The sequence below is a fragment of the Saccopteryx leptura genome, chromosome 2, assembly GCF_036850995.1.
Source record: "Saccopteryx leptura isolate mSacLep1 chromosome 2, mSacLep1_pri_phased_curated, whole genome shotgun sequence".
Lineage (NCBI taxonomy): Eukaryota > Metazoa > Chordata > Mammalia > Chiroptera > Emballonuridae > Saccopteryx > Saccopteryx leptura.
This window is the reverse complement of record NC_089504.1, coordinates 232,173,878-232,412,414: the sequence shown is the minus strand read 5'-3', so window position 1 is coordinate 232,412,414 and position 238,537 is coordinate 232,173,878. Positions and strand designations below refer to the sequence as shown.

Here is a 238,537-nt window from a genome sequence, read left to right as displayed (position 1 = left end):
GATGGTGAGATACTCTGTGGGACACTATGATAGTGGATACATGTCATTTTACATTTGCCCAAACCCATAGAATGTACAGAATAGTGAACTATAATATGAACTATGGGCTTTGGGTGATTATGTGTCAATGTAGTTTCATCAATTGCAACAAATGCACCACTGTGGTGGGAAATGTTGATTATGAGGGAGGCTGTACATGTGTAGGGGCCGGGGGTATATGGGAAATCTCTGTTCCTTCCTCTCAAGTTTGCTGTGAACCTAAAACTGCTCTAGAACTAAAAATAGGACATGGTCTCCGTCTCACAAAGCCTGTGGTCATGCATCCTGAGTGGGGCTGGCCTTCTGGAGGTCCCTTCTCTCACATCCACCACACTTACTAGCCCCCTCAGGCATCTGGGATGCCCCTAGACCTGGAGCCTGAGCCTCGGACTCCACTCGGTTTACCAGAGGTCCACAGTATGGAATCGATCATTAGCCTGGTTAATAACAACATAATTTTAGAGCCTGCCAAAGTTAGAGATGTCCATCTTCTCTTGACTCTTTAAATCACAATGGGATGGAACTTTCCAGAAATCAGAGACAAAGACCAAATGGTTTTTACTGGTTTTCTTCTTCCTTCCTTCCTTGCCCAAGACTATGTTAAGCAGCTTTCAGACGTGACTAGTTCTGCTTCCTGCCCTCTGCTGGCAGTGGGGTTTCTTGAAACTTGTCTGGAGGTTCTAGCAGGGGAGCGCAGCTACTCGTATACCCTTGACTGAAGAACGGTCCTGTCCTCTAGCGGGGAAGGTCGTCCTCTTCTACCGAGCGTGCAGCTTTGGGAGGGACGCACATGGAGCGGTGAGAGAGGAAGGGGACACCTGCCTAGCCAGCCAGATCAGCCGAATCAAACCCTGGCGATCAATGGGGTGACAGATGTCGTAGCCAGATCGCCCTCACATCCAACAGTGGGATTTCTTTAAAAGAGCAAGACAGGAATAGGCAAGGACATAATTCTCCACAGCCATGCTCTGTGGCCACAACTGGTGACAGCTTCAAAGGACAGAGGGGATGTCTTTATTACCCCTCCTCTGACAGAAACGATGAGCTCAGAACAGCCAGTCACAGCTGTCTGACTCACAGAGGCAGGTCATACCTTTCTTCCCTCATCTGGGACCTTCAGAAGTGAGTCTCGCTTTGTTCTATCATTGAAACAGCACACAGCAAGCCACAAATGCCAGGGCAGAGGGAGGGGCATCCTACAGAAATTCAGCACTGATTGCAATATGTTTTATCATCCAGAAGGTGCACATAAAGCCTTCTGTGGCTTGCTCAAGCTCAGTGGTCCCAGTCTTTCAGTTCCAAAAGGGGCCTGGCACTCAGTGATGTCAAAGAGCCATGGGCCCAGTGCAGGCTCTTCTGAGTGTCCCAGAACCAAGTTGCATATTGATGCCCTATTTGTAAATGTCCTTGTGCATATATTTCTCCAGGGGATCTCATAGGAAGGAGGATTTGGACATTCCTGGAGGTCCTAGCTGAATTTTTTCCCCCAAATAATTTTTACCAATTATAGTTGGTTTTTTATATTAATAGACTTAAAAATAAAACTATAAGATTATTTCAATAAATGCAGAAAAACATTAATTTGCAATTAAAAAAATTTTTTAAGCAAACCAGGAATCAAAGAGAACTACCTTACCTAATAAAAGACATCTACCAAATAAAAAATTTTAAAGCGACATAGCTAGCATCATTTTAATGGGGATAGACTAAATGATTTTCTCCTAAGATCATGAACAAGACAGGCCTCTTTATTCTCACCACTTCTATTTAGTATTGTACTGGAAGTTCTAACAAATATAATCAGGCAAGATAAAGAAATAAAAGGCATCCATATTTGGCCCTGGCCAGTTGGCTCAGTGGTAGAGTGTCAGCCCGGCATGTGGAAGCCCCAGGTTCAATTCCTGGGTCAGAGCACACAGGAGAAGTGCCCATCTGCTTCTCCACCCTTCCCCCTCTCTATCTCTCTATCTCTCTTCCCCTCCGGCAGCCAAGGCTCTATTGCAACAAAGTTGGCCCCGGGGGGAGGGGTTGAGGACAGCTCCATGGCCTCCACCTCAGGCGTCAGAATGGCTCTGGCTGCAACAGAGCAGCGCCCCAGATGGGCAGAGCATCGCCCCCTGGTGGGCATGCTAGGTGCATCCCAGTCAGGCGCATGTGGGAGTCTGACTGCCTTCCTGCTTCTAACTTTGGAAAAATACAAAAAAAAAAAAATGCATCCATATTTGAGGGAAAGAATAAAAACTGCTTTTACTTGCAAACAACATATGTATGTTGAATCTCTGATGAAATTTACCCCCCCCAAAAGCTATTAGAACTAATAAATACAATAATGATGCAAAATACAAGATCACTATATAAAAAATCAATAGTATTACTATCAACAAAAATTGGAAAATTTTAAATTTAAATACTATTTATAATAGCATAAAGTATTTAAAAACAGGGATAAATACAACAGAAAGTATGAGATATACAAATATTGTGAGAAATTTAATAAGTCTAAATAAAAGGTATACCATGTTCATGGATTGAAAGATAACATTGTTAAGATGGCAGTTTTCCCTAAATCAAGCTATAGATTCAACAAAGTTCTAGTCAAAATCCCAGAAGGCAATTTTTTGTAGAAATTAATAATTTATTCTAAAATATTTGTGCAAATGCAGAGGACATAGAATAGTCATTTAAAAACAGAGGATTTAAATACCTTACTTCAAGACTTATTTATAAAGCTACAGCAATTAAGACCATCTGGCACTGGTGTAAAATAGACAAGTAGTTAATAGAACACAAGTCCAGCCTGACCAGGCAGTGGTGCAGTGGATAGAGCATCGGACTGGGATGCGGAGGACCCAGGTTCAAGACCCCGAGGTCACCAGCTTGAGCGCAGGCTTTGAACAAAGCTCACCAGCTTGGACCCAAGGTTGCTGGCTTGAGCAAGGGGTTACTCGGTCTGCTGAAGGCCCATAGTCAAGGCACATATGAGAAAGCAATCAATGAACAACTAAGGTGTCGCAACGGAAAACTGATGATTGATGCTTCTCGTCTCTCTCCATTCCTGTCTGTCCCTATCTATTCCTCTCTCTGACTCTCTGTCTCTATAAAAAAAAAAAAAAAGAACACAACGAGTCCAGAAATAGGCCCGCATGTATATGGTCAATTGATTTTCAACAAATGGTGCTGAAACAATTATGATATGCTGACTAGTACCCTTCCTCCCTGCCCCAAAAAAAGATATATCCATATCCTAATTCTTGGGACCTGTGAACGTTACCTTATTTGAAAAAATGGTCTTTGCAGGTGTAATTAAGTTAAGAATCTTGAAATGAGAAGGTCATCCTGGATTATCTGGGTGGTCTCTAAATTCAATGACAAGTATTTTTTATAAGAGACACACAAAGGAGAGACACATGGGAAAAGCTGGTTTGAATTCAGAGTTAGAGATGCAAGTGATGTTACCACAGCCCAAGGAATGCCATGCAGCCACTAGAAGCTAGAAGATGTGAGGAACAGATTTTCCCATAGAGCCTCCAAAGTGAGCAAAGCAGTGCCAACACCTCAATTTCAGATTTCAAACCACCAGACTGTGAGAAAATGAATTTCTGTGGTTTTAAGTCACCAAGTATGTGGTAATTTGTTATGGCATCCTCAGGAAACACACATATAAATTATTTTTTAAAGGATTTTGACCAACATCTTGCACTATATATAAAAATTAACTAAAAAATAGATTATAAACCTAAATGTGAAACCTAAAACTTTAAAACTTCTAGGAGAAAACGGGGGGGAAAATCTTGGTAGCCTTGGTTTAGGCAAAGATTTTTTAGCTATCACACCAAAAACATGATCCACGAATCAAATATCAATAACTGAACTTCTCCAAAATTAATATTCCTATATCTGCTTTTTAAAGACTGTTAAGAGCATAAGACAAGTCACAGATTTAAAGAAAATATTTGTAAATCTCATATCTGATAAAAGACTTGCATCCAGAATTTATAAAGAATGCTCAGCCTGACCTGTGGTGGCAGAGTGGATAAAGCATCAACCTGGAACGCTGAGGTTGCCAGTTCAAAACCCTGGACTTGCCTGGTCAAGGCACATACGGGAGTTGATGCTTCCTGCTCCTCCCCCTGTCCCTCTCTCTCTCTGTCTCTATGTCTCTTTCTCCTCTCTCTCTCTCTCCCCCTCTCTAAAATGAATCAATAAAATCTTTAAAAAAAATGCTCAAAACTCAATAATATTAAAAACAACTTAATTTTTAAAAAGATAGACAACCATAAAACATGTATGGCCTGACCAGGCAGAGGCATAGTAGAGTGTCAAACTGGGACATGGAGGACCCAGGTTTGAAACCCCGAGGTTGCCGGCTTGAGCCTAATGTTGCTGGCTTGAGCAAGGGGTCACTCAGTCTGCTGTAGCTCCCCGGTCAAGGCACATATGAGAAAGCAGTCAATGAACAACTAAGGTGTCACAATGAAGAATTGATGCTTCTCATCTCTCTCCCTTCCTGTCTGTCACTATCTGTCTCTCTCTGTCTCTCTCTCTGTCACCAAAAAACAAAAACAAAAAACACATGTATGGATAATAAGTCGGTACATGAAAAGAAGCTCAACATCATCAGTCATTAGGAAAATGCAAATTAAAAGCACAGAGTGGCCCTGCACACCTATTAGAATGGCTAAAATTAATGACTGGCAATACCAAGTGTTGGTGAGGATAAAGAGCAATTGGAGCCTGACCAGGCGGTGGCGCAGTGGATAGAGCGTTGGACTGGGATGCGGAAGGACCCAGGTTCGAGACCCCAGGATAGCCAGCTCGAGCAAAAAAGCTCACTAGCATGGACCCAAGGTCACTGGCTCGAGTGGGGGGTTACTCAGTCTGCTGAAGGCCCATGGTCATGGCACATATGAGAAAGCAATCAATGAACAACTACGGTGTCGCAATGAAAAACTGATGATTGATGCTTCTCATCTCTCTCTATTCCTATCTGTCTGTCCCTATCTATCCCTCTATCTGACTCTCTCTCTGTCCCTGTAAAAAAATAATAAAATAAAATAAAATAAATAAAAAAAAAAGAGCAATTGGAGCTCTCATAGACTGTTTTACAACTTCTCTGGAAAAGAGTCTGGCGGTTTCTTTAAAAGTTCATGTGCATCTACCCTATGACCCAGGAATTCCATTCCTAGGTCTTTACCCAAGAGAAATTAAAATGTATGTCCACAGAAAAACTTGTGGGTAAATATTCATACAGCTTTATTCATAACAGCCCCAAACTGGAAACTACCATTTATATCATCAACAGGTGAATGGATAACCAAGTGGTGGAATATACTTAGCAATAAAAGGGAATGAACTTTAACACTTAAAAAATAATAATGATAATAATTCAGTTTAAAAATGGGCAGCCTGACCTGTGGTGGCGCAGTGGAAAAAGCATCAATCTGGAGCGCTGAGGTCACCAGTTTGACTTGCCTGGTTGGGGCACATAGGGGAGTTGATGCTTCCTGCTCCTCCCCCCCCCCTCTCTCTCTCTCTCTCTCTCTCTCTCTCTCTCTCTGTGCCCTTGCCTCTCTAAAATAAATAAAATTTTTAAAAAGTGGGCAGATGGCCTGAATATTCTCCAAAGAGAATATACAGCCAGGAGACATATGAAAAGATGTTTGACATCAGAGAAATGCAATTCAAACCACAATGAGGTATCAGCTCACACCGGTCAGAATGGCGCTCATCAATAAATAAATAAACGACAGCCTGACCTGTGGTGGCGCAGTGGATAAAACATCGACCTGGAACGCTGAGGTTGCCGGTTCAAAACCCTGGGCTTGCCTGGTCAAGGCTCATATGGGAGTTGATGCTTCCTGCTCCTCCCCCACTTCTCTCTCTCTCTCTCTGTCTCTCTTCTCTAAAATGAATAAATAAAAAAAAAATAATTAAAAAAATAAAAAACAAATAAATAAAAGACAAGTGTTGGGCAGGTGTGAAAGAAAAGGGAACCCTTCTGCTCTGCTGGTGGGAATGCAGACTGGTGCAGCCACTGTGGAAAACAGTATGGAGAGTCCTCAAAAAATTGAAAATAAAGCTGTCATATGACCCAGAAATTTTGGGTATTTATCCAAAGAAATCCAAAAACACTAATTTGAAAAGATATATGCACCCCTATGTATACTGCGGTATTATTTACAATAGCCAAGCTACGGAAGCAACCTAGGTGTCCATCAACAGATGAGTGGATAAAGAAGATGTGGTCTATATATGCACAATGGAATATTACTCAGCAACAAAAGACAATGAAGTCTTGCCATCTGCAACAACGTGGATGGACACAGAGGGTATTATGCTAAGTGAAATAAATTAAAGAAAGACAAATACCATATGGTTTCACTAATATTGTGGAATCTTAAAAAACAAAACAAATGAATAAACAAAACAAAACAGAAACTGACCCACGGATATGGAGAACCAGCTGATGTTTGCTAAAGAGGAGGGGGCTGGGGGATGAGTAAGATTTTTGAATTAATTATTTTTGAGAAGAAAAAAAAGATCTAGGTTCTCATTTAAAAAACAACAACCCATAAACTATTGGTATATACACAATGGGTGAATCTTAAAAATAATTACATACAGTAAAAGAAGCCAGATCAAAAAAGAGTACAGATAGTATAATTCATTTATATAAAATTCTATAAAATGCAAAATAACTATAGTGACAGACAGCAGATCAGTGGATGCCTGGGGAGATGGGGATGAGGGGACAAAAGATTATGAAGGGCACAACGAAACTTGGGGATTAGGGAGATAGATTCATTATCTTGATTGTGAAGGTGGTTTTCCAGGTATAGAATATGATAAATTGGACATTCTGGGCACAGTTTATGTCAATTATACCTCATTAAAACAGTTTAAAGTAAATAATGGCATATGATATATGGCATAATATAAATTTTAAAATAAAGAAATGCTCTGCTCAGAGTTGGAGGCCTTCTCTTCTGTCTTAAATGGGGCGTCAGCAGGCAAAGTCAGGTCATCTGACCCAGAGCCTGTGCCCTTAGCTGTCTTCCACCTCAAATTTGTACCAAGGATGGTCCTTTTTGGGGTCTTCTTTTTTTTTAAATTTTTTAATTTTTTTACAGAGACAGAGAGAGTCAGAGAGAGGGATAGATAGGGATAGACAGGAACGGAGAGAGATGAGAAGCATCAATCATTAGTTTTTCATTGTGACACCTTAGTTGTTTATTGATTGCTTTCTCATATGTGCCTTGACTGTGGGCCTTCAGCAGACCCAGTAACTCCTTGCTCGAGCCAGCGACCAAGCTGGCAACCTCGGGGTCTCCAAGCTGGTGAGCTTTGCTCAAACCAGATGAGCCTGCGCTCAAGCTGGCAACCTCGGGGTCTCGAACCTGGGTCCACCACATCCCAGTCTGACGCTCTATCCACTGTGCCATCATCTGGTCAGGCCTTTTTGGGGTCTTAACAGAGCCTGGTCAGGCCTTTTTGGGGTCTTCTCCTAGGTGCAGCACAGCACCCAGAATGCATGAGCCTTGTGAAGCTTTTATGATGCTTCATATTTGTTTATTATGAGAATGGTCATTTTTCTTTTCTTGTCCCATGTGCCTCAGTCACTATAAGGTCCTTGAGAACAGCTCCTCACTTCTATAACAGTATATTCCTACCTCAGGGCCTTTGCACAGGTCATTTCATCACCCAGAGCCACCAGTGTCTTCACTCTTTACCAGTTAATTCCCCTCATCCTTCAGCTTCCAATTTACAAAGATTTTCTTCAACCTGCACCACTGACCCCCACCAAGCCCATTTACATGTAAAGTAGGTCTCTGGTATTCTGATTCCCTGCCTCATTCTTTTGCATCATTTCCTTATCACATTGTGCAGTTACAGTGATCTGAGTGTGGGTTTATTTGTGGTCTGTCTTTACAGCTGGGCATGTGTGTTTCTGCATTGCCAACACCGAACCTGAACTTGGGCTCCAAGCGCTCACTCAGCAAGCTTGTGTAGAACGCAAGAGGACATGATCTGTGCAGTGAATAATTCAAGTCTGCCACGTTCCACCCAGAAGGCAAAATTCAGAGTTGACATTAATTCAGACCCCACATACATGATTCTTACCAAGCAAGGCATCAAGACAATCCAACCCTTTGTCAGAACTGTGGGAGTCTTAGTTATGTGTAGAGAAAAGCCAGTCTAAAATCAGTCGCTTTTTGAAACCATTAGCTCAAGAAATTAAGGATTCTGTCAGCGTGCCCTGAATTTCTGGGCCCAGCAATTAATTCCTTCTAGATTAAAGGATTGTTGTGTTTCTGATACATTATTATGCAGAGTGGGCTTGCTATGCATTTTAAAACTTTAACGAGGATCCTCATTAACTGGGACCTTTTATCTGTGTGCAACTTCTCGAAGAGGCCAGTAGCTAGAAAGTGAGCTGGCACATCCAAAAAAAAAAAAATTCCAGGGAGCTTCCTGATGCACATTCAGTTCGGGCAGCTGTCCTCCCTCCTAATGGCAATAGAGCCATTGACTCATAACCCGCTGGGCGCAGGCTGGATGTTGTGCATCACCCCACTGAATCCTGGCCCACCCCATCAGGTGGCCACAGCTATTATTATCTCCAGCTGACAGGTGAACACTGAGCTAGTGAGGGGAGGGGAGTCACCCTGCTCAGGTCAGGGGTCGCCCGCATCTAGCTGATTCCACTTACATGAGGAAACTAGAATAGTCATGTTCATAGAGACAGAGAAATGGTGGTTGCCAGGCGCTGGGGGAGGGGGGAGGGGGAGTTAGTGTTACACGGGGACACAGTTTCAGTTGTGTAGGAGGAAGAGTGTTCTGATGATGATGGTGGTAATATTTCACAACAATGTGACTATACTTAATGCCACCGATCTGCACATTTTAAAATAGTTAAAACGGTCAATTTAATGTTACATGTATTTTATTACTACAGTTTTTCAAAGAGAATGATAAAAATTATGTAAAGTTTTCCTTCATCAGGGATCCCATTCGCAATATCTCATTGCATCCTGGCAGCAACATTTGGAGATAAATTCTACTCTTGTCTTCATTATATAGGTAAGAAAACCAAGATGAGTAGAGAGACATGAGTGGCCTGATGTCACCCAGCAAGTAAGTGTCAGGGCCAGGGTCCAACCCAAGGCCTGACCACAGGGCCTGCTGTCTCTCCACTCGAGGCCCAGGCCACAAAGGGAGTCATCTCCTCCCTGACCATTTTCCACAATTCTGCTCAGATTTCCCTGCCAAGGGACAGCAAACAGGATCCAGATGGCGGTTCCACCGCTGACCAAGATGGAGCTGAACTTGAAACCCCTCTGCCAGGATTTCCAAATGCATCCCAGACTTCTGTCCTGGAAGTGTCTGGTACCCTCCTGCTAGAGCAGTGTGGGGCAGAGAGGTGGCCAAGCCTGGCCACAGTCTAAACAATGACGGTTGGAGGGTGGCATTAGTGGTGGCACCAGCCCCCAGGTAGTCCCTCAGGCCCTGGAATGCCCAGTTTCCTCCCATGGTGAGATTCATCTTATTCTTGCCTGTATTAGTGCTTTGGGGTTGCCGTAACAAGGTAACACAAACTGAGTGCTTAAACAACAGAAATGTATTGTCTCACAGTTCAGGAGGCGGGCCATCCGAAATCAAGGTGTCAGCTAGATTGGTTCCTTCTAAGGGTGATAAGGGAGGATTGGTTCCATGTTTCTCTCCTAGCCTCTGGTGTCCTCATGTGGTCCTTGGCTTGCATCTCTCTCTGTGTCCAAATTTCCCCTTTCATAAAGACACAATCATATTAGATTAGAGCCCACATGACCTCATGGCCTCATCTTAACTTGATCATTTGCAAAGACTATTTCTAAATAAGAAGCACCCAGGATGAGGGCTTCAACCTCTTAGGGGGGACACAATTCAACCCACAACTCTGTTTCATGATGCTGCTACTCCTCTCTGCCTCCTAGGAGACCAGTGGGGAAAGTTCTCAGTGTCAGGGATGTTTGCAAAGTGAAATGATGTTTCCCATACTCTCTAAGGATTTATGAATTTATAACCATTGCCATCGTGGACTGAATGCTTGCTGTGCGCCAGGCACTGGGCATACACTCTCCCGGGTCCTTGGCTGCAGGGCAGCTGTTAACGTCTCTCTTTACAGGTGAGACACAGCTCACAGTTGGAGGAATGAGGCTGAAATTATTGCAGTTAGAGTAAAAGGCCATGCTTGGGAATTCAGGCAGGAGAGATGTATGGGAAGAGGTTTATTTTTACCACCTAAAAAATACCTAGAATCTGGTAATTTCTCTCCATCCCCCTGGTGACTTCCTGCATTAGTGTCCTGGGGCTGTCATAACGAATTACCACAAACTTGGTGGCTTAAAACAACAGAAATTTCTTTTCCCATATTTCTGGAAGCCAGAAATTTGAAGTCAAGATATCAGCAGAACCGAGCCCCCTTTGAAGGCTCCAGGAGAGGACCCTTCCTTGCCTGTTGCAGCTTTTGAGGGCTCCAGGTATTTCTTTCTTTGGGGCTGCACCACTCCAATCTCTGCCTCTGTCTTCACGTGGCCTTCTCTGTCGCTCCTCTAGGTGTCTTTTTATGGAGATTTTTTGTCATTGGGTTGAGGGCTCACCCAGGTAATCCAGGATGATCTCATCTCAAGATCCTTAATTACATCTGAAAAGATTCTTTTTCCAAATAAGGACACATTCATAGATTCCAGAACATGGATATATCTTTTGGGGACCACCATTCAACCTCTCTGTATAGTCCCTGCCACTGTCAGGCAAGCTGGGCCATGCAACTACCCCTGTTTCCTGGCCTCCAGTCCTGTGGCCAGAGGCATCTTTCTTTCTTTTACTTAGAAATTAAATTTAATGGGGTGACACTGATCAATAAAAGTACACAGGTGTCAGGTAAACATCTCTACAGCATTTGAAGTGTTAATTGCATTGTGTGACCATCACCCAAAGTCAAACCCTTTTCTGTCATCATCTATTTGTCCCTCTCTACTCCCCTTTCAAAAGGCATGTTTCAAAAGTAGACACATGTTTCTTCCTCCTTAAAGTCTCACAGTGGTTCCCAGGGCCTCAGGAAGCGGCCCAGACTTGGCCTGCAAAAGCTCGCATGGCCTGGCTCTGCTGGTCTCTCTGTTCTCCTCCCCCTTGTTTCCTGCAGGGGTGCAAGCCTGCTCTTGCCTTCAGGCCTCCCCCATGCTGGTCCTGTTGGTCCCTCTACCTAGGACTCTGCTTCTGGGTTTCACCTGGATGGCTCGCTCATCTGACAAGCCATAGGTTAGACACCCCTTTTCTTCCCCATCCTTGCCAACCAAGGCCAAGCTGGGGCCTGGGCTCCTGCAGCCCCTGGGCTGTCAATGTCATGAGTTATTGAAGTGGATTATATTGTGGGTTCACCTGTCTTTGCTCTCAAGACTAGAAGCTCACCCAGGGCAGGGACCCTGTCTTCAGGTCCATCTTGTTCACCACAGAATGGCCACCATCTACGGCAGGGCACAACTGGTGTCTTGTAGTATGTCTTGGGGAAAGGGGGGGTGCAGGAAGGTCAGACATGGCTGAACCTTTCCTTCCGCCTCCCACCCCTGCCCATCGTCCTTCCTCAGAGTCTTGGGGAACACTTTTTCTCACATTTAAAATCTCAAGTTCTAGCCTGACCAGGCGGTGTGGCACAGTGGGTAGAGCATCGGATTGGGATGCGGAGGACCCAGGTTCAAGACCCCGAGGTCGCCAGCTTGAGCACGGGCTCATCTGGTTTGAGCAAAGCTCACCAGCTTGGACCCAAGGTCGCTGGCTCGAGCAAGGGGTTACTCAATCTGCTGTAGCCCCACAGTCAAGGCACATATGAGAAAGCAATCAATGAACAACTGAGGTGTCGCAACGAAAAACTAATGATTGGTGCTTCTCATCTCTCTTCGTTCCTGTCTGTCCCTATCTACCCCTCTCTCTGACTCTCTCTGTGTCTCTGTAATAAATAAATAAATAAATAAATAAATAAATAAAACCTCAAGTTCTGGTTGACTCTATGTTGTGTTTTACAGATAACAGCTTTATTGAGATATAATTTACCTGCCACACTACTTAAAGTGTTCAAGTCAATAATTTTTAGTGTATTTGGACTGAGCAACCATCACTACAGTCAACTTTAGAACATTTTCATCATCTCAAAAAGAAATCCTGTGTGTGTTAGCAGTCACTTCCCATTTCCCTCCAACTATACCCCCTTCACGAGCCCTGGGCAGCCACTAATCTGCTTTCTATCTCTACAGATTTCCCTGTTCTGGACAATTCATATGAATGGATTGATGCACTCTGTAGCCTTTTGTGATCAGCCCCTTTCACTTAACATAATGTTTTTGTGATTCATCCACATTGTGGCATATAGCAGTACTTTACTCCTTTTCATGGCTGAATAATATTCCACTGTATGGATAGACCACATTTTATTTATCCATTGATCAGTTGATGGACATTTGGCTGTTTCTATTTTCTGGCTATGTTGAATAATGCTGCTATGTCACATGCAAGTTTTTGTGTGAGTATATGTTTTTACTTCTCGGGTATATACCTTGAAGTAGTGAATGTGTTTTTAAATTTTAAATTTAAAAAGTATTATTTTTTTTAAGTTACAAACCCAATGCATTAGAGATCACCAAAGTTACAAATTAAAAATAAGAAATTATAGACACACCCATAATTCTCACCAACAAAGATACCTGGTATGTGACCCTGCAAATGTCCCTTTGCACGTGTTTACTTACATGGAGTGTGAACAGGCAGCAGTGTGTGTGTGGAAACTGACAACTCCCTACCCTTGCAGAAGACAGCCTGTGTCTGGCTCCCTCTGATCCCTCGTATGATTGTCAATAAAGAACCATTCAGTACAAATTAGAAATAAAACCAGCTGTGACTTCAAAGGACAAAGAGTAAGAGAAAGAAGAATTTTCATGTGCCCGGAGGTGGGGAAAAGATTTATAAGGGGGTGGAACCTCTTTTTTTTATGGCAAAAACAACAACAACAACAAAAAACTCCCTGACCAGGTAGCTCAGTTGGTTATGGCATCTTCCCAATACACCAAGGTTGCAGGTTTGATACCTGGTCAGGGCACATATGAGAATCAATCAATGATGCACAAATAAAACAATAAATCGACATTTCGCTCTCTCCCTCTCTCTTCCTTCCTCTCTGTCTCTCTGTCTTTCTGTCTCTCTCCCCGTTCCTCTGTCTCTAAAATCAATAAATAAAAATTAAAAAAAAAAGTCAACATTAAAAAGAAAGGAGGCAAAAACCTCACACAAAAACTAGGTGAATTATTATATCAAGGTGAATGGATTACAAGTGTTTCTTTAAAAAAATATTTTAATAATATTATATTATTATAATGTTTTACCACTAAAAAGAGTAAAAAGCCTTTGAGGGATTACTGATGAAAAAGAACGATTTTATAAAACTCAGCAATTCTTAAGAAGAATGCAGCCAAAAAGGGTTCTCTTGCTTCTTTAAAGTTTCTTCCAAGAACCGGCTCACTGAGACAGAGGCCAAGCGAGCAGACAGCTACAGATCTGAGCAAAGCTGTGAACATCTCGACAGCAAGGACAAGAGTGGCTTATGAACACAAAGTAAAGAGCCGATTTAAAAAAAGAAATAAATTAAATTTAAAAAGGTGTTGCAGATTTCTCTTTTAAAAACTATTGTAAAAAATATATAGAAATTCTTAACCATTCATGACCAGTAAGAAAGGCTGTTTGCTTTAAGTATCTTGCTGCCTATCCATTCCCAAATTATATGTTCTTTATTGCAGAAATCATTATTATAAGCATCCCTTCTTAAACAGTAATTAGTAACTCTAATATTTATGCGCAAATGTTCTGAAGAGTCCTACTTATTCTAAAAAGTACCATTAAATAGAAACACATACTTGTCTACTCAGCACAGTCTAGATGCCTGGCTTGAAAGCTGCTATTTTCTACTCATTCACCCTGGGCAGACATTTCTAATTGATCACAGCACTCATTTCCACCATTCTGAAGATTGTCTCTGTATCCTCGTTTATTTCTTCTCAAAAGGCAGCTTCTAGGAGTGGATCAGAGGAGGCCAAAAAAATAAATAATAAGTAAGTAAGTAAATCTTATTTCTATGCCGGTACAAGTACAAGACGCCACCTAGTGGCGTATCTTTCTAATTGCAGGCAGAGTACCTATAAAGAAGAACGATTTCCTGGGCTACCAAAACCAAAAACGACAGTAAATGAACGATTTTGTACGGTCTTGCATAAATACAGTAGCCCTCCTAGGGAAGAGTTTTGAATTTCAACATGAGTTTTCTTTGCTTTATCCCAAGAGATTGGCCAACAGAAGCATTTCAGGCAACAATTAGTAGTAACAAAGGACCTTTAGGAACCCCCAGATCATTACCCATTATTCTACTCACCAAAGACCAACCCTTTTGTCTGTCCCAGGACTTGGCAGCCCAGGCTGTGAAGACTTCTCATTTTTTCAATTATATGTAACATTCTTTGGACTCAATATGGGTACATTTTTTTTCTGAGCAATATGTACTGTGTTCTGGACAAGGAGCTCATTTATATGTTCCCCACAGCAACCTGCCCTGAGACGAGTGCTGCTATCCTCATTTTCCAGGTGGGAACACTGAGGCTCAGAGAGGGGAAGCAACTTGGTCAAGGTCACAGAGTGAGGAAGACATAGGTAGGACTGGAACCTCCTCCTGGCCAAGCTGAAGCCACAGAATTCACAATGTTAGCCCAATGTTGGGCCCCTTTCTTCTTGTTGGAGGAGCCCAAGGCAGGACAGCTGTACTCCTAGGAACGTACCACCAGGGCTGGGCACAAGCCTCCCAGGGGCCAACAGGCCCCTGTCAGGAGGAGATAGGCACAATGCAGGGTCCCAGGGCCAGTTCTGGACCTGAACTATCCTGACCACCTGCTCTAGGGTGCTGCAGCCACTCTACTATTGCTAGCTGTGCAGTTTATCGACCTCCCTGGCCTCTCTTTCTGGGCAAAATACATCTGCATGGATGGCTGTGCTAATGCATGCAGTCTGCAGTTGCATGTTTAAGGCTCAGGGCTGTCCCAGTAGGAAACAGGTCAATACTGGCCCCTTCTCCACGCTCTGTCTTCCTCTGGCCACTCTTCTCTCAGCGTCTCTCTCTGCCTGTGTAACTACTCTGAACAGCTCTCTCTCCAACTCAGGCTCAAGCTGTGTTGATGTTAGGGTTCAGTCCCCCCGTTTTTCTCTGTGTTCATCTCTCTGTCTCTGACATTTATTCTCTCTCTCTCTGTTATCTCTCTTTCACATTCAGTTTTCTTTTCTCCCTCCCTCCTTTTCTATCTCTCTCTCTCTCTCTCTCTGCCTTTTTTTGCCCTCCTCTTCTCTGTCTCTGTCTTTCTTCCTTATCTCTGTCTCTTCCTCCTTCCCTGGGATGAAGGGAGGACCCAGCCGATCTCAGCTTCTCTGGCTTCAGCTTGCAGACATGGGGGTGGGAGGCAGCTCTGGCTGTCTGCAGCCTAGCTCCTGGGGCAGGTCCTTGCCACTGGCCAGGGCCCCCACCTCCCCCTCACCTCCCTGAACAGCCTCCATTCGGGTGTGTCCTGAGCAACCAGGAACCCTGGGCCAGTTCTGCTGAGGACAGGGACCCAGGGTTTTTTCCAAGGTATGCCTGATTCAGTGGTATTCCTCCTGATCAGACCCTGGGACTTACAGACCCTCTGCCTGCCCAGAGGCAGAAATCTTAGTAGAAACCTCACCCCAGCACCTAGGGGCCCTCAAAGGCTGCAGGCAGTGGAAATAAAATTGTAAGAGCTGCCATTTTATATGTGCACACACACGTATTTAATTCTTAGGGCAAATAATTCACATAAAAACTAACACCCTCGCCTGACCAGGCGGTGGCGCAGTGGTTAGAGCGTTGGACTGGGATGCGGAAGGACCCAGGTTCGAGACCCCGAGGTTGCCAGCTTGAGTGTGAGCTCATCTGGCTTGAGCAAAAAAAAAAAAAAAAGCTCACCAGCTTGGACCCAAGGTCACTGGCTCAAGCAAAGGGTTACTCGGTCTGCTGAAGGCCCGCAGTCAAGGCACATATGAGAAAGCAATCAATGAACAACTAAGGCACCGCAACGAAAAACTGATGATCGATGCTTCTCATCTCTCTCCATTCCTGTCTGTCTTTCCCTATCTATCACTCTCTCTCTCTCTCTGTTCCTGTAAAAAAAAAAAAACCTAACACCCTCAGTCCGGCAGTTCATCTTCCCAAAGGCAGCCAGTTATGAGTTTCTTGAATTCTTCTAGAGACAGTGAGTGCATGATTCAAGTGTTTGTGGGTGTATATTCCTGCAATTTCTCCGCAAATAGCAGCATCCTTTACCAGGGGTCTCAAACTCGGGCCCGCGGGCTGCATGCGGCCCGCCCACCAATTTTGTGCAGCCTGCAGACTGGCCCGCAGACTAATCCACGAAGTTTGATTAGTCTGCGGGCCGCACATTGCTTTACACACAGGGGCACTTGCTTTTTTCACTTTAACAATTGATCTTGGAAATTGTTCCATAACAAAACACTGAGCTCTACCTCATCTTTATAAACACATTTCGTATACCACAAAATTCATCCTTTAACATGGACAGGGAGAGAGAGAGAGAAGCATCAACTCGTTCCACTTAGTTGTTCCATTTAGTCGTGCACTCATTGGTTGCTTCTCATATGTGCCCTGACCGGGAATCAAACCCGCATCCTTGGTGTGCTGGGATGATGCTCTAGCCACTGAGAAACCCAGCCAGGGCCTCTTTTATGGCTTCTGGTGTATATATCTTTCCTAAAACTCTTAGAAAAATTGCAAAAAGGACCCAGCATCTATCCCTTGTATGATCCATCAGGGGAACCAGACAAATCAACAACAGATGGTGGCAGCATAGAATGCTGCAGGTGGGGAAGCCCAGTGGACACATGGCCCAGTCTAGGGGTGTGGGGGCAATGTCTGAGCTGAGACTGAAGGCTGAGTGGGCACTGGCAGGCAGAGGGGACAGGAAAGGAAAGCCCTGAGGCCAATTGGAGAGCACAGGGTAGGCTGGGGAACAGAGATGTTTGATGTCCAAGATCTAGAAGAGAGGGAGGGTGAGCAGGCTCGGCCACATTCAGTTCCTAACCTGAGAGCAGCAGGGAGGCTGCAGTTTTCCTTCTTAGGGTTACTTGGGAAGATCCTAAAGTACTGGAGCCATCAGAGAGGAGGTGAGAGGCCACCAAGGAGACTAAGGCCACATCCATGGAGACTGGATGGGACGGAGCCAAGGAATGGGCAGATGGAGAGGATCCAGGCTCAGCCCTGCAGGGCTGGACGGGAGGGCGGGGCAGGGAGAGCCTGGAGTCCAGGTGCCTGAGAAATACACATCCCCCATGAGGCTGTCCATCCACTTAAGAGTCCCCGGGCCAAGCTGCAGGCTAGGAATCTATTTCTCCAGTGGCTCCATCTGCCAGACAGGGCTGCCCATTCATAATTTATACCAGCTGCAGGCAGTTCAGAGCCACTGCTCAGCCAGTGCCAGTCATGGGTGGGAGAGGAAGGACTGGCTCCCCATCCTTGGGCTGTGGGGGTGCAGGTCTGAGGGAGGCCGGAGCCCAGGGGGTGCAGAGGGATGGATGAGGTCCCTGGTGTGGTGCTGGGTTGACATGCTGGTCCCTCCACTTAACTCCCACAGGAGCTGAGACCAATACCCTGGGGTCCTCTTCCAGAAACATCCTTCTCTCTGTGTCTGTCTGCTTGTCTCTTTTCCGGTCTCTCTTCCTCTCAGTATCTTTCCATCTGTCTCCTTCTACATCTCTCTGGCCCACTTGTCTCTCTCTGTCTCTGGTTTGCTGGCTCTCATTCTCTGAATATCTCTCTGTGTGTGTCTCTCCCTGACTCTTCATCCTCTCCTCTCAGAATCACTTCCTCAGAGGTAGGAACCATTTATAGTGGGGGTGTCAAGTGGAACAGACCCATGTGCTCCTGGCCCAGCAGACACCTCCTGACACGGGCAGGTCAGGTGGGCTGCTCCAAGGTCTCCACTCCGAGTGGCTTCTCTTGCCTGCCCTTCACACACGCCAGATCCTCCAGTGGTTTGCAACCGCTGGCCTGCAAAAGAGTTAACAATTATGGAGTCATACAACATCAGGGTGGTTAACTCTTTCGCAGACCGGCACAAAATTTCTAGTGGACAGACCCGTGTCCGTGGACTGGCTGTTGAAAAACTGGTCTAACCCACAGGGACTAGTGCCCTGCCCTGTCATCCTCCCCCAACACCAGGATTCCGGAGGAGGGCAGGAAGGCCCTCTTAGAGCCCTAATTTATGATTTCCCAGCTGCTTCCTTCCTCCCATCACTCCCTTCCAGCCCAGTCCCAGCTCCGCGAGGAAGGACTGAGCTGGGTGAGAAGAGCAGCTCCATGGAGCATAAATAAGTTGGCCTGGCAGCTGCAGGCTCTCTGGGCCCCCAGCACCCCTGCTCTGGCCCAACAGGGTGCCCCCAGCTCTGCGACCAAGGGGCAGCAGGGCCAGGCCTCCAGATCAAAGGTACAGAAAGAGGGCATTGTTCCCCAACCTGGAAGCTTGAGGAAAGCCCCGCCCTCCAGCCAGTCCCTTTGTCTGGGCAGAGGCTTTGAAGGCCACTGACTGTTTCGTGGCCCCTTCTCTTTCATGACCTCCAGGGCTGCCACCACGGGCTCTAGGCAAAGCTCCACACCCTTGGGCTGCTTCCTCACCTATAGAATGGGCGCAACATGGGTGCAAATCAGGTGAAGTGCCCCAGCTCACACAAGCTGGTGTATGAACAGGGCTGACATGGGCACCCCAAGCTGGAGAGGCCATCCTGTGGGACACAGGCAGAGGAAGGAGGCACTTAGTGCAGGCCCACGGGAAGTGACAGGAAAAAGAGGCTGTGACCAGGTTTGTTTGCTGTGGGAGAACAGCATTTCCTGTTTGGACTAGGCCAGGGTGGATGTGTCAGTGAATCCATACCAGAAGGCCTGCTGAGGAGGATGTGTGTGCGCGCACACACACACACACATTTGCGTCCGTGTCCCTGTGTGGTCCGTGTGTTTTCTCTCACCTCATCAGCTCCCAGATGGGAGTCTAAATCTGAGCTGAGTTATCATTTTGTCCCCCAAAAAAGTCCCCCTGCGGGGCTCAGGCAGAGGATGGCAGTGTGGCCTGATGGGTAACCATAACTCACCAGCTGTGGACTGGGATGAGCCCCACACCTGGGGATAATAAGATGGCCCCCGGGGTGGTGGAGCGGAGGGCAGGAGACAATGTAAGCAAAATGCTTAGCACAGCGCCTGGCACAGTCAGAGCTCCGAACGGAAGCTGCTGTCCTTACTCTGGCGGCTGTGGTCTGGTGTTGGCAGCAGAGAGGACCAGCCCCCAGGAAGGAGGCCCTGCCCACAGGGACAGGCCTGAGATCTCAAGCCCGAGGCCCCTCTCCTCCCTGTCTCAGCAAATACTGAAACCTCAAATGACCAAGACCCAGGTCCCCTTGGCATTTCCTGCATTTCCTTCTCAGGGTGGAAAAGAGGACCAGAAAACGGGCTGATATTCACCAGGAAAATGCACCTTTAAAAGGAGGGTTTGGGCTGTGCCCTTAGGGAAACCTAAAGCCTTCATATTTTCCCAGACAGATCTTAAAAAGGTCCTATGAGTTTTGTTTTGTTTTGTTTTTCCCATAAGGAAATGAGGCTCCGAGAGGGAAGGTGTCTTGTCCCAGGTCACACAGGAATTAACATCTAGGTCTATGGAGGTTTGAACCTATGCACTAACCCCAGGCAATACCTCATCATGGAATGTGACTATACTCATAAATAAGTGCCCTAGACAAAGGGATCCCAGCTGCAGTAAAGACAAGATCCTCTCTTGTCAAAATGTTGATAGCAGCTTTTGCTGAGAAGGTCCCTTGATAGAGAAATTCCACAGTGGCCTGGAGCTCCCATGGGTTTGCTGGTAAAGGAATGTGCACCCCATTAATCACAGGGGCATCTCAGACATGTTCCAAACAGACCTGGTGGTGCCTCCTCACTCTGGGGTGCCCATCAGGGGTCCCAGTCACCTCAGAGGCCTCTAAGACCCTCGGCAGGGCAGAAGCCACTGCTCAGGTTTTCTCCTTTTTAAAGAGCTGCATGCTCCTCAAAGTGCCCTTTGGAAAGATGGCTTTTGATCCTGGCCACTTGACCAGGCTGAAGGTGGCCCTGGGAGCCTCTCAGAAGATAGCCCCTTAAAAAGGACAAGTCATCCAAGGGATTAAGTCACTGATCTAGATATGTCAAAAAGGTGGGATAGCCTGACCAGGTGGTGGCACAGTGGATAGAGTGTCGCTCTGGGATGCAGAAGACCCAGGTTCGAGACCCCGAGGTCACCAGTTTGAGTGCAGGCTCATCTGGCTTGAGCAAAAAGCTCACCAGCTTGAGCCCAAGGTCGCTGGCTCGAGCAAGGGGTTAGTCGGTCTGCTGAAGGCCCGCGGTCAAGGCACATATGGGAAAGCAATCAATGAACAACTAACGTGTCACAACGAAAAACTGATGATTGATGCTTCTTATCTCCCTCCGTTCCTGTCTGTCTGTCTGTCCCTATCTATCCCTCTCTCTGACTCTCTGTCCCTGTAAAAAAAAAAAAAAAAAGGTGGGATAACCAGACCGTAGGGACCGTAGCCAGGTGGTCAGGTGGTTCAATGGACAGAGCAATGGTCCAGGCACGCCAAGGTCATAGGTTCAATTCCCCAGTCAGGGCGTGTACAGGAGAAGCTATCAATGAGTATGTACAACTAAATGGAACAACTAAGTGGAACAAGTTGGTGCTTGTCTCTCTCTCCCATCCCACCCCCTTTTAAAAAAATGAAAAATTTTCTTTAAAAAAAGAACAGCTAACCAGAGAGGCACAAAGCTGCATTTCTTAGGGGTCAGATAGGTGTCATAGTAGGTGCCCAAATATCGCACATAGAAGGGAGCTTCCCAAGGGGGCAAAGTTGGCACCATGATGATGTCATTGGAGCAAGTGGGTTGCCTTTAGGGGACCGTGTGAAGCAGGGGGAAGTGGGTGTCAGAGCATTACTGTGATATCTTATTCCTGCCCACACTCCCATAAGGAACGTCCCTCTTACAAAGAGAAACTGAGGCTCAGAGAAGGGCAGGACTTGCCCAAGCTAACTCAGGCAGAGGTGGCAGAGGCAGGGTTTGCCCCCTCAGGGTGACACGGGGCAGTTCTCTCTATGTCAGCACACCCTCCTTCATCCCGATTCAGGCCCAGGACCTGGTGCTGCCTAGCCCTGGTGAGTCCAGGAAAGGCAGTTCTCAAAGATGAGAGGTAGAGGCTGGCAGATTCTTCCTGTGGGCATGTTTCTAGCAGAGATCTTGGATTGAAAAAACCCAAGGCAGGATTCTGAGGGACAGGTGCCTAGTGTACCATTAAACTAGACAGGGTGCTCCCCAGCCCAGGACTGCCTGCTGCATGTCAATCCAGGCAGAAGGGTGTTAGAAACTGTGGTTAGTTTTGGAGGGCTCTGGGTCCCCTCTGATGAGAGCTGTGGTCTCTCCCCATTAACACACACACATCATACCTGCATGTGCACACACACACCCATGCATCACAAACATATTTGCATACATCTTAGTGGTATTCACAGCCCTGTCCCCAGAGGCCAGATCATCCATGTACCCTAGATGAAGAAACTCCACTCTAAGCCAATCTTTTCCTTGTTACAGATGGGAAAACCGAGCCCCAGACCAATGTGCTGTCTACACTCTTCCCTAATTGTGCTAAGAGCTGACCCCCTCTGAAGTCAGGAGATCTCTGTTCAAAACCTAGCTCTTCCAACCACTGATGGAGGGCTTGTGGCGAATGATGACTCTTCTCTGTGCCTCGGTTTCTCCATCTGTAATATGGCAATGAGAGGACACTGACCTGATGGGATCACCCAGGTCTTCTCCCAGGGAGAGTATGAGTGCCTGGGCCTCGGTTTTCTCTGCACAGTGGGGATAATTGTGCTCACATCTCCCAGAATGGTGAGATTAAACCGAAGCAGGATGAGAAGCGGAGATGATGTGTCCTGCACACCGGGGCCATCGCTGCTCAGGAAGCCTTTGTTGCATGGAGGATCCCACATGCCTCAGGGACTGGATCCCTCAAAAAAAGAGGGGATGAGGCTCCCATATCATTAGCTCAGGCTTGGTGGCCTCGGGTCATGGCCGCTATGAGACCGCGGCCCAGGGACTCAGTCCCCGATTCTGCAACACGTGGGAGGGCATCTCGGTACTGGCACCCCGCCCCCAAAAGGACCACGCGGAGCAGAGCACCAGGACCAGGTGGGCCACCTGGCGGACCTCCTGGCGGGGGCGCCCGGCCCCCCGGGGCTCCTTCCGGGTTGGCAGCGGCAGCGCAGGGGGCGGGGGGCCGCGCCGAGGGGCCGGGCGAGGCCCGGAGGCGCGCCCCCGCCCCGCGCCCGCCTCCCTGCCGCCCTCCCGCCACAGCGCTGGGAACCGGGATCCGTGCGTCCGGGGCGGCTGGCGGCGCGGGCGGGCGTGGACGGCAGGCTGGGGGCGGCGACGGCGAGGGGCCGCGCGCGGAGGGCGCCGGGCGCAGCATGGGCGGCCCGCTAGCCTGGGTGCTGCTCTGCCTCGGGCTCCTGCTCCCGGGAGGCAGCGCCGCGTGGAGCGTCGGGGGAGCCCCGTTCGCCGGACGCAGGTAAGGGCTGGCTCCTACCACCACCTCTGTGCTCTGCCAGCCCGGGTTTGGGGCCGGACTTCAGGCATCCCTTCCCACCCCGCCTCGTCCCCCTCCCCCCGCAACGAGCCCGGGTTTGGAAAAAGGACCTGGTCCCCCACCAAAGTGCCATTCTGGGTGGGGGCAGGGATCCTGGGCCACCTCACTATCTGGCAGAGGCTCCCAGAAATGGGGGTTCCCTTCTTCATGTGTCCGGAGCCAGCCTGCCTCAACAGCCTCCTCCACACCCCCCTAACCATTTCACCCCTAGAGCCACAGAGGAGGGGAAGGAGAACAACCCTTCCCCCAGGACTTGGGTCTCCCTAACGCAAGCCCCCACTTCCCACCCCCGCCCGGCACATAAGAAAGCCCAGGACACCCCCTAGCTGACGTCTGGGGACTCTCCTTCCTTTTCCTTGCTCCTAGCTTTTTTTAGTACCAGCTATTTATTATTTCCCTGGGAGGAAGAAGACTGGGGTGGAGTTTCAGAGCCCCTGGGTCAGTGTCGGCCCCCAGGGGCCTGGCATTTTGGACAGAGATAGGAGGTAGTACTCTGTCTTCCTGCCTCTCTCTCAGGAGCTGGGGACATTCTCTCTGCTGGTGTTTGTGGAGCATCTTCCAGTACCAGTGAGGGGGCCCTTTCTATGCAGTGTCATTAATCCTTCAAGGATTGAATGAGGTTTGGGAGCATTTGTCCCCATTTCGCAGATGAGCAAACTGAGGCCCCAGAAAATTAACATAATTGTCTAGGCTTATGGGCCATTAATAGAACAGCTGGGATTCAAATCTGTGTCTTTCTGGCCTTGATGGCACTGTTTAAACCTGCCTGGCCCCTGTCCTGGCTGCAAGCTCCACCCCTACTGGGGTCCCCTCTTAAGGGTCTTAAGGGCTAGCCGGGCAGACAATATGGAGTAGCCAGGCCTCTCCAGGCCTTTTCATCACATTTAAATGCCTGCCCAGCCCCCACCTCCTACAGCTTCACTTTAGTTCTTTTCAGAAATTCTCCTTGCCCAGTGGCCAGGGGCCAGCAGGCCCACATTGGACTAGCAAGAGCAGGTGACATAGGCAGGACTGGGAGAGGTGACTGAGGCATCAGAGGCCAGAAGAGCAGTTGTATGGGATAGGCACAGTGCGACAGCCACCACCTACTGCATGCTGACCACCACTGGCCTACACAGGCTGGGTATTCCACCTGCCTCCATTGCTCTAGAACCTTCCCGGCTACCTTAGGAATGATGCATTTTTGTGTTCTCTTCCATAGAGGAGGAAACTGAGGCTCAGAGAGGGGATATGACCTGCCCAGCCTGCCCAGGACATGGATGTGAACTCCCCAGGATCCCAGATGCTAAGATGACCAAGACTCTGAACTGAGAATTCCATTGTCAGAATCAGGGTGATGACTGAGAGGAGTTAAGGTCCAGACTGCCGTCTAGCCAGCCAGGGCCCTCCAAGCTGGGTCCCTCACGCTTTGGGCATCCTGGATGGGAGCAGGATAGTGATTGTGGGTAGATATCTGGTGGTCACTGGAGACTGTCACTCTATCTGTTCACAGAAGGCTCACAGTGGCCCTAGCATCACAAAAGCCCCGGGGGCACTGCCGTGGCTCCCATGTTACAGACAGCCCTAGAAAGGAATAGAGGCACCACAGTCCAGGCCAGTTTCCAAATCCAGTGTCCTTTTCACCCAGCAGAGGTTATCAGCTTGCAGGTTTGGTAAGGTGTGCAGTCATGGATAGAAGTTAGGCGTTCTGGCCCTGGCTGCCTCACCCACCCAATGTGTGACCTCAGGCAGGTCATTTCACAGCCCTAGGTCTCACTTTTCTTCTCAGTTTCCTCCCCTCATCCCCTGCTCGCAGCCTGTTCTCAGGATGGATAGTCCCCATGGAAAGGACCAGCACTGGCCCTGACATATAGTAGTTCCTGCTATCACCAACATTGGGTGGGGGAAGGGACCCCTAGCTGGAGGAATCTGTGGTCCTCGGCTGCCAGGACTTCCCCTTGTGGCCCCATCCCAGCATCGTTGGAAACAGCAAGGGGATGTCTCTGCCCCATCAGCCCTCCCTCCACCCCAGCCCGGCACCCCAGGCGCCCCTTGGCAGCCAAGGGACAAGAGGCAGAAAAGAGGCTTTGTGCCTGGGGAGGGGGAGGCCCGGGAAGGCATCCAAGGGGCCGCCCCCAGCCCCAGGAATGTGGTGAGACTTGGAGACCCCCCCCAACCAGGGTGCCCCAGGGCTGTGCAGAGCTGCCTGGGCTCTCCCCTACCCCTGTTCTTCCTCCGTCCCTGCTGGGCTGCTTCCTGCCCCTCTGAGGTCCCTTCCAGCCTGAGCCCTCCTCTAGAGTTAAAGCCCTCACCAATGTCCTGGCCCAGGCCTCTTCCCCCTGCAGTCCTGGCTTCCTGTGAGATCAGGAAGAGTGGAGAATTCTCTTCCCAGCCCCTCTCCAGAGAACTCAAATCCTAGCTCCATTCCCACATGAGTGGCCTAGGTAGGTGACTTCTCTCAGAGCCTCAGTTGCTCCCTCTGTAAAATGCAGAGCCTGACCATCTCTATTCTGCAGTCGAGAGGAGGACTTAGTGTAGAAGATTCCGTGCTAGTGTCCCCAAGCCCCAGGGAAGGCCCTGGACCACAGCTGTGAGCTGTGGGGCCTGTGTCATAGTCCAGGAACAAGAATTTTCAATACCATGCTAAGCACTTGGTGTGAAACCTCCCCTACCAGAGGAGAATCTGCTGTCCCCATTTGCAGGTGGACAAAGTGAGGCCCAGAGAAGATCAGGACCTTGTCCAAGGTCACCGTGTTAGGAAGCAGCAGAGCTAGGAATGAAACTTGGCCTCCAGTGCGGGGGTTCTGGCTCTAGTCACCCCACCCCCACCCGGTACATCTCCTTTCTTTCCTCTCCTTTTCATAACGGCCCTTGGCCCCCAGCCTGCTTGGCTGCCTCCTGCAATTAGCCCCTATCACTGTTCCGGATCGCAGCCCTGGGCCCCTCAGAGACAAAGTCCCCTGGGCCCCTCGTGGCAGGGGGTGGAAGGCAGGTGTGTGTAGGGGGACCAGTGGGGGCAGCTGGTGCCAGGCTGAGCTGGTCTGGCCTGTTTTCTCTCCCCCGGTGGCCTCTGGGGACCCAGAAGGTGCTGAGTGGGCAGAAGTGACGGGCCCAGGACAGAAGGGCTGCCTCCTCCCGGCCCCTTTCCTTGCCCATCCCACAGGAAGTGGCCCAGCCTCATCAGGTTCTTGGGTAGCTTATCACCTACCACAGTCCAGGAAAGGAAGCCCACAGGGACAGCAGGATTCCAGGGGCTGCAGACGTCTCTGGGAACCTGGGTCCTGGCTCCTCTGCTCAGGGCCGTGACTCTCAGTCTTTCAGCAAACCTCTCTGAGTGCCCTCAGGCTGAACCCCATCTTGGCTTGGCGCATGTCCTTCCCCCAAATGCTCAGGGCAGCTGGGACCCCTGGAGGTGTCCACCTCTGCTGGGGTCCTCAGAAACTAAGACCTCAGTGGTGAATAGGAGTTTGCCGGAGCAGCGGGAGGACTTTCCAGGCAGAGAACCTAGTATCCGAATATCTGAGGGGTGGGAATGCAGCACATGGGAGGCAGGGTAGGAAGGTCAGAGAGGCAGCAGGAGTGTGCAAGAGAGGGGGCAGCATGTGGGACAGAGCACTCAGGGCTCCCAGGGCGCTGGGAGCCACTGTGGGCTGTGGACTCCATGGCGACCGTGGCAGCGTTAGGTCTGTGCTTTACAAAGAGCTCCCGCTGTCTGTGGAAAGTGGACCGGGGGGCAAGAGGGCAGCAGGACCAGGCTGGGACCCTGTAAGGGATCTCAGGCTCATCCTGGGGGCAGTGGGGCTGGGGTCTCCAAGGCCGGGGAGGGGTGAAGTGTGGTTACCTGTGACCCCCAGAGGGAGAGAACAAAGGGCTGACCTTGAACCCCCTGGCCTGAGTGTCCTCTCCTGTCTATAATGTCTAGCTAGCTGGCAGCCAGCTCCGTGTCTCCTAAAGCAGAAGATTCAAGCCAACTCTAACTTGTGGGAAATAAACCATGCAGCAATCCACAAGGGGGAGATTTTAATTAAGGAAGAAAAATGTTTTCTCTCGCTCCCCAAAGAGGGGCAGCTAGTGCCATTGTGGGCGGTCACGGGGCCATTTCCCCCAGCACAGTCCATGTGAGTGTGTGAGGGTGCACAGCCCTGTGTCTGCCGTGGGGACCCTAGTGCAAGCAGGACAGCCATTCTGTAGGATTTGCTTTGGTGTGACTGTATGCTCCCCCAAATGCTCAGGGCTGTGAGTGTGTGTGTGTGTGTGTGTGCCCTTAGATGGGTCTGTGTGTGTGCACATATGCATATGTGAGTGCGCACACGTGCGTCTGTATATACCTGTGTACACTGTGTGTGCATATTGATGCATGTGCCTGAATATTGTACGTATGAGCCTGTCCAGTGGCATGTGGTCTTCATTTTGTGCCCAGGGCCCCCTCCTGTGTCTAGACCTCTGTCTTCTGCCTGGGTTGCTCCCTCCCTCCCTTCTTCCTTCACTCACAAAGCCCTGGGCCATCGTGGGAGACAGGCTGAACCACCTGAGCCACCCTGAACTTATACCCCAAATTCTGTGCATTTTTCTGAGGAGGAGCCACAACTCGCATTACTTTCCCACAGGGGCTTATGTTCCTCCAAACAAAACCCCAACAGGTTTAAAACCACAGTTCTAGGGACCCAAAGGCTTTAAAGGGTAGGGAGCCTTTGGGAATATATCTCTTTAAACTTATAAAATCCCCACCTGTTCATTAGGAAAAACGTATTCAGCATAAGGTTAAGAACACAAGCTGGCCCTGGCTGGTTGGCTCAGTGGTAGAGCGTCAGCCTGGTGTGCGGAAGTCCCGGGTTCGATTCCCGGCCAGGGCACACAGGAGAGACGCCCATCTGCTTCTCCACCCCTCCCCCTCTCCTTCCTCTCTGTCTCTCTCTTCCCCTCCCGCAGCCAAGGCTCCATTGGAGCAAAAGATGGCCGGGCGCTGGGGATGGCTCCATGGCCTCTGCCCCAGGCGCTAGAGTGGCTCTGGTCGCAACAGAGCAACGCCCCTGTTGGGCAGAGCATCGCCCCCAGGTGGGTGTGTGGGGTGGATCCCGGTTGGGCGCATGCAGGAGTCTGACTGCCTCCCCGTTTCCAGCTTCAGAAAAATACAAAAAAAAAAAGAACACAAGCTCCGGCCTGACCTGTGGTGGCGCAGTGGATAAAGCATCAACCTGGATTGCTGAGGTCGCCATTTCAAAACCCTGGGCTTGCCCAGTCAAGGCACATATGGGAGTTGATGCTTCCTGCTCCTCCCCCCTTCTCTCTCTCTGTCTCTCTTCTCTAAAAAAAAAAAGTAATAATAAAATAAAATAAAAAGAAAAGAAACATACAATAAAAATAAAATAATAATAATAAAAAGAACAAAAGCTCTGGGGTCAAACAGACCTGAGCTCCAAATATGACTGTGTCACTCATCATGGGTACATCCCAGACCTCAGAGCCTCAGTCTTCCCTTCTGTAAAGCAGCACTAATAATCAGGTGCATGGAAGGCCCTGGGCCCAGCAGGCATAACCAGAGGCTGCTGTGAGCACAGGAGATGGGACCTATGGAAAACCCCTCTGCACCCCCAGAGGTGGCAATTTTATGTGAGCATGTGATTTTCCCTAACTTTGTTCATACATGCTATATATGAGCATACATGCATAAGTAGTCCTCTGACTTTCTCTTCCTTTCTTAGTGTAATAGAAATGCAACCTTTCTCTGTTGATCTGCACAGGCCTTTCTCCCCCTTAACCAGGCACATGGAGACCTTGGGCTCTTTCAGAGCATCCGTGTCTAGTGGTCCTACTTAGGCTGTTCCCAGTTTCTCACTATTCCCAATGGCACTGCAGCGAGCACCTGTCACCTCTTCCATAGGGTGGCTGGCCCAGGGCTCGGCTGAGCTTCTGCCACGTCAGAGCCATCCCTTCTCCGGCTTCCACACCTCCATGCCTTTGGCTAAGCTGTTCCCACCTCCTGGACTGGTTCCAGCGTGACAGAAAACTGGAAAAGGACTTCCCCAGGGTCCCACATCGAATAGAAGACTGGTCCTAGCCCAGAACTTTCTCCTTTAGGTAGACCTGGGTGGGGGTGGAGCAGCAGTTAGGGGGCAGGAGTTCAGTGGCGGCAGGCCCCTCTGTGACGCCTGGGACATTCCAGGTGCTCAGTGGCCCTCAGACTTGCACAGGGTCATGGAACCTGTGTTTTTTCTGGGGCTGGGAAAGGAGGAACTGTTTCAGGTGACCTTTCTCAGCCTGAGCCCTCCACCCCACCAGAATTTCCTTTGTGGCCCGGAGCCTGGGGTCAGCTGGTTCCCAGGCCAGGGCCTTCACAGAGCCATAGACCATGGCTCGGGAGATGGAGAGGGGAGAGGAGCTGAGGCCTTTGAGATGGAGTTAGGGGCCAAGCTGGGCCATCCATATTCCTAGGATCAAGTCTGGCTCTACCATACATCAGCTCTGTGACATGGGTGGTTTTTTCCCCTCCCCGAGCCTCAGTTCACCCCTTTGTAAAATGGGGAGGGGTGCGTTCCTGGATCACTGTGGGAAGATGATATAAATACCCTTAGCATACAGTAGGTACTCAATATATGCAGTGCAATATGATTATTAGTTAGCATTTGAAGAAGTCAGTCCTCCATGTCTGGGACATTGTACATCCTGGCTGTCACACAGAGGATAAGTGAGACAGGGCCTCTCCTCTCACCTGTCAGCAGAGAGAAGGGGCAGGCGTGAATCACCAGCTTTATTCAGCAAGACAGTTACGCAGAGCTCTGCAGGATCCGGGGCAGGGACCATCAGTTCTGCTCAGGTGGAGGTGGAGGTGGGAAAGGGCAGAGGTGACAGCACGGCGGAGCTTTGAAGGTAGGGGTTGCCGATGGGGAAGTGGAGAAGAGGTGCTCCAGGTAGTGGGCTCAGCATGAGCAGAGGCCTGGGCTGAGGGGTCTGTGGCAGGTGTGGGCACAGGAGACCTAGAGGGCTGAGCGGAGGGGAGGCAAGGCCAGGTTTCCATTTCATGATACTCCCTCTGGGAAGAGACTCAAGGACAAGTTTGAGGAGCCACTGCTGTTATCCAAGTGAGGGACAGAGGCAATGGTGGCCTGGATGGGTCAGGGTGCGAGAGAAGCAATGTTGAGAAGGGAGAGGTCCTTCAAAATTGCCCTGTTCCCATCTCGTCCCCCGGAGCTCATTCCCTAAGACTTCCCGAGAGGAAGGTCTCGCTCTCCAGCCACAGCAGCACAGACCCCAGTGGGGCCCAAAGGACTCTGAGAGCTCTGGGGTCTCTCTGCCTGGAGACTCAGGGATTCTGGAGAGAACATAGACCTTCTCACTCATCCTCCCAGAGTCTTGGGCAGGGGACTGCACATGGCTGAGCTTTCTCTCTGGGGGTCTGTTTCAGGAACTGGTGCTCGTATGTGGTGACCCGCACCATCTCGTGCCATGTGCAAAATGGCACGTACCTTCAGCGAGTGCTGCAGAATTGCCCCTGGCCCATGAGCTGCCCGGGGAACAGGTGAGTGAGACCGTGCTAGAGAAGTTGCTGATGGCATTCCAGATGGAGGCGGTATGGGCAAAGGCCTGGTGGTGGGAGTGCATAGGGTGTGCAGGGAAAGGCTGGCACCCCAGACTGGGTGGAGCAAAGGGAGCATTGACCCTGTGCCCCTTCTCAGCACCTCCCCTTGTGCTCTTGGGGCACCCTGGAGGGCTTCCTGGGGGAGGAGTTCCACCATTCACCCACATGTCTTCACTCAGTAAGCATTCACTGCTAGGGACAGCTGTTTCAGTTTGTAGGGGCTTCTTGTCCAGTTGATATCCAAATCCCCAAGGCTGGAAGGTTGGGATCCTAGAATCCATAGAAGGGCTGAATCCTTCTAGGCAAGAAGATAGAGGCTCCAAAGGAGGGGGCAGAAGACCTTGGGGGCTCTGGGTTTGTCCCCGTGGACAGTGGGAGAAACAGCCAGGGACCCTGTCTGAGCTGGGCTTCCTGGACACTCTTTCAGCTACAGAACCGTGGTGAGACCCACATACAAGGTGATGTACAAGACAGTGACCGCCCGGGAGTGGAGGTGCTGCCCTGGGCACTCGGGGGCTAGCTGCGAGGAAGGTAGGACTGCCCCCAGGCTCGGGCCACATGCTTCCCTGAGGACGAATGGGAGGGAGTAGTAAACTGTTGCTAAGTCCATAGATATTGCAGGGACTGTGCCACGCACACTGTGGGCCCCTGCACAGAGCTTCCAGCGAGGACTGGCTCGGACACAGTCGGTGCCTGCTGTCTCACGGGTGTTGACCAGCTGCCTCACGGGAGACTCTTGTGACCCCGTGGAGAAACTTAATACATGCTATGTAGCTCACATCTTAAGTCACCATCCCAAGCTTTTCCTCCAAACATGGAAAAAACCCAGGCTTTCCATGGGCTGTGGTAATAGCTCATGGAAGCAAAGCGCCGCTTAGGTCAGTGGGTCAGCAAGGGAAGATAGTTATACCCTTCGTGCAGGGGAGGAAACTGACGGTCAGGAAGGCAGTGGCCGTCACGGTGGAACCCTGGTCTGCCTGGCTCCCCAGAGGGCCGCAGGGGTGGGAAGACTCAGATGGGCGCCCCATGTGTGGAGTGTGTCCCAAGCAGAGGGACCCTGCCCACCCCACCCCACTTCTCTGCATGCCATTAGGGTGGCTTGGGGCTGAGCTCCCAGCAGGGGTCAGGGGAGGCAGCCTCCCTGGAGCTTGGCCTCAGGGTTACCCGGCATGACCTCTCCTGGAGGCCACCTGCCTCTCTGCTAAGTGGTCTAGGCCACGCCCATTCCTGCTGCCTGGCTGAACCCGTGAGAGGAAGGTTTTGGGCACCAAGGGCTGTATTTCCAAGAATGGCCCTAAAGAGAATGGACTTGCCTAAAACCAGCCTGAGAACCAGGACTGAAAGCACCTCAATAGCAAGAGGTACTCAGGGCCCCAAAGTGGCGTGTTAATGTGAACATCAGTAGCAGGAGTGTTCTGATGCCAGAAACACGAACGTGTGAAACACGGCCTCCGAATCAAGGAAATGTGATGCTAACAGAAGTCACCATTCATAGGTGCTTCTTGAAAGATTTACATGCTTCACCTCCCGGGGACCGCACAACAGCCCCGGTTCGCAGAGGGGGCACCAGGGGCCTGGAAATGTGGAGCGGAATGCCCAGAGTCATGTGGGGTGGAGGCAGGGCTTACCACAAAGTGGAGCAGGGAGGGGGCCTGATGGGTTTTGATGGGGGTGGGGGAGGCCCCAGTGGAGCTGGGGAGGAGTGGGGTGGCCGGGGAGAAGGAAGCAGCCCAAGGCCTGGTGGGGGTCCTGTACAGAGAGGCAGCCACCAAGGCCAGTGTGGGAGGCTGAAGCAGGCATGAAAGGCCGCTGGGGACATCACCCTCCCCTCCCTGGTGGAAGGAAGAGGGGAAGGCAAGACCCTGGGGGCCAGGAGGAGAGCCAGCCAGGAGGGGCTGCTGCCAAGGAGGCCACGGAGGAGCTGATGATAGGGAGGGGGCAAATCTCCAGGGTGTGGGGCCACCTGGGCCTAAAGGGCCTGAGCCCAAGCAGGGCCTGCTCAGACAAAGACCACTCTGTCCCTGGCTCCCCTCCCAAGGGCAGACCTTCCCAGGTCTGTGGGACCATCGTGGAGGGGGTGAGGAGAGAGGACAGGTGGATGCGGCACCCATGCCCCTGAGTCCAGCAGCTGGAGGCCGTGCATCTGGGCACCAGGCAAAGGGCTGGGAGCTCTGATGATGGCACGGCAGGGGTACAAGATGGGATGGGTCAGGCCAACCCTGATGTCTGCCAGCTCCCTCGGCAGGGCCTTCAGGTAGGTCCCAGCCTGGAGACGGGTTATTCTGAGCTTCGTGGGCCAGGCCAGCTCTGCCACACACCAGCTGTGTGGCCTTAGGCCGGGGACTCCCCATGCATTGTGCAAGTTGTTGTGCAAGAGCTCTGTCTAGGGGGGCAGGGAGGCTGCAATTCAAGCAGCATTCTATCTCGTGCCCACTCAGAGGGAGGGCACCTTCTCTAAAGGGCACCAAGCTGCTGTTGCAGCAGCCTGGGGCACCCCTGCACTGAGCCTCAGTGTCCTGACCTGTGATGTGGCCAGGATACTAGTCTCTGCCTTCCAGGGGTGTTGTGAAGCTGAAGTTAAGCAGCTGCATGGGGGCCCATGGTAGGCACTGTTTCTGATGGACAGGAATGACCGGCCTCTTCCAACCCACAGGGTGGAAGCTGAGTAACAGGATGACCAGGTCTGTGTATTCAGGAAGACTGCTCTACTGGGGCCCTGGGGATGGGGGTCGGGAAGCATGGGACATTGCTGGCCTATCCCGGGCCCTGCCCTTCCTCTGACAGCCGGGTTCAAGCCGGCTTCCCGAGCTGTTTCCCCTGCTGGTGGCTGCTCTCATGGTCTGTGCAGTACTATGACATGACCTTAGGGCCATAGAGTTGCGTCACCAGGGAAGACTGGGCTAAAGGAGAGGGAACACCCACCTTTCCAGAAGCTAGCCCTGGATCATCTGTGCTCTGCTGTATGACCTGGGGCAAGTCATTTAACCTCTCTGAACTTTGGCTCCATCTGGAAGTCACCTGAGATTGAAAAGTGCCCCCCTCATACCTTATTATTATCATTCCTTGCCCATAGTAGATGTTCCATAAACGTCTTCTCTTTGGCCCCTGTGCTGGGACTTCTGTGGTGGCTCCCAGGGACTGCCCTGCCTCCGACCTCTGAGACCCCACCTCTCAGTCAGCGGCTCAGCAAACAGGCCTTGGGTCTCCAAACTTAACCTTGAGGCGGCAGACTTCATGGCTCTTACAGTCTGCATAATGGAAATAAATGCTCATTGTGAGGTGGGAGGATGGTCCTTTGATGTTCATGACAACCCATGAGGATGGGACTAGAGTGGGCCTCATTTAGGCTGTGGGAGGTGGGGCTGGGTGGCAGGGAGGGAGCCTGGCTGAGGCTCTTACCTGGCTGCCCACTCCTTCAGAAACAATAGGCAAGGAAGAACAAAAGCCCGAATGTACTTTGTGGGCTGGTCCTGACCTGCTGAGTGGCCTGGGCTGAAGAGATCTGCTGTGACACCATGTCATCCTGCTTCTAGGGGCTCTCTTCAGACAGATCTCTTGCTATCAGCCCCTTTGTTCAGACAATGAAAGTGAGGCTCAGAGAGGGTGAGGGTCTTACATAAGGTCACACAGCAAGTAAGCATCATGGCCCTGACCTAAGTCTGCAGCGTCCCCTGCCTCCTGCAGTAATAATGACAAGGGAAGGAAAGTTGCCACCAACCTCTATGCCAAGCAGCGTGACTTGTACCCACCTGCGTCATGCCATTGTGTCATTGTGCAGAAAGTCCAGATGTGGAAACTGAGGCTGGGAGAGGGGAATGCCTATTCAGGATCACAACGGGATTCAAAGCCCATCAGTCTGACCCAGAACCAAGATCTTTCTTCTGTAGTGGCACTGGCTGAGGACTTCCAGGGGGAGTGTGGTCAGACATTTGGGGCACAATGAGGCTGGCAGAAGCCAATCTCAGCCCCACCTCCTCCCAGATAGAAAGATAGAAGAACTGGGGGCTCTCTTGCCATCCTCTCCCATGGGCTTCCCTGGAGCCAGGCTGCCTCTGTTTCCCCCTCACTGACCCACTGTCCTCAGTGCACATGAATCTTCCCCCGTTGTGGGCCCCCACATCCCTTGCCTTCCATGATAAGTGAACCGAGAGGAAGGAAGTTTGCCCAAGGTCACACAGCACAAAAGCTTAAGAGCAGATTGGAGGTTCCAGCCTGGGGCCCTTCTTGAGCCCTTGGTCTCTCCACCATCCAAGGCTGGGCACTTCCCACACACATCTTTCACACACTAACCAGATCCCACCCTGTGCTTTACTCTGCGAATTCAGTGTCCCGGGGGCTAAACAATGCATGAATCTGCCTGTGTCCACTCCTGTCTGGGAGGCCTGGCAGCCCCACTTCCCAACTCTTGGCCAGTGCACCCTCCACCCCCAGCCAGGCAGCTCGCCTCTCTGCCCTCCCAGTCCACACTGGCCTTTGCTCCCACCCCATAGCCTGGGCAGTGTCTGTGCCCTCTGCCTGTGACTCCTTGGAGCTCCAACCTGGCTATGGTGGCCCCACCCTGCCATCACTCTTCTGGTGTCTCCAGTGCCTGTTATGGGCCTGGTGTAAAGTGGGTGCACAGGAAATGAACGGGAACCTCATTATACCCTAAAGAAGGGCTAGGCTAGTCACAGACTGAAGCTCCCAGAAGCCTGCTGGAGGGTTCTTGGAGCTGCCGGCCCCAGTCCTGACCCCAACCCCTGGCTCAGGCCAACAGGAGCAAATATTTATGTTTGCAAAGTGAATTCCCCGGAGGAGACCTGGGCTGAGGCTGGGGAGGCTATACCCCGGTGGCCTGTGGTTACTGGACCCCGCTGACCTGGCCGGTGGTTTGTGAACAAGGAAGCCCCTTTCTTGGCTCCTCTTCTGGGAGAGAAAGTCAGGGGGAGGCCACAGGCACTCCCTAATTTCTCACACCTCATTCTCAGCTTAGGTCGGCGTTTGAATCTCAGCTCCCCTGGTCCTGCTATGTGGCTGGACAGCCTCTCTGAGCCTGTGTTCCCATGAGAAGCCAATGACAAGGGGCTCAGCACTGGGAAGAGGGAAGGGCAGCTGTTTATGGGGACACAGGGCTAGAGACTGCAGATGGCATTGGCCTCATAGAGGTCAAGACAGAGTGATGAGAGCTTCGGGGGAGTTGGGGTGGGTGCCCTGGTCTGTCGAGGTCCACAGGAAGGCTTCCTGGAGGAGATGACATGGGAACAGCAGCTGTGGGGGTGATGGTAGGAAGGCAGTGTGTGTGTGGCCAGTGGAGAGGGACCTCCCGGGTGGTGGGAAGTGGTCCACTGTCAGGTTCCCGGAGTGGAATAGGAGTTTGTGGTCCTCGGACCAGCTTGGAACTCGTAGGAGGGTGACGATGGGGATAGAAGGAGGCCCGTCAGGATGGACCACCAGGCTGGGATGAGGGGGGCCTGCTCAGGGGCCCTGGCCTAACACCAGGAAGGATGTGACATTTTTGTCCTATAAGAGACCTCCCCCCCAACCCGTGGCTTTTCTCTATGGGAATTCTTTGTGTTGTATTTTTCAACCTGGTTTGTCCCTTAAAGTATTTCTGTCCATTTATCAGAATTTGGGGGAGTTAGGGGATAATTTTTTGTGAATCCTGAATTTAAAGCCAACATTTTCTAAGTTTTTTGCCAATTTTGTTAGTTCTTTGAATTTTCCTTTTTTTTCTTTTTACTTTTAACTCACAATTACTTTGAGCCAATTCATGGATTAATAATAACTCAGGGACACCCTAGTGTGACATGAGACCATTTACGCTCATTTTCAAAACAGTTAAGTCTGCTGTCCCATTATTTTACCTGTTATTTTGTTTGCTTGCTTTAAATTCATGTTCAGCCAGTGAGTCATGCATTCATCAACAGAAGGTTTATTCAGGCCACTGGGGCCCTACTGTGTGCCAGGCCCCTTTCCAGGCCAGGCACCAGACAGAGGGGCCCCTGCCCTGGTGGGGTACAAGCTCCAGCCAGTGGGGTGGGTGCCGGGCCAGAGACTGGGGACCTGGCACAGTCAGTGACATGTTGGAGAGTGGAAAGTGACGAAGAGAAAAAGGGGAAACCGTAGCAAGGTAGAGCAGAGGGCAGGCTCTGCCCAAGTTTCCACGAGAGAAAATCCAAACTTCACGGGCTTGGAGGGTTGGCCGCTCTTTTGGTCAGCTTCCTGAAAAGAGTAATAAAATGGCCTTTTACATCTTCACCTGGAGCAAAGGCGGCGAGGAGGGCTTGGCGGGGCCGTTCTTCTCAGAAACCAGCATTTCCTCTGGCACTGGGCCTCCCGGTGGCTCCCCAGTGGGACTTTGGGCTGACTCAAGGTGCCGGTGGCCCAGGAGAGAGGAGATTGGGCCCTGCAGTTAGATTAACCTGGGTTCAAATCCTGGTTCCAGCCTTCAGGTAGACAACCGAGGGCCAGTCACTTCACCTCTCTGTCTCGTTTCCCCCCAAGGTGAAAGAGCCATACTTACTCATCCATTTATCTGGGCATGAGGGACAGAGGAGTGATAAAGACCAAGCGGCCCTGTGCCTCAGTTTCCCCATCTGTAATGTGGAGGTGATACTAGCAACGACTCATTCGAGGATAATGAGTTCAGATTGTACACGTGAAGTGCTTAGAATGTGCCAGGCCCAGCGTGAGTGCTAAACAAGTGTTAGCCGTTACTATTATTACCTACCCTGTAGGGTCCAACTGGGCTACGTGAAACAGCCCTGGGCATGGCTCACATTGGCATCCCTCTCTCTTGCTCACAGAGCCCCCATCCCCTGCTTCCGCCCTGGGCTGCCAATTTACCTTTCTCCGTCCCGGATAAGACTTACCCCTGCGCTGGGGCAAGTCACAGGTCCCTGGGGAGGGGATGTGGGTCATGCAGGTCCAGCCTGAGCACAGGCCCCGTGGTGGGACCTAGAGCAAGTCTGGCAGCCTCCGTTTTGGGGGCTGGCCAGAGGACCAGTCTGGGTTGAGTTCCTGGCGCCTTGCACTCCCTGCACCAACCCACAGCTTGGCTGTGAGCTGCCAGGCTCGCGCCTTATTTGGATCTTGTCTCCCCCTAGACAGCACTTCGTGGCCTTAAAAGGCAGGCTCGGGGGGCAGTGGGGAGCAGTTGCCCTGCTGGCTCCAGACCCCTTCTAGCTGCACCCCCACCCCAGGCTTGGCCAGCTCGTCCCTCCAGCTATGGCAAAAACCAGGCGTCCAAAACCAGACCAGCCAGCAACCCGCTCCTCGTAGGGGTGATGACAGGGGGGGCTCCTGGAACGGCCCCCCTGCCCTCCCAGGCAGCCAGTCTCCCTCTGGTTTTCATTTAAAACCAGGTCTGGATCTACTTCAGTGTCTTCTCACCAAGTGGGGAGGGGAGAGGGTGGACAGCAGTGTCGCGACTGCTGTTCATTGAGTGCCTACTGTGTGCCAGGCCCTGTGTGCATACAGTGGGCCCTTTGTACGCATCACTGTACTCTCCTCTCACACTAGCCTGGGAGATATAGAGGCCCTATGACCCCATTTTACAGGTGGGAAAATAGGTCCAGAGAGGACAAGTCACACAGATCAGCAAGTGACAGGGCTGGGACCCAGCCTTGCCTCTGTTACCTCTAGGCTTTTAGCACATGCAGCTTTCTGGGGTCACTGGGGAAGCCCCCAGCCTTAACCGTGGCGCCTACCCATTGTCAGTTCTCTGTCCCCAGCCCCATCAAGCTGGCGACCTTGGCCCAGCTAAACCCAGTTCATGCTTTGTGACCCATGTAAACTGCCCCACATCTCTGGGCCTCTGCCTCCCTCTGCACTAAGGGGGTAGAGATCCATGCTGGGGCTAGAGTAGCAGGCGGGACACGGGGTTCTGGCACTGGCCAGCAGGGCTCTCATCCCCACTGTCCCTCAGTTGCAGGCTCCTCCAGCTTCGTGGAGCCCGGGTGGCTGGGCAACACCATGCGGCGGGTGACGCTTCAGCCCACGGCCTTCTCAGGTGGGTCTTGGAGCAGCTGCTTGGGGAGGCCTGGAAGGGCATGGGCAGTGTGGTGACCACCCTAAAAGGCATCCGGGTCCAGCAGTGGAGGGTCAGGAAGAGCGCCCTGCCCTGCCCTGTCCTGCCCCAGGCTGGAAAGAAAACTTTGAGGGGGAGAGAAAGGGCCCCAGAGGAGAGTCTGACCTGAGCCCAGGCATCCTGAGACCTATGACCCCCAGACTCTTGCAGATGCAGGTCCGAGCCTGCAGTTTCATCTTTTTATTTAAACTACTCTTCTCTGAGCGTCTGTAAATGTGCGAGGCACTGTGCCAGGTGCTTTCCATCCTCAACTTGTTTAAACCTCACAGCTGTGTCCCTATCCCCCAGGAAGGCATCACTGTCCCATTTTAAAGAGGAGGAAGCTGGGGGTCAGAGAGAGGACATGCCCTGCCTGAGGCCCCGCAGCCAGGGAGGGGCAGTACTGGGACTCGCCCCAGGCTTTATGCCTGCTCCTCACTTGCCCGTCCTTGCTCTGAGCTCAGTGTCCTCAGGTATGAGCAGGGATGACACTTGGCCAAAACACAGGATTATGGTAAGGACTGGAGAGTCCGGCTTGTAAAGCACTCGGCGGGACCCGGCGGCCAGGAGGCGCTGTAATAGGCCAGAGCTGTTATGACTGACTAAGGGGTATCGCTGAGGAGGCGGAGGCGCTGGACGACGGTTCTGGAGGGAGGGTCATGGGTGGCATCTCTGTGGCCTGCCCGTTCCAGACTATAATGTGTCAGTCCCCAAAGCCAGCAAGCCCAGACAGCCCCACCCAGGTGGGAAATGACAGGATTTCCTGCCTTGGCTTCCTGGAAGGGAGTCGTTTTGAAAGCAGATGCTACAGGAGTTGGCTCCCTGGTTCTGCCCTGGGAGAAACTTGCAGGGCGCTGTTCTCTGCAGCCCCATCCCTGTGCTGGGCTGTCTTCTGGGTTGGAGTCATCAGGGGTCTGTTCACTTCCCCCAATCTGCCTCCAGGGACTGAGGGGCTCCAAGGGGAACCTGGGACCCCCGGCCCCAGCCTCAGCCTCGTCCCTCTTATAGGCTGTGTCAACTGCAGCAAAGTGTTAGAGCTGACGGAGCGGTTGAAGGTCCTGGAGGCCAAGGTGGGTGAGCAGCTGCCCCTCCCCACCCCCCTGCACCCCATGCCCACTCAGCGGTCCCACAGTGCCCATGGGCAGGCGGCTTCCCTGCCAGGCATACAGCGGCCCTCCCCTTGGTTCCCATCAGCTTCTTTGGCCTCCCCTTCAGTGCCCCTCCCTGGGAAGCCTGCTTGCCATCAGACTACCTGGCCTGTTCTTCCGCCAGCAGTCCCATGAAGCTCCCCTACATGTACCCCCATTCCCATCCCAGCCAGATATTTGTAGACACCCCCAGAGCTTGTGGCCAGGCCCCTCCTTGCCCCATCACCTTCACCTTTACCCCCAATCTCCCATAATACTGTCTTCCTGGTTTTAAAAGCAAATCATCTATTGCACATCTCAGATTGTTTCAGGATAAAAAGGTTTTAACAATTAAAAATTGAGACATGTTTTCAGAAATATGAAAAACTCAGAACCGTGAAAAACCTACCAGAAACCCATGCATAGCAGTCAGCTGTGCCCCAAGGGAGAGCAACTGTCAACATTTAAGCATCTTTTTTTCCAGGTTGTCTAAACACATGTAGAGGCACATACCTTTTGTCTGCGTACCCTTTCCTCCATTCCTTCCTCTGGGAATTTATCTTAAGGATATTAGATGTGAAGATGTTTACCAAAGTATTCACTATTCACAGTGAAATTTGAAAACCAGAGAACAGAAGGGGTGGTTGTGTAATTAGGAAGAGGGGTACAGAATATTAGACAGCTACTAAGAGCACCTCTGTTTTTCTAATACGTAAAGATGCTCCTGCCCTGGCAGAGTAGCTCAGTTGGTTAGAGTGTCATCCCAATATGCCAAGGTTGTGGGTTCAATCCTCGGTAAGGGCACATACAAGAATCAACCAATGAATGCATAAATAAATGGAACAACAAATTCATGGTTCTTTCTCTCTCCCTCTTTCCCTTTCACTCTTTCTAAAATCAATTTAAAAAATTTTAAGATGTCCCTCATGTATCTGTATCAAGTGGAAAAACCAAGCTTCTGAGCCTCGTGTGCTAGAGCCCCAGTGATGAGGTGTGGGAGCCCCAGGAACCCCACACTGATGCCCAAGCTCCCTCCCAGGAGAAGCCGGCATGAGGGCAGCTCAGTCCCAAATCTGGGGTGTGGTTCTCAGGTCTGCCCCGGAGTTCCTCTTTTCTCTGGACTGGCCCACATAATCCCCCATTCCCATTTAGTGGACATTCTGGCCTCCTCAATCCTCAGTCAGTGGCTCAAGGGTCACTGCTGACCTTTGAGAGTACACACGCATGCACGCACATGCTCCACCCAAAGTGGTTTTGTAAACACCTCATGTCAGACCCTCCCAAACTTCCCTCCAAATTGAGTAAAAATCCTTCCAGCCCATGGTGCTTTAACAAGTCAAGAGAAGTTTCACATGATTTATGCAGGTAAGCATAAGAAAAACACAGCACAGCACAGCAAACACCGTGACAGGTCACAGAACTCAACCTGGGTGGCAGTGGTGGTATATAATGACTTTCTACAACAAATGTGATGAATTGTGCAGTTTGAAGACCACAGTCGGCCCTGGCTAGTTGGCTCAGTGGTAGAGCGTCAGCCCGGCATGTGGAAGTCCCAGGTTTGATTCCCATTCAGGGCACACAGAAGAAGTGACCATCTGCTCCTCTACCCCTTCCCCTCTTCTCTCTCTTTTTCTTTTCTCCTCCAGCAGCCATGGCTCAGATGGTTTAGCAAGCTGGCCCCAGGTGCTGAGGATGGCTCCATGGCCTTACCTTAGGCGCTAAAATAGGTTGATTGCTGAGCAGCAGAGCTGTGGCCTCAGATGGGCAGAGCATTGCCCTTTAGGGAGTTTTCCAGGTGGATCCTGGTCAGGGTGCATGTGGGAGTCTGTCTCTCACTTAATTAAAACAAACAAACAACAAAAAAACAAACCACATTCACTTCTGATGAAATTCTGGGCCAAGGTAGGCTTCGCTGGCCTGCTGGGCCTCCTGCCGCCCACACTAGGCCCCTCTGCTGGTCTGTCCTGGTGAGGCCCTGGTACCCACCCCATTTCTTCCTCTTCCTCTTCCTCCACAGGTGGCAGTGCTGACTGTCATTGAGCAGGCAGAGCCCCCAACCCCAGCTGCCCCCGAGGACCCCGCCCCACTCTGGGGCTCCCCAGCTGCCCATGGCAGCCCTGGGGATGGAGGCCTCCGAGGTGAGTTGGTCAGTGGGGAGTACAGTCCCTCGTGGGAATGAAAAGCCAGTCTCCACTCTGCTGCTGACTCCCAGCTTGACCCCCTTGTGGGCTTGGGACTTCCCAGTTCTCCTGGGGCCCCTGAGCACTGGAGTCCTGGGAGGCCCAGCAGACCCTGTTTCTGTTTCTGGTGGAGCTGGGATGATGACACAGACCCCTGCCTCCCTCCCCCCAACTCCAGGGCTACCAGGAGCCAGAGAAAACATGAGGGCCCTGCTGCTCCCTCGAGATGGTAGGTGCTAGCGGGGGGCCAGGGTCAGCGCAGGAGCAAGGCCAGAGCTAATGGTATTTCTCCTCCAGACCGAATTGGTGCCCGGGGGCTTCCTGGGCCCGTTGGCCCCAAGGGAGACACTGGCAGCCGGGGCCCAACAGGAATGAGAGGCCCGCCAGGTGAGTGTCCACAGCACTGCCCCCAACTCTCCTGGCCAGGCCCCCCAGGTGGGCCCAAGCTCGGATTTTCCCTGATGTAGTCAGAGGTGGCCTCACTTGTCTCTTGACTACCCCTACTCCAAGGATGCCCCACTCATGCCTGGGCACCCCCAAACCCTCTTTTGCATTCACTCGGCCTGTGTTCTCTGGGAACCTACTCTCAGCAGACTCTGAGCTGGGCACTGGGGTGGGGTCAAACTAGTCCCTGTCCCCCTGGAGCTCCCAGATGGGTGGGAGGGTGGGCCTACGCAGGAGAGAAACAGCTGTGCCCACCCGTGTGACCAGGGTTCTTATGGGGACCTCGCAGGTATGGGAACCCTAAGGAAGGAATCTCAGATCCAGCCTGGATAGGGTGGAGGATGGACAGGGCTTCCCTGTGAGAAGGACACCTCAGGAGAGGCCTAAAGGATGACCCAAAGTGTATACCAGGCATAGCAAAGGGAGGAGTGATAGAGGGAACAGCTCATGCAATAGCCTGGAAGAGACAGAAGAGAACATTCTGGAAGCCAACATTTACTAAGCACTAAGTAGTGTCCGTTGTCTTAAAGCCCCTAGGGAGAGCTATGTTCTTTCTCCTAATAGACAGCCAGGGAAGTCAGAGTCAGGAATTGCCCTCACTGTGGCCTCCAGAGCCCTCTTATCCTCTGCCCCAGGATGACTTGTCCTGCTGCTTTGCAGCTGCCTGTCTGCCTCCTGCATACCCACCCATACCCCTGGTTCTGTTGCAGGTCCACAGGGACCCCCAGGGAGCCCTGGCCGGGACGGAGCTGTGGGTATCCCTGGAGAAAGGGGACCTCCAGGGCCTCCTGGTCCCCCTGGTCCCCCAACCCCCATTGGACCACCCCACGCCCGGATCTCTGAGCATGGTGAGTGAGTTCCTCAGGATCACAGTAGATCCAGGTCGGGGTCTGGTGAGGCCGACGATTGTCACCACAGTGTTACTGCTAACAGGTACTTTCTGTATAGCTTGCCCTTGTTCAGCCACATGTCACCCAGTCCTCCAATGGGTGCTGTTGTCCTCTATTCACCGATGAGGAAAACTGAGGGCCAGAGAGGGGAGATCACACAGCCAGGGCATGGGAGGCTGGCTTCAAACCCAGGCAGCCTCTGAGCCTGTTCTTGGAACCACCTGGCATCAGGCCCACCTGCCAAGCCTTGGAGCTGGCCAGGATCCAGCCCTCGGCACAGGGAAGCTCAAGGCCCAACAGCAGGAAGAGCCCTGTGCTCAGAGAGACCCCAGCCCCTCCACCCAGCTAGGTCCTGACGTACATCCTTCACCCCTCCCCCAGCCTGACCTACATGTGTGATGCCAGAGGTCAGAGCATGGAGTGCCACGTTCAACCCCACCTGTGTCATATCGGTACATGACCAGGCACCATTCATTGTCCCGTTCATTCATTCTCACCATTCATTCTCCCTCTCCAAGCCTCAGTTTCCTCGTGTGTAAAATGGGGATAATGACAGTGCTGACCTCCCAGAGCTCTATGACAAGTATGCACAGAAACCTGGCCCAAAGTAGGTGGTCAATAAATTGTAGCTTTTACTATCCCCATTTGGCATGTGACAGTACAGGCTCAGCAAGGTGGAGAGTCTTAATAGGTATCACCAGCTATACTGTGGCAGGACTAGAACCCAGGTCTTCCTGTCTCCTGGGCCTGTGGGGCCAATGCTCTTCCCACCCTTGGAGCAGATGTGGGGTTGGCCCCAGCCATGATGCAGGATGTCCCACAGGGCAGTCAAAGCTGGCTTGCCATGGGTGGCAGGTAAAAACTGACTGACCGTCTCTGCCCAAGCCCCACCCCACCCAGCCCTGCCATGCCCACTCATCATATTTACTCCTGCAGGGGACCCATTTCTATCTAACACCTTCACTGAGACCAGCAGCCACTGGCCCCAGGGACCGGCTGGGCCCCCTGGCCCCTCAGGACCTATGGGTAAGTTGAGTCCAGGTCTGAGGTGAGCGGTGGGTTGAGGGATGGCAGAGAGACTAGAACTGTGGTTCTCAGGAGAGAGATGGTGGTAGACTTCCTGCCATTGTACTGTTTTGGTCCTGAGGATATCCTGTCTTATTTCAGGTCCTCCTGGACCTCCTGGTCCCATGGGCATCCCTGGGAGTCCTGGACTTATAGTGAGTATTTCTCCAAGTACTCCCAGTCAACTTTCAATCCATCCATTCCCAATCTATCATCCATCCATCCATACTTTTTTTTTAAATTGATTTTAGAGACAAAAGAAGGGGGAGAAAGGGAGAGAGAGAAACATCACTTTGTTGTTCTACTTATATATACATTCATTGGTTGATTCTTCTGTGTGCCCTGACCAGGGATCGAACCCACAACCTTGGCATATTGAGATGACACTCCAACCAACTGAGCTACCTGGCTAGGGACATCCACACTTTCATTTGTTCATTCATTCATTCATTCATTCATGGAGCACTGAATATACAAACTACTTTCTTTCTTTTGCAAGAGACAGACAGGAAGGGAGAGAGATGAGAAGCATCAATTCATAGTTGCAGCACCTTAGTTGTTCACTGATTACTTTCTCATATGTGCCTTGACCTGGGGCCTCCAGCCAAGCCAGTGGCCCCTTGCTCAAGCCAGTGACCTTTGGGCTCAAGCCAGTGACCATAGGGTCATATCTATGATCCCATGCTCAAACCAGCAACCCCATGCTCAAGCTGGTGAGCCCATGCTCAAGCCGGCGACCCCGGGGGTTCAAACCTAGGTCCTCAGCATCCCAGGCCAATGCTCTATCCACTATGCCACCACCTGGTAAGGCTCATACTACTTTCTGTAGAGCTTTAGAGCTTTTCATTTAATCCATGTAATAAGAAGCAGTGTTATCACCTAAGGCCAAGGAAGGTGGAGATATGTCTGACCAGGCTGTGGTGCAGTGGATAGAGCATCCACCTGGGATGCTGAGACCCAGGTTCAAAACCCAGAGGCCACCACTTGAGCGTGGGATCATAGACCTGACCCTATGATCACTAGTTTGAGCCCAAAGGTCACTGGTTTGAAGCCCAAGGTTGCTGGCTTGAGCCCAAGGTCATTGACTTGAGCAAGTGGTCACTGGCTGGGTTGGAGTCCCCTGGTCAAGGCACATATGAGAAGCAATCAATGAACAACTATAGTGCCACAACTATGAGTTGATGCTTTTAATCTCCTTTCCTGTCTGTCTGTCTCTGTTCTCTCAAAAGGAAGAAAGAAAAAGAAAGAAAGAAAGAGAGAGAGGGAGAAAGGGAGAAAGAAAGAGGGAAGGGAAGAAAGAAGGAAAGGAGGAAGAGAGGGAGGGAGGGAGGGAGGGAAGAAAGGAGGAAGGGAGGAAAGGAGGGAGGGAGGGAGGGAGGGAGGAAGGAAGGAAGGAAGGAAGGAAGGAAGGAAGGAAGGAAGGAAGGAAGGAAGGAAGGAAGGAAGGAAGGAAAGGAAGGAAGGAAGGAAGGAAGGAAGGAAGGAAGGAAGGAAGGAAGGAAGGAAGGAAGGAAGGAAGGAAGGAAGAGGGAGGGAGGGAGGGAGGGAGGGAGGGAGGGATACTTGCCCTAGGGCTGTGGCACAGGGCAACTTCCGTATCAAGGTGGAGACTGTCTGATTCCAGAGTCATAGTTGTGAACACAGCTGTATGAACTTCCCACTGTATGTCTGTCATTGGATGTGTGAAGGGCCCATGTCAAGCTGGAGCTCCCTCCTCGACTCCTCTCCCCCCAAGTCCCTGCCCATTCTACCCTGACCCAGCACAAGGCTGAGGCCCTGTCTTGTTGCTCAGGGACCCCCAGGCCCCAGTGGACCCAAAGGAATCTCCGGCTACCCAGGAGAAAAGGGCGAGAGAGTGAGTACTGAGTTGGCCCCTGGGGAGGTTTGGGGGCCCTGGGTCAGATACCCAAACAGCCCACTTCATACCTCTCCTTCCTCCCACACAGGGACTGCGTGGAGAGCCAGGCCCCCAAGGCTCCATGGGACAGCGGGTGAGTGATGCTGCCCACCTACAGCACCCTCTCCAGGATCCATAGGCACAGACCCCTGCCCTGGCTTCATCCCCCGTGGCCAGAGCCTCTGACCCTCCCCGTCTGGTCCAGGGCGTGCTCCATCTCCTCCTTCCTCCCTGTCGCAGGGTCTCCTTAGCCTCTCAGCGTCAAGCCACCTCCATCACGCAGTTTCTGTACCTGTTTCTCTTTCTCTTTTCTTCTGTCTCTTTCTCCAACTCCCTATACTTCTCTGTTTCTCCTTCTCTCCAACTATAATCATAGATTTGTCTGTTTCTTCCTTTAGTTTGGTCAATTTTTGCTTCATGTATTTCTAAGCTTTGTTGTTAGCTATATACGCGTTTAGGATTTTATTGTCTCCTTGGCCCTTTTATCTTTATGAAATGAATATCTTCCTCTCTGGTAATACTCTTTGTCCTGAATTCTACTTTTTTTTTACTTTAAAATAGCCACACTAGCTTTCTTATGCTTAGTGTTTGCATGATATATCATTTCCAATCCTTTGAACTTGCAATCTGTGTCTCTAAGTGTATCTCTTGTAAACAACACAGACTTGAGTCTTTTTTTTTTTTAATAGTCTGACAGTTGAGTTCTCTTACATTTAATGATATATGGTGAAAGTGTTGAGTCCTAGCCACTAGACCACCAGGGAGACACTAATGATATGTTTGGTTGTTAATATGGTTGGGTGTAAGTCAACCATCTTGCCATTTGTTATCTACTATATTTACCCCAATCTCTTTATTCCCCCCCCCCTTTACTAATAACTTATTAAATACCACTTCATGTTATCTTCTTTTTGATGTTTGCTCTAAAATAACCACACACACCCATGGCTGATCACAGTTTACTTGAATTAATGTTACGCCACCTCAAATGTAAGTGGGAACGTTGCAGCTGAGCGAATTGCATCCCCTTCTGTCCTGATGCTATTTTGCTTCTGCATTTGTTTAAACCCCACAATATATAGTTGTTATTGCTTTGAACAGTTGATTTTTAAAGAAGAAAACAAAGAAAAATAGTCTTTTACAACTACTGATGTATTTCTCATTTCTGATACTCTTTATACCTTTCTGTGGATCCAGATTTCCACTTGGTATCACTTCCCTTCAGCCTAAAGACTGTCCTTTAACCTTTCTTGTGTGGGTCTGCAGACCACAAATCCTCATGGCTGTTGCTTATCTAAAGCTCTCTTTTTTTTACCTTTACTTTTTTTTTTTTTTTAATTTTTTAATTTTTTTTACGGGCCCTGGCCGGTTGGCTCAGTGGTAGAGTGTCGGCCTGGCGTGCGGGGGACCCGGGTTCGATTCCCGGCCAGGGCACATAGGAGAAGCGCCCATTTGCTTCTCTACCCCCACCCCCTCCTTCCTCTCTGTCTCTCTCTTCCCCTCCCGCAGCCAAGGCTCCATTGGAGCAAAGATGGCCCGGGCGCTGGGGATGGCTCCTTGGCCTCTGCCTCAGGTGCTAGAGTGGCTCTGGTTGCGGCAGAGCGACGCCCCAGAGGGGCAGAGCATCGCCCCCTGGTGGGCAGAGCTTCGCCCCTGGTGGGCGTGCCGGGTGGATCCCGGTCGGGCGGATGCGGGAGTCTGTCTAACTGTCTCTCCCCGTTTCCAGCTTCAGAAAGAAAAAAAAAAAAATTTTTTTACGGAGACAGAGAGAGAGTCAGAGAGAGGGATAGATAGGGACAGACAGACAGGAACGGAAAGAGATGAGAAGCATCAATCATCAGTTTTTCATTGCGACACCTTAGTTGTTCATTGATTGTTTTCTCATATGTGCCTTGACCGTGGGCCTTCAGCAGACTGAGTAGCCCCTTGCTCAAGCCAGCGACCTTGGGTTGAAGCTGGTGAGCTTTGCTCAAACCAGATGAGCCCGCACTCAAGCTGGTGACCTCGGGGTTTCAACCTGGGTCTTCCGCATCCCAGTCTGACGCTGTATCCACTGCGCCACCGCCTGGTCAGGCTATTTTACCTTTACTTTTGAAAGATATTTTCACTGGCTGTCAAATGACAGGTTGGCAGTTTTCTCCCCTTTTAGCACTTTGAAGATGTCCTGTGATCTTCTGGCTTACATAAACCATTACAATTTCTCATAAGAAAGTGGCCATCATTCTTATTGTTGTTTCCCGTCTATGTTTTCTTTAGTTTTTAAGATTTGCTCTTTACCCTTGTTTTTTTCAACAGATTGATCATGATGTGGTTGGGTGTGCTTTTCTTTGTGTTTATCCTGATTTGGGTTCACTGAGATTTTGTTTGTTTTGGGGGAGGCATTTATCCTGGTTAGTGTTCCCTGAGCTTCCTGGAACTGTGGTTTGGTGTCTATCAATTTGGGGACATTCTCAGTCATTTCTAAGAAATTCTCAGTCATTGCTTCTGATCTTTTCTTTTTTCTTCTCTGGCTTTTTCAGTCTGTGAATGTTATATACCTTGTGTAGTCACCCCACAGTTCTTGGATAGTCTGTTCTGCTTTTTTCAGCCTTTTTTCTCTTTGCTCTTCAGTGTTGGAAGTATCTATTTCATACTCTCAAGCTCAGATATTCTTTCCTCAGCCATGTCCAGTCTACTAACAAGCCCTTTAAAATGCATTCTTCATTCTGTTACATTTATTTTTAAATCTAATATTCCTTTTAAAATATATATACATGCAACGCCTGACCAGGTGGTGGCACAGTGGATAGAACATCAGCTGGGATGCTGAGGACCTAGGGATGAAACCCCAAGGTCGCCAGCTTGAGCACAGGCTTATCCGGCTTGAGTGCAGGATTGCTAGCTTGAGCATGGGGTCCTATGACCCCATGGTAGTTGGCTTGAGCTCAAAGGTCACTGGCTTGAAGCCCAAGGTCACTGGCTTAAGCCAAAGGTCACTGGCTTGAGCAAGGGGTCATTGGCTCAGCTGGAGCCTCTGTCAAGGCACATATGAGAAAGCAATCAATGAACAACAACTAAGGTGCCACAACAACAAGTTGATGCTTCTCATCTTTTTCCCTTCTTGTCTGTCTGTCTCTCTCTCTCAGGAAAAAGATATATACATGCAAAATATTTTGAACCTGAAAACTAAACAATAATACTAAATCATATGGTCATGTGCCCAACACCAGGCTTAAGAAATAGAACCCTTTTAGTACCTTTTGAAGGCCCCCATGTGTCCCTCCCCTGTCACTTTCTCCTTGAAACATATCGTCAGGAGAATATGAAATCTTGGCCAGGAAATTGAAGGACTTGTGACTGCAGATAGTGCTTTCATTACTTTTTTTCTGCTCTAGGTAGAACTTCAGGGTGGGGATGATCAGGGAGATAAATGGCTTAACTTCTGCCAGGTTTGTATTTCTGGCCCATAACTCCTGCTACCAGAAAAAAAGGGCCTTTTGTAGGGTTGGAATATTTCTAAAGAGGCCTAGGAAGACTGTAATTGCCCTGAAATATGTGACTCTGTGAAGAGGACCTTCAACTGAATTTTAGCATTTCTTTTTTTTTCTGAAGTTAGAAGCAGGGAGGCAGTCAGACAGACTCCCGCATGTGCCTGACCGTGATCCACCCGGCATGCCCACCAGGGGGCAATGCTCTGCCCATCTGGGGCATTGCTCTGCTGCAGCTGGAGCCATTCTAGCACCTGAGGCGAAGGCCATGGAGCCATCCTCAGCACCCAGGACAACTTTGCTCCAATGGAGCCTCAGCTGCAGGAGGGGAAGAGAGAGACAGAGAGGAAGGAGAGGGGGAGGGGTGGAGAAGCAGATGGGCGCTTCGCCTGTGTGCCCTGGCCTGGGATCGAACCCGGGACTTCCACACGCCGGGCCAACACACTCTATTGCTGACCCAATCAGCCAGGGCCTAGCATTTCTTTTTGATTCTTTCTTAGAATTTCCATCTCTCTGCTTACATTATCCATCTGTTCTTCCATGTTGTCTCCTTTTTCCATTCAAGCCCTTAGTGTATTAATCGTAGTTTTAAATTTTTCTGGCCTATCATTCCAACATTCGTGCCATATCTGACTCATGTCCTGATATTTGTTCAGTTTCTTAAATGGTGTTTTCTGCCTTTTAGTACACCTTATAATTTATTATTTTTTTTTAAAGACATGAAGTAGTGGGTAAAAGGAACTGTAGTAAATAGGCCTTCGGTGATGGAGTGGTAAGGGGCCGGGGGCAGAGGCGTTCTCCGGTCCTACAGTTAGGTCTCAGTCCTTCGGTTTAGCCTATGACCCTGGACTGGGAACTTGACCAGTGACCAGTGCTTTTCAGTTTTGTTTCGTCTTTTCCCCCTCGAGTAGTACAAGATGGCTGGAGGGCACTGGAGTGGGAGTATTTTTCTTCCCCCATGTGGAAAGCTGGAGCCAGCTAGAGTTGGGTATCTTGTTACCCCAGGTCGATGAGGCTCTGAGTAAGACCCTGGCAGGTTAGGCTGTGATAAAATAGTTTCTCCAAGGACAAGCCTTGATAAGAGCAGAATGCTCTGGTGTGTTTCAAAATGGTTCCATTTTCCCTTCCCTCTGCTAAAAGCATGAGGGGATTTTTCTCCAACATTCACTGTAAGGGCCTGGTAGAGCTCCTGTAGGTAAAACTCACAAAAGTAGGGAGGCCTCCCTGAAGATTAGGTCTCCCTGGAATTTTTAACTCTCACGATTGTCCCACGGAAGCCCCAGCAATTCATCAGTTTTGTTTAGGTTTTCTTACCGTGGCACTGGTTCTCTGGTGGACTCTGCCTGTCGGTCTCTGCGTTTTGGGAGGCAGAGGTTTGCCCTGCACTCACATCTTTCATGGCTCTAAAAAGAGTTGTTGATTTTTCAGTTTGTTCAGCATTTTATTTGTTAGGGCAGAATGGTGACGTCTAAGCTCTTTGTATGCTGGACCGGAAAGTGGAAATTTGTTTTGTTTTGTTTTTAAATCAAATTTGGAAAAAGAAATTGGTTAATATTTATTCCAACTTTTTTTTTTTATGTTCCTGTGCTCTCTTCTCTCCTTCTGCGACTCCAGTTACACTTAATACTCTCCCGCAAATTATTGAGGCTCTGTCAATTTTTTTAAATTTATGGATTTGTAGAGTGAGGAAGAGAGAAACAGAGAGACATCAATCTGTTCCTGTATGTGCCCTGATCGGATATCGAACCTGCAATCTTTGTGTATTGGGTTGACACTCTAACTAACTGAGCTCTCCAGCCAGGGCATGGCTCTGTCAATTAAAAACAAAAACAAGCAGGATGGTGGCCATGGAAGTCGGAATCTGGTGAGGAGTGTGTAACAACTCACCTGCCGACTCAACTAGGAAAAAAAAAAAAAAAAAACACAAAAAACCATCATTCTACTTTCTGTGGTTTAGCTGCAATTATTTCATTGATCTGTGTTCAAGTTAATTGATTCTTCTGTTATGGCCAATCTTCTGTTAATCCCAGTTAATGAATTTTTTATTTCAAGTATTATTTTTACTTACAGGATTTCCATTTGATTCTTTTTTTTTTTTTTTTCTTTTTTTTCTGAAGCTGGAAACGGGGAGGCAGACAGACTCCCGCATGCGCCCGACCGGGATCCACCCGGCATGCCCACCAGGGGGCGATGTTCTGCCCCTCTGGGGCGTCACTCTGCTGCATCCAGAGCCACTCTAGCGCCTGAGGCAGAGGCCACAGAGCCATCCCCAGCGCCCAGGCCATCCTTGCTCCAATGGAGCCTCGGCTGCGGGAGGGGAAGAGAGAGACAGAGAGGAAGGAGAGAGGGAGGGGTGGAGAAGCAGATGGGCGCCTCTCCTGTGTGCCCTGGCCGGGAATCGAACCCGGGACTCCTGCACGCCAGGCCGACGCTCTACCGCTGAACCAACCGGCCAGGGCCCATTTGATTCTTTTTTACAATTTCCACATCCCACCTGAAATTGCCCAGCTCATCACCCATTGTATTAATTCCACTAGATTCTTTAACATATTTATCATAGACAATTTAAACTGTTTCTGCTAATTTCAGCATCTGGGTTGGCTTTGGATCTGTTTCTACTGACTTGACTTTTCTCTTGAAAAACCACATTTCTCACATGTCTAATAATTTTTATTGCATTTTGAACAATATAGATAATATAATGAAAAGAATCTGTTAAATAGTGAAGGATTCTGTTATCTTCCTCTGAAGAGTGTTGATTTTTGGTCCAGGGTGTGGGTTGAACTCAGCTTTGTGACCTTAGGATGGACAGTTCCTGAACAATCCAAGGATTAAAGGGGAGTATTTATGCAGATTTCATTCCCCTGCTGTAGCTCCCTGCTTTCAGTTATTTTCTCTCGATTTCCTCCTCCTTTGGCAGTCTCCATCCTCTGCTTGAGGCCCCTGCCTAAGTAGTTCAGTTGGTTGGAGTGTCGTCCCAACATGCTGAGGTTGTGGATTCGATCCCCAGTCAGGGCACATACAGGAAACAACCAGCGATGGCACGAATAAACAGAACAACAAGTCAAACAAGCCGATGTTTTTCTTTCTCTTTCTCTCTCTCTCTCTCTCTCTCTCTTCCCCCCTTCCTCTCTCACTAAAAATCAATTAAAAAAAAAAAAACTAACATTTTCTGCTTGAGCTGTTCGCTGGACTGAGGAGGCTAGGGTTTACCCTTCAGAGGTAAAGCTATAAATATATGGATTTCACCCAGTACAGTTTCCTTCTTTCAAAGACCAAATATCCTCCAGTATCTGGCTGTTCTTTATCACTTCCCATGGCTGTCTGTTTAGTTGGGGTTTTTTTTTCCATTTTTTCCTACTGTTAATGTAATACAAGCCACTCTATCTCTGCCTCTCTCAGACTCTCTCAATATGTCTCTTTTTTCCTCCTTTCCTCCTTCCCTCTCTCATTGCTCTACCTCTGTTTCTCCTTGCAGGGAGAGCCTGGCCCCAAAGGAGACCCCGGTGAGAAGAGCCACTGGGTAAGCTCCAGCCCCACACTGACCTCCCACTGTTGCCTCCTGCCCGGGGCACTCAGGAGATTATTTTGGAATGGGAGCACCCCAGCCAAACCCCCATAACAACCCAGTCCCCCAGGGAGGAGCCTTGATAGTTCTCAGCCCTAGCCCCCTCCCTTATCTTATCCCTCCCAAATGGGCAGGGCCAGCCTCATCAGCAGACCCCACGCTCTCTGTCTCTGTCTTCATGTCCCTGTCTCTGCCTTCCCTCTGTGGCCTTTCCAGGCCAGGGTGACCCTGCCTGTTCCTGGGCAGTTTGGGCTGACCCAGTCCAGACTGCAACCCCTGCCTCCATAGCCCTCTACAAGCAAGGGCTTGGGCTTCTGCTCCCTTGTCTACTGAAAAATGGGAAGCATGAAGACAATAGCCACACAGGAGGACGGGACAGGGGGAAATGGTACCTTAGGAAAGCCATGACATATAGGGAGGGGGACATGGAAATGCTGAGGTACACAGGAGCCTATGGTAAAAGGTACAGGGGACCTAGACACCATCATACACACAGGAACTCCATGAAGTAGGGAAAGAGAGGCCTATAAACTGTCATGTACATAATGTAAATGAGATCAGGGAACCTAGACTCCTCTATGACAAAAGAACTATAATTAACATGAGATCCTAGACACCATCACATACATAGGAGACCCAGGAGGAGTGTGAGGAGACGCCTAGAAACTGTTATAGGCACAGGAGAACCATGAAAAATGAGATGAGGGAATCTAGAAAGCACCATACGTAAAGGAAGCCCATGAAGAAAGGGAAGAGGGGCCTAGAAACTGTCACATACACAGGAAACATAAAGTAAATGGGAAAGGGGGCCTAGCAACCACATGTGGGGTGCTAGAAACCTTCATAATCATTGAAGATAGTTGCAGTGAATGAATTTCAGGGCTAGAAATATATCTACCCAAGAGGCACAATGAGGGAGGACCAAAAGCCTCAAAATGCAGAGACTTGGAAACCAGCACTGACATAGGAAACATTTAGAAAATGGATGGGGTAGGGGCAGACACTCCTATGGGAGAAACAACTGGGGGGCTCTCTTGGAGGCTCATATTGTGCCTCCCTCCTCTACCCCACCCCCTCCCTGGTGCAGTCTGGCTGGGATGTCCTACTTCCTGGTAGGTACTAGTTAGGACACGGGAAGCACCCAGCTCCTGCCTTGCCCTCTCTGCTCCTGATTGTGGGGTCAGTGATGGATACAGCCGTGGGAGCCCCCACCCTGCACGAGTCCTCCCCCATGTCTTTCCATGACTTCTGGGGCCCTGCTACCTTTCTGGCAGCCTCTCCCAGCTCCCGCTGCCCCTTCATCTTTTTGTCCCACCCCACCCCCAGCCTCCACCCCCGCGTGGCTCCAGAGCCTCATAAGTACACTGTCAGTTTGGGCATGAGCTAGGCTGGGGTCAGGTAGAGCGGCGTGAGCCCAGCTCTCTGCCTCCCCTCAGCGCTTTCACTGGCCCCTCTCAGCACATTTTCTACGCAGCCCAGGAAAGGCAGGAGGAAGGTGAAGTCTCAATTAAGCTAAGCAGCCCCATCCCTGCATGGGGATCCCAGCAGGAGAACAGATGCCTGAACTATCCTAGATCAGGCCTCTAACTCAGGACTACCTATGGGTGGGGCCCCAAGAGGTAGCAGGGCCCCTATCCATCCACCTGCCTCCCCTTCACCCACCTGCTCTTCTGCCCCTGCTTGCCGCTTGCCTGGGAGGGGGCCTGCTGGGCTGGGGGCTGCATGAGGCTTTGGAGGCTGGGGAAGCAGTTCTGTTGGGGGCAGGTGGGAATGAGGTCCAGAGCGGGGAAGGGCCCTTGAGGACCCCTATACACACTGTACCTACCAACCCCACGTAGCAAAGCTTTCAGAGCCTCTGGCCCCACTGTGGCTCAGTAGAGACACCTAGTGGCCATGGGCAGGCACTGAGGCACTGCTAGGGAGTGGCTGGGCTGAGCCAGCCTGCCTAGAACAAAGCTTGTAACCCTTATTCAGACAGGAAAAACTGAGGCCCAACTCCTTAGAGCAAATTGTTGGCAGGCTTTTCAGCTCTCAGGACTAAGGGAACCAGCTAACATTTCCCCAAGCACTTCCTTGGTGGGTGCCAGACCGCAGCCCAGGCACTGTGGACATAGATGCAATTTGGACAGAGTTCCCACCCTCGGGGTAGTCACAGTGGTGGTGGGGGGAGGAGAGACAGACTAGTAACCAGTAGCTATAGGACAGGGGAAGCTCAGCCGTGATAGGGGAGGATTTAGCATCCTCCTGGTGTAGACCCGTACTGAGGCCTGAAAGACACATTAACCAGGGAAAGGGTATTCAGGGAGAGGAGCAGGAGTGTCATGTGCAAACACTTGGAGTGGCAGAGTGTGACAGGCAAGAGGTGAGACAGAGCTCAAAGGCCTTCAGGACTTAGGAGGCCATAGTGAGGAATTTGAACTTTGTTCTATGGGCAGTGGGGAGTCACCGAAATATTAATGAGCAGGGAAGTGACGTGGTCAGATTTTTGTTTGCAGGAGACCCCTCTGTTGCCATGTGGAGAATGGGAAAGGCAGAGAGAGACTAGGTAGAAGGCTGTCATGGTCATCCTGGCAAGAGACTGTGGGGACTGGAACTGAGCTGGAATAGTTCTCTTTGGAACTGGGAGTGGGGACAATGAGGATTGACTAATGTCAATGGGGCTAAGAGACACTTGGGTGCTAGTTTGGCTGTGAGGGGGGAGCAAAAAATTAAGGGAGACACAGTAGTAAAGGAGAGCCAGGAGAAGCAGGCCCACTGTTTGTCCATGAAAAATGGAAGATGTCTGTTATGACCGAGCGGGGTGTCCAGCAGGCCCTGGATACTCAGGCCAGGCTGGGAAAGGGACCATGGGAGTCATCAGTGCAAACAGCAGCCCCTCCCCCCCAGGGAGGGATCCAAATAGCAGGATCTTTTTTTACATTTTTCTTCAAGATTTTTATTTTGAAAATTTTCAAGTATGCAGAAGTGTTGGTACAATGAAGATTATTCTCCCTGTCCTCTAAACTGACCAGGTAGTATTTTGCCACATTTGCTCTATCTTTTCCTTTATATATTCATAGACCTTTTTTCTCTACTCCATTTGAAAGTAAGGTTCAAACTTCATCCACATCTCCCCTAACACATCAGCATGTATCTTGAAAGACTATGACATTCTCCCAAAGAGTCACAATACCACTTAAGTGACACCTAAGAAAGCTGACATTAATTCAATAAAAGGATGTCATTTTATATATAATATATTTAGATTTGATCAGTGGTCCCCAAAATGCCTTTTACAGCTGTTTTCTTTTTTAACTTCTAATCAAGATTCATGCATTATGTTTGGTTGTCATGTCCCTAGTCTCTTTTAACCTAGAATAGACCCCCTGCCCTTTTTTTCTTTTTCTTGACTATCTTTTTGTGAATGTCCCATCTAGATTTGTCTGGTGGTTTCCTGGTGATGAGATGCAGGTTAAATACTCTTGGCAGGAGCACTCATGGAGGATGTGGTGCTCTCTTACTGCATCTCATCAGGAGGCTCATAGTGTCAGCTTGTCCCACTGTCCATGCTGGGAGTAGTTTAACATAATTTTGAAGGGCATCCATTTTTACATCCTCCTCCTGTAATACCTGAAGAGGGATTACTTTGGTGTACAGCCTGTGGTGACCCTGTGACCCCCAGGCTGCAATAGCCAGTCTGGCCTAAGGGAAGCTCAACCTATGTGATGTGGACAGGATGCCTGGCTCATAACAAATGATCACAGCTGACCAAAGTGGGCTCACGAATATATATTGGGAGACTTCTCAGTTGTTAGATATTTTTGGGATAGCAGCTACTTTAAAGCACTGGATTGTAACCATAGCAATATGCATAGTATACACCATCCCTTCATTTGCTCCATACTGAATAAAGAACACAGAGAGATCCCGGTTGTATCAGGGCTGGAATAGTTCTGTTTGCTATCCTGGTGCTCTGTTGGAATTAAGATATCTATGTCCCAGAACCTGCTTAACTCTGGACTAGTAAAGGAGTATGAAGCATGAGTCTGGACAAGACTAGGGACTCTATGCTGGGGAAAGAAAGGACAGACAGATTGAGAACAAGTGGAAGTGAATGCCAGCTGCTGGGGGCTGGCATGAGCCCCTGGCAGCAGCTGGTTCTGTGTGGCACTGGGGAGCCCCAGATCAGGGAGGCCTAGAAGGAGGGTGGCTTTGTGGGCCCACTTCCACATCCCTGGGCTTGGGTGCTGGAAATGCTGCTTAAAAGGGAGGGCAGAGCCTGACCAGGTGGTGGCGCAGTGGATAGAGCATCGAACTGGGATGCTGAGGACCCAGATTTGAGACCCTGAGGTCGCCAGCTTGAGTGCGGGCTCATCTGGTTTGAGCAAAAGCTCACCAGCTTCAACCCAAGGTCGCTGGCTCAAGCAAGGGGTTACTCGGTCTGCTGAAGGCCCACGGTCAAGGCACATATGAGAAAGCAATCAATGAACAACTAAGGTGTCTCAACGAAAAACTGATTGATGCTTCTCATCTCTCTCCGTTCCTGTCTGTCTGTCCCTATCTGTCCCTCTCTCTGACTCTGTCTCTGTAATTAAAAAAAAGAAGGGAGGGCGGGGCTGAGGGCCAGGCTCCAGGACCTGCAGATTACGGCCCCAGAGTAGCTGGAGCCTGGGAGGGAGGCATCCAGAGTAAGAAGGATGGGGAAGAAGGGTACCCAGGCCAGCACCTCAGTTTTGCCAGTATTTTAAACAGTTTCCCAACACCACCACTCAAACATATTCTAATTTTACTTGTATATATTCATTTTGACATGAATGGAAAGAATATTGGTAAGTAGCCCAATTTCTACCACTGATGGAGGTAGACAGTAAGTATTTCATTTTTAGAATATTAGAGATGGACCTGACCAGACAGTGGTGCAGTGGATAGAGCGTCGGACTGGGATGTGGAGGACCCAGGTTTGAGACCCCGAGGTCGCCAGCTTGAGCACAGGCTCATCTGGTTTGAGCAAAGCTCACCAGCTTGGACCCAAGGTCACTGGCTTGAGCAAGGGGTCACTTGGTCTGCTGTAGCCCCACGGTCAAGATATGAGAAAGCAATCAATGAACAACTAAGGTGTCGCAATGAAAAACTGATGATTGATGCTTCTCATCTCTCTCCGTTCCTCTCTGTCCCTATCTATCCCTCTCTCTGACTCTGTCTCTGTAAAAAAAAAAGAAAAGAAAAAAAAAGAATATTAGAGATGGGGTGCAGGACTCTATGGCAACTCCCAAGGCACATTCTGTGGCAGGTTTCATGGCAGGCGCTGGGACAGCACTGCTGCCCCTGTGGATTGGCATCCCCTGACCCCCAGCGCAGCAGGATTTGCAGGGGTGTGGGAGAAAACATCTAGCAGGGATCCATCAGAACTTAGGAGTCTGCTTCTGCCTGCTTTGTCCCCCTCCTGTCCTCTCCTGGTCTTGTCCCAGCTGTCCATGGACCCGGGGCTGTGGCAGGTGGTGCAGGCTGCAGGTGCATGACCAGGGTGGGGCATGGGCTACCAACAGGCTTTTGCAGGGCCCCCTCCTGTCCCCTTCACGGCTGCATCTGTCTCTTTCCTCCGCAGGGGGAGGGGTTGCACCAACTACGCGAGGCTTTGAAGATTTTAGCTGAGAGGGTTTTAATCTTGGAAACAATGATTGGGCTCTATGGTGAGTAGAGACAGACGGACAGACAGCCCAGCCCCTGCCCACCAGCCTTCCCCAGGCCCTCCAGGGTGGAGCTTCCAGGGCCCAGTCCTGAGGCTGGAGAGGATAAGACCACCTAACCCCTCAATGACTGGTCCCTCCTCCACAGGTAAAGGGGGCCTGAGAAATCTGGGCCTCCAGGCATTATGGTTAATGTGGTTTCCAGGCCTGCAGGGGAAACCAGAGGTGACAGATTTCGAGTTTGGAAGAAATTATGCGCAATAAGACCAAACTCTAGACTAGTGGGGTTGTGGGTAACAGAGCCAGATTGTAACAGTGCAAGTGATTATGTGTAATAAAGGTAGAGCCCAGGCCCACAGGAGGATTGTGGGTAATGGATCCAGACTTCAATCAGGCTTCAGCTCTAGAGAAATTGTGGGTAACAGAGCCAGTCTCCGGGCCCACAGGGACAATAGGTTATGGAGCTGGACTCCAGAAATGCAAGGGACTGTGAATGACAGAGCCAGGCTAAGGCCCCAGGGGACTCTGGGTAATATACTGCCCACCAATTCTGATCCTCCCTCACCATAAGTCCCCAGAGGCTCTCAGGGCAGGATTTCCTGGCCTCAGATATTCAGTTTCAGTTTCCCCTCTGGTCCTCCTAACCTCTCCTGAAGGTCCCTTTCAGGGCCTGAGAGAGCCAGACTCTAACCCCAGGAATTCACCCACCAGTTCTCTACCCATCAGCCATCTGGTCACTTGAGGAACTAGGCAAGTCCTGTCCCCACTTAGAAGGAGAGACCAAGGTCTCAATAGCTACTCACACCCAGGCTCCTGCCTTGAAGCCGGCTGGCACCTGGCCCGTACACCCCACCCTCGGCTCCCCGGCCCAGCCCCCAGAGGCCGGACTCGCACCGTCTGCTCTTCTCGATCTCCCATCAGGCTCCTAGCTTACAGAGCTTCCTGCAGCAGCAGGCTCAGCTGGAGCTCCTGGCCAGACGGGTCACCCTGCTGGAAGCCATCATCTGGCCAGGTAATGGCAGGGTGGGCAGACAGGTGGGGACACAGAAGGCAACTCCCAAACCTGGACCCAGGCCAGCAGACACTCATTCTTTAGTCCTTCTATCCAACTAGCAAATGGTGGCTGGCACAGAGAAGGCTCTGGTAACTAGTTCTTGAGTGAATGAACACCTGCTCTGGGCCAGGCATCCTGCTGGCACAGGCTCCAACAGATCAGACAGACATAATCCTTGCTCTCAAGGAGCTTAGGCTGTGGGGGTGAGTGGGGAGCACTGGGACTGGCCATTAAACCCAAGGTGAGGAATATCACAGTGGAGTGAGTATAGGCAGCTGTGAAAGCACACAAGTGCCCCTGACCCAGGCTGCAGTGAGGGGTGAGAGGCATTTCAGGGAGGGCTTTCTGTTGGAGGTGTTGGCTAAGTGGAGCCCTGAAGGGCAAGGATCAGGGGTGAGTGAAAAGGCAGCAGAACAGCATGGGCAAAAGCCAAGAGGCCAGAGAGAGCCTAGAGGGATTGTTCCATGAAATTGCTTAGGGATAAACTATTTGGCTACATGATCTGTCAGGGCCCAATTTGAGAAAGTCCTTGAAGGGTTAGATATCAAGTGGTCAGTACCCCTCTTTGTGCCTGGCTTATCAAGGTGGTGCTAAGAGGGTCTTGCCCCATTAACCTGGAGTCTGTGGCTGGCCCTGGAGAGAAGCAGAGATTGGCTGACTTCAAGGAGAACCACATTCCTCACCGACCTAAGAGGCCCCAACAGCGGCCCCTTTCCCCCACCTCACAACCCAGTCCTAGCACATCAGTGCACACAGGTCTTAGGCTTCATGAACAACCTCCTATCTCTTTTACAAATGGGGGAACTGAGGCCCCCCCATGCAAAAGAGGGCCAAGGTTAGAGCCAAGCCTTCATTCAGCAAAACTAGAGGGTGCACCTACTGAATGCCAGGTCTTGGCAGGCACTTAGCAGATCTCAAGGGTACCTGCCTTGGGGAGCTGCCCATAGAGTGGCAGGGGATCCTCAGCTATAGAGAGAAGGGCCATGGGGTAGAGGAGCAACAAAGTACAGAGATGAGAACCAGTCACTTTTCACTGGGGAGTGGGGAAGGCTTTCTGGAAGGTGGGACACTTGTGTTAGAACAAGTGCGCCAGGAGAAGGCGGAAGGGTAACCCTTAGAGTCCTATGTGGACATAGGCCTGGATGTTGGAAGGTATATAGTGTGCTCCTCTAACCACACCACATGGCTTTTCTAACTTCTAGAACCATAACCGACCATAACCGATCATGGATTTTCTAACTTCTAGAACCATGACCTCCTTCCCTTTCACAGAGCAAGGACCAAGGACCCAATCCCAGCTCTCAGCACCTTTTCAGGTGCCCCCAGCTCCTCTCAGGAAGATGGCTGCTGTGCTCACTTCGGCAGCACATATACTAAAATAGGAAGATGGCTGCAGGAGCCAGAAGAGACACGACATGTTCTGGAATCTATACCCCACCCTCCCTCTAGAGCAGCCCTGGGAGGAAGTGCTGGTCACTTCGGAGGACCCATGTCCACTCTCTGTGGCCACGGGCCTAGAAGAGAGATCCCACAAGCGAGCTCTGGTTGTGGGCCTGGCAGGGGTGGCTTGAGGAGGGGATCAAAGGAGATGAAACCATCCCACTGGCCATCCTGCACAGCAGGTGCTAACTAAATACCCAGGCGGGGCACACGTTTAGGATATAATGAACAATGACAATAGTAACAGCTGCCCCACATCTAGCCACCTGGCTGAGGGATTTACAATGATCACCTCCTGTCCTTACAAGCTTGCTAGGCAAGCCATACCATGCTCATCTCAGATGAAGAAAGAGGTTCAGAGGGCTCATGTGACTCCCCCTGGGTCATAGGGACAGTGGTGGTGAGGTTAGTGGTCCACCCTAGGTCTGTCCTCTAAAGTCCTGGCTCTTTCAGTTCCATCGGCAGAGGTTCACTGACACTTCTGCTCTGCTATGGACTGAGTGGGGCCTAGAAGAAGCCAAGGCCTTCCATTCATGTCAGAACAGCATCTCATGACCAAATCATAGTGACCAGACTTGCGGGAGACCCGGTCAGAAGGTCACCTCCTAGTGACCACAATAATCTAGTGTGTACTGTGAAAACTACTTTCCACTTCTGGTCATGTTAGAACAGCAAGGGTGTGACAACGGGGTGTGTCCTCTACATTCCAGGTGGGGGCTCAAAGGTCTGTGAGTTGCCCAAGGCCACATAACTGGGACACATGGGGGCCCTGGGGCCAGGACTTGGCCCTAGCTGATGTTGGAGCCTGAGCTCTGTGCTACCCTCCTCCTGTGCTCCCAGATTTAAAGCATGAAATGTCCCTTAACTGTGATGGCACATGCTTATTTGCCCCAGGGTCCCCAAATCTCAGTCCAGAGGTGAATGGGACACTGGGCATGTGGGTCAGGGCACTTAACAGTAATGACAATGAGGTCTAACCCACTCTCCTGGTAGTGTCCTCAGTAGGAAGCTGGTGCTCACCACAGGCCAAGTGTCTCCTGTGAACAGGGTTTTGGAGGCTTAGTCTAGTCCTCCATCCTGGGGCTTTTCCCTGAGCATTGCTCTCCCTCTAGAAAAGTAGCCCATTCTTCTGACCTAGCTGACCTGCTCATTTAGCTTTGAGAGGGACTGAGGTGATAGTCACAGAAGGCTTCCTAGAGGAGGCAGGTCCTGCTCAGGGTTTTGAAAGATGAATAGGAGTTGTTTAGGTGGCAAGAATGCCAATTACTCATTTTGTTCTTGAGGTGCAGCTCATTTCCAGGTTGGGGCTTATCCCACCATCACTAAATTGGAACTGACTTTAGTGTATAGGAATTGGCCAGGACCTCAGAGTATATCTGAAACTGAGACAACTGAGGCCCCGGCAGAGGTCTAGTTTGCCCAGAGCCACAGAACAGGTCAAGGGCAGATCCTGGCCCTCCTAATCCTTCCCCACAAGTGGCCTAATCTAAGGAGAGGAAAAGTGAGTCTGTTCCTTGGCCTTAGTTTACCCAGCTGTGAAATGGGGATGATTCAGGGCATACCTTCACCTCAATATAGAAAAATTTTTATGGAGCACTGACTATACACTAAGCACTTCAAGAATATGGTAGGTTCATTTATCCCCACTTGACAGAAAATCAAATAGAGGACCTGAGTACTCTCACTGGGTTGGGGGCTGATGACTCCTTGAGGGGTAGTGGGGGACATTAACCAGTTTGCAGATGCCCTTTTTCCCTACAGCTCTGCCTCCTGGGTGCCAGGGCAGAGTGAACCTGGTCGAGTGCCCAGTCACCCCACTCCTCCAGAAGGCCAAGGGGAGGTGGGTGCCTCACACAGACCTCACTAACCCAGCCTCTCTCCTTCCCTCCAGCAGAACCAGAGGGGTCAGGGGCAGGCCCTGCTGGCACGGGCACCCCCAACCTCCTTCGGGGCAAGAGGGGAGGACACGCAACCAACTACCAGATCGTGGGCCCCAGGAGCCGCAACGAGAGAGGCTGAGGGCAGTGGCGGCCCCTCGGGGTGGGCCAGGCCAGGCATCCCTTCCCAGCCTGGATTCAGCCAGCTGCCTCCAGGGACCGCCCATCCATATTTATTAATGTCCTCAGGGTCCCTCTGCCACCTAGGCCTTTGGGGTAAGCGGATCTAGGTCCTGGCACCCTAGGCACATCTGCCTCATAGGAGGCTGAACAGGGTCTAGGGCCTGAGGGAGAGGTGGCCCAGTGGGAGGGTAGGCCCTGCTTGGACCCTGGGCCTGCTTCCCTCTGTGAAATGGGGTGATGCAAGCCTGCCGGGAGGGGGTGGCAGGTTCAGGATGTCTGTCCTCCCATCAGGTGCCCAGGCATCCAGGCCTGCAGGCACTGAGCCCGGAGATGAGCTTGGCCCCGCCCTCAGCGCTAGCAGGGTTGCCGAGGCAGGGCAGTCTCACTTCCCTTCCTCCCCATCAAACCTGGGAGGAGTCCACCCACGCCCCTCCTCTCGTTTTCCGGTGCTGGGTTCCCAACACTGAGGTCAAGCTGCCTGAGCTGACAGGGTGTTGTGGACTCTTTGACTCAGTTCTGTCCCCTGAACCCCCAGTCATTCCCATGGGGGGGACATGGGAAGGGAGGAGCCACCTGCTCCCACAAAGCCTGTGATAGACACAAGATAGGTGTCTACCGGCCAATAAAGGCCACCAGCTTGATTCCTCACCCAGCCTGGTTTCAGCGTGTACTTTTATGTGGGGCAGCAGGGCAAGGCCGGGGTCTCTTTCCTCTTCTCAGTGGCCTTTACTGCCCACCTGCAAAGCAGGTTTAAGGCTGGCCTGCACAGGGCTGAGGGGGCCGGCACAAGGGGGTAGGTGAGCAGAACAGAGGCTCAGGCCACGCCACCCCCGGCCAGGTGTCAGCAATGGCTGTGGCTTCTGAGAGGCCAGGGGAGCAAGGAGCTGCCACACCTCAGGGCAGCTTCTCCTGAGCCTGTTTGCTCAATTGAAGAAATAAAACTGATGGTTCTGGCTCCCAGCTGGTGACCAACAGCCCAGCTTCCCAGGTGCCCCTCTGCCTTACTCCTCCCCCAGCCCACCTGAAACTCACACCCATGCCCCACCCTCTGCCCTCTTGGCTCTGTCTGTACCTCCCATCCCTGGAAGGGGCAGGGACAGAGAGGGGCGGGGTCAGGAGGGAGGAGCTGCTGCTTCAAAGCTGAGGAAGCTTCTCCCAGGCAGCACCCTCACCCACCACTTCCTGCCATGGGGCCCAGCACTGCACAGCCACAAGCTTCCTAGCCTGCTGTGGACCAAGCCTAGGAGACTGACTGAACTGGCCACTGTCCAGTGGGGACACAGTGAAGGGATAGTATTCCTGGGTAATCAGGGAAGGCTTCCTGGAGAGCTATTTCTGTGTAGGCTGAGAACAAGGATGGGTAAAAATTATCTGGGAAACAAGTGATTAAGAATGCTCCTCGGCAGTGGGTCCAGCCCAGCAAAGGCCCAAGGTGGAGGACACAGCTTCCTGAAGAAAGAGGCGGCATGGTGCAGGGATAATAGACCATATCTGGACACCAGGGAGCTGCTCTCCTGTAATTGGCTGTTTGTTCACTGTTCATTCATTCATCAGGGAGCTGCACTCCTACAATTGGCTGTTTGTTCATTGTTCATTCATTTATGCCCACACACAAGAGTCAGATACAACTGCTGCTCCCAAAGGGGTCCAGGTTGAAAAGTGAACTGGTTTTTATTCTAACAGTACCAGTACAGGTTGCTAGAGGGGTGTCTCCTGCTCCCACTGTGACTAGGCACACACGGCTGGGACTTGGGCTACCCATCCATAGGCCACGCCTCTTGTTACGTGAGGGCCTGCTATACTAGGGGGGCCCAGGACCCTTGGGGTAGGCAGGCCCACCCCTCCCCTGAGTCACCCAGGCCTCAGCACCCACCTCCCCACTGACCAGCAGTGACACGGCACCCTCGACACGACCTGTGGCTGCCAGGGCCACCACTGCCTGCTCTGTGGGGAAGCCCATACGCTCCAGCTGCTGCAGCCTGTGAGATGGAGGGGACAGGGAGAGTGTCAGGGCCACCTCCAGCCCCACACCAGGGGACCCCACCCCTACCCACCCTGTCTTACCGTAGAGAGGAGACGGAGGATGTAGGCAGCCATAGTGGAGTGTTGGGAACTTGGGCTGGCCCCTCAAGGAGCGAGGCCTGGATGCCCTCCTGCAGCATCTGCTCATCTAGGGCTTCCCACAGCGGAGTCCCTGGGGGGAAGCTGGGCCCGGTCCAGGCCAGGCCCACCTCTGAGGAGCTCTCCCAGGTGGGCTGCACAGGCCCCGGGCCTGGTGGGAATAGGGCTGAGCCTTCACTGTGGGACCAGAGACTAGAGGAGGCCATGTAAGGAGGTCCAGGGGTGGAAATCCTGGAGGGCAGAAGCACAGGAGGGCCTGACTGCCAGCCATGGCCACAGCTTCTACCACCGGGCCTGCTGCCCTTGGCATCAGCCTCACCTCACTCCAGGATGGGTGACAGGCAGCTCAGCCACACTGCCTGGGGCTGGGAGGAGCCTGAGCGGCCAGCACCCTGCCAAGGCCCTGCACAGGAAGCCCTCCTGCAGTGCCTGCAGACGCAGCTCAGAGAGCTCCAGCCACCGGAAGGCTCCAGCTGCATCTGTCTGCCCAAGGAAGGGCGGCTGGTCAAGGAAAACCAAAACCAGCCACAAGGGAGCCCACCCCACATGCCAGGCCCTGCGCCAAGCTTATGATGGGCATTCCCTCATGTCTCATCACTATGGCCCTGCAAGGGATATGTTGTCACCCTAGTCAGCAATGGAAGTTCCGAGAGGAAAAGAGACCTGCCTGGCGCTACTCAGCCAGTAAGGGGTGGAGCCAGATGTGCCTCATCCCAAAAACCTGTCTTGTCCCGTGGCAGCCACTGCTGCCCAGTTGTTCCCAGAGCCCCACCTACCTGCCCAGGTCTGTGACGAGGCACACCCTTGAGCCCACTGCCACACGCCCCTACCCCTCTCAGGCAGAGCAACATGCCCCCCGCTCCAGGATTCAGCAAGGCCTCAGCAGCTCGTGTCCCTAATCCTAAACAGCTATGGGTGTCTGCCTGTGCCCACTGTTCTCTCCGATTATGCTGTTTTCTTCAACAGGTGTTAAGTATCTTTGGAGCAAAAACCTGTGTTTAATGCACATGCACCACCAGCCACAGGTGGCTCCCCCTTTCAACGCCCAGAGAGCCCCGGCTCACTCTCACCCCTGGCCTTTGCACTGTGCACCCTCTGCCTGGCCACTCTCTCCTTTCTCTCTTTTCTTTAACTGAACCCCTCATCCTGCACTTCTCAGCTTAGATGCCACCTCCACTGGGGTGGTCCATGGTAGGTACCTCCTTGCGCTACCTCAGGCCTCCTGAGTTCCCCTTTAAATAATAATTGGCACTTCCACCTGGCTACGTGCCCCCTGGCTAGAGGACTTGGAGATGCTTCTGGAATATGTGTGCACAGCTTTCTGTCACTGTTGGGGCTGACCCATTTGTGTCACTTCTTTCCCAGGGACCCTGGGGGGCCCAGCCGCAACCCACATGTCCACAAAGGCCCAGGGTCCAGGCAAAGGATACAGGCCAGGCCAGCAAGGAGGCCACAGAAGAGCTGCAGGAAGGATGGCTCGGAGGTGAGCAGCGGTGTCAGGGAAAGTAGCAGCCATGGCAATAGCCATGGTGGCAGAGCTCCATGGGGCTGTCTAGGGCAATGACCCTGCCCCGCCAGCATGGCCAGGTGGACAGGCATGTACCCACAGCCACCAGCTGCACCGGACACCCCAAGGCCTGCCAGCAGCACAGCCGTTAGCCCAGCAGCCAGGGCGAGCAGGGTGGAGGCATGCAGGAACCGCAGTGTGCCCAGGTGCAATTCCTGCTGCCAGCCCAGCACAGGCAGGAGCAGCAGACTCAAAAGTAGGCTGGAAAGGGCCTTGTGGCCCAGAGCATGGGTCAGCAGCCGGTGTGCTAGGAGAGAGAAGGGGCTTATGTGCCAGGTTAGTGGCCCCAATCCCCTAGGATGTCCCAGATATGCCAGTTCGGAACTACCCTCTGCCAGGCCCACCCGCTAAGCCTCCCCTCCCCAGGAGCCAAAATCTGCCCACTGACAGCAATCACTCATGGAGGGAACCAAGGGCTTCCAAACACTGTGGCTGCTCCCCTACTGCGTTAAACAAAACAAGCCAGACCCACCACTCAGTCTTCTCAAGAGCAACCAACTATAGATGAGTCACTTAACCTCTGTGAGCATCATCTGGGTCCCTCAAATGTAAATGGAAGCTGCTGTTATTGGGAAACAGGTACTCGGCCAGAGTCACCCCTCAAACTCCCAGCATGTCTCCCCCATTCTCATGCTTAGCTAAAAGCCTCAGTTCTTATTTCAAGGGAAAGCCATCAGAACAGGAAGCCTTCTGAAAAGAACCTATCTATATGCCCTTGCCCCTCTGCTAGCTCCTCTGCCCTCTTTGGATGTGGATAAGCTGGGCATGCTTCCATCCAAGGCTGACCCTCCCTGGGGTACCAGGTCCTATCCCTGCCTGACCACTGCAAGAAGCATGCCACTCCTGCCAACTGGTCTCAGGCCCTACAGCCAGTCTTCTGCCTCCTCCAAGGCACTGTGGCCAGTCCTCACCCTGCCAGGGGTCCAGCAACAGCTCCGGTGCCAGAGTAAGGCTGGGGCCAGCCCCCACCAGCCACAGACTGCTCATTAGCAACATCAGGACTGAGGAAGCAAGAGGCAGCGCTGGGGACAGTTGGCTTCTGTCACACATAGCTCAGTTGAAGGTGGTCAAGGGCCGTCTTGGGGCTGTGAACTATGGATAAAGGAGAATAGTAACAGTTATTATTGCAGCTTTTATCTGACTTCCTTTTGATTACCCTACCAACAGCTCCATTTTACTGACGTAGGAACTGAGGCTAGAGAGACAGGCCCAGCAATTTGGCCATAGGGGAGCTCAGATCCTAACAATGTGCTTAGCCATCCTGCCAGTCTCCCAGCCTGTGTGTAACGATGGGGAAAAGGCAGGCCAAAGGGGCCCTGAGCACTGATGGGGCCTGAAGAAGAGCCTGGGGTGAGGGGTACAGGGCCAGAGAACTTGAACTGAGGCCCTGGACCCCCAAAATGAGGGACACAGTCTCCCCAGGCAAATTCAAGGACCTCTCTAGCTTCCCTCCGCTTCCCTCCCACTGCAAACCAACCCCAGCCCCAACACACACACACACCCCCACCCCCACCAGTGCCCTGCTTTAGATCTCCAGATGGCAAGGGGTAGAGAGACCAGCCAAAGGGCAGGGAGATTAGGGAAGGGGTGGGACAGAAGGGTGTGAGGAGGGGCAGCAGGAGTTCCACCCACTGAGTGCATTCAAAGTGACAATGAACTGAGCTGTTCCCTTCCAGAGCCCTAAACCCAGACCCTGTGGCCCTAAACCTCCTTTTCACAGGAACCTTCCAGTACCCACTTCTTCCTGTTGTATATCCCTGGCAATCTTCCTTCCTCTTCTGTAAAATGGGGATTAAGAAAATCTTTTCTTCCTAGGATGAGAAAAAGGAATGACTAAGGCAGCCCATAGCTCCTGCTCATTTAACTGTAGCCATCCCAGCTAATTGTGAGAGGCAGATGTAGCCACTAGCCCAGAGAGGAGGCCTCAACATGGAGGCAGCTGCTGCAACCTCACGGTTCAAACTCTGGCCTTCAAACGTGCCCATTCCCTGCCCACACGGCAAGGCTTTTCCTCCTGTTCCCTTTCCTCATATCCAGCCTGTCCTCCAAACCCTGCTGAACACCCTCACCTCTGGCCAGGCCTGTCTGTCTCAGGAGTCCCACTGAACTGATTTCACAGCGCAGGAAGCAAAATCTCAGCGACAAGGCCGCCTCGTCTGCTCCTTTGCCAAGGGCAACCTAAGCATCAAAACCCACCTGCCATTTTCCTGCAGGAAAATGTAGAAAGCTGCTCTGCCGCCATCTTAAACAGGCAAACGCCTTGGCACCCTCTGAAGCCCAGCTGAAATATCCCCATCCCCTTCTCTTGCCCCTACATCACGGATCTTATCCCAGCCAATGCGCACAGCTTAGCTTGTCTTTCTCCCTGGCAGGTGGTCTGAGCAGGAGGGACTGGGAGTTACCCCTTTTACTCATTACCAAGTCCCCCAGGATGCTCCTCACACATAGCTAGTGCTTTTTATGTGCTCACTGAAAGACACTAGCTTGGCACCACATCCGACAAGGGATTTGGGTGAGACTGGGTTGAAGGTTGAGTCCGGGAAAGCAGTCAGGAGCCACCCGTGCCAGAAGCCATGGCACCTACTTGCAAGCCTCCTCACAACTATTCGCCCTCCTCACTAGGCTTAGCAAGGGCGAAGGACATCCCCATGGACAAACAGAACTGAGACTTGAACCGTCGGGGCCACAGTCTTTTCATCTGTAAAATGGGGCTATGCACCATCGGACCCTGCCTACCTTTTTGGGAAGCCGCAGGACAGACTAGGAATGGAAGGACCGGGAAGATTCTTCCGCGTGATGGAGAGAGTGGGAGGTCCCAAGGAATAGGTCGTACTCAGGTCTGCGACTTTAGGAAAACTACCCCAAATCCTTAGGCCTCAGTTTCCCCTTCTGTAAAAACAAGGGTATCAGATGAGTGATGATTAAAGGCCCTTCTCGACCGCGACCGTTACTGGGGGCTCTCGGGACCGAGCACTAAATTCGGGGTCTTCCATCAAGCCCGCCGGCTCCGGCCACGTCTCCGGGGTACTCACTGCGGGGCGCGCCCTCGCCCCCGGAAGGGCAGGCGAGGCCCCCAGCAGGGAGTAGGTACTCTGGCTTCCCGCCGAGGCTCGAGCGCCCTGAGCCCCTTCTGCTTGCACTGCAGCGCGAGACCCCGGTCGGCCGGCCGGCGCGGTACCCCCTCCCCCGCCGTCTGCGAATTAGTCAGCAGTTGTTCCAGGCCCAGGTCCCTTCCCCCAGCCCTCCCGCCGGCCTCCGTTTCCCTTCAAGGTAAACTCTTCAGAGACGGTCCCTAGTGCCAGGGGACGTGACCACTGCGAACAATTTAGCCTCGTGCGGTGAATCACTCCGCCGTGATACCAAGACCCGTTTATCTGCTGCTCCAGTCCCTTCAGTACTATTTTAGCCCACGCGTCTCGGCCTTTTGAGAGAGGATTAAGGCAAGCGTTGCGGGCGAGAGGACGAAGAAGCTATAGTTCATCCTTCCCCCACCCCCGTGGCTTGGCCCAATGGTAGTGCCCAAGGTTGCGGATTTCGCGCCTGCGCAGTGCGGCGCCAGGAGGGAAAGCGAGAGGGAGACGGACGTTGAGAGAACGAGAAGGAAGGAGAGAAAATGGCGTCCACGGGTGAGTGTGGGGAAAATGCGGTCGCGTCGGCGACGGGCAGGACACTCGAGTTGGGGGTCGTTTGCCTCTGGGAGTGGCCGGAATGACTGAATGGAGTTTCTGAGAAGGGTGTGAGGTACCCGCCAAGGCCCGACGAGCTTGAGGATCCGCGTTTCTCTCCCCTCCCCCACCTGGCAGGCCGGTTCTGGAACCTTCCAGCGCCCCCGCTGTGCGAAGGCTCGCGGCGGTGGGGGCGCGGGGAGCCTCGGGCGGCCTCCATTGTGTGGCGTCCGTCGGGCCTCGCGCTCTGAGCTGCCCGCCATGTGGGCGGAGCCGGCGGCCTCTGGGGCCTCGCGTGCAGGGTGGGGGGGCAGGCGTAGAGCCCAGGACCCGAAACTGGAGGTGGGGAACCGGACGGTTCGAAGAGCCGCGAGCACGCGGCCTCAGGCTCTCCCCACCCCGTTTCCAGGGAGGCTGCCCAAGCCCAAGGGCGATGAGTCTGGTCACCGAGAAACGGGGGGAGGGGGGGCAAATAAACAAAAAAGGCATAGCGGACTTGTGAGCCGAGGGGCGCCGGCCTATGAGCGAGAGCCCCGTCATCCTCGCGGCCGGGGCCGCCTACCTGCCTGCTTGGCGAGCTCTAGCCCCAGGCCGAGCTTCTGCCCGACTGGGCTCTGTACGGATTGAGCTCCCCCTCGAAATCCCCCCCCAAGTCGGCTGTTCCCTCGGGCTTCTTCGTTTTTAGCGTTAATCTCACCTCCTTCCCGCCCCAAAAAGCAATTAAGTGGCTTCCCAGGGCAATTTTTCAGCCAACGCCGAGGGAGATCCGTTGTATAATAAGACCGGACCGGGGTGTGAGGCCAGAAAGCCTTGCGGAAAGATGTGTCTGGCTTCTTTGACCTCGGAGAAACAAAAGGCCCGAATTGGCATTTGAATTAGGCCTCAACAGGCGTCTCACACATTTGTTCGCCCTAGGGTAAACCGACTGGCTTGTTAATTCTGTGGATTGATAACGGGAGAGGGAAGGAGGCGCGGAGCGGATCTGGAGAGAGCCCCGGGGTGGGAGCTCTAATGTGATGTCGGGGCGGGGGGGTCGGGTCCCTGCTGCGGGGGTTTTGCGTGTAACCTAAACATGACCTGCAGTTTGCAGACAGTTGCTGCACCAACCTGAAGTTATTGAGGGGGGTGAGGCATTTGGTATTCTTAGGGGGCCTCACTCCAGGGTTTAAAGCAGGGGTCCCCAAACTTTTTACACAGGGGGCCAGTTCACTGTCCCTCAGACTGTTGGAGGGCCAGACAATAAAAAAAATATGAACAAATCCCTGTGCACATTGCACATATCTTATTTTAAAGTAAGAAAACAAGATGGGAACAAATACAATATTTAAAGAATGAGTAAATTTAAATCAACAAACTGACCAGTATTTCAATGGGAACTATGCTCCTCTCACTGACCACCAATGAAAGAGGTGACCCTTCTGGAAGTGCGATGGGGGCCGGATAAATGGCCTCAGGGGGCCGTGGTTTGGGGACCCCTGGTTTAAAGGCAGTGGGAGAAGACCAGAGAAAGACGGGAAACGCTGTGGGTCCTTCAGAGTTGTAATTGAACTGAGTCCAGAATCCAGCGACTTTTAAGGGCAGTTTAAGAACTCACCCCAGCTGTATGGTCAGTAATCAGACAGGTAAATGCTGGTTTTTGGTGCCAGGATACAGAGTGCCCCTAGAAAAGATAGGACTCTTGAAATACCACAGTCCAAGCCGTCCTGGGGGGAATGGTTTCCTCAGAGCCCTTTCCACTTTCCTTTTTCCCTGCAGTGTTTGAGTTTTGTAAGGGAGATCGTCCTCTCTAAAGGACAGTCAAAATATGTATGTAGAAATTTTCATCAGATATGACAAGGATTTTTTTGTCTACTTTGCTCAGACTCTGTTTACTGCTACCCACCATGTACTACTATATTATAATTCCTAATTGCTATTTATGTAGACACAGTGGTGGGGCTGTCTGTGGGATCTTTGGGGAGTTTCTGCTGAACTTTGGCTTCCTTTTCTTCAAAATAAAGGAGTTTGGCTAGACCTTTTCAGAGCTTTTTGAACCCTTCTGACCTTTAAGCAAAGCATTTTGGCACCCACAAAATTGTTCCATACTTGCACTCCTTATCTAGTTTAAAGCTCTAAATCAGCGGTTCTCAACCTGTGGGTCGCGACCCACAGGTTGAGAACCACTGCTCTAAATCTATATAGTTTGGATAGTGACCACCCTAAAACAGCCACTTTCTTGGGTAAAGTATTTTTTTCTCCTCACTTATGTCATATATTTAAAAGTACCTAAAATACAGTATGTGTCCATTTAACAAAGAATTACAAAGCAAACTACCAAGTAACTCCCAGTCAGATCAAGAAAAGAACATTGCACACACACTGTAGGCCCATGTGGATCACAGCCCCCTCTCTCTCAAGCCATCCATTTTTAGTGGTCTTCATTTGCACTTTTGTAGGTTAAAAACAAAAATAACTGATTGCTAAATAATCTGACCCAGTGTGTGACTATAGCATTTTTGAAGCTATAAATGTGTGTGCTCTTAGGTCTATAAGTTCTCATGAAACAAATTTGCTAACCTCCTTTAGACCACCAATGTGTGGCTAAGTCTAGTTTTACACTGATCTGAGAACATTGCTTGTTAACATACCAGCTTTGCCAAGTTCATGTTTTACATAATCACTCTTGTATAAAAGTTCTCCTGCAAACATTGAACTTCGATGTCACACAGAAATCTCAGCAAAATGTAGGTTGAAATGTTTATGTTTTTATGCTTTCTTGGTGTGTTTATTTTGTGAATACCACATTGGAAGGAAGTGATTTGAGTTTACTTTCTCATTGCCACAGAGAGAGCAAAGCTTGTAGTGCTGTTGAAAATACTTGTAAGGTTTAACCTTCACATGCCTTCGGGTTGTTTTAGGCAAATCAATTCATATCCTTTGGTCAAATGCTTTGATAATATTGATGATTCAGGGTTTTGAGTCCACGGTGTACAAAGAAAAGAAAGTAGTCAGGTATAGTATAGAGGTAGAAGGATGAACTGACTTAAAAGAGATGAATTCAGGAAAATGCTCTCAGGCCAGGTAGGCTCTGAGGCAGGCTTTTGAATGGAGTAGGAGTGGAACCCCCTGCATGAAAAGCTTTGATGTCAAACTGTTGCTTTAAGATGAGGTACTATTATTTGAATGGAATAGAAAGAACCTTTTTGTTTGGCCCTAATGGCGGTAGTACTGTCTTCTAACAGAATAAGATGTATTTCTTGTGGAGAGCAAAAGAGTTGGTAGAATTTTAAGAAATAATTACTTTAACTTTAAAATACATACATGTTTAAAATAAGTAAAATATATATGTTTAATTCAGTAGTGCTGTAAAAACTTAATCATTTTCTATTTGTTTTCACTACTTATAGACACTTTACTGGGCCAGAATTTTTTTGTCCCTTATGGAAAGGAAAATAACAGGAAGTTTTACTTAGAAAAAGAAGAGAGGGGAAGAAAAATTGTGGCAGTTTAAATTAAAATCATTTTGAGTTTTAAAAAGATTAAATGCTTTCTCTGTCAGTGATCAGGAGACTACCTTCACTCTGCTTTGCTGGGATTTATAACGTTCTAGCTTTTGAGTTATTGTACAGGTGTAGCCCTGATACAGTCAGCAAACCCTCTGAAACACTAGATTGAGATGACTTTTCTGTTTTCTGCCATTCCATTTCATAGTCCTGCTTGGGAATTAAGTAAGGTTGGTCTAATTTGCTAAAGTGAGGGAGCAATAAAAAACTAGTTTCTGAGATATGGCTATTAATATAAGAAGTCTGGTGTTGAACATTAATGCCACTTGCATCCTTTTTTCCTTTTTTATGGTATTTACTTATTTTAGATCTTATTTATGGATTAGAGAGAGAGAAAGCAATATCATAGTTGTTTCACTTTAGTTCATTGATTGCTTCTCGTATGTTCCTTGACTGGGCAAGCCTGGGGTTTCGAACCAGGGACCTTAGCTTTCCAGGTTGACGCTCTATCCACTGTGCCACCACAGGTCAGGCTGCCTCCTTTTTATATGAAGATAAAACTTTGATTCTTACTAGTTTGTCTTGTTCTCTGTTAGTCTTAGGTTGATGATCAGGTATTTGAAATGACAGTCTATGGTCATGGGAACATAAAAAGCTTCTCTGCCAGATCAGCTGATCTTGACCTCATTATTTGGCACTCTATTCAACCTTCTGAGTTTTAACTGGCTGAGACTCATTTTTTGGGTTGGTGTTACGAAATAAAGAATACTCATTTGGATCTCTGCTGGCCTTTAGGTCCTCTAAACAGTTGAAAGAATTCATCTTCCTGCCACTTGAATTTCTTCCCCCTTTTTTCCCTTCTTGTCTTTGCTGACTTCACACTTATTTTCTCTTGTTTTCTCTAGATTACAGTACCTACAGCCAAGCTGCAGCCCAGCAGGGGTAAGTCAGTCTTTTACACAGTATATTATGTGATCGATGTTTTTAGAGTACAGAACCTGCTGTAGTTGTAGAAAATTTCATAGTGGAATCTGAATGTCTGTATTCAGTTCTTGCATTTAATTTCTCTTACAGCTATAGTGCTTACACCGCTCAGCCCACGCAAGGATACGCACAGACCACCCAGGTAATCTTTAAGATAAATATATGTAGCTGCATTCCCAAGTAAAATGTTTATATCAGCCATTGGAACTTTTTTAATTTTTATTTATTTTTTAAAAAAATTTATTGATTGATTTTAGAGAGATAAGGGAGAGAGAGAGAGACAGAAACACAAATCTGTTCTTTTATGTGCCCTGACCCGGGAGCGAACCCACAGCCTTTGTGTGTCAGGATGACGCTCTAACCAACTAAGCTATCCATCCAGCCAGGGCTAGAACTTTTTTTAAAATTAGGTAATAGAAAAGTGTAATGTGCTTGTAATTGTAAAATAAACCAGTCATTTAGAACTTTCCCAGTGGGAATGCCATTATAAATGAAACCATCCACAAAAGAGAAGTTGCTAGCTCTCCGTATTTTTCTGGTGTCATTTCTCAAGTTAGGTACCCTGCTCTATGTTGGGTTTCTCTATGTACTTAATTATACTTACATTTATTTTACTCAGTTCTACAACAGTCAACAGAGGAAGGTGGTATCATGACATTTTGCAAATGAAAATGTTGCAATGCATAGATGTTAAGGCATTTGCCAATGGCACATAGTAAATGGATGGTGGGTCAGTTCTTACAGCTACATAGCTATGGAACATCTGAGCTCTCCAGTACATGCGTCTGTTTAAAAACCTAGGCCAGGGGTCCCCAAACTTTTTACGCAGGGGGCCAGTTCACTGTCCCTCAGACCATTGGAGGGCCACACTATAAAAAAAGCTATGAACAAATCCCTGTGCACACTGCACATATCTTATTTTAAAGTAAAAAACAAAACGGGAACAAATACAATATTTAAAATAAAGAACAAGTAAATTTAAATCAACAAACTGACCAGTATTTCAATGGGAACTATGCTCCTCTCACTGACCACCAATGAAAGAGGTGTGCCTTCCAGAAGTGTGGCGGGGGCGGATAAATGGTCCCCTAGGTAGTTTGGGGACCCCTGACCTAGGCCAACAGATTCTAGAAATTAGCTTACTAGTGTTCTCAAACTGACTTTAGATTTTGAAATGGTCTGTGGTTTAAAATGAGTACTAATAACTCTGCCATGGAAACATTCTAGGACAGGCAAAATGTGATGTCTCTGGCAAATATTACATAACTGAAAGATACCTCGTTCTTTGCCAGGTTTTCTGTATTTCTGATGTCCAAATTCAAAAAGTGCTGTTGACATGGTAACCTTAAGGAGATATGCAGTGTTCTAATTCATTTTCTTGAAAGTGAAATCTGTCCTGCTGAAAATCTGGTTTTCAAAATTGTCTACAGAGTTTAGTCACATTTTTATTTTATTTGTGTGGTGTTTTTTTTAACAGACAGCGAGAGTCAGGGAGAGGGATAGATAGGGACAAGACAGACAGGAACGGAGAAAGATGAGAAGCATCAATCATTGGTTTTTCGTTGTGACACCTTAGTTCATTGATTGCTTTCTCCTATGCCCTGACCGTGGGCCTTCAGCAGACCGAGTAAGCCCTTGCTCGAGCCAGCGACCTTGAGTCCAAGCTGGAGAGCTTTTGCTCAAACCAGATGAGCCCGTGCTCAAGCTGGCGACCTCGGGGTCTCGAACCTGGGTCCTCGGCATCCCAGTCCGATGCTCTATCCAGTGCGCCACCCCCTGGTCAGGCTTTCTTCGTTAATTTTGTCTTTCTAATATTGTTTCCAGTTGCTAAAACTGCTACACTTGGTGCAGGAAATTATACACCTGTTTCCTTATTGCTCATCCCTTGAGAGTATTAGTGTCCTGTATAGTTAACTGCACTTCTGTCTAATTATCTCACGAACTCTTTTTTGTAGGATTTTTTATTTGTTTCGTTTTGTTTTTCACAAAAATATGAGTGAATCAGATAAACAAATATTTATAATACTGCGATCACTTTTAAAAGTCATTTTACTTGAAAGCAGTATTTTTAACTTTGGTTCCCCAACTTAGAAACTTAGAAGTAAGTTGGGTTTGGTTGTTTTTGCTAAAATACAAAGTTTATATATATGAAGTATTTGCATCCATTTTTTCGAGCAGGCATATGGGCAACAAAGTTATGGAACCTATGGACAGCCCACTGATGTAAGCTATACCCAGGCTCAGACCACTGCTACCTATGGGCAGACAGCCTATGCAACTTCTTATGGACAGCCTCCCACAGGTAAAACCTGCCTTGGAGATACTTTTGAGTCACACCAGCTAGGGTGTTTGCTAAGGAGTTTGTTACTTATGCTCTTTAGTTTATATTCTGGTGTATCTTGCCATTTGGGGGTCCTTTATTCTTAGGAGGAGCCAATTTTCTTTCTATTTTTCCTCTTCCCTTATATTCTCTTTGAAAGCTAGCTAATAAAATGTGGGTGGGATAAATGCCAAGGGAGAAAAGAACGTTTCTTTTTAACTATTTTATACAGTGTATTGAATAATCTCACAACAAAATGGAAACTATATAAAAAGATTATGCTAATGCTAATACTGGGTAAGAATGAGCCTTCTTAAACTGAGCTGCTAAAAAAAAAATCAAACTGATTTTTACATCTGTTTGCTTCATCTGATAGTGTACCCTCTACTTTTTGTTTTGTGCTTTCCACAGTAGAAGGGACCAGTACAGGTTTGACTATCCTGCTCATTCTTGCATGGGAAATGCTTTCCATCTTGTTTAACCCTGTAATGTTAACCCTCTAGGTGTTTTCATTCGTTTAACTCTCAGACTTTCTAACATCACACACAACAAGGTGCTAATGGAAAACTGCTTCAGGTGTCATTCGCAGATCCATGTCTTTTTCTTTATGTGATTTGGGGAAAGGTTCTGCTTTGTTTTATTTTACCCTTTTTTTTTTTTTTTTTTTGTCAAGCCTTAATAAAAGTTCACCTTTCCAAAGGTATTTCAGATGACTATTCCCCAGCTGATTTCCCCATATTTCCTAAAGGATAGATGCATGATTAGATTTATTTGGAGGTGAAGACTGTCACCCTGCATGTTAATTATGTTTGTCTATCTGTTGGTTTCCAGTCTGGACACATTTTATTTTATATTTAAGTGTTAATGAGTTATTTTAATTCATAGTATGTCATGTATATACACATATATGTAAACAGTATTTCAGGGAGCTAAAAAATAAACTTAACAATTAGAATAAACTGTATTTAGATACTGGGGTTGAGAGTGGAGTATGTGAAAATTTTACATTACTTTTATGTTAGTGCTGTGTAAATGTTTTAAGATCCCTACCTTCTCACCACCCATTCCCATCTTTATTATTACTACTACTGTCATTATTAAAGAATATTTAATACAGAAGTCTTAACAGATATAAAAACTTTTTTAGACTAGATTCAGTGTCTTTAGTAGGGGAACCTATTTGTAATTTGGCTTATTGAGTGACCGTGTCCTGGACTGATGGGGAGTATTTCCTAATCTAGCTAATACATATCTTGAATAGATTGGGAAATGTTTAAACTTTTGTTAGTGATATTTACAACTTTAGGAAAAGTTGAACTGTGTAGTTGAATTTTAGCAGAGAATTTTGAAATTCTAAGTTGAACTTTATTCAGGCTATTACATTTTTTATTGAAATATGATTAACAACAGTTTTAAGTGTACAACATAAAATGATTTATATTACTATATTGTGAAATGTTCACCATAGTATGTTGCATTCATCACCACACATGGTTATAATATATTTTCTTTTGATGAGAACTTTTAAGATCTGTGCTCTTAGCAGCTTTCAAATATATGTGCATTGTTCTATGCCATTTTATATAAGGAACTTGAACATCCTTAGATTACAGGGAATCCAAAACCAAGGGACAGCTTTATATGATACAGTATTTTTAATCACCATGCTGTCTATCACCATGACTTATTTTATAACTAGAAGTTTTTTACTACCTTCAGCCATTTTTGAAACATTTAAAAATAAATAATCTAGCCTCTGGAATCCCTAGATCTAGATCATGATAAAATCTCTTACAGGAAATGCAGTTGTCTTCTAGACTCTCAATGTATTTACATTGTCATTGATTGAAAAAGTCTCATTGTTGAGAGTCTGTGATCACAAAAAGTATAAGACATTCTAATACAGAAACCAGTGACTTTGATGAGCATGAGATTGAACTTAATAATGAGGAATGTTTGCATACACTTTACGGTTTATGGAGGACCCCTTCACACACACCCCTCTTAATGCTCCCTTGAACTTTTGGTGTGTAGGAACCAAATTCAAACCTGATGTGCAAACAAACTGAACTATGTAGAACCCTGAGAGTTACTAGTGGGTTCAAGCACACTTGCTATTTTTTTCCTTACCTCATGCTGCCTTTATATTGTAAAAGTCAATTTGATAATTATTGGATAATTATTGGAAATAATGTAAAAAAACAATTTTTCTCTTCTAGAATTTTAAATTATTTTATGCCAAGGGAGGCTATGTAAATCTCTATTAATTGGAAAGAGATCTTGAACTTTAATTTTTACTGTTCAAGCTGAACAAAAATTTTGGTTTGTAGTTTTTTTAGTACCTTTTTTAAAGTTGTCAGCACATAGTAGATCTGTTGTCTTTTTGCTGTTGGTCCTTTTTTATTGTCATTAAATCATTTTGCTCTGTTAATTTTTGTCCATTTTGCTTGGCTGCTTGTGTTGGTACTATAGATTAATTAAAAGATTATTAATTAACCTACTCTCTCTTACTGTAATCTTTATCACTACAAGGCTCTGTTGCTGCGTAGTTTTATGACAGTTATTTTCCTGATCACTTTGTTTTGTTGTTTTTGTTTTTAATTGCTCTTCTTATAAATCTTGTAGATGGCCTGTCACATAGGGAAAAAAATATCTGTAGGAGTAATAGGGTAGGTGGAATTAGATTTCAGTTAAATTTAAATAAATGAGTGCTTTATATGATTGATGTTAGGACTCAGCACAGAAGTTTTAATATAAAACGTTCAAATGAACAACATGCCAACTCAAAAAACTTCCATTGTTTGAGGCTTCCTGTTTTGTTCTGAGGAGAAAATTGCTATCCTTGTACATAATTTCAGAATTTCCCAAAAATGTTTGGGATGTAGAATAAAGTTATTATGCCCTGTGAAGTTTAGGTCCTAAATCTTAACTAAAATCAGCAGTCTTGATTCAGGATTTGTTTTTAGCACTGAAACTTTTTTTTTTTTACTTCAGTGAGATTTTTCTTTGAGGGTATAAATGCTGACCACTAGACCTGACTTTTTATTGTGTGGCTTACTTGTGCTTTTTGACTAGGAGGGAGGAAAACCCAGCAGCAGGAAAGGTTGTAGCATCTCTCACAAGAAGGGAACTCAAGTTAGGAGTTGCAGATTTGAGTGGGGGACAGGGGAGTACTCAGGCTTCAAACCCAAGTTCCAGGTGAAAGGGCACATGGATCCTGCCTGGTCTGGCAAAGGCAGGAACTAGAGCAAGAATCTGTCTTGGTCTCTGAGAGCAGGTCTCTGTGACACTTGTTTAGGGAAATAGTAAGGGGGCTCTAGAGTCTACCCTCCAGTATTGGTGAGCAGGAAAAAGACCTTGTTGCTCGTGGTAAGTGAACTAAGAGAGGAATGGAAGTGGGCCATTTGATGTCCAGCCTAGAAACAAATGGTTTTACTTTCTGAAAACCTTTACTTTTAAAAGGTTTTAAAAAAAAACTTCTAAGTTTAAGTTTAATTTTTTTAAAAAGTTTAATTTAGCCTGACCTGTGGTGGCACAGTGGATAAAGCGTCGACCTGGAAATGCTGAGGTCGCCGGTTCGAAACCCTGGGCTTGCCTGGTCAAGGCACATATGGGAGTTGATGCTTCTTGCTTCTCCCCCCTTCTCTCTTCTCTCTCTCTCTTCCCCTCTCTCTCCTTTCTAAAATGAATAAATAAAAAAATTTTTTAAAAAAGTTGAATTTACCAAAGTAGTTAAATATAGGATTACCTTTGTTGGTTATACTTAAGCAAATATAATCTGCATTATATCTTTTTTTTTTTTTTTTTTTTACAGTGACAGTCAGAGGGATAGGCAGGGACAGACAGACAGGAACAGAGAGAGATGAGAAGCATCAATCATTAGTTTTTTGTTGCGCATTGTGACACCTTAGTTCATTGATTGCTTTCTCACATGTGCCTTGACCGCAGGCCTTCAGCAGACCGAGTAACCCCTCTCTCGAGCCAGCGACCTTGGGTCCAAGCTGGTGAGCTTTTGCTCAAACCAGATGAGCCCGCGCTCAAGCTGGCGACCTAGAGGTCTCAAACCTGGGTCCTCGGCATCCCAGTCCGACGCTCTATCCACTGCGCCACCACCTGGTCAGGCTGCATTGTATCTTTATAACACATGTGCCACTTCACATCTTAATGTGGTAGCAAGCATTTTTTCAGTTGTTACCTAAAACAAAATTAGCAATTTTTAGATGTATTCAATCAATGGTTAACATCTCCCACTAAAAAATTAAGCACATTTTCTAGAATTTCGCTTTTCTTATAGTAAACATGAACTGCTCTAAGATACTGTCATTGCCTTTACTTCCCTTTCTGAGACCTTTTATTCTTGGTTGGGAGGCTTTTCTCGAATATTTAGTTGAGAAACTTGTTAAGAGGCCTGGTAGTAAAACCAATGTAGAATTAGCAAAAGCAGACTTGTCTTCTGTTAGATCCTTGGGGAAAGAGGAGCAGAGGCTCCCTGTTTTCTATACCAACACTTTTCTATAGCATACTCTGCCCTCCTTTCTGTTAGGTGTGGTCTTAGAACAAAAAATGTGCTTTCCTGAAGACTGGGTGTTTTAAGAGAATCTAAGTTTTAAGTATTGAACTGTTGCTACTCTTACTAAAAGGGAAATATTTAATGGGGTTAAATACTGTGATGGTTGAAAGTAGGTGGTTTACAAATTGTTCTGATAATTAGTATCTAGGCAGATCTCTGAGGAGCCAGAAAGCTAACATTGCTCTCTTTTGTTTTAGGTTACTCTACTCCAGCTGCCCCCCAGGCATACAGTCAGCCTGTCCAGGGGTATGGCACTGGTGCTTATGATACCACCACTGCAACGGTCACTACCACCCAGGCCTCCTATGCAGCTCAGTCTGCATATGGCACTCAGCCTGCTTACCCGACCTATGGGCAGCAGCCGGCAGCCACTGCACCTGCAAGGTAAGGCCATGTTCACCTCCTCCTAACTCTACAGTGCATCTATCTGGAGTTTTTGGGAGAGAGCAACTGTGCACACTTAGATAATCCATGACTTGGTTTCTTTTTAATGGTTCTCACACACTCTTCTGTGTTGACTGTGTTCCTAGTCATTTACAGTAATGTACTAAAAGACACCACACATATTATTCTCCATTTAGTGGAGAAGTGGTGCCATTCAGGGCCAGAATAAGAATTGTCAGTGAGTGGTTGTTTAGTTTCAGAAGAGAGACCTATTGGGGTAGGAGAGGAGAAAATTGAGTGTGTGGTTTCTCTCACAACAAAACAACTGATAGAATTGTACTTTTGATGCTTTTTCCTTTGGTTTTATTGGCCCTGTGAATGGGTAACAGCTTTCTCTGGTAAAAATCATGGTAGTACACAGTGTGGGGATGGGAAGGGGAGGTGGCATCATATGGTTTTAAGAAACAGTCATGTGTCCAATTGTCAGTAAAGGATATGTCCATATCTGGAAAGTCACCCTAAGGAGTTGACGTGCTTTTCTCCGGATTATGTAGTGGCGCAGTGATCTAAATAACCACAGGCATGTATAAATTCTTAACTGGGTACCCTGCTATGGGGTGAATTTGGGCAAAGTTCATACTCCATGACTGATTAGCAGGTAAACATTATTAATTATTACTTAACAGAAGATTTCAGGTCTTTGCTTTAGGCAATGCACTTAGGTGGCTTCTGCATACAGTCTTGAAGGAACATTGAATTCTGATTTGAAAGAAGATTTTTTAGGGAATAAACAACAGATCAACTTGTAACCTAGACTTTTTGTCTGCTGTAGAGGTAAGAAATTAGCTCTGGCAAACACTCATGAAATTACTTCTATGCACAGTGAGTAATCAGAGCTACTTCATAGTTTAAATCTGCTAGACAGCCTGTGCAGTAGTTAGGTAAACTAACTGATTCCTGTAGTGCCCTGTTCCAGTTGACATCGACATTTAAGAGTGTTAACAAATGTTTGAAATCCCATTTGATGCTCCATTGCAACAGGATATCCAAGCCTGTTGGATAGCTGGAGGGTTTTATGTATAATAGTAACTGTTTTTTTAATAAATCATCCCTTTTGGTGTCTTTTTCCTTAATTTTCAATCCTTGCCATTTTAAAACAGCTATCTGTCTCATGATCAGTAACAGCTATACCCTTTTCTGCTGGAAAGAAGAGTGGGTTTGTGACCCATTTTAGCTCTTTGGAGAAACCAGTACTTCCCCATCCTCTCTGGTCTGCCTACTGATTCTTGGGGCTATGCTTCAGAATAGCTTAAGCTCACTTTGCTATAGCTCTATGGAAAAATGTTAGAGCAGAGAACTGATAGAAACCACTGTTTTTTTTCCCCTTGGGTTTGGGACTGATTTTCCTCACTTAACAAGGATATTTCCTAGTTCATCTGAGTAGGGGTGGTATTTTTTCATTATGGAGACTTTGAGGCAAGTTATGACAGTCCAAGCTAAAAATGTTTTATTGTGGGTTTATTCTTAATAAATGACAAACATAAATGTACAGGTAATCCAAATCTGTAAATGCCATGGACTTATATATGTTACTCTAACCTAAAACTTGCATTATTGTTAAAGTGTCTTGTTTCTTAACTGTCCTTTTTGAGAAATAGCATTTTCTTTCCTAACAAATTATCTCTCCTCTCAGATTATCTAAGTTTGCAGCACAAAATACTGTAACTACATTTTAGAGCTATTATATTAATATGGAACGAAAGGAGCACATTGACGTCTCTTCTGTGGATGTGATTAATTCATCCCCTTCCTTAGTGTTCTCTTCGCAAATACAGTTGGACCGACACTGGGTTTGATGTAGTTCATTTTACAGTTGTATTTATCTCCCAACTCAATCCTAACTGCATATTGCTCTTAGATTTCTAGAGTTCTTACCCAAGAGTTTGGTGGTTGAGAATAAAAAGTCTCACTTTTATTTCTCCTTTTAGACCACAGGATGGTAACAAACCCGCTGAGACTAGTCAACCTCAATCTAGCACAGGGGGTTACAACCAGCCCAGCCTGGGATATGGGCAGAGTAACTACAGTTATCCCCAGGTACCTGGGAGCTACCCCATGCAGCCAGTCACGGCACCGCCATCGTACCCTCCTACCAGGTCAGTGTCTTTGTTCTTGTGGTAGGTGAACCAGTAAAATAAAAGTTTTTTTCAGGCTGTGGACCATCCTGCTTCTGCTTGCTCAGGTGATACATATTCTCAGACTCCCAGTGATAACCTGATTATATATTGTTACTTTAAAACCTCAGTCCTGGGTTCCCATAGCCATACCTGGCAGCCAATAACTCTTCTCTCCAAGTACAAACAAAATTTTTACTGCTCTAGGTTATTTTAATTTTGCTCTCTCAGTTAATTCAGGTGGCTGAGCCTGACCAGGTGGTGGCGCAGTGAATAGAGTGTAGACCTGGGACGCTGAGGACCTAGGTTCGAAACTGCGGGGTCGCCAGATGGAGCATGGGATCTTAGACATGATCCCATGGTTACTAGCTTGAGCAAGGGGTCACTGGCTCATCTGGAGGGCCTCCACTCTGTTGCGGTACATATGAAAAGCAAGCAATGAACAACTAAGGTGTCGCAACTGTACAAGTGGATGCTTCTCATCTCTCTCCCCTTCCTGTCTGTCCCTCTCTTGTCTCTTTCTCTTGCTAAGAAAAAATTCAGATGGCTGAGAAACAAGTATTTGAAAGCAAGTAAAGCTACAGGACATTTTTTTTAAAAAAGAAAGGAACTTTTACATTAAACATTTCATGTTTAACAACTCAGAGGTTCATTTATGCATTAGTCTTTTAGTGGTTGAGCTAAGACCTTTTCTTTTGGTAACAGGTTTGTTTGTTTTGCATTCTTTGTCTTACGTTAACCACACCAGTATCTACAACAGGGGTCCCCAAACAGCAGCCCCCTGAGGCCATTTATCCAGCCCCCGCCGCACTTCTGGAAGAGTACCTCTTTCATTGGTGGTCAGTGAGAGGAGAATAGTTCCCATTGAAATATTGGTCAGTTTGTTGATTTAAATTTACTTTTTCTTTATTTTAAATATTGTATTTGTTCCCGTTTTGTTTTTTTACTTTAAAATAAGATATGTGCAGTGTGCATAGGAATTTGTTCCTAGTTTTTTTTATAGTCCGGCCCTCCAACGGTCTGAGGGACAGTGAACTGGCCCCCTGTGTAAAAAGTTTGGGGACCCCTGATCTACAATGTCTAGGAAGAACTGCAAGTTGCGCTCATTTCATTTGAAGCAAGTTTTCAAGTGAATTGCCTGAATTGTGCTAAAGTTTGCTAGAGGAAACAATTACCTGTTTACACTCATTTCATTGATTTACACAAAATGCAACAGGCAAAAACAGCTGACTGTGGGTGTCTGTACAACTTGAAGTAACAGTGGGCAGGACTTCGAGCAGTTCTTCCACAGAGCCTACCCATCCGTAGGTCTGGGTCCACTTGATGAAGAGAGGATCTTGAATCCATTACTGCTGTGGTGAGGGATATGGTGATAAAAGCTCAGTTTAACTGTACTTTAAACTGTTTTTTTGTCCTGACCTGCTAGCTTAGTTAGTTGGAGTGTTGTCCTGATGCACCAGGGTGGCATGTTCAGTCCCGGTCAGGGTATAATACAAGAGTCAACCACTGAGTGCATAAATAAGTGGAACACATATCAATGTTTTTCTCTCTCCTTTTCTCTAAAATCAAATAGGTTTATCAATTTTTTTTTTTGTTTTTCATTAGCATGGTTCATCCGGAGTTTAGTTCTTTAAAGCTTTATTTCTGTGTAAGAATATATCTTTGGTTAACATTCATCTTGCATACAGTGCCTTGATTCTGAAGTTTCTTTATTCACCTTTTATTTTATTTTATTTTTATTTTTCTGAAGCCAGAAACGGGGAGGCAGTCAGACAGACTCCTGCATGCGCCCTACCAGGATCCACCCAGCATGCCCACCAGGGGGTGATGCTCTGCCCATCCGGGGCGTCGCTCTGTTGCGACCAGAGCCACTCTAGCGCCTGAGGCAGAGGCCACAGAGCCATCCTCAGTGCCCGGGCCAACTTTGCTCCAATGGAGCCTTGGCTGCGGGAGGGAAAGAGAGAGACAGAGAGGAAGGAGAGGGGGAGGGGTGGAGAAGCAGATGGGCGCTTTTCCTGTGTGCCCTGGCCAGGAATTGAACCTGGGACTCCTGCACGCCAGGCCGACGCTCTACCACTGAGCCAACCGGCCAGGGTACCTTTTCTTTATTAATGCCCAGATTTCATATACAATTGGTATTTCGTAAAGTTTGAAACTACATATATATAGCAAAGCAATTTGAAACTAGATGACTCTTCAAGAGAAAATTTTCCCGTTTTATGTGGACACACACCACCAACTGGCCTGGTACCTTCAGAAAAATCCTTGTCATCGTTCAAGGCAGACTTGGAACTGAGTGACACACTTAATTGCTTTTTTTCCTCAGTGTCTGTTTTATGGGGGCCATCTTCCCTGAGCACACATGTATACCTCCTGTTGGGCTCCCAAATCTGTCTTGTATTGAGTTGAGAATAACTTGTTTTGTTGTTGTGACACAGAGGGAGACAGAGAGAGGGACAGATTAGAAGAGCCAGACAGGAAGGGAGAGAGATAAGCATAAATTCTTCATTGAAGCTCCATTGTCTCCTTAGTTGTTCATTGACTGTTTTCTCATATGTGCCTTGACTGGGGGTGGGGGAGCTACAGCAGAGCAAGTGACCCCTTGCTCAAGCCAGCGACCTTTGGACTCAAGCCAGCAACCATTGGGTCATGTCTATGATTCCACGATCAAGCCAGCGACCTCGGGGTTTCGAACCTGGTTCCTCCTCGTCCTAGTCTGACGCTCTATCCACTGCGTCACCACCTGGTCAGGCAGAGAAGGACTTGTTTTAATGGGGTAGAGCCTATACCTCGAGCCGATGTGGCTCTCTTGATGGTTGCATTTGGCTTGCAGACAAATTTTTAATTAAAAAAAAAAAAAAGTTAAAAATATAAAACATTTTCATGTATTACAATCCATTCATTTCCTACTGCTCATGTTCATGGTTGTGGGTGGCTGGAGCCAATCACAGCTGTCCTCTGGGACACCAAATTTTTATTGAATAATGCGTAACATACATAGGTCGTTGTCTGGCTCTCATGGAATTACATTTTAAAATATGTGGTGTTCACGGCTCTCTCAGCCAAAAAGGTTCCCGACCCCTGGGGTAGAGGGTAAAGGAGAGGTGCTTTAAGGGTTGTATATTATACAGTTGGGATTTTTTTTTTTTTTTTTTTTTTTTTTTTTTACAGAGACAAAGTCAGAGAGAGATAGACAGGGACAGACAGACAGGAATGGAGAGATGAGAAGCATCAATCATTAGTTTTTCGTTGTGCATTGCAACACCTTATTTGTTCATTGATTGCTTTCTCATATGTGCCTTGACCGCGGGCCATCAACAGACCAAGTAACTCCTTGCTTGAGCCAGTGACCTTGGGCTGAAGCTGGTGAGCTTTTTGCTCAAACCAGCTGAGTCCATGTTCAAGCTGGCGACCTCGGGGTCTGGAACTTGAGTCTTCTGCATCCCAGTCCGACGCTCTATCCACTGTGCCACCTCCTGGTCAGGCTACAGTTGGGATATTTTTTTTAATTTAATTTTTTTCTTTTTTTTTTTTTTAATTTTTCTGAAGTTGGAAACGGGGAGGCAGTCAGACTCCCGCATGCACCCGACCGGGATCCACCCAGCATGCCCACCAGGGGGCGATGCTCTGCTGCAACCAGAGCCATTCTAGCGCCTGAGGCAGAGGCCATAGAGCCATCCTCAGCACCAGGGCCAGCTTTGCTCCAGTGGAGCCTTGGCTGCAGGAAGGGAAGAGAGAGACAGAGAGGAAGGAGAGGGGGAGGGGTTGAGAAGCAGATGGGCGCTTCTCCTGTGCGCCCTGGCCGGGAATTGAACCCGGGACTCCTACACGTCAGGCCGACGCTCTACCACTGAGCCAACTGGCCAGGGCCTTACAGTTGGGATTTTTTAAAATAGTTTTCCCCTCTCATTTAAAGCTTTGTATAATTGTTTATTTTAAATTCAAATTATTAGTATGTAGAAAGTAACTTTTTTTTTTTTAATTTCTCTGTCATATGCTATGAATGTCTTATATTTAGGGGGCTTAAAGAAACAAGCTTCTCCTTCCTAAAAAGCTTTTTTTCTTTCTTTCTTTCAGCTATTCTTCTACACAGCCGACTAGTTATGATCAGAGCAGTTACTCTCAACAGAACACCTATGGGCAGCCGAGCAGCTATGGACAGCAGAGTAGCTATGGTCAACAAAGCAGCTATGGGCAGCAGCCGCCCACTAGTTACCCCCCCCAAACTGGATCCTACAGCCAGGCTCCAAGTCAATATAGCCAACAGAGCAGCAGCTACGGGCAGCAGAGTGAGTTGCTAAGAGAGAAAACCAAATAAAAGTGATTACGTTTGGAGTTTCTGAACATAGATGTTCTTTACCATTGTTTACTTTTGGACTCCAGGATGCATCTTGAGGGTATAACATCTTGGGTAATAGTCCTAATAAAGACTTCAGTGCTTTTCTTCAATTTAATTGTTATTACTATGCCTTGCAAGAAAAAAAGAGAAGAGAGTTCATAACTGACTAGAAAAAGTGTTTTGCACTACCACTCTGCTCTCTTTGGGGAGGTTAAAGGCAGTGAGTGAAGCCAGTATTCCTTATGGCCTCCCACTACAACTCACTGACAGGGAGCAGGTAGTTACTGAACACTACTGCAATTTTGATAGTCAAGTAAATACTATGTTTTGGTTTTGTTTTAAACATTTACACCCATAAAGGGGAAGAAAATCCTTCCTATAGAATAGTTTTATTTCTGTGAAGAAGTAAAAAAAAAAAACCTCAAACTGTCTTCACAGTTGAATCTCTACCCAGGTTGTTGTTTACTAATTAAATTCCAATCGTGGGCATGTCTTATTAAGAACGTAAAATAAGTAGTACCACTTGATGGAGCCCAGCCTTAGCAACATGCTAAGCCCCTAAGAAACCTGGCTTCTTGTTTGTTGAGTGTAGTTTTAAGAAGCATCTTTTAGAGACCTCTTACTAGTTACAGAACCCTGTAAACTATTGGCCAGAGGGCTTTTTGTTTGTTTGGGAGAGGTTTACTAGGCTAACCTTACTATGTAAGGTTACTTCAGCTTTGATGAACCAGCAGTTTTTGTTGAACTTAAAAGAGCTTATGATTAGGGGTGCTTTATCAAGTGTAAAGAGGATGGTGCCTTGGTTACTGCCTTGCAATTGAGAAGTCTGTGATTCCAGGAGAGTATACAACAGGCAGTGGTGTAAATACTGGTCCATGGCTTACAGATGTGACTCTTTCCTCAGGTTCATTCCGACAGGACCACCCCAGTAGCATGGGTGTTTATGGGCAGGAGTCTGGAGGATTTTCCGGACCAGGAGAGAACCGGAGCATGAGTGGCCCTGATAACCGGGGCAGGGGAAGAGGGGGATTTGATCGTGGAGGCATGAGCAGAGGTGGGCGGGGAGGAGGACGCGGTGGAATGGGGTAAGAGCAAACCTTTTCTCCTTTTATCTAATTTTGTTTCATCCATAGGATTTTCAATGGAAAGAAGGGACTGAAAGACATAATAAATTTATTTCTGCATTTCCATGGACAATCTGTTGAGCCCATGCCATCTTCTAAAACATGGAAATGTCACCTTTATGGCATATATTATGTGGCAGTTTGCTTTTTTTCCCTGCCAATCTACTTGGTTGGGTTGGGGAGAACAAAGAATGGTTTTGAAATTAGAGCTTTCAGTTCCCTTCATGGTTTCCAGAGGTGAAAAGCCTCTACGGGTAATAATAGACTTGGGATGGAACACACACAACCTTTCTAACAATGTAGGTTTTTAACTAACTATCTCTGAATGGTTGTCTTGAAATACCTGGTGTATATACTGCAGAAAAGGAATGCAGCTGTTTTCCACAATGTTTGTCCCCAACTTCTTTCTGTTTGTACTCGGAACTGTTGAACATAATGCGGAAGATCTTGGTCCCGTAATCCTTGAACTATGGCCTGAGGTGCACCTGCTACACAGAAAAATCCAATAGTGTTTTATAGATAATGTATATCATTAATAGGATTATTCCCCATTGGAGATTTTAAGAAGTCTAAATCGGTTTGACCATTTTGATTGATGGCACAATCTGGTTTAGAAAACTGTTTAGATCAATAACATAACCCTGCTGCCTGTGCCTGCCCTCCCCCTCCCTTTTTCCCATCCCCTCTTTCCTGGTATCTGTACTTTAATGAAGTTGAGGTATAATACAATGTTGGTGGTTAACATAATCCAGAAGGCTTAGTTCTGTGTGTGTTCTGTCCCGATATAAACTAGTTTAAAAGTTATGCAGAATGTTTTATTAAGTATAAATTGGATTGGTTGGTTCAAGGAAAAGTCGAATAAAATTCCTTTTTTTGGTAATAGAAATGGACTTTAAAATTAAATAGATTAAAAATTAACTTTTGAATTAGAAAATCTACTGTTGAGAGATACTGATTGAAAGTACTGTTTTTCATATTCTGCATAACTTAAAAGTCTAGTGAAATCTTTAGTGGAAGAAACAATTATTTTACAACAACATGCAAAATTTATGAACAATTTGGTATAAAGTAAAATCACTCTTCTGATTTGAAGAATGTCATTCCATTATAAAGGTTTCACTTCTTTATGGATGTTTTAAAATAGACATAGACGCTTGAAATTACTATCATCACGTCTCCAATCACCTAGAAATCTTAGTATTTTTCGGTCGCAAAAGCAATTTCAAATTTATTCATTTTAATACTACAAAGTAATAATTCTAATTTTGCTAGACATTACTAGTAGAGGGGTCCCTTCTTTCTGAATAAGTCTACTGGAGCCATTGAAAAAAATTATGGCTTTCCCCTGAGGTTTTTCAACAGACTGAAGCAGTCAGTTGGATCCTTTGGGGACAGGACAGGGGCATTTCCCCCTCCTTTCTTTTTATTGTGGTGTGATGATGGTTTTCAGTGTCGTCTGCAGGTAAGGCACTCAAATGTTGTTAACATGCCCTTTTTCATTGCCTCAGTATTTTGATATTTTCATTGGCTGTTAAACGTGGAAACTTTTTAACATGCTTTGTCGCATTTATATGCTACAGGTTACAAAGTGAGAGCCTTGTATACACTTCAATACTTAAAAAGTACCCGTACTCAGTACTCAGCCGGCAGCATAATGAAAAGTGGGACTAGACACGGTGTCCATATGGAGAGGAAAAATATACATAGAATATTTTTAACAAAATGTATTCATTGTATAAATGGAATCCTTCTGTAACTTTGGTAACTGCATACTTGTTGTTTGGTAATGAACCAGAGGAGGTATAATACTAGAATTGTGTAACCTTAAAGTGTAAACTTTTGTTTTTAAAGAGAGAGAACATTTTATGGTGTGTACTTTTAAAAAGGAGACAAAGCTGCATGCAACAGCTTGAAATTGTATATTCAGGTATTAAAGGTGCAATACTGGTTAGAAAAAGCTCAGGGCCTCTCACTGGGGAGCTGCCTTTATTTAATTTTAAAGGAAAAAAATGACCCAATTCTTATTTCCTTCCCCTTTAAAGTATGTAAGGCAGTAACTCTGTTCTGCTGTTGTTATTATTCTCAACTGATATGTCTATAAAGTTGCACCCCCAGTCCATTGAGCCTTGGTATTAGTTATAAATTATTCTTTCACAGAGATTGTTAAATTCCTTAGTGCCCTGAAATGTGTATAGCTTTATGCTGGAGATTGGTTGGATGCGTCCTCTGGTGTGTATTGTAGGCATTTAATGTAGTTGTTTCCTGCTTTATTATACTGTGACTTGTTAGGAAGCCCAGGGCCTCACTTGGCTCTCTGCTGGGAGAGGTTGAGGGTGCACCTTTATGAACATGGAAAAGGTTCAAGTTGCCTCAGCTTGCTATTCCCCTCTACACCAAGCTCTCTCTGTTTTTCAGCTGATGGGGTGGGTGTTTGGGATCTATTTTTTCCCCCTCATTTGCCAAGTATTGCACTATTAATACCAGCCCCTGAAATGAAAGGAACCAACCACACTGGTGTGTACAATCAGACAAGCAAGGTTGTATATAAAGGAAATTTGAGCAAGCTGCCCTGAAGAAAGGCATAGTGACAAGATGAGAGAGATGCATTGTTTGGAGATGTGTTTAGCCAGTGCCCTTCTTCCCCACGAGCCCCCGCAAGGCTCAGAGCGGTACTGGCTTTTAAAGGGAAAGGCCTTCATTTCTTCGTTTATCCCCCCAGCAGCGCTGGAGAGCGAGGTGGCTTCAATAAGCCTGGTGGTAAGTTTTTGAGTATTACCATGGATAGTGTTTAAAAAAAATAAAGTCAGTTTTTAGAAAACTATAATTTTTTATTAGTTTCATAAGTGGTTTAAAAATGATCTATACAAAAGAGACTAATGGGTACTGCCGGCATTGTCTTAGGGGTAATAAGGTTAACCTATGGTTACAAAACAAAGGGTAACTTGAAGTATTGAGCAACTGCTTTTGTAATGTGGGGGAGAATACATTTTTAAAATTTGGTTTATTTGGAGGAAAATTTTTTACTTAAATTTAACCCTAATTTGGCACATAAGCTTTGAGAGTGTATTTGGTTAACGGTTTAAAAGCAAACCAGCAAAGAAAAAAAAAACCCTAGCAAACCTTTCACAAATGTTAAAGGGGCACTGCTCCATTTTAGCAGTGCGGGTCATTTTGAATTTAATGAAGCCCCATCAAATGGTGGTGTAGTAGATAGTTATGTGTGTTTGTAAGGTTTGTAGCTTGCAAGACGTGCACTAATAATATTTTATGTGATCTTTCCTGGTTGGCAGGACCCATGGACGAAGGACCGGATCTTGATCTAGGTATTGTTCAATTTTGTATTTTACGTTGCACTCTTATACATGAATATCACAAAAGTAAAAGTGTGTTCGAGTTCAGCAGCTTGATCAATATGATGTTTATTCTTGCTGTTGAGGGCAGTTTGGGGTTTCCTTTATCTAATATCATAATAGCCTTAAACAAAGTGAATCAAAAGTGCCATGGATTCCCTGGCCGGATAGCTCAGTTGGTTAGAATGTCATCCCGAAGCACAGAGGTTGCCAGTTCGATCCCCAGTCAGGGCACATACAGGAACAAATCAATGTTCCTGTCTCCCTTCTTCTCTCACTAAAATCAAGAAATAAAAATTTTTTTTTTAAAGTGCCATGACTTTCTTGTTAGTATGGTAGTTGGTAGTTTGCTTAATTTGCCATGAATTCCACTGGGCAGTAGGGACCAGTTGGTTAATGAGCCCCTAAACCTACATGATAGTAACTCCCTTCCATCTTCTTTTTTCTGGAAGGCCCCCCTGTTGATCCAGATGAAGACTCTGACAACAGTGCAATCTATGTGCAAGGATTAAATGACAGTGTGACTCTAGATGATCTGGCAGACTTCTTTAAGCAGTGTGGAGTTGTTAAGGTAAGTAAGTAAAAGCATAACTACAATCTGGGGATCTTCCAACCATAGAACATTTTAGAGACCAAATTGATAAGAGCAGTTTCTGAAGTTTTTTTTCTGGATGTACGGGGGTGGCAAAAGTAGGTATGCAGTTACGAGTACGCAGAATACTATTTGTTCCTGTGTTATTAAAATCATAACCTCCATGTCTTTTTTATACAACTGTAAACCTACTCTTTTGTTTTTGTTTTGTTTTGTTGTTGGGTTTTTTTGTATTTTTCCGAAGCTGGAAACGGGGAGGCAGTCAGACAGACTCCTGCATGCGCCTGACCAGGATCCACCTGGCGTGCCCACCAGGGGTCGATGCTTTGCCCATCTTGGGGCATCGCTCTGCCGCAATCAGAGCCATCCTCAGCACCCAGGCAAACTTTGCTCCATTGGAGCCTTGGCTGCAGGAGGGGAAGAGAGAGACAGAGAGGAAGGAGAGGGGGAGGGGAGGAGAAGCAGATGGGTACCTCTCCTGTGTGCCCTGGCCGAGAATCGAACCCGGGACTCCTGCACGCCAGGTCGACCAGGGCAAACCTACTCTTTTTTTAAGTTGATACATTCTAGAGGAAAGGGGAGCAAGAAAAAGGGAAGCATTCATTTGTTCCACTTTGTTGTTCATTCACCAACTGGTTCTTGTATGTGCCCTGACTGTGGATCAAATCCGCGACCTTGGTGGTTCACAACCACATTCTAACCATCTGAGTTACAGAGGAAAAGACAGCAAAAAGGCAGGGAAAAAATGAGGAATGAAGCCATCCGTAAAGGTCAGAGGGGGGAAGGTATTTCAGAATGATGGATGGAATAGCAAGGCAAAGATTCTTGGGCAGGAGATTGCCTGGCAATTTCAAGGAAGCTGGTGTGGCTAGAACGTTTTGGTCTGAGCTACTGGAATGATGGTACGATTGTTAGGGAAAACTAAGAAACCGGTTTTGAGACAGGAAGGAGAGTCTCCTGGTTAGAAGCTCAAAAGTTTGGGAATCCTATACTGCTAAGTACATCACAAGTTAGTCATACATTCTCTATAAACAGTTGGGTGGTTTGTCTCTGGGTTTCCAGTATATAAGCCATGCTGCAGTGAGCATTTGTGTGCACACTTCCTGGTGCACTGTGTCAGTGCCTTGTGTGGATGCAGTTCTTTCTTCTTTTTTTTTTTTTTGATGCAGTTCTTTCTTGTTATTTACAACTAAGTTCTAAAACTTGGTACAAATACTGATTAGTGTATGCTGAACTACTGCTCCTTGGAGAGAAGTATGTACAGACAGAAAAAGATGTTACAGATTTGTACACCTGAAACCTATATAATTTTTTTTTTTTTTTTTTTTTCCATTTTTCTGAAGCTGGAAACAGGGAGAGACAGACTCCCGCATGCGCCCGACCGGGATCCACCCGGCACGCCCACCATGGGGCGACGCTCTGCCCACCAGGGAGCGATGCTCTGCCCATCCTGGGCGTCGCCATGTTGCGACCAGAGCCACTCTAGCGCCTGAGGCAGAGGCCACAGAGCCATCCCCAGCGCCCGGGCCATCTTTGCTCCAATGGAGCCTTGGCTGCGGGAGGGGAAGAGAGAGACGGAGAGGAAAGCGCGGCGGAGGGGTGGAGAAGCAAATGGGCGCTTCTCCTGTGTGCCCTGGCCGGGAATCGAACCCGGGTCCTCCGCACGCTAGGCCGACACTCTACCGCTGAGCCAACCGGCCAGGGCTGAAACCTATATAATTTTATTAACCAGTGTTATCCTATTAAATTCAGTGAAAAAAAAATTTTTTTTCTTAATCCAGGTTGAAAATTTTTTAAATTTTTTTAAAAAAGTATGGAGGTTCAGGCCCTGGCCGGTTGGCTCAGTGGTAGAGCCTGGCGTGCAGAAGTCCCGGGTTCAATTCCCAGCCAGGGCACACAGGAGAAGTGCCCATCTGCTCCACCCTCCCCCTCTCCTTCCTCTCTGTCTCTCTCTTCCCCTCCCGCGGCGGGGCTCCTTTGGAGCAAAGATGGCCCGGGCGCTGGGGATGGCTCCTTGGCCTCTGCCCCAGGCGCTAAAGTGGCTAAAGTGGCTCTGGTAGCGGCAGAGCGTCTCCCCCTGGTGGGCGTGCTGGGTGGATCCCGGTCGGGCGCATGGGGGAGTCTGTCTGTCTCTCCCCGTTTCCAGCTTCAGAGAAAAAAAAAAAGCATGGAGGTTCAGCCTGACAAGGTGGTGGCGCAGTGGATAGAGCGTTGGACTGGGATGTGGAAGGACCCAGGTTCAAGACCCCAAGGTCGCCAGCTTGAGCACGGGCTCATCTGGTTTGAGCAAAAAGCTCACCAGCTTGGACCCAAGGTCGCTGGCTCCAGCAAGGGGTTACTCAGTCTGCTGAAGGCCCGCGGTCAAGGCACATATGAGAAAGCAATCAATGAACAACTAAGAAGTCGCAACACGCAACGAAAAACTAATAATTGATGATGCTTCTCATCTCTTCGTTCCTGTCTGTCTATCCCTCTCTCTGTCTCTGTAAAAAAAAAAAAAAAAGGCGAGGAGGTTCAGAAGTATTGACTGCTAAGTTGGTATTCAGATTTACCAAGCTGGTCTCAGAGTCGGAGCTTCACACTGCCTGCCCTGTCCCCTACAGTCTCCATCCTCTGATCGTCTGTAGAGAGGGAGAGGATTGAGAGGGCAGAGTTTTATCTTGTGTGACCTTAGCTGAGTGAGCATGTACATCAGGCAGCTTAAATTTTTTTGCAACTCTGCATATCTGCAAAACCACAAAAGTGCCACTAGTATTGATTTTGGAGTTTATAATTTTTAATTTTAGTGAGTAGGCAAATTTCCAAGTATTGAATCCACAAATGATGAGGATTAATTGTACCCAGGCATAAAATTGCTTAAGTTGTTTATGTACATTTAACTTCACAAGATAGTAGTATGGCCCACCACTTAGACGCCTACCAGTATTACTGATGAACACATTCTTACCACTACTAGGAATCATGTCTCAACCTTTGCTAATCTGGTAGAAGAAAATGGAAGTGTGATTTTTCAATTTTCTTTTTTGCTAATTGTTATAACTGCATACCATCTTCTATGAAATGCTTATTTGTATTATACTCACTTTCCTTTAGAATCTAAAGTTTAGATTAATGCAAAATAATTCTCTGTTGCAAAATAATTCTCCCAGTTCATGTCTCCTTTTTTTCATTTTCTTTGGATGAACAGAAATTCTTAATTTTAAGGCAGTTGAACTTAACAGTTTTTTTTCTTACTGGTATATGTCTTTATTTTTTCTGTTTGCAAGATCCTTAGTTCTGGCAACATTTTTTAATAAAAGAGCTACCCTTTCCCCAGTGGTATATAAAGCTATATCTGTCACATAGAAATTTCCATCCATACTTGGGTCTATTTCTTGGCTCTCATATACTTTTGGTTAATTTGTATTCATCTGTATTAATGGCACTGTTAATTACTATGTCTTCGTGCTAAATCTTGGTATCTAGTAAGGCACATTATTTTGTTTTGCTTTTTCTTCAGGAATGTTTTGTTATTTACTCCTTGTTCTTCCTTATATATATTGGAATCAGTTTATGATATTCCTTAAAAACTCCAATTGAGTGTTTACTGAATCTGTAAGACAATTTGAGAATTAATAATTTTATAATACTGAGTGGTCTTTTTTCTCATAAACATTATATTATATCTCTGTTTATAAAGGAGAGTTTAAAACTACATATCCCATCATTCATTCCGCTCTTTCTGTCTTAATGTATATGTTTCTTATAAAAACAGTTACATATATATATAACCATTGCTCCTTTTTTAAAAAAGACCATAATCAGGCCTGACCTGTGGTGGCACAGTGGATAAAGTGTCAACCTGGAAACACTGAGGTTGCTGGTTCAAAACCCTGGCTTGCCTGGTCAAGGCACATATGGGAGTTGATGCTTCCTGCTCCTCCCCCTTCTCTCTTCTCTCTCTGTCTCTCTCTCTCTCCCTCTCTCTCCTCTCTAAAATGAATAAATAAAATTTAAAAAAAAGAAAAGAAAGAATCCTTTTAGTGTATGCACAATCTTGTATACCGTACTTAATGATTTCAAGGTTATTTTTACTTTATGCAAGTTGTATCTTACGTGGTGGTATCTGTTCCTGACTGCCTCTTCTAAGAGGTGGCTGCTCTCACTGGGTGCTTGTAGTGGACATAGAAAATGTTGGGACAGGTACATGGACACCAGGAGGGGATGGCTGGGGGAGGAGTGGAGCCCAGACCATACTGTTCACTTCCACACTTTGAAAATTTGAGCCTAATTTGGTTCCTGTGATAAAATACATCTAGGGGGTGGGGATCAATTAAGTATGTATTTGTTGCAGCCGTTTAGGAAATTAGTCACCCATAATTATACTCAGATAAATTAACATCTTACTGAATGTGTATCTGTGACAAACTGGTGCTTTTAACAGTTTGAGGGACTTCTCTGAATTTCACAAGTTTTTTCCCAAAAAAACTAGTATATTCTGATCACAGCCTAACTATGCTATTTTATGCCTAGATGAACAAGAGAACCGGACAGCCCATGATTCATATCTACTTGGACAAGGAAACAGGAAAGCCCAAAGGCGATGCTACAGTGTCCTATGAAGACCCACCAACTGCCAAGGCTGCTGTGGAATGGTTTGATGGTAAGAGCCTTAGTGTCACGGGTCTGCATTCTTAACGGCCTGCTTTGGGGCACACAAAGGGCCTTGTACCAGATGTTGCATGTGTCAGCTTGCATGGTAAGAGGGTTTTGCTAATATATTTGACTATTGAGGCGTGATTCTCTGAAGTGGTTCTCTGAGCACGGAGAAGGTACAGAAAACTCAATGGCCTGACCAGGCGGTGGTGCGGTGTATAGAGCGTCAGACTGGGACGCAGAGGACCCAGGTTTGAGACCCTGAGGTCGCCAGCTTGAGCACAGGCTCATCTGGTTTGAGCAAGGCTCACCAGCTTGGACCCAAGGTCGCTGGCTTGAGCAAGGGGTTACTCGGTCTGCTGAAGGCCCACGGTCAAGGCACATGAGAAAGCAATCAATGAGCAACTAAGGTGTCACAATGAAAAACTAATGATTGATGCTTCTCATCTCTTTCTGTCCCTATCTATCCCTCTCTCTGACTCTCACTCTGTTAAAAAAAAAAAAAAAAAATGAAAAAAGAAAACTCCATGAACATTTTAGCCACTGTACATTTGAGTGTTTACTGCTCACAAAAATTAGGGGTATTTTATCGCTTCATTTTCAAATATCCCCTAATTTTTGTGAGCAGTATATATATACGACCTCAACATTGACCCTGAAATTTCACTACAGACAAAACCAACCTGAAAGTGTCCAAGGACAGATCCTGGCCCTCCTCTTCGGAACACTTCATGTCCCTGCTTCTCATGCTGTGCTGGGCAGCGGTCCCTTTCCAGCTTTTTTTTTGTTCTTAACACAGAGGGGCTTTAAGTATGTTTCCAAGGCTTTTCTGGCCTTACAGGAAATCTCTTAGAGAAGACAGGGCAGGCACACTGGTGCAGCAGGGTGCCGGGGTTGGTCAGGAGTGGTGGTCTAGTCCCTTGAGGGAAGAGTTGGTGGTTGGGAGTAATGGGTGTTCTGTTATCTTGTTCCAGGGAAAGATTTTCAAGGAAGCAAAATTAAAGTTTCTCTTGCTCGGAAGAAGCCTCCGATGAACAGCATGCGGGGGGGCATGCCACCGCGAGAGGGCAGGGGGATGCCGCCGCCGCTCCGTGGAGGTACTGCTGTACTGTTTTGAAAGTTTTTTAATACACAAGCTTATTTCTAGAGTGAAGACAAGCCAATTAGAAATAGTAAAAAGGGATGTAGAATCAGTACTAGACTGCTGAATGCTGACAGTAAAGGCCAATGGGGGTAAAAGGAAGCGAAGAGCATGGCCTGGCTGGTCAAGCAAGCTGGCATCCCAGTGCGACCTCTGCCTGGATCAGCCCCAGGGCTGCTGCCATTTTGCTGCTTTGGTCTCTATCTGTATGAAAACACCTGCCCTCATACGACTGTTGTGGGAGCTAACTGAAGTAATGTGCAGTTGACCCTTGCACAGCGCAGGGCTTAGATTGGCTATACCGCATCTGCACATAACAAGTTGATCCTCCACATACATGGGTTCCTAACCACACAATTCAAACTCACATTGTTAAGAGGCAGCTCTACATGTGAAGTGCAGAGCTGTGTCCTTGGACCTGTGGGAAAGTTTGGGGCAGGTGATGGGGCAATGCCCTTAGTGGTGTATTTCTCATGTATTTCCCTATATCAAATCCAATGCTACAAAGAGGTGATTGCTCTTTCTTATTGCAGGTCCAGGGGGCCCAGGAGGTCCTGGGGGGCCCATGGGTCGCATGGGAGGCCGTGGAGGAGACAGAGGAGGCTTTCCCCCAAGAGGGCCCCGGGGTTCCCGGGGGAACCCATCCGGAGGAGGAAACGTCCAACACCGAGCTGGAGACTGGCAGTGCCCCAATCCGTATGTACTTCTTTTCACAGATTGGTGCTACTAGTGAGTCACTCTACATCTTACCTCATTCCCATTCTGAAGAGGAATGGTGGGTTCTTTATCTTTTTTTTTGGAGGGGGGGTTCTTAAGGAGCATAATGATGACTCATTGATCTGTTGGGTAGGGGGTGGCCTAATCATCATTACCAGCTGCTTCAGAACCTTCTAAAGGTCACTGGATAGGGTCCACATGTATGTGTTGTACAGACATTTTGGTGGATCAACGCTGGTCCTATGGGTGCATTGCTACCTGAGTATATTTTCAGTGGACACATCCTCTTAATGGTGTTTAACCCAAGACCCATTGTTTTTGATGGAGTACAGTGTGTGCCTACTTACATGTCACCTTTGTTTGTTCAGCTTCAATTAATTGGTGATTTCTGTTGATATGACTTTATGCAGGGGGTGTGGAAACCAGAACTTCGCCTGGAGAACAGAATGCAACCAGTGTAAGGCCCCGAAGCCTGAAGGCTTCCTCCCGCCACCCTTTCCACCCCCAGGTAGGTACAGGTTTGGGGAGTGTCTCCTCAGCTTCGTGGTACTAAACCTCCTGTTAAACTTTGTTGGCTTGGTAATCTACAGCGCCCACTAAGAACTAGGTCGGTGGTTTCAGTGAGTGCAGAGTGCAGTGCTGGGGCTCTTTAAGTTCCATTATCTCTTCTAAATGGTGACTGACCCCAGTGTCAGATCAAATTATGGATGTTTGTGTCTGCTCTGGGAGAAGAGCAGATCCTAGGCAGCCTGAGGATCTCTGCATCCACCCATTCTCTCTCTGTTGCCACTGATCAGTCTTTTCCTGTTCTTTCCCTAGGCGGTGACCGTGGCAGAGGTGGCCCTGGTGGCATGCGGGGAGGAAGAGGTGGCCTCATGGATCGCGGGGGTCCTGGTGGTGGAATGTTCAGAGGTGGTCGTGGTGGAGACAGAGGTGGCTTCCGTGGCGGCCGAGGCATGGACCGAGGTGGCTTTGGTGGAGGAAGACGAGGTGGCCCTGGGGTTCCTCCTGGACCTTTGATGGAACAGATGGGAGGAAGACGAGGCGGGCGTGGAGGACCTGGAAAAATGGATAAGTATGTGGTGGTGAAAACCAGCTGGGGGCAGCCCCTGGCTATCTTTGCCTGGAGCAGTCCAGTGTTAGCAGGCGGGAAGCTCAGCCCAGGACTCCGGTGGGGGAAGGGGGGCTTCCACTCCATACCCCATTTTAACCTGTTTCCTCTCCACCCCCTTTTCCGACTTACAGAGGTGAACACCGTCAGGAACGCAGAGACCGGCCCTACTAGATGCAGTGACCCCGCAGAGCTGCATTGACTACCAGATTTATTTTTTAAACCAGAAAATGTTTTAAATTTATAATTCCATATTTATAATGTTGGCCACAACATTATGATTATTCCTTGTCTGTACTTTAGTATTTTTCACCATTTGTGAAGAAACATTAAAACAAGTTAAATGGTAGTGTGCGGAGTTCTTTTTTTTCCTTTTAAAGATGGTTGTTTAAGACTTAACAGTGGGAACCCCTTGTGAGCATGCTCAGTATCATTGTGGAGAACCAAGAAGGCCTCTAACTAACTGTAACAATGTTCATGGTTGTGATGTCTTTTTTTTTTTTTAAATAAAATTCCAAATGTTTATAAACAGTCATTCTTCTCAGCCTCTGTTCCAAAGTCACTGCATGTCTACTAGGAGCAGGGAGTGGGGTGCTCTCCAGATAAATGGCTCGTGTGTCACATGTGGGAAAATCTGAAATGGTAATAACATGAAAACCATGCACAGCCGCGTTGGTGGTGACAGTGCTGCAGGCAAGGGAAAGGGAGCTGGCGTCACTCTTCACTCTGACCCTGAACTGGATCAAGGGGACATCACAGCACAGGCCTGTGTGGTTTGCAGTGAGGGCTGCTGTTTGGAGAACCTGTCACCATGGCCTGTACCTTCTGAATCCCCTTTGTGTGGAACTCGAGTGCTCCTCCCCTGGGGAAGGCTCAAAAAGGGGTCATTTTTAGTCCCACTTGGTATCAGCGCTTTCTTAATGTTACAGGATTAAAGTTTTAAAATTTGGTAAATAGCCTAATCTTAATTAAAGATCTCATACCCGTACCTGGTTGCCTTGTGCAGGGTCAGAGGTCAAAGCTTTTCCCAGTGGGCATGTTTCTGAAATTGGACACAACATGAGAAGAGCCCCAGACCTTTCATGTTTGCCTTTTTGATCAACCTTGTCTTTCTGGACTTGCATTAAGTCCAGACCAGCAGATTTAAGTCTTACTGCCTGTGCATGTGTGATTTCAGTCGCTCAGACTGAGGCCTTGACATGCCTACCTGGGAAAAGAGGTTTCCCAAGTCTGTAATAATTACCACCACCAGACATGTTGAAGAAACCAACAGGCCTTAACATGCTCCCAGTCAAAAAAGACATTCCATGTCCAAAGCTTCAAGGAGAGATTGTCACCTTGAGCCAAGGAGAAAAAAATTTAGAATATATTCCTTCCCTTCCATCCCCTGCCCCCCCCCCCCCCCATTGGAAGCAGGGCTTTGAGAAACATCTGAGGAGATGGTATACCTCTGCTGGCCATAGGGTTTGCACTGCCCACCTGTGCTCAGGTGGACAGATGGTCCTTTGTACCCAGCCCTCCTGGAAATAATATTTGACATCTGCAGTTTCATAGTTAACAGGTCATTACCATGGAGAATATGCATTGCTTCCCCACCTTTGGAAACCCCTCCTTTAACCTTTCATTATCCACTTTCAAACGCCAAACCATTTTTCTGTGCCTTTTCTAGAACCCACTTCTAATCAGCCTTGCCTCTACTAAAACAGTTCTGAAAGCCACCAGCAACCTCCATTGCCAAATCAATGATTGTTCCTTCTCAGTTCTCCCATCACTTTGCTGTTTCCCCTCTTACTGACCTCTAAATGTAGGAGGGACCCCAAGGCTGGTATTAGGGCTCCTCTGACACTCCGCTGCCTAGCTGACCTATCTGTACTGAAGGTATACCCTTCTAAGTGCCAGCTCCTGGAAGTCTGCTGGGCTTAAAGCAGGCCTAGATCCTACCTCCTCCCTCCACCACATCTCAGCAAACAGAAGCACTTGCCCCATTTCCTGAAACCTCAAGAGTCCTTGACTTTTATACCCACCCTGGCTCTCATCTCATCAGACCCTCTTCAAAATACAGCACAGTGCCAATTCCCCACACCTCCCACCATACAGTCTAGGCTAGGCCACATACCTCTCACTGGGTTCCCTGCTTCCCTCTCCCCTCTAGCCTTTTCCCCAGAGATCAGAGTGACTTCTCGACACCATAAATCATCCTGATTATTGAAACCCTCTGGGGGCTCCCACTACCCTTGCCATGACCTACAGGCCCTATGAGATTTGGTCCCCGCAGGTTAGCCTGACCAGCAGTGGCACAGTGGATAAGAGTGTTGACCTCGGACACTGAGGACCAAGGTTGGGAACCCTGAGGTTGCCACCCTGAGTGCAGGCTTGCCAGCTTGAGCAAGGGGTCATTGGCTCAGCTGGAGCCCCCCTATCTCTGTCAAGGCATGTATAAGAAGCAATCGATGAACAACTAAAGCAGTGGTAGTCAACCTGGTCTCTACTGCCCACTAGTGGGCATTCCAACTTTCATGGTGGGCGGTAGTAGAGCAACCAAAGTATAAATAAAAAGATAGATTTAACTATATAGTAAGTTGTTGTTTTGTAAAGACTTATTCTGCCAGCCTGACCGGGCGGTGGCGCAGGGGATAGAGCACCAGACTGTGATGTGGAAAACCCAGGTTCGATATCCCGGGGTTGCCAGCTTGAGCGAGGGCTCATCTGGCTTGAGCAAAAAGCTCACCAGCTTGAGCCCAAGCTTACTGGCTCAAGCAAGGGGTTACTCGGTCTGCTGAAGGCCCGCAGTCAAGGCATGTATGAGAAAGCAATCAATGAACAATTAAGGTGTTGCAATGTGCAATGAAAAACTAATGATTGATGCTTCTCATCTCTCCATTCCTGTCTATCCCTCTTTCTGACACTCTGTCTCTGTAAAAACAAAAAGATTTATTCTGCCAAACGGCGAAAATCCGACAAAGTACTTGGTAAGTAATTATTATATACTTTAACTTGCTGTAACTCTGATTTATAAATTTTACTTATTTATTTATTTATTTATTTGTGTGTGTGTATTTTTCTGAAGTTGGAAACGGGGAGGCAGGTAGACAGACTCCCGCATGCACCCGACCGGGATCCACCCAGCACGCCTACCGGGGGCGATGCTCTGCCCATCTGGGGCATCGCTCTGTTGCAACCAGAGCCATTCCAGCACCCAAGGCAGAGGCCATGGAGCCATCCTCAGTGCCCAGGCCAATTTTGCTCCAATGGAGCCTTGGCTGCGGGAGGGGAAGAGAGAGACAGAGAGGAAGGAGAGGGGGAGGGGTGGAGAAGCAGATGGGCGCTTCTTCTATGTGCCCTGGCCGGGAATCGAACCTGGGACTCCTGCACGCCAGGCCAACGCTCTACCACCGAGCCAACCAGCCAGGGCCTCTGCTTTATAAATTTTATAAAGTTACTTCCCTACTTTATAAATCACCATTACTGTGGAACCGGTGGGCGGTTAGAAATTTTTATTTTTATTAAAAATAAATTTTTATTTTAATGGGGTGACATCAATAAATCAGGGTACATATATTCAAAGAAAACATGTCCAGGTTATCTTGTCATTCAATTCTGTTGCATACCCATCACCCAAAGTCAGATTGTCCTCCGTCACCTTCTATCTAGTTTTCTTTGTGCCCCTCCCCCACCCCTCCCCCTTTCCCTCCTTCCGTCCCCCCGCCCCCCCGTAACCACCACACTTTTGTCCATGTCTCTTAGTCTCGTTTTTATGTCCCACCAATGTATGGAATCCTGCAGTTCTTATTTTTTTCTGATTTACTTATTTCAATCTGTATAATGTTATCAAGATCCCACCATTTTGTTGTAAGTGATCCGATGTCATCATTTCTTATGGCTGAATAGTGTACCATGGTGTATATGTGCCACATCTTCTTTATCCAGTCTTCAATTTTTTTTTTATACAGTGATTAAAGCCTTTAAGCAAACTCTTGGCCAATACAGCAAGAATCCATAAAAGAGTAGTGTCCTTAACATGTTCACCAAGTCCAAGTTGGCCCCAACACCATGCCAAATCCCTGAAAAATGCAACCCAACCCCAGTTCAGTCTGTTATGAGCTGTCACAAGGAGCAGGAGTCCAGGAAAAGTCCACATTCAGGAAAAGTCCACATGGCACTGGAATTGTTGTCACAATTCTATACTTTGCAGCTTACGTCCAAGTCCAAATGATTCAGGTAGACTGGAAAAGCCATCTGCAGCATGTGTGGAGATAGAGCTTCTGTTCTCCACTGCCTGGAGATATGAGACCAGGGTGCTTTTCCCTGGAGCTCTGCGACTGTGGCTTGGTAAAGAGAGCCTTGGGATACACTAAGCTGGGTGGCAAAGGTAGATTCATAATAGAAGTTGGCAAAAGGGAGAAAGAGAGCTCTAAATTAGGAGTAGGTCCCAGCCTGAAATATGAGTGGGACATTGAGGTAGGAGGAATAAAGGAAACACTATATATTAAACAAAGCAGCCTGACCAGGTGGTGGTGCAGTGGATAGAGCGTCGGACTGGGATGTGGAAGGACCCAGGTTCAAGACCCCGAGGTTGCCAGCTTGAGCTCAGGCTCATCTGGTTTGAGCAAAAGCTCACCAGCTTGGACCCAAGGTTGCTGGCTCGAGCAAGGGGTTACTCAGTCTGCTGAAGGCCCACGGTCAAGGCACATGTGAGAGAGAATCAATGAACAACTAAGGTGTCGCAACGAAAAACTGATAATTGATGCTTCTCATCTCTCTTTGTTCTGTCTGTCTATCCCTCTCTCTGACTCTCTCTCTGTCCCTGTAAAAATAAATAAAATAAGACAGTGTCTTATATAAACAAAACAGCAGAAAATAGGACTATCAACACCCACAACAGAGATCTTCAAGGGAAGAATAAAAAACCTGGCTATTCAGGCAAGACATAGTTAAGTGGCCCTTGTGCAAATGAGATCAGTTTACCTGCTTCTTGGAAGAAATACTCTAGGCTCGTCCACAGTGTCGTAGATTGGGGCCGATGGCCCTGGGCACCTTCAGCCTTCAGTGGCAAACCCCAGCATTCTGGGCAAGGTTAGGTCATAGGTGGCTGGAGCAGGGCTGGAAGAGACTGAACCCTCCCTTAGAGAAGTGAGGGAGAAGCCTACCTTCCAGTGTCCCTGTTTCCTCACAGCAAAGGCATGTAAGCCTGGCAGGCTTTAGCTCAATGACCTTCCTTTCCACTATTGAAGCAGGACCCAGATGGCATCCTATGAGACTCCTTTGGGGCGTTGGAGCCTTTAAGGGCATTTCTAAACGCTGGTAGTTCCCCTGATCTCTACTGGGCTTTTTCTGCCTCTTGGTATCTTAAAGGCCATGCTCAGAAGATCTCGCTGAGGGTTTTGAGGATCCCCATCCACCTATATAAATCTTTTCCATATATCTGGAGCTACTTGGAAAAAGACAAAACATTGTTATTAGCTGGATCAAATAAAGAAGGTAGTAGTTTGCAAGAGAAAAAGATTTGGTGTCTCCTGTTCATCAGCATTCAAAAGAAATTTAAAATTTTTTTAAGTAAAAAGCATGATATGGTAAACCCGTAGGAGTTCCAGGATATGACTCCCCCCTTTTAAATTTTTTTAAATTGACCTTAAAATATTTGCTGGGTACACTTTAATAATACCTTGACTTTAGTCTTCGCCAGAGTCGCTGGGGTTTCCTGCTTCAACAGTGCTTGAACGGAACCCGGCGCTCGACTCCCCCCCCCATCCCAGCCGGCCGCCCGGATTCATTCCTCCGCCACCGCCTCACATCGTCCTCTGACCGTCCCAAGGCCACCGCCACAGCTCCAGCACTGTCCAGCCGCCTCTTCTCAGCCGCCCACCATGACAACCTCCACCGTTTCGCAGGTGCGCCAGAACTACCACCAGGACTCTGAAGCCGCCATCAACCGCCAGATCAACCTGGAGCTCTACGCTTCCTATACCTACCTGTCCATGTCTTACTACTTTGACCGCGATGATGTGGCTCTGAAGAACTTTGCCAAATATTTTCTTCACCAATTTCATGAGGAGAGGGAACATGCTGAAAAACTGATGAAGCTGCAGAACCAGCGTGGTGGCCGCATCTTCCTTCAGGACATCAAGAAACCGGACTCCGACGACTGGGCAAATGGGCTGAATGCAATGCAGTGTGCATTGCACTTGGAAAAAAGTGTGAATCAGTCATTACTGGAATTGCACAAACTGGCCACTGACAAAAATGACCCTCATTTGTGTGACTTCATTGAGACTCACTACCTGGATGAGCAGGTGAAATCCATCAAAGAACTGGGTGACCACATAACCAACTTGCGCAGGTTGGGGGCCCCCGAAACAGGCATGGCAGAGTATCTCTTTGACAAGCACACCCTGGGAGATGGAGACAGCTAAGCCTTAGGCTGGCTTCCCATGTCCACAGCGTGACTTCCCTGGTCACCAAAGCAGAGTATGTGCATGTTGGAGTTACCTTTACCTTTTCTAAAACTTGTACCAAATCATCCACTTATGTCCTTTCATTTGTACCATTCCTTCAAATAAAGTAATTTGGTACCCCCTCCCAAAAAAAAAAAATAATAATAATACCTTGACTTTAAAGATTGTAAGAATGACAAAATACAGTAAATGCTTTTGCTCCATATGCAGGAGCATTGTCAGTTTAACCAGTTTAGGAAATCCAATAATAGAACAGTGCATACAGACAATGAGCTATAACATGCTTAGCAGCCTCTCCTGTTCTGACAGAGGTTACTATAAATCCAGAATATGTATCAACTGTAATGTGGACAAAGGACTGTTTGCCAAATAAAGGTATATGAGTAACATCCATTTGCCAAAGTTGTCCTGATAGGGGTCCTTGAGGGTTAACTCCAAATGAAGGGACAGATTGTAGTATAGGACACCTTGGACAGGATTTCCCAATCTGCCATGCTGCTTCCCGAGAAAGTTGAAACTGTTTACCCAGGGCTGCAGCATTCTGGTGATGAATAGTATGAGACTGAATTGCTCGATCTGTCATGGTTGCTCCAAATAATTTTCTTTTGGGTAGCTTGATCAACAAGGGCATTCCTAGGCCCTGGCCGGTTGGCTCAGTGGTAGAGCGTCGGCCTGGCGTGCAGGAGTCCCAGGTTCGATTCCTGGCCAGGGCACACAGGAGAAGCACCCCTCTGCTTCTCCACCCCTCCCCCTCTCCTTCCTCTCTGTCTCTCTCCTCCACCCCTCCCCCTCTCCTTCCCCTCTGTCTCTCTCCTCCCCTCCCGCAGCCAAGGCTCCATTGGAGCAAAGTTGGCCCGGGTGCTGAGGATGGCTCTGCGGCCTCTGCCTCAGGCGCTAGAATGGCTCTGGTTGCAACACAGCAACACCCCAGATGGACAGAGCATCCCCCCCGGTAGGCGTGCCAGGTGGATCCAGGTCGGGCGCATGCGGGAGTCTGTCTGCCTCCCCGTTTCCAACTTCAGAAAAATACAAAAAAAAAAAAAAAAAAAAGGGCATTCCCTTGTGCTAAAGCTCCAGGGAGCATGTAGTGAGCTCGAGTATGTCCTATAAAACATGGAGCTCTATGTTGACATAGAAGTCTTTGAAGAAGGAGGAACTGCTGAAATAGTTCATCAGCATTTGTCCCTAAGACAGCAGTCTTTATAGTGGAAACACCATAAGTAAATATTTGCTGTCTGTATATAGATTAAAGGGGGAATATGGCAAATGCTGAAAAGCCATGATCATGGCATATAATTCTAGATTTTGAGCTGATTTTAAGTTGACAGTTTCAGTATAAAGTTGTCCATTGATTTGCAAGAGCGATTTGCCATTTAGTGGAAGTTTCCCAGAGCCATTGTTGTTGATCCTTTGAAAAAAGGAACAACAATAATTTTGAGGCTCAAAACCTATAAGTTGTAAGGGTCGCCTATGCCCCTTGATAATCCAGGAGGCGACAAGATCAAAATACGGAAGTGTATTCCATGGGCTGTTAGAAGGTTCAATGTGCCCAAGCTGTAGCTGCTCTTGTACCAATTGAGCAGCTGCCCTAAGTTTCTCCTGAGAAAGGGGCCATTGGTCTACCCATACAGGATTATCTGATTTCCAAGTAATTGGGTCTGCACAATGCATTATTGAGGTAGCAGGAGCTACCAAGGCCCCTATGCTAAATTTTGATATCCTAATCCACACCTTCTGGTATTGGGTGCCATTTCTATGGGGGTAAGAATTTCTCGCTGTTCTTTCCCTAGTCCCTTGGTGGGCAAAAATCCCCGATCAAGCATCTGAGTACTGACTAAACCCTTAGGACTGACAAGCAACGCTCCCATACTCCATATTTTTCAAAACATCTCTACCTCACAAATTAACTGGCCATCCAGGGAGCACATAAGGCTTAAAAAATCCAGAATGACCTTCTTAATCTTACAAATGTAGAAAACTAGAACTTTGTTGAGGGGATTTACTCTGCCCTATACCTTGTAATTCTGTGGCTGCTGCATGAGTGGGCCAGGAAGGAGGCCAATGTAGCTTAGCAATAACAGATACATCAGCTCCAGTATCTAAAAGTCCTTTAAATTTATACTCATGTATTGTTAGTTCCATTTCAGGATGTTCCTGACCTATTTTTTTTTAAATCCAATTGGCAAAATCAGAGGAGTCAAATCACCAATTTGCTTGGGGCCCCTTTTGCAGGATTGGTTGGAAAATTTTACTAACAGAGATACAAATGTGGGTGGTAGGTATAAAAAGGTTGACTACCCCTGAACTAAAGTGACACAACTACAAGTTGATCTTCTCATCTCTCTCCCTTCCTGTCTCTCACGTGTGCACGCATGCTAAAAAAAAAAAAAAGTGTCTGAGTCAGGTGCACACCCGAGACCCAAACGTGATGCCTGCATCGTGCAACCTGCGTTGTGCCAGCACTGCCTCAACATGTTTAATTCCTAACCCTTTGAGATAGGAAGTATGCTGTTCCCATTTCTCAGATGCGAATGGGGCTTGCTATCCAGGGGCCAAAGTCAGAGTTGAGGGCAGTCTCCCTCCAGAGATCTGCTTTCTCACCCTCTTGTCTCCTTCACTCCCCCAAACCCTTCCCCCCCACACACACACAAGCTTTTTTCTAAAAGGCTTTGTGCTCAGCAGCAGTGGGTATGGATAGGCTACCTCCTGGCCGACAGCCAGTGCTAGATGACAAGCCCTTACTGGACACTGCCACACAGACAGCCATCGTATGTGGCAGGCACTGGCTGTCTCCTGCTTAGCTAGACCCTGAGGCTGTCCCAGGAGTAGCCTCACGCCCCTGCTTGGAGGTTTGTCACTAGCACTAAATGGCCCTGTGAGAGGTTTACATCCTAGGAGCCTAGGCCTAGAGTGGAGGTATTTGTATCAGACAGGCCAATTTCTCTCAGCCAAAAGAAACTTCTGGAACTGCGCTGGCTTCAGATGCCCTCAGGAGGCTCTCGAGCTGTGTCTCCCAGGGCTGTACAAAGCTGTCGATGCCTGGGGAGGGGTTTGGGGAATGGGCAGGAGCATAAGAGAGCAGGAGAGGTGAGAGGGAGAAGTCAGAGGGAAAGTCTCACCTAGTTTCTATCCCCTGCTTCGGACTCTCAGCTACTGGTCAGTTGTACTTGGAATAAAAATTTCCAACACAGAGTCATGGTCCCACAAGCCACACCCCAAGGGCTTAGGCAAAGGTTATGGAGTCAATGGAGTGACGAATCCATGCCCCACATGTGAACAAAGGCTGCAGGAAGTGGCTCACCTGCTCTGTGGAAATAACTTGGGGCTACAGGGCTGCAGTAGCTGTGGGGCCAGTGGCTGATGGAACTGGGAGCCAAAGCCCCAGACCCCAGGACCCCAGGACCCCAGGCTGTGCTGACAGCTGGCTCTCAAGCTGCCCCTACGCTGCCCCCTTCCTTACAGAGCTGCCGGGTACCAGGCGAGCAGAGTGGGACAGACGCGGCTAGAAAGCAGACCCACTGGGGCTCGCTGGGTTTGTTTCTTTCATGGAGGGTGCAAGAGGCAGTTCAGGGAAGCTTGGGGTCATCTGGCCCACAGCCGGAGCAGAAATCATGGTCGGACTCACATTTTACAGAGAAGCCTGAAGCCCCCTGCGGGTTACCCACACATCCTGGACTGTACTCACAAGCTGAGTCTAGCCTGGACAGCTTCAAGTGGACCCAACCAGCACCAGAGCTGCCCAGCACCAGCTCTGTGGCCTGCCAATGAGGGCTTCGCTTGAACACTGCATGGCCATCATCTGACCTCCAGTTGCAACCTAGGTTGAGAAGGCAGCTCCCTAGCCAAGCACCAGCCCAAGCCTATGTTGAAGCCACAGGATTCTGGGCCTCAGTTTCCTTAACACATAAAAAAATCATACCCACCCCATAGGATTATTTTGAGGATTAAATTACTTAGTATCCACACTCTGATCTCCACCCCTCCCTGAGACCGGTGCTCCCAGCCCATCTCCAGCAGTCCTCTCTTCCTCAGGGATCAGCAACCCCAAGCCCGGGAGGTATTCTTGACTCTGCCTTCACATTCTTTCAGCTCTCCCCTCAACATGCAGCCAGAATCCAACCCTGCCCTGCCCCCCACAGCAGCCACAGGGAATCTGTTAAGATCAAGGTCAGGACCTGACCTGTGGTGGCGCAGTGGATCAAGCGTCGACCTGGAACACTGAGGTCACCGGTTCAAATCCCTGCATTTGTCTGGTCAAGGCACATTTAGGAGTTGATGCTTCTTGCTCCTCCCCCCATTCTTTCTCTCTCTCTCTCTCCTCTCTAAAATGAATAAATAGGCCTGACCTGTGGTGGCGCAGTGGATAAAGCGTCGACCTGGAAATGCTGAGGTCGCTGGTTCAAAACCCTGGACTTGTCTGGTCAAGGCACATATAGGAGTTGATGCTTCCAGCTCCTCCCTCCTTCTCTCTCTCCCTCTCCCTCTCTGTCTCTCTCTCTTCCTTTCTCTCTCCTCTCTAAAATGAATAAATAAAATTTAAAAAAAAAATTAAAAAAATAAAATAAAATGAATAAATAAAAATAAAAGTTAAAACAAAACAAAACAAAAAAAAACCCCCAAGGTCAGGTCACACTCCTCCCCTGCTCTAAATCCCTCCATGGCACCCATGTCCCTCAAGAGGCACTCCCACAGAGCCTATGTTATCTGCCTCCATTTCCCTATCCTGACCCTCCCTCCACCCCTGTCACTCCAGCCTCATGGGCCTCTTCAGTTCTTCTTTTTTTTTTTTTTTTTTTTTTTTAATTAATTTTAGAGAGGAGAGAGAAAGGGAGAGAAAGACAGAGAGGGAGAGAGAGAGGACAGAGAGAGAGAGAGAGAGAGAGAGAGAGAGAGAGAGAAGGGGGGAGGAGCTAGAAGCATCAACTCCCATATGTGCCTTGACCAGGCAAGCCCAGGGTTTTTTGAACTGGCAACCTCAGCATTTCCAGGTCGACGCTTTAGCCACTGTGCCACCACAGGTCAGGCTCTTCAGTTCTTCTTGCACACATCAGGCACATGCCCCCTTCCTCACCTCCTTTACTGATCACTGATTCAAAATTGCAGGCCCATCCCACCACCCAATTCACTCAGAGTCCTGCTCCCCCTCACGTGGCTCCACCTCCCTCTTCGCCCCAGCAGCTCCCTCCAGGCCCTGAGAACTAGTTCTGTTTTGCTCCCTGCTTTTTGCTCTGGGTTTCCAGTACCACTAGACTCAGCAAGCACACAGTAGGTGCCACATAAGAGTCAGCCACTTCTGTTAATAGTATGGGCCTTTCTCACTCTGGGAGGGGGGAAGGGACGGAGGCAATGGTAGAGGGGAGCTTGTACTACCTAGGTATCCAGGACATGGGGGTGACAGTCCACTTTTTTTTTTTTTTTTTTATGACATTTTATTTTATTTTATTTTTAGATTTTATTTATTCATTATAGAGAGGGGGAGAGAGAGAGACAGAGAGAGAAGGGGGGAGGAGTAGGAAGCATCAACTCCCATATGTGCCTTGACCAGGCAAACCCAGGGTTTTGAACCGGCAACCTCAGCGTTTCCAGGTTGATGCTTTATCCACTGCGCCACCACAGGTCAGGCGACAGTCCACTTTTTGAAAGGTCATGAGGTCTTGGTGAGATGACACATGTGAGCAGCCTGGCACCAGGAAGTCTGGAACACAGTAGGTTCTCACAAATGCCTCTGATCCTAGAATGAGGGTACTCCCCTAATACTCATGTTCAAACCTAGCTCCAGCTGCTCTCCTGTCTGAGCTCTAGTTTGGGCATAAAACTGTCCCTCATAGAAGTGACTTCAGGTCAAGGCACAGTGTAGAACTAGCACACAGTAGGAGCTTTATTAAAGCTCTGAGTCTTGCCTGACTAGAATCCCATGGTCAGTGGGTTAAACCCAAAGGTCACTGAATCCAAAGGTCACTGGCTTGAAGCCCAAGGTTTCTGGCTTGAGAAAGGGGTCACTGGCTCAGCTGGAGATCCACTCCCCATCAAGACATGTATGAGATGCAATGAATTAACAAGTAAAGTGCCACAACTACAAGTTGATGCTTTTCATCTCTCTCCCTTCCTGTCTCTGTCTTGTCTGTGTGTCTCTCTCGCACTTTAAGAAAAAAAAAAAAAAGCTCCGCGTCTTGGCTTATTGTTGGCAGTGCTTCTCACCCTCACCACCATCCCCAAACTGGCCCCGCCTGGCCAGCAAGGCTGCTTGCCCAGTCAAGCCTGGTGTCCCCGCCCAGCCAGCAGCAGCAGGGGGCAGGATTTCCCGCTGATCCCAGCCAGGTCCCTCCTCTGCAGTTTGAAAAGAAACCAGTGGGGGTTAACCCTCCCACACCAGGCTGATCGGGCTGCCTCAAACCCTCCTCTCCCCTTAATACTCTGCCTGACCCAGGCGGTCAGAAGTGGTCCAAATGGTCAAGATTGGCTTCCCTGCAGGCAGGGGTCACAGGGTCAGACCCTCAGGCCTTAGCCCCCTCCCCACCAATTCTCAGTGTCCAGATCCAAGAAATGGGTTCCCCTAACATCAAGGTTAAAAATGAACACTCAATGTAAAACAGGGCGCTGAATGAGAACAACAGGATGGGTTGGGGGGCATCCCACTGGCAGTTCCACTCCCTGAGGCTGGTGCTGAGAATAGAAAGCTCGAAACGCTGGCTGGGATGGCCTCATTTATCGGACCTAGGGAGGTCCATTCCTGCCGGAGGTGACTTTGCAGCCCCTTCCTCTCCCTCCTCCCTCCCCGCCAGCCTCTATCGCTTCCGGAGTTCATCTTGGGAACAAGCCCTTTGCCTTCTCCAGGGAGGCCACTATAGGGGGAGGGGTACAATTAGGAGCACCCAAACCCCTCCTCAGGAGACCAAGGAGGATGGAAGGGACTGTGGAGACTAGCCTGGGTGATGATGGGACATTTAGGGTGGTAGGGCCACCTGGGGGCTCCCGGTCGCCACTCTGCACGGAGCAGGAGAGCCAGCCGCTTTTTCACTGACCCGGTTCCGGGCCCGGCCCCCAGTCAGGAGACTCCAGCTCCTCCCCCAGCCCGCCCTGCCAGGACGGGAACTACACGGCCCCTTTAAGAGAGCGCGGCCCCACCCGCCCCCTCTGGGCCGGATCCGAATTCCAGGGAGGCGGGGCAGAGACGGGTGCAGAGTCTGCAGCGGCGGGACCGGATCGCTGTGGCTCGGGCGGCGCCTCCCTGCGGCGGCCCGGCCCAGCTCCGGCCCCCGCCGGGGCGATGCTCCCCGAGGCCGCAGGATGAGCCAGGTGAGCGCGGGGACCCTAGCAACCCCTCTCCTCTGTCGGCGCACACTGATGGGGAACCGGGCTGCGGCCGATTCAGTTTCCTGGGGCTGTGTGACCTTGGGCAGCCCCGCACCTTCTCTGGGCCAAAGTCCGGAAGGAGAGGTCAGGCTGGAAGAGGCCATTCGGTAAGGGCCGCACGGCCTGGGCTCTAGGGAGGCTCTTCAGAGGCGAGGCCTGGCCGAGGCTAGCTGGCTGCCTGATCGCGCTTGGGATCAGAAAGGAGGTGCCCTGGGCCCGGGCTCCCTCACCCACTGGTCTGCGACCTTGGCGTCCTTACCCTTTCTGCGCCTCAGTTTCCTTTTCTGTAAAATGGAATTAATTATCACAGCCCTCTCAGCCCTGGCCAGTGTCAATGGCTACCTGTTATTACTTACTGCTATGTCGTTATTATAAATAATGACACAGTCCTTAGGGAAGGGGACTGAGGGAAGACCCCGGACCTTCCCAGAGTAGGTGGGGTCCACAGCATCCCTGAATAATGGAGCTAAGCCCTTGTCTTCAGGACCTGGGCTCCTCTCCTGTCCACTCTAAGTCCAGGGCTGTGGCCTCTAGGGCTCGACTTGAACCCTTTCACATAGTAAGGAGGACTCAGCCAGGTTCCCTAATCCACACCCACAACAGCCAAACTACAAACACTTATGGACACTAAGTCATTTATAAAAATTATCCCATTAGGTCCAAGGAGGAAGGTAATATTATTGTGTCCATTTCACTGATGAGGAAACTGAGGTACAGAGAAATTTCTTACAGTCAGGGCTCAAACCTAAGCATCTGGCCTGAAATGACAGGTGGGTACAGGTGGTCAGTGGCTTAGTCTGTATTGTGTATTGAGTGCTTGCTGGATCCTCACAGCAATCCTGACCTGCGTCCCTGCCCACAGTGACTTGGCTGGCCTGGGCATGGCGGACCCAGTGGTGGGCATTGCAGGCTCTGCAGCCAAGAGTGTGAGGCCATTCCGCTCGAGTGAGGCTTATGTGGAGGCCATGAAGGAGGACCTGGCCGAGTGGCTCAATGCCTTGTACGGCCTGGGTCTGCCTGGTGGTGGTGATGGCTTCCTGATGGGGCTGGCCACAGGCACCACTCTGTGCCAACATGCCAACGCAGTCACTGAGGCTGCCCGCGCTCTGGCTGCTGCCCGCCCGGCCCAAGGCGTGGCCTTTCAGGCTCACGGTGTAGTGCCTGGCTCCTTCATGGCCCGAGACAACGTGGCCACCTTCATCGGCTGGTGCCGAACAGAGCTGGGTGTGCCTGAAGTGCTCATGTTTGAGACTGAGGATTTAGTGTTGCGGAAGAATGAGAAAAGCGTGGTGCTCTGCCTGCTGGAGGTGGCTCGGCGTGGGGCCCGCCTCGGCTTGCTGGCCCCTCGCCTGGTACAGTTTGAACAGGAGATTGAGCAGGAGCTGCGCGCTGCACCCTCAGTCCCCAGTGCCTCCAATGCCCCTGCTGCTGAGGAGGACACCATCGAAACTGCTACTGCACCGGGAGTTCCCACTCGTGGGCCCCGCATGACGCCCACGGACCTGCGCAACCTTGATGAGCTGGTGAGTCCAGTGGTCCCCGTTGTGCTCTTACCTTGCACTTTGTACCCGAAACCAGATAGCAGAACCGGTGCCCACAACCAGTCCCCAAACCTCTTTGCAGGACAGCCTGCCCCATGGAAAGGGTGCATATGTTCAGCACCAAGTGTATACTGGCCCCGAGGAGATGAGCAGGCCTACAGAGTGAGAGGTGTTGAGTGAGGTCACATGGACCAGCTGGCCTGGGATAAAATCTGAGCTCCACTGCATGACTCCTCCTTCATTTATGTGCTAACTAGGCACCAGATGTGCTGTGTGTTCCTCATCCAGGGGCCACGTGATTTGAGCCCCTCTTGTGTGCCCTCACTCGAGTGCTAGACAGTTGCATACATGTTACCTCAAGGTTAAGTGAGTGCCTGTGACACTCGACCTTGGGCAAGGTGCCTGGCACACAGTAGGTACTCAGTGGTGCCCAGGAAAGCTCCCAGGGGCTCCAGGCCCCTCCTCACATCATTATCTGGGAAGCATAGCCAGAGCTGCTACTATTTTGCTGGGAGCTTCAGCACTAACTACTGTGAGCATAGGAGGCGCCAGACCACATCTCCAGCTCCCTCCTCCTCCCAGGACCTAACTGTCCCTGACACCCCCACAGCCAGGCCAAGAGTTTCTTTCTTATCAAGAGGTTAGGGCTACAATGTGCCAGTCCTGGAAAGGGGAGAGCCGGATGGCGTGGGCAGAGGTTGCCACCCCACCCTATCCTGGGCCAGGGTCACCCGAGGCCCCACCTGCCCATTTCCTCAGCTCTATTGTGGGCAGGGAGGCAGGCAGTGCCGCCCACATAGCCAGGCTGGCAGCTCGGGGCCTAGAGGGACATGCGGGCAGATGTATACTCACTGGGCGGGTGGCCTGTGTGTGCATTTCGGTGTGTGACTGTGGCACCTCTGCCTCAGTGTGGTGAGCCCCCTGTGCTCATGTCCTGTGACCTGCCTCCTCTCAGGACCTGGCCTCCTCCCCTCTCTCTGGGCCTCAGTCTACATGTCTGTGAAGTGGGTGAAGGGGAAGTGAGGATGGCTCCAGGGCTTCCCCAGGCTCAGGGGCTTTGGGAATGTGCCTCACTGGGGTCCCAGCTCCTGTCCTGACCACAGTCCTATCTAGTTATCTCTTTGACCCTTGATAGCCAAAAGGGAAGGAAAACTGGTGAAAGGTCAAGTGTAGAGGCTACACCAAGTCTAGCGCAACAAAATCCATGCCCCTGTTCCCTTCCTCCCGACCCTGGAATGGCTGACATTGGGCTCTAGGAGGCGGGACCTGAGCCCTGACCTCCAGCCTCTCCTCTCTGGCCTCAGGTGAGGGAGATCCTGGGCCGCTGTACCTGCCCAGACCAATTTCCCATGATCAAGGTCTCGGAGGGGAAGTACCGTGTGGGAGACTCCAGCCTGCTCATCTTTGTGCGGGTAAGAGTGAGGGATGATCTGCAGGCAGCAGCTCATGGGACAGGCTACAAGGCCCACGGGATAGGCTGTGACCTGCCCTTGCTGGGCTCCCACAGGTGCTGAGGAGCCATGTGATGGTTCGCGTGGGTGGCGGCTGGGACACCCTAGAGCACTACCTGGACAAGCATGACCCTTGCCGCTGCTCCTCCACAGGTCAGTGCCCCTGATAGAGGCAGGCAGGGGGCTCATCTCTGTGGCTCCACCCCTCACATGCCACCTGTCTTCTCTCTTTGCAGCCCACCGCCCACCCCAGCCAAGGGCCCAAACCTTCTCCCCCCAGAGGGTGTCACCCACACCCAGCCCCCGAGCTGGTAGCCCAGCCCCAGGGGGTGAACGTTCAGGTTCCCGGCCAGAGGTGATACCCATTAGCTTACGAAGCTCAAAGGACGGTCCTGAGACCCCACTCAGGTGAGACAGGAAAACATGGAGGAGAGGGGTTTAGGGGGTGGGGGTGGGAATGTCCGCCCTGGCCTGGATGATGAAGGAGCCTGTGCTCCAGAGTGACTCACACCCTGGGAATAGTTCCCGTGGGTGGGGGCAGGCCTAGCTTCCCGTCTCCATGGCAACCCAACCAAACTAAACACAGCTGGGGCGGGCCCTGGGACTGGGTGGCAGCCAGTCCAACCCTGCTTCCCTCTGGCCTGCCCAGGAAACAGGAGGGCTGGGGAGGGGGAGCTTAGGTCCTCCCCCTCACCCCCGCCAGGCTTTGCTTCTTCCGCTGCCTTGGGGTAGGGGAGGGAACAGGGGCCCTGACTACCGGAAGCTGCTGCAGAACCTCTCACTTCTCCCTGGAAGTCCCCAGGACAGACATAAGCCCTTGACAACCCTCACTAAACCCCCCACAGCACCACAGGTGTCTTCCCTGCCCTCTACCAACCACAAATCTGCTTCTTCCTTCCTCTCCCTACCCTTCCTGCACGCCAGTCCTCTTTCCACAATGCCCCATCTCTCTCCTGTTTCTCTGTCCCAGGGCCCGGGATCAGCTGCCCCCCCATCCTCGCTCCCGACGCTACTCTGGGGACAGCGACTCTTCAGCCTCCTCGGCCCAGAGTGGCCCCCTTGGTGCCCGAAGTGATGACTCAGGCACTGGCCCACGGAGGGAGCGGCCCAGTCGGCGGCTGACCACAGGCACCCCAGCCTCCTCAAGACGGCCTCCTGCCCCTCGCAGCCAGTCCAGAGACCAGCTAGATCGGGGGCGGCCCCGGGAGACCCCAGGAGGCAGGGGAGCCCAGCTGTCAACCCCCAGCCCTGCCCGGCGAGCCCGGAGCCAGAACCGTGAGGAGCAGGCTGTGCTGCTTGTGCGTAGGGACCGAGATGGGCAGCACTCGTGGGTGCCACGGGGTAGGGGCACGGGGGGCTCTGGCAGGAACAGCCCCCACACTCCCCGTGCCCGCAGCCCCGCAGCCCCAGGGCCGCTCCGGGTTTCCAGCCCCGGTCCAGAGTTGGGCACAACACCGGCCAGTGTTTTCCGCACCCCCCTACAGCTTGATCCACAGCATGAACAGCAGCTGTTCCAGCGCCTGGAAGAGGAGTTCCTGGCCAATGCCCGAGCCCTTGAGGCTGCTGCTGGTAGAATCCCCGCTGGACCGGCTCCTGACCAGGCTCGGGCCCCAGACCCTCCAGCTCCGGACTCAGCCTACTGTTCCTCCAGCTCCTCCTCTTCATCCCTCAGCATTCTGGGTGGCAAGTGTGGCCAACCTGGGGACTCTGGCCGGATGGCCAATGGGTTGCCCAGGTGCCGAGGTCCAGCCCTGTCCAGCTCTTCCGATGAAGGCAGCCCCTGCCCTGGTGTTGGGGGGATGCCAGATGCATTGGGGAGCCACCTGGGTGGCCTTGAGCCCCCAAGGACCTGGGCACGGGGCCGGATGGACACACAGCCAGATGGAAAACCCTCACGGATCCCCACGCCTAGGGGCCCCCGCCGTCCATCTGGACCCACGGTGCCCGGGACCTGGCATGCCCTGCACTCAGTCAGCCCAAGGGCAGAGCCGGTTCCTGGATGTGATGGACCAGGCCAGCTGCCCTAAGGCTCCCATTCCTCCTCCTCCTTTTCCTTTGTGGCCTTAACCCTTTCGCATCAGGGAATAGCCCCCACCCCTGCGCCTCTGGGGGACCAGACCTCATGGGACCAGACCCCTTAGGACCACATGGCACAATGGGACCTCTGTAATACATTCCAGTTGGGGGATGAGTGTTGCTATTTAATTACTAATATTATTGAATGCCTTAGAGGAGGCTGGGCCAGCCCAATGAGGACCCTTCCTGAGGTCCTGTGGCCCTGCAGAGCCTGACAGTAAAGTTTTGCTCCAGCCACTTGTTTCTGCTTCTTGGGGACTGATCCTTGGGGCCACCCTAACCCTTATGGGAACCATCATTACATGTTGGGATTCTGGAGTTAACTGTCAGGAGCAAAGCCTGACAGCTCTAATCTATAGGTTTAAGACTACCCTGCCCATCCCAGAAAAACCAGGTGCACTTGAACTGTTTCCCCCTTTATTATCTCCTGAGAGGTATGACTAAAGATTTTGTCCAGTGAGGCTCCAGGAGCAGTTTGAAAGCTTTCAGCCAGATTCATAGTCAGGTTCCTTCTGTCCAATGGGATCGTGACTCGATGTCTCAGAAAGATGGTCCGATGAAATTCAAAGAGGCTACTGGCCCAGGAGATGGGGTGGGGGCTTTCCTCATCCAATAAGGGAGAAGACTGTTCTGTCCAATCCAAAAGAAGTTGGGCAAGTTCGTCCAATCCAAGTCCCTGGTTGTTCCAGACAAACTGCCACGCTACCCCAACAGCATGGTGGTCCAATTTGGTCACATGAGGCTGCAGCGCGCCGGATGCAACGCCCCCTGTAGGCGCAGAGCTGGGTGCGCAGGCCGCGAGCGCACAAGAGCGCAGCGTAAAAGCTCTCGGAAGAGACGTAGCACGTGCCAATTATACTTAGCGGAACACTCGAGGTAGCCGCAGCGCCAGCCCCTGCGCACCAGAGCAGCCAGTGCGCGCCGAGGCCCAAAACGCAATCGTTGACGGTCCCGCTTATTGCCTACCACAAGGATGGGCGCCTCGGGTGCACCAGCCGGCCTGGGAGCCAAATGAAAATGAGGGCTGAGGGCTGGGTACTGGGGCCATGCTGGAGAATTACCCCAGTGGGCATATACACTCAAGAGCATTTTTTCCAGCAGCCAGAGACCTCCCCGTGGACAAAGGCCTGACCCAGCAGGCCTGAGACCAAGCCCACTCCCCACAGGCAAAGGCCTAGCCAGACTAGCAAAAACCTCCTCACCATCCCACCCCGCATCCGGTCACGTCCTCACCTGGTCTCCGCAATTCGCTGCCGCAGCGCCTTCACATAATCAAAGCTGTCCGGGCTGCAGATGTCATAGACGAGCACGAAGGCATCAGTGTCCTGCAAGCTCCAGTCCTTATGGTCTGGCCATTCCTAGGGGCGGGAGGCCGGGGATGCCGGAGCCAGTTCCCCACTCTCCTGTGCCCTGACCTTCTGGAGGGGTCTTGGCACTAAACCTCATCGTCAGGCCTTGGTCGTCCTCATCCTTCCCTGTGAGCCCTGTCCCCCAAGTTCCCTGGGCCCGACTGTCCTCGTAGGCACCAGAGTAAAAATTTCCTAAGGTGCCTGAAGCTGGTCAGCTACCAGCCCTACTTCACTCTAGGTCTCCTCTTGGCCATCCTCTAGTTCCTTCTCCTTCCAGCTTTTAGCTCAGGTCAAGTTCCTCCCCTCCCTCTTTGCTGTGGCTGGTTAGTACTGCTCTTAAAACTAATTCCAAAGCATTCCACCTGCTGTGGGCAGCTGTAAACGTTTAGGCCTCCAAGGCTAAACACATGTTCTTTTTTCTTTTTTTTCTTTTTTTTGTATTTTTCTGAAGTTGGAAACGGGGAGGCAGTCAGACAGACTCCCGCATGTGCCCGAGGATCCACCCGGCATGCCCACCAGGGGGGCAATGCTCTGTTGCATCCAGAGCCATTCTAGCGCCTGAGGCAGAGGCCATAGAGCCATCCTCAGCACCCGGGCCAACTTTGCTCCAATGGAGCCTCGGCTGCGGGAGAGGAAGAGAGAGACAGAGAGGAAGGAGAGGGGGAGGGGTGGAGAAGCAGATGGGCGCTTCTCCTGTGTGTCCTGGCCGGGAATCGAACCCGGGACTCCTGCACGCCAGGCCGACGCTCTACCATTGAGCCAACTGGCCAGGGCCACACATGTTCTTATTTCCACCTGCAATGCCTTTGACACTTTTTTTTTTTTTTTACAGAGACAGAGAGAATCAGAGAGAGAGATAGATAGGGACAGACAGGAACAGAGAGAGATGAGAAGCATCAATCATTAGTTTTTTGTTGCAACACCTTAGTTGTTCATTGACTACTTTCTCATATATGCCTTGACCATGGGCCTTCAGCAGACCGAATAACCCCTTGCCTGACCAGGTGGTTGCGCAGTGGATAGAGCCATAGAGTGGACTGGGACATGGAGGACTCAGGTTGGAGACCCTGAGGTCGCCAGCTTGAGCGCGGGCTCATCTGGTTTGAGCAAGGCTCACCAGCTTGAGCCCAGGGTCGCTGGCTTGAGCAAGGGGTCACTTGGTCTGGTGTAGCCCTCCCCCCTCCCCGTCAAGGCACATAAGAGAAATCAATCAATAAACAACTAAGGAACTGCAACGAAGAACTGATGTTTCTTATCTCCCTCCCTTCCTGTCAGTCTGTCCTTATCTGTTCCTCCTCTGACTCTCTCTGTCTCTGCCACAAAATAAATAAATAAATAAATAAATAAATAAATCCTCTATAAAAAAAACAAAAACTTCACTCATCCGTACAGGTTCAGCCCAAATGCCACTGCTCCTGGAAACCCTGCTTAATCCTGCCTGCTCTTGTCTCTTCTCCCCTGGGAAGTTACCCAACTTCAAGGACCAAAGTCTGCCCTGGCCAGGTAGCTCAGTTGGGCAGAGCATTGGCCCAATATACCAAGGATGCCCACTGAATCCCCAGTCAGGGCAGACACCAGAATCAATCAATTAAAAAATAAGTGGAACAATAAATTGATGTTTCTCCCTCACCATTCCACTCTTGCCCTAAAGTCAATTTTAAAAAAGTCTGACCTGGACTTGACACAAATTACTTCGTACAAGTCTTTGCTCCACGTCACAGAAATGAGGGAACAGAGAGTGGCACCACCCCCCAGAAAAGTACACCCCTGTGCCTGGTCCCAACTCTCCCACTGGCTTTGTTCAAGGACCAAACACCCAACATTCACCCTTGAGGGAGGCACGACTTCGCTCCACCTGCACTGATCCAGACCCACTAGCGGAGGCAGGCAAATATAGAGGCACTTACACGCTGGAGAGAAAACGCCACTTTGCAAAATCTCATGGCCTCTGGCCTGATCTTGTGTGCCTCTGGGCCAGCGAAAAGGGGTGAGACACACGAACACCAGGACACACATATACCTTCCAATCCATGTACACAGTTGGACACTCTGGGGCTGTCCACGCGGATGCACTCATGTGCAATGACCCCACCCCCAACATACACACACTGTCACAGCCCTCTTCGCCCCTGGAGCCGCTACCTCTAGACCCCCAGGGCTCTGACCGGATCCAGCGCTGTCACCGTCACGAATGCTCAGGTCGTAGACGGCGCCGTCGAGCAGCACCGCGGGACGGTAGAGGCGCGGCCCGTCCGTGGGCTGATGGCGCTCGGGGTAGTCACCAAACAGGAACTGGCGAATGATGGCCGTCTTGCCTACGCCCGGGGCTCCTAGTACGGCCACCCTCAGGCTTCCCCCCATGGCTGGCGCGCGCTGCCGCGCCCGCGTTGGAAAGCCTCATGGGCCGGCGCCGCTCCGTGCGCCCTGCCCGGTGCGCCCCGGCCCCACCGCGCTCCTCATCGTTCACCGGAGCACCCGGGGACCAGAGAGGCCAGGCCAGAGGACGGAGCTGGCGGCAGGAGGGCAGACAGACCACTGAGCCGGTCGACGGCGGACGCACGAGCAGCTCCGGCGGGTGCCGAAGCTCGGAAAGAACAGATCCGACGCGCGGCGCGCAGACACCGCCTCCGCCCCCCAGCGCGACTGGAGGCGCCGCCCGCAACACTGAGCACTGAGGTCTAACCTCCTCGCCGCGACGGTCTCTCAGCGTAGCAAGGTCCCGAGGCCGATGCTGCCTCTCGGCGTCCCGGTCGCCTCTGTCCTTTTCTCGCTCTGGCGCCCGGAGTCGCCGCCCCAGCCGGCGGCGGAGCAAGCCGATGAGGTAACCGCCCACCGCTCCTACCGCCTCCCTCTACTCGCCCCGGACGGCCCTCCCAGGAAGGGTCGTGAGAAGGTGACTGGGGCGCTGGGAGCCTGGGGAGAGACCCAGCCCCCTCCGCTCACCGCGCTCCTCTCACCCTCTCCAAAATAGAAGTCCTTTGCGCCCACATCCGCGTTGGCTTCTCATACATCGCTCCGCGAAGCCGGCTCCAGACAAACCCAGGCCCACTGGACTCATGCCGCCCTGGGTCTGATCCAGCCTTAGCTGTGTGACCTTGGCGGAGTCACCGCACTGCGCTGGCTCGCTGCTCTGCACCCATCAAAAGCAGACATCATTTCTTGAGAACCTACTATGGGCCGGACCATTTACTAAACTATTACGTAAGTGATCCCTGAAGCTACATCCTATACCTGGTATGTCCGTGTGAGAGGTCTCTCCTAAGTCGGGGGGCAGTAGGTAACCCTTGACAGGCAGCTTTGTGATCTCCTCTGAGGAGCCCTCCCACTTCCTCTGCCCACAAGAGTAAATAGCACTGAATATGTCAAATGGCAATCATTGAGGAAGGGCAGGACAGAGGATGCTGAGCCCAGTACACAACAGGTCACAGCAGCTCAACTCCAAATCCCTGCGCAAACAAAGCTGAAGGATTTAGAAATTGGTTGACATCTCCCCCACTGCTAATGCCAAGTTTTCTGCCTGAGGCTCCACGTGCAGGTCCTTCAAAACCTAAATCTTCCCTCCCTGGAGCTGGTAAGTTCCTTCTCCATCCAGCTTGGAATGTCTGAGTTTGCCCAGCTTCCCCTTCATCTGCCTCCACCTGACTCCTGCCTACAGAGGGGTCCCACATCTCTGACCAGATGCCCAGGTACTGGGTGAAATGCATAGATGTTTCTGTTTCTGCACTAACCAAGAATTTCACTTACTGCTTGCCAGGATGCTGAGATAGGTGTTTTTTGTTTTGTTTTGTTTTTGTTTTTACAGAGACAGAGTGAGAGTCAGAGAGAGGGATAGATAGGGACAGACAGGAACACAGAGAGATGAGAAGCATCAATCATCAGTTTCTCGTTGGGACACCTTAGTTGTTCATTGATTGCTTTCTCATATGTGCCTTGACCGTGGGGCTATAGCAGACCGGATAACCCCTTGCTCGAGCCAGCGACCTTGGGTCCAAGCTGGTGGGCTTTTGCTCAAACCAGATGAGCCCGCACTCAAGCTGGAGACCTTGGGGTCTCGAACCTGGGTCCTCTGCATCCCAGTCCGATGCTCTTTCCACTGCGCCACCGCCTGGTCAGGCTGAGATGGGTTTTATCTTTGTTTCTTTTTTATTTACTTATTCATTTTTTAGAGAGGAGAGGGAGAGACAGAGAGAGAGAGAGGAGAGACAGAGAGAGAAGGGGGGAGGAGCTGGAAGCATCAACTCCCATATGTGCCTTGACCAGGCAAGCCCAGGGTTTTGAACCGGCGACCTCAGCATTTCCAGGTTGATGCTTTATCCACTGCGCCACCACAGGTCAGGCTGAGATGGATTTTAAAAAGAAAGAAAGCCCTAGCCAGATAGTTAAGTTGGTTAGAGCATCGTCCCAATATGCCAAGGTTGTGGGTTCAATCTCTGACTAGAGCACATATAAGAATCAACCAATGAGTGCATGGATAAGTGGAACAACAAGTTGATTTCTCTCTCTCTCCCCTCTCTCTAAAAATCAATCAATAAAAAATGTTTATTGAATAAAATTTTAAATATATTTTTTAAATGCATGTACTGTTTAAAAAAAAAAAGAGAGCCCTACCTTAGGAGAGAAGGTTCTAGAACACATGGGATCCAGGTAAGAACACGAACATGAACACCTCAGCTTGGGGGATGTGGAGGAACAAGGAGGAGCTACCCCTGAAGTGGGGAGGAGTGCATCCTCCCGGGAGCAATGATGGCAATGAGAGTGTCTCTCCAGATCACTGGATGTTTTCATCCTCCCCTGTTGGATCTGGTCCTGGGTTTGTTTTACTCTTCTCAGCCAGTAGGGAGCTCAGAGCCAGACTTGTGGCTACCTTTGGCAGCCGTTCCAGGTCTTCAGGTCAGTGAGTGGGGACTCATCTTCCTTTGCTGCCCTGATTGCCTCCTCCACTCAATTTCCCCAAACTCTGTAACTTCTCAGGCTTTCGGGTTTTGGGAGCCACCTCATTTTCTTTGGAGAGGAAGGCAGGGAGTAAATCAACTAAACCCCCCTTCCCTTTCGGCACTCGGGGGTGTGTGGGGCTGACACCAGGCTGGTCTTCCTTAAGGCCGTCAGTGGGGCCCACTCCCCTGCTTGGGCCACCCTCCTTTGCTCCTGCCCACCCTTGGAAGCCAGCTCTGGGTGTCCGGGAAAACCTTTGCCTACCTTTTGACAGAGTGCCTTCTTGGGCCGGGCTTCTTCAGGAACAGCCAGCAGGGCTGGTGGAGGGGGTAGGGCATCTCTGGTCCCAGTGTAGTTTCTCAATGCATGGCTTTGGAATGATAGAGGCCAGTCTGAACAGGGACTATCCTAAAGTTCCCATGAAGTCCCATAAACTCTGCAGGGGTGCCACATTCCCTAGGAAACTCTTACATTAGCATCACTAGCAGCAGTTTCTATTTATGAAGAACCTGTGATGTGCAAAGCCCCAGCCCAGAGCCTGGTGCTCACTGAGGCTCAGAGGGATGCAATGATTTGCCCAGTATTGTCCAGCAGGAAGTGGCAGCACAGGCACCAGAAGCCAGGACCTTGGGCTACCAAGCCTTCTTCATTGGGCCCAGGGGTGAGAGGCTTCAGAAGCAGGTCCTCCGTGGTCCTGTGGGGAAGGACTTTGAGGAAGCTCCTCTCACTGCAGGGGCTGAGCTGAGATGTGACAGGAGTGAGCAACTAGGGCAGGCTTCCCAAAACTAGCAAGCCAGACTGGGCTGCCTGTCGGCCTGGGATATAAGTTTCACAATTTCTCTCATCGTTCCCCCTAAGGGGGCTGGACTGCTGTCTGTTGCAGCACCACTCCTGTGTCCCCCACGTCCTCCCACGTAGTGCTCCAGGGAGCACCCACCAAGTCCCCCGGCACATGCTCCTTCAGCACTCCGGACCTGGCGCTGGGCACACCGCCCACCGTCTGTGGCTTGTGAGGGAGACATACAGCCAGGCACAAACAGATGGAAACCAGCACTGGGCTAGTTCAGGCCTTGGGGACTGAGGGGATCCAGGGGCTGCACCAGCCTTTCTGAGGGCGGGGATTCAGGAAGGGCCTGATGACACACCTAAGCTGAGCCCTGGAGGATTAGCCACAGAAAGTCAGGTGGCCTGGGAGGCGATTGAGAGGGCCTGGCTAGGGACAGACACCAGGTGGGGAATTCTGCATCCCACAGTTCATTGTGATAGTCACCTAAAGCCAGCTTTCTGGGTGCCCTGCACCACCACACTGCCTGGCCTTTGCCACACAGCTTCTTCCCAACTGGCCTAATCCCAGCCCTTCCCTGGACTGCATCAAGCTCCCAGAAGCACCTCTTCTGGAATCCTCTGGCCCAGCCATCTGGGCCACCATTAATTGTGGTCTATCCTGACCGTGAATTACAGCTCCATGCCACTCCATGCAACTCAACCTCCCTGGGCCCTGAATGGGGGGTATGCTTACCACACGGATGTCTGGTACATAGTGGGTCTTTGGTCACCATTATAATGCCACTGGTCAGCTTCCCAAAAGCCAGCTGGGTCTTAGAGCCATCAGGACACGAGGACGCAGTACAAACAGAGCTTCCTGGCTTCTAAAGTGAGGCCTCCTGAGTTTGAAAGCTCCTCTCAGGGTATATCATCCATGCAAGTTACTTAAACTCTCTGAGCCTCAGTTTCCTGCTCTATAAAGGGGATAATAATGGTCTTAACTTCATAGAGTTGTTGTGAAGTGAAATGAGATGATACAAAGAGAGAAACAAGACAATTTAGTAACGCTGGAGAGGAAAAAATTTGGACATATAAAGCAATTTTATTTTATTTTTTTTACAGAGACAGAGAGAGAGTCAGAGAGAGTGATAGATAGGGACAGACAGGAACAGAGAGAGATGAGAAGCATCAATCATCAGTTTTTCGTTGGGACACCTTAGTTGTTCATTGATTGCTTTCTCATATGTGCCTTGACCGTGGGCCTTCAGCAGACCAAGCAACCCCTTGCCCTAGCCAGCGACCTTGGGTCCAAGCTGGTGAGCCTTGCTCAAACCAGATGAGCCCACGCTCAAGCTGGCGACCGTGGGATCTCGAACCTGGGTCCTCCGCATCCTAGTCCGACGCTCTATCCACTGCGCCACCACCTGGTCAGGCTAAAGCAATTTCATTTTTATTTTTATTTTTTTTAAGATTTTATTTATTCATTTTAGAGAGAGAAGACAGAGAGAGAAGGGAGGGAGGAGCAGGAAGCATCAACTCCCATATGTGCCTTGACCAGGGAAGCCCAGGGTATTGAACCAGCGACCTCAGTGTTCCAGGTCAATGCTTTTACCCACTGCGCCACTGCAGGTCAGGCGCAATTTCATTTTTATATGCAAATAATTACTAGTCACAAAATGTAACGAAGAGGTATGTCTGTCCTCGGGCAAGTATGGACACAGACATTTCCTACTTTGTCAGCTGAGAGGGCCTAGAAGTGCCACCCCAGGAGCAACAAACACACTTAGCTCCCAGACCTTGGTTTCTAATGCTACTTGCTAATAAATGAACCAGACTCCTTAGAGACATGGCCAATTTAGGTTTGGGGCTGGACAAATACAAGATGAGCCTGGAGCATCTCATAGTGCCAAGAAAGTAAGGAAGTTGCAAAAGGAACAAAAGGATGGTGGCACATCAAAGGGACACAGAGTCTACCAGAAAGGGCTCCCAATGGCCGAATCCAGAACAATTTATTGCGACACCTTAGTTGTTCGTTGACCGCTTTCTCATATGTGCCCTGACCGTGGGGCTACAGCAGACCAAGTAACCCCCTGCTCGAGCCAGTGACCCTGGGTCCAAGCTGGTGAGCTTTTTTGCTCAAACCAGATGAGCTCGCACTCAAGCTGGCGACCCCCAGGGTCTCGAACCTGGGTCCTCTGCATCCCAGTCAGACACTCTAGCCACTGCACCACCTGAATCCAGAACAATTTAAGCAACAAAATGATGTGGTTTTGATTAAACCCAAATTATAAAATAAATATTTCTGACACCAAACTAATATAAATTTTTGATTTGATAAATAAGTGTGGGCAAAGAAACAAATCTTCCTTATAAAAGAATTCCAAGTAATTTATGCGGCTTCTCCCAGCCTCCGCGCACTTTCCCTTGTGTGGGTTGCACTTAGTGACTGGCTTCCAAAACACAGCACAGATGGGTGGGGGAGGCAACCTCACAGTGGAGAAAGCTGCAGATACCTTAGCCAAGTGATCCAGGCTAATGTGACAGTGACAAATCATGTTGATGGCATGTACCCCTGAGGCGATGTGATAAGGACACCATGTTGGTCTTCTTCTTTTTTTCTTTTTCTTTTTTCTTGTGTGTGTGTGTGTGTGTGTGACAGAGACAGATAGGGACAGACAGACAGGAAGAGAGAGATGAGAAGCATCAATTCTAGGTTGTGACACCTTAGGTGTTCATTGATTGCTTTCTCATATGTGCCTTGAAGTGGGGGGGGGGCTACAGTAGAGTGAGTGACCCCTTGCTCAAGCCAGAGACCTTGGGTTCAAGCTAGCAACCTTTGGGCTCAAGCCAGCGACCATGGAGTCATGTCTCTGATCCCACGCTCAAGCCAGCAACCCCGCACTCAAGCTGGTGAGCTCAAGCTGGCGACCTCGGGTTTTCAAACTGGGTCTTCTGTGTTTCAGTCTGATGCTCTATCCACTGTACCACCGCCAGGTCAGGCTGGTCTTCTTCTTAAAAACCCATATCCCTAGCCTGACCAGGCGGTGGCACAGTGGATATAGCGTCGGACCGGGATGTGGAGGACCCAGGTTCAAAACCCCGAGGTCGCCAGCTTGAGCGCGGGCTCATCTGGTTCGAGCAAGGGCTCACCAGCTTGAGCCCAGAGTCACTGGCTTGAGCAAGGGGTCACTCTCTCTGCTGCAGCCCCCCAGTCAAGGCACATATGAAAAAGCAATCAACGAACAACTAAGGCGCTGCAACGAAGAATTGATGCTTCTCATCTCTCTTCTTGTCTGTCCCTATCTTTCCCCTCTCTCTGTCACAAAAAAAACAACAACAAAAAACAAACAAACCCATATCCCTAGTCTCACCCTGAGAAAAACATCAGACAAAACCAACTGAGGGACAGTCTACAACATACCTGACCAGCACCCCTCAAAACTGTTAAGGTCATGAAAAGTGAAGCAAGTCTGAGAAACTATCACAGACCAGAGACCGAGTTGACATGACAACCACATACAATGTGAGATCCAGGATCAGAATAAGGACATGTGTGGGAAAATGAACGAAATCTGAAGAAAGTCTGTAGTTAGCTTTGTTGGCAAATTATATATTATATAATTTGTTACTTTATATTGTAAATATATACTGTTTCTATATTTATATATATTTATATATATTTTAGATCACAAATATATGTGGAAAGGAATGAAAAAGAGCCCATTTATAAAAAGAAGCAAAAAATACACAACACTTGAATCTGTGCATGAATCAATTCTAGTTAATAATGTGATAACTTGCAGTGACAGATGGTAACTATACATCATAAGGTACATACATAACTATACATCACTATGTTATACATCTGAAACTAATATTGTATGTAAAACTTTAATAAAAGTTTTAAAGTATATTTTATTTATTGATTTCACTAAGAGAAGAAGGGAGAGAGAAACATCAAGCTGTTCACGTATGGCCCCAATTAGGGACTGAACCAGCAATCTTTGCACTTCTGGATGATGATGCTCTAACCAACTACTAAGCCATCCAATCAGGGCAAAAAAAATTTTTTTTAAAGGATAAATATGGTCTGGCCCAGGCATGGCCAACATATGGCCCGTGGGCCAGATCCGGCCCACATAATGAGTTTATGCGGCCCACGATTAAATTTTGCAATATTCTCCGCTACTTTAAAATCTTAGCTATTCAGAAGTGGAAGCGTCTTTGATTATTGGAAATCAAGATATTTAAGAAGATAGTGATATGCAGAAAAGAATTCTGCATGTGACTAATCTAGGGTTAACTTCCATTAATTGGTAGAATGGATTCGTGATATTTATTTTTTTTAAAAATTCCATTTTAAAGAATTACAACTTTTGTACTCATCTGTACTCGATATGAACTGTTGGACGTTTTTTTGTTTGTTTTTTTTAATTTTTTTTTTTTTTTTTTGTATTTTTCTGAAGCTGGAAACGGGGAGAGACAGTCAGACAGACTCCTGCATGTGCCCGACCGGGATCCACCCGGCACGCCCACCAGGGGGCGACGCTCTGCCCCTCCGGGGCGTCGCTCTGCCACGATCAGAGCCACTCTAGCGCCTGGGGCAGAGGCCAAGGAGCCATCCTCAGCGCCCGGGCCATCTTTGCTCCAATGGAGCCTTGGCTGTGGGAGGGGAAGAGAGAGACAGAGAGGAGGGAGGGGGAGGGGTGGAGAAGCAAATGGCGCTTCTCCTATGTGCCCTGGCCGGGAATCGAACCCAGAACCCCCACATGCCAGGCCGACGCTCTACCGCTGAGCCAACCGGCCAGGGCCGAACTGTTGGACGTTTAGCGGCAATGTGAAACCCACATTCTTCTAGGGGGAGTTTGCCAGTGCGCACCCAAGGTCAAACAATTTGTGGTCAAATGTGCTGAATCATGTGGCATTGTAGCATAGACAACAGCTGCAGTTGATAATTGAAAATGTGTCCAGGCTGTTTGTAAAACGAAATAATTGTTTTATTTGCGATATAACCCCTTCAAGTTCATTCTATTAATTAAATATTGTTTCGATTGATTGCAATACAGTTTGGATATTTATACAGTATGTAATTATATTTTTATTAAAATAATATTGTAGCCTGACCAGGCGGTGGCACAGTGGATAGAGCGTCGGACTGGGATGCAGAGGACCCAGGTTTGAGACCCCGAGGTCGCCAGCTTGAGCGCGGGCTCATCTGGTTTGAGCAAAAGCTCACCAGCTTGGACCCAAGGTCACTGGCTTGAGCAAGAGGTTACTTGGTCTGCTGAAGGCCCGTGGTCAAGGCACATATGAGAAAGCAATCAATGAACAACTAAGGTGTTGCAACGCGCAACGAAAAACTAATGATTGATGCTTCTCATCTCTCTCCGTTCCTGTCTGTCTGTCCCTATCTATCCTTCTCTCTGACTCACTGTCTCTGTAAAAAATAAATAAATAAAAATTTTTAAAAAATTAAAAGAAAAGGGCCCTGGCCGGTTGGCTCAGTGGTAGAGCGTCGGCCTGGCGTGCAGGAGTCCTGGGTTCGATTCCTGGCCAGGGCACACAGGAGAAGCGCCCATCTGCTTCTCCACCCCTCCCCCTCTCCTTCCTCTCTGTTTCTCTCTTCCCCTCCCGCAGCGAGGCTCCATTGGAGCAGAGATGGCCCGGGTGCTGGGGATGGCTCCTTGGCCTCTGCCCCAGGCGCTAAAATGGCTCTGGTCGCGGCAGAGCGACACCCCAGAGGGGCAGAGCATCGCCCCCTGGTTGGCAGAGCGTCGCCCCCTGGTGGGTGTGCCGGGTGGATCCCGGTCGGGCACATGTGGGAGTCTGTCTGACTGTCTCTCCCCGTTTCCAGCTTCGGAAAAATACAAAAAAAAAAAAAAAATTAAAAGAAAAGGAAACAGATCAATGTTTCTGTCTCCTTTTCTCTCTAAAAAGAATCAACCAAAAATAAAATAAAATAAAATAAAAAAATAAAAAGAATCAACCAGCCCTGGCCAGTTGGCTCAGCGGTAGAGCATTAGCTTGGCGTGTGGAAGTCCCGGGTTTGAATACCAGCCAGGGCACACACGAGAAGCGCCCATCTACTTCTCCACCCTTCCCCCTCTCCTTCCTCTCTATCTCTCTCTTCCCCTCCCACAGCCAAGGTTCCATTGGAGCAAAGTTGGCCTGGGTGCTGAGGATGGCTCCATGGCCTCAGCCTCAGGTGCTAGAATGCCTCTGGTAGCAACGGAGCAACACCCCAGATGGGCAGAGTATTGCCCTCTTAGTAGGCATGCCGGGTGGATCCCAGTCGGGTGCATGTGGGAGTCTGTGTGTCAGCCTCCTCACTTCTTGCTTCAGAAAAATACCCCCCCACACACAAAAAAATCAATAATTTTTTTTTTTGTGTGTGTGTGACAGAGACAGAGGGAGGGACAGAAAGGGACAGAAAGACAGGAAAGGAGAGAGATGAGAAGCATCAACTTTTTGTTGTGGCACCTTAGTTGTTGATTGCTTTCTCATATGTGCCTTGACCAGGGGGCTTCAGCAGACTGAGTAACCCCTTGCTCGAGCCAGTGACCTTGGGCTCAAGTTGGTGAGCCTTGCTCAAACCAGATGAACCAGCGCTCAAACTGGCGACCTTGGGGTTTCAAACCTGGGTCCTGTGCATTCCAGTTCGACCCTATATCCACTGCGCCACCGCCTCATCAGGCAATCAATAATTTCTTTTAAAAAAAGAATAAATATGCAAGCAAGAACTTTCAATGAAGAAAACTTAAACTACTACAAAAAGACATCAGAGAAAGCATGAACCAATGGGAAGATATCTATTCCTGAATTTGGATATAAAGTTAATATTATTATTGACATCATTTTAAGGATGTCAGTTCTCCATCAATTAATATAAACATTTGATGAGATCCAAATAAAATAATACCATCAATATTTTAAAAGACTAACTAGTTCTGCCTGGCCTGCAGTAGGGCAGTGGGTGGAGCGTCGACCTGGAGCTCTGAGGTCGCCGGTGCAAAATCCCCAGGCTCGCCTGTCAAGGTGCATGCAAGAGGCAGCTACTGCGAGTGGATGCTTCCTGCCCCTCCCTCCTTCTCTCTCTCTCTAAAAATCAATAAATGAAATCTTAAAAAAAAGGAGAGACAAAGTAGTTCTAAAGTTCAAGTGGAACAAAGAGGGCAAATAAGAGGATACCATAAATTATGAAAACAAAAAGATACAATAATTTTTTTTTTTAATATTTTATTTATTGATTTTTAGAGGGAGAGGAGTGAGAGAGAGAGGAAGAGAGAGAGAGAGAAGGGGGAGGAGCAGGAAGCATCAACTCCCATATGTGCCTTGACCATGGTTTTGAACCGGCGACCTCAGTGTTCCAGGTCAACGCCTCATCCCACTGCGCCACCACAGGTCAGGCTACAATAATTTTTAAAACATGCATGGCCCACGAATAGAGAAATTTGCTGGTACAGAGTAGAATCCACAAAAGCACTCATATGTATGTGGAAATTTAGTATATGGTAAAATGACATTTCAAATCCGTGGAAAACGATGAATTATTCAGTACATGGTGTGGAGACAGCTGGGTAACCATATGGGAAGAGAGAAGTTGGATCCCTACCTCATCACTAACATAGAGCCCAGATGGAATACAATCAAAATGCAAAAACTAAGATCAGGCAGGTACTAGAAAAAAGAAATTAAAAGACTACATTAGCCTGACCAAGCAGTGGCGCAGTGGATAGAGCATCGGACTAGGATGCGGAGGACCCAGATTCGAGACCCCCGAGGTCGCTAGCTTGAGCGCGGGCTCATCTGGCTTGAGCAAAAAGCTCATCAGCTTGGACCCAAGGTCGCTGGCTCGAGCAAGGGGTTACTCAGTCTGCTGAAGGCCCATGGTCAAGGCACATGAGAAAGCAATCAATGAGCAACTAAGGTGTCACAATGAAAAACTAATGATTGATGCTTCTCATCTCTCTCCGTTCCTGTCTGTCTGTCCCTATCTATCCCTCTCTCTCTTTCCCTGTAAAAAAAAAAAAAGAAAAAAAGAAAGACTACATTAAAGCCCTGGCTGGCTAGCTCAGCGGTAGAGTGTCAGCCCGGCTTGTGGAAGTCCCGGTTTGATTCCCGGCCAAGGCACACAGAGAAGCGCCTATCTGCTTCTCCACCCTTCCCCTCTCCTTTCTCTCTATCTCTCTCTTCCTCTTTAGCAGCTAGGGCTCCCCTGGAGCAAAGTTGGCCCAGGTGCTGAGGATGGCTCCATGGCCTCAGGCTCTAGAATGGCTCAGGTTGCAGTGGAGCAGTGCCCCGGAAGGGGAAGAGCATCTTCTCCTGGTGGGCATGCCAGGTGAATCCTGGTCGGGCACATGTGGAGGTCTCTCTCTGCCTCCCCACTTCTCACTTCAGAAAAATTACAAAAAAAAAAAAAAAAAACTACATTAAAAAAAAAAGATTTCAGCAAGGAAAAATAAAATGCAATAACAAAATGGGGAGAAATCATGACAAAGCAGGGAAAAAAAGAACCAATAATGATATAGAAAAATGGGAAAATACAAAGACAGCTCACAGAAAAGAACATATAAATGGCTCAAAAACACACGAACAGAGGCATACTTCAAACACAGTAAAATTCAGTTTTTCAGCCCTGGCTGGTTGGCTCAGTGGTAGAGCATCGGCCTGGCTGCAGGAGTCCCGGGTTCGATTCCCGGCCAGGGCACACAGGAGAAGCGCCTATCTGCTTCTCCACCCTTCCCCTCTCCTTTCTCTATCTCTCTCTTCCCCTTCAGCAGCTAGGGCTCCCCTAGAGCAAAGTTGGCCCGGGCGCTGAGGATGGCTCTGTGGCCTCTGCCTCAGCACTAGAATGGCTCTGATTGCGGCAGAGTGACGCCCCAAGATGGGCAGAGCATCGCCCCCTGGTGGGCATGCTGGGTGAATCCCGGTCGGGCGCATGCGGGAGTCTGACTGCCTCCCCGTTTCCAACTTCGGAAAAATACAAAAAAAAAAAAAAAAAAAAAAAAAAAGAAGATTCAGTTTTTCAGCCTGACTTGTGGTGATGCAGTGGATAAAGCGCTGACCTGGAATCCTGAATCGCTTGTTCAAAACTCTGGGTTTACCTGATCAAGGCACATACGGGAGCTGAAGTTTCCTGCTCCTCACCCCCTTCTCGTCTCTCTCTTTGTCTCTCCTCTCAAATGAATAAATACATTTTAAAAATTTAAAGATTCAATTTTCACCCTTCAGAGTGGCACAAATCAATATGCTCAGTTTGTGAGGGCATAGGGAAACAGGCATCTCATTCCTGGCTGGTGGGAATGCAAGTTAGAGAAGCTTATCTATCTATCTATCTATCATCTATCTATCTATCTATCTATCTATCTATCTATCTATGTACCTATCTACCTACCTATTTTTTTTAAAAATATTTGCCTGCAATCAGATTATTTTCTCAGAATAGATTCCTAGAAGTAGCATTACTATATCAAAGTAATGATATAGCAGGTTTAAGTAATGATATAGTAATATGAGCAGGTTCTTTTTTTAATTTTTATTTTATTTATTCATTTTAGAGAGGAGAGAGAGACAGGGGGGAGGAGCTGGAATCATCAACTCCCATATATGCCTTGATCAGGCAAGCCCAGGGTTTCGAACCAGCGACCTCAACATTTCCAGGTTGACGCTTTATCCACTGCGCCACCACAGGTCAGGCCTCTATCTATCTATTTTAAAGACTTTATTTATTCCTTTTTCAGAGGAGAGAGAGAGAGAAAGAGAAAGGGGGAGGAGCAGGAAGCATCAACTCCGGTATGTGCTTTGACCAGGCAAGCCCAGGGTTTTTGAACCGGTGACCTCAGCATTCCAGGTCAGCGCTTTATCCACTGCGCCACCACAGGTCAGGCCAGGGAATCTTCTTCTTATTATTTTTTTTGAGAGAGAGAGATGAGAAGCATCAATATGTAGTCGCAGCACTTTGTTCACTGATTGCTTCTCATACGTGCCTTGACTGGGGGGGTCCAGTTGAGCCAGTGACCCCTTGTTCAAGCCAGCGACCATGGGACCATGTTGATAATGCCACGCTTAAGCCAGCGACCTCGGGGTTTCAAACCTGGGACCTCAGCATCTCAAGTCAACACTCTATCCACTGTTCCACCACCAGTCTAAATTGGAGAATTTTTAGCAACAGCTGTCAAAATTATGAACAAGCCTACCTTTGACCCAGCAATGTCCATCTCAGGAACTTATTGATGCATGAAAGTGAATATTCTTTGCAGTATCACCTGTACTAGCAGCTCAGTGGTCGGCAAAGCATGGCTCGTGAGTCACATGTGGCTCTTTGGCCCCTTGAGTGTGGCTCTTCCACAAGATACCACGTGCGGGTGCTACCTTGATGAGGAATGTACCTACCTATATGGTTTAAGTTTAAAATTTTTGGCTCTCAAAAGAAATTTCAATCGTTGTACTGTTGATATTTGGTTCTGTTGACTAATGAGTTTGCCAACCACTGTTAACTAGCTACACTGTGGATACAACTCAATGGACATCTCGAAGGCACTGGTTCAAGATGGTACCTCCATTTACTGGAAAACGTTATACAGCTGTTATAAAAAGGTATTAGGACTCTATGATGGACTGATAATGGAAAGTCTTCAAGATAACAGGTGCAGAATGGGGTGTGTTCCATGCTACCATTGGTGTATAAAATGGAAAAAAAAACATATTAGATATCATTGAGTCTCTTTGGAAGGTAACATTGGTTCCTTTGGGAAGAGAAATGATAAAATTTTTTCACTTTTGTCTTTTTGGGTTTTGAACCATGAGAATGCATTACCTTTTCAAAACAAGAACTAAAATATAAAATATAAAATGCTTAACACCCTCTGGTGGGGCTAGATCCTACAGCTGCATTTGTGCCCATGAACAAGGATGTATGTAGGAAGATCTTCATTGCACTGTTGCTTGGACTGGCAGCAGATGGAAACAGCCTGAATAGCCACCAGCCAGCACTGGCTATAGCATCCCATCCGCACAAGGAGTACTGAAATGGGTCTATTTGTACAGACAGGTAAGAAAAGCAAAGTGCTGGTAGTCTAGAGTGTGCTACCACTTTTTAGTAAGTATCTCTGTGGATTTCCTTACATACCTGCACAGAATATTCCTGGAAGAAAACCAATATCTAGCAATAAAGTTTGTCTCCAGAAAGGGAAACTAAACTAGGGAAAGCCCTGGCTGGGTGCTCAGTTGGTTAGAGCATCATCCCTATACACCAAGGTTGCAGGTTCGATCCTCAGTAAGGACACATACAAGAATCAACCAATGAATGCATAAATAAGTGGAACAACAAATCAATGTTTGTTTTTCTCTCCCTCAAAACAACAACAAAACACAACTTGGGAAGGGTGGGAAGGAGCCCTCAACCCTTTGTGTGGCTGATCTTACCATGGTCCAGAACTCCATAAAATAACAAAAACAAAAACCAGCAAACCATTAGTTGAAGATTAAATGCAAAATGAGGTCATGCCGCAGGCCTTAGTATAGTGGCTGGCACACGGGCACCCATCAGGCCCCTGGGTTTTTATTGGACATTCCAATAATTACTGGCTGGGAAGGTCCAGGATGCTGGAGTCTTGCAGGATGCCGAGGCCCAGAGAGGTGTCGGGCTCTGAGAGTGGGCAGGCCTGAACAGGAGGAGCTGAGAGTGCCAGGAGAGGTGGGGGAGGCACGTGATGGAGTCTCCCTGAGGGGAGGGAGGGACAGGAAGCTGAAGGGCAGATGGGATATTCCCTAAAGCACTTCTAAAGCCAGGCCTCCAGTGGCGGCCTCGGGTGCATGTTTCCTCATGCAGTGATGTGGTAAAACCAGGCTTAGGGAACTGGGGGTGAGAATGTGCTCTCTGCCTCAGTCTCTCCCTGAGTAAATTAAGGTGGCTGGGTTCCATCATGGCTGGGTGCTGTGTGGGTGGGAGAGGGTGAAATCATGGTAAGGACCTGCCCAGTCACCTGAGGCCCAGCCACAGCTTGAATTAGGAGGGCAAACCCAAGATGTCTGATGACAGTCTGAGGCCCTCTGTCCGACCAGGCCAGCCTTTTTCATCAGCCCCCCCCCCTCCCGTGCTTAGTCCTGGGTCTCAAGCTGCCCATCACCCCACTGGGGACAGCTATCCTTCACTTCAACTCTTCTGCCCATAGCGGTGGAGGGGTGGGACAGAAACCTGTGCGGCTCCTGCATGGCTGAGCCTGTAAGCCAGGCCCCCAGGCCACAGGGCTGACTGGGGCAAGCCTCTCTCCTCAAGGGCTCAAAACCCTGCTGCTCTTGTCCACAGCCAGGGGGCCTCCAGCTGTGCTTGTGCAGGGCCTTCTGAGCCTAAAGACTTTCAGATGGGGTGGGAACTAGGGTCGTGCCATCAAGGGCCTAGGCTTTGTGCAAGGGCAGCACGACATACTCAGGGCTCAGAGGTGGGGCAGTGGAGGGCCAGGTACCCCTGCCAATGCCTGGTCCCCAGGCTGCTGGGAAGGCAGCCATGTGTCACAGGTAGGCAGAGTGCAGGGAGTGGCTGGGGCTGACACAGGCAAGGGCACCTGGTTGCTCCTCTTAGAAGCAGGCCGGAGGCCTACCAGCCATGAGGCACTGAGAACCCATGGGCAGCTCTACCGTCAGAGCCCTGCCCGGGGTCTGGCTGCCCTTCCCTGAAGCCAGGCCAGTGCCAGGCCCGGGGGAGCCCTTGGTGGCAGCTGGGAAGCTGTCAGCTTAGAACCCATGCTCAGCCAGCTGCAGGTACGGGAGCAGCAAGCCCAGACGGGCTTGGTGCACAGCCTGCCTGCCAGAGCCCTCTCCCAAAGCCGCTCCCAGGAGCCTCCCTGATGGGAGGGAGCTGGGGAAAACCAGAAAGGTCGTCACCCTCTTGCCAACATCAAAAGGCTAGACAGTGTCTGCTGGGGTCGAGTTGGGATCATGGGTAGGAGAGTTGCCAGGGAAACCAGCAGGCCTCAGAAGTCAGTATTTAGGGATAGAGTGGAGGGAACTTGCTGTTCTCAGAGTGCCATGGGAGGGACCAAGCATACAGCTCATGTTTGACCCTGGGCTCCAGACCCCGACCAGAAGAGCCTCAGGCAGAACCTGACACACTGGCCAGGGACGTGCTTGATGTTATCATTTTTATTCTTTCTCTTTTGGAAAATAAGAGTGAACATACAATATATAGTCTCTCTCTCTATATATATATATGTATATATCATAGTTACTGCAGGGCTCAAAAAACCATCCGCAACCACTTGTAGGCAGTTTTCAATTCTAACATTTGGTGGACAGGGAAAAAAGTGTCTGTGATTGCCAAAAGCAGAATCTTTATTATTAAACAGCAGTAACAGGAAAACCTAATGCTCTGTCAGACACGACTGACACTTGGGAGGCCAGGAGGAGGGTAGCAGACACTAAGGAGAAACCCCAAAGAAACTCTGGACAGGAGGCACCCTGCCTGCCTGCGCTCCCCATCCGCAGCTCTGCTTCTGCTCTGGGAGCCCAGGGGACACCAAGGAATGTCTCACAGGCAGTGACCATCCACAGAAGCAAGAGGAGCAGGTGGGGGTGGGGGTGGGGATGCACTGGCCAGGGGAGCAGGAGCCTTGGCAGGGGCTCTAGAAGTTTCTGCCTCATCTTCCCCATGCGGTTGGCTCTCAGGAAGCTGTGGCCTGACTGGCATGACTGTTGGACCCCAGCTTGGGCAGATGCAGGGAGAGAGGGTGTGGGGTGCAGGTCCTGGATACACAGACTGACAGAGCAGCTCTCTGGTACCAAGGGCCCCTCCACGCACACCAGACAGCCTATCGGGGCCCATCCACCAGAGTGGGCGTGGGGAGGGCTGCTAACAGCAACTGAGAGACAGGGCGGGCACTGCCTGGGCTGGGAGCCTGAGAAGGGAACCTTGCCCTCGCCCTCAGGCACCAGGAAAGGAAAGAGAACTCTGGGTTTCCCTGTCCAGCCTTTGTGCCCCTCTGGTTCAGTGTCCTTTGGTTCCTCCTCATTGATCCTAAATGTCAGCAGCAACAGAAGAGGGGAGCCTCCGAGCATGGGAGCAAACAGATTTCACTCCGGGAGGGGTGCCGCCCAGTCCTGAGGACCCAGGCAGGCCCTGCAGTCAGGACCAGGGAGCCCCACGGGTGGCTAGGAGGCTTGCCAGGCCCCCTCCTGGGAGTAGGTGCCGTCACCCCGCAGGGAGCCGGCTCCTCAGTGGGCTGGCAGAAGGCTGGGGTGGGCACTGGTCGGGGCCTCAGTTCTTGAGGATGGTCTCGTAGGCCTGGTACACGTACTGGGACACTTCCGGTGCTCGACACTTCAGGGACAGCTGCGGGGGGAGAGAAGGCCACGCTCATTCCTCGGGCTCCTCCCTGGGGCTGTGATTTACCAGGCTGGGGAGGAACACGTGGGGAGGGCAGAGGGTGGGAACCCGATGGAAGTGTGTGCACATGCGGCCTGGTGGCAGCAGTGTGGCTGGGGCAGATGTGTTGTGAAGGAGAGGGGGTGGCTGCCGCGCCAGCTGGGTGTGGACCAGTATAATTGCAGCCCACACACCTGCTGTCAGCCCAGCCACCACAGCCCTGTGGCAAGCAGTGTGACTCGGAGGCTGTGAGGGAGGGCCTGGCCCCCGCCCTGCAGAGAGCTGCCTGGCCCCCCACCGCACATGGGGGGCTGAGGTCCCTAGGAGGCATGGGTGCTGGGAGGAGCAGGTTTCTGCTCTGGAGGATGGTGGGGGCGCTAAGGGCTCTTTCTGACCTCCTGCACAGGAAGCAGGTGTGTCAGCTCTAACTGCAATATGAGCCTGGAGAACACAGGTAGAGTGGAGACAAGTGCCACCACCCTTTTGCCAAAATCACTGCTCAGGTACAATTAGGAAGGGGGAGGGAGAGGTAGAGAAATCAGCAGCAGTGGCCCCAAAGGGCCTCAGTGTCCCCTGAAGGGCTCTGTGCACACACCATGTGTGTCAGGAAGTGGGGGTGCCAGCTCCCTAAGGGGCTGCCTGGTTGGGCAGCAGCGGGGAGTCAGTGGAGGGCAGCTCGCCATCCTGCCTGCAGCCCGCGTGTGTGTCTGCCGGGACCTGGGGAGCAGCAGGGTGAGGAGAGGCCGGGAGAGCCGGGGTGCACTGGAGCCAAGCCAGGAGACCGGGGGTGCAAGGTGTGGCTGGGGAGGAGGGAGGGGAAAGAGGAAGAGAAAAGCAATCGCTAACCTCCAAATCCTGCATCACGGGCACCAGCAGGGAAGGTGGACATGCAGCAACCAAACACAGGGAGACGGAAATTACCATCACCGAAGCCACTGCACAGCCTCTGCCCGACCACAGAGCCAATGCCCCCAGCGGGGCCCAGGGAGCAGTGTCTGGAGGGCCATGCCTGCCAGAGACTCGGGTGCAGGGGAAGAAGCAAAGCTCGGTGCTCTCTGGGGCTCGGAACAGCAGCTTGGCCTCCAGGACAACCACGCACATGGGCGCCACGTCCCGACGGGTCTGACTCAAAGGCTGGGACGGAGGAGCCGCTCGGAGTCACCATCCTCCCAGGTGGGTGCTCAGACAGGCAGTAACAGGAGGGTCAAGCCAACTGTGCCACTTCACAGGGCCCAATTTTATAGAATCTTCTAGACCAACTCACTGCTCTGAGACCCAGTTTGGTGTCTTCTCTGGACAACTGGAAGGGACTGAGTAGGAAGCTTTCAAAAGTCCTTATATGGACAGAATTCTGCCGCTCCTTCACACCATGCTCAAAGTGACTCCGCCTAGCTGGGCCGGAGGGCCCCCCATCAGAGCTGCCCCTGGGCCTGGGAGGGAGCAGGGCAGGGCAGGAGTAGGGGCCTCACCATGAAGTTGGGGTTGCCTGGCTGGATGCGCAGCTCCGCCAGCACCCAGATGCCATTGGTCAGCTTCAGGGACTGGTAGAGCATGTCCTGACCCTCCACGTTCCTCTTGGCAACTGTGAAGATGTTGCTGCTCTGCAGCCTGCTGCTCACGGCCTCTGGGGGTTAGAAGGACCCCGGTCAGCAACAGGGGAAGGACTGGCTGGGTGCAGGCGAGGGGCAGTGTGGATGGGGTGGGGGTGCTTAGGAGTCCTACCTGCATTGAGTGGGCAGTCTCTGATCTGGAACTGGGCTTCGTTTTCATTGGGAATGTCCTTCCATGTAGCCAGGAACATCTGCCGGTCTAGGGGGGAGGAGGAGAAAAGACACGACTCTGATACCTCTGAAACCTCGGGGCCCTGCTCAATAACACTGAGCATGAAATGGGTCCGATTTGAAGATGGGGACAGGCACCAGCTCTGCCACAGTAGCTCCTGCCTCTCCGAGCAAACCCTGAACTCTGTGAATGTGGGTAACATGCTGCTCCCAAAGGATCCTGGGTTTCCTGCCCTGGAGCCTTAGCTCTCTCCTCGCCAGCACCCACATATGCCCTCCTCCTGCTCTGGCCCACAGCCCGCTCATTAGTCAGCCTGCTGCAGGGCTTCTGAGGTGACTGGGAGATGGTGGGGCAAAGGGTTCCACGCAGCACCACGCTGGAAGTGAGTCCTCTGGGTCTGGGATGAGTCTTCTCAGACGTTCTAGCCAGGGTCCAAGGGACAGGCATCAGGAGGGAGGCATGGCCTGGGCTCCCTGCTTCAGGGGATCCAGGGGACAACTGTCTAGAGGCTAAAGGCAAGGCTGAAGGGCAGAGCTAGAGAACCAAGGACTGAGAGCTCCTGTACGGCACCCGCACCCCCCCTGGGGGGCCACACCTGGCCTGACAAGACACAAGGGTCTCCGTGCCCTTGCTCTAGGTTCTGCAGAGAAGCCAGTGACTCATGGGCTCTGATGTGGGGCAAAGCCAATCCATCCATTCCAAGGACCCCAGGGGTGACCTCACACTCACCCATCTTCCCGTCCTCCACAAAGAGGATGTGCAATGGGTACAAGGTGCTGAAGTAGAAGACGTCAATATTGTTTTTCACAGCCACCTAGAAACAGTGAGCCTCAAGTCGGACCCTGATGCTTGGTTCCAACTCCGAGGTCCCAGGGAGGGCCAGCTCCCTGTGCCCCATACCTGAGCAGACCCCCTCACATGCCTTTCCTGGGAGCCATGTCCCTTCATCTCCTCGGATCAGACCTCCTGGGCACATCTATGGCCAAGAGCATGACTCCACAGACAGCACTTTGCACACAGACCAGGCCCCAGACCCTTCCACCAGGCCCGCCCCTGGGGTGGGGGTGCCGGTAAAGACAGAGGTGCTCAGTCCTGCCGGAGCATACCTGCAGGTTGTTCAGAGGCTCCATCTTCATGACTGAGCCCACTGTGTTGAGAGGCAGGGAAATCTCCACAGTCTGGTTGGGGCTGAGGGGCGCGTGGACCTGGAGGGGGGCGGCGGGGGCCAGGCCAAAGCTGGGGAGAGAGAAGTCCCCATAGGGATGGCGGGGGAGCAGGTGCTGACATGTGGGCTCCTGCCCCAGAGCTGGGGCAGCAGTTAACAAAAAGCCCCTCCAGCAAGCTGGCCTTACTCCAGGCTCAGGCCCAAGCCAGAAAGACAAACTGCTGATCTCCACCCTCCACCCCTCAATGGCCTTGAGCACAGGGGCAGAGTCCCAGGCTGGCTGCAGGCCTGAAGTCCATCTTTGCTCCTCTTCCTCCTCTGGGCCAAGCATGGGGCAGACACAGGTAAGCATGGCCTTGCCCCATCCATCTTTCAGAGAGCTCTATCTCATACCAGGGACCCATAAGCTTCTTTGAACTTGAAAACTCTGTGACTGTCCAGTCACTGCTGCTAACTCTCATTTCCTAGAAGGGAGCTGACCATCCCAAGTGACACACAGGGTTTTACTGTCTGGACCAGAATGAATCACATGATGGCCAGGTCACATGATGGGCAGAGATCCTCAGGAAAGCTCTGCTTCTCAATAAAGCAGCATGTGGGCAAATCAGGAGAATCCCCATGAGTGTGAGTTATCCCAACAACAGGCTCTGGGCTGATATGTCACCACAGTATTGACTGGGACCATGAACTGAGCATTTAATATTACACCAACTCCTATTGTCATAAAAAAAAATAAATATATAGTCTCGTCTCTCAGCTTCCAGGACACAGAGGCTCAGGGGGCGCAGGCCCACCCCAGACCCTTCGAAGTGAGGGGCAGTGCTGAGATGCAGAGCTTAAGTGGTCCGACCCCAACCTGTGTTTGCTCAAAAGGTAATCAGGTCTGCCTGACACACAGCAGGAGACGATACGGAACCTCGGGCCTCTGTGGTGGCCCCTTACCCCCGGCTGGAGGCTCCACTACTGTTGCTATGTGACCTCTCTGAGCCCAGGTGTCATTACCTACTAAAAGGGGAGTAATAGCCTGACCAGGTGGTGGTGCAGTGGATAGAGCATTGGACTGGGATGCAGAGGACCCAGGTTCGAGACCCCAAGGTCACCAGCTTGAGCGCGGGCTCATCTGGCTTTAGCAAAAAGCTCACCAACTTGGACCCAAGGTTGCTGGCTCAAGCAAGGGATCACTCAGTCTGCTGAAGGCCCGTGGTCAAGGCCCATAAGAGAAAGCAATCAATGAACAACTAAGGTGTCGCAACAAAAAACTGATGATTGATGCTTCTCATCTCTCTCCATTCCTGTCTGTCTGTCCCTATCTATCCCTCTCTCTGTCCCTGTAAAAAACAACCCCCCCTCCCACACACACAAAAATAAATTAAAAAAAGGGGAGTAATGTAAAGGCACTGATCTCACAGGGCTGTCAGGTGACAAGTGAAATAATACTGCGAAGGCCCTTGGCACAGAGCCAGGAACCTAGAAAGTTTTCAACACACAGTAAGTTTGTTGTGAGTGATCCCTGTGACCACCCCTTGAAGCCTGGAGTGTTTCTGCGGCCTGTGCGGTCACGTGAGCATCAGTGGGACAGTAGCTGCCACCCTTCCCCGTCTGACAGACAGTCAGGAACCACTGGCCCACAGGCTCCCTGGGGAAGCAGCCCCTTCAGTCAACTTCTTAGAGGCTCATTTGCTCATCACTAGAGCCGCTCAGGAAGAAGAATCATCAGGAGAGGCTGCCTGGGTTCCCAGAGAGCTTGGGCCCAGCTGGGCTGGTCCACAAAGCCCCTGCTGGTGCTGGACAGGAGAGCATCTGCACTGACCCCGGGGGCCGGGGGCCTGGTGGGGGTGAGGAGCCTGGAGCAGCCACCACTCCCAGAGGCCCTGACAGTTTAATTATGTCACATGGGGAGGCTGGCAGGCAGCCCTTCAGCCTTCTTAGAGTTGGGAGCCACTCAGGGCTGGAAAGGAGGCCCCAAACTCCTGTTCTGTGGGGTGCTTGCTGAAGGCAGGCTCCTAGGCTGCATCTGCGGATTTGTGTCAGGACAACACCTCTTCAGGTAGGGGAGGGAGCTATAATGCGGAGGGAACCCCACCTCTCTGCCTGATACTTTGGAGTCCACATTAAGAGGTCACTGGGGGAGAAACTAGAAAATTTTGGCCTGAGGCACGGCTGTGAGGAATACCCGCCTTCACCAAAAAGAAGGCACCAGGCCCTTGGCAGCCCTCGGCCCCTCCCTGCAGCCACGAGCATGGGCTCTTGGCAGGCTGCTCTTGGGGAGCTCACCTGTTGCGGTTGAACTGGATGGCAAAGTCGGTCATGACCTGAAGGGCCTTGTTGGTCAGCTGCAAGTCCATGGAGATGGAGCCCACCTGGCGGGTGAAGGTGCCTGAGATCTCCAACCCCTTGGCCTTCATGGCTGGGAGCCAGACCTACAGGAAAGAGGGTGGGGAGGGGCTGGTGTCTGCCACTTCCTCAAAACTCAAAAGCCCACCAGAGAGTCCTTCCTCTCTCTCCTCTCTCTGCCCTGCAGGTGCCTCCCAGGTTGACCACACCTGTCTTTACCGTCATCAGGAGATGCCATGTGTATCTCGGGATGAGAACGATCCTGCATGGCCCACCAGGGCCACCACCACTAGGTGCTTGGTGTGCCCAAAGCCGACCCAAGTCTTCAGAGGTCAAAAAAGGAACACTCAGGAAGTAGGGCTGAGGGAGGTGAGGACACAAACAGGACCCTGCCAGCATCCTGACGAGCCAAGGAGAGTTGAGCCCAAGGCCATCCTGGGCCTCAGCCAGGGCCTTAGGCCTCCCTAGCTGTCCCAGCCTGTCCTCTCTCACAGAACGCAGGGCTGGCCCTTCAATTATAGAAAATGGCCTGACCAAGGACAGTTCCTAAGAGGACCCCTTGCCTGGCAGGCCCTCAGCTGCTTGGCTGCCCTTGTCATCTGAGTCTCAGCTTAAGAGCTGCCTCCTCAGAGAGGCCCACCCCCAGGCTCCGCCCCTACTGGGTCAGGGAGTGTTTGTGGAGCAAAGAGCTTGAAGGAAAGCCCTGCCCATGCAGGACATCTGCTGGCTCATCCTGTACACATGCCAGTGCCTCTGTGGCCGTTGTCCTCACTCAGATGGCTCACAGCAAGGGCAAAGGCCAGGGCCCGCTTCCCCAACATTCCCCCAAAACGTCCCACAGCTCTCAAGTTGCCAATGCCAGGAACCTCAGAGCCATCTGGGCAGCAGCCCTCAGTCATTCCTCACCCCTGTGCTACCAACATGTAGCCCAATCCTGTCAAAGCCACCACCTCCAATCTGCTGCCAGGTCCTCAGCTTTTCCCTCTCCACAGGCACCACCTCCCCGTGTCTGACTGCCATCAGAGCTCACCAGGTAAGATGGCAACAAGGTGGCTGCTCCAATTCCTCTTTCCCTAATCTCCATAGCAGCTACAACCATCTTTTAAATTGTAAATCTGATATGGCACCCTTAAAAACCCCTGCAATTCTGCAATGACTTCCACTGTCCATGGCTGCCACAGCCTGGTGTCCTGCCATCCCCTGGCTCAGTTGGTACCTGTTCCTCTAGCGGCCCACATTCACTGTTCCCTCTGTTTGGAAAGTGCTTCCCGTGGCCCACCACCACCCCATGGGACTTGCTAACTCTGATCATCCTCTGGACAAAATGGGGGTAGAATCTCATGGTTTTAGCTCTCCACTGTGACCTGGCATGCAGATAGTACTCAGAACTGTCACCACTCACTGATCCAAATGCTTGAGGAATTCCAACTCTTGTATACAGAAAGCCTCGTTCCCTTGACCAGGAAGGCTGGGGAATATATTTATCCCTACAAAGGGGGAGGGGAAACGCACATGGGACAGACAATTCTAGGTAGTCATAGTGCTATTAGGAAAATGTAGACAACATACCTACACCTTCTGAAGGGAGAGCACCCATGTCCGAGAACCTTCAGTGACTAAGGTGGTGGAGAAAACCCTGTTCATTTTGTAAGGAATCCTCCTCCAGGCAGCCAGCCCTGATTCCTCCTGACCTCATGATCCTCTCACCTCTCATTTCCAGAACTCACTGTTGGTACACCCATCTGACCCTCCACTAAGACAAAGCAGTGAATAACAACTGTTAAAATGAACAGACAACTCCCTAAGGGTCAGCTCCCCAAGGGCTAGTTCTCATGCTCTATGTTCCTGGCAGCTCTGCAATGCCTGGCAAGAGCTGGCACCTGCTCTCCTGTTGCTTGATGTGCCTTATGCCTGTTAAATTTGGCTTCTAACATGTATGGATCAGTCTCCTGCATCAGTGTAGCCGATGGGTGTAATAATTAGTTAACCGAACATTTTTACATTGCACTACATTTCTGTATGTTCTCGTCACTGCTACTAATTCTGACAGCCCACGACAGTATGGCAGGCACGCAGGCGTTCGCAAACACTCTGGGATTTGATCACATAGGACTTGGGAACACAGACTTTGGTGTCTGTGTGCCAGGCCTACATGTTCTCACACCTTAAATTCAGCTCTCCTTCCCTTGTCCTCATCTCAGAAAATAACACCTCCCTCCCTTCACCCTATTGCTTGAGCCAGAATCACCCCTCCTCTCAACCCCAACATCCTGCCAGTCCCACCTCCCAGGCAGCTATCCAGTCCAGCCTCTTGCCTCCACCCCCAAAGGTGCCTTGCTTCTTCAGACTGCCATCAGCACGCACCAGCTCCTGCCAGTCCTCACCGGGCTCCTTGTTGCTTTAGCCCTCCAACCCAGCCTCCACGCGGTAGCCAGAGCCATCTCTCTTAAGAGCAAACCTGTTTCATCTCTGCTTAAAACCTTCCAATGGCTCCTGCTGCACCAGGATTGAGAGGAATCCCCCAGAGCCTGGCGCTGCTGATCTTACCAGCTTCCTCCCTACCTAGTCTCTGTTTAGCCAGGAGTCTTGGGGGGGGGGTACTGCCCCTTAGTAGCATAGTAGGCATTTGTGGGGTATCTTCAGGTGACACAATGGGAGGAAGGCACTGTGTTTAGCGGGCCAGGGTGAGGGATGCTGAACAGACTGCCAGGAGACAACAATAAGCACTTGTCCTGTATCTCTCCAGTATGTTCGCATGATTTCAACATGGCCCAAAACTGCCAGAACTGAACTGTGGTGAAATCAAAGGAAGCTTGTTCTCTGTTTTTTTGGAACTTTACTGGGAGTCAGTTACCATTTCAGAAACTAACAGCACCAATGGACACACCTCTCACAGCATCCGACTGTGGCCGTCACAGTGACTGCACTGCTGCCAACACCTGACAACTTCATCAGGTCTTCTGGGGTGGGCACGCCTAAACCTTTGTAACATTGAATTATATAATTTTCTTATCTTTTATGTCACGCAGTGGTAGCATCTTACTTTAAAATTATATGTGCTGGTAGGTGCACAGTCCACAGATCTCATTTAAGGACAGGAGAGGAAGGGGACATCACAAAATGTCTTATCAATGAGTGGCACTGGGTCAGAGAGCAATGAGAAGTGCTGCTCCAACCACACGGACTTTGGCCAGCTCCCTGGAAGATGCAGTCCTCTCCCTCATCTCCAGGCTTTTCCCACAAGATGGAGTACTCTCCCCACTTTTGCTTGGCTAATCTGACTTGATCTACAGGCCTGGATTCCAGCTTCCCTGTGGGATGCCCTTCCCTGCTGCTCCACTGCGCCTGACTTAGATCTCTGCCTTGTGCTCCCACAGCCCATGGCTGACTCTGGCATCGTGCGGGCAAACTGCTGCTCCTAGAGCCCATCCCCACTGGCCCGAGCAGATTCTGCAGAATGAGCCATTTAAGGTGCCGGCACATCGATCTCTAACTCCTCTCTGCTCCTGCCATGAGAGGAGGCATGGTACTTACTGCTTTGGGGGCCACGTATGATCCTGACAGGTTGCCCACGCCACTGGTCAGGTCAAAGAGGTCACTCAGGCCGCTGCCCATGGGTGCACCTAGGTTGGCTGGTACTGCTGCTGCTGGGGGTGCCACAAAGTTGGGGCCCCCAATCTGGAAAGAAAGAGAAGTCAGAGGCAGGCACCTGAGGCAGGGTTGTCAGGGGTCTGGGATGAGTGTAGCCACCTGGCTCTTTAGAAAATAGGAAGGGCAGGCCAGGAGGGGGTCCCACAAGGCTGCTGTCACATCAACTCTAAGTTGTAGGAACAAGACAAAGTGAGGTGCATGGAGAAGAGAGGCTGAACCCTCCTATGCCCTGCAAATCTCAAGCCTTAGGGGTAACCTCTGGGAAAGCTGGGGACACCTGCAAACTGATGCTCAGTCCATGGATAAAAGGGGTATCTGAGGCACACTGCTGTGAGGGGGCCGTGTCAGGGAGATGGGAGTGTGCCCTCTAGGATATCACAGAAGGGCCGTGGGGGCAGAGAGGGCCAGCGATCTTCAGGATGACAAGCAATTCTATCATAGGATAGTGAGGATGAGATGAGGAATTCAAGGCCTTGGGGGCCCGGTGGCAGCTGGACACCAAGCGGTCAGAGCAGAGGCTGCCAGGACACTGGACAAAAGGCCCGGGATCAGCAGGGAGGGACTGCTCTGACATCATCTGACCCTTAGGATGTTAGACCAGCTCTCTCAGGAGGAGCAGGGACAAAGGCTTGGTGACGCAAGGGTTGAACCGTACCCCTTCAGGCTCATCCCCCATCTCCAAGCAGAAGCAGGCAGGGTGAAGAGAACAGGCAGCCACACGCAGAGAGAAAAGCCAGGGAAGAAGACACAGAGAGAGACCAGGGGGAGAAGGGAGAGAAAGAGGGAAAGAGAGAAAAGATTAGTTACTGCTGCCCCATCTGAGGTAAGTCTGGTGCAAGGCAGTGCTGGGCCTAGGAGGGGCCCAGACTGTTCCTATGATGAGCACTGTGCTCCTAGCCTTACTCCACCACCCGAATCCTGTGCCACAGTCTTGGGGACCTGAGCCAGGATGGCTAAGTGACATGGGCTCTGCTGCCCCCTCTACATTGCTCTATTAGCTGCCTGAAGAAGTTCCATGGAGATATCCAGGCCAGTCTCACCACCCCCTTTCTACAGGGGAGAACCGTCCCTGACTCTAATGGGCCTCTCGCAGGCCTGCAGGGCTACTTCCCCCAGCTGGGGATTTGGGGTTAAGTGGACACAGATCTGGCTCCTCTAGACTACAGGGTCAGACTCGAGGGAACTTATAAGACTTACAGGACTGGGCCTTACACTGCCCCAGGTCTCCTGGGGCTCAGCAGCCTGACAAAGGGCTGAGTCCTGTGCCTGCCATTTAGCAGCTGTGCCCTCTTGAAGGGGTCTTCTGACCTCTGTAAGCCTCAGCTTTCTCACCTATAAGTAGGGAGCTACATCATCACCTTCACAGGCAGAGGTACCTGGTTGGCACCTAGCACAGAGAGGGTTCAAGGATTGCTCCTCTGAACATCATTATCAGTGTCATCCAGGGGGGTTCCCAGGACATACCAGGCTGTCAAGGCCACCGCCAAGAAGGTCCACAGCTCCCATTTGCACTGAGGAGGTGGCCAAGGGTGGGCCGCTCACTGGAGGGCCAAGGTCCAGGTTGAGGAGGTCACCCAGCAGGTCACCCTGGGCAGGAATGACATCTGGCTGCTCCCCAGAGGGCGCTCCAGCAGGGGCTGTCTCAGGACTCTCCGTGCTCTCGCTCCTGAGGACACAGAAGGAAGAGGGTCGGGGGGGGGGGCAGACTGTTTCGGGGTCATCAGAGTCCCCAGTCTCTAGGATCCTCCCCCAGGACAGGCACTGAGTCTGCTCAGTGTCCCATAGGGGCTGTCTACATGCCTCCTCCTCCTCCTCCTCCCCGTTCCCCTGCCTGATCCATTTTTCCACTCTCCGAGAGATGCAGCTTCATGGGAATGAGTATAGGGAGGGGTCGTCTATATTACCACTAAGCCTACTCTACAGAAAAGACTGGCCGCCGTCTCCAGAGGAGCGGCAGAGGAGGGAGGTAAGGACAGTGCTCTAGAATCAGACCAATCGGGTCTGAGCCCAGCCTCTGCTGGCTGTGGGATGCTGTACCAGGCAATCAAACTCTCCATGCCTACTGTCCTCGTCTATTAAGTGGGGACATCTCTCAGATCTGTTGCAAGGATCAAATGAGGTCACTTAGTTAACATCTTGTATAGTAAGTGTTCAATAAAAAGTTGCTAGGGGAATTATAATTTCCCTCAGACTCAGGCCTTGCCAGGGGACATCACATGTAGCCTGAACACTTGTGCTATTGAACTAAAGGACCAGGTGGGGAGGCTCAGCCCAGCAACTAGCCCACTTCACTCACGAGGCGGTGCGGGGCGGCAGGCTCTTGTGCACAACGCCCCGGCCCCCCTCCACAAAGGCACTGGGCGGCTTGTGGTAGACAGAGGCCAGGGTGCCAATGTAGCAGATGAGTTCGTCCAGCAGTGTGGGCTCGATGAGGTCCGTCTCTTCTGAGATGAGCGGTTTCTCAGCCAATACCACCTCCTTGGCAGCCACTGGGTCGGTGGAGAGCAGGCGCCAGTAGATGTAGCCGCGGTCCCGTAGGTCCGGGTTGTCTGAGTCCTTGGGGGCGCGATGGGAAGCTCATGAAACTCAGAGCAGAGCAGCCGGGTGAGGGGAAGGGGAAGTTTAAACAAACGTGGAAACGTGGCCCAGCACCCTCCCCGTCACTTTCCACTGTAGCAGGCCATGCCCACTCCTATCTCCACTCCCTAGCCCCTCCATGGGCAGTCTGCCCTTCCTGCCCTCATATAAACCCTCTGGTTCTTGTGGACTGCCCTCTCCACTCTCATTTACACAGTCTCAACTTCACCACCTGACCCCATTCCATCTTGATTTGTTTATGACTGAGTCCCTGAGCAGGGATCCTGGATTACTCTGGGGCCCAACCTACAATATGGTGCCACTCTTAGGGGCAAGACCACCCATGCCTGGCTCCGGGGACCAAAGCGCTCCCTGTGGAGTGAGCGCAGCACAGCAGGGAGGCGAGGGCACCCACCTGAGTGGCCAAGCTCAGGACCTGCTGTACCAGCTCCTGCGTCTCTGTTGGCTTCTTCAGAAAGAGTTTCACTATGGCCGTCAGCAGCTGTAGCTGGACCTGCAGCAGGGGAGAAATGACAAGGAAGACGTGTGGGCTTCATGTGGGGATAGTAGGAAACCAAATGAGGGCCTTGAGGCAGAGAACGCTTCCCTAAGTTTGGGATGGCCACAAAACACAGATTAAGGCCAGTAGGGGTGTTGGTAGTGCTGAGTAGCCTAGACCAGTGGTCCCCAACCCCCGGGCCGCGGACTGGTACCGGTCCGCAGAGAAAGAATAAATAACTTACATTATTTCCATTTAAGTCTGACCGATGTTTTATTTTTTAAAAATGACCAGATTCCCTCTGTTAACATCCGTCTGACTCACTCTTGACGCTTGTCTGGGTCACGTGATGCATTTATCCGTCTAACCCTAAAGGCCGTTCCGTGAAAATATTTTCTGACATTAAACCGGTCCGTGGCCCAAAAGAGGTTGGGGACCACTGGCCTAGACTACTCAGGAAGGTGTGGCCACTCTACTATTTGGCAACCCGAGGCAGGCCGGGGACACTGCCAGCCCTAGTCCCAGAAACCTACTAGGGCCCCAGGCTTCTCGAGGGGCTTACAGCTTAAAAAGGCAATGTGTAGTTGGTAAGCTGCTTCTTTTTTTGTGTGTGTGACAGAGACAGAGAAAGAGACAGATAGACTAGAAGGGAGAGAGATGAGAAGCATCAATTATTCGTTGTGGCACCTTAGTTGTTCATTGATTGTTTTCTCATACGTGCCTTGACCGGGGGCTACAGCAGAGCGAGTGACCCCTTGCTCAAGTCAGTGACCCTGCACTCAAGCTGGCGACCTCAGGGTTTCAAACCTGGATCCTCTGTGTCCCAGTCTGACATTCTATCCATTGTGCCACCGCCTGGTCAGCCAGTGAGGCCCAGGGGACTGGTCCAGTAGGGTCCACTCTCATTGAGGAGCTGTGCTTCTACCAGAGTGGGGGAACATCCCTGCCCAGCCCTCTCTCAGCCTCCACCTGTTACTTGGCTCCTACCTTCACTTGAACTTGCCTCCTGCTGTTCTCAACCTGGCCCACCTCCTCACTCCCCTGGGTCTCATGCTGACCCAGTCCCCACCCCATTCTTCTGCAGCCTCCTGTGCCCTCGTCAGCGCTGTCCCACAGTACGAAAAACACTTTCCAGCCACCAGGCCATCCCACAGAGAGAGCTTCTTGAGGGAAGAGTATGTCTGCCACAATTGTAGCCCTGGTTATTGTGCAATCTATGCCTAGTGCAGAGCAGGCACTTAAGGAAAACTTGCTGACCGAGAGAACACCTCTGAAAGAACAATTCTCTGCACCTAGTCCTTCCTTAGTCACATCTCATTTTGTCGGTCCTGGGACTAGAGGGCAGCCTGAGGGCTCCTGAGCCAGGGCTGTGCCAGGGACAGACCGGTGGCAAAGGGTGGGGGTGGAGCTGGCAGCACACCCTGGGCCTGCCCAGCAGAAAAGCACTTACAGAAACAAATGGAGCAATTACCCTCGTACACAGGGTGGGCTGACAGGAGGTAGGGTGGGGGGGATGTGGTCTGTTTCTGGGAGTCATAGGTTGTGCACTGTCCTGCAATTTGGTGACACATGGGCCAATGGTAGAGGAGCAGTGAACTGGCTATTTTCAAGGCAGGAGGTGGCTCAGAATCTGGCTTCCAGCCCTGGTTCTAGCCCCTGGCTGGGCAGCACAGACAAAGCCACTTACCCTCAGTCAGCAAGGGAGAGGTATGGCCTACTTCACAGGGTTCTTGTGAGCTCTGAACATGGTAATTTACGGCAGCTGACTTAGAGTGGTAGAGCGTCAGCCTGGCGTGCAGAAGTCCCGGGTTCGATTCCCGGCCAGGGCACACAGGAGAGGTGCCCATCTGCTTCTCCACCCCTCCCCCTCTCCTTCCTCTCTGTCTCTCTCTTCCCCTCCCGCAGCCAAGGCTCCACTGGAGCAAAGTTTGCCCGGGCACTGAGGATGGCTCTGTGGCCTTTGCCTCAGGTGCTAAAATGGCTCTGGTTGGCCTGACCTGTGGTGGCGCAGTGGATAAAGCGTTGACCTGGAAATGCTGAGGTTGCCAGTTCGAAACCCTGGGCTTGTCTGGTCAAGGCACATATGGGAGTTGATGCTTCCAGCTCCTCCCCCCCTTCTCTCTCTCTGTCTCTCCTCTCTCTCTCTCTGTCTCTCCCTCTCCTCTCTAAAATGAATAAATAAAAATAAATAAATAAATAAATAAATAAAATGGCTCTGGTTGCAGCAGAGCGACGCCCCAAGATGGGCAGAGCATCGCTCCCTGGTGGGCATGCCGGGTGGATCCCAGTCGGGAGCATGCGGGAGTCTGTCTGACTGCCTCCCCGTTTCCAGCTTCGGAAAAAAACACACACAAAAAAACCCCCAAAAAACAAAAAACAAAACAAAACAAAAAAAGCTTTGAACTGTGTTGTGAACCCAGGAGACAAAGGGAGCAGGCCGCCTGACCAGGCAGTGGCACAGTGGATAAAGCATCACACTGGGATGCAGAGGACCCAGGTTCGAGACCTTGACGTCACCAGCTTAAGCATGGGCTCATCTGGTTTGAGCAAAGCTCACCAGCTTGGACCTAAGGTCACTGGCTTGAGCAAGAGGTTACTCGGACTGCTGTAGCCCCACGGTCAAGGCACATATGAGAAAGCAGTCAATGAACTAAGGTGTCACAACAAAAAACTAATGATTGATGCTTCTCATCTCTCTCCATTCCTGTCTGTCCCTATCTAACCCTCTCTCTGGCTCTCTCTGTAAAAAAAAAAAAAAAAAGGGAGCAGGCCAGTTAATTAAAACACCACCACCACACAGCTACTGTTTGCTGAGCACTGGAGTTGGGCAGTTTACACACATAACCCAGGAAGCTCTGCAGGAGCCCTGTGCCAGAGACAAAGGAATGGGCTTGCTAAGGTGAACTCACTCCAGGTTACCCTGTAACAGGGAAGGAGCCTTGATGTGACTCCTCACCCCAGGCTCCTGTTCAGCTTTCCCTTGTCTGACTCTAATCTGGACTCTGTAGTGGGCTTTGCTAAAGGAAAAAGGCTACAAAGATTTACTCTAATATCTGGGTAGAACCCCCCCCCCCCCCCCACACACACACACAGGATATCCTCTGCAATAGTCCCAGGCAGGGCTTGATGGCAGGGGTAGAAACCATCCCAGGCCAGGCTTTGCTTCTCAGAGACAAGAAAGGCTCGTGCAGTGAAAGGGAAGGCAGCCCAAGGCAAGGCTGGCAGCTGCATTGGGCAGGCGGCGGTGGGTGTCGATGGGAATTATTACTATTATTTTGTAATGGACATCTGTTATTTTTGCTCACCCAGCATCAATTCTGTCTTCTGGTAATAGAAATGCTGGCTTTCCTTCAAAGAATTGTTCTTCTCCCCGCCCCTTGCAATCCAGGGATGTGTGTCTGACAGACCCTGCCAGAGTCACAGTGCCTGGCTCAGGACAATGCAAACAGGCCTGGATTGTCACTGGAACTACAGAGGGCAAAGTAATTGAAGGAGTCTCTAAGTTATGGTCTGGAACTGTGTACTCCCCGTAGGCCCCACTTATGGGAGCCTGCCCAAGGGAGAAGCCACCCCAGAAAGGCAGACAGCCAGGACGTCATCATCTGAGCACCTTCACAACCAAGTGCCAGAGGGCACACTCCTGGCACTTATCAGTTATAGGAGTGAGTTGGTCCCCTTTTATGTCTGGACCCATTTGTTTTTAAACCAATTGTGACCAACACCAACACTACCACTAATAAATGCTTATCATCAGCTGGGCACATGGTAGGGACTTTACACAAGGCATCCCATTCAACTGACACAGCAAGAGGATGAGGGATAGTCTTATGATCCTTTTATAAACAGGTAACAGGCTCTGAGAAGTGAAGGACTGCCATAAAGCCAGTGAGCCAGCAAGGGGCAGAAAAGGGGTCTGGACTCTGGGATCTTCAACAGCAAAGCCCGTGTCTTGACCCGCTGGCTTACACTGCCCCGTTGGGAGAGCCAAGATCCCTTGTGCTCACAAACAGATGTTTTAAAGGCCCCCATGCATGACAGTTCCCAGAAAAGGGAATACAAATGAAAAGATGCTGCTCAACCCACTCAGAACAGACATAAAGCAAGCTACTACACATCACTGTACCAGCTGTCATCTATCAAATTGGCAAAAATAAAGTTAGAGGCTGGCCAGGAGGTGAGGGAAGGGCTATCCACCTATGAGCCAGGAGTGTAAATCAGAACAATCTCTATAGGGAAATCTCCAACACACAGGCCCTTTACCAAGCATTCTGCTCCTAAGAATTTATCCCCCAGCTATACTTGCAGATGTGCCTCACACAGGTAATTTGTGGCACTACTGGTGAAAAGAGCAAAGGCTGACACATCTTCATCAGAGGATGCTAGTTAAATAAACATGGAAGCTCTGCATGAAGGAATCCTATGCAGCTGTAAAAGGTTTTCATAAAGTAATAATGGCAGGACCTACACATATGTTTTTAAGGGAAAAAGGACAGGTGATGAACAATTAAAAATTTTTTTTGTGTGTGTGACAGAGACAGAGACAGAGAGAGGAACAGACAGACTGGAAGGGAGAGAGATGAGAAACATCAATTCTCCATTGTGGCACCCTAGTTTCTCAGTGATTGCCCTCTCATATGTGCCTTGACCGGGGGGCTACAGCAGACCGAGTGACCCCCTTGCTCTAGCCAGAGACCCTGGATTTAAGCTGATGAGCTTTGCTCAAACCAGATGAGCCCGCGCTCAAACTGGCGACCTCGGGGTTTCGAACCTGGGTCCTCTGCATCCCAGTCTGACGCTCTATCCATTGCGCCACCACCTGGTCAGGCTGAACAATTTGAATTTGTATAATACACAACTAGTGTTTAAAAATAAATGAAAAAGAAATATATATACCATTGATCCTTATTTGCAGAGTCTATGTTTGCAAATCTGCCTACTTAGTAAAATGTACTTGTAACCCCAAATTCAATGTTCATAGCACTGTCATGGTCATTCACAAACATGTGCAGAGCAGTGCAAAGTTTCAGCTGCCTGACACACACATTCCTAGTTGAGGTCAAATGAGGCAACACTCTGCCTTCCTGTTTCACTTCTCACATTATAAACAAATGTCCTTTTCACAGTTGACTTAGTGCCACATCTTTCACATTTTGGTGCTTTTTGTAGGTGATCTGTGTTTAAAATGGCTTCCAAAGCCTGACCTATGGTGGTGCAGTGGATAAAGCAACTGGAATGCTGAGGTTGCCAATTCAAAACCCTGGTCTTGCCTGGTCAAGGCACATATGAGAAGCAACTGCTTCTTGCTCCTCCCTCCCTTCCTCTCTCTTCTCTCTCTCAAATCAACAAATAAATTTTAAAATTAAATAAATAAAACAAAATGGCCCCCAAGTGTAGCGCTGAAGGGCTGACTAGTATTCCTAAGTACAAGAAGGCTGCAATGTGCCTTATGGAGAAAACACATGTGTTAGATGAGCTTTGTTTAGGCATAAGTTATAGTGCTGCTGGCCATGGTTTCCATGTGAATCAATCGACAATGTAGGTTAAATAAAGTGTCTTTAAACAGAAACATAAGTATAACAGAATTATGTATTGATGAGTAGACAAAACTGTTGGGATCAGAGGCTCATAGGAACCCAACTCTGTATTCCTTCCAGGAGCAATGACTTAGTACTTACTTGCTAACTCAGTGTTTGTGGTAACTTTACAAAACATAAAAACCACAACACCTGACCAGCTGGTGGCGCAGTGGGTAGAGCGTTGGATTGGGATGCTCTTGAACCCAGGTTTGAGACCCCGAGGTCACCAGCTTGAGTGCGGGCTCATCTGGCTTGAGCAAAAAGCTCACCAGTTTGGATCCAAGGTCGCTGGCTCGAGCAAGGGGTCACTCAATCTGCTGAAGGCCCGCGGTCAAGGCACATACAAGAAAGCAATCAATGAACAACTAAGGTGTCTCAACAAAAAACCGATGATTGATGCTTCTCATCTCTCTCCATTCCTGGCTGTCTGTCCCTATCTATCCCTCTCTCTGACTCTCCCTCTGTCCCTGTAAAAAAAACCCAAAACCAAAACAAAACAAGCCTGACCTGTGGTGGCGCAGTGGGTTAAAGCGTTGACCTGGAACACTGAGGTCGCTGGTTCGAAACCCGGGCTTGCCCAGTCAAGGCACATATGGGAGTTGATGCTTCCTGCTCCTCCCCCTTCTCTCTCTCTCTCTTTCCCTCCCTCTTTCTTTCTCTCCTCTCTGAAAAAATAATTGAATAAATAAAGTCTTTTAAAAAGTAAAAATATAAATGCTGAAACTTTAAAACAAAAACAAAAACAAAAAAACAAAACAAAAAAAACAAAAAACCAAGTAACAATAATCAATCATGTATGTATACGTTACACATATAGAGGTATGTATATACCTGCTGATGTATTCCTGAACTCTGTCTGGAAGTATCTCTGAGAGATCAATAAATAACATTGGTGATCTCTGAGAGAACTGGTAGCCAGAGAAATGGTGGAAAAGAGAATTTTCACTATATATATTCTTTTGTATCTTCAATGTATTAACTATCCAAAGAAAAATATGAAAACAAAACCAGAAAGTTTTTCCCACTTTCAGTGCAACCATCAGACCACTCTCACACACCCGCCTTAGGCATGGCAGGGTGGGAAGAAGAGGGGCATGCCGGTCAGCTGCACTTCACTTACCCCCGTCCACACCATCAATGCAGTTAGTAAGGGCAAGGCTCTGGGGCCTGCTGGCGGAGGGGAGGGTATCAGAGCAGTACGGACCACAGAGGTGCCAAGCTGACAGTCAGAACCTACCCCTGGCTTGAGCTGGCCTGCTCGATGGCTCACCTGGGTGCTCTCGTCATGGAAGCCCTCGAGGAAGCTCTCTAGCAGCTCGTCCGCATTGTCGATCCGCTCAGCATACTCGCCTACAATCCAGATCATGGCAGCCCGAGCCTCAGGCTCATCCAGGGAGTCCAGGTTCTCGCACAGCGTGGCGATCACACTCTCGTACCTGGAGGCCAGTGCAAAGAAGGCAAGTGAGCACTGAAGGAGCCCAGGCAACTTGGAGGCCCAGCAGAGGCCAAGAGAGACAAGCAGATGTTCTGCAAGACCCCAAGGGTGTGCTGAGTAAAGGGATTTGAGTATTATCTGTTACATTTTAGTTCTTATTTTGGTCTGGGGGGAGCAGAGGAGAGGTGGCTCAGAAGAAATAAGAAAAAAACCCAAGGCTTTCTTTTGAAAATGCTTTATATGGCAGAGAAATAAAGAAGGGAGGGAGGTTCCTCCCTGATTTTCCTCCCCATGATCCCTGTCCCCAGCAAACACATCAGCCTCACTGGGAGGGATGGGCACATACTTGTTGGGGTACTTGCGGAAGATGTCCTTAATGACTACAATGGCTTCCTGGACCACGTAGTTGACCTTGGTCTGGATGAGATCGAGCAGCGTGCTCACACAGCGCTCCGCAGATTGCTGTGTGGGGAGAGAAGAGTGTGGGCAAGGCCCCTGCAACCCTTTCCAATAGAACTAAGAACTGTGCCTTGGCTAAGAGCTTACCACGCCTTACCCACCTTCCTCGTCACAGTGGGAGAATAGAACACTGACCCCAGGTAACGGGAAAGAATGAGTGCAAAATGATGGCCTCGGCACAGCAAGGACACGGGGAGACAGAATCAGACGGAGGAGAAGGCCAGCCGAGTTTCTGAGAGTGGGGAAAGTCCTTGGAGTTCCTCCAGGCCAAGCCCTGAGGGCAGAGTGCCTGTGCTCCAGCCTGACCTCATCTCACTTCTGCTTGTTTCCCAAAATGGTCTCCTGTGACAAAAACGCTTAGAAAAGCTGTTTGGATACCCTCCCCATCCCCATTCCAACCTGCTGCACTAATGCCCTTGTGGGAGAGATTTCTCAGGATGCCATCACAGGCACCTCAGGGAAAATGACATAGGGGCTAGGGTGACCAGCTGTCCCAGGATCCCCTAGCCTCCAGTGGACCCATTTAAGGAGAGTTAGCTCCGTGGTTAAGGAATACCTCCACAGGCAGAGAATAGAACGGATGAAATGTCAGACACAGGCATCTCTAGAGCCCTTGGGAGCTTGGAGAAAAGGGATACATGGACAGCTGAATCATGACACCTGCCAAAACCTCTGATAGGCACAGCCCCTGATGCAAATCTCCAGGAAGTGAATGCTAAGTCTACCAGGGCCATGACCAGCTGGGGCTGCCCGTCCTCTTAGCTAACGCAGCTGAAGAATCCATGATTATCATGGTTCATTTCATTTGCAACAACTCAAAGGCCTAAAGGAAATTACAGAATGAGAATAAGCTCAACTGCCAGACTCCGGCAGTGACCCTCAAGCCTTTCTGGCCCACGAGAAGCTGGCAGATTCTGCTAAATCAGACTGGTTTCCTGGTTTCAGCTACCTTCCCCTCCGTCTTTCCCAGCTGAGGACAAAGTCCCAGAGCCTTACCTCCACCTTGATGGCGCAGCGGCCAATGGCTCGCACAGCCTTCCGTACAAAGTCCACGTCCACTTCTGTTGCATACTCTTTAAGCTCTGCCAAGACCTGTGGCCCAGAAAGAGAGGTTGGAGGGGATCTAGTGAGGCAACCACCTGGAACACCCGGGAAGTGGGGTTGCAGAGCCCAAGAAGGATGAAATTCTGCCTCTTGCTAGAGGTGGAAGGCCCAAGGGAGGGAGAAAGCTGTCAAGGTGCCCCAAGAGAAAAGCAGGGAAGAAAAACTAAAAAGCCCTTGTTTAGGTTGACATAGCTAACAACATACCCACCTAACTACCACTTTTCCATGGGTGGTTAAATATTAATAGGAGAACAAATTCTTTATCATTTAACATTTGTTGCATGCTTATTTCCAGAGCCCCATGCCCTGTGCTAAGCACTCTTCATGGATGAACTGTTAACAGTGAGAACAGGCAGCCTGCCCAGAGACCACAGCTCACTGGTGGTGTTGCTGTCCGACACCAAAGCCCGTGCCCCAGCTGCCACCCTCTGCTGACCTGGGCGATGTTGGCCTGGGAGGCCAGGCGGATCATGATGTCCAGCTTCTCTAGCTTCACATAGATGGGGTCATTGTACTTCACGAAGAAGACTTTCATCTCGTGCTTCAGGATCTCAGGCCTGGTGGTGGGGCAGGATTGCCCGAAGAGCAAAAAGCAAGCCATAAACCCTGTGACAGAACCTCTTCCACATTTGCTGGGGCATTTCTGGGGTGTGAGGTGGAGCCTGACATCCATGAAGGCATTCACCACCCAGGCAGGGGCCCACTGACGGGCTCGAGCAAGCTCTGACTGGCCATTGCGTGTCTCACCACATCCCAGGAAGGGAAGAGGGAATATAAGCTAAGACAGTTCACATTTGAGGGCAGCAGGCACCAGGCGGTGGGCTTGGAGATCAGGCCTTGGTTCCAATCCCAGCTTGACTCAGGCTTCCTCACCCATAAAATGGGCATGACACTATGCTAGAAAGTGTTACTGCAGACTGAAGTCTCTAGTCTTAGAAAGGTCTGCAGTCTGGGAACTCAGTTTTTTTTTTTTTTTTTTTTTTTTTGTATTTTTCTGAAGCTAGAAACCGGGAGAGACAGTCAGACAGACTCCCGCATGCGCCCGACCAGCGGGATCCACCTGGCCCGCCCACCAGGGGGCGATGCTCTGCCCCTCCGAGGTGTTGCTCTGCCATGACCAGAGCCACTCTAGCGCCTGGGGCAGAGGCCAAGGAGCCATCCCCAGCGCCCAGGCCATCTTTGCTCCAATGGAGCCTTGGCTATGGGAGGGGAAGAGAGAGACAGAGAGGAAGGGGGGGATGGAGAAGCAAATGGGCGCTTCTCCTACGTGCCCTGGCTGGGAATCGAACCCGGGTCCCCCGCACGCCAGGCCGACGCTCTACCGCTGAGCCAACCGGCCAGGGCCTGGGAACTCAGCTTTTTGAAGTGTTCTCACCATTCCCTAAATGATAAAGGTAATTAACCATGCCTAAACTATTTGTATTAACTATAAGGCCTTTGTTGAACACCTGCTTACCTTCTGGGAGTCTGGAATTTTGGGAGGTGCCAGGAACAGGCTACCTACACGAATCTCAAAGAGGCACCCCTAGGCAGAAACATCACATCCATGTTGCTGTGTTTTGTTGCTGAGGAAGGTGTGTGCTCTGTGTGGCCCACCCCCATGGAAGGGAGGAAGCATAAGGAAGTCTGCATATGAATTCCTCCAGATTCTACCTGTGCCCTTAGGACCCAGCTATGTATCTTCACTCTGCTGATAATCTTAGCTGTGAGGACAACTATGTGCTGACTCTCATGAGTTCTAATGAATTTCTGAATGTAGGGTGGTCCTGAGACCTTGACACAGGCAACTACATAACAGGGCTGTTGTGAAGCATGTTGCATGATCAATGCCTGCCTCAGAGAAGGCACTGGCAACCCAGGAGCCGTCCCCAGTGGCACTTCTCCTCTGGCACCACCCACAACCTCCTGAGACGAGGAAAGCTGAGAGGTGCAAAGGCTTGCACCACATTACACACTTAGTGCTAATGAGGGTGGGAGCAAGATGAGAGTCACCAACCCCAACTCCTACTTCTATGCCCTTTCCAGACCAAGAAGAGGAAGGCAAAAGAATGAGGACAGATGGTGGAGAAGGGGGAAGACACAGCACAGGAGGAAGAACCCTGGGTCTCTCGTGATGCTGTACAAGCTGCAGGGAGGTCCTGGCAAAGCAAGGAGCCTCTGTCATGCCTGTGGGGAAGGCAGCATTCTGGCTGGGGGGCAGCAGGAAGAAATGATTTCTACAGTCAGGACTTGGCAAAGCTGCTCAGCCACATGGCGGGACTCAGCCAGGTGGTGCCTCGACAACAGAATCAACTTCTTAAGAGATTTGCCGTGTTAAATATAGTCCAGGGAGCCCTTCACACTGATAGGGATCCACAGGTCATTACACCTTACTAATCCCACCCTGCAGCTTCAACTCCCTGTTTCAACCCGGAGAGGTTTCCCATGTTTATTCCCAAACCTGCACAAATGTCCCGATTCCACTGATATCTCTCGGCCCCTAAGAGTGTCCTAAGAACGAGACAGACACTACAATGACAAGAAGTGTGTGCTGTCTTCCAAGAGAGGTCTGCGAGGGCCTGTCCTGTGCGTAGCCCACTCCCACCGACGGGGCTGCTGCGTCACACAGCGGATCGTGCTTTAGTTGCCGAGGAAGCTGTTTGACCAAAAAGGCTGGAAGAACTCCAGAGGCCAGCTCTACCCTTCAGTGCTGCTGCACTCTCTCATGGATCATTCCCGACAGCCCCTCCTGCTCCGTGCTCCTTGAACTGGCACGCCTAATTGCTTTTCAGCTCCACCCACTGCGGGCATCAGAGGCCTCCCCTTATCAGTGGCTTACTGCGGCAATCATGAAACAGGCTGCAGAGCATGCTTAGCGACTTTGACATACCCCTTCCCTGGCCTCAAGGCTGATGCAAAGTGCCTGCCACCTCACTACCTGGAGTCCTCCAACCTCAAGGAATTTGACTATAGCAATCAACTCTGTCCCCAGGAAAACGCATGCACATACATAAAATCTTACACACTGTTTCCGGAGGGCTCTGTGAACTGTGGTTAAGAAGCTCCATGCTAGCCTTTACCTGGCCTGCTACCTGGTTAAGCTAAGCCAGAGTTTCTCAACCTCAGCACTCCTGGCATTATCCAGGAAACAGCTCTCTGTCCTATGCATTGCAGGATGTCAAGCAGCATCCCTGGCCTCTAGATGCCAGTAGCACCCCCAGCTGTGACAACCAAAAATGTCTACAGATGTTGTCAAATGTCCACTGGGGCACAAAGTTGTCCCTAGCTGAGAACTCCTGTAAGCGACTGAAACGTCCTGCACAAGACATGTCATTCCCCTTCAGAGCCATTTCCCTGCAGCAGAACCCCAGGAGCACAGCTGCCTGAGTGTGCTGATCTTCATACCTTTTCTGCACGATGAGGTTGATGTTGCGCAGAGCCACATACTGCAGCTCAGGCTCAGCTGATAGCAACGTAACCAGAGGCGGCGCCAGCTTCTTGAGCAGCGTGCCATAGTAGTCCAGGTCCTTGGACAACATCTCCATGAACTTCATCAGCACCTTCACAGCAGATAGCACCACAGCAGAGTTGGCGTGGGAGAGCCTGGGAGTGACTCGCTCACAGATGCTGAGGTCCGTTCCAAGGGGTAAGGAGGAGAGACAGACAAGGGAAACACCTTGTTTTTAGCTATCAAAATAGCACGTCTTTTGTAGTGGAAGATCTAAATCCTGGTTTTGTTGCTTGTAAACTGACCCCAAGTATGTGAAAACCACTCTAAGCCTCAGCGTCCTCACCCAGAAAATGGAGGTGATGATGCCAATTCCAAAGAGTTGCTGGGGCTTAAATTAGACAACATACATAAATCACGAGCACAGTGCCCAGTATGCTGCAAATACTTGATAAATGTCAATACCCTTCCTGCCCCTGCTGGGAGGGAGTTCAAAAGCAGCAGAATATCATGCTGATTGGGACCAAGGGTCAGGGGAGCCTGAGCTTGGTGACCTGCACAATTTCGTCTATCTCTCTAAGGGAGTTTCTTTACCTATAAAATGGGGACAATGATGGGACTGCCTTTACAGAGTTGCTTTAAGGATTATCAAATGCATGGGAACCACCAGCAGAGCCCCAACACCCAGTAAGAATTCAATGAATGGTGGCTCTGACGCTATCCATCTCCTCCATCAGTCTGAGGTGACCAGGGTCTCTGGCCGCTACCAGGTCAGGCCTGATTTCTGTCTTTGCCCATGATGAGCAGTGAGCTGACTGCCTGAAGGAACACCACGGACAGCCTGGCTCTGGTCTTCCTCGAGGTGTGTCTAAGGACAGCCTGTGGGGCAAGGCCCTGGGAAAGAGCCCACTAGAAGCCTGACAGCTCATGCTTACAGCCCCCCCTGCCCCCGAGGCCCAGCTCTGGTTGGGCTGGCAAACAAGGGCAGCCTGCTCACCTCTGGGCTTCCCGGTCGTCCTTGGGCGTGTAGTTGGCCAGGCAGTCCAGGATGAAGATCTGGCCCCACTCAGTGCACTCATTCAGGGCTGTCAGCAGCTTGTTAATGGACTGGGGGTTCAGGTCAAGGAGGTTGCTGCTGGGGTGAGACTCTGCGATCTCTGAGAGGGCAGCTACTGCGTTTGCCACCACCTGGTTGACAGGGTGGAAGAAACAGAGGCTGGGGGCACTGCTCACAGATCAAGGGCAGTGGGGATAATGATGCTGGACAGTCAGAGGTTGAATATCCTGAAAAAAAAAAGACCTGATGGGCATGGTCTGGAGCACAGAGACCCTACTAATTTCTCTGCAAACTGGAATTGAAATAAGTAAGTGCACTGGCCATTAAAGAAAAAGAGGGGAAATAAAAACAAGATCTAGTGCCAGGTGCAAGGCCACAGAAAGCATTCCCAGGCACATAACACACAGCCCCAATCTGCGAGCTACAATAGCTCACTCCAGGGGTTGTCAACAGTGCTTCTCAGAGCTGGAAGATCCCTGCAGAGCCCCTGGGGGCTGCTGAGAACACACAGGGGCTAGACTACAGAGGGACTTGCCAGGTTAAGCTCTGGGTCCTCAAGCCATTATCACCCGAACAGATGCTTTTACATGTATCCCACATGGGTCTTCAACTTTTCCCTAAGACAAACAGTGTTCCAGCAGCCATCTCTGGACTGGCCACTCAGTGTGTGATTAGTGTTTTTATAGGACACAGAGGTGGCCAGCTGGGCAGAGGGGTTTGTGCATTTCATATTGAACAGGGCCTGCTAAACTGCTCCCAAACTACTGCCACCGCCGTGTGTTACGAGACAAGTTCTGCTCCCAGCTATACCCTGGTGCCTGTTGTCCAAGCTATGCTACTTCCTGGGTGACCTCTCTGTGGGGAAAGGGAAAAGTACCTCACATTCGGAGCTCACTGATGGTCTTGGGTAAGAGTTACAGTGATGGCAAGGAGGGCACTAGTCTTGGTTGCACACCCACTGTATGTCAGGCCTTTCAAGACACACGATCTTTATAGCTTAAGCCTCACAGCACTACTGTGATGCTTAAAGTCACAGAGCTTGTTAAAAAGGGCACAAAGAAGGGAATCGAGGTCTGGCTCACTCCAAAACACCTGAACTACTGCAGGCAGGAAAACAATTACCCTGCAAGGCTCTGACTTCCAGGAACTGAGGACTATCTGGGGGAGGGTCAAAGTCTTCCCAAGCAACCCAGAAGGTGGTGGAGGTGGCACAGTGGGTGGTGGCGCAGCTTACCATGGGGTTAGAGTCAGAGATGAGGTCTTTAAGTGTGTCCAGGAAGCCCTGGTCCTCTACCAGCTGAGCGTTGATGTCGTGAAGCTTGGCCACACACACAGCTGCTGTCTTGCGAACGTATGGGTCCTCATCTTTCAGGCACTTCCGGAGTGGCTCACACAGGTACTCTGTGATCTTGTCAACGCGGATGCACCCCATGGTCCTCACAGCCAGGGCTCGAATCAGGGGGTTGGGGTCCTCACAGTCCTGAGGGGAACCAGGCATTGGCCAGGGCCAGGGGTAGGCTGAGCAACATCAGACAACTGCTACGGGATCTCACTACTGCTATCCCATAGTGGCCAAAGGCATCAAAAGTGCCACCTGTGGGCACCTAGCACATGCTACATACTGTGCTGGGCCTTTGTGCTTTGTTGCCTCTGCTCCTCACAGCACACATACAATACTCTTCCTGTTTTATAGATGAGGGAGTTGAGGCTCTCAGGGCGGTTGAAAGCTCACCGTCACAGAGTAGAGCTGTGAATCAAACTCATATCCATCTAGCACCACAACCTTCAATCTTTCCACTGAGTCATAGAACCCCTTGTTTTCTCTCATCTGGGCATCGATGGGGTAGGGGAGCTAAGGTTCTAAAGGTACACAGAGCTGACAATTCAAGTCCATGCTTGCTCCTCAATCTGGAGGACAAAAAATGCAGAAAGGAGCAAAGTCTAGAAAGGAAACACAGGCACTCTCAGACACTTGCTGAATCTTGCCCTGGTAAAGGATGCAGGCAATGGCTCACCCCAGTGGCACTCAGGGATCAATAGGCCTTGTGCAACTTCACATGGAATGAGTTAGCAGGGTCTGCACCATCTGATTTTCTAGAGAGCAGGAGCCCTCTGCTGGAAGATGAAGCCCTCAGGCTGGGAGTTAGAGGGCCTGGAAGGAGCCTGAGTGTTTCTATCCAGGGCCTTAGTGCCTCACCCTGGGAGATGGAGGGGATGGAGCAGTGAGCAACCATAACCCCCAACCCCCACCAAGCGCCTACTCACCTTCACAAAGGTGTTGACAGCCATGATGGCCATGTCAGGCTGACTCTTGGCATAGTTCATCAAGTACAGGTATACCAGCTTCTTCAGCTCTAGGTTGTCCGTCTGCATACAGTTTACCACATCAGGGAAGAGGGCACTAGAAGGTCAAAATGGTATCAGTGTGGGGAAAGCCGAAAAAGGAAGATGATTTTTCAAGCAGCTAATGGGGGGGGGGGGAGAGGAGGTTCAAGGAGACAGTGGATAGGTGAGGAGAAAGATAACAGGACTTCCTAGTAAAAGGGAGAACATCAACTATGCTCTGTTACCAGGAACACTTACTAGTAGAAAAGGAATTCCAAAGTGTGATTTTCAAAGCATCCTGTTCTTTTCCCAGGGTTCGAATACAAGCTCTGGAGCCTATCAGACCTGGCTAAAACCCAGCTCTGCCTTTTGTTAGCTATCCGAAGTTGGGAAAATGCCTTTATCTCCTACCCAAACCCTGAGTCTCAGTTTTCTTATTTGCAAAAAAGGTGCAACTAAATCCAATTTCAAAGGGCCCTTGTAATAATTAAATGAGATAACATATTTAAGGCATCTGGTCCTTGACATCGGGGAGGTGCTAAATAAATTAAAATGATTGTTTTTCCTTCCCCTGAAACTTAAGATGGCCCCTGATATTGGGCTACTGGTTCTGGAGGGCTTTAGGAGAGCAGTGATTGGCTACGCTGTTTTTTACAAGGGACCAGCTCAAGTGCCCACTAAAAACCAGCCCAACATATACAAAGCATACACTATATGCAAGGCTCAGTACTGAGGGCTTTATAAGTGTACTTGATCTCATTTAGTAGTCTTGAGAAGTCCGGGGATTATCTCCATTTTATAAAAGTATTAGGTTCATAAATGTCAAATATCCGGCCTGAGGAACCAAATCTGACTCTAAATCCCATGCTCAGGACAAGTGCTCATCTAGGTAACCCCTTCCCAACATGGTATCCACAGTCCCAAAGTCGAAGGCCCCTTGAGATGTGAAATATGGTTAGAGATCAATTCTCTGTCTCTGGAATCATCACCTCCCCTCTCAAGCCCTGTGATTTAACGGGTAAGGACATGTTATATAACAGAGACTTAAGATTTCAAGGTGAGTTTCCTGAGCCCCAACTTGCAGGAGGCCAGTCAGTGCTGAAACCAATAGATCACCTTGGAAGATGATACACCAGGAAGGGGGCGGGGGACTGCTAATGACTCCACTTGCTCTTTTGGGTCTGTCACATCAGCACAAGCAGCTCATTTGGGATGGAGAACAAAGAGGCTTCCTCTGTGTGGAGGTGACAGTGGTGTTCCAGTTGAAGCAGAGTGGCTTTGTCCTGAAGGAATCTGATTTGGAAGGAGGCTCCATTTTCCAGCAGACGCCTGCTCCCTTTGCCGCCCTGTCTTCAGCAGGCCCCTCTGCAGAACTGTGTCTTCCTGTGGTGCTGACAGGAGTCCTTGCTGAGGGTGGCAATGGGATAGGGCAGTCCGTGGAGAAGTCTGGAACAGTGTGATCCTGCTGTGGAGCCCGATCCTGCTGTGGGAGAGCTGCCCCACGTCAGCACTCAGGCCTGTGATGAAGCATGGGGCTGGACAGCCTGAAGGCACAGAGACAATGGGTGAAAGACACCCCACCCCGGCTTTGGATGTCAGAAGGGCTGGGCATGAGTCCTAGTTGTGCCATTAACCTTGTGACTGTTGGGCAGTCACTGTACTCCTTCTTTATCTGGCCTCTTTGGCAGTAAAAACATCATTACCTACAATATGGGGATTGTAAGGAACTGCTGGGAAAACATATCTGAAAGTGTTCTGCAGACTCTCAAACACTGTGCAAGTGTTAAGCTGTTGTAAAATCCAGTCCCTGTCCTTGGGGATTTTACAATGTGGCGGACAGGTAAACACAAGTACACATAAGAGAAGAATAGTCTATAATTAGTGCTGTGTGACAGGAATACAGAGAAAATGCTATGTGTTCAGGGCAGTGGGCTGGGGTGATAAGGAAAGCAGCAGGGAGACCTTGAATGGGTGTTATAAGACAGAAAGACTAACAGGTACATGGAAAAGGGAAAAGGAACTTTCAGGCAGGAGAAAAGCATAAACAAAGGGTAGGCGCAATTCGACATGATCTGCTCAGGCAACCAGAGGCTGCAAACTGGCACCAAATTTGACAAATTCAATCTGCAGGTGTGTTTTATGTGAACAGCGTCCATTTCTTTCCTTCAGTATCACCTGGCAAGCTAAAGCAGGGAGATTTAAAATCAAAGATCCAAGTTTCCACTTTTGAAGACCTAGAAGACCTTGCAACACTGGGTCCATTTTCCCGGCTGGCAGCAATTCTCTGGAGGTTCTGACAAGGCCCAGGTCACATCCACTCCATCGTTTGTTCCCTTTTCAACCTAGTCCAGTTCACTCACTACATAACTGCTTGACTCCATCAACATTTAAGCTCATGACCCCTCTGCAAATAAAGCCTTCTTTTGGGAAAGGAGGTTCATGAAGGGAGCTAGATGATGAGGGGAGACATGGATGCTTAGGGATGCCCTAAAGGAGAGAGCTGAACTGGACCCAGCTGCCACTCAGCCTACTCCTGCACACCTGACGTCTTTGCCCACTGTCATTGATGCAATCACTTTCTTCACTGCCTCCTTCTTCTTCTCCTTCTTGTCACTGTTGAGCTCTGCCTTCAGTTCGAAGATCTCCCCTGAAAAAGGAGGCAGTCACAAGTGAGCCATTCTTACCTACCAGAGGATGATTTCCAGTCCCCAACTTCCAAAAGAGCAGGAGGGAGCCAGCTAAGACACTCCATGCCACCAGCTGAGGGCAGCTGTAGGCCCCTGGCCTCAGCTGGGACAGGCAGCAGAGAGAAACAAGTGTTAGGAGAGAAATTATCAAGATGAAAGCTTGGGCCCTGGCTAGGTAGCTCAGCTGGTTAGAGCACTGTCTTTTTTTTTTTTTTTTTTTGTATTTTTCTGAAGCTGGAAACGGGGAGGCAGTCAGACAGACTCCCGCATGCGCCCGACCGGGATCCACCCGGCACACCCACCAGGGGGTGTTACTCTGTCGCGACCAGAGCCACTCTAGCGCCTGGGGCAGAGGCCAAGGAGCCATCCCCAGCGCCCGGGCCATCTTTTGCTCCAATGGAGCCTTGGCTGCGGGAGGGGAAGAGAGAGACAGAGAGGAAGGAGAGGGGGAGGGGTGGAGAGGCAGATGGGCGCCTCTCCTGTGTGCCCTGGCCGGGAATCGAACCTGGGACTTCCGCACACCAGGCCGACGCTCTACCACTGAGCCAACCGGCCAGGGCCAGAGCACTGTCTTGATACACCAAAGCTGTAGGTTCTTTGATACCCAGTCAAGGCACATAAAAGAATCAATCAATGAATGTATAAATAAATTAAAGAACAAACTGTTATCTCTCTTTTTCTTTCTACCCCCTCTTCTCTCTCTAAAATTAAAAAAAAAAAAAAAAAGATGAAAGCTTGGAGGTAATATTGGATTTGAGAGGGGAACCACGGAAGATACAAGAGATCTGAGGGAGACAAAAGCATGAAGGCAGGTCCTGCTCAGCCAGATGGCTAAACACACACAGAGGGAAGCAAAGTCCTCCTCAGCGACCCTTATCCAAAGCCCTCAAGGCACTGTGTGCTGGAATCCAGGGACTTCAAGTTTGAGGGGAAAGGGTAGGATGTGTTCGATTCCCACATTTGACTTCTTCTGTTTTCCTAGAACCTCCAGTTAAAATGGCTCACTCAGAGTCCTAGTTAAAATGGCTCACTCAGGGTCTCACTTCCTGAGCCACAAGTGGTTGCTCAGCTCTGAACAAGGGAATCCAGCTGCGCTGTGAGGGCTCTATCTAAACAGCACGTGATGAACTGTTCTTAAGAACTTGATGATGTGGAAAAAGCAAATGAGGAAGTAGGGTCATTCGGGGCCCTGCCATGGAGAGGCAGTCAGGACCCCGATAACCTTAGTAAAGGCCAGGGGGGCGACTGGAGTGGCGGGCCTCTGGCCCTCAGAACAGTAGTCATCAGCATTTCCTGAGCCTTCCTCTAAGCCAAGCGCCACACTAATTCCTCCCACACCTTTTCTCATGTCATCCCCACAACTCTGCATTCTCCCCATGTTATAGATGAGCAAATGGAGGCTGTAAGAAGTTCAGTAACTTGCCCAAGGACACACAGCTAGTAAGAGGTCGGGCTAGTAAGAGCTGCCCCAAAAGCAGCTCTGCTAGCTCCAAAGCTCGCATGCTTGGATTGACTCAGGACACTCACTTTTCCTTCTCTGGACCTGTTTTCTTGTCTGTACTTTTTACTTTGACTGCGGCACTGAATTCTTTCATTTAATACTCAAATGTAAACCACTCGTTTCAGTGCCTGGCACTCAGTGGCCTATATTAAAGGTAGCCCTTATTATTATTAATTTGTCACATGATTCTCTGTCTTGGCTATCTCTTTTGAAGACGTAAGAGTCCCAGGCTTCCCTCTCAAGTCACTTGGGGTGGGGGTAAAGCAGACTACCACATGGGGCGGAAGTGCTGAGGAAGCACTGGACAGACTTACAAGGAGAAAAAGAAAACTTAGCAGGTTTTTATCATGACTGAATGACATGGTGTTCATCAAAGAACTCATAAACAAGTTTAATTAAGCACACACACACCAGCACAGCCCAGCACAAAGCCACTCTGAGGACATTGCTCAACAGAGCCAGGAGGAATCTGCAGACCTTGCAGTTCAAATTCACGGCTTTGCAGGGCTGAAGGAACCCATATCCTTTTCCTCCCAGACTGTGGGGGCCCTGTCTCCCAGCTGTGGAATGCAACAGACCATGATGACTCTGACCCTGGGCCCTGCTGCAGGGCTGCCCCTGCTTTGCCAGAGACCTTTGGGAAGTTATAGTGAAACTGGGTGTCAGTTGATGGATTGAGGCCTGAGTCACCCTGGCCCCAAACAGGCCAATGAGGTGAACTTAGGATCCAACTGCACTCGAATGTCTCCTTCCTCAGTCACTAAGCCTAGCTCCTCAATCACATATGAAGCATCTGATTCTCTCAACCCCACTGCCGCCCACCTAGCTCGGACACCATCTCTCTCTCTCTCTCACTGGAGCTGCGGGGCTGGTCTCCCTGCCTCCACGCAGCTTCACCCCTTTTCAACCCTTTATTAGAATCTGCCTTGGACCTTCCCTGTTTAAAACTATCACTGGTGTCAAATTTGGATCCAATATCTCTACAGATATTGTCCTCAAAAGAAAACCCACAAAAACCCCCCCACCACTGGCATCCCAACACACTCGGCACTAAGCTCCCCCCGCTGGCCTGGCTTACCAGGCCCTGCAGGACTGATCCCGCACATCTTTCTAACCTTCCACCACACTCTTCAGTAACTTCTGCCCAACTGCTTTCCTTTCCCTGAATGTATCATGGGCAGAACACTTGTTCAGCTCCATTCCTTACCTCCACAACCCCTTTATCTAGCTAGGTCCACCCAGGGCCCTCTCAGAGCCTCCAACACTTCCCTTATCATAGCACCCACCAGCCCTTTAGAGGAATTACTACTTAAACTGTCTTCTCCACTCAATCACAAGCAAAGCCAGTTTAGAGACTGTCTCCTCTATTGCACATGGAAGGTGTTCAATAAAAGCTGGCTGGACCAATAAATGAAAAGCCTCAGGAGAGACAGACTTCAGGTCCAGGTTTAGCTGATCCAACAACACAATCTTTTCCTCTGGTCAGCAGGCGTGTCAATCACACTTGGAAGGAAGGAAAGAGGAAGGAAGGGCTGGGCAGTAGATGCTTACAGGGTCAAAACATATTTGTTTGCTGCTACAACCTCCATTTCCCAAAAAGCAGGAACAATCACAATGTAAGATGAGCTTAGCAAACTTCAGTGCAGCAATTCAACAAAGACTGAGTGTCAGAACTGTGGAGAAATGTTTATGATAATGTCAAGAGAAAAACAGGATATAAACCCTGACTTCAACCACATAAATATGTGCCCAAGGATAAGGACCAGACACACATATTGCTGCGGAGCTGCTGATAACATTGTGTGCCTTCTTTCTTCCAGGAAACAACACCACCATATTTAACAATTTTAAGCCATGGGGAACAAATGAGGGCTTTTTTCTATATGAGGAGCTAATGTTCATCCCTTCTTTTAACTCTAAAAGAAGTGGTCAATTTCTTATACCATCAACAGTTCAATTTTCTGGACCCCACTAGGTTAAAAGACGCTCTGGGTAATTCACACCACTAGATTCCAAGCCTCCACACCTAGCCCTGGCCAGTTGGCTCAGTGGTAGAGCATTGGCCTGGTGTGCAGGAGTCCCGGGTTCGATTCCCGGCCAGGCACACAGGAGAAGCGCCCATCTGCTTCTCCACCCCTCCCCCTCTCCTTCCTCTCTCTTCCGCTCTGCAGCCAAGGCTCCATTGGAGAAAAGTTGGCCCGGGCGCTGAGGATGGCTCTGTGGCCTCTGCCTCAGGTGCTAGAATGGCTCTGGTTGCAACAGAGCGATGCCCCAGATGGGCAGAGCATCGCCCCCTGGTGGGCATGCCAGGTGGATCCCGGTTGGGCACATGCAGGAGTCTGTCTGCCTCCCCATTTCCAACTTCAGGAAAAAAAAAAAAAAAGCCTCTACACCCTCCACCACCACCCCCCATCCCTGCAGGGACCAAGCAAAAGGGTTGGGCAGGGCAAGAGTAGGACAAGACCCCCACAATGAAGCAAACTGTACCTTTCTTGGTTGTGGTGAAATACTTTGAGTCAGTCATTTTGGTCCCTTATCTGTGGCCAGACTCTGCAAGACAGAAGAGAGGGTGACTTTCCATTGTGTTCCATTTTCAGTTACAGAGCACAGGAGGAGGAGAAGAGAAGGGGCCAGCAGACATGTGGTATGGGAAGGCAGCTTTCTTTTTTTACTCGAACATATTGAGGTGACATTGGTTAATAAAAGTACAGATTTCAAGTGCACAGTTCTATAATACATCATCTGTATATCGTATTGTATGCTCATAATCCCACGTCAAGTCTCCTTCCATCACCATTTATCCTCCCATATTCTATTCTTAAAAACATTTTAAAAATTGATTTTAGAGAGAGAAGAAGGAGGGGAGAGGGGGAGAGAAAGAGAGAGAGAGAGAAACATAGATCTGTTCTAGTATGTGCCCTTACTGGGTATTGAACTGGCAACCTCTGCACTTCAGGACAACATTCTAACCAACCAAGCTATCTGGCCGGGCTTCCCCATGCCCTGAAAATAGCTTATCTCTTTACTGGGCAAAGGAATTATTAGATACTGGCTGATCATATTATAGAGGGTAATCTATCTGAAGGATCTACTTTTTTTTTGAGTGAGAGAGACAGACAGGAGGGAGATAGATGAGAAGCATCAGCTTGTAGTTATGGCACTTTAGTTGTTCATTGACTGCTCCTTATACGTGCCTTGACCAGGGGGGTCCAACCAAGCCAGAAACTCCTTGCTCAGGCCAGCAACCTTGGGCTCAAGCCAGTGACCTTGGGCTTCAAGCCAGTGACCTCAGCATCCCAGGCCAACGCTCTATCCACAGCACCACCATCAGTCAGGCAGATCTATTAAATTTGTGGGGTTTTTTTGTTTTTTTAACAGAGACAGAGAGAGTCAGAGAGGAATAGATAGGGACAGACAGGCAGTAACGGAGAGAGATGAGAAGCATCAATCGTTAGTCTTTCGTTGCGACACCTTAGTTCAGGGGTTCACAAACTGTGGCCCCCTAGGCCATTTATCCGGCCCCCACCGCACTTCCGGAAGGGGCACCTCTTCCATTGGTGGTCAGTATGTTGGCGTTGCTCACGTACAGTACTACTTTGGGATGCACGTGTCATGGCTCCGGAAGCGCATCATATCACTTGTTACGGCTAGCAGTGACAAATATGGAACCGGACATTGACCATCTCATTAGCCAAAAGCAGGCCCATAGTTCCCATTGAAATACTGGTCAGTTTGTTGATTTAAATTTACTTGTTCTTTATTTTAAATATTGTATTTGTTCCCGTTTTGTTTTTTTACTTCAAAATAAGATATGTGCAGTGTGCATAGGGCTTTGTTCCTAGTTTTTTTTATAGTCCGGCCCTCCAACTGTCTGAGGGACAGTGAACTGGCCCCCTGTGTAAAAAGTTTGGGGACCCCTGCCTTAGTTGTTCATTGATTGCTTTCTCATATGTGCCTTGGCTGTGGGGCTGCAGTAGACCAAGTAACCTCTTGCTCAAGCCAGCGACCTTGGGTCCAAGCTGGTGAGCTTTGCTCAAACCAGATGAGCCCGCATTCAAGCTGGCAACCTCAGGGTCTTGAACTTGGGTCCTCGTTATCCCAGTCTGACACTCTATCCACTGCACCACTGCCTGGTCAGGCAGATCTATTAAATTTTTGAATGTCTTTATCAAAGGATACTTTGACCCAATTTTATTTGTAGGAATCTCTCCCACAGATACATCTGCACAGGATACAAGTTTTTACTGAAGCACCGTCCATAACAGTGCACCACTGGAAATAACTTATATGCCCATCAATAAGGGATTGGCTAAATACTCTGAAAGAACCCAGATTAAAAAGCACCTAACAGCCTGGCTTGTGGTAGCACAGTGGGTAGAACGTCAACCTGGAATGCTGAGGTTGCCAGTTCAAAACCCTGGGCTTGCCTGGTGAAGACATATACGACAAGCAATCAATGAATAACTAAAGTGAAGCAACAGTGAGTTGATATTTCTTGTTCCTCCTCGCCCTCTGTAAAATCAATAAATAAAATCTTAAAAAAAAAAGCATCTGACATTCATAGTGACAGCAGCCCCTTTGTGGCGTTTACTCAGCCCAGCACTGTTCTAAGTGCTTCGCACACGTTAGCTCACCACACACAGCCAGAAGTGCTATCATTGCCCTATAAGTCAAATGAGCTTGGAAAATGCCACATTTAAAAGGCTACAGAGATTTATTCTCTCCCCAACTTTTCCAAGTTTCTCTAACAGTGATATGCATTATTCAACTGTAGAGGACTAGAATCTTTTTTTTTTTTAAAGATTTTATTTATTCATTTTAGAGAAGGGAGAGAGAGGGAGAGAGAAAGACAGAGATGAGGGGAGGAGCTGGAAGCATCAACTCCCATATGTACCTTGACCAGGCAAGCCCAGGGTTTTTTTGCTTTTGTTTTTTTACAGAGAAAGAGAGAGAGTCTATCTCAGAGAGAGGATAGGTAGGGACAGACAGACAGGAACGGAGAGAGATGAGAAGCATCAATCATTAGTTTTTCGTTGTGACACCTTAGTTGTTCATTGATTGCTTTCTCATATGTGCCTTGACCGTGGGGCTACAGCAGACTGAGCAACCCCTTGCTCGAGCCAGTAACCTTGGGTCCAAGCTGGTGAGCCTTGCTCAAACCAGATGAGCCCGTGCTCAAGCTGGCGACCTCCGGGTCTCGAACCTGGGTCCTCCGCATCCCAGTCTGACGCTCTATCCACTGTGCCACTGCCTGGTCAGGCCAGGACTAGAATCTATACACTGCAGGCTCTATTAGCATTGACTAAAGAGAAATGGTCAATTTTCTCAAAGCATCTCTCAGGATACCTCCTAATGTAAAACTTACAGTGAAGTGTTGTTTTAAGGCAACAGGACAAAGAAAGTACCCAGGCTCTCTTGCTCATTTGACAAACATTTACTGGGCATCTAACCTCACCAGTTCCTCTTGGTCAACAGGCAAAAGATAAAATAAGGTAAACAGTAAGAAGCCAAGTGCTCTTCATACATGACAGAAGCTTCTGAGATTGTTCTAACACTTATTTTAAAAAGTCTTCATTGTCATTGGCCCTGGCTGGTTGGCTCAGCGGTAGAGCGTCAGCCCGGTTTGTGGAAGTCCCAGGTTCGATTGCTGGCCAGGGAACACAGGAGAAGCACCCATCTGCTTCTCCACCCCTCCCCCTCTCCTTTCTCTCTATCTCTCTCTTCCCCTCCCGCAGCCAGGTCTCCACTGGAGCAAAGTTGGCCAGGACACTGAGGATGGCTCCATGTCCTCCACCTCAGGCGCTAGAATGGCTCCGATTACAACGAAGCAATGCCCTAGATGGGCAGAGCATTGCCCCCTGGTGGGCATGGCAGGTAAAATACAAAAAAAAGTTATTAACTGAGCCCCTATTAAAGAAAGCCAGGGTTTTTTCATACATTATCTTATTCCTACCAAAAAGTAACTTCTTTAAACCCCATTTTTACAGATGAGGAAACTGAGGCTCAGGAATGTTAGAGGCTGCATGATTTGGGTAGGAGGATTGCCCCGTGTATGCTGCTGGCTTTTCATAATAAAACTCCTTAAAATTCATACTGGACTTGGTGTCTCTACATGAACCTGCAGAAATGAGGTGCTTCAGTCTACACTACTAAAAGGACCAACCAGTCACTCTAGTCTGAAAGTGTGCTGAGCATCAGAGGTCAACCAAAAGAGGAATTCAGCTGAGTGTCCTGTGGGAAGCATAGGCATCGAGCCAGAAATAACAGGTTATGATAAGCCAGGCCCAGGAGCTCCACAGACAAAATGGTATCTAAGCCCCAAGGCTCCAAGGATGAAATGTCTGCTGACAAGGATGCAGATAAAGAAGTACTGGTCAGCAGATGAAAAAAACTCTAGAAGAATCCCTGGACTGTAACTTTTATTGAACTATGGAAGTGACCCCTGAAAGTATAGTCTTGTATGTAACTTTTATCTAATTAACTTTTCCCTAAATTCTAAACTCTTTACCTACCCTTTTCTTCCCTTTATAAATAAGGTTAAGATGAGGTATTAAGATTTTTTTGGGCAGTACCAAACCGTGTCTTCTCAGATTGCGAACCATCTGAATAAAGCACCCCTAAAGATAAAAAATTATTAAAAAAAAAAAAAAGAATGTTAGCTAACTTGTCCAAGGCTTATAAGTGGCTGGCCTAGGAGACCGTTTTTAGGTCCATCCGAGTTCAGCACCTGTGCTCTATTGAAGGAGCCTCAGATTGCTCTCTGACAGCTTCCCCCATCTGAGAGGGAGGACAGAGCCCTGACAGTGGCTAAGGACTCAGTCCAAAAAAACCCCAAGAGACTTTCAAGTGCAACCTTACAGTCCCACCTGTAGTTTCACATAGTAAGAAAACTACACAACCTGAAAAAACAGCCATTTGAATGGAGAAAACTCACTCATTCTATTCTGTCCCTTCTGTTGCATCTATGGACGAGGCTCAATCATGTAGCCCATTAATATCTTATTTCATTACTATGTGGGGGAGAGATGATTACTGGTTGGGGTGTGAGCAGTGTCAAGGATCATTTCAGAAGTCTCCAGAAACAGCCAACACAGCTCCTCTTCAGCCCAACTGTATTTTTTCCAGGTGAAGCTTATACTTATGGCAGATGGCAACAGTGTTGTTCCCCAAATGAAAACGCCCATAAGTTTTGTTTCAGTAACCAGTGGAAAACAGGTATGTACTGTGTTGGGACTGTGCCTTACATCCTCCGTGGATCCCATTAGCATAAAGGAATAAAGACTTGGCTGACAAAATGGTATTAAAATAAAAAGAATGTGATCTTCCTTTTGCTTTGCAAGGTTGAAAAGGGATGATGGTACTTTTCTGTGGGAGCTGTGGGAAAGAACAGAAGGGACTGCTGTTTTGATAAGACCAGTCCCACAGTGGGGACTCTAATTGCCAGTCCTGGCAGCAGGAGTCAGGGCTGTAGGCAGATCCACAAAGGGAGGACCCATAACGGTCTGGTCCACAGCTCCATCCATCTTCCCCCTTCATGCCTGGCCCAGGGCTCCACATGTGGCCAGTATTCAGCTGATAATTTTTGAAAGAAATGAAAAGGGACCACTGAAAATCCCAGGGAGCCTCAGATTGCTCTCTGACAGCTCTGTTATGTAACTATTTGGCATTTGTTTTCTACAAGAGTTTATTTACATTAAAAACAATTTTCTTTTGAGCCTACACAAAGCCATTTTCTCAGAGAAACCTCACCAACCTAGAGATTCTTTCTGGAGCTGAGAATGAACAGAGAAACAAGATAATGGGCTACCTATCACACAATAAAAGCTTCCATCGCTTCAGAAGTCACAGGCTTCAGAGCATAACTGGCAGAGGCATCCAAAACAGGAGAGGACCCTGTTTCTCAAGGTTAAGTTTCGTCTAAGAACAGGGATCAATAAAGGCAAAGGAGGCTAAAAACAACAGGCCACAGAAAGTAACACACAAATCCCTCTAATGTTAAACCTAGAAGAAAATCAAAGTGAACAAAGCAAAAACTATCTTAGATGTTTAACTTCAGCCCAGCCCAGAAATTCTTCCTTCTCCAGCAGAAGAGACTGTCAGGGGCTTTTCCCTGATCTGCAGGCACAACACAACATTTGAGTAACTAATATCCCAGAACATAACCCGCTCCAGCAAATCTGTATTGGATGCTACCACCCAGGTGGAAGAAAGAAAGGGTAGGAAATTTGAGGGATAAAAAAAAGTGAAAGAGTGCCTGATCAGGTGGTAGTGCAGTGGATAGAGCATTGGACTCGGACACAGAGGACCCAAGTTCGAAACCCTGAGGTCGACAGCTTGAGTGCGGGCTCATCTGGCTTGAGTGTGGGCTCACCAGCTTGAGCCCAAGGTCTCTGGCTTGAGCAAGGGGTCCCTCGCTTTGCTGTAGCCCCCCAGTCAAGGCACATATGAAAAAGCAATCCTTGAACAACTAAGGTGCGGCAACAAAGAATTGATGCTTCTCATCTTTCTCCCTTCCTGTCTGTCTGTCCCTCTCTCTGCTCTGTCAAAAAGAGCGAGAGTTGCAGGGTCAGTCAAGTCAAACCATCACAGCTGCTGATCCCCCACAGCTCTGAGCTTTTGATGACACTCTTCCTTTTAAAGGTGCAAAGCAACTACATACTTACAAACTAAACTGCCACAGTGTGCTGGCTGCCTCTTCTCGGCAGTATCTATTCTGCATATGCCTCTGCAGAGCCCAATGGGACTGGTGATGCAGAAACTGTATCGCTCTGAGGTTGTTTTATATACAAGGAATTAAAGTAGAGGAGGAAGGAGAGGTGGGGAGAATGAGAACGCTTTTTTGCAAAGCCACTCCAGAGCACAGATTTTAAAACCTCAGTTCACTGTGAAAGATCACCTGCGCCCTGTTGATCTACTGAGGGTGCCTATCTCTTATGTCCTTTCACTGCAGTTGCCTCTTGGATGTCAGTGCAAGATTTTTCATTCTCTCTGCAGGAATGGGAAAAACCCTACACTTCAGTCCTAAAGGAGCTGACTTGTGGATGCCACAGGAAAGGCGTGCGGGCACCACTCAGCTGTCCCCATACATCGCATCCCTACTAATGGAGGCCAAAGGGGCTAATACTTTGTTCTCTGATGGCTCTGATTGTGTAGAGGAGCCACAGTTGAAAGCAGGCAGCCCACTGAGGCAAGAAAAAGCTTAGGATTTGGATTCCATCTTTGGAAGTGGCAGGGTGCATTCAAAAAGTACTAACTGGAGAGAATTTTTGGTTCAGAAACTGCTCTGGCCAGTGTGATGAGTCACTTTTGCTAACAAGACAGCATTCTGGGCTGGATACCCCTCAACTTCAGCATTTATAGGCCAAGGAATAGCTCAGGGAGATGGCACAGTACAAATGAAAAGAGGAGCACACCTGGAAGAAAAAGTTTTGTCTTTCAGGAGCCCCTGCTGATGTCCTCATCTTGTCTACCTTCCCACACCCATCCCTGGAAGATGACTTGGATGTCACAATCACAGGACCAGTCCCTATTAATTTCACTTCTTAAAAAAAGTCCTTTGATCCTGCTTCCTCCTGCCACTAGGCTTTGAAAAAAGGAACTGAGGAATAAAGCCTTAAAGTAAGTAGTATTCTCTTTTGTTTTCTAGAGTTAAAAAAGAAGTCCTTGGTGAGAATCACTGGCATACCGGAAAGGGACACAGACAGAATCTATAAGTGTAAAAATGAGGTCCTAGGAAGAAAAGGTGTTGGGCAGATAAAATATATTATGCTCACTTTGTTAAAGATGGTGCTGCCCATGTGGAAGCCTGACGCCCAGGTGATATTAATGTGTGTTGGGGGCGGGCTGTGGGCAGGCAGGATCCTTGTAGCCTGGGGCTTGGTTTTAGACTAAGACTCCCCCCCCCCCCCCGCACGCCCACCAGGGGGCGACGCTCTGCCCACCAGAGGGAGATGCTCTGCCCCGTCACAACCAGAGCCACTCAAGCGCCTGGGGCAGAGGCCAAGGAGCCATCCCCAGCACCTGGGCCATCTTTGCCCCAATGGAGCCTTGGCTGCAGGAGGGGAAGAGAGAGACAGAGAGGAAGGAGAGGGGGTGGAGAAGCAAATGGGCACTTCTCCTATGTGCCCTGGCCGGGAATCGAACCTGGGTCCCCCACACGCCAGGCTGACGCTCTACCCCTGAGCCAATCAGCCAGGGCCTTTCCCACCCTTTTTGATGTGGGGTGGTGCAATCCCATCATGCCTCAGATAAGTGACTTTGTATTAGAGACTTCCCTATTTTGTACAGTGTGTACATAAAGTCATGGTGCACTTTTGACCGGTCACAGGAAAGCAACAAAAGACGATAGGAATGTGAAATCTGCACCAAATAAAAGGAAAACCCTCCCAGTTTCTGTAGGATGATGTGGCAGCAGGTGCGCATGTATAGATGACGACGTAACACTGTGTATACAGCAGAGCAGCCCACGGCCATGCCAGTCGAGATGTGGATGGTACAGAGGAAAGTTCAGTGTGTTCTGTGGCTTGCTAAATTTGAATCCGTGACCAAAGTGCAATGTGAATATCAGCGTGTTTTAATGAAGCACCACCACATAGGAATAACATTACTCGGTGGGATAAGCAGTTGAAGGAAACCAGCAGTTTGGTGGAGAAACCCGTCCTGGTAGGCCATCAGTCAGTGATGAGTCTGTAGAGGCTATATGGGATGGCTACCTAAGGAGCCCTAAAAAACCTGTGTGTGAGCCCACATTGAACTGCACTGAATAGGTATGAAATTGGGAGTTTTCCTTTTATTTGGTGCAGATTTCACATTTCTATCGTCTTTTGTTGCTTTCCTGTGACCGGTCAAAAGTGCACCATGACTTTATGAACACACTATATTAGATTAAAGGTTTTGATTTCTGCACTATAAAGTGGGACAGACCGGGAGCTTGCTCTCTCGGTTCCTGAGATTAGCATTAGAGGAGAGAGCAGAGAGAAGAGAGAGGCCATGTGGAGGAGGCCAGGAGAAGCAGCCAAGATGGCGGAGTGTTGAAGGAGAAGCCAGTTTGTGCAGAGAGAAGGAGATGGGGAACAGAGGTGAATAAGGCTAGTGAGCTAGAAACTTTTGATTCTAGGAAACTCGGATAAGTCAGTAGCTTTGTGAGCACTAAATGAGTGGGTTTTGGAGCCCAGTGTGTGTTTTTACTTGCCCGCCGGGTGCAAGCTAGGATTAAAGATGATGGCCCACCAGTTCTTGGCTCCATTGTTTCATTACTATCTGTCCGAATCTAATGCGAACCTGCATGGGCCAGGTGGCTGTGATGGTGGTCTTGGATACTGGCTTCACAAAAGGGAAAAGGAAAAAACTCATAAAAATATTCCCAACTAAAGACTTTGGATTTTTTATTTTTTAAGCCACTGTTGTTAGGTTTTAAGAAAAAAAGAAAGTCTTTGCATATCTCAATGTAATTTTATGTGTTTCAATAACAATTAATAATTTTCAAGGAAAGTACTGAACTACGCTTACACTTCACTTCTCTATAATTCAACTTCCCCTGATGAAAATGAGGCCAGTCCCACCTGGTGCTCTACTAATGTAGTAAGGTACCAAAAAGCTGCAAAATTAATATTGATATTTGTAAAGCCAATAGCCTGGGCTACCACCACAGCAGCCTGGCCCATGAAGGTTCGCATTGGATTCGGACAGTTGGTAAAGAAACAATGGAGCCAAAAACTGATGAGCCATCATTTTTAATCCTAGCTTGCACCCGGTGGGTAAGTAAAAACACACACTGGGCTCCAAAACCCACTCACATTCAGTGCTCACAAAGCTACTGACTTATCCGAGTTTCCTAGAATCAAAGGTTTCTAGCTCACCAGACTTATTCACCTCTGTTCCCCATCTCCTTCCTTCTCCCTGCACAAACTCTGCACAAACTGGCTTCTCACTCAACACTCCGCTATCTTGGCTACTTCTCCTGGCCTCTTCCAGTGGCCTTTCTCTGCTCTCTAATGCTAATCTCAGGAACCAAGAGAGCAAGCTCCCGTTCTGCCCCCATTTTATAGTGTAGAAATCAAAACCTTTAATCCAATATACAAAATAGGGAAGTCTCTAATACAAAGTCACTTATCAGAGACATGATGGGATTGTACCACCCCACATCAAAAAGGGTGGGAAAGGCTTAATCCCAAAACCAAGCCCCAGGCTACAAGGGTTCTGCCTGCCCACAGCCCACCCCCAACACACATTAATATCACCTGGGTGACGGCCTTCACGTGGGCAGCGCCATCTTTAACAAAGTGAGCATGATATATTTTATCTGCCCAACAATATTCTAGGAGTTAAGGTCAGGCTTTCCTGTCCCGTCCTTCCTTTGGGGAGGGGAGGGGAGAAGAATGTAGAAGTTTCTGGCTTGCAAGGACAACAGGTCATTTAGTTTTAAATTTAAAATAAGGCTTAACTAAAAATAAAATAAAATAAAATAAGGCTTAACTGAGGAACTTCTCTTTCAATAAGAGACAGAATTTACAAACCAGCCTACATTGATTGTGGTTCCTCCTCCCTTCCTGGAATCCTGAAACATACCTCTAGGCAAAGGAGGGGAGATAGATACTAAAAGATTTGTAAATATCTTTGATTGTATTACCTTGAAAGTTTTAATGTCTCTATGGATCCCCTAAACAAATGTTGTAAGCTTGCTAATAATTGTGTCAAGATGTCATGCTTCCCCCCAACCTGTGTGTGATCAAGGGTATATAACCAGCCTCTGAAATGTATTTGGCACACACGATTTGGTTCTGCACATGCCTCGTGTTAGTCATATGCAGCCAGCATATTTAATAAATCTCCTCCTTTAATAACATCCTTCAAAATTCATCTGGACTTGGTGTCTCTACGTAAACCCGCAAAAGTGAGGTATGGTACTTTACAGCATCTGGGGTACGGTACTTTACAACACTTACAGCATGTATTTCCTCTGATGGGACCTGAGAATGAAAGTACACTGACAAGTATAAATATAAACATTGTTAATATCATGGGGTTCCATTTATATGAAATTCTCAAGTAGTAGGGGTAAAACTAACCAATGGTCACAGAAGTCGGACCAGTGGCTGCTTCTAGGTATAGAATACTATGCAACCAAGAAAAAGCATGAAGCCTGACCTGTGGTGGCGCAGTGGATAAAGTGTTGACCTGGAAATGCTGAGGTCGCCGGTTCGAAACCCTGGGCTTGCCTGGTCAAGGCACATATGGGAGTTGATGCTTCCTGCTCCCCCCCTTCTCTCTCTCCTTTCTAAAATGAATAAATAAAAAAATAAAAATAAAAAAAAAAAGAAAAAGCATGAAGCAGTTTTACATGTGCTTGTATATAACACTGCAAGATATTAAGTGAAAAAAGCAATATGCAAAAGTATCGTACATATAAAAGTATATGTAGTTTACTATCATTTCTATTAATAAATAAAAATATGAATATTAATAAAACATAAATACCATGTTTGCAAATGTATTAACTATCCTTGAAAGGATAAACAAGAAAAGTTAATGGTGGTTTCCTCAGAAAGAAAGCTGAATTTCCAACGGACGGGTGAGAGACTGACTATAAGGCCAGTTGCCACACCCACCATCACAGCCGCCTGGCCCATGCAGGTTCTCATTGAATTCGGACAGACGGTAATGAAACAACGGAGCCAAGAACTGGTGGGCCCTTAGCTTTAATCCTAGCTTACACCTGGTGGGCAAGAAATACACACAGTGGGAAAAAACTTCCCTTTCCATTCAGGGCTCCCAAAGCCACTGACTTACCCGAGTTTCCTAGAATCAAAGGTTTCTAACCTCGCCAGCCTTATTCACCTCTGTTCCCCATCTCCTCCTCTCTGTACAAACTCTGCACAAACTGGCCTCTCCTTCAGCACTCCACCATCTTGGCTGCTTCTCCTCTCCTCCATGTGGCCTTTCTCTGCTTTCCTCCAACATGGGTTCCTCTGCTCCATTTTATAGTGTAGAAATCAAAACCTTTAATCCAATATACAAACAAGGAAGTCTTTGATACAAAGTCACTTATCTGAGGCATAACTGGATTTTTCATAAGAGTGCACTACCCCCTATCAAGCAACAGTCAAGGGTGTGGGGAAAAGCCTACTCTTAAAACTAAGCCTTAGGCTATAAGGACCCTGCCTGCTTACAGCCTGTCCTCCACATCCAATGCAAACTATAAGCGAGCAAACACATATATCATATTTGCAAACTTATTTGACCCACACTGACCATTCATCATTCGCCTTTTTATATCTTGGGAATTTTATATCCTGTGTGCCCGAAACACGACTCTTAAATATCATATAATACAGTTTAGAAAACAATGGTACATCTACCTGAAACACTGTTCCCAGCCTTGGGCTCATCCTTGTAAGGTATTTTTCCCTGCCGAGGAAGAAGGAAGGGGTGTAGCCACAAAGTGTGGAACAGCGAAAGCTTTATTTAGTACGGCGCATCCCGCCCCATGAGGTTCTCTGGTCCTGCGGGACAGAAGCCAGGGAAGTCGCATGGGGTGACCCGCGTTGGGGATATTTAAAGGGTCTGTAGGGTGGTCGAGCTAATATGACGTGGTAAAATCTCACTGGCTGGCAGACAGTCGCTCTTTTCCAAAGGGCTTCAGGGAAATTTCTTTTGGCACGTATGGATGTGGGCAGTTCTAGCCAAGTTCCCGGGTCTGGGGTCTCGTGACCTTTCCCCATTGCTGACCACCTTACAATCCTGCAGTCTCAGTGCATACACTGCTACACCAAGGGAGCCTTCCCTGGACCCAAGTGGCAGGGGCTTCTCTGACACTTGACTCAATTATTGTGGACTTCTCCACAGCCCTATTCACAACTCTTAATTTGGGATCTGTCCTGTTTAATGTGGCACTATGCCTGGCACATTCTGGGGGCTCACCAAATGTTTGCTGACAAAATGAATGAAAAGACAGGTTCTGAGAGAAGCTACAAAAACCAAGGACCTATACTAGATTAAGACAAGAGGATTCCCTGATGAATGCCAGATAAAGATGACTGGACAGACCAGAAACATAAGGTTTTGCAGTTAACTTTCAACAAACATGGCAAAGCTGATCCAATGCCAAGACAGCTGCCAGGAAATCCAGCTTTTACCAACAGCTGTGTGATCCTGGGCAAATCCTTCCATCTCTGAGCCTTACTTTTACCAACTGTCAAACAAGAGAATTCAACCAGATTTATGGCTTTTCAAGCCCCTCCTTGCTTTTCTGGATGAAAAAGTGGCCACATGCTGAATTGATAAGCTCAGGAGAGGCCTGCATGGTGGCCTTGCAAACTCATTGCCTAACGTAACCATAGAGAAGTTCTGAAATTAAAACTTTTCTAACTAAAAGCAGTTCATGGCAGGCAGTCTTGTCCTAAGGTGGTATCTTTTTTCTAACAAAGGTCAATGTTTATCTTAACTGTTGTCTTTTTTTGCATCTTCAATAACATCCCTTTGAAATGTCAGAGTAATATTTTCCAGATTCCTCAGGGCACAGCCACCACACTAAAGCAGAGCCCACAAATCCCCTCATTGTTATTATCATTTTCATTGTTAACTGTTAACTATCCTTTAACTGCCTATGTAAAAGAAGTATGAGTATAAATTTTAATTTTTATTCAATCCCCAAAATTTCCCGGTTTTGCTTTCTCCTGCCTTACTAATCTATCACCAATGGATTCCCTGTAAATCCCCCTTATGTTTTCCCCTTTGACTCTGTTGGGCAGATAAAATATATTATGCCCACTTTGTTAAAGATGGCACTGCCCTTGCGGAAGCCCAACGCCCAGGTGATATTAATGTGTGTTGGGGGCGGGTTGTGGGCAGGCAGGATCCTTGTAGCCTGGGGCTTGGTTTTAGGACTAAGCCTTTCCCACTCTTTTTGATGTGGGGTGGTACAATCCCATCATGCCTCAGATAAGTGACTTTGTATTAGAGACTTACCTATTTTGTATATTAAAGGTTTTGATTTCTGCACTATAAAGTGGGGCAGACTGGGAGCTTGCTGGTTCCTGAGTTTAGCATTAGAAGAGAGAGCAGAGAGAAGAGAAGAGAGAGGCCATGTGGAGGAGGCCAGGAGAAGCAGCCAAGATGGCGTAGTGTTGAAGGAGAAGCCAGTTTGTGCAGAGAGGAGATGGGAAACAGAGGTGAATGAGACTGGTGAGGTTAGAAACCTTTGATTGTAGGAAAGTCGGATAAGTCAGTAGCTTTGTGAGCACTGAATGAGTGGGTTTTGGAGCCCAGTGTATGTTTTTACTTGCCCACCGGGTGTAAACTAGGATTAAAGGTAATGGCCCACCAGTTCTTGGCTCCATTGTTTCATTACCATCTGTCCGAATCTAATGCGAACCTGCATGGGCCAGGCAGCTGTGATGGTGGCCACGGCAACTGGCTTTACAGATTCCGATGTATAAAATAAGTGGTGAAACTATTTTCCAGATCTCTTTATCAATCCATTGAGATTCTGCTTCCAGCAACTGTCGACAGTTTGGCTCAAAGTTATAAAAATTCTTGCAGGTTTCGATGTTTCTTAAATTGAAACTTTTAAACTTTTTTTTTTTTGTATTTTTCTGAAGTTAGAAAAGGGGAGGCAGTCAGACAGACTCCCGCATGCGCCTGACCGGGATCCACCCGGCATGCCCACCAGGGGGCGATGCTCTGCCCATCTGGGGCATCGCTCTGTTGCAACCAGAGCCATTCTAGCGCCTGAGGCAGAGGCCACAGAGCCATCCCCAGTGCCTGGGCAAACTTTGCTCCAGTGGAGCCTTGGCTACGGGAGGGTAAGAGAGAGACAGGAAGGAGAGGGAGAGGGGCGGAGAAGCAGATGGGCACTTCTCCTGTGTGCCCTGGTTGGGAATCGAACCCGGGACTCCTGCACGCCAGGCCAACGCTCTACCACTGAGCCAACCGGCCAGGGCCCTTTTAAACTTTTTAAACAAAAGTGGGTCTGATTGGGGTGGTGCAGTGGATAGAGCGTTGACCAGGGACACTGAGGTCCCAGGTTCGAAACCAGAGATCGTCACTTGAACATGGGCTCATCTGGCTCCAGTGCAGGCTCACCATCTTGATTATGGGATCATCGACATCATCCTATGGCTGCTGGCTTGAGCCCAGAGATTGCTGGCTTGAAGCCCAAGGTCGTGACATGTATGAGAAGCAATCAATAAACAACTAGAAGTGATGCAACTGCAAGCTGATGCTTCTCATTTCTCTCCCTTTGTCTGTCTCTCTCTCTCTCTCTCAAAAATAAATACATAAAAATAAAAAGTCAATGAGACCAGAAGAAACCAACCCTGCCAACACCTTGATCTCAGATTTCTAGCCCCAAGAATTGTTTTTTTAAAGATTTACTGATTTTAGAGAGAGAAGAGAGAGAATTGGGTACAGGAGGAGCAGGCAGCATAAACTCATAGTAATTGGTTCTCATGTGTGCCTTGACCAGGCAAGCCTAGTATTCTGAATGAGTGACCACAGCATTCCAAGTTGACGCTTTATCCACTGCGCCACCAGAGGTCAGGCACAGCCCCCAGAATTGTAAGAAAATAAATTTCTATTGTTAAAAGAAATTAAAAAATAAAAAATAGAAGGGGGACTGCTCTAGTTGACCTAGGTGGGGGCTGTAAAGCCAGTAGCCGTGGCCACCATCACAGCTGCCTGGCCCATGCAGGTTTGCATTTGATTCGGAAAGACGGTAATGAAACAACAGAGCCAAGAACTGGTGGGCCATTACCTTTTAATCCTAGCTTGCACCTGGCAGGCAAGAAATACACACAGTGGGAAAACACTTCCCTTTCCATTCCAGGCTCCCAAAGCCACTGACTCATCCGAGTTTCCTAGAATCAAAGGTTCCTACCTCACCAGCCTTATTCACTTCTGTTCCCCATCTCCTTCTCTCTGCACAAACTGGCTTCTTCTTCAGCACTCCGCCATCTTGGCTGCTTCTCCTCTCCTCCATGTGGCCTTTCTCTGCTCTCCTCCAGCATGGGCTCCTCTGCCCCATTTTATAGTGTAGAAATCAAAACCTTTAATCTAATATACAAACAAGGAAGTCTCTGATACAAAGTCACTTAGGGTGGGAAAGGCTTAGTGTTAAAACTAAGCCTTAGGCTATAATGACCCTGCCTGCTTACAGCCTGTCCCCCATACCTAATGCAAACTGTAAGCGAGCAAACATATATATCATATTTACAAACTTATCTGACCAACAGGGGCCTAGAATCTGAATCATTCCACTTCTCCTTTCCTGACCCGGGGCCCTTCAGACAAGCCATGTTTCATGAGACAGTTTGAGAACCAGTCTATTAAATGACAGATAAAGTCCCTCCCACACCTCACATTCTATGACAAACCCATTTCCTTACCAATGAGTATTCTTCCTGGGTATGAACCAAGAAAATGGAGCATGATCATTCTTGAAGCATGACAAAATACATTCCCAAGAGGACAAAAGAGAAAAATTCAGAATGCAGCTAGGGCCAGCAAACCTTATTAAGTCTTCAGTAGGAAGGAAAACAATAACAAGCTAATTAATTCCCCCAAATGGCCAGCCAATGGCCAGGTAAAGGCTATTCTATAATAGCTCAGGGCAGTGATTCATGTCAGAGCAGTCAATGCCCTGCAATTGGATGAGAGGCATGAAGTCAGCAGTCGGCAGCATAAGCACAGCACACTGCACTCTCAGAGAATCAGCAGTAAATTAACAAGGGAGACAACTGGTATTGTGAGATCAGCCAGAGAAGTGTTTGGAAAGGAAAAGGAAAAGAGATATTTGGCAAGGTCTGATCCAGCTGCCAAGACCCATCTCTGAATTCAAGGATATTCAGGCAGGGAAAACTGATCCCTGAAAGTCCGCACAGGTAGCTTTCAACCTCAGTGTTGACAACTGTCACTGTAAACTCTTGCCTGATGAATATTTGTTCAGAAACTTGCTCCAAGGCACGTGTTAGCTCAAAGACAGTCAAGACAAAGCTAGGAAGAGTGAAGAAAATGGGTAAGGGTGGTGCCACCATTTCTTCATTTGGAACAGAAAAGTCAAACGTTGATCCTCCCACAGGTTTTGTCATTTCAGTTCTGTCTCAAGGGCAGAGATTGATTTATTCCACAAATATTCTCCTACTATGTGCCATGCTCTGGATTGTGCCCCTCCCCCCACATGAAACTCAGAGTTTAATGGATTCTACTCACCACTCCTCAGTGGTCTGATAGTCTCCTAAGAAAAAGGTCCTACAGGTAGGGACTTAAGTTCACTTTACAGACAGGGAAAGAGACAAGGCCAACTTGAAGATTAAAAGGTGAGTCAGCAGTAGAGAAACCAGGCTTCAGACTTATTCCCCGAGATAAATAGTCACCAAACTCAGACAGGCAGGCTCTTTCAAGCTGGCTCAATAACTATGAGAAAATAAGCTATTCTTCTTCAGGCTTGGCATGAAATTCAGAACAAAAGTGGCAGTGGTAATAGTAATAATGGCAAACGGATGTGCATTATGGCCTGGACACTTCAAAGTCAAGGGTATTGCTAAAATCCCAAGTGTACAGATGAGGAAACTGAAGCCCAGAGAGGTCATGGCAACCTTCTGAAGTCACGTAGCTAGAAAATGGTAGTGCCAATACTCTCCACTCCTGCTCCATAATGAGGTCCCACATGTCCCATTCTGTCAAGCAAAGGAACTCTTCTCTGAATGAAGCCCTAGCAAAGCACACACACTCCAGGCTAAAGTCTATGTAAAATATGTTGCCACACATCCCTGCAGAGCTCCTGAAAAGTTGAATGACAGGTTATTTTAGGACCAGTCCATCCAGTTTGGACAGCAGAAACGTCAAGGTTGGTGATGTGCCTGGTAAAACCCTATTTAGATGAGTTTGCCAAGATATGGGTCTCCTGGGATCTGAATGAAAACTGGTCAAAATCAATCTCCTGAGACTCACTAACAATTAAAGCCTTAAGTGAAAAAGAAACTAAAGGCAAGCAAATGCCACACACAAATGTTCCTAATATCAGTACTGAGTCCCTAGACCCTAATTTTAGAATCAGGTGCCAGTTCTCAACTATCTATGAACAGTAATGTGTGGACATACCTGCTGTCAAGAAAAAGAAAAGTTGGCGCTATCCCTCCTGAGAGCATGCCTGTGTCTTCCCTTTCCCCTCTCCACACCCCTCCCAACCCCGGTGCGATACCTTAGCCCTTCTCTCTCCTGAGCTCCAAGGGCTCTTCTGTCTCTGTAACTTGTTTCCTGAGCCTATGCAGCCTAGCTGGCTCACTTCTACTACCTCTGTAGCTTTCCAAATAAATTTTCTCTTATACTTTGAAAAAGAGATAAAAAGATGAAGAAACATTCCTCTGGATTTGAAAAAAAAAGTAACAGGAACTTCTTCTGAATAATAAGTTAATTAAGATGATGAGAAAGAGGCCAGAGACTACAGAACAAAGCCCAACATCTCAGTTTTCCCACCTACACAACTACAACTGGAACATTTTGTGAAGATCCGTCAGGGTTCAGTCACCCATTCAGCATGTGTAACAGCGTGCAGGAGCACTGTCAGCTCTGGGCCCCACACAGAAGAATGCACACAGTAGACAAAGGACAGTCTTTTCTCCATCATTCTTACTAGGTAAGAGACTGCAGATGACCAGCAGAGTGGTCATGTCTTCCTGATAACCGTCAACAATGCTCAGAGAAGAAGAGTTCTGAAACTGGTGGAGCATCAAGGGAAGCCCTCTTAGATGAAGAAGGGGCTTGCCTAAATATGAAAAGATAGATTAGATTTGGAAAGGGAGGGCTGAGGGTGACATGGATAAGACCCACAAGATACCAGCCTAACAGAGGGCAAATGGAGAATAACTCAACCATTGGTAGCACTGTCTGGTGTGCAGGCTCTATGCTAAGTGATTTATAGCCCCTCTTCTAATACCTTTTAAATTTTTTTTTTTTTTTTTTTTTTTTTTTTTTTTTTTTACAGACACAGAGAGAGAGTCAGAGAGAGGGACAGATAGGGACAGACACAGACAGGAACGGAGAGAGATGAGAAGCATCAATTATTAGTTTTTCATTACAACACCTTAGTTGTTCATTGATTGCTTTCTCATATGTGCCTTGACTGTGGACCTTCAGCAGACCGAGTAACCCCTTGCTCAAGCCAGAGACCTTGGGTCCAAGCTGGTGAGCCGCGCTCAAACTGGCGACCTTGGAGTCTCGAACCTGGGCCCTCGGCATCCCAGTCCAACTCTCTATCCACTGTGCCACTGCTTGGTCAGGCAATACCTTTTAAATGAAAACGAGGAATTAGAGACTGACCTATGGTGGCACAGTGGATAAAGCATCGACCTAGAACGTTGAGGTTGCTGGTTTGAAATCACAGGCTTGCCCAGTCAAGGCACATACAAGAAGCAACTACTACAAGTTGATGCTTCCTGCTCTTACCCCACCTTTTTTTTTATTGTTGTTTTTTCCTTTTTCTTAAGAAGTGAGGGGGCAGAGAGACAGACTGCTGCATGTGCCCTGACTGGGATCCAGCCAGCAAGCCCCATATGGAGTGATGCTCTGCCCATCTGGAGCCAGTGCTCCGTTGCTCGGCAACCAAGCTATTTTAGCACATGAGGAGAGGCCATGGAGCCATCCTCAGCACCCAGGGCCAACTCACTCCAACCAAGCCATGACTGCGGGAGAGGAAGAGAGAGACAGAGAGAGACAGAGAGAGAGGAGGAGGAGGGGTGGAAAAGCAGATGGTCAGTACTCCTGTGTGCCCTGACCAGGAACTGAACCTGGGACATTCATATGACAGGCTGATGCTCTACTGCTGACCCAGCTGGTCAGGGCTCTACCCCATTTTTCTTTCTTTCTCTCTCTCTCTCTCTCTCCTTTCTCTAAAATCAATAAATAAAATATTTTAAAATACCCTGGCCAGTTTGCTCAGTGGTAGAGCGTCAGCCCAGCGTGTGGAAGTCCTGGGTTCGATTCCTGATTGGGGCACACAGGAAAAGTGCCCATCTGCTTCTCCACCCTTCCCCCTCTCCTTCCTCTCTCTCTCTCTTTCCCTCCTGTAGCCAAGGCTTCATTAGAGCAAAGTTGGCCCAGCCGTTGAGGATGGCTCCATGGCCTCTGCCTCAGGCGCTAGAATGGCTCCAACCACAGCAGAGCAACACCCCAGATGGGCAGAGCATCGCCTCCTGGTGGGCATGCCAGGTGGATCCTGGTCGGGTGCATGCGGGAGTCTGTCTGACTGCCTCCCCGCTTCTAACTTCAGAAAAATACAAAAAAGAAAAAAAGAAAAAAAAGATGGCCTTGGATGCGGAGTGTGCCAGATCCTGCTAGCAGAAGATGCAAGTGATCCTGTCTAATGAACAGTCACACTGACTAGCATTTGACAATTCAGATTGCTCCCTCCTCCTTAATACACTCTCTTGGACTCCCGGATTCCATGTTCTCTGCTTTACTTCCTACCTCTGCCTGCTCCTCAGTCTCCTTTGTTGATTCTTCCTCCTCTCCCTCTCCTTCAGCACTGGAGTGCTCCAGGGCTCTGGTCTGGTACATCTTCCCTTCTCCATTTACACTACCTTTTTGATGATCTCACCCAGTGTCAAGGTTGCATCATCTGCATGCTGACAACTCACAACTTTACCTCCCCAGACCCAACCTCTTCCCTGAACTCCCTGCTCATATATCCAAACTGCCTAAATTGATACCTGAATTTGAATGTCTATATTGCTGATAGGCAGCTCAAACTTAATATGATAAAAACTGACCTCCTGCTTCCTTCCTACACCCAACTGGCTCATCCTACAGTCTTCATTACCTGGTTACTGCCAACGTCATCTTTAACAGGTTCTCAGGACAAAAAATTCAGTTACTGTTGACAACACACTCCCCCTCTCTCATATCCTGTCATCTAATCTATCAGCAAATTCTAGTGGGTCTACCTTCAGAATGAATCCAGAATCCATGAAGTGACTTCTCACAAGCTCCATCACTATCACCAGGCTCCTGTCCAATATCACCTCCCATTGGGATTGCTACAAAGCTGCTTATACACTGCCCCCTACAACCTACCCCAGCAACAGACAGAACAGTCCTATTATAGTTTAAGTCAGACAGTGGTGTGTTCCTCTGCTCAAAATCCTCTCCACCTTACTCAGAGTAAAAGCCAAAGTCCCTAACATGGCCTCATGGCTTACAGGGTCCTATAGGAGATACACACTCCTTTCTGTCTCCCTCACACATACCCTATCATTACCTCTTTGAACGCTTTTCCCCTATTTTCCCCATCACCACTCAGTTCTAGACATTAGGCCTCTTTGCTGACCCTTGTACAAAATAGGTATGTTTCCACCTCAAGGCCTTTGCATGCATAGTTCACTTTACTGGGGACTCTCTCTCTAAACAGCCTCATGGCTTAGTCCAGTGGTCCCCAAACTATGGCCCGCGGGCCGCATGCGGCCCCCTGAGGCCATTTATCTGACCCTGCCACACTTCCGGAAGGGGCACCTCTTTCATTGGTGGTCAGTGAGAGGAGTATAGTTCCCATTGAAATACTGGTCAGTTTGTTGATTTAAATTTACTTGTTCTTTATTTTAAATATTGTATTTGTTCCCGTTTTGTTTTTTTATTTTAAAAAAAGATATGTTCATAGTTTTTTTTTATAGTCCGGCCCTCCAACGGTCTGAGGGACAGTGAACTGGCCCCCTGTGTAAAAAGTTTGGGGACCCCTGGCTTAGGCCCTCGCTTCTTTTAAGTCTTGGCTCAAATGTCACCTCACTGAGGCCTTCTCTAACCACTTTATTTACAATTATACACATCCCTAACCAATCCGCTCTACTTATCCTCCTACTTTCCTTCAAAATATGTATCACTAACATACTACAAAATGTATTTATATTGCCTAATTTTTTCCCCTCCATAATATAAATTCCATGAGGACAAGGACTTTGTCCATTTTGTATTCCTAGCTCCTAGATGGGTACCTGGCAAATACTGGTGCTCAATAAATATTTGAATGACTAGTGCTCAACTCTCCAACTAGGGAAATTTTATGCTTTGTAAACCTACCTGAGCTAGAGAGCAGCTTCCCAATGTTCCATTCAGAGTTTGCCAGGATCAGGGCTGCATCTGCTCTGGTTGTCATGCTATTCTGTCAAAATCGAAATTGAAAATGCCAGACCCCATAATCCCTTTTACAGCCAATAAATGTAAATAATGATAAGAGAAAAGAAAAGGGCAAAAGGTAGATGATCAGGTAGCAACAACTCCAATGGGAGAAATGTTCAAGCCACTTCATTTGGTGAGGCCAGAACACTATCCCTTGCTCTCATATGCATCAGTTCACAGAGTAACCAGAGTTGCGGAGGTAGGGGTACAAATGCTGGGGGAGGGGTGTGGAGGGGGCTCTGACATAGGCAATGGTGTGAGCTCTGCCTATAACCCTCCAGGCCTTTTTCTGTGTTGCTCTAACTGCCAAACTCTTCACTGCCTTAGCACTTGCTGATCCTCTGCCTGGATTATCCCCTCTGGCTTCTTAAGTGGCTGCTCTAATTTATCCTTCAAATCTCAGTTTAGATTACATCATTTCAAAGATAACATCCCTCTACATAATAAGCAGGAATTTTTCCATCCTCACCCCCGACCCCCGGTTGTCCTAGTCATAAGTTTACTGACCACCACTGACATGCCATAAACAGGTCTACATGCTGGGGATACAACCGTGAATGAAATTTCTAGGAGGAACCACAGCAGGATAAATAAGTAAAATATATGTTATCTCAGATAGCAATAAGTGTTATGGAGAAAGAGAGCAGGAAAGCAGGATAGGAAGCTTGGGGGAGGGAGAGGTTGAAATTTAACCAGCATGGCCTCAGAAGGGCTCCTAGAGAAGATAACAGGTGACATTATCTGGGCGTAAGAAATTGTCAGTGCAAGGGTGGTAGTGTAACTGCCTGTTTGAGGAATAGCAGGAAGGTGAGGTGGTTCCAGCTGAATGAGCAAGGAGGGGGCCAGTAGGTTAAGAGGTCAGAAGAGAATGGAGGGGGCCTTTCAGGTCTCTGGCTTTTCTCAATGAGCTGGGAGGCAATGAGAGTTCTGAGCAGGAGTCCTGAGATCTGACTTACATTTCAACAGGTGCTAGGGGCTACGCTGCTGTTTCCCTCATGGCTTATTAGTTTTTCTAATTATTACATTTGATTTCTATTTCTTCTTTGTCTCTTTCCCCCATTAGGATTAGGATGTAATAAGCAAACCAAGGACAGACAGAAACAGTCTGGCTTGTTTACCTATTCTCACTTAGCCCAGTGTCAGGCACAGAGCCCAAAAAGCATGAGGCTTGGGAGCCTAGAACCAAACTGAACCTCCTCCTCAGCTCCACTAAATAACAGGAGATAATCCAAGAAAAAGGGGTTGGGAAAGGAAAGATGGCCACAGCAGGTAGAATGGGGCCTCTTCAGGGGACTACAACACAATAGGCACAGTCATATAACTGTAAAATAAGAATTATAATGTTGCATACCTGAGGGGTTTGTGATCTAAAATATATTAAATTCAAAGCCCTCAGCAGCGCCCAGACACCTGGTACTTGACAAATGTTAACCACTATTACTACTACATAGGGAGAGAGACTACCACCAACATATCATATCCCTGCTATTCCCCAACCCTCAGGTCTCTAGAGCAGGGGTCGGGAACCTATAGCTCACGAGCCAGATGTGGCTCTTTTGATGGCTGCATCTGGCTCGCAGACAAATCTTTAATAAATAAATGGTAACGTTAAAAATATAAAACATTCTCATGTATTACAATCCATTCATTTTATACCATTCATGTTCATGGTCGCGGGTGGCTGGAGCCAATCACAGTTGTCCTCTGGGACAACACCAAATTTTTATTGGATAATGCTTAATGTACACGGGTCGTTGTATGGCTCTCACGGAATTACATTTTAAAGATTTATTTATTTATTTTTATTTACTTTTTTACAGAGACAGAGAGAGAGTCAGAGAGAGGGAAAGACAGGAACAGACACACAGGAACGGAGAGAGATGAGAAGCATCAATCATTAGTTTCTCATTGCGCATTGCGACACCTTAGTTGTTCATTGACTGCTTTCTCATATGTGCCTTGACCGCGGGCCTTCAGCAGACCGAGTAAACCCCTTGCTGGAGCCAGCGAACTTGAGTCCAAGCTGGTGAGTTTTGCTCAAACCAGATGAGCCTGCGCTCAAGCTGGCGACCTCGAGGTCCCGAACCTGGGTCCTTCCGCATCCCAGTCAAACGCTCTATCCATTGCGCCACCGCCTGGTCAGGCTCATGGAATTACATTTTAAAATATGTGGCGTTCATGGCTCTCTCAGCCAAAAAGATTCCTGACCCCTGCTCTAGAGGCCTTGAAGCAGGCTGGTGGCTGGCTGGGTGGCAGCAACAGTAGTTTGAATAGTTAATTCCACTACTGATCAGATATCTCCCTATGTCCCTAGGGTGACATGAAGATAGACAGATCATCTGGAAAGTGCTCTGAATCCCTAGGAGTCAAGGAATCTTGACAATTCAATGCAATATTCATTCATTTGTTCATCTATCAAGCACTTACTGAGCACCTACTACATGCCAGATCCTTGACTAGGTGCTGGAGACAAAGACAGTTAAGAGAGGAGTCCTCTCCAAGGATTAAGAGCCACTTACTTAGAAGAGAGACAAGTAAACAGACAATGACAATCTTTAGGATCAGTGCCACAGGACAGTGGTCCCCAACCTTTTTTGGGCCACAGACCAGTTTAATGTCAGAAAATATTTTCACGGACTGGCCTTTAGGGTGGGACGGATAAATATATCACGTGACCGAGACAAGCATCAAGAGTGAGTCTTAGATGGATGTAACAGAGAGAATCTGGTCATTTTTAAAAAATAAAACATCGTTCAGACTTAAATATAAATAAAACGGAAATAATGTAAGTTATTTATTCTTTCTCTGCGACTGGCACCAAATGGCCCACGGACTGATACTGGTCCACAGCCCAGGGGTTGGGGACCACTGCCATAGGACATCAAAGAGGGGCATCTACTTCAAGCCTGCTATGTGGGAGGGGAGAATAATCTTAGATGGGAAGCACTAAGAAGTAGTCCAGCAAAGGGAGATGGAGACAGGAAACAGTGTTCAAACAGTGGAAACAGCATAAAGCAAAGACACAGAGGTATACAGCTGGAGCTTTGCAGAAAAGCAATAGTGTTTGTTTGGAGTGTGGGAGAAGGTTGGAGGGTGGAACAGGAGAGATGAGGCAGAAGAGAGCCAGGTAGGGGTCAGAGCCCAAAAGGCCTTGGATGCATGCTAAGGAATGTGAGTTTTAGCTTGAGGGCAATGAGGAGGCACTGACAAGCAGGACTTTTTAAAAAGGATTCCCCAACTGCTCAGGTGATACTTTCTGGAGTTATTTGTTTTTCTCTGTGTGAAGAGAAAAAAGAACACAAAAACTATTTCTGGGTTGTGATAATTTATCAATGACCTATCTTAGGCAAAAAGATCTATTAAAAAAAAGAAATGTCTTGCCTGGCCTGTGCTGGTGCAGTGGGTAAAGCGTCGACCTGGAACGCTGAGGTCGCCGGTTAAGGCACATATGGGAGTTGACGCTTCCTGTTCCTCTCCCTCTCTCTCTTCTCTAAAATGAATAAATAAATTTAAAAAAATTTAAGAGTGACCCTTAAATTAAAAAAAAAGAAATGTCTTGTCTGACCAGGCGGTGGTGCAATGAATAGAGCAGAGGTCGGGAACCTTTTTGGCTGAGAGAGCCATGAACGCCACATATTTTAAAATGTAATTCCATGAGAGCCATACAACGACCCGTGTACATTACGCATTATCCAATAATAATTTTGTGTTGTTCCGGAGAACAGCTGTGATTGGCTACAGCCACCTGCAACCATGAATATGAGCAGTATGAAATGAATGGATTGTAATACATGAGAATGTTTTATATTTTTAGCATTATTTTTTTTATTAAAGATTTGTCTGTGAGCCAGATGCAGCCATCAAAAGAGCCACATCTGGCTCTCGAGCCATAGGTTCCCGACCCCTGGAATAGAGCATCGGACTGGGACACAGAGCATCCAGGTTTGAAACCCCAAAGTCGCTGGCTTGAGCCCAAAGGTTGCTAGCTTGAGTGACTCACTATGCTGTAGCCCCCCCCCCCATCAAGGCACATATGAGAAAGCAATCAATGAACAACTAAGCTGCCACAACAAAGAATTGATGCTTCTCATTCATCTCCCTTCCTGCCTGTCTGTCCTTCTCTCTGTATCCGTCACACAAAAAGAAAAAGAAAAAGAAGAAAGAAAGAAAGAAATGTCTTCAAGTAACAGATGCCCCCTCAGCTTTTAGAAATACACCAAAGTGCAAAACCCATATCCAAGCCATGTTTGCTCACTGTAAGCATCTCAGGCTTTGGTGCAAGGAGGGGTGTTTTCTGGGAAGTGAGAAGTCAAAACATGCAACAGTTTCAGAAAACGACTAGAAAAAGATGAAAGTCCAAGCCCAAAGTCAGCAGGACCAACAAACTGAACTTGTTCTGAAACACTTTTAGGAAGTGAAACGAGAAGGGTGGGACAAGTCCTATGATATATAAAGGTCTGTTTGCAGAAGGAAGTAACACCCCACAAACCAGGGGTGACAGCCTTCCTCAGGCATGGAACCCCAGCAGGCACCAACTGCCCAGGGTTAAGGTGCCCAGTACAACAATTATAGGCTCTGCACAAATTTCCTCATGTAATCGCTGATGCACATCGGCGCTGGGCAGGGGGTGGGAGGGGGGCACGGGAAGGAAGGTGGTGGCCAGTATTTTAAAGCTGATATAAAGCAGGTCCAGTCTAAGTAAGCTGTCCAGATCACACTATCAGGAAGCTGCTGAGCTGTATGTGAGACCCAGAGCTGACTGATGGGGAGGCAGAAGTGCTTTCTCCATTATACCTCTGAGCCCTTCCAGCCGCTTAGGATGACACCTCTGCTCAACCCACACACAATAAATAATTTCTACATAACCTCTAAGAGATCTGATTGTTTGAGGACTAGTGAAGCTGCTCTTCATGACAGTTTCTAAGAGGTCAGAGGAGTCTTGTGTGTGAGCCCTCAGTATAGGGAGCCAAATGCTCTGAACTCTGCTCATGTTTCTACCATCTGTGACAAGTCACTTCATCTCAAATCCTCTCTTGAAAGGATGGGGATTAGGTGACAATATTAAGTTTCTGTGAATTCAGTGGAACTGGGAGGACAGATCATAGAATTTTTAAAAAAGGTACTACAGTAATATTTACATCATAGCTTTCTTCAGAAGCATGTGGAAACCTTCACAGGTTCATTAAGTCTTATAACACTCAGGAGTGGGTAGAAAAGCAGCAAATCTTTCTCATGCTGCTCTCAGGGAAACTGAGGTAGATCTGGACCAAGTGATTGTCTGCATAGGAATAAGGCTCAGACTCACAGAACCTAGTTCTCGGGCCATCAAACCACTTCACCATCTCCCAGGTAAGATGTGCTCTCCCCAGCCAAGAAGCCATGGGGGTCTGCACTTTTCTCATAGAGATACAGACCCTTTCCTTCAAGAACTAGGGCTAAAAAAAAAAAAAAAAATCCCCTAAGGGTCATGTGACTCCCCTTTTTTCCAAAAGGAGTGGAGCTCAATCACTCTCAAGAAAGGTTCTGGCCTGACCAGGCGGTAGCGCCATGGATAGAGCGTCGGACTGGGATGCAGAGGACCCAGGTTCAAGACTCTGAGGTCGCCAGCTTGAGTGCGGGCTCATCTGGTTTGAGAGCTCACCAGCTTGGACCCAAGGTCACTGGCTCAAGCAAGAGGTTACTTGGTCTGCTGTGGCCCCCCGGTCAAGGCATATAAGAGAAAGCAATCAAAGAACAACTAAGGTGTCACAACGAAAAACTGATGATTGATGCTTCTCATCTCTCTCCGTTCCTGTCTGTCTGTCCCCATCTATCCCTCTCTCTGACTCTCTCTCTCTGTCTCTGTTAAAAAAAAAAAAAAAAAGAAAGGTTCTGAATATTCTTAAATTAGTTTCATGGATAGCATGTTTCATCCTAACCAAAGTGAATCAAATGTCCCATGTAAAGATTAGAGGGGAAGCAGTAAGGCTACATCTTTACCTAGATGCAAATAAATATAAATGGCAGCTAAAGATATTAAATAGCACCAACACCCCAACCTTGCTCCAGCTTCCTTTTACAAGTGTCTGAAAGCCTGGGTCACCTGGTTAGGAACCCTGGCTTTGTCTATACTACCCGGCTGACCTTCCATGTGTGATTTAACCTCCCTGTGCCTCAGTTTACTCGTTGACAAAATGGGGATAACAACAGTAGCCATCTCACCGGGCTGTTATGAAGTTTCAATGCAGCATGGCAAGTAAAGTACTTAGCACTGTGCCCGGTACACAGTAGGGGGCTAAATACCAGTACTGAGCATTTGCATCAGTATTTTTAGCATTATTACAGGTGTCCCCATTTAACTTGGTCCTGAGGTGCCAAGTCTACTCCGCAGCAGGGGGTTGTTTCTTGAATTTTTTCCTCTTTCGAATCTTGGCAAAAAAGATAAAGCCCCCAACGACTAGGAAGCTTCAGGATGGCCACAGGGGTGAGTGGGAAGGGGGAAACCAGGAGCAAAGAGGAGTTTCCCCTCCCGCCAAGCACAAGCTCTTGGAGCCTAAGTCTAGGAGTCTGTCCCGGAGGACGCCTCAGGACGGGCTGCGGAACTGGGGCTGTTGGGACGCAGGCCCGCAGCCAAACGGGCGTGAATGAATGAACCTGCAGTCCTTCTGCCACAACCGGTCTGGGAAGCCATTCTCCCCGGTCTCGCACTCTGTCCTCTCCATGACCTCTGACCCCCCCTCGAACCCCTCTTCTCAGATCCCTGACTCCCCGTCCCACGTCTTCTCCTGCCTCGCTGGACGCCCTGGTTCCTCACCCACAGGTCCGAACGACTGCTGGCGCCACGGCGCGGCTCGGCTGGGCAGCAAAATGTCCGCAGTCTCGTCCTCTCGCTCTCCCGGTGCGACAGTGCCGCCGGCTGCTCGGAGACCCGAGGCTGTCACCTGCAGGGCGGAAGTGAGCTGCCTGCGTGTGGGCACTTCCGGTGGACGCACGGCCTGGGGGCGGGGTCAAAGGTGTAACCCGAGCGGGTACTGGGGATCGGGGGCGGGGCCAGGAGGGGGAGGAGACAAGAGGAATTAACCCCTTCTTAGCGGCGATGCTGCTTTGGCAATGTGTCCAGTAGAGCGCTAAGTAATTTAATGTGGATAGAAAAGGTCGTAGAGACTTTGAGGTCTATCTCTTCTTTCTGTATTACAGACGGAAAAACTGAGGCTCTGAGAGAGTCAGGATTTTCTCAAGATCACTTATAAATAGAAGAGTCAAAACTAGAGCTGTACCTGACCAGGCGGTGGTGCAGTGGATAGAGCTTTGGACTGGGATGCCAAGGACCCAGGTTCGAGACCCTGAGGTCGCCAGTTTGAGCGCAGGGTCATCTGGTTGGATCCAAGGTCCCTGGCTCGAGCAAGGGGTTACTCAGTCTGCTGAAGGCCCGCGGGCAAGGCACATATGAGAAAGCAATCAATGAACAACCTAAGGTGTCGCAATGCACAACGAAAAACTAATGATTGATGCTTTTTATCTCTTCGTTCCTGTCTGTCTGTCCCTACCTATCCCTCTCTCTGACTCTCTCTCTGTAAAATACAAAAACAAAAACAAAAGACTAGAGCTGCAAGTCTGGTCTACTGCTTGCTGCCTTTCAGTGCGGCCCTCTGGGAATTCAGCGTTGTAGCGAAAAATATCGGACGCTCCAAGGAACTTTTATCCAAGGAGAACTTCATAATGTTTCATTTCCCCTTTTATTGGGTCTGCCAGGACCTCAATTCCTATAGCTACTTCACTCCTGACTCTGGCACTATTTTTTTTTTTTGTATTTTTCTGAAGCTGGAAACGGGGAGAGACAGTCAGACAGACTCCCGCATGCACCCGACCGACCGGGATCCACCCGGCACCCCCACCAGGGGGCGACGCTCTGCCCACCAGGGGGCGATGCTCTGCCCCTCCGGGGCTTCGCTCTATTGCGACCAGAGCCACTCTAGCGCCTGAGGCAGAGGCCAAGGAGCCATCCCCAGTGCCTGGGCCATCTTTGCTCCAATGGAGCCTCGGCTGCGGGAGGGGAAGAGAGAGACAGAGAGGAAGGAGAGGGGGAGGGGTGGAGAAGCAGATGGGCGCTTCTCCTGTGTGCCCTGGCCGGGAATCGAACCCGGGACTTCCGCACGCCAGGCTGACGCTCTACCACTGAGCCAACCGGCCAGGGCGAGCTGACTCTGGTACTATTAACACTTTCCTCCTTATATATAATTTCTGATCATCCCCTTTAAAACATTTCAGCCCTGGATAGATGGCTCAGTTGGTTAGAACATCATCCCATTCACAGAGGTTGCTGGTTGGATCCCCTGTCAGGGCACATACAGAAACAGATCCATGTTTCTCTCTCTCACTCCCTTATTCCCTCTCTAAAGTTAACGAATCAGTCAAAAAAAAATTATTTCATTGCTACTCTTTAAAAATGTTTTACTGGGAAAATAATATTTGCATTATAGAAAAATGAAAATATACTAGAATGCAAAATGAAGATAAAAGTCATCTGTCGGCCCTGGCCGGTTGGCTCAGCGGTAGAGCGTCCGCCTGGCGTGCGGGGGACCCGGGTTCAATTCCCGGCCAGGGCACATAGGAGAAGCACCCATCTGCTTCTCCACCCCCCCCTCCTTCCTCTCTGTCTCTCTCTTCCCCTCCTGCAGCCAAGGCTCCATTGGAGCAAAGATGGCCCGGGCGCTGGGGATGGCTCCTTGGCCTCTGCCCCAGGCGCTAGAGTGGCTCTGGTCGCGGCAGAGCGACGCCCCGGAGGGGCAGAGCATCGCCCCCTGGTGGGCAGAGCGTTGCCCCTGGTGGGCGTGCCGGGTGGATCCCGGTCGGGCGCATGCGGGAGTCTGTCTGACTGTCTCTCCGCGTTTCCAGCTTCAGAAAAAAAAAAAGTCATCTGTCATCTGTAATTCATTTGTCCTGAGACAATCACTTTTAATATTTTGGTGAATATTCTTCCAGACTACTTTTATATTTAATATTAAAGAATATTTAATATTCTTTAATATTTTGGTGAATATTGGATAAATCCAATTTATCATTGGATTTTTTTTTTCCTGAAGTGAGAAGCAGGGACAGACTCCTGCATGCACCCGACCAGGATACACTTGGCATGCCAACTAGGGGGTGAAGGTGAAGCTCCATTGCAACTAGAGCCATTCTAGCGCCTGAGGCCAAGGCCATGGAGCCATCCTTAGCACCCAGGGCAACTTTGCTCCAATGGAGCTTTGGCTGCAGGAGGGGAAGAGAGAGATAAAGAGAAAGGAGAGGGGAAAGGATGGAGAAGCAGATGGGCGCCTCTCCTGTGTGCCATGACCAGGTTCAGGACATCCACACTCCAGGCCGACGCTCTACCACTGAGTAAACTGGCCAAGGCCTTTATTGGATATTTTTGGCTCACTAAAATATTGGTAAAAACTTTCCCCAAACAACAAGTAAATTTCTACATGTTGGTTTCCAATACTTGTACAGTATTCAACTGTTCCTCCACTGGTATCACTCTTCCCAAAAACAGTCCCCTACAGTTGTACACTTAGGTTGTTATCAATCTTTTTTCTTTTTTCTTTTTTTTTTTTTTTTTTGTATTTTTTCTGAAGCTGGAAACGGGGAGAGACAGTCAGACAGACTCCCATATGCGCCCGACCAGGATCCACCCAGCACCCCCACCAGGGGGCGATGCTCTGCCCCTCTGGGGCTTCGCTCTATTGCGACCAGAGCCACTCTAGCGCCTGAGGCAGAGGCCAAGGAGCCATCCCCAGCGCCTGGGCCATCTTTGCTCCAATGGAGCCTCGGCTGCAGGAGGGGAAGAGAGAGACAGAGAGGAAGGAGAGGGGGAGGGGTGGAGAAGCAGATGGGCGCTTCTCCTGTGTGCCCTGGCCGGGAATCGAACCCGGGACCCCGCACGCCAGGCCGACGTTCTACCACTGAGCCAACCAGCCAGGGCCGTTAACAATCTTTTAATATTATAAACCCAAATAAGTTCACACAGCCAAGACTATATGTCCCATCTAATCTAAATATTGATTTAATATAATTTTATGTTTAATCAATCTTGAGTTTCTTTATAAAATTTTTATTTTGAAATAGTTATAGATATACAGGAAGTTGCAAAAATAATACTTACAGTCCTATGTACCCTTCACCTAGCTTCCCTCAATAGTGACATTTTATATAGTAGTAGTATAAATCAAAACCAGAAAATCAATTAATGGTACAATACCATTAATTGTTTACAGACCTTATTCCATTTTAAAATCCTTTTCTGAAGTAGGCAGGAAACAAAATAATTTTATATGTATGTGCCATGTTCCACATGCTATGCACAGCTGTCTGGAGGAACTACCTTTCTCTAATGATAAATGTTGCTGAATACCATCAGCTTCCCTGGAAAACAAAATTCCATTGGGAATGTAACATGAAGAAAGAATAATTATTCAACAAAACAAATCAACAAACCTAAAGGTGCCAAGCTGATTAAAGAGGTCAGACCTTTAAGATTTCCAAGAAGATGGAAGTCATAGTGTCCGTTTGCTCAGGAAGGAGATCCAGGAAGGTGGCATTTGTGCTTGGGCTTGGAGAACAGAGTAGTACAGGCTGAGATGAAAGAAAAAGGTAATCCAGGACAACAGTGCAGAGGCAGGAAGGCAAGGGAGACAGGCATCTGGGTCCTTCAGAAAGCATTTCCAAGCCCCTACTCTGAATTAGGTCCTGAGCTGGGTACTGGATGAGGCAAAGGCCCTGTCCTTGCTGAACTTCCAGTTTGTCTGGGGAGGATGACAGAGCAGCAAACATAAATGTAATTGGTACTGTTATAGAGGATGAAAATATGGGAGTCCAAAGAAAGAACAAAAGCTCTGGAGGCTTGGAGGAATCAGGGGAGGCCTAGACAAGTGGGGGGCACTTAATTTGAAATTGCAGAACCACAGTGAATACTTCTGGAGCACCTAGGGTACACCTGGAAGTGTGCAGAGGGTCTCATTTATTCCTCACATCATCCCCACTTTATCTGAGTAGGGCCTGAACTATGGTGGCACAGTGGATAGAGTCAACCTGGAATGCGGAGGTCACCAGTTTGAAACCCCAGGCTTGCCCTGTCAAGGCACATGCAAGACTATGAGTTGATGCTTCCCTTTCCCTACCCTCTTTCTCTCTCTAAAAAACTAACACATAAAATCTTTTTAAAAAATTCTCTTTATCTGGGTAGGGGCCAACTGAAACTCCAAGAGCTTAAGTCAAACAGTGTCTGAGTGGCAGAGCTGAGGGACTGGTCCCACATCCCAGGATACATGCTATCATAAGTCCTACTCACTCACCTAAAATATATTTGTCACTCCTACCTGAGTCAGCCATATTGGGGATACAGCAGTGATCAAGATGTGGTACATCCTCTCCTTGACACCACTCTTGAATGCAGGAGAGAGACAATAAAGGGACAATTATAACACAGCTCAGAAGGACCATGAATGCACAGGAGACTTGGGTATCAGATGCAGCCTGGGAAAGTCAGGGATGGCTTCCTGGAGGAAATGACATCCAACCCGAACTGCAAAGGATGGTATTACTACTACTAATAGTTACATGAACTAGTCACTGTGCTAAGCTTGAGTATGTATTAACTTACTAAACTCTCCCAACAGTTCAATTCCACAACTGTCTCCAAGTAAAGATGAAGAAACTTAGGCCAATGGGCAGAGCCGATTTCTCCCCAACTTCCCTATGAGCCTGGGCCTCCTCTCCCACAACTCAGCCTGGTAGGAAAGCTAAAAATATAATGCTAATAAGAAGAGGCACAGCTCAATGCCAAAGACTGGATAATTACAGCTTTCAGAGATGGGTGATGGAAGTGAGGAAGAGGGGCTTCTTAGGGGATTCCCTTCCCTACCACCAAACCCAGCTGTCCACACTGTCTGAGTCAAACTCACCATCAAATGCTAAGCTGTATTTAGAACAGTCACACCTGGGTAATGTGTGGTCCACACTGGCCCCCTGAAACTCCAAGTTCAGGAGGAGCCCCTTGTTCCAGGATGGGAAGAGCAGAGCAAATGATGGCCAAGCCCATCTGGAGAGAGAACTGACCTCCCCCAACAAATACATCATTACTAAGAATAACATCACCTGCTGCTTAGAGGAGGGAGGAAGTTTTCAAACTTTTTCCCAAGCTCTATTCACTTTCTGCCCTGCCCTGTTGAGCTGGCTGATGATGGACAGGCCCGTCCACATCTTTGGGCTTCAGTTTCTCCTTTCTGAGAACTCTGAACCCACCATGGACCAAGCACCATTGTATGCCCTTGACATCTATCCCCATCTCAAGAGGTGGGCACTATGATAACCCCTACTTTACCAATAAGCACACTGAGGTTCTGAAAAGCTGAGGAACTTTTCCAACTTTGCAAGGTAACAATGGACCAAGCTGGGAGTCCAGACCAGGGCTGACGACTGCAGAGCTCTTGCTTTCCCCCTCACCTCCTCCTTACCTGCCTCGTGAGGCTTCTTCCAATCAGAGGAAGGTTACGAGTATTGTACTTGTGATCTCATGAAATAACCCAGGACCTGCTGCTGGCACTGTGCGACCTTCAGTGAGTCCTTTCTTTCTGACACACAAAATCTCTGAGTCCATCCTTCTCACCTTCTTCTCTTCACGCCGGTGCCTCTTTTTTTTTTTTTTGGTATTTTTCTCAAGTTGGAAACGGAGAGGCAGACAGACTCCCGCATGCGCCCGACCGGGATCCACCCGGCATGCCCACCGGGGTTGTTGAATTAAGTACTTTTTCCATCTAAGCCCACTAGAGTGCGCACAAGCAACATTAACTGTCACCCTTCCCTTCAGATGTAAGGGGCCAGAGGCAACCTGTCCCACAGCATGCCTTTCTATGTTCCGCCCTTCTTTCTATGTGATTCTTCTTATGTGATTTCTATTCTTTGCCTTCAATTTCTGTTTGCTTGCTGGTTTTGTTGTCTTTATGCTACAAATTTCTAAAAGTTGCCTCAGATCCTTTTTGGAAAGGGGCAGGAGGTGACTTTGTCTACAGCCTCACTAACAATGCCAGCTCCCCACTTGCTGAGGGGGCGCAGCTCCAAATCCTTCACACTCAGGGTAGGCCTGGCACAGCCCCCAGGGCAAAGGGGCCTAGAGGTTACCTGGCACTCCTCCTCTGCCCCCATCTCTCCCTGCTGCAAATGCTCTCATTCACCCATTCCTGGTTTTCTAGGAACAAAATTCTGCTCACCCCCTGCTGGCTCCGCTTCCTACCTGTCAGTAATAATGGTGATGATGGTGTGGCAATACTGATGGCAGAGCCATTTGCCAAAAACTCATCGTGTGACAGACTCCACACAAAAATCATTTAATTGGACTGTCTCCCTTCTGCATGATATCCCATGGGGTAGGTACAGTTGTCATCCTCATTTCACAGGGAGGACATAGAGGCTCATTGATCTGCAGAAAAGGTGAGCTGGGAGGAAATTAGTACGGCTGGGAGATCCCCTGGGAGAATCACAGGTCCCTGGGCTGGAATGCAGGTTTTGCCATTTCTAGCTGTGTGGCTCTGAGCAAGTCACTTGCTCTCTCTGTGCCTGTTTCCTCTGATGCACACTCCACAGGGCTGCCACAAGAACTGAATGAAGGGTGCAATGCCCAGCGCATGGCATGCAGGGAGCACACTGCAGACATTAATCATTGTTCTAGACCAAATATGTTATTACCTATGATGGTGGTTTGAACCACAGTCCATTTGATCCCACAGACCCAGCTAAGTACCCTCTGGGTAAATCCCTGCTGAAGCAGGAAGTAAAACCTTGTTTGGGTTGAAAATTCCAATTTCATGATGGGCTCAGGTTGCCTCCTAACAGAGCCACGTTACCATAGCTGCCTATTGGGCCTGCCGGTGCCTGCCTGGCTCTCCAGGCAGGCTGGATGGCAGCGCTGGGGGCAGGGGTTAGGGGCTGACACTTCATAGACATTTTTGCTTCACCTGGCCAGCAGCCTATGCCACCCCCTCCTGGCAGGCCCATAGCCAGACTCCGCCCCCAGGAGCTTCCTGTTTGCTCCTCACTAAACTCTTTCAGGCCCCCCTGCAAGGCCCAGCTCACACCCCACTTCATCAGATCCTGGGAGAGCCCTATGACCACACCCAATGGCAACCCTACCTTTGGAGGCCTCCAGAGCTGCTGTCCTCCCTGAGTTCTCCACTGAGCTGCTGTCAGCAATGACCTTCCGCATCTGCTCTTCTGGACTCAACCATGGCGGCCCCCTTTTCTTTCCCCTCAGCCACAGGAGCATACCACATGCCCTGTGCATGCTAGATGATTCCCACACACAATCTCCCTGGAGCCTCTCAGCTGGTAGGTGACAGAGGCAGGAGTGAACCCAGGATTACCTAGTCTCATGTCCGTGTTCTTTTTTTTTTTTTTAATTAAATTTATTAGGGTGGCACTGGTTAAAATAATTACACAAGCCTGACCAGGTGGTGGTGCAATGGATAGAGCATTGACCTGGGATGCTGAGGACCGAAGTTCAACACCCCGAGATCGCTGGCTTGAGCGTGGACTCACCAACTTGAGTGCAGGGTTGCTGGCTTAAGTGAGGGATCATAGGCATGACCCCATGGTCGCTGGCTTGAACCCAAGGTCCCTGGCTTGCGCAAGGGGTCACTGGCTCAGCTGGAGACTCCTGGTCAAGGCACATATGAGAAAGCAATCAATGAACAACTAAAGTGCCGTAACAATGAGTTGATGCTGGGGGGAGGGGAGGGGCACAAAGAAAACCAGATAGAAGTTGACGGAAGACAATTTGACTTTGGGTGAGGGGTATGCAACACAATCAAAAGTCAAAATAGTATAAAAAAAAAGTCAAAATAATCTGGAGATGTTTTCCCTGAACATATGTACCCTGATTTATCAATGTCACCACATTAAAATTAATAATAATAAAAACAAGAACAACAACAATGAGTTGATGCTTCTCACCTCTCTCCCCTCTCTCCCTTCCTGTCTGTCTGTCCATGCTTGTCCTCACCCTTCAAAATAATAAAATAATTATACAGGATTCAGATGCCCAATTCTACAACACATCTCTGTACACTGTATTGTGCGTTCACCTCCCCCAAGTGTTTGTCTATCACCATTTATCTCCCCTATACCCTCCTCTACCACCCTGCCCTCCCCTGCAATCACCACACTATTGTCCATGTTCATGAGTGTCTTTTTGTCCTGTTTTGCTCAATCCCTACACCCTCCTCACCCAAGCCCCTTCAACAGCTGTCAGCCTGCTCTCTATCTATGAGTCTGTCTCTATTTTGCTTGTTAGTTCATTTTGTTCATTAGATTCCACATATGAGGGTAATCATATAGTACCAAGTCCATGCTCTTAACCAGCCTTCTAACTCTCCTTGCTCTCCTCCAGGGAACACCTCCCAATTCTCTGACTTTGTCCACGGAAGGGCCTGATCTGGCCTGTACTGGCCGGGCCTGTTCTGACTCTCTACTAGATCTCAACTGGAACCACATTCTCTGTAGAACTCCACTGCCTCATTCACATACTTGTTGCTGAATGAACAAATGAATGAATGAGTTGGATGCATCTCTGTATCTGTTCCAGATTGTGTGAGGATCAGAGGACCTAGGAGGAGATGGGGTACCTCAGTGCTTTCTGTTTAAAACAAATTGGGGACTTTTCATTCATTTGCTCATTATTTTTGATAAATAGTTATGGACTCTATGCCAGGCCCTGTGCTAGACCTGCTCTCCTGGGAGACAGCCTATCAACAGACAGTTCTTGTCTGTGAGCTCAAAGCACAGGGCAGGGGTGAGGGCCTGGAGAAGGGGCAGGGAAGGCTCCCTGAAGAAGGCACAGAGGGCTCTCTGAGAAGGACATACAGGCTCAGGTTTGAGCATCATACAGACTGAGGTTTCAATTAGTAGCTATGTGACCTTGGGCAAGTCATTTCCTTTCCTCTGGACCTCATTTTATTCATTTGTAAAAAAGGAAGCTACTAGAAAGTGCTATTCTGAGGCCACTATAAGACAACAAGTGTGAACAAAGTGGTGATTCTTATTATGTAAACTGCTCCTGCCCCCCCCACCACTCCACACATACACACAGAGCCCAGTGAAGGTCAGGTTTACAGTAGATGCTTAGAAAAGTAAGCTAGCTACCTGGTGTGTGAAGCACTCTCTGCTGGCTGGCTCTATTCTGAGCTTTCACAATCGACAGTACCACTGCTGTCACTACCACTGAAGCTCATCACTAACAACATAAAGGAGTGGTGAGTGGGCCCATCTCTGAGGAACGTCCATATTCATACACTCCAAGTATGAGTCAATCCACACCCCTCTGATGCAGGACGGGAGCCCCCGGGCAGTTCCAAGGGACCTGAATTCCAAACCATTCAGCCAACTTTCCTCTTGCACCTGAGCTGATGAAGTGGCATCACAGCTCCTCAGCCAGGCATTCACCAACCTGGACAATGGCAACGTGTGCCAGGTGAAGGAGAGAGGCCACGGCCCCCGCATCCCCAAGCCCATGTGGCTGCCACCCAGGACCACCTGGAAGAGCATGCAGCTCTGTGGGCAAAAGAACTTGGGTTATAAATGAAGAAACAAAATGTCTGTATCTATACAATGGAGGGATGTGTATATTTACACAAAGGAATGAAGCGCTAACACCTGCTACAACGTGGACGAACCTTAAAACATTATGCTGAGTGACGGAAGTCAGACATAAAAGGCCACACAGTGTTTTATCCCATTTCTATAGAATGTCCAGAGTAAGCAAATTCAGAGACAGAAAGGAGCTTAGTGGTTGCTCAGGGGCTGGGGAGAATAAGAGAACGGACAGCGAGCCCTAGGGCATATGGGATTTCTTCTGCAGGGGGGGTGAATAAATGTCCTGGAGTTAGGCGACGGCTGCACAACCTTGGGACTGGAATGAAACCACTGCATTTTACATTTTAAATTGGTGAATGTTTGGTATATAAATTGTATCTCCATTTTTAAAAAGAGAAAGGATATGGGGTGGAGTGTTGGCTCTAGCTGTATGATTTGGGGCAAGTCTCTTAACCTGCTGGTGCCTCCTTTCCATCTCTGTAAAATGGAAATGGTGTCTCCCTTCGGAAGTCCCTGGGAGGATTTATTGTGTAAATGAATGTGGAGTGCTTGGCACGGTGCCTCCCCTGCAGCAGGTCCCCAGTATGGATGTGGCCACTGTGGTGCTAGTAAAGCACCAGGATAATGTCCACCCTGGCACCAGCTAAGCCACGGCTGGGATGTAGAAAGAAAACACTCTGGACCATTCACTGCAGCAGGATGTCGGAAGCCAGAAGACCTGGCCTGGCTGTGGGATTTGGGGCAAGTCACTTGCCTTCCCTGAGCTTCTGCTCATCTGCTCCCCACCTGCCTCACTGGAAGAAGCAGACAAAAGCTCAAGTGTGAAAACGTCACGTGATGCACAGATGCCTATGCTGTTGTCATGACTGTGAACTCAGAGGGGAAAGTTGGCTCCTGACCACACGGGCCAGCTCTACTTGTTGAACCCACCCCCTCTCCCATATGCTCACCTGCTCCTTTTGCTGCCCAGTCTGGGCCTCATTCTTCTCCACCCACAGGTGCTGGTTCTGCTGGCAGAGCGCCAGCCCACCGGGGTCCGGGTAGAGGGAACGGATGCGGGACTGCAGCCTGGGGAGACACCACAGATGCCCCAGAGGCCAGGAGCGCAGGGCAGGAATCACATTCCAGGCCTCGCCCAGGTGACAAAGTGGGACCCACAGCATCACCTGGATGTCTCAGGTGGGAAGGCACTAAACTGCTGGAGCCTCAGTTTCCAGCTTCCCAAACCCACTAGATAATGGAACCCTCATAACCTCTTATGGGTGTCCCCCCAGCCCTGGCCTCCTGCCTGATTCCTCACCCAGGAACCCTCAAGCTGGCTGGTCCTCCTGTCCGTCACATGGCTCACCTGCCTGGGTGTCAAGCAGATGTTGTTCTTGAAGAGGACATTACTGGAGCCTGTGATGTGCCCCTCAGCAGCAGCGGCTGGTAGGTGTCTCTAATGGAAGGGCCACCCTGACACTTCCCAGAGGCCAGGACTAAAGAGCAGGAGGTGGTGGGAGGATGTGGGAGAGAAGATGAGCTATACAAGGTGGTGGTGGTGAGGTTGAGTGGCGGGGCAAGAGAACAAGAGAGAAGAGGAGTGGCCTGAGCCTGTAACCTTGGTAACTGAGAGGGAAGAGGTGGGAAAGGCAGGGTCAGAGAGGAAGGTCAGACATGAGGGGGTCAATATAATGGAGGACACCCACTCCCCCAGCCTCACGCATGGCACAGAGTCCTGAGGGAACACCTGGCCAGGGGGACCCATCAGAGCCACTCTCTCCCAGGAATGAGCCTCAGGCTGGCTAAGAGAAAAAGCAATCAAGCAGGTGTGACAAGAGGCCTTGGAAAGTGAAGCCACTGACTCCAAATCGCTCAGGTGGCCCTCCAAGGGCATCCACCCTGACCTTTAACTTTGGGCTGAATTCTGTTTTCAGTTGTGCTCTTAGCATATCTCCAGTTTGTGTGGAACGATCCCAATAGGTCCCTAGCCTGTGTCCTGGTAAGTGCAGTAGATTTGGCTGTAAGAGTTCTGGGTGTGACTCCATCACTGTGTGACCTAGGACTGGTTAACTTACCTCTTCAAGCCTCAGTTTCCTCAGCTGTCAAACAGGGGTAGCTGCACCCACCTCATAAAGCTGCCAGAGAATGAAATGAGGTGATAAGTGCTTGGTACATAGTAAATGTTCAATAAAGTTTGGCTAAAGCAGAGAGCTAAAGCAGAATTCACCCAGGAAGCCTTGCACTACCGAAATTCATCCGTTGTAACTGCCCTGTATATTGAATGTATATTGAACACTGACTGCACTGGATGTCTGGCATACACACAGACACACATGCGCGCGCGCGCACACACACACACACACACACACTGCCAGGAGTGGGGGTTCTATTATGATCTCTATTATATAGATAAGGAAATGTAGGCTCAGAGAGATCCTTGAACTTTGACCTCTCTGCAGGCAGAGTGTGTCTACATGCTCCTAACTGTCCCACCAGGCATAGGGTTTGGTGCATAACAATTGCTCATTAACCATTTTGCTGACAGGATTAATAAGGGGTGGAGTAGGGAACTGAGCCCTCACTGTCACGCTCTTTTCAAAGCCTACCTTTTAACCACTGCCCTGAGCTGTGGGTGCCTTTCCCTCCCATGTCACTGCATGCTCTTGTCTTAGCGGCTGGTGCCAAGTAGGGCTAAATAAATAAAGACCAGTGGGCGCAGTGGATGGAGCATCAGACTGGGACGCGGATGCGGAGGTTGCTGGCTTAAGCGCAGACCCATCTGGTTTGAGTAAGGCTCACCAGCTTGAGCCCAAGGTTGCTGGCTTGAGCAAGGGGTCACTCAGTCTGCTGTAGCCCCCCCCCCCATCAAGGCACACATGAGAAAGTAGTCAATGAACAGCTAAGGTGCTGCAACAAAGAACTGATGTTTCTCATCTCTCTCCCTTCCTGTCTGTCCCTCTCTCTCTGTCTCTGTCTCTCTCTCTCTCTCTCTCTCACACACACACACACACACACACACACACACACACACACACACACAAAGACTAGTGGGCTGAAGCAAGAAATGACATAGCAGCAGCTTAGGATGGTCTGGTCTCCTTACCTCCTGTGCCACCCCCCGACTGTTTCACCAAGAGTGAGCAAGCCACATGGCCCTCCAGGCTAAAACAGCACTTTCTGCTCTTGGTAGTCTTCCAGAGCATTCATGGGTCAATATTCTTCTTCCAAGAACAGCTTGCACTAATTAATACTTTTGAGCCTTTGTCTAAGCTATATACCCAGTCTGGAAAGCCTTCCTGTCACCTCTCACCCTACACCACTTCCACCAGCCCAAGAGCCTCCTCATCCAGAAAGCCCACCCGGCTTTGAGGCCAAGAATGTAGTTGCAGGAGCTTCTTCCGGCTGTAAGGCTGGGTTTGCGAAAGGTGTTGCCTGGGAGGGGTGCCCATGAACAAGAGGACTGCAGCATCACAGTCTCAGTGGGCCTTTATTGGGCCCTACTTGTAAGGCACTATGCTGGACAGTTTGCTAATCATTTCAGAAATACTTTTTTTTTTTTTTTTTTTAAAGTTCCCCCCTAGCCTGACCTGTGGTGGCGCAGTGGCTAAAGCATCGACCTGGAAATGCTGAGGTCGCCGGTTCGAAACCCTGGGCTTGCCTGGTAAAGGCACATATGGGAGTTGATGCCCCCTTTCTTTCTCTCTGTTTCTCTCCCTCTCTCTCTCCTCTCTAAAAATAAATAAAAAAAATAAAATAAAAATAAAGTTCCCGGCCCTGGCCGGTTGGCTCAGCGGTAGAGCATCGGCCTGGTGTGTGGGGGACCCGGGTTCGATTCCCGGCCAGGGCACATAGGAGAAGCGCCCATTTGCTTCTCCACCCCCCCCTTCCTCTCTGTCTCTCTCTTCCCCTCCTGCAGCCGAGGCTCCATTGGAGCAAAGATGGCCCGGGCGCTGGGGATGGCTCCTTGGCCTCTGCCCCAGGCGCTAGAGTGGCTCTGGTCGCGGCAGAGCGACGCTCCGGAGGGGCAGAGCACCACCCCCTGGTGGGCAGAGCGTTGCCCCTGGTGGGCGTGCCAGGTGGATCCCAGTCAGGCGCATGCAGGAGTCTGTCTGTCTCTCCCCGTTTCTAGCTGCAGAAAAATACAAAAAAATAATAATAATAAAATAAAGTTCCCCCTTAACTATAAAAGTGACACATGCTTGTGGTAAAAAAGTTCAAACAACAAAAACTCCTCCACCCTCACCTCACAGGGTCATTCCTGGGCCAGGGTTTGGCCCTTCCCCCAGAGGGCAGCACAGAGTGGCCGTGGTTGAAGATGGCGCTCCAGCAGGCTCAAACTACACAGCAGCACTGCTGACCCCACTGGCCTTGGGCAGTGTCCTTGGCCTCGGTGAGTCACTGTAAAATGAGAGAATAATAGGACTCCCCCACTAACGCCACCCCAGGACTTGTTGGGCTGGTTGAAGGCTGAAATGTGTACCCACACAGTGTTTGGCACAGGGCCCACACAGGACACACAGTTATTGGATAGTGGCCATTTTAGTGATATCAGACCCTCCTGTGGCAGCTAGAAAATTCCTAAGTAGTCTAGGCTCCAAGAAGCCCGCTGGCTGCACTGATAATTCTCATAGCACAGTGACAAGAGCCCAGGCAAGTTCTGTGCTCAGCGTCCTTCCCAGGGTCTGGGTCCTACCACCAGGGGACTGTAAGGGTCCTGCTTACAACAGCATCCTCTGACCCCTGCCCCTTGGAGGGAGGCCTTTCCTGAGCCTGGAGGAGCCAGGCCCAACCAGAAGCCCCTCTACTGCTGATGCTGCAGGTAGTGTCCTCCCCAAGTGCTGCATCAGACTTTTTCTCCATAACCTCCCCAAGCTCCTGGTGGCCGTAAACATTCTCCCCACAGGAACTGCAGAGGCCCCTCCTGGTGCCTTGGGCAGGGCGCAGTTCCTCTCCGGGTCCAGGGCAGGATGCCCAGGGCCAAGCGACTGCAGCATCCTTGCCCTCTCCTTCAAAGCCATCTCGACGGGCTGGGCTTCCCATTCGCCTAGCCCTTCCCTTCTTGGCCTCACTTTTTCCACCTGAAAAACAAGGGGCTTGGGTCTGAATCTTTTGAAAGAGTCCGATGACAGTCCTAGACACTATTCCTCAACACATACAAACCCCACACAATTTTGCACAAAACTTTACCAACTGCTTCCCCCACCAGATCTGCCACAAAGCTGCCTGGTTAGGAACCTCTACATTTCACGAGCTACCGTTATTTGCAAAAAGCAAGTTGTAAAACAGAGTATATAGTATAATCTTATTAAAACATAAATATTAACATTATTTGTAAATGTATAGAAAAATCAGGAGGAATCTATATAATAAATTGTTCTAAAGCTTATCTCTACAAATTGGGGTTTCAGAGGCTATCACTGTGTACCTCACACTTTTTTTTTTATTTTTTACCTCACACATTTTTGTGACTGAATTTTTAACAAGTATGTGCTACTTTAAGGGATTTTGTCCCCATTTAAAATATTATCCCAGCCTGACTGGGCGGTGGCGCAGTGGATGGAGCATCGAACTGGGATGTGGAGGACCCAGTTCGAGACCCCGAGGTCACCAGCTTGAGTGCGGGCTCATCTGGTTCGAGCAAGGCTCACTAGCTTGAGCCCAAGGTTGCTGGCTCAAGCAAGAGGTCACTCAGTCTGCTATAGCTCCCCAGTCAAGGCACATGTGAGAGATCAATCAGTGAACAACTAAGGAGCTGCAACGAAGAGTTGATGTTTCTCTTCTCTCTCCCTTCCTGTCTGTCTGTCCCTATCTGTCCCTCTCTCTGACTCTGTCTCTGCCATACACACACTATATATATATATATATATATATATATATATATATATATATATATATATATATATATATAAAATCTCATAATATTATCACTAACCACTGTCTCCAGACCATTGATCGGAATGATAATGAGGCTTCTGAAGTGCAATCAACAATGAATTAACAGAATGAAGACCATGACTTGACATAACTGATTCCTATGGGCAAGGTAAGTGACCTATCTAGGCCTCAGTTTACCCTCTAAAATGGGGTTAGTGGTAATTCCTACACCTCAAAGTGTTCCTTATTTTGGTAGGAAGAAAAAATAATAATGTGAGTTTGCTTTTCTTCTTTCTTTCTTTCTTTCTTTCTTTCTTCTTTCTTTCTTCTTTCTTTCTTCTTTCAGACCCTTGAATGAGGCAGATTCTCAAGGACTCCTCCGCCTGAGTCCCCAGTGCTAGTCTTGTTTTTTTTTTTTTTTTTCTGAAGCTGGAAACGGGGAGAGACAGTCAGACAGACTCCCGCATGCGCCCGACCGGGATCCACCCGGCACGCACACCAGGGGCGACACTCTGCCCACCAGGGGGCGATGCTCTGCCTCTCCGGGGCTTCGCTCTGTTGCAACCAGAGCCACTCTAGCGCCTGGGGCAGAGGCCAAGGAGCCATCCCCAGCACCCGGGCCTTCTTTGCTCCAATGGAGCCTTGGCTGCAGGAGGGGAAGAGAGAGACAGAGAGGAAGGAGAGAGGTAGGGGTGGAGAAGCAGATGGGCGCCTCTCCTGTGTGCCCCGGCCAGGAATCAAACCCGGGACTTCCGCACGCCAGGCCAATGCTCTACCACTGAGCCAACTGGCCAGGGCCCCCAGTGCTAGTCTTAGAACTGCTCTCGTTGGCCCTGGCCAGCTTCTTCCCAGCTGTCGGGTCTCCAATTGGCCCCCCAGAAGGTCCGCACAGAGCCAGGAGCCCAAAGGACAAATGCAGCTAATGAAATCTAGTCTGGGCTATGGTGTCTGGCACCAGGTCAGCAATGGGGATATAAAAAACCCAGACATCACCTCATTGCTGTTTCATCAAAAAAGGAGCCTTTCTTCCAGCACATCCCTGCAGAGGACAAATTCCTGCTGGCCGTGTGGCTGGGAGGGAGCAGAGAGAGGAGAGAATGTGGGGAGTTCTCACAATCCTGGGGGCCAGAGGGCAGGTAGCCCAGGGCATCACAACAGCCCTGGGACCTTGGTAACCATACAACCACACTACTGGGCACTGTGTGGGTACCTGACAAGCATAAGCCCCTCAATCTCTCCTCAAACCCTGTGAGGAAGATACTGACACCTCCTTCTAACCAGAGGTGAAGGAACCTGTCCATGGTCACTGAGCTATAGTCAGAATCTGTCCCCAGTCTGAGTGACTCCAGAGCCAGTATTCTCTGCTACCAGGGAGCCAAGAGACCAGGGGCCTAAGCACAGTGCTCCTCAAATGCTGTGTGCAACTTTGGGTAGGTTTGAGACCTGTCCTGGGGGTTTCAGTTACCCCTCAGTGATTTTCAGAGGAAAACTCCAGGCTATCCAACCTTTTCCTCCAGGATAGCTCTTCCACAGGTTTATGTGTGGGGCTTTCCTGGAAGGTTTGGTCCGAATACAGGCCTCCTGATGGCCTCAGAAAGACAGTTAAAGCAGAAACAAACAAGCCCCTGCCCCCTGAACCAGTCTCCAAGAGCTATATCAGGAAGGTTCTTTCAGTCCCAGATGGATACGCAATGTGCTGTTTCTAGGGGCTAATCCTACCCTACCAGCTCCCCTGGCTCTGCCTACTTGGTCCACCTAGCTCAGAGTCTTCATGGCTTCTCCTCTGATCCCTGCTCTGGAGGACCCTGGGTCCCCTCATGCTTGCTGAGTGCTGGTCAGAACACTGGGGCCCCTGTAGGCTTATCAGGACTCCTCAGCAGGGCCCTCCCAGGGCAGTGCCCCAAAATGACTAGGCAGAGGTGGGACTCCTCACCACCCCTAAGCCTTGATCCTCTTTTCCTTTTCCAGTGTTCAGGGTCACTGCCAGGGCAGCAGGTCCAAGGTCATTTCAGGAAAAGCTATGAATCCAGAATTTTATGCTAAATCATCCAGTTGTTAACTGTTGAGAACTATACTGGTCATTTTTTTTTTTTTTAGTAACTTAGTTACTTTTTTTTGGGGGGGGGGGGGTGTTTTTTTTGTTTTTTTTTCCCTGAAGCTGGAAACAGGGAGAGACAGTCAGACAGACTCCCGCATGACCCCGACCGGGATCCACCCGGCATGCCCACCAGGGGCAGCGCTCTGCCCACCAGGGGGCGATGCTCTGCCCCTCCGGGGGGGGGGGTCGCTCTGCCAGACCAGAGCCACTCTAGCGCCTGGGGCAGAGGCCAAGGGGCCATCCCCAGCGCCTGGGCCATCTTTGCTCCAATGGAGCCTTGGCTGCGGGAGGGGAAGAGGGAGACAGAGAGGAAGGAGGAGGGTGGGGGTGGAGAAGCAAATGGGCGCTTCTCCTGTGTGCCCTGGCCGGGAATCAAACCCGGGACTTCTGCACGCCAGGCTGACGCTCTACCACTGAGCCAACGGGCCAGGGCCACTTTTTTTTTTTTAAGATTTTATTTATTCATTATAGAGAGGAGAGAGAGAAGAGAGAGAGAGAGAGAAAAGGGGGGAGGAGCAGGAAACATCAACTCCCATATGTGCCTTGACCAGGTAAGCCCAGGGTTTTGAACCGGCAACCTCAGCGTTTCCAGGTTGACGCTTTATCCACTGCGCCACCACCTGTCAGGCCTATACTGGTCATTTGTTATGTGATTTCAGACCTATTCTCTGCCTTTCCTCTGCTCTGCTTGGCATGGAGTGGGAGGTGGGGTGGGGTGTATTGGGAAAGAGGGAGGCAGACTGCTGTGAACTACATTTCCCAAGCTCCTTTGCCAATTAGCTCTCTAGTTAGGTTCAGCCAATAGGAGGCAGCGGAGACTGGCAGGTGGGAAGACGCCAGGTTATTTCCCCACTTTCTGTGAAGTATCAGTGGACTTTGTTTTTCTGATTGATATAGCAACTAATTTAAATCCTCTTTTTTCCCCATTTTTTCCCTTTTTTTTGTGACAGAGAGAGAGAGAGAGAGACAGACAGACAGACAGATAGGGACAGACAGACTGGAAGAGAGATGAGAAGCATCAATTCTTCATTGCAGCACCTTAGTTTCTCATCGATTGCTTTCTCAAATGTGCCTTGACCGGGGCGCTACAGAAGACCAAGTGGCCCCTTGCTCAAACCAGATGAGCCCACATTCAAGCTGGCAACCTCAGGGGTTTTCTTAAAATTTTTTTTAAATTTTTACAGAGACAGAGAGTCAGAGAGAGGGATAGATAGGGACAGACAGACAGGAACGGAGAGAGATGAGAAGCATCAGTCATCAGTTTTTCTTTGCGACACCTTAGTTGTTCATTGATTGCTTTCTCATATGTGCCTGACCGTGGGCCTTCAGCAGACTGAGTGACCCCTTGCTCGAACCAGAGACCTTGGGTCCAAGCTGATGAGCTTTTGCTCAAACCAGATGAGCCCTCACTCAAGCTGGTGACCTCAGGGTCTCAAACCTGGGTCTTCCACATCACAGTCCGATGCTCTATCCTCTGCACCACCGCCCGGTCAGGCAACCTCAGGGTTTTGAACCTGGGTCCTCTGCGTCTCAGTCTGATGCTCTATCCACTGCGCTGCCGCTTGGTCAGGCTTCCCCATATTTTTTTAATCTTATTTTTATTAATTTTAATGCAGTGACATTGATAAATCAGGGTACATACGTTCCGAGAAAACATCTCCAGATTATTTTTATTTTTTATTTTATTTTTTTTTTGTATTTCTCTGAAGCCAGAAACGGGGAGAGACAGTCAGACAGACTCCCGCATGCGCCCGACCGGGATCCACCCAGCACACCCACCAGGGGCGACGCTCTGCCCACCAGGGGGGATGTCGCTCTGCTGCGACCAGAGCCACTCTAGCGCCTGGGGCAGAGGCCAAGGAGCCATCCCCAGCGTCCGGGCCATCTTTGCTCCAATGGAGCCTTGACTGCAGGAGGGGAAGAGAGAGACAGAGAGGAAGGAGGGGGGGGGTGGAGAAGCAAATGGGTGCTTCTCCTATGTGCCCTGGCCGGGAATTGAACCTGGGTCCCCCGCACGCCAGGCCGACGCTCTACCGCTGAGCCAACCGGCCAGGGCCTCTCCAGATTATTTTGACCTTTGATTATGCTGCATACCCCTCACCCAAAGTTAAATTGTCTTCTGTCACCTTCTATCTGGTTTTCTTTGTGCCCCTACCCTCCCCTTACCCCCTCCCTCCCATATATATATATATATATATATATATATATATATATATATATATATATATATATGTAATATATATATATATATATTTTCCTCCCATATATTTTTACTGACAAAAATTCCCAGCCCTGTGCCCTGTCTGCTACCCCACCCAGCTTCCTGTTAGTCCCCTCCCCCACTCTTCAAACCTGTGCTTACATCCCCTGCTGTCCTGCCTCCCAGTGGGGGCAAATTCTTGCCATTTGGCTTCTCCCGGAAGTGTCTCCCCTGGGAGTGGAGTGGGGATGGGGGAGGCCCTTGGAGTATGCATACCCAAGAACACCACAGAACTGGGCACCAAAAAAAATAATAATAATAATAACAGCAGCAATAATAATTCCACCTAATGTTTATGAACACTCAATTCCTTCTGCATGTAGGAGAAAAGTAAGAACTGAGGGCCCTTTGGTCCTGCTTCTTAGGGGTCAGATGGAAGCTTGGAAAAGCTCAGAGTCTCCATAATTAAACAGCCAAACTATCACTTATCTCAGGCCTACTACATTCCCCAAACAGTTTCCGGTACTTTGTCTTTTAATCTTCATGATTGTCCTGAGAAAACAGAGGCTCCTGAGGGAGGTAACTCACCTGGTTCCGTAGCCAAAAGAGGTGGAGCCAGGATTCAAACCCCAAAGACCATGGTTGCTCTGACCTGCACTCACATGCCCTCTGTGCTCACCCCAGTCTCCCTGCCTTTGTGTGGCCTATTCCCCACACTGGACCGACTCCTTGAGGGATAATAAAGTGGGGATCAGACTAGGCTGAAGAGATCCCTCACAGCCTGCCACACTCTTCCCTATCATAAGGCGGGGCTCTGGATCAGTGCCCTGGCTCCGCTGCAGCTAGGCAGGCAGCTCAGCCAACTGCTGGGGTGGCACAGTTGCACTGGGAAGGGGACCTAGAGTGGTGCTATGGAGGCTTTTGGTGGTTCCACATCTCTGCCAGGGCATGGTGGGCACTCTGTGTCAAGCCCTGGGTCTCTGTGGGTGACAGAGCATCTCATAGGCCTGGTTTTAAACCTAGCTGTGAATAACGTACACCCAGGTTTTTCTGTGAACACCCAAACCTGCCCTGAAGGATGCTTAAGAATCACCCGGGAAGAAAGTCGATAATATTATAATAACTATGCATGGTGTCAGGTAGGTACTATATAAATGTCTAACCACTATACTGATTACCTGAAACAAATATATTTAATATCAACTGTAATTGAAAATAATAATAATAATAATAATAATAATAATAATAGAAGAATTACCCTAGTTACTTCCAGAGTAGAACCTGAGGGACTGGGGACAAAGAAGGACAGGGAGACTTCACTGTTTACCCTTTGGGCCTTTGGACTTTTGAACTATTAGTAAATAATTTTAAATTTTAAATTTTAAATTCTGGTTTGGTAAATCATTGATGTATGACCTTGAACAAGTCACTGAACTTCTCTGAGCCTCTATTTCCCCATCCGTAAAATAGAGTTAATTATAGTGTTGGCACTTACTTCATAGGGAAAGGGTAAGGCATAAATGAAAGCATGTGTGGAAAGGGCTTAGCACTGTGTCTGACACACAATAAGAGCCCCTAAAATGGGACTACAATTATTTTATTATCATTATTGGCTATTTGCCAACAGAGGGTTACTGCCACAGTACTCTGCCAGCTTCCAGGATCTCATCCTTGAGATGGAGGCTATTCTGGCAAATGCCAGCTCAGTCCCCACTAGCTCTGTGACTTGGGCAGATGATATCATCCCTCTGTGCCTCAGTTTATTGCACTAGAATGCATAAAGAAGGGGAACAACAACTTGATGTCTCTCTCTCTAAAATCAGTTTTAAAAAATTTAGTCATTAAACATTTCCCAGTGACCTCTGTACCACATATGGTGTCGGCACAGGAAGTGCAAGGTGAGGCTGAAAGTGAGGGGCTTGAACTCTGGGGGGAGACAGACACACTAACAGATGCTTACAACAAGAGATAAGTGGTGGACGGAGGAAATGGAGCTAAGAGAGGCCAGCAGAGAAGCCTCACAAAGCCCGAGATGGGGAGGGCACAAAAGAAACTTTCCTGGAGGAGGTACTGCCATAGCTGAGCCCTGAAAGATGACAAGGGGTTCAGAAAAGGCAAGAGAAGCAGTAAGGACAAAGCCTGGAGGTATAAGACCCAATGGGTTGTTCCAGAACAGCAAGAAGGAGGCTTGGCCCTGAGGGCAGTGGGAAACTGAGGACAGCCCAGTTTCAGACCCCAGCGCTACCACTTATCAGATGTGTGACCTTGGGCAAGTTACTTAACCTCTGTGTGCCAAGTGAGGCAAACAAGTGTCATCCCATACAGTTGTGAGAATAGGATTTTATTTATTTATTTATTTATTCATTTTAGAAAGGAGAGAGAGAGGGAGAGAGAGAGAGAGAGGAGAGACAGAGAGAGAGAAGGGGGGAAGAGCAGGAAGCATCAACTCCCATATGTGCCTTGACCAGGCAAGCCCAGGGTTTCGAACCAGCGACCTCAGCATTTCCAGGTCGACGCTTTATCCACTGCGCCACCACAGGTCAGGCCAGTTGTGAGAATAAAAGTGAGTTAATTCATGTAATGTGCTTAGAGCAGGGGCTGCCACACAGCCTTGTTCTGCTCTGTCCTCCATAGGCCTAGGCGTGCAGCAGCCTTCAAGGAGGGAATGCTGACTAAATATTTGCTGAGTGGACAAACAAAGGAGCAAACAGGCCACTAAGCTCTTGGACAATCTCGTGCCCCTTTGCCGACCCACAGGGTTGGGGTCTGCTCTGGCCTTCCCACTTCCTGCTCACCACAAAGCTGGGAGCACACAGATAAATTTCCTGGAGATACAATGATCCCCCAACGAACTACCTTGGTCACAAAATGACCATCACAGGTTGATCCCCCATATGACCCTTTCTGCAGGGGCCTGGACTTGACAGCTAGACTGGGCTTCAAAGGGTAAGGAGACTCTTGTTTATTGCCACCTGCTAGTGTGACCCAGGGATCCACCTCCAACTCAGGTCTGACTCTCGCAAGTTCATGGATGAGGAGACTGTGGCTCAGGGAGGTGGGGTCTGGCCCGGGTGGGTAAGAGGAGTGGAGGGTCCCACCCAAGGCTATAGCGCTGCAAAACTGGGCTTTTCCATCATCCCCATCATCTACCCTGTCTTAGCTCTCTCCAGTTTGCCTGGCCTGGTTGCCAAGGTCTCTGTTCAGACACAGGGGAGACTCAGTTCCAATGTGAAAGAGTCAGGTGGAGAGTTAAGGGAAATAAGTATGGGTGTCAATGATGACACTTTCAAGATCATTCAAAAATGAGGAAACTGAGGCCCAAAGAGATTCCTTAAGCTACTCAAGGCTGCCCAGCCCATCCATGGCCTACCCCATTACCCCAGGTGCCCAGCTGTCTGCAAATGGGAACCAGGAAATAAGGACCAAGAAGGAGTGGTTTGCGGGCAGTTCTGCTAGAGCAGGGGTAGTCAACCTTTTTATACCTACCGCCCACTTTTGTATCTCTGTTAGTAGTAAAATTTTCTAACTGCCCACTGGTTCCACAGTAATGGTGATTTATAAAGTAGGGAAGTAACTTTATAAAATTTATAAAGCAGAGTTACAGCAAGTTAAAGCATATAATAATAATAATTACTTACCAAGTACTTTATGTCGGATTTTCACTAAGTTTGGCAGAATAAATCTTTATAAAATAACTTACTATAGTTAAATCTATCATTTTATTTATACTTTGGTTGCTCCGCTACCACCCATCATGAAAGCTGGAACGCCCACTAGTGGGAGGTAGGGACCAGGTTGACCACCACTGTGCTAGAGAGAGACCTGAGGGAGCCATAAAGCAGGCACTGCGGCTGCAGGTCTAGAGCGGAGACTAGTGCCCTACAGGGGAAGCACTCCTCTCCACCCTAATCTGTGCCCTCTGCCCACCATAATGACACGGATGCTGGATGCTGCAGAGGATGCTGTAACTTGGCTGAGTCCCTAGCGGGGCTTGCAGCTCTGCAGAGGGAGGAACGTGGGAGGAGATGCTGAGTCGGCCTCAGCACACCCAGCTCCAGCCGCAGTGAGAGCAGAACACACAGAAAGGCCCACTGGGATGGCCTGGTGACCTACCCTGCAGCTGGCGAAAGGAAAGGGCAGAGAAGCTTCAGTTTCCTACCTGGTCAGGCCCCCAGGCCCATGGGGTGATACTTTTATTGGCTGGGGCTGGAGAAAGGTGTAGGAAGGGCACCTAACTACATGGAGGAGAAGGGAAGCTCTCCAAGCCCTGGGGCTGGGTCTGAAAAGTCAAATGCCAGGAGGAGACGTTCAGGCCCTGCCCTAGAGGAGTAGATGGTCTGGGGCAGGGACAGGGGAGATGTAACCCTGACACAATTCAACATGTGACAAGATAGCTGAGGAGGCATCTGATACATGATACTCATGACATTAATGAGAGCAATAATGACAATAATGGTTCCCATTTATTAAGTATAGACACCAGGCCACTCATAGTCAGCTTCAGCGCAGTATTTTCCTCCATTTTACAGATGAGGTAACTAAAGCCCAAAATGACAAGATGATGGACTGCATAGCTAGCTTGCTCCATCCAAGACCTGGAGACCCTGGTGCCCCTTCTCCCAGACTCAGAGCTCCAAGTGGGTAGGGCTCTGTCTTGGTCCCTGCTCTATGCTCTGCCCCATGCCTTAAATGAACTCTGCACTCAGTGCTAAGATGAATGACTGCACGAAGCCGTCCCACTGGGGGCAGAGAGAGGGAACATCCAATCCCTCGCCCTTCTCCAAGTAAGTAAAGACATACACCCAACCTTGCATCTGTATCTGGCAAAACCCATGGTCTGATGTGAGCCTTATGGTGTCTCAAGAGGTGGCCAAGGCCAGGAAAATAACCCCATTTCACAGATGAGGAAACTGAGGCTCAGGGAGGTCATGGTCTATATTATTAATACTGGTAGATTTTTGTCATTTCCCCCTATGCCATCTGCCTTACAGGTCAAATGTCTCAACACAGTATAGTGGGTAAGATTGTGCACCACTGCTTTGGCCACTTGTGAACTGGTTGACCTTAGACTAATCAATGCTCTGTGACTCTAAGCTTCCAAAGCCTCATCAGTAAAAGGGATGGCAAGAATATTACCTACCTGGGGTGAAGTGGAAACAGCACATGTGATGGGTTTCATGCAAAGCCAGGCACTAGTAAGTGCTCAATAAATCTGAGCTATTGCTGTCTCTTGTTACTTCCATGGCCCTGTCTCTTGCCCTGGTTCAGCAGGAAGGGGCTGGTCCCCACCCTCCAGAGCTCTCTCCTCTCACAGGAGCTAATGCAGCAACGAAAGGAGTAGCTCTAATTTCTCGGTGCCTGCCTGGGATGAAATTTCTGAAAATGTTGGATGAAATCCTAATTTTTGCAGTCGTGGAAGCGTCCTAGAAGAGTCTCCATTTCACAGGTGCAGAAACTGAGGTCTGGGGAGGCGGAGGCTGCCATCAGATGCACAGACGCACGGATACAAGCACAGGGCTTGATACCCTGGTGTTCTCACCTGTATGGGGTTCCCAGGGAACATCCCTTCTGCTCTGCACACGATGGCTGCTGGAAAACTACTCACGACGAAGTATGCGTTGGAAACCAAGTCGTCCGCCACCCTTCCATGTTCTCGCAGGATGCCTCTGACCCAGCACCTCAGAGACCAGCATCGCTTCTCAGAGCCAGAGTCCTCCGAAGAGCACTGGGCGATGTTCGGATGCCTGAGAGCGCGTTCCGGCGTTCCTGAAGCTGGGGGGCGGGGCTAACGCCCGCCGCCGCCTGCAGAGGGCGCGATTCTGTCAAGCCTGAAAATCAGCCTAATAATCGAAAACAGGTTCTGTTGAATCTCGGAAACTCCAGTTTCTTTTTCTGGAAGATGGATTTGATGACGTTTTGTGAGGCTCCAACTGGACCCTGGTAAGTTTGTGAAGGGAACTAGCAAGTTACTTAACTTGCCTCTGTTTATTCATCAGTAAATAGGGATAACTGTACCTTCTTCCTTCCCTGAATATAAGAATTGCAAACTGCGGGAAAAATACATAGAAAGGGCCCTGCAACTTCTAAGTGCCCAGTTAACATCAAGGATTGGGATAATGGGCAAAGCACACTGCTGAGCTAGGAAATAACGTCCACGTCTTGGTTCCTGCCCTCAAGGAGCTCCACCACAGAACCAAAAGCAGGACGCTGGGCGTGCAGTGAAAGCACTGGGCCAGGTCAGGACTACCACTGACCACTGGGGCCTCAGCGCCCTCCTCTACACCACTGATGGGCTCTCAGGCCCTCTAACATGGCTTCCTTCGAGTCTGGCCTGTGAAACACAGCCCAAGATGGCTCATAATTACTGTAGAAGAATCAGGTAGAGTTTATAGGAAGTTACCCACTACCTGGTATTTATTCATTCAACAAACTTCACTGAGCCAATATTCTGATATCAGGCCCTTTGGATGCAACATTGAATATAAGACAGGCCTTGCCCTTGTAGAGCTTAAAGTCCAATGAGGAGACAAACAGCTCTTTAGAATATGGCATTAGGGCCAGAATGAGGGAAAGGCAGGGGGCTGTGGAGCCCAAAGAAAGCAGCTGTCAAAACCCTGGGGGTCCAGGAAATCTTCCTGAAGGAGGAGGTAACATGGAGTAGCTGAAGGATAAAGAGGAGTTGTGTGAAGGGGGAGGGTGTGACTATTGGGATGGTAAAAGGATTTTAGACAAGAAGCTCAGGGTGAGAGAGAATATGGAGAATTCAAATTTTATGGAAATAAAAAGAATTTTATGGAGCTGGATCTGAAAGGTAGAAGAAATTGGGGCCGAGAGAGAGGTAGGCAGGGGAGGGCATATCAGCTCACTGCCCATTCCATCAGCCCTGCCCCTCCTAATCCACCATGAGAGAACATTCAGTGTCCTTCTGTTGTGCTTCAAGTGTTATGCCCCCACCATTTGTTCACCCACTGCACACACATCCTGAGCTCCCAGGTGCAAGGACCCTGTAACCATGGGCTCAGGGTCTAGGAGGGGTCAGAAAGCACAGGCACCAGAGACTCCAGGACACGCCATCACCAAAATTCCAGGACATCCACTTAGGTAATGAGCAGGAAGAACCAGGAAGGAGAGGACATGGAGGCCCAGGAGGGCTTGGACTGGACAGTTGAGGGAGGAAGATATTCTTGGGAGCAGTCCAGTCATGAGTAAAGATAGGGAGTTAGGACAGGGTGGTGTCCTAGAGCCAGATTCCAAAGATTTGTATTTGGCAAATAATTTAACCTACCATCCTCAATTTGCTCACCAAAGCCTCTTTGAGTGGATGTGACATTTAAATGAGATAATACCTGTAAAAAACTATACACATTATAGCTCAATTGGTGAACTTGGAGGGTTGGTTGAGGCCAGACCAAAAAAGCAGTTCTGCTGGAGAGACAAAGGCTCAGAATGCCTGTTCCCAGACCCCTCCACCAGAAATTCTGGTGGACCCAGGAATTTGCATTGGTGACCAACACAGAGGTAAAATTATTTACATGTTAATAAAAAGCATGTTATCACCACTTACTCCCCCTAAAAGACAGTAAAGACCTCAAAGTCATCTCTGTCTCCTCCTTTCTCCACCACTTACCTCCCCAGAAGCCAGGAGACAGTTCAGGTGCCCAGCAGAACTTTCACCAGTATGTGTGCCTGAGTCCCAATCCAGGTCTGCCCTGGGCTCCTGCAGTCTTCCATCCATGGCTAGCGCCTGGTTTAGAGCCGAGGAAGAGGTTTTAGAAACCTGGCCTGTTTCCCCCCTGCTGATGTTTGCTCCTTTTGGGTGATGCCAGGCTGCCACCAGGCCATGTGCTCTCATGCAGCCTGACTACAAAGCAAACAGGCTAGGGCGCAGCTTCCCCCGAGCAAGGCAAGCTTCATGTCCAGCCAGCCCGGGGTTGTGTCCATTTGCAGGGGCCTCTTTGAAAGCCCAGTAATGCCTTGTTTACCTGCCAACACTGACCATTAAGAATAAACTTTTAGGGCCTAACCTGTGGTGGCGCAGTGGATAAAGCATCAACCTGGAATGCTGAGGTCACCGGTTCAAAACCCTGGGCTTGCCTGGTCAAGGCATATATGGGAGTTGATGCTTCCTGCTCCTCCCTCCCCCTTCTCTCTCTCTCTCTCTCTCTCTCTCTCTCTCACACACACACACACACACACACACACACACACACACTCTCTCTCTCTCTCTTTCCTCTCTAAAAATTAATAAAAGAAAAATTTAAAAAAAGAATAAACTTTTATCCAACAGATAATTCTCTCCTTAAATCCCAACATTCCCATTTAGAAAAGGTACTATGGATTCACCTCTCCAGAATAAAGATGAAGCACACTGAAACCTTTTTTTTCTTAGAGCAAGTATAGATACTGCAAAGTGCAGGAGCCCTATTGGCAACCAAGCCCCTCCACCCCCTTGTTCTGTGACATTGGCAGATCATGTGCTTTCTCTGACCTCAGCATCCTATTCTGCATTGGAGGATGACCCTGCAGACCTAGTGGGTTTGTGACAGATGCCACGTATGTAAGCAGTCAGCACACAGCTAGCAGGTGCTCACCACACAGAGCAAAATTGTTGCCAAAATAATCTTCTTTTTTTTTTTTAATTTTTTTTTATTAATTTATTCATTTTTAGAGAGGATAGAGAGAGGGAGAGAGAGAGAAACAGAGAGGGAGAGAGAGACAGAGAGAGAGAAGGGGGGAGGAGCTGGAAGCATCAACTCCCATATGTGCCTTGACCAGGCAAGCCCAGGGTTTTGAACCGGTGACCTCAGCATTTCCAGGTTGACGCTTTATCCACTGCGCCACCACAGGTCAGGCCAAAATAATCTTCTTGATGACTCAAGATCTACACTGTGAACACCGATCATGACTTGTGATTGCTTTCTGCTTATATTTCCTCGGATCATCAAGAAAGCTGAGTCAACCATCATTTCAACTTTCTGACTGTATTTTCTGGGAAGTTTCCTCCCTCCAAGGCAAGGCCAGTTCTCAACCCACCTTACTTCCATGAAGGGCCCAGAAGAAACCCCCAGAGCAAAGTTATAGCCAGCTGTGATGGAACCAGGAAAGTGAGGAGTCTAGTCTAGAGCAGTGGTCCTGTGGAGAACCAGCAGGACCGAGGTGGTAGCACAATCTTATAGTTGAATATAACTGCTGTGGAGTCCAGCAGACCTAGAATCCCAGATCTACCATTTACTAGCTATGTAACCTGGGGCAAGTTAGCCAACCTCTCTGGGCTTTTATTTCCCAAACCAAGAAGTGGGGGCAGTTTTACTTAATAGTGTTGCAGGAATTACAGAGACCACGCAAAAAAGCAGAGACACCTCCCCTCCTTAGATGAGAGCCTTTATTCCTACTGTTGCCTAACCTCTTGTTTCAGTAACAAGAGCAGGACAGCATGCTTGCACTAGAATGCATAAAGAAGTGGAACAACAAATTGATGTCTCTCTCTCTAAAATCAATTAAAAAAATTTAGTCATTAAACATTTCCCAGTTGCAAGCATTAGAGCACATGTGAATTAATAAGCCTCACCCAGTTGCTAGAACTGGTTCAGTAGGAAAAACCAATGAACCATCTACCTCCCAGTCTCAGGAACCACAGATTGAGAATCATTCATCCATAATTGCCCACAAAGGACACTAGAGTAGGGGAGATGGGGCAGAACTGTAAATCTACCAGCTCCCAACCTTTGAAGCAGAATTCAGCCACTCATCACATGCCCACCCAGGGCAGCAGATGGTGGATGAGAAGACAAGCAGGCCTGCTGCAGGCTTTTATCAGCTATGGGCTGGTCCCCTGGTGGTTAGACTGTAGGTAGTTACCAGAAGGGGGAGCTTATGCAAAACTGCACGTAGTTCAGTTCTTGCTGTTTGCTGCATAAACAGAGCAGGGAGAGGGAGGCTGCCTCCACCTTACTATGAATCAGATTCAAGTCCTTAAAAAATAGGACACTTCTAAGGAGGAGGGACAAAAAGGGAAGGCAGGAAGGGACAAGGAGGACAGAGAAATTGGGGGTGGAGGGAGAAGAAGGAAGAATGTGATGGGAGAGAAGGAACAGAAAGGGGAAAGGGAAAGTGGAGAAAGGAGGTGGTAGAGAAGGGGACACAGAGAATATGAGGCATGATGAACATTAAAGGGGAAGAGAGACAAGGAGAAAAAGAGATGTTCAGTGCTTTATAGATGCAGAAAATCATTGCTGAACTCAAAAACAAAAGGTAGTATGAGGTACAGGGTGTTTGCAGGCAATGGAGTTGGCAGGGCTTGAGCCCCAGGAAAGGTCACTGATCACACAGTTGGGGCTGGGAGGACCGAAGCCTGAGGGTGGGGGCTGTACTTTCAAGCCCACCTTTTACAGTCATTCTGAGGTGGTCTCCCTCCAAAGGCGCAACAGGCCGGGAACTGTCCAGGGCCCTAGTGCTGAAACGATCCTGTGATGCTCTACGTCTCGCGCAGGGCTGCACAGTCCTTCAACAACTACTTGTTAAGCACTTACTGTTGCAGCCATTGTGTCAAGGGCTGGGTAAATCAGCAGTGAAGAAAACAGACAAAAATCCCTACTCTTATGAACCTTACATTCTATAGGAGGTGACAAGACAGAATTTCCTGTTAGAAAAGGTCAAATTCTATGGAGAAAACTAAAGCAAGAAAAAAATGAGTTTAACAAATGTACCCCAAACCAGTGGTCACATTCTGTTCCCAAGAGAGGTCACACAGTGGTACAGGATGCCAGGCTGGGAAGTGAACCCCACATAAAGGATGTGTGGACATTGGGTCACAGGAACTCTGCTGGACAATCTGTCAGAGACCAGAGCTCGACCTGAGCCAGCTGCCTATTCTCCACTGTGTCAGAGAAATGGGTTTCCACTATGTGTGTCTAACACCTGCTTAGGCCTGGACAATTTGAGACACTGCCACCTGGTCAACTCAGGCAACTTACACCCTCACTCTGGCCTCAGTTTACTCATCAATAAGATAGGGACAATGATCCTTACCTAGTGAACCAAGTTTAAGGAGGTACCAAGGAGAAAGCAGTGGCTATACACATGGAAGAAATTTTCCCCCCTAGGGTCTCATTCTCCAGAGACCACAGTGCTCACTACAGGGTCTATTCCTGTAGATACTGAATGAATGGAGTAACAGCAATGCTTGACTGGCATTCACAGAGCTGGGCTGCTTTATCCTTTACACTGCAGCCCCATTGCTGAAGAGCACTCACCTTGGGGTGTCCAGGAACCCAGATGGCAGCCCATGGACAGCAGGGGTAAGGTCCAATTCTGAGTAGGTCTTTCAGTGTTGGTCACTGTGGGAGACCAGCAGACCTGGAATCCCAGACCTGGAGGCTAGAAGAGCCTGCGGTCTAACATGTTTAGAGAACCTGGCACACTCGACTCACTCTGGTAGATTCCCAATGTTTGTCACCTAGTACAGGCTCTAAGAGCCCTATTTACCCCTGAAACTCCCTTTTTCTTTCCTTTTTGGATGAACACTTATCATCATCCTGAAGAAGATGCCTTGGGAAATGCTGAACTGGGATTTGGGAAAGACCTGAGCATCCCTGTCCCAGGGAGAAAATGTTAAGAGTTTTTTTGGTTTCTATAACCTGTGTTTACTGTGTGCCTGTTACATAGCAGACACTCAGTAAACATATGATGGATGGATGGATAAATGAGTATGTTCTTCTACTTGCTGCCAAATAGAAAGAATTGAAAGGAGGAAGGTGAAAGTGATGTGAGGACCCAGGACTCAGGGCAGAATCATTTTTAGTCCCCTCTAGACCATAAGTTTGGCAGGAGAACTGATGGTATTTATCCACCTAATGACAGTGCAGAGGTGTGATCTAGTGATTTAGCACTGGGGACCAGAGGGAACAATGAACTAGATGTGAGAGTGAAGGAGGCCAGAAATGGCTTCCTGGAGGTGAGCCTGAAGGGGCCTTTGGGGGAGTGAGCTGAGAGCTCCCACCCTTGTGTCATTTATCCTGCCACATCATGCCTGGGACTTCTTGCTTGGAAATCCACAGGCAGCTGCTATCTCATGGTTGTGGCCCCTGGCCTTGACAGAATCCATCTTGGCCCCCTCCTCTCTTTTACCTGGCCCCTCCCAACACCCTCACTTGCTGTCAGCTGCGTGTCAGCCTTCCCACACCCAGAGGATGCCTCTACATTATGCAGTGGAACAAGACTCTAATGGTAAAATTACAAGCAGAATGACAAGTAAATGCGGAACCATATGAAAGCAAGGGGACCCTGCCTAAGCCCCCCCACACACAAAGTACCTTCTCAGAAGCCTCAGAGAAGATGCTCACCTCCATCCTCCCAGCACCAACTACAAACCAGCCCCTCTTTCCCCCTGCAAACCAGATAATGCCTGGATCTTTAAATAGGGGAAAGTGCTTCATCATGTTCTGCTTCTTCATGCATAACCAGAAACTCCCTTCCCCCTCCTGCGTCCTTCCTAGCGCACTCTCCTTCCAGTAAAACATGGTTAAAGGGACAGCACCATCACTTCTTCATCACTCAGGGTGTGCTTAGAACCAGGGGGCTGGGAATAAGGTGGAGGGCAAGGAGAAAGGAACTGGCAGAGGATTCTTCTGAGGGATCAGTCTGTCCTCATCTTGGGGGTTCCACAGAAGGAAAACCAATGTAAATTGGGAAGGTTGTGGGGGTTGAGATAACTTCCTGAGGGAAGCTCAGATCTGGGGGGAGTCTACTCTTTAGGGGATCCCTTCCTAGTATCCATCATCCCCTGGGGGTCCTTTCAGCTCCCAGTGGAGGAGTAGGACAGCCCATGTGTGTGAGGGGGGAAACTTAACAGAAAACAAGGGACAGGACCCCTAGCAGAAAGTCGAGGGGCTGGGCCTTTGGTTCCCTTTGTGATCCTGCCAGACCATTCACCCACCCCTTCTTAGTTCCCCATCTGCACAGCACAGTAGTCAGGCGAGTGGGATATGCATACCTCTTTCCCACGTAAAGGCAGAGTTAATTAACCCCTTTCTCCCTGACAAGGAGCAGGCCCTGTCCCTGGTGCTGAAGCGCCATCTGCAGCGCAGCCCCCTCTCCGAAGGCATTTGAAATTAGCCAAAACTGAGAAAAAGTTAACACTGGCCATGGCAGGGACCCCTCACCCAAAGCTCAAGGACCCCTTTTCATACTTGACCCTCTAATAAGGCTTATGGGGATTGAGGGACTTTAGTACTCTAAAAGCACCCACCACTTCCCTGGGGGTGAGAAGGGATGTCTACTGGGGCACCAACTTATCTGTTGTGGGAGTGGGGAAGAGAGACCAAGTTGAAGCTGAAGTAGAAAAGGGAAAGCTAGAAAAATTAACTTCCTACTTGTGGGAAAGCAGCTGTCATATCCAGAGGCAGCGTGTGGGTTCCCCTCCCCCAGTTCAACCAGAGTCCTCCCACCCACCCACTCACCCAAGCCAAAGCTGCTTGGGGGTCTTAAGTTGCAGCCTGTCCCAAGGTAAGCCCCCCTCTGTATACAGATGAGAAAACTGAGGTGAGGGTCAGGGAAGACACAACTTGTCCAAGGTCATTTGTCTGGCAAACTGGAGCTGATCTCAGGAGGAAGAGGCTGGCCTGAGTGACTACTATACACCTGTCACTTCCCCCTACCCCATACAGAAGCCAGCTCTCCCAACTTCGTGCCCAGCTCCCAGCAGCACCCCACCCTGGGTTTTCTGACCCTCAAACTCAGCCCAGGTTCCTCCTACCTGTGCAGGGAACCCTCTGCCCCCTTCACTGAGGGCCCTTCTTGCAGGGGCCAGCTGCAGGGTTCCCCACCTCCTATCCTGAGGAGACCACAGTGCCCCCCTTCTGGGCTTCCCTCTCTCCCCCAATTAAGAGTAGCCTTGCCACCATTCTCAAACTCCAGATCCCCCTCCCCCATTCCGGAGTGGCTGCAGAGCTTCTTGAGCCTTCTCCTAGTGGCCCCTCTGGCTATTAAGGGAACAGTGAAACTCCATTTAGAGGTCCTCTATCTCTGCCCTCTGTAGTGGCGATCATGCCTCCATTCGAGATTACCTTGCTCCCTCCCCTATTCCGGAGCGGCTGCAGACACTCTGCACCCCTATCCTGAAAGCCTATTAAGAAAATCTTGTGCCCCCATTTAATGCAGGTATCCCTTCATCCTACTGACT

General features: G+C 49.2%; 6 protein-coding genes, 1 non-coding gene and 1 pseudogene across 27 annotated transcripts; 4 read left to right on the top strand and 4 right to left on the bottom strand.

The window, feature by feature from the left end:
* Positions 1-22,563: 22,563 nt before the first annotated feature.
* On the top strand, positions 22,564-64,867 carry EMID1 (EMI domain containing 1). Of its 10 annotated transcripts, none has more exons than XR_010749350.1 (17): positions 22,564-22,769; positions 30,229-30,342; positions 30,830-30,933; positions 38,309-38,392; positions 39,458-39,519; positions 41,594-41,714; positions 41,935-41,985; positions 42,054-42,143; positions 42,911-43,048; positions 44,027-44,116; positions 44,258-44,310; positions 45,948-46,010; positions 46,102-46,146; positions 52,998-53,042; positions 58,672-58,756; positions 59,675-59,765; positions 63,142-63,175. XR_010749350.1 is itself a non-coding variant. In XM_066370566.1 (17 exons), the coding sequence occupies exons 1-17, from the start codon at positions 22,669-22,671 to the stop codon at positions 63,412-63,414; spliced, it is 1,722 nt and encodes a 573-aa protein (XP_066226663.1). In that variant the 5' UTR covers positions 22,564-22,668; the 3' UTR covers positions 63,415-64,867. The 10 variants fall into 10 exon arrangements, 8 of the variants coding, with proteins under 8 accessions (XP_066226663.1, XP_066226662.1, XP_066226667.1 ...); XR_010749351.1 differs by having other exon boundaries at positions 63,139-63,156; XM_066370566.1 differs by having other exon boundaries at positions 59,563-59,765; positions 63,142-64,867.
* Positions 64,868-64,953: 86 nt separating this feature from the next.
* Positions 64,954-70,914, bottom strand: RHBDD3 (rhomboid domain containing 3). 3 transcript variants are annotated; one of them, XM_066370575.1, is made up of 8 exons: positions 70,792-70,914; positions 69,732-69,884; positions 68,734-68,806; positions 67,907-68,087; positions 66,859-67,242; positions 65,748-65,907; positions 65,372-65,659; positions 64,954-65,286 (listed from the first exon to the last, which is right to left on the bottom strand). In XM_066370575.1, exons 4-8 carry the CDS (start codon positions 68,043-68,045, stop codon positions 65,109-65,111), a joined length of 1,149 nt encoding a protein of 382 aa, XP_066226672.1. In that variant the 5' UTR covers positions 68,046-68,087; positions 68,734-68,806; positions 69,732-69,884; positions 70,792-70,914; the 3' UTR covers positions 64,954-65,108. The 3 variants fall into 3 exon arrangements, with proteins under 3 accessions (XP_066226672.1, XP_066226670.1, XP_066226671.1); XM_066370573.1 differs by lacking the exon at positions 70,792-70,914 and adding an exon at positions 70,028-70,345; XM_066370574.1 differs by lacking the exons at positions 68,734-68,806; positions 70,792-70,914 and adding an exon at positions 70,028-70,345.
* On the top strand, positions 70,488-101,932 carry EWSR1 (EWS RNA binding protein 1). Of its 2 annotated transcripts, none has more exons than XM_066370563.1 (17): positions 70,488-70,621; positions 75,048-75,084; positions 75,217-75,268; positions 77,305-77,428; positions 82,214-82,400; positions 84,389-84,556; positions 88,652-88,863; positions 89,818-89,998; positions 92,760-92,794; positions 93,328-93,360; positions 93,840-93,958; positions 98,492-98,621; positions 99,589-99,711; positions 100,289-100,451; positions 100,883-100,980; positions 101,292-101,547; positions 101,718-101,932. In XM_066370563.1, exons 1-17 carry the CDS (start codon positions 70,609-70,611, stop codon positions 101,755-101,757), a joined length of 1,971 nt encoding a protein of 656 aa, XP_066226660.1. In that variant the 5' UTR covers positions 70,488-70,608; the 3' UTR covers positions 101,758-101,932. The 2 variants fall into 2 exon arrangements, with proteins under 2 accessions (XP_066226660.1, XP_066226659.1); XM_066370562.1 differs by having other exon boundaries at positions 92,757-92,794.
* Positions 101,933-107,258: 5,326 nt separating this feature from the next.
* On the top strand, positions 107,259-108,155 carry LOC136395559 (ferritin heavy chain pseudogene; annotated as a pseudogene).
* Positions 108,156-115,176: 7,021 nt separating this feature from the next.
* GAS2L1 (growth arrest specific 2 like 1) lies at positions 115,177-120,693 on the top strand. 4 transcript variants are annotated; one of them, XM_066370558.1, is made up of 6 exons: positions 115,177-115,331; positions 116,251-116,911; positions 118,234-118,341; positions 118,437-118,533; positions 118,617-118,788; positions 119,351-120,693. In XM_066370558.1, the coding sequence occupies exons 2-6, from the start codon at positions 116,270-116,272 to the stop codon at positions 120,405-120,407; spliced, it is 2,076 nt and encodes a 691-aa protein (XP_066226655.1). In that variant the 5' UTR covers positions 115,177-115,331; positions 116,251-116,269; the 3' UTR covers positions 120,408-120,693. The 4 variants fall into 4 exon arrangements, with proteins under 4 accessions (XP_066226655.1, XP_066226656.1, XP_066226654.1 ...); XM_066370559.1 differs by having other exon boundaries at positions 115,182-115,331; positions 116,223-116,911; XM_066370557.1 differs by having other exon boundaries at positions 115,202-115,495.
* A 128-nt stretch (positions 120,694-120,821) lies between these two features.
* RASL10A (RAS like family 10 member A) lies at positions 120,822-124,582 on the bottom strand. Its single transcript, XM_066370561.1, has 3 exons — positions 123,948-124,582; positions 121,690-121,814; positions 120,822-121,456 (listed from the first exon to the last, which is right to left on the bottom strand). The coding sequence occupies exons 1-3, from the start codon at positions 124,164-124,166 to the stop codon at positions 121,189-121,191; spliced, it is 612 nt and encodes a 203-aa protein (XP_066226658.1). The 5' UTR covers positions 124,167-124,582; the 3' UTR covers positions 120,822-121,188.
* Positions 124,583-140,624: 16,042 nt separating this feature from the next.
* AP1B1 (adaptor related protein complex 1 subunit beta 1) lies at positions 140,625-204,540 on the bottom strand. Of its 6 annotated transcripts, XM_066370552.1 has the most exons (24): positions 204,396-204,540; positions 200,984-201,092; positions 197,504-197,585; positions 175,928-175,990; positions 171,794-171,899; positions 169,193-169,328; positions 168,162-168,407; positions 166,868-167,058; positions 165,828-166,049; positions 162,880-163,000; positions 162,336-162,431; positions 161,227-161,342; positions 160,716-160,881; positions 153,786-153,884; positions 153,090-153,349; positions 152,258-152,459; positions 151,449-151,469; positions 150,677-150,820; positions 147,083-147,228; positions 144,750-144,879; positions 144,373-144,457; positions 143,584-143,670; positions 143,331-143,485; positions 140,625-141,828 (listed from the first exon to the last, which is right to left on the bottom strand). In XM_066370552.1, exons 4-24 carry the CDS (start codon positions 175,962-175,964, stop codon positions 141,754-141,756), a joined length of 2,841 nt encoding a protein of 946 aa, XP_066226649.1. In that variant the 5' UTR covers positions 175,965-175,990; positions 197,504-197,585; positions 200,984-201,092; positions 204,396-204,540; the 3' UTR covers positions 140,625-141,753. The 6 variants fall into 6 exon arrangements, with proteins under 6 accessions (XP_066226649.1, XP_066226648.1, XP_066226651.1 ...); XM_066370551.1 differs by lacking the exon at positions 197,504-197,585; XM_066370554.1 differs by lacking the exon at positions 200,984-201,092 and having other exon boundaries at positions 204,396-204,535.
* On the bottom strand, positions 146,447-146,542 carry LOC136396192 (small nucleolar RNA SNORD125). Its single transcript, XR_010749591.1, has one exon. It is a non-coding gene; the product is annotated as a small nucleolar RNA SNORD125 (small nucleolar RNA).
* Positions 204,541-238,537: the final 33,997 nt, after the last annotated feature.

What these genes read in the sequence shown, in the direction of transcription:
- EMID1 (XM_066370565.1), top strand. Translation starts at nt 22,669, where the DNA reads ATGGGCGGCCCGCTAGCCTGGGTGCTGCTCTGCCTCGGGCTCCTGCTC. An exon ending in TGGCCCCTCAGGACCTATGG is followed by an intron (nt 44,117 to 44,257) that starts GTAAGTTGAGTC and finishes GTCTTATTTCAG; the next exon opens with GTCCTCCTGGACCTCCTGGT. An exon ending in CTGGGAGTCCTGGACTTATA is followed by an intron (nt 44,311 to 45,947) that starts GTGAGTATTTCT and finishes CTTGTTGCTCAG; the next exon opens with GGACCCCCAGGCCCCAGTGG.
- RHBDD3 (XM_066370575.1), bottom strand. Translation starts at nt 68,045, where the DNA reads ATGTGTGACAGAAGCCAACTGTCCCCAGCGCTGCCTCTTGCTTCCTCA. An exon ending in GTTGCTGGACCCCTGGCAGG is followed by an intron (nt 67,243 to 67,906) that starts GTGAGGACTGGC and finishes TCTCTCTCCTAG; the next exon opens with CACACCGGCTGCTGACCCAT. An exon ending in GTCACCCATCCTGGAGTGAG is followed by an intron (nt 65,660 to 65,747) that starts GTGAGGCTGATG and finishes TCTGCCCTCCAG; the next exon opens with GATTTCCACCCCTGGACCTC.
- EWSR1 (XM_066370562.1), top strand. An exon ending in GCAGCCACTGCACCTGCAAG is followed by an intron (nt 82,401 to 84,388) that starts GTAAGGCCATGT and finishes TTCTCCTTTTAG; the next exon opens with ACCACAGGATGGTAACAAAC. An exon ending in GCCGCCGCCGCTCCGTGGAG is followed by an intron (nt 99,712 to 100,288) that starts GTACTGCTGTAC and finishes TTCTTATTGCAG; the next exon opens with GTCCAGGGGGCCCAGGAGGT.
- GAS2L1 (XM_066370557.1), top strand. Translation starts at nt 115,323, where the DNA reads ATGAGCCAGGTGAGCGCGGGGACCCTAGCAACCCCTCTCCTCTGTCGG. An exon ending in TGCGCAACCTTGATGAGCTG is followed by an intron (nt 116,912 to 118,233) that starts GTGAGTCCAGTG and finishes CTCTGGCCTCAG; the next exon opens with GTGAGGGAGATCCTGGGCCG. An exon ending in GCCTGCTCATCTTTGTGCGG is followed by an intron (nt 118,342 to 118,436) that starts GTAAGAGTGAGG and finishes GGGCTCCCACAG; the next exon opens with GTGCTGAGGAGCCATGTGAT.
- RASL10A (XM_066370561.1), bottom strand. Translation starts at nt 124,166, where the DNA reads ATGGGGGGAAGCCTGAGGGTGGCCGTACTAGGAGCCCCGGGCGTAGGC. An exon ending in AGAGCCCTGGGGGTCTAGAG is followed by an intron (nt 121,815 to 123,947) that starts GTAGCGGCTCCA and finishes TCCCGCCCCTAG; the next exon opens with GAATGGCCAGACCATAAGGA. An exon ending in CAGCGAATTGCGGAGACCAG is followed by an intron (nt 121,457 to 121,689) that starts GTGAGGACGTGA and finishes TTTGGCTCCCAG; the next exon opens with GCCGGCTGGTGCACCCGAGG.
- AP1B1 (XM_066370552.1), bottom strand. Translation starts at nt 175,964, where the DNA reads ATGACTGACTCAAAGTATTTCACCACAACCAAGAAAG. An exon ending in AACCTCATCGTGCAGAAAAG is followed by an intron (nt 163,001 to 165,827) that starts GTATGAAGATCA and finishes CCCCACCACCAG; the next exon opens with GCCTGAGATCCTGAAGCACG. An exon ending in CCCAGGCCAACATCGCCCAG is followed by an intron (nt 162,432 to 162,879) that starts GTCAGCAGAGGG and finishes TCTGGGCCACAG; the next exon opens with GTCTTGGCAGAGCTTAAAGA.